Consider the following 288358-nt stretch of genomic DNA (forward strand, 5'->3'; position numbering starts at 1 on the left):
GTGTGTCTCAAAATAATTAATTCTAGTTTTTTTCAAAACTGAGCCATATACCCCAACTATATCCAATTCTTTAACAATATTTAGCAAGAGAAATTGTAGAAATGGTTATTCTGAGACACGCAGTATATAAATGTTAATATAGAAAAAAACTAAATAAGTTAGCAAATAAAAAAAGAACAATTTTTAAAATAGGAATTGCAATTTCATGTTACCTTTGTTGTATTTATTTTTCTAATTCAAGATGTATCAGTCACAATATTTACGTTACCAAAAATATGTACGCATATGAATATGACTGACACATCATGTATAATGTATATTATTTAAAGTTTTTCTGTATTTTCTTTTTTAATGAATGTATTCGTAAAAATTAAATAAATGTTAGAGAAATATGTCAACGTTTTAATTCTACCAAGTATTAAAATTTATTTCTTTTACCTTAAAATTATTAAATCTTTGAATTTTAATAAAATAAGAGAAGATATAAAGCTTCAAAGTAAAGAATTTAGGTAGGAATTGATAAAATCTGCCGATATGTGACACTCGAGTAGCCCAAAGTAGCCGAACTCAATATATAATCGTTGGGTAAATAAGATATTTTATTTTAAAAAAGTACTTAACAAAACGTGTTTAACAAATCCTTAAATAAATGCCGATATATCGGAAATTAGTTTAAGGTTTTATTTCGCTAAATTATGTCTAATAAATACCGCATAGGCATGGATTAAGATATAATACCTTACTTAAATTGACTTATCTTAAATTCTTAGAAATGTTTGTCATCCTTGCCATCTACTAAGGTATAGATAATATAGTTATGTGTATAACATTAATAGTTATGTATATAACACTCTACTATCAGCCTGAGGTTAGATCCTAGTGTTATACATAGCAGAAAGATACTTGAATATATTTCCTCTATGGTATTAAATATATAACTATATTAACTAAGAAGAAGGGCTCTAGGCTCAGCTGTAAACACACTATTCACTGTAAGAATAACAATATCTGACATACAGCGTACACCACCAGAGAGTCTTACAAAAATTTTGATGAAGCCGCAAATACACTGTGCATAATATGTAATGCTGCGCATTGTATTTGCGGCTTCATTAAAATTTATACTATCAGACTCTCTGACGGTATGCACAGTGTGCCAGATTTTCTTATAAATAATTCGTATAATAAATTCTTATAATCGATTTATATCTAGAGCTAATATGCAAAAAAAAATTTCTCATGCGATTTTCGCTTCAATTTGATATAGTGACACTGGTTTATAAGACACATAAAATTAATATAAAAATCATTAATTAATATCAATTCATTGAAGTGGAATACTGGGAAGATTAATACTAAAACCTCTAAAATTTCTACTATAATTGAATTAAAGGATTATAAGTACAAAATTTAGCTTTTTTTTCACAAAAATGATACTCCGTAAGTATTGCTTCTTCTCATGGTTTATTCGAAATAGGAAATTTTTTATCATTGGAAACAAATTATGTTAAATTTTTCAGATATTCTTCAGATCTGAGAATATCGTTAAAAGAGTATTTGAGATCGTACTATGTCTATAAAAACACAGTTCAAGATTTCTTATCGATTTTTAATGACGCGACGTGGGAAAAGTGTGTTTAAGTAGCCTTCTAATACAATTTTATAATTTTTGTATCGACTTGCTGGCTGACTCAGTTTAATCCAGACAAACTTGAGTCTCATTATTATTAATTATGAAAAGTTGTTAATTTCTATTTACTCCAGTTAGAATTTTTTTTATTAAAAATAATAAGGCCGCGGCTTCCTTAAATATTCTATTAGGTGGTAAACATTTGCGCATGGCTGATATATGCGCTAAATTAAATTTTATATTTACCTTGAACTGCCGCTGTAAGCATCCCTTCACCAACATACGATGCAAAAGCTGGTTCATGCCCAGAACTACAACCGCCTAAAATTTTCACTTTTTCATGTAAAGCCTCCTTATGATCCCGTCGAATAACTGCATTTAATTTATCCAACACAGCAACATCTTGATTAACTAGTGCTGTACTTAATAATGATTCATTAATAAAAGATTCTGGATTCGATAAAAAATCATGACCCATAAATGATGATCGAGATTCCTCTAGTCGAGCCATACTTCAAAATTTTCTAATTTCTCAGAGTACATTAAATATAGTACGGTAAAAATTACTACAAAACAAAAAATGGTGCCATAACTAATTGTAAAAATTATCATTACGAGATAAAATAATACTAAAAATTTTGAAATTTTTTTTTATCTTTTTAAATTTTAATCGTTAAAAAAAACATATTTACATGTCTAATTTTCCGTCAAAACTAAACATAACCTATACTATATTTTAAAATTTTTTATGCTGAATCGCTTTTTTGCTACTTAAAATTATTTTTTCCATAAACATTATCACTAAATTTTCAAGAATGATAAAATATATACAATAACTTAAAAGTGTTTAAAATTAGATTAGGATTTTTTTGAAGGGAAATAAACCACTATTAAATGAAGTATAACACCTGCATTGGATTTTCGTTGGAAACATTTATCATTTATCTGTCAAAATTAATTATATATGTTTTTAAAAATTTGTGAAACACGGATTATAATAAGCCAAAATGTATTCTAATCTGTGTTCTGATATCTTCGTGAGGAAATTGATGGGTGTGCTATAAAAGTACAAAAAATATTTTTCTTCATTATCCCCGGGCCGAAAGTACGTACTTTCGGCCGAAAATAAAGAAAAATAGGATACATCACACGGAGGTATGTAGAACTCTAGGGTAGTTCGAGTGACGTCTGAAATATTGCAAAAAAATGCGAAGTTAGAAAAATTGATGAATTTTGAACAGCTTTGTCTCGGAAACTATTGGATCTACAGAGACAATTCTAGTCTTATATTGTAGCAAATTTAGTCTACTTTAAATTACGTACAAATACTCCTTTAGCCCAAAATTCGCTAATTTTCCGGGTTTTGAAAAAGTTACGTTCAGCACTCGAGGTCACAAACTTGGATTATACCGGATTTGACCTTAGCTCTGATGTATAAAGTTACGCCGATAAATTATGAAAGGCTTCATCTCGGAAAGTATTGGATCTACAGAGTCCATTCTAGTTTCATATTGTAGCAAATTAAGTCTACTTGAAAACGCCTTGAAAAGGTTTTATCAAAAAACTAGTCCTTTAAGGTTGTAATCGCACAAAATCCAAATTTTTCACGGATTTTTCGATTTGTCAAAGTTGCGTTCCGCGCTCGAGGTCACAAACTTGGATTATTCATTAGACCAACATCATAAACAAGTCTGCGAAAAATCAGAACTACCGGATATGGTGCAGACTACTCCGTACTTTCAGACGACAAGATTACTGAATTAATATTCTTTTAAATAATTTCTATTACATATTTAGAAGGTACATGAATAAAACATATTCTATTAAATGTAATAATTATTTATTATTGTTACATTTACAGTGGATAAATGTATCTTTTGTTTGCGTTATCATCAATTTATTTGTGCCCTCCTTCTCATTGTAAAAACGAAGATGAATGAATACCTTAATATAAGATATGAATATTGAAAAAGGGCAGAAATAATATTACTTATTAAATATAAAATACATAGGAACAAACATTAATTATTTGCCAAACATTTGGGCACCTTTTCTAGCTAAGGCATCAGCTCCTTCATTTCCTGCAATTCCCGCGTGTCCTTTAACATAATTCTATAACAAAAAACGTTATTCTCACTGCATTATTGTAATTACACAAATATATTTAAAAATCAAAATTACCCATTTTACGTCAACTAATTGACATGCGTTATCTAAGTCAATAAAATCGTGTTTATTTTTAACCGGCCCACCATCTTTTAATTTCCAATCACGTTTCTTCCAATTTGGCAACCATGTTGTCATTGAATTTATGACAAACTGTGAATCAGTATTAATACAAAGTTTTTTAACACCAGCACTATGAGCAATTTCGACAGCTCGGGTACAAGCTTGTATTTCTCCAACATTATTGGTTGCTCGCCCTTTTACTGGTTCACCAACATTTCTAGAAATTATTCACAAAGCTTTTGAAAAAAGGGTAATTAACAAAGTAATAAAGGGTAATTAATAGACTTACAATGGATGATTTTCACCAAACCAAACCCCTAAACCAGCTTTACAATTGGGTCGTCCATTATTTTCACAAGCTCCGTCTGTGTATACATGTACAAAACCATCTTTATCCACCGGAAGTGCATGTTTTTCCTTTCGTTTTTTCTGATCAGTGTTTTCATTGTCTGTTGTACGTTTCCGTTTTGGAGTTGTGGCAGATTTAATATTTGAAGTACCTACTTTATCATTCAAAACTTTTCCTTTAAAATTAAGCATTTCTTCCATTATTGAATTTTTATACGATTCAGCAACTTCATTAAATTGTGTTAAAAGATCTTTAGTTTTGCTTTTAAATGATTCGAAAATCGAATCTATTTTACTTATATGTTCAGCTACTAAAATATCGTTGCTAAAATATTGCCATTGTGTTAAAAATTTATCTTTGAGGCTAGTATCATGGAGCTTCGTAAACGTAATAATAATATAAGGGCTAGGTGGTGTTGACCCAGCCCTTAAAAATCGCTAAACATAATTTTTCTTATGATTCGCTTAGAGGTGTGCAATAACTCTTGGTAGTTTTAAATGTGGTTAATTTTCCTCCACTATTTATAAGGCATATACAACAACATATTTTGACTGATCTACGTAAAATATTTTAAACTGCACCTACACGTTTCTACCCCTCTGTTATCAATGCCAATATTTTTCAGATGAATTTTTAGCGCAATTGAACTTTTTTCGAGATATTGTACTAGAATAAAGTATTATTGGTTTTTGAACAAGAAATTTTTTATTCTTATGCGTTTGCTTTGAAATGGTATCTGATTGGAAATCAATGTTAGATAGGACGTTATCGAAGCTCCAGATAATAGTTTAAAAAATTAAATAGTTCGTACTCATTCATATCATCTGTTAAGAATGCATCATGATACGTTTCTAAATCTTCATCAGATTCGACTTTAACTTCTGGTGAAGCTAATTCTTGCATTGTAACAGATTTTATTTCTTTTCCGTTGTACATATTTACAAATTCTTCTGCCGCTGCATAACTATCAAATTTTTTAAATTTTGCATGTGCGACGCCTTTTATGGATTCTTGACATTCAGCCCTAAAATGTTATGGTTTTAATAGTGAAAATATTAAACAGTTGTAGCGATTTATAATTACGATACACGATGTGTCGAAAATAAAATTAATTTTTTGTAATATATTCAAAAATGTTCGTTATACAACATTTTACACGCTACACCTACACCCATAGAAATTCAAATCGATACAATTTCGAGAGACATTCAAGGTATTCATTAGTAACAAAAAAAAGTATACTTGTGAAAAATTGAAAATATCGTTCTAGTTATGTTCCCTGATTTGACATATCGAGATTGGGGTATCATTAAAAATAATTGGTAAAAGTTCAGTTTTAGCACTTTTTCTTATAAAACATCCTAGAACATCAGGAAAAAAACCATTTTCAAGCATTTTTTACGTAGATTACGAATCCGTATGCGACGATACCGAAAAACTTACAGTTTTTCTTTAATTCAGGAAAATATACTCAATTTTCTTGGTTAATATTTTCAAGCCTAAAAATGAATAACTGTATTCATAAATTAATTAAAAATAGGTCGTTATTTACTTTATTTATTATTAAATATGTTAAATTTATACAAAAATTATAAAAATATATTTAATAAAATAATATTTTTAAATATTTAAGTATTGAGTTTCAAAATGAATATGGCGTCAACATGTGACATTTATCTTGTTTGTGTAAACATGCAAAAATAGGGTTGACGACAAAATTAATGGATAGTATGAAAGCCTAAAAACAACTATTAACCTACGATACTCATGCTAACTCGATACCGTTAAAAGTATGATTGACATCAAATCAAAGAGTGAACGCAAGGGCCAAAAACCCGCAGACCCGTCCTAACTCGATCCCATTAAAGGCATGGCCAACCTGTTGATCACAGGGTGAATTCAATCACAGAGTGAACGCAAGGGCCAAAAACCCGCAGACCCGTCCTAACTCGACCCCATTAAAGGCATGGCCAACCTGTTGATCACAGGGTGAATTCAATCACAGAGTGAACGCAAGGGCCAAAAACCCGCAGACCCGTCCTAACTCGACCCCATTAAAGGCATGGCCAACCTGTTGATCACAGGGTGAATTCAATCACAGAATGAACGCAAGGGCCAAAAAACCCGCAGACCCGTCCTAACTCGACCCCATTAAAGGCATGGCCAACCTGTTGATCACAGGGTGAATTCAATCACAGAGTGAACGCAAGGGCCAAAAAACCCGCTCGCAAGATTTTTGGCCTTTGCGTTCACCATATGATTGAATTCACCCTGCGATCTACGGGTTGGCCATGCCTTTAATGGGGTCGAGTAAGGACGGGTCTGCGGGTTTTTGGCCCTTGCGTTCATTCTGTGATTGAATTCACCCTGCGATCTACGGGTTGGCCATGCCTTTAATGGGGTCGAGTTAGGACGGGTCTGCGAGTTTTTGGCCCTTGCGTTCACTCTGTGATTTGATGTCAATCGTACTTTTAACGGGATCGAGTTAGCATGAGTATCGTAGATTAATAGTTGTTTTTATGCTTTCATACTATCCATCAATTGTGTCGTCAACCTTATTTTATAAATGCATACATACACAAACAAGGTAGATGTCACTTGTTGACGCCATATTTGTTTTGATACCTACTCAATACTTAAATATTTAAAAAAATTATTTTATTGAATATATTTTTATAATTTTTGTATAATTTTAACATATTTAATAATAAATAAGGTAAATAAAATATCATAAAAACATGTTTAATTAACTTAACACATATATTCCATTTTAGGCTTATAATATAACTTGTATTAACCAAGAAAATTCATATTTTCAAAAAGCATATTTTCCTGAATTAAAGAATTTTTCGGTATCGTCGCATATAGATTCGTAATCTACGTAAAAAATGCTTGAAAATGGTTTTTTTCCTGATGTTCTAGGATGTTTTATAAGAAAAAGTGCTAAAACTGAACTATTACCAAATAATTTTAATATTATATATTTACCATGTTTCAAAAATTCCTCTACGTTTTCCTTTTGCAACAGCATAATAAGGCATAATTTTTATAGCAGTGTTAATAGTTGTCGTTCGTAAAATTTGTGTTAGTTGTGTGATGATTGGATTTATAGTGACCATATGGATATACAATATACCCCAAGCAAAACGATTTACGATGACTGTTTCTTGATTCTTGCATTTTATGATAATAAAAAAAAGAAAAAAATATACGTTATCAATATATGGTGATAAAACGGAAATTTTCAAATAAGTATCTAAGCATAACGAACAGGGGAATGGTAATTAGAAATGCATTACTGATTACATTATAGTAGTTAGAAATATAATAAAAAGAGTGCAAATTATGTTATTATTATTATAAATACCTTTTAATAAACTAAAAATTATAAATACTTGACGTTAATAATTTCTTGTTTTACCGCTTACGTTTAACCATCAGCTGATATGTTAGACAGATTCACATGTTTTATTATTTTTCAAAACTAAATGCAAATGATAAACTTAGATGTCAGCACTTTCTTTCTTTGAAAATAATGGAGTACTAGACTAGACTATTTAAAAAAGAAAGAAAAATATAGAAACATGACATTCTCTGTACAATATATGTATTGCGGAAAAATAATACAAAATTTTATTAATTTATTTATTAGACTACAAACCCATGCTAAAATGTTTCGGGTGAAATGACCTACCAGAACTCATGTTGCACAAGTGAAAAAAAAATTAACTGAGTTAACTGTTGAAATACCATGTATAGCCAGTGTTGATAACGCATCCGTTTGTTTTTTTTCGTCATGTAAGCAAGGATAGATAAACAAACACATACATAATATATGTAACGTATACAATAGGTATCTATATATACATACTATATAATGTTCTAAGCTAATTTGCGTCCTCACGGGTAAACAATGATGTTTACGAAAAAATGTTTCAAACGAAAGTTGTTAATTTTTTATAAAGAAAATTTTGTTTACCTTTAAACTTTTGTTTTATCTCTAACGGTTTACAAGATGGGTCCTAGGGATTCAAGGCCTTGTCCTATGTTGCTCATTTACGAACTCGACTCACTTTTTACGTCCTGAGCACGCTGTTAAAATTTCATCTTGATTTTTCTTTTCGTTTTTGAGTTACCGTGTTAACGGACGGACGGACAATCGGAAATAGACTATTGTTCGTAATATCAATATTTTTAAGCGTTACAAACTTGAGATTAAACTGTGTATACCTTGATATATTTCATATATACATGGTATAAAAAGATACTCCTATATGCAAAAGTAAGATTGCGCACCATGGAGTTAGTTTTTCGCGATACAGGTGTCAATATGAATGTCACACCTTTGGTGTCTCACTACATATATAGGAGCATCTTTTTCAACATGATTCCTGATGGGTCATTTCACCCTAAAATTTTTAGCATGGGCTTGTAATCTATACAGTCTGTAAGTGGATAATAAATTTGCCTATCAAATATCAAATTTAAATCTGATCAGAAAACATTACATTTTTTCAAAAATAAAGAGAAGTAAATTTTTTTAAACCTGATAATATTCTCAACTCTACTACTTTGTGATCACAGGTGTATAAACTTTTCTTAAAATATTATACTAAATGAAATTTACAAAATTTAAAAAACTCCAGAATAATTCGGTTTTTCCCTTGTAACTCTCTTCAAACTAAACCTTTTTTTCCCTGAAACATTGTTAAGAGCACTCTCAATCTAATTACCTTTTCAACTAAAAAAAAAATTAGTTCATCCGTTTAATAGTTACGGTGCCAAAGACAGACACAAACCTTAGCGATCAAACTTATAACACCACACTTTTTGTACACTACATCACCAAGGTACAGAAATGAAATAAAAGATATAAAGAAAAAATTGTTTTTATTTTATTTTTATTGATTATGAATTTATTATTTTCTAAATAACGACTCTGAATTAACGATTACAAAACTTATGCTTCTGATGCAGCTTTAACAAGAGCTTCGCATACTTCAACAGCAATTGCAGCTTCAGCGCGTGCCTGAAATTATAACGATTTCCAAATGAAAATAATTGAAGTTAATTGTTAGAATATCCTGTATATAGACAATGCTATATTTGTTCTTTCTTTGACGGTTAACAAGATGACAACATAAGTCAATATCCTTTTCGTTTTTAAATTATCGTGATAAAAGACAGACAGATGGACAAACAAAATTAGATGATTTTATACCTTTTCGTTTTTAAATTATCGTGATAAAAGACAGACAGATGGACAAACACAATTAGATGATTTTATACCTATACCAATATTTTGTCCGTACCATCAATAATTTTAAGAATTAAAAATCTTTAACTAAACTTAATCTGATGTATTTCATATATACAGAATATAAAAACTACATTTCAAAGTATTTGCAACTCATACCCGGTCATTAGCTGCTGAAGATAATTCAGATTGTGCTTTGCTTAAATTTTCACGTGCAGCTTGAGCATCAATTTGACTTAAAAGGCATGCTTCTTCAGCTAAAACCTGAAAATATAAATAGTATTATCAGAAAATGCTCTTAAATTGTAACATTAGCTTTAAAAAGAACAATGCTTAGAACTTGAAGTTTTGTAAAATATTTGCGTTGATATCTTTTTTCATTTTAGAAACAGTGTTATTTCTATCTGTATTGTGTTATTTCTGCGGATAATTTTATAAGTTATGCTGAAAAATTCACAATTCGGATTTTTTTTAACTTCGAAAATCGTATGAAACTTTGAATATTTAAAGTTATCATTGATTATCATCTCATAAAATTTGTATGCAGCAGTTAGACGAGTTTCGTCCGAAATCCCGTTTTCTCGAGATCCGAACAAAGTGATTATGACAAAAAATTAGGCGGGTATTAAACAATATTTAGCTTGTGATGCAATTAAAATTACATTTCCCCGATAAAATGTTGCATGCCATTCATAAGGAAGACACAAATTAAGTTTCAAATATATGGTAATCAATGAAAAATATACAATTATTTATACGTATAAGTTAAATTTAGATTTTAATGAAATTTAACCTGAACTGAGGAATCATCGTTTACTGTAATTGTTCCACTGCTAACAAAAACTTTGTTGGTTTTTCCATCATTTTCATAAACTGTGACAACACCTGGAGCAAGTACGGCTAATGTGGGTACGTGTTTGGGTAAAATACCAAAAGCACCAGAGAATGATGGTACATCAACTTGTTTTACACTTTCGGCATCATAGAATACTTCGTTAGCTGCGGCTAATGTAAAACTCATTTCATTTTCATTACGTGCCTCAGCATAGTTTCTCTGTTGAATACGAGAAACTGTTGGACGTAAAAGTCGTGAAATTTGACGAAGGGCTGACATTATTATTTATCTAAAATTGAAAATTTTACGTTAGGTAATTTGAAATATATTCCGATCAATAAAATATTTAGGTTAGAAACCCGATTACATAATTATTATTATAGAATTATTTCAATTTAAGAATTGTTAATTTATTAAAAAAATATAATATTCATTTTTTGAAATTTTAACTAATAAATATATATATATATTTTTTTTAATAAGAACTTACATTTTGTTAAATGAGAAACTTTAAATTTTATGACCCGTTCGTTGGTCGAATATCAGATGAATGTCTTTTTATCGCAGACAGGACCGTACTGACAACTTTTTAATAAACATTTGATGATTTTTTTTGTTTGGTTACGTAAACTTAAGAGCATAAATAATTATTTCAAGAATGAGCAAAATAATTACAGTTTTATCAAAAATACCAAATTTAAAAAATGAGCTGGGACGTATTTTACCAAATTTAAAGTTTGTGCAAATCGATAATGGTATGCAAAATCGTTTGTGCAAAATCGTTTTCATAGATTAATGGTCAAAATTTTAGGGAGTGCACGAGATGAGGATTTATTATTAAGTTCAGAAATAATTGTGGCTGACGCTGATTTATTTGTACCGTATTTGTATCAAACAAAAAGTGTGAAATGGGTGCAAATGACATGGGCAGGATTAGATGTTATTTATAAGCATGAAAGTTATAAGGGTGGTGATTTACCATATTTGGTTACAAGATTTTCTGGCGAACATTTTGGACGGTAAATTTAATAGGGGATTAAAAATATGGTTACCAAAAATATTTTGATATTTATGTTTTCTAATAATTTTGATGTATTACATTTCTTTTTGGACGTGTCCTCGAACAATATAATTTTGATTAAAATACATACCCTTGTCTTTGAAACCAGTTCCGCTAAAATTATATAGTTTACCCAGGATAGAACAATAGTCGGACAATACAATTCTGTCTTCGTGTAAACAAGAAATTCTGAGACTTAAGATATTTATTTCTGATTGTCTTAAAAATAGGACGTACTATATATACTTATTGTATAATTTTAATATTACCACTTTATAGATTCGTTCACGTATCTGGAACAGTAACATTGTTCAATCCTCCTGAACATTCCCGTTTGAGTTCAAAAACCAAACTCTGTGAAGCTTATTGCTTGAAGAAAAGATACTATATATACTTTCAACAAAAATAAAAGTATTTTATTTCTAAATTATTAACTTCATTTCCATATGTCTCAATTTTAAGGTTCAAGCGACAATTTATTACACTTTTTTTCAATTTTTTTAAGGATTATGTCCGAATATGTGATTGCATCTATTGTTAACCATGAACGTTCTATGTTCCAAGTTAAATTAAATCAAACAAAGCATTGTTGGAATAAAAGTGGTTCTATACAAAATTATAGAATTATATCAGATTTAACATTCGGCATTTTAGGTTTAGGACAAATTAGTTCTCTTGGTAAGTATTATCAAAAAAATCAGATCAGAAATATTAAGGTTTAAGAATTAATTGATTACGAGTTGAGATTTAAGTAATTCTTCGTTGTTTTGTACCATCATTAGATAATGACGACAGCAATAAAGACTTGAAGATGAAAACTTTGAATTATTTTTTACTTACAACTTTATTGTGCTTCACATTTTGATGTGATCTAAAATTAATGTTGAACGGAAACGCATATTTATGTGGTTTGTGGAAGTAACATAGTAACATAGTTTTTAAAGACCTTTTAACCGCCAATTTAAGCGGTCATAGTCATTTACAAAAACCAATGAAGTTTAAAACCTGCTCTCCTGATATTTAGCACTCCATTTATCGATCACCTGCCCTCTTTCGGTGTCAGATATATGTTTGGGGTACCAAATATCTGACGATGGTGATTTAGGCATCGCCGCCTTTTTGGTTTTCTAATCACAACCAGTGAAAGGATTGATTGCGCTCTATATTATACACTTTGTTGAAGTATTCTATTTCAGACTGTCACATAGTGCAGAAGACACAGGAGGGGTCCCGCATTAAATCTTAAAGGAAGGGTGCCGCATTAATATTGTAGAAATTGAATCTAGAATCTAAATACCCATTTTGAAAGAATATCTTGGTTGTGAATGTGGGTGTTATTGACTTTCCAACGAGAAAAATTTGAACGTGATCCAATTTTCATAATATTAGTGCGGAGTTATTATCATTTTCCTTGATCGAGGCTAAAATTCCCAAATTTTTATAGAATCTTCGATTTATCCAATATTTTAAGATTTTCATACCGTTTGCCGCTGCCTGTATCATTCATAGAAATAATTAATACAAATGAAAATTTATTTCAGTGGCGCAAAATTTAAATTTATTGGGTGGAAATTTAATTTGCTTAGGAAGATCAAATCGGAATTCGTTTCCATCATTTATAAATAAATATTACACAACAGAAAACTTAAATGAATTTTTAAGTAATTGTGATTACGTTATCAATGTATTACCATCCACTAAGGAAACAATTGGTTTGTTAAATAATGATGTATTGAAACATTGTGCAAGTAAGTATTTGTCTGGCTGGTTTATATTATGCGAGGTATTGATTTTCGAGTTGAAACTTACTTCCAATAAACTATTATAAATTACCTTTGATGATTGTATATTGAATCGAAAGCTAAGGCTGTTATTAAGTTTATTTACCACCTCGATTATTTAGAAATTTTTCTAAGTTAGGCTTAACGATAGTATAACTTAAGAATGATAGTAGTAGCGTCCATCTATCATGAAGCAATATGAAAAATATATAAGTCGATTGGTGATATTGTCAGAGTTGAATTTAAACCGAATCGCTGTTGTGTTGGTTTGTTTTTCTTGTTGCTTTGTTGATGGTTTCCTTTACTTAATACAGGAAGCGATATTGTATCACTTATAAACACACAAGATCTTATAAACAAGGATGCCTAATATAAACTATTTTTGACCTGTGTTCATAAAATCAATCAGTAGTCCATTTCCATTTGTCTGTCATCACGATAACTCAAAAACGAAGATATATCAAGCTGAAATTTTTATGGCGTGCCTAGGATGTAAAAAGTGAGATCGAGTTCGTAAATGAGAAACATAGGTCAATTGGGTCTTGGGTCCGTAGGCCCCATCTTTAAACTGTTAGAGATAGAACATTAGTTTAAACACAAAAAATGTTCCTTATAAAAAAATAAACAACTTTTCGTAAACATTACTGTTTATCCGTGAGAGCGCAAATTGTATAGTATGTATTATATGGGAATATCAGTTATATATGTGTGACATGTATGTATATGTGACAGAGTAATCAACACTTCCTATACATGGTATTTCAACAATTAACTCAGTCAACTGTTTGTGTTCACTTTTTTTCAATTATAATATCATTTTTAATCAGTCATTCACGAAAGTTATGCTATATTTTTTCGGCGGCTATTTAGAACCATCGAAACATCATAAGATAAAAATATTTATGCGTTTGTAGAAAGAGCTGCACTTGAAGATAAAGTTCTCCAATCCAATCAGTTGTAAATTTATTAACTACTAGTATACAATTGGTACAATGTTTGTAAATAGTAGCACTGAATAAACCCCACATTCATTAAACATGTTTTTTGGAAAAAATTGAAAAACATTTGTTGTATTTTTAGAAAGAAGTGCAGTATTTATTAATATAGGAAGAGGATCAATAATTGCTGAAAACGATTTAATAAATGCACTAAATAATAAATGGATATCAGGGGCGATACTGGATGTCTTTGAACTTGAACCACTTCCAAAAGAAAGTCCTTTATGGGATATGCCACAAGTAAATATTAATGTCATATGATATTCAAAATATTTTTTATGAATGTATTTATATTTTGCAGGTACTTATAACACCTCATGTGTCAGGAACAAGTCGTGCAAAAGACATTGCGGAACAATTTGCAAAAAATTATGAACTATACTGTTCTGAATCGAAAATTCCAACAACTGTTGATTTTTCTACTGGTTATTAATTAAAATAATGATATGACTGGGATTAGTATTGTTTCAGGGTAATTTTTAAAAACACATATATAAAATAATCATTATTGTATTCGTAAAATTTAATTATAAAATAAATTTTAATAATTTGAAATCTATATTATTAGATTACTTTATAAAAAAGGCTAATTTTAAGAAGAGGTACTTTTGGAGAAAAAGTTACTCTCTTCTAATCTAATTTTGTATTATACACAAAGAAAAAAAAGTAATAAAGCAAATTAACTCAAAATTTTCTTAAACTTAATCGACACACGTTTTGAATTATATCAATTACATTCTATTTTTAATAATTCCAAAATGAATTTCCATGAATTATGCCATTGATTTATTTTGACTCAATATTGTGGCGTTAATCAAATCGAAGTAATTTTAATTTTCAAATCTGTAAGGTTTAGTACATATTCAGTATTTAATATAAATCAATGTTATTGATTCTACGAAAAGTTTAATAATTTCAAATTCAAGAGAACACTACAATTATATTGAATATGTCTTAATATAATTTTAGTGTTCCTATTCTACTAATATTCATTTTGAAATTGATATATTCAAGTTTATTAAATAATATTTAAAAATTAACTTGTTAATCGTAAAGCCTCAATTAGACATTACATTGCCTAATATTTATTGGACTCAAAATCCTACAAGTTACAAAATCTTACAATAATTTTTTATATAACATACAAAACTCTTTAAAACCCATTTCCATCAATATGATTTAAAATCATAGTTTGAACTTCGATCAAGAATGCGATAACGTGTACAAACGTTATCGCATACTACAATACAAAATTACAAAACATATTACAAAATTCAAAAAAAAAAAAGGTTAAACGCCATCTGGACAATATGTGATTTACAGAAACAATACAATTTTTCTACTTTAACTAGGTACCAATACTTCATACCTATTAAAATAATTCAAAATAAAATCAGGGAAGTATCCAGGATGAGTGTATACAAGTTCTTTCTATGTATTTTGACCTCATGAACACAATTTTTTTGGGAAAGAGTTCGTTCGAAATACATTAGGAAGTACTAAGAAGTTTTTTATTAAAGCAAAAAAATTATTATTATTTTTTTTTTATGAGAAAATTCGCTAAAACTAGCAAACATTCAATTGAACTTTTTATAAACAAAAAGTCACTTTTTCGCAACGTTAAGTTTTCGAGATATTATAACAGATTCCAAATGTTATCTGTTTATAGTACCGCAGACTCAGATTTTTCGGATTGGAGTAGTTAATTTCTAGTTAGTATATCTTTCAAATTGAGCAAAAAAAAAAAAATATATATATATTAACAAACACAATAAACGATTGTTAAATGTTTTTTGATTTCTTTTGTTTTTAACAACTAAAATGAGATTCGAATTAACTTTAATTCAAAAAGTTCATGTTCAGAAGATCAAATTACAAAATAACTTGCCTAGATCCATCAAAATAATTTTGATCATCGAAAAGTACTTTAGCGGGTATTAAATGACATTAACTTAAGTTTAGATTGGGAATCATGTTAATAGAAGCGGACGTAACAGTTTCTTATGCATAAATATATAAATAAATTTTGTAACCTACGTATTATGTTCATAGATCCGCCGATTTTAAACGATCAAAAAGAGATTCAAAACAAAACATAATCGTAATTAACTCAAAATATTTTGATAGTATAACATAGGCTTCACTAAATATCGTTTTATTTACAAAAAATAATTTGTATTTTAATGAAATAATGATTTATAATATATTTTCCATTTTTTTTAATTAGTCAAAAATTAAAAAAATTCATACTCAACAAAATAAAAATTGCTTTAAATAAAAATAAATGTAATCATATTTTGGCTTCTGTAATATATTTTGTTTTACAAGAGACTGAAACGTTCATGTAATGACAACTTAGGTCTATTAGTATCATTCGGTACTAGAGAAGTAGTTATTCCTCCTAATTGTGTTAATGGGTTTTCGTGTTGTATTAAGACAGGCGCTAACGCTGGTGCAGTTGAATTTATATTTGTTAATGGTGGCGAAAATAATGATGGATCCATTTTTGCACGTCGGCTACGTTCTTGTATAAGTGAAATTTCTCGTTGTATTACAGGATCGACCTCGTTACTGCGAAGTGCTGGCCGATTTAAATTCCTCCTATTTACTCTATTGCTGTGTAAAATGAATTAAAAAGAATTTTTAGAAAATCATAATGATAATGAGATTTTTTTTTATTAGTAGATTGTTTTAAGCAAGAGTTTCGAATGATGGAAAAATGAGTGATTCCGGAAAAAGAAAAATTTTCTGAAAGATTGCCAAATACCTTCAATAAAGTGATAACTGGGTACGTAGGTCTGTTTACTAGGCAGAACAATATTTAAGAAACGGAAATAGATATCAGTACTTTGGAAGGCATTGAGCTAGACGGTTGGAAATTTGTATGTGAGTTAAGTTGGTATCGAGCAAGTTCCTGTTGGTGTTTCAATTTCTCAGCCCGTTCCCACTTTTTTCCCGAAATATTATAGTTATTTTACGACATTCCATACTTTTTTTAGCGATTATAAATTGAGATAGATATGCAAATTGGTGTGTGACTTGTATTAAAATTAAGGAAGTGATTTTTGGCTATGTTAAATTCTAGCCCAAATTCCTGCTCTTTTATGTAATTTCATGTTTTCCAAAGCATGAAGATACCATTTCAATAAAAAGTATCTAATGAGCGGAAATATGACAATGACATCTTACTTGCACAACAAATAGTTGGACCTGAGTCCCGTATAGTTTCGCTACCTGACCTGAATCTGATTAACATTAACCATATACATCGTAAATATGTTTGAAATTATCTAACTTTCTGAATAATATTGCCGAACTGAAAATAACTTTACATTTTAATATACTTACGTAAAACCACCAGCAACATCATTATTTAAAAGTTGGCGTTGTAAGGCAAAATCGTTAGCCACACTAACGCTTAAATCGGCTGCCGCAGCTGCTGAGCTATTTGTTCCTAAATTTTGACGAATTCTATTTTTAATTGTAACATTATTCCTATTGTGTTTCCTTAGTAATTGATCACTACGTAATGTGCCAGTATTAAGTACACCACTTTTCTGAAAAAGCAAAAACATTTAAAAAAAAAGATTTTATTCGAGCAAAAAATAAAAAGAGACTTACTCGTTTTAATGTCTCTTCTATTTGTTTCAATTTTTTTTGCTGCTGTATTGTTTTTAGCCGCAGTGCCCGCTTTTGCGCTATAAGTTGCTGAACTGCTGAATTGCTTGGATTTTTGGTAACGATTCCAGTTGATTTTAGTGGTAATTTTTTGTTAATTCTAAACAGAATTTTTTCATTTTTAAAATAGTTTCAATTATTTAAACAAATATTCCGAAAAAGTTACGACTGAAAATTTAAATAGATACACTGATATCTCACTTTAACACAATACAGGGTTTTCCTGAATATTCTTTACAACGCTCTGCCCTGCCAGTGCAGTATAATTGTTTTGTTGGAGTGGTGTAAGGCTTTAAAAGTGAATTTAGGCCCGGATTTAAGAATTTAATTTCATTCTGTATGTAACTGGTTTTTCTGTATCGTTAACGTTTTTTTATTCTGCATAATGTGTTGTCTTCTGTTTTTATCAGTTACTAGCTCTCTGAGCTACTCAACCTTTTTTCTTTTATTCATCATTACAAATACTCATTATTTGATTTCCAATGTCTAATCAACAATATATCAATCTTTACAATATATAACCTCCTAATTCTCTCCGCCTACGGCAATTGTCTGGTAAGTAAATCCGGATCTGAGAGGATTAATGAAATTATGAATGATGGTTCATAGACTATCAGATAGTGTCAGAAAAAAAAATCAATTTATTACAGTCTGCCAATTATAGGAGACATATATACAGCCACAAGAAACAGAAAAATGTATAAAATAATATAATGCATAGTTAAAATTAACATTTGTTTATAAAATAAAAAGAACAAAATTTTACAGTCTGGCATTCATTTGAAAAAAAGGGAAGACTGTTCAATACATTAAAAATTTATTGGCAGACGGTTTTCTTGTGGACAACAATACAATAAAAGTTAATTAAAAAAAAAGTGTTAATGTTGAAATTTGTAACAAAAAAACCGTCTACCAATAAAGTTTTAATGTATTGATTTCAGACTGTGAAAAGTTGTTCTCTTTGTTTTACAAACAAATGTTAATTTTTATCTATGCATTAATGCGTTATGCATGTTATTTTATACATTTTCTGTTGCTTGCGGGTGTTTATATAACCCGTATCATTGGCATAATGTAAAAAATTGATAATTTGTTTTCTGTCACTATCTGACAGTCTATGAAAAATCTATGCTTCGACCATAAATTAGTAGAGATATAAATTAATAAAAAAAACTTTTAACAAAAAGAAAATCGACTTCAAAAGAAAAACTTTTCCAAAACAAATTAATACGCACTAAAAAGTAAAAAAATAATGATAATATAATGTAGTTAAAATTAATGTTATTTTTGGAGTCGGTGTCAGCCAAGGAAACAACTCTGACAGAACAGTTTGCTATATTAACTTGGTTGACACCGACTCCAAAAATAACAATAATTTTAACTACATTATATTATCATTATTTTTTACTTTTTAGTGCGTATTAATTTGTTTTGGTAAAGTTTTTCTTTTGAAGTCGCTTTTTGTTAAGTTTTTTTTATTTTGTGATTTTTAGTGAACCTGAAGTGCACTAACTAATTTATCACTAAAAAAAGAATCATCGAAATCGGTTGGCATGATATTGAGTTATTCGGCCTCTTGTCGTGCATACTTAATGCAAATTTAAGACTTTTATGATTTTGACATGGATACCGTTATCAGAACTCGACCAAAATGAAATGGGACCACACGGGAAGCACTAGTCGGTTAAAAACTAATTATTTGTCGCAAGGGCAGAATGTGGAATTATTTGGAATGCTTAAATAACAGTTGAAATTTTGGATTGTTGTAACATCTAGTTGTACACCTCTTCATTATGTACTACACCCTGAATGTAGTGATATCGAAATTTTGAATAATTTGCATTTCAATATTTTTAATAATTTTTTGAAAAACAATTTTCTCTTCCATACGATATTGTTGATAAAAAAAGACTATATTTAAATTTTCAATCGCTACTTGCTACATGGTTAATATTTATGAATTATTATTATTTGGAAATCTTACGATTTCCGAAATTACATCACATCAGTCTGAAAATTGGGTTTGATTTTAATTTTTCATGGATACAGCTTGTTTTGCCAACTAAATCTTTTTTATATCATAATGTTATCTATAAAATATAAATGTTGAGTAAAGTTTTTATTCATATTTTGTTCTCAATTCTAAGTTTCTAAGTAGCCTATTACACTGGTTTACTAAGGAATCAGCTGAAATTTATTCAAGTATTTTGTAGGTGATTCATCATTTTTTTTATTTTTATAGGTAGTGGATATTTTAATATCACTTTCCCAGTATTTATTTTTAATTCCCAGAATAAATGAATCTATAAAAAGCTTCGACAGAATTGTTTAACGAACTATATAAAACTATACGATTAATGGTAGAAAAAGCTATGTTTAACTCATAATCTCATAGTTCAACGAGCAGGTATGTAATTATTCACGGGTCATTCGTCGTTCTAGTGTGAATTCAACATAAAGCTCCACCTTACAGAATACTCATTAAAACTTGTAATAGGGTATTATCGTTAGTCAAAAATAAATCATGAATTGAAAAAAGTTAAAATTTATGTAAAAATATACTTCAATATTCTGATTTCGAGTCATTAAAGCACTTTTTTCTTTTAAAATGTGACCTAAAACTCGGGTAAGCCCTGCTGTGATGTCATAGCGGTATGAGTCATAGACCATCAGTTAGTTCAGTGTAGACAGTTGGGTATAACATATACATAGAAAAGTATTTATATTATAACTATCGACCTGCCCCGGCTTCGCACGGGTGCAATGCTGATACTAAATACACTACAGAAAAACTGTGAACGTTGTATATAAAAACATAGCGGCCCGCTCTGGCTTCGCACGGGTATAAAATATATAGCCTATGTGATTAAAATCGATCCAGTAGTTTTGATTTATTCATTACTGCCCGTGGCCCGCCCTCAACAGGTGTTTATCCGTAATAAATTTTTGATTAAACTCGTAGGGTTCAGCCTGCGTTTGCAATGTATGCGGAAAAAATGTAATTATTTACGACATCACATTAGAAACCTCAAAAATACCCGTACTTCTCCACTATTTAATGGATGTTATTATACATATAAACTTTCCTCTTGAATCACTTTATCTATTAAAAAAACCGCATCAAAATCCGTTGCGTAGTTTCAAAGATTCAAGCATACAAAGGGACATAGGGACAGAGAAAGCGACTTTGTTTTATACTATGTAGTGATCAGATGTCTATGAGATATATCTGTCAAACTTATTTGTATTATTTCGTATAGCCCTGATACCCATATTTCGTCATCAAATTGGATGCCCGCGTTTTTGACAGATTAAAAAAGGTTTAAAATTTAATTTAAGTTTTTGGCAAGAAAGCGTGTGTATTTTTCCGGAATAAATTTTTGGTGGCTTTTTATTAGCAAAATCAACATTTTGAAGTACTTTTTCAAAAATAGTAGAATACCCTATTGATCGGTGATGAATCGATCATAGAACTCCGTTCGATACATCGCTATATACAAAAAATCTGCTATTATTTTTATATCTTGGCAAGTTTAAAAATAATTTTTTTATTGACGTATCGGAAGTGGCCCAATCCCCAATTCTTGGCTAATAAAAGGGTAAATACCTTCCAGTTGAAGCGACACCATTTACATTCGACTTGGTACCTAATCGTGCATGAACGGGTAATTTATTGGAATCTTGTGTGACAGTGGCACGTTTCACCGGTCGCGTTGGTTGCACAACCAACGGACTCCGATTTTTATTTCCTCCATAATATGCAGCTTGCGCTCGTTTTAAAGGTGTTGTCCCGCTTTTAATCATTTTTAAATTGTTTTGTATCGCTTTACGATTTGGGGCATTATTAGCTGCAATAAAACTTTAATTTAGCCTCGTTTTTAAAACATATTATCTTTATAGCTTAGATTACCTTGGATTTGTCTTCGCGATAAACGCCACTGTTGACTTGTATCAAATCTTACTTTCTTCACCTAAAAATAATCAAATTTTTTCAACGTTGACTTTATAGTTATTTTGAAACTGGAAAATTTAATACATACATTATTTTGATTGTTGGTTCGAAACCCTTTATTTTTCTGTCTATTTTGATTCATCTTTCCTGTAAAAAATGAAATAATGTTATGAAAACACAGGAATGTAAGATCTATAAAAAGATTATTACTAAGAAGGATAACCAATAAAAAAATCTATGTTACTTGTTTGTTTGTATCAAACAGGAAATTATAATATAGAGTTCGTAATACGATATTTACCTTATTTTCTTATCTCTTGCTGTTTAACGGTGAGATTGTGAGATAGTTTTATTTTTACTGTTTTAATAAAATTGTAAAATTATTATAAAATTTACTCCGTTTATTATGTACAATAGAATTGATCCGATACCTACTGTAACATGAGAATTATTACGAAATGTATATAGAACTACACTCCAGTTAAAGCGCATGACTGTGTAAGGCGGTTGTTTTTTAAAAGTTTAGATTAAAATATTATAATCGAATGTTTGTTTTGATCGAAATAAAATTTTGATTTGATTTTACAGATTACTCTCAATGCATGTTTTCGTTTTTAGTAGAGGATATAGTTCGTCGAAAAGTATGAACAGCTCGTTTTGATTACTAAACTCAAAATTCAATAAATGTATCGCATAACTTAAAAACTATTATAGTCGTAAAATTTTTGCATATAGTATTGTTGTGACAACAAATTGTGAATCTATAAAAGCCTGTTCTTACATTATATATATAATGATCAATTAAGATGAACAATTAAAGAGGTGAACAAAATTTCAGACCCAAAATTTCCCAGAATATTTTTAAGATCTCAGCGCCCCTGTAGTAAAAAAAAAACCTTCTATCGTCATTCAGCTGATAATTTTCATTAAATAAAAAAATCATAGATTTATACTTAATTTAACGATTTTCCTATTCATTGTATTTTTAATTTGCGTAACGTTCTTTTGTGAAACTTAAATTGAAATCTATGTTTACAGAACTTGTCTAGCCGAGTAGGTACTTTTACGGTACGGACCCTTAAAAAAAATTTTGCTCTTTGTTCAAACTGTAGAGATGTTATTTTAAAATTAAAACAAATGAAATTATAAAAATGTTAAACTTAAAAATTCAAAATATTATGTCAAAAAAATCAAATTTTGGAAATATGCTAAAAAAAATTTGCTAAATTAAAAAAGAAAAAACCAAAAATAAAAAATATAATAATGAATTGTAAGTTATGACCTTTTTACACTTCTCCACGATTTTGTTTTGCATGCACTTATAGTAGAGCTTGATAAAATAAACAACAAAAATAAAGCCAGGTTTTCATGATAGATGACTTCGAAAAGTATATAGTTGAATTGGTACGTACTTTATCGCTTTGTGTTTTCTAACTTTGGCAAGCAACTATTCCGAGCAATAACGAGACTTTGTTATAATTATATACATGCCCTGAAAACCTAGCTTAAAATGTTTTGTTTCATAACTTTTCAATTCTTATCCAGTTATACCAGAAGAATTGCCATCCATTCTAAAAAAAAAGTCAAATTTCTCGCTTTAGATGAATGTGGCACACAGTATCAATCAACTCCATCTCTTTATCAACGTCCCAATGGTTATATAAATAACAGTACTATTCCAAGCTTTGCGTATCCCATGCAAAATACTTCCGTTCAGACAAGTACATCACCAGGACCAATACAGACAACTACATATTGTCCATCACCAAGTGGATTGTTCATGCCCAATCAAATTCAATCGCCAGTTACAACAACAGCAACGCATTTGCCCCCAAATCAACAAAATAATGTACAATATGTCCTATGTTTAGATCAAATAGTTTTTCTTCCAGACAGATTTGAGGTTTGTTCGAGATTTATTATTATATTTATTAAGTGATTTATCAGTACATACTGTTAGATCAACAGTTTCAATCGTGTTATCATATTATCATTAAATATTCCATCTTCACAAATACGCTCCTGTCCTATTTCTTAGTATTTAGAACGACTTGAAAGTGTATATATTATATCATGCGTTATGATGGTTCTGCTACTGAAAGAATTTAATAATACAGCGAATCAAGCGTTGAGAAACGATGTGGATATCAATGTCACAAGTGGCAAAAGAGTTGAAATAAGGACTTTATTTTCTGGGAAAAATAGTAAATTTTCTGCCTTCTAGAAGTGTTTTGCAATTTCGGAAAATATGATCAGTACGAATTTTTCGATATATTACTTGTGCATCCAATTCATTCGAAAATTTCCCTTAATTTTAGTTGGGACTGAAATAGTGAAATTTGACAATGTCTCACGGCCTCAAACTATATAGTTTAAACATTCCTATAACTTCCAGTTCGTTATTTTTTGCGAAGTTGAAAAATTATGGCATGTATTGTATTTCTATTTCTGAAAAGTTTTAGGCAAATGTTTTAACAGATAAACAATATTTTTACATAAAGTGATGAAAGACGATTGTTTCATATAACCAATTATGGGGATTCTTGTTACAACTCTTATAGAGAGAAGACATAAATATTTAATTGTCGCCAACAACAACAAGAATTAATATTTTTATTAAAAATAAAATAAATTGATTAATCCAATATTAATATTATTGCATAATAGTTAAAATTTTTTGTTTGTTTGTTTGTGATATACCATTTTGTTTACAACTAACTGAGGTGAGTCGGATACTTTATATACATATATCTGTTTTTGTAATACTAAATTTGTTTTTACTATATTTTTTCTAAAAACTCGTGTCTTTTAGTACATTTAAATTAAATTAAAATTTTTATTGCGTATATTTAAAAATAAAACCAACTTCTTAGAGGTGGCTGAGGATGATCCTCCGCCAGACCCTTCTCGGAGGGGTCTGGATGACCCTCCTCCCAATCCTGATACTCCAGTAAATGTTAATAATAAACCCGATCTACCCAATATCTCTACAAAAGAAAAACCTGTCTACAAATATTCGATAAACTCACTTGGACCTTTCAAAGTATTTGTAGAGTCAAACGAAAAAAATATAGGAAGATTGCATCCGTTGGCAATTGGGCGCATATTGTTTAATAATAATGTACCCAACATTGTGAAAATAGAAAACTTGGGACGCAATAGGATTTGTATCCAATTTAACTCCCGTACTGCCGCTAACTCTTTCTTGGACAATCCCGTACTAAAAACTGAAAACCTTCGCGCCTATGTTCCTACCCACTGTGTCACTCGAGTGGGTGTTGTTAAAGACATCGATGAAAATATTGATGAACAAATTATTCTTGATAATATGAAAAACAACAAAAACATAAACATCCTAAAAGTTCATCGAATGTCAAGAAGAACAACATCCCCCGATGGCACACCATCCTATAAACCTTCCTCTACCATACAAGTAACCTTTGAAGGAAGAAATCTTCCCGATTATATTACCCTATTTTATTGTTCCCGTCCCGTAGAAATGTACACATTTCCCGTGACCCAATGTTACAATTGCTGTAGATTTGGGCACATTACCAAAAATTGTAAAAGCTCTCCACGATGTGCCAAATGTTCCGAAGACCACCAATCATTGAATTGCACTAAAGATGACAGCTTACCTAAAATATGCATTAGTTGCAATGGTGACCACTCTGCTACCTATAAGAACTGCCCAGAGTATAAAAGGCAAGTTGCCATCAAAAAAATTATGGCCTCAGATGGCTTAACATATTTTGAAGCCAGTGGTAAAGTACCTAAAATCTTAAGCAATGTAACCCTTCCTAATCCTATTAATGTGTCGTCTACCCCGCAACAATTTCCTTTGCTGTCGTATAATTCTTCTCCAATCGCCACAACGACTAGACAAACAATTCGACGGACGTACTCTAAGGCTACTACTTCACCAACTACCGCCCCTGTTCCTAAGAAACGAAAAGACTCCACTCCCCTTACAAACCCTATTGCGGCCCAAATTGATAATTTGTTGATTAACCCCAACGGTAGGTCGAATTCTCCCATATTTTATAGTTTTCCATCTACTTCTACTACCTTACCCTCCCCCAACGACCCATTTTTTTCTACACTAATCTCAGTTTTGAACTCTTTTGAATTAGACCCGACTATTAAAACAAACATTGTACAAACTATTATAAATAAAATCACTAATGGATCAGGTGTCCCAAGAACTCAAACTGCTTCAATGGAACATCCGAAGCATCAATCAAAATAAATCCAACCTGGCTCTCATTTTATTTACCTATCCCATTGATGTTGTATTGCTTAGTGAAACTTGGTTAAAACCAACCTCAACATCAAAAATTCGCGGATATCAAATTTTCCGGAATGATAGATATGATGGCTATGGTGGCACTGCGATTCTTGTAAGGAGGGGTGTTTCGGCTCAACTTATTCCGATTGAGTCGAATAACCCTTTTTTCCAGGTAATCGCGGTGAGAGTTGCTGGCATATCTATAGTTTCCATCTACAACAATTCTTCTCAAAATATTTTATCTTCCGAAGAACTTAACCTAATGTTTCAGAATGTTCCCGAACCTGTAATAATTGCCGGTGACTTAAATTATCATCATCCTCTATGGGGTTGCACTGCGTCCGATAGAGGAGGTGATATTCTAATGGAATTCATGGATTCCAATAACTTGGTTTGCATGAATGACGGATCACCGACAACTATTCCTTCACCTCAACAAAGATCATCTGCTATCGATATCTCTTTTTGTTCTCCTCACCTAAGCTTAATTTCGTTCTGGCATACATTAAATGATAGCTATGGTAGCGATCATTTTCCCATTTTAATAACCTTAAATCATCGTCATAATTTATTCCTCCCCAGACATACCCCCCGTAGACAGTTCGAGAGAGCAGATTGGCCTCTGTTTTCTCGTACTGTAGACGACTTTCTTCCACCCCCCACATCCGATAATAATCCCTTGGAATGGTATTCCAGTTTTCATCAAAGTTTGGTCTCTGCTGGGGATATAGCCATTCCAAATTCCAAATGTCCTAAAAAACCGTTTTCCCCAACACCTTGGTGGGATGACGAATGTAAATTGCAAATTCAAACCAGGAAGGAGGCCTTGAGGTCTCTCAAGGCCAATTTTACACAGGATAATTTTTGTAATTTTAGAAGAACCCAGGCACAAACCAGGCGTCTATTTAAGGAAAAAAAGCGGAATTCCTGGAAGATTTTTTGCGAAGGTCTTTCCAGGAGTACGCCTATTAAAGAGATCTGGAATAAGGTTAAGATGTATAGGGGGGCTATCAACCCATATCCTCCTTTTCCATCAAACCAGGGTTGGATCTTAGATTTCTTACAAAATCTGACTCCAGACTTTGCCCTTATACCTATTCAAACCCTGCCCGCCCAAAATGATCATCCTATGGATCGTCCGTTCGGAATATGTGAGCTAAGGGGTGTGTTGTCCGGTCTAGTGGATTCGTCTCCTGGCCCGGATAACATATCCTATAGTATGTTGAAAAACTTGTCGGACAGTACAATATCATCTTTTCTGTCAATATTAAATCAACTACTTAGTAGCTCATCTATCCCCGACGAATGGAGACATACGATGATCATTCCAATCCTTAAACCCAATAAAGACCCTAATATACACCAATCTTACCGTCCCATTGCGCTAGCCTCGTGCGTATCAAAGGTTATGGAACATCTAGTAAAAAACAGGTTGGAATGGTGGTGTGAATACAATAACATCGTTCCACCATACTCACGAGGCTTCCGTAAAAATGCCTCTACCCTAGATAACCTTTCTGTACTCTTGACTGATATCCAGATTTCTCTCTCCGAGAATGGATACCTGGTTTGCTGCTTGATTGACGTGAAAGGAGCCTTCGATAATGTTGACATTAATATTCTCATTAACATTCTCACGTCTCTGTCGGCTCCCCTGGACTAACTTCTTTCATCTACGAATTTTTAAAAATTCGTCATCTCACCGTCAACTACCAAAATCATTTATCCGGTCCTAGAACTGCATCAATGGGCTTACCCCAAGGTGCAGTCTTGAGTCCCCTTCTCTTCAATATCTATACCTCTGGCTTACAGAATGTAATTCAGCCTCCCTCTCAACTCCTGCAATACGCAGATGATCTTGTCCTATACTCGTCGTCCAAATCCTTACAAACGGCTATAGATAATGTTTCAAACGCTCTAGTTTTACTACATAACCATTTAAGATCTATCAATCTGGAAATTTCTGCTACAAAAAGCTCAGCTCTTGTTTTCACTAGGCACAGATACAATATCGAATCAATTCCGTTTCTCAACACATCCATCCCTTGCCACCCATCCGCAAAATTCTTAGGAGTCCTTTTTGATGGAAAGTTGCAATGGAACTCCCATGTCGAATATATCGTAAGTAAGTGTACTCCTCGAATTAACATCCTCCGTGGCCTCACCAAAGTTTGGTGGGGAGCTGATCAAAGTACTTTACTTATGATATACAGACAAATCATTCGAAGTTTCATCGATTATGGCTCATTCCTCCTATGCCCAATATCAAACCAACGATCCTCAAAGTTAGATAAAATCCAGTTTCAATCCTTGCGTATTGCCCTAGGACAAATGCGCTCCTGTCCTACTAACGCCCTATTGATTGAAGCAGCGGATCCTCCATTGATAGTCCGTCGTCTGTATTTGGCAAAAAAATTTTTCCTCAACCAATATTCCTCTTTATCCCACCCGTTAATTCCAAAACTTGCCCAACTCAACCAGCTTTGTACAAATTCGGCCTACTGGAGAAATAAAAATCTCCCTCTTCTCTTGGTGGCTTATCGTGTATTTGCAGTAATCCCCATTTATCAATCTCTTTTATCTCCCTTCTTCACCTTTGACTTTCCATCCCGATATACGGAAATCCCGGTATTTATTGATTGTGGACTTGACAGCGGACATGCAAACTATGGCTCGCCCTTCGTCAATTCCACTTTCAATGATTACCTTTCCTCAATTCTCCCCAACTATACCCACATCTATACAGATGCTTCTAAGTTGAGTGTAGATTCACGAGTGGGCGTTGCTTTTCATTGTGGTGCGCATTCTGCCACACTTAGTATATCAGAACATTTTTCAATTTTCTCTGCGGAATGCGTTGCCATTTTGGAGGCACTAGCATACGTGGACTCAAACAGTATTAGAAAAACAGCTATAATATCCGACTCGCTGAGTTCTCTCTCGCTTATAAAACAAAATTGCATCACCTCTAAAACTCCCTCCCTCATAGTACTAATCAAAAACACCGTACTGAAACTAATTCAAAAACGTTTCTGCGTTGCTTTTGTGTGGTGTCCATCACACATTGGTATACGTGGGAACGAATTTGTTGATATGTTGGCTAGGGACGCAGTTCATATTGGACCAGAAGATAATTCACCTCCACCCGCACAAGATCTGTGGGCTATCTGCAAAAGTTCTATGCTGAGTGATTGGACTCAAATGTGGAATACATCGCCTAAAGGGCGTAAGCTTCATGACATACAACCAACTCCATCACTTAAAACATGGTTCCACAAATGGGAAGTGGGCAGGAAAAACATAACAATGATTGGTCGCTTGAGAACAGGCCACAATTCGTTACCTGCCCATCTACATCGAATACATATTGTTCCAGACACCAGATGTAGATGTGGATATTATTATTGTGACATAAATCACATAACGTTCGCCTGCCCACTCCTTAATCAGCATAGAAATATTCTTCTAAGTTCCCTAGCCCGTATGGGCGTTTTTGGTCCGTATTATATTCCCCATCTCCTATCTCTAAATAAGCTTGAAATCCTCTCTGCAATTTGCAATTTCCTCAACAAATCCAAATTTCAAATATAAATATAACCCCCCCCCTTCTTATCTATTTTTTGTTTTATAATAAAAAAAAAAAAAAAAAAAAAAAAAAAAAAAAAAATTTGTGTGTAGCCCCCTCTACTGTCAACCCTTCCGCGGCCCCCAACCTATGTGTTTTTTCGTGATATTTCCTTTGTATACAGTCTCGACGGGTCCCGACGACGAACTTCCTGTCTAATTCCATGTGTCCTTGTGTTCGTAAAATAGAAAGTACGTTTCATATATTTGTATTTTTATTTATTTATTTATTTATTTATTTTTTTTTTTCTCTGTCTTCTCCTACTCTTTTTTTTTAACTGAATTTATTTATTTTTTCTTTATTTGCAATTTACATATTGTATTTATATGATTTTTTGTTTGTTTGAGATTCATCTTTTTATTTTTGGATACTAGAAAACAATTTACTTTTATTTTTTAATTTCTAAATTACACTTTTTTTTCTCCTGAATGTTAAATTTTTGTTTTTCTGATCTATTTATTATTTAATTATTTATTGTAATATAATTGTATACTTTATTTGGATAATGGCTGTATAGCAAATTAGCTGAAGCCAATTTTAATAAAAAAAAAAAAAAAAAAAAAAACCAATTATGGCATGTATTGTATTTCTATTTTTGAAAAGTTTTAGGCAAATGTTTTAACAGATAAACAATATTTTTACATAAAGTGATGAAAGACGATTGTTTCATATAACTAATTCGCCGTTAGTTACAATGCACCAATAGTCGAACAAACACAAAACATTGCGTTATTTATTATAAACCTTGGGTTATGATAATAAAACTACTCTAAATCAGGAAAGACATTTTCATAAATTAGATTAAATATTATACACCAATACCTATAATAAACCTAAAACCGCAAAACGCGATGAAAAACTGCAAAATACGTCAAAAACTCCAAAAATTTCGATTTAATTTCTTCCTTTTGTAGTTGTACATAGATGCACGAGGAATTTTACCAACTGACGTGAAAATAAATATAACACGTGAACGAGTTGAAGTATTGGTTGATAAACTATTACCGAACGATTCCATAAATCAGTTTACACAGAAACGTTTATTATTAAGTCGTGTTTATGTTTTACCCCAACCTGTTGTGCCAGAAATGGGTATGTGTTCATTTCGGAATGATTGTTTAGTAATTGCAGCACCGTGGACAAGATAATAAAAGAAAAAAAGAAAAAAAATACAATATAAAATTTTAATAAAAAAATATCCATTTTTTTAAAAAAAATAGTGTTTTTTTCTTATATGGATTGTTGTTACATGTATTTTTAGTTAAATAAACAAATAATTCCTTTTTTTATAGTTTAATATTTTCTTTCTGGTTTAACGGATGGGCTCGATAAAATTTAAATTTTAGCTTACGTCACGTAAAAACGAGATCCAATTCTATAAAGTTGACATGGAATCAAATGAAGGAAGATTTACTCAGCCTTTCAAAATAATTCAGGAAATAAAAAATAATCGAAAATGGTAGTAACACACATAGCTACCTAACTTCATATTATAAAATATGATAAAAGCGCAAATGGCTTGCTTACAGTCAACATTTAGATGGATTCATACAATTTTTCTTAATGTACTTTGACTTGCCGAGCATGTATTTTTGAGTGGCCCGTTTGAACTTGATTTCAGTGGTTATCAACGAAAAACTCAATAATTGTCTTTTTTTTTGCAAAGTAAAACATTTTTGCATTTTCTGACCAATTTTATACAAAAAAATATGCCAGTGATTTTTTCTTCCAACTCTTAGTTTTCCAGATAAAATGCAAAAATTATATTCTGTTGGAAGTTCAAGACAGGATATACAAACTAGCATAAACTCTGTTGAGAAAATTGATATTACCGCTTCTAATTTGAGGCTCATAGATTTTCGGATTGTATGTTTGTCGGTTCTCTCGCCCGGAACCTCGAAACTGGAGTTATTAAACAAATTGGGATGGAAATTTTTTTTACCTCCTCGTAAATCAATATAACTCGTAAATGGTGCACTTTTGGTTATTTGTGCTATGGAATTTTCTTGTTCCTTAAATGTTTTTCTATAACTTCAATTGATTTTATTTATTTTCAAATAATTTTTTATAATAAAATTGATATCTGTATTTGTAACACCTCTATTATGTAGCTGAAAACTCAACGAAAATAATAAAAATAATAATAAATTTAGTGGACTTAGCAAAAAAAAATTGTTTTATTTATTGATAATGGAATTCCACAAATTAACGCTCGACAAAATTAATAAAGCTTTGGACCGTTTCATTCAGCCTAATAGTTTTTGCACAATTCTAGTTTGCACTAAATGCCTGAAAAAAAGTTGTTGATTTTGGACAGGCCACAAGATCTGAGTTTTTATCCGATCGCAATCTGCTTGACGGTAATCGAAAGGGTGAATTGTCAGCTTTAGTTAGCATGTTTGTTGCCTACACTCATATTTAATATTAACAACAATTTCTAGATAAGATAATTAATTGTTAAAGAGTTAAAGAAGGAATATGATTAGTTTAATAAAATAAGCGTCTTATAATCTTCAAATTTGTATTTTAAAATAGAGTCTGCCAATTTAAAATAAAAACGGTTGTATCAGCCAAACACGAAATCAGAAAATTTTTTAGATACCCATTTAAATTTTTCATGAGCTTTTCAGCTGATACTCATAAAAACTATTCAATGATACTTATAAAAATCATTGAATAGTTTTTTTTGTGTCTCAAGCTCAGTTACATTGTACTAGTACACCTTTTATTTTTTATTATTACCCATTTATATTTTGAAAACTTATCTACCTAATTTTATATAAAGGACAATAATAATTTTTCATAATTAAATAAATCTATATAAGTTAAATTACCACAAAAACACAATAATTATTTTTGTAGTAAAAGATAAGACCATTTAATTTATATTAAAAAAAAAAACTTATTATAATTGTAATTAACATTAATTAGTAAATTTTAATTAAAATGAAAATGATAAAATAATATGATTGTATATAACATAATAATAAAATTGGCAATGCAATTGTTCACATATTTATCTGAAAAAACTTCAATGAGATAATCTATATTACAATTACAATATAATAAAAATATAAAGTTCTGTAATTGTACTGCACATATTAATATTTTAAAACAAATCAACAACAATTGAATTGAATCAAGTATGAATAAACTCAATATCTTTGAGGTTCTATATAGTACTGATGAAAAAAAGTGGGTGAATTCATCTAAACACAATTTCTTTGGAAAAAAGTTTATCTAAATGTTATTTGATCAAAAGAAAAAAATTATTTTTATCGTGGGTTTTTAACCAATTTTAAATAAAGAATTTCTCTTACGATTTTTTCGTCCAGCGAAAAAATATAATCAAATAATTATTCAAATTAAGATGAGCATTTCTGTGGGCTGTATTATGCATAAAAGGGCATCAAATACATGAATCGCCCGGGGCGCCTAGATGGCTAAGGTCGGCCCTGTTTATGAGTGTAATTTTAAATGTACAGAACCCTAAATTATACAATTGTAATATAATTGTATTAAATATATTAAAAATAAAAAAAAACTATGAAGAATTATAAGATAAAAAAAAAGAATATTTGACTTCGCCATGGCCTAGTATTGGTAAATATATTTATATACAATTACATTTTTATAAAAAGAAATGTGTCTCCCTCTTACTTAAATTAAGAAGGTACATCAATAATTATTTTGCTTGTACTTCATATCTACGTACATTTTGTAGTATCTTTGAGGAGTAATTTCTTTGAACTTTTTAAGGTACTTAGATCAAGGATTACCACTTGAATAGACATATTTGATTACTCTAATAAAGTAGCTTCAATGGCAATGGCACTACCCCAATAGTGTTAGACCCAGACCCAATGAGTTGCCTGATTTTCGGTTTTTAGCAAATTTAATTTTTTTTTTTTTACTGTTATACCAATGTGCCGAGTCATAGTTTTTGTAAATTTTAAGATATTTTCTTTCCATTTGGAAATATTTCAATGTAGCGATATGTACATTTTTATATTAAACTGATAGAATGTACACATGTTGGTTGTTATGCTAACTATGTTCAACGGCAATTGGTCGCTATAGGGTTCAAAATAGTAATACGATGTTGATTGGTTTAACTGAAAAAGTATGCACATATGTAACAAAAATATGTATGTATTTGCGTGGGTCGCTATAGCCGATATTTCAGCCTGCAATTTCAATGGATAATGGTCGCTATCAAAATTTTGTGAAATTGTTCTTATGCATGTTTGGAAGTCAAAATTAAATATTTAAAAAGATTGTCTGAGAAGCAGATTACTTTTTCATATCAGTATTGATAACTGGGAGTTGCAACCCGCCAATTGGCGATAAAAATTCGTACTATAATTAAAACTGGAAGTGGTACGCTTTTTCAGAAGTTCCAATTTAGACTATCAGGGTTTTTACCATTTATCAATAAGGGATGTATTTAAAAAAATAAAATAAATAAATTCGTTATAAAGTAAATGATATTTGTACAGCTGTAGGTATACTTACCTAAATAACTAAAAATGATAAAATGAACTTGAAAAATAATAGTTATCAAAATTACAGCTTATAAAATCTTAAATACCTATTCCAGTAAATTTTTTAATTATCTCTCAATCTCCCCTGAAAAAATGTTAGTGCTTAAAATTTCCCAAAAAATCATTTTTTTGTAGTATTAAAAATGACGAATTTGTGCTTGAAAATTCTGACAATTTGAACAAAATTCGAGACTGAACATTATTAAGTAATAATGACGGTCAGGGGTTTTGATTTCATTTCACTTTTGGTAGATGTGTTGTTTCTGAAGTGTTCAGATCATGTCTTCTCAAAAGTTATCGATTCTCAGATTTTTTCCCAGATGAAAACTTCTTTTAATTGCACTATCATTGTTTCGATTAGTAAAACAAGAGCACAGAATGATAAGACACCGTAAAACTCGAATTTATTCTAAATATTACTTATACCAAATTATATAGGTCATTCTAAAATTGACCTTGAATTTTCACTTATTACACAATCAAAATGAATGTTGTAGAAAAATTTAATAAAAAACAAAAAAAATTATAAATTGAACAAAACTGGTCAATCTTCTTTTTTTGTGTGTGAATACTAACTATTTTGTAATAGCTAATAGTTATTATATTATTATTATTATTAGCCGCAAGTATTTATAAAGTTGCCAATTTAGTGCATATACAAATTATTATTTATTTAATGTATACTGATTTGATCATATACTCAACAAAATACGTACTACAAAGTGTATTATTGTATATTCTTTTTTTTTGGAATTCCGTACCTTCAAAACTGTATTCGGATCCAATATGCCTATAAAACTGTACAAAAAATATTTTACTAGAACTCAATAACTCCTTTCTAGAGGACTCAAGAGGAATCACTGTGTATAAACACTGTATAATTATAAATTAATGTATATATACACAATAATCACTGTATATAAATTATAAAATTGCGAAAATGCATTCAGATCGGATTGAGAATGCCTAATGTAGTGTATATTTATATAAATTACTGGAAGACCTGGGATTTATACCTATTATATGTATAATCTTTTGGTGATAGTAGACTGGCTGGTTTTCGGATCGGCGTTGAATCAAAATTTTCAGGCTACCATGCTGAAATCTGGTCCAGTTTTAATTTAATATTACAAATTCGGGTGCTTTGAGCACGTTGAAGAGTTCATTTAAAAATAGCATAAGTAACTTCCAGTAAACAGTACTTCGCAGATGAATATTTTGGCGGTTATATAATAAAAAACCTCAGTTTGCACGATACAATTTATCATAATCTCAAAATTGCAAATCATCATTGATCTAAAAAAAATTAAAAATAAAATTACGCAAAGTTTTCTTGTGGACCTCAAAAAATGGACTATACTACTGCCCACAATTCTCAATCTCAGAGGAACTCATTCCAATAGAATTAGACTGTGGTTGATGAGGACTAGATGTTATTTTTTTAGATTTTATGCAAACAAATTTTTTAAAGTTAAATCTACCAATCATTCACTTTTAAATTGATTATACTTCCATGTGCATTTAAACAAATTTTGGCAAAGTTTACTGGAATCACCTTTCTGTGATATCGTTTTCTAGGTTTTTATCAAAACAATTAAAGCAAGAACCATTTGAGTACATTTTTTTTATACAAACAGGTTGATTCATACTTCACGGATCTATTATTATGGGTTGACCTGACCATTAATTTCATCTCACATCTTACTACATGAGCATATATTATTTTGTTCTAATATTTATTTGCCCCTTTTATCATCTTTTGCTATCTATTTTAAGTGAATTGTGCAATTCTTTTGTATGAAATAATTTACAAAATTTATGATTTTTATTTCATTTAAAATTCATCTACTAGAACACTACCGGTCAAAAGTTTAAGACATTGTTATAAGCAGGCCCGTGCGCATGGGAGAGGTTTTGGGGGTCAAAATCCCTTCCATTGAGAATCTGTCCAATAAATTTTGAATTAACAATTTAGTCCTGTAAATGCACCCAAATGAGACGCATTTTCACTGATGAATCAGATATCCATGCATATTTTGAGCTCGGTACATACTTTGATTTTGTCTTTGAGTCGAGTACTTGAAACACAAAATCTGGATCTTGGCAAAACTATCAAACTGGCAGATGCTGCAAAAAATATTTTGATTGAAAGAAGAAGAAACGTTGGAGAAGAGCTCAGAAAAATCTTCAAAACCATGAGCGATATTTGCGATGAATACGGCATAGAATTGCGGAAGCCAAGATTCGGGTCTAAAAATACTCAACACTACAATATACAGACTGACTCAGTCGAAGATCATAGATAGTCTCAATTTTTGGGTGCCAAAAATCGTTTACGAATTCCTACCAAATGTTTGACGCTCTGGCAGTTTCGAGTTTCGCTTGTGGCAACAGCGACGAATCAACGCTCCTTTTCGACCCTGCGTCGCCTCAAAACATACCTACAAAAACATACGTACATAAAACATGCAAAGCAAACCTTAGATCGGTTTAGGCCTCGCTCACTATAAAACGTGGTGTAGAGATCGATACACACAGAGTTTTGGAAAAGTTTTTTTCTGTACCTCGCAGAATTAAGTTATTGAAAAATAGTGACTGAATATCACATTTTGACCTAGTTGAATGTTCTTTTTCTCGAAAAAATAATTTCTTGTTTTTATTGACTTAATGACCTAGCATGGTGTACAATAGTTTGAACCCCTCCCTTGGATAATTCCTGCGAACGGGCCTGATTATACATACTATCTTCCGGAATGAATTTCCCTTAAAATGAAAATCATGCATAAAGAAAAGTCTAATCACGTATTCATAAAAAAATTATTATCAGTTACATTAGTGGAAAAAGCTTTTTTAAGATCATAAGCAGTTAAAAAATTTCCGTAAAAAGGGGCTATAGGTACTTCATGCTTTATGATGATTGTTATTTTAATTATAAAATTTAAATTATCCTCTTATTATAAAAGGATATTTCTCTTTGTGTAATGGCTATAAAATTTAAAACTTAAAATACAATCTAGATAATTGAGTTATTTTGTATTTACTCGAATCATTCTATTTTTCAATAGTCAAAAACTTTTGATCTGTAGTGTAAATCTCACTTCAATTTACCTAATACATATTACAGGAAATGATTTAGCACTGATTTTATGCATATAAACTGTTTTTATGTGGGAATAATAACTCTGTACGGGAGTTTAAAATGTTATTGAATATCAATAATTATTATTAATTAACGAATTTAAAAAAAAAAAAAAAACGAGGTTGCATATACAAATTTATTTTGTTGTTAATCTTAAAAATTAATTTAAATACAATTTCATTTCAATTCATTAATTAAATTTTATACTTAATCATCCGGCAAATATTAATTATCTATTCAATTAATTTAAAAAAAATATGTATTGTTAAAACTTGCTACTAAAGTTGCGAAATAGCTATGAGAAGTTATCGAAAAATGCTTCCAGATGCACACACATCGAAGGCATGGTAAATTTTATTACCATGGGAACTGGAAATACCATGTTGGAAATACCTTAAAGGAGTTATTTGAAAAATACGGTAATTCTGCTTTTCGTACGATAATTTTACGCTACTGGTACGATAAGTTCGTTTCAAGTTGTGAACACTGTTTTAGGGTGATACTTAGTTTGAGGGGCTTACGATACTTACTGTCCAATTGTTATTAAAGTGGGATTATTGTACGGTTAGTATAAGTACATATTCCCAGGGCCAGTAACTATAGTAGATATTATTTATAAAATTTCGCGTTATGCGAAGAGTCCCCGGGGCTTGCCTACATCACTTCTAATTGAATAATTTGTTTAAATTCTTAAAATCAGGTTTATTTTAATAATAAAACTTTTAAAACTTTTTGTATTTTTTTTTTCATCTAAATTATACGGTGTCTTATGAATGAATGAATGATCGGTTAATCTTATAAATACCTTTCACCATTCAATTAGATTTTAAAAACTTTATTACGAAATAATTAATAAAATATACTTGAAGAATCATTTACTTATAAAATCAGGGCAAAGCAAGGATCAATTTACAAAAAAAATACTACAAGGAAAAGAATCAAGATTTATTATTGAAGATGTCCTTAGGTATATAACACGGACATTCTTTTGAATAAATTTTACAAAAATTTTTGCTGTTGTGAGCAATTTTTTAGTAAAATTTCCTGAAAATGTCTTCGGGTTGTTTAATAATCGTGATTTATTAAAAACTTATTAAAATAATTAAGATACATATGTTATAAAATATGAAATTTGATATTTATAAAATTTATTCAGTAATTATTAGTAAAACGATTAAATGGAAATAAATACCAGAATGGAAATGGTTCTATCGGAAAATGATTCGCTATTGGAAGTTCTGAAAGTGTTTTAATACAAGCAAATGATACTCGAATGCAATTACAGGAAGATATCCTGATTCATAGATAAAGTTAGAATAATGTAGACCATATGTCTTGAATCTTGACTCACTATTATTGATTCAAACATTTATGCCTTTTGGTAACGAATTATCCAAAAAGCTACCAACCTTTTATTTGTGACTCTATCTGAAACGTAAAGTATGATACTGATAAAAGTTTTTACAAAACAATATGCAAGCGCTAAAAAAAGACAGTTTCAGTTTTCGAACGATATGAGAAAATTTCAGTGCGATGATTATTTCAGAATATACTGGATTTTAAAACCAGAAGTGTCAATTTTGCTTGGAAAGCGAATATCTTGTTCCAAAGAATTCATACGAAAATATTTTAGAGCTCATTTTAAAGAAAAATAAACTTTCAAGTGGTTTTAACAAAGTTGTAAAATAATTTTAAACTAATAAGTTTTGGTATAATTCTAAACTTTATATAAAGTTTAGGGATAGCATATCTCAACCATTCAACCCTCCGTGCAAAGTGACAAGGGGTGACAGAAATTTTTAAGTAATGGATACTAAAATTAAAAAGTACAAGTTTTCAAATGATCCATTGAGGTTCCAAGATCGATGATTTTTTGCAGAGATACAGTTGTATGAAATTTTGTTTGTTTGTTTGCTTGTTACGCTTTCATGCACAAACTACTGAATGGATTTGAATGAAACTCTATAATATTATAGCTCATATACCTGAATAACACATGAGCTTTAATTTATAAATATATATTTTTAAAAAATCATAAAAATTAAATTTAGTCGATGACATTTTACTACGTAATCCATGAGGATCGTTTTGAACCATAAATTAAAGATTTCTGAAAAATGATGAACGAAATACAGTTCATGGCTATCTTTTTTGGTATACTTAAATTATGCCTGTTTCGAGTGTTATGGAAGGGGAAAAAGTGAGTGTCAGGGAGGTTAAGGCTGTAACGCGATGGTCTTTACTTTTAAACTCAGCGAAGTAAGTGGGTATCAAGCTAGTGGCATTCTAAAAATGGCGTCTTAAAAATGAAAGGAAATTGAACAGCAATTGCTAAGCTATAGATGAAGATTGTATACCTATCCTTCAAATAATTAAGAGATAAAACTTTAATTATATGTTTATATAATCTAAATCATCTTTCGGGAAGAATTATTATTATACTTTTAAATTATTTATTTACTGTTAATAGTTTTCATCATACATTATTATAGACACATTAGTATATGTAACAAGATTGTCCTTGCATAGATGCCAATCAAAAAAATGTATGTGAGTATGAGGTGATGCTTGTTTGAAGGGACCGCTTGTTGATTAATGGTAGCAAGTAAACTGGACACAATGAATACGTTTTGAAAATTGATTTTCTATTACATTTTTGTGATCAAATTTTTGATCCAAAATAATTAACAAAATTATAATCATCTCTAAATCCTGTTAAAAGTAGTTAAAAGTCCCTTGATCACAATAAACACAATTTTATGGTCTCTTGCGGGGCAAAATTAGGAATTATTTCATTTTAAAATTGTCATTTTAACACAACACCTTACGAAAGAACTCACAATAATGTTAATTGTACAAAACTTAATCGGTGATTGAGCTTCAAAAAAGTTTTCATCTTGAAAAAAATATTATCTTACGGCGCTTTCCAGAAAGAAAAAAAAAAAAAAAAACCGAGTTTTTGACGTTTAAACGTCAAAAAGTAGTCAAATTGACCTATAAATTTTATCTTTTACGATATTTTTAAATCTTAACAAACCATTTACGTGATACAAATATTATTTTTTCATAATATTATTTATAACATAAATTTTATTCATAACTTAGAGTTAAATTCAATGAATATAAATTACTTGCTAACTTGACTACTCATGTGAAGGCCGGACTATTTTAATTAGTTACCCATGTATGTAAATAATATGTATATATCTTGCCGTAACTTAAAAACCGCATATCTCATAAATTTTGGATTTAGGGTTACTACGGCTAATAGCTGTATGCCTACTCTTTTGAGCTTACTTGTAAATTGCGATATCGGAAACTTTCGGTCTTTATATTACAAGATAAATATCTATTTTGTCTATCGCTGAATTCATGTATAAGCGTACAAGGAAATGATTGATGTAAGCCTATTAAGACCACATTAAACTTTTAGCCATTGAATGTAGGCGTAGTTATCAAAGTAATTTTGATCAAAATTTGCTTAATCAATTTTTTTCGATAAATAGCTGAAATAATCTGAAGTGCCTGAAACAAGTGCTTAATTTACCTACGACTAGATTATTATTTGTGATAAGTTTATTTATTACAATGCGAAAAGGATTTTTATACATTTAGATAAATATGTATAGATTCATCTTTTTAAAAGTATTTTATGACTAATTAATCAATGTCTAAATTTAGAGGTTTTTAAGTGAATCTTTTTAAAAATTAAATGTCAGTTTAAATGCGGTAATTTTAACATTCACTTGAGGAGCAATAATGTTTTGTGACCTCCGTGAACTTAGCATACGACTTGCCAAAATCGACTTGCGTACACTTCGGAGCTTAATTATTTATTCGACATACTTATTTACAGGCACTTCTAGTTATATGCACTATTCGTTGTGTGCGTAGGGACAATAAAATCGATGCCAGCGCTTCCAGTGAAAAATTTTGGCGATAAAGGAGGCTGTTGACTAATTTGCAGTTCTTTACATGTTAATATTATAGAAAATGTCAAATTAAAATGATTGACAAACACTAATTAATTAAACTTAATGCATTAAAAATTGTGAAAATAAGAAATCAAATTGCAAAAATATTATTTTTCAAATGTAAATTATCATAATTATTTATTTAAATTTGTGAGACAACAATATTAAATTTTCAATGTAAGTCATAAATGCAATCCATACAATTATATATGCATCCATATAATTCTATAATTAAAGTTGTGTATCGTTACCATGGAAACGCCTCCCATAAAACTCACGCACAGTGCGAATAAGCTCTTTCTGTGACCTATAGCGAGCGGTAAGCACAAAATTTTGAATTTTTTCATAATAAAGAATATTTTTGTATTTTTTGAAAGTACTTTTATAATTTTTTCTCTAGAAGCTTAATTTTCGAAATAAATATTAAAAAAAAATTAAAAATGCAATAATCGATTTTAAGAAAAATGTGTTATTTTTTCAATTGCTGAGGCCATTCGTTTAGCTAACGCAGCTCCTTCACTCCGAATTTTATCTCGTGTTTTTGGAGTTTCTGTAAGTGAATCGATCTTTAAAATGAAATAGATTCAGTTTCCGTTTATGTACAAGTGAGAAAAATAAGGTTTACTTCAAACTTCCTGATGATTAAACAGTGAATAATTTCAGCCAGTTGGTATTTATTTACATCATAAAACAATTAAAAATTAAAATAACCTTTTATACCATAATAAGTATTATACCTATGTTTATGTATTCATAAAATTTATAAAATATCGCAACTCTTATTATAGAGATCACACAAACATAGCAATTAAATTATAACATCAAGTGATGTGAGTGAATGTTATATATTTTAGAATTAATAAATAATTGCCATAATTATTATTTGTAATAGTTCATGTGATTTGCTTTAAGCAACAAAAGCAAAACAAACAGCCATTCATTATCAAATATCAAAAATATCAAACACCGAAATTAGAACAAATCACTGTACCTACACTGTATACTTTCCGAATGGATTTTGACGTGCAAATCCAAATCTGAATTAAAAAAGCGGTGTATCACATTATGTTTATGAGAAGTTTGACCTTAAATGTGGAAAAAAACCCGTATTTGGAAGTCATGTTATGCCGGAATGAATTTTTTTCCTTGAATTAATTTATGGCATCATATAAAGCACCATTCATACTCCTTCAATCTTTTCTTCTCCTAGATATAGAATAATATAATTCCTAAACATTTATTCATCATAAATATAACTTATGTTTTTAATTATAATCGGTCAAAGCGAAACTTTTGTGTGCGATTAAATAGCATCCCAAGAAGCATGAAAAAAAAACACCGCACTTAAAATACTTTTTGTAGAAAAGTTGAACGTCTGCTAGAATGCAGCTGCTCACACAAAATTATCTGTTAAAGACATAGAAAAAGATTTAGGCTACTACGGGCGCCAAGGCAATTTTAGAATTGTGTTTGAAGTTATTGGTACCTTATTTTCAATTTTGATTATGCATTTTGATATAACTTCATGAATGTAGATGAAAAATAAGAAGAACAATTTTCGATATCTGCCTTGGTTTTCGAAATTTCGAAAGCTAAATAATTAAATACAATTTTCAATTTTCGATATTTTTATTTTATTCCAGATATCGAAAAATTCTTACCTTTCGTCTTATATTGTTAAGTTATAACATAATTCACCATCAAAATAGAAAATATATTTTTTTAAATTTGTGTCCCCACAAATTAAAAAAGCTTATTTATTAAGGTTTTAACTCTAATTAAAAAATTGTTTTTTTCATTTCCACTCTAGTTTTGGAGAAATCTATGAAAACATATCATCCACCTACTGTTTTACCATAATACCATTGTTAAAAATGCCTACTTTTGAAGTCATTTATTTATTAAAATAATCGGACAACCGACCTAAAAGATTTTTCAGAATTGATTAGGACTTAGACCAACTTCATATAAAAAAAAATCAAGCCTTTTATCTAAAATTGCTCTGGCGCTCGTACATCCTTTAGGATACGAGACTATACTTGCAGAAAACAAAGAAATAATTTGGTAAAATTGATGGGTTTTTGTTTTATTGCTTTTTCAAAATCACACTTTTTTTTGCCCACCCTATAAAACATTTTTTAATCATTGAATGTACATGTACTCGAACTTTGCTTACCATAAAAATTTTAATTTGACTAATACAAATCGAGAATCTTAAAATTAACAAGTGAAAACCAACAATTGACCGAGTTAATTGTTTAAATACCATGTATGGGCCGCGTTGATTACACAATCGTTTGTTTTTTTTTGCAAGTAAAGAACGATAGTCACTCTTAGATAGCCAGTCGTGTACATATAACACGGATGTGGTGGCACCCATATAGCTGATATTCCCATATAATACATACTGTATCATATTATAAACCAATTTGCCCCCTCACGGTTAAACAGTGATGTTTACGAAAAAATGTTTCAAACAAAGGTTGTTTATTTTTTTTAAAGAAACTTTTTTTTTACATCTAAACTTTTATTCTATCTTTAACGGCTTACAAGATAGATCCTACAGACCCAAGACCCAATTGTTCTATGTTGCTCATTTACGAATTGAACCTCACTTTTTACGTCCTGAACACGTTATAAAAATTCCAGCTTGATATCTCTTTTCGTTTTTGAGTTATCGTGATCAAAGACGGACAGACAGATGGACAAGCAGGAATGGATTATTTAAGTGATTTTATGAACACGTATATCAAAATTTTGTTAGTAGCATCAATATTTTTAAGCGTAATAAATTCGAGACTAAGCTTAGTATACCTTGATCTATTTCATATATGCATGGTATAAAAACGATAATTAACGAAGCTCCATCTCGTAAATAGTAGGTATCTCGGATTCAAAAATTGTAAACGAACTTTTTAGATGTAAATTCGATGTAGAATTATTGGTAAGTATTATTTTGTCTGAATATATCCAACTCCGTATATTTCTTATGTAAATTAGTTAAGAAAATTTCGTATTTTGAATATAATAAAATACAAATATTAAATAATATTAAAAAAAATTCTTAAATTCAAAACCAATAATAATAATAATAATCTTTATTTAATGTTATTACACAAAAATGATTATAATTTGTAATTGAAAAAACAACACTAATAAATGTCATCCGATTTTGAAATAAACAATAAGAAATAGTTAAAAAACAATTTATTATATTTTTAAAAGTATTCATTCTTTGGATGACGATAAAAGTAGGTACAGTTGACGGTTGACCCCAAAAATGTTTTATTATTGTTTGTAATTATTAAATGCGAGTGTCTCTATTTTAGTAAAAGATTAGCTTTTAAAATTTTATACATATTTGCAAAAACCGCATGAATTAAATATGATTAGGTTTCAGTTTCATAAAATTTTATTATACAAGATAAGAAAAATGAATATACAGTCAATGTCAGTAGTCGATTTTATATCACTTTTTTTACAAGTGAATTTTCCGACAAACCTCCGACAAACTGAACCCTAAGCACTTGAAACATATATAAGAACACTCTCCATTAACTTACTTTTTCCTTGAAGCCTTCTTCAAACTGAACCGATTTTGAAGATTATCTCCTATTTTTTAGCTGTTTCGGGTACGAAAAACTAGACTATTGACCATTTATGCTTATACACACGGTATATAATCGAGATAATTAAACTGAATATTATATCTTGTAAACCAACTGGAAAAAAAGAACAAAACAAAAAACATTAAGAAAAATAAGTTTAAGAAATTGAATTTTGTCTATCGAAAAAGTACCTAAATTGTTTTGCCCTAAGCCGATATTTATTTTCTTACTGAAATTTAGTTAGGATGAAGTAAGTCTGGCTTTGATAGCGATTGCCTTTCTGAGAAAAACAGCGAATCTTGATGATTATAAAATCATCTTTCAAGCACTTTTAGCAATATAAGTTATAGTTGATAGTTTTTCCGTTGCAAACACCGTGCCAGATTGAGATATTAATATAATAATTTAAAAAAAAAATTTGAAAACATTTTAATGGCTCTGTAATTTTAACATGATTTGGTTCTATAATTAAAGAAAGCAATTTTAATTTTCCAAACAAAAATTCGGTTGCTTTATTGGCACGTATCCCGCTTTAAAGCACGCAACTGTTTTCAGAAGCAAGACCTATGTTACTTAATCCCTATCTAACTTGAATAAAGAAAGAAATATCCGAAATTTAGCCGTCCTAAAATAAACTTTCGAAAACTTTGCTCGTACCATAAAATTAATATTCTCTCATCAAATTTTCTGATCGTATATTTAAAACTATTTTCTACCACAAATTTTTGTAAAGGCAGGCGATGTAGGTTGGTGTGTCCTTTTTTATGTTGGTTAATATTTCAATAAATTGATTATTATTATTATTATTGATCAATAAAAATTAATTCACTTTCTTTTCTCACTTTAATTTTTAACGATCTTTATAATAGGTAACACTATTATCGAGGTCAAAGTTCAAATATTAAATTCAATACGTAATTATTTAAAAATATTAAATCATTGAATAATGGTTTTTTTTTTGAAATTCCGTTTTTTAAACGCAAATTTTTATTTATTTTTTATGGAAATTATATGGCAACAAATATTATGAAATTTACCATATAAGGTTAAACCATGTTTAGTACAAAAAATTAAAATAATTGGTATTTTTTAAATTAACTCGAAATTATTCAGTGATGATTCCAATCACAGTGATTTAAAAAAGTGTCAATAGCATGTTTGTATGTCCATGAAATTGATTTGAAATTCATCATGTGATGTGTCAATTAAATTTGCATTTGTTTAAATTAAGTGTTTTTTATTTTTTTTATTTTAATATTTGAAGTTTTTGAAACTGGAGACTCAAAAATCATAAAATTTATCCGAGCCACCACTATTTTCACGCGTAGGTCAAAGAACTAGTTTTTTTTCAGTCCTACTACGTTGATGCCTCTTCAGCATAAGATGCCTTAGGCCATTTGAAAATGTAATTACTCATAGAAGATACAACAACAAGACTACTATTATTTCAAGCATGGCTGAAGTATGTTGAGCCTTTTAAAGCAAAAAAAAAAAAATTTTAGTTTGTTTGGTATATTGGTTCCTTTTAACTTGGTTTTTATGTGTGCTGATTAGGAATGTAGGTATATTTTGAACCAGTACATATTCTCCCTGTAAATCAAGCGCCTATTCTCAGACGGCCAATCTCTATAGGTACTAGTATAAATTGCATAAAACATTATAAGAAAAATTAACGATCAACTTAGTTCCTTTGCCTTGGCCAAGGTTTGAGCAAAGGATGGCATACCAATGCTGCAAAGGCCTTGTTTATTAATCTTCGCCATGGCTTGGGCAAGATTTGGCAAACCAAGACACAATTTGTTATGACTATCGCGGGCCAAACTTGACAAACAAGGTATTGTCAAACTATAGTGCTGGTCCAGCCTCATTTCCATTGTCAGTATTGGCAAACACTACCTGGTAATTGCATGTTTTTCTTTTTGGTTAAGTTAGTTTTAGTAATGGCCTGCCCTATACAGATGATATTAAAAAAAGTTCAATCAATGTATTATTTGTTATATATAGGTATTCGTTGTGTGCGTAGTCATGGTAGGGATAATAAAATCGATGCCAGCGCTTTAAGTGAAAAATTTTGGAGATAAAGTGGGCTGTTATGACTAATTTGCAATTATTTACATGTTAATGATATAGAAACTGTCAAATTAAAATGATTGAAAAACACTAATTAATTAAACTTAATGCATTAAAAATTGTGAAAATAAGAAATCAAATTGTACAAATATTATTTTTCAAATGTTAATTATCGTAATTATTTATTTAAATTTGTGAAACAAGAATATTAAATTTTAAATGTAAGTTTTCAATGCAATCCACACAATTATATATGCATCCATTAATTCTATAATTAAAGTAGTGTATCGTTGTCATGGAAACGAAATTCACGCTCGGAGCGAATAGATAAGTTGTGTTATGTGTACCAATGTATTCTAGGTCGATAAGATGTAACTACCTAAGTATGATGTTATTGTATTTATAAAGATTTTGTAAAAATTACATAACGAATAAAATTATTTTGATCTTATAGTACCGACACTACCGATAATGTGGCCAAACGGCAGCCCTTCAGATATATAGTTAAGCTTTATATTCCCTCTTTACATTAAAAGTAATTTGGGTGGCGTCAGTGTACGCTTTAACTATAAAAAATTTCCTTTTTTAAACTTCGTATACGGTGAAGCTTGAATAATTTGAATATATTTGACTTCGAATGGTCAAAACATTGAAAACTAAAAATAAAAAACCATTTATTTAATTATACATATCATGTAACATTTACGATAAACACTTGTTTAATATATAATATGTAATCTTTGATGTAATGTATAAAAATCTAATTAGAAATGGTTTTTTTTTTTTTAAAACAAAAACATGACCTTCATTAAAGTAGATTTATTGAAGTGCTTATATTATTTTGTTGTCATGTTTAATGACACTGTATAATTAGCAGTGTCGGCGTATCGGCTTACAATAAATTTTTTGATTAAGTAAGATACAGGAAGTGGAGAATCAGGTAAAGAATGAAAAAGTTTCGTATGGAATAACTGAAATATACATCGATCACTGTTGATATAGTATACTAACTTTTCGTTGTGTGCGTAGTCATGGAAGGGACAATAAAATCGATGCCAGCGCTTTAAGTGAAAAATTTCGGAGTTAAAGGGGGCTGTTATGACTAATTTGCAATTCTTTACATGTTAATGTAATAGAAATGTCAAATTAAAATTATTGAAAAACACGAATTAATTAAACTTAATGCATTAAAAATTGTGAAAATAAGAAATCAAATTGAACAAATATTATTTTTCAAATGTAAATTATCATAATTATTTATTTAAATTTGTGAGACAAGAATATTAAATTTTAAATGTAAGTTTTAAATGCAATCCATACAATTATATATGCATCCATACAATTCTATAATTAAAGTAGTGTATCGTTACCATGGAAACGAAACTCACGCACGGAGCGAATATATCAAGGTCTACTAAGATTAGTCCCAAGTTTGTAGCGCTTAAAAATATTTATGCTAAAAACAAAATTTTGGTATAGGTGTTCATAAAATTGTTTGTTTTCATTTGTTTAATATGAATTTGAAAATAAGAATTTTAGAATACTTTCATACAATAAGCAATAACGATTATTCGGATCTAGTCAAGAATGAAACTCGTGTCATTGTATCTAAAATTTGAAAATGAGCAATTTTTCAGGTATTTGGGGTTAAGACTCCTCTCTCCCAGCGAAGGAGATGAGAATTGAGAATGTTTTCAAGTTACACTCTAAGTAACCGTAAACTGTGCTTGGCCTAGTGGTTAAGACACTTGAACGTATGTAAAAAATCGCGTAGAACCCATTTTTTAAGTTCATTTGCATAAAATAATAAATTATTTTATGATCGGAGTAAATATAACATCTGAGCAATGTGAATTAGCTAAAATACAAATTTGATATCATGACCTTTAAAGTAATATTAAATCCGCCACTGGTTCAATAACTAGTGGTCAATGAATAAAGCAAAGAAGATGAAAATATTAAACAAAGCAATAGTGAAGCGAGTAAGCAAGCAAGCAAGCAATGAAAGATGTTTTGCAAGTACTTTCATTTTTGTTTCAGTTATTTGACCATATTATACTCCATAGAATATGTATACCTAGTTTTATTTTACTCCGTAGGTAGTTAGGTCATCGTGCAATCACCTATGATGATGTGATATGATGTATTTACTTCATAAAATATACAAAATATATAAAGTGAGTAAAAACAATACAAAAAATATTCACCAGTGGGGAAATTTTCGGTTCTATCCTTCATAATTTTGATTTCGGTCAACGTTCTCACACACGATAAGAATTTCTTAGAAACCACCAAGCATCCGATATCAGAAGTAAGATCAGAATTTTTATAAGAATTAAGATAAGACTTTTATTTAAAACCTACTTAATTTTTATAAGATTTTTTATCTTATGGAAGTTGAAACTTTTTATTAAATCCTTTTTATTGTTTTTTTGGCACAAATATTGTATTTGAAAATTAAGGTTCTTCCGAATGACATATAATAATAATTTATTAAAACGTTATTAAATAGTAACAGAAATATGATTAATAACATAAACCTACTATATTGATTTTATCTTCCCGTAACTTCCACCACTTATATATATATATATAAAGGATGTTAGTCCGTTATTTAATTTTTTTGATTCTGAAAGCGTTTAACGATCCGCATAAAATGATCAAAAATTTTCCCAACAAAAAAGTATTTCTTGTTTAATTTAATAGCCACTCTTTAAACGGTGCACCTACCCATTAAATGTTAATAATAATTTTTTAAACTTTTTAACATAATATAAAATTCTGTATTATTATTTAATTTTAATAAGTATCCAAGCATATCATTTAAATATTTATTAATATTATTAGTATATTATGTATATATATATTTTTTAAATTAATTTGTTTGAATTCATTTTATTAAATAATATTAATAATAATATTTATCTTTTTTCTCTAATTGTGTTTTAATCAAATTTAATTAATGAACGGTTGTCAATTTTATTAATTATTGTATTTTTATTTAAATATATGTATACATAATTTGGCTACTAATTTATTATTAACAATCTATCGTATTAGCTATAATATCTTTATTTATTTGAATTTTTTAAATATATAGCATTCCTTTTTATGTATGAAATGTATATAAAGCCCTATATGTAGGAAAAATATATAAAGATATACCCGTATTCACTAAGATTAGTCCCAAGTTTGTAACGCATAAAAATATTGAGGCTACGGAGGCGAATATTGAGGTCACTTCTATATAGATAATCCATTAATCGATGAAAACAATTAATCGTCAAATTGGTCAAAAATTAAAACCTTTTTGCTTTTCGAAAAATAAATTTGAATAAATATTTATGGAATTAGAATTCTTTGTACCTATGGTACTTACTTTATTTTTCTTCAACTTTTTTATTTTTGAAACCCGAGGCTAGTGCCATTAGTAGATAACTAAGCAAACCAGGAAGGTTAGATGTTCTAAAACGGACATTTTATGGTGAGAAAATACATCATATTTACAAGATCGATTTTCAGCATCAGGTATGTCGGTATTGGTTTAACAATAAAGTAGCAACAGCAAGTTTCTTCGTTAATTAAATGTAATTATGACTAATTTGTCCGTGTTTAGCAAGAATACCAATTACGTGATTGCTCGAAGGTTTTATTTAAATAGAACGGGAAATTTTCTTTGAGATCCACTAATTTATGGACAATTTAAAAATTATTAAAAGAAAATTAATCGGGTAATAAAATATTAAAAATAAATTATATTTAGTCTTCTTTCTACAAACAATCATACAAATGATCCTTAAAATTATTAAAATTATTTATTAATTTTATCTATTTAACCTCCATATGTATGTACTTCGCTCATAATCTAATTTTTATCGAGTTTAGAAACTTTGCAGTTCCTTGGAAGGCCATTTTAGCGCTACACTCATAATAGGTCACTGAAGTTTCGGAGTACTTAGCTTAAGCTTAGATTCGTCCGTATAACACTGCAGTCTTTGATATACATAAGTAGGGGAAAATGGTCTATAATGATCCCTCAGGGTAAAATGATCCCTTGTTGTTTTAAGTAAACCATTAAAACCATCTAGTATATTTATCGATAGATGATTCCTGCGCGATCAAATTAATCGTTCAACAAAGATTTATGGTGATGTATAAGCTAATTTGTGTATCGTAGCAAAAATATTAATTTTACTGCTTATGATTTATCGTAAGAGAAATTCGAACATAAAATTCCTTTTTTGTATTAGTTTTTGCCGGCTGGCTGTTTTACTCTTGGCTTTTGTTGACTTTTAATAATATTATAACACATTAGATGTATAATAAATTTTAAGGTCAGTTTTTATGATGAAATTCAAAAATGCCATTACGTGTAAAACGATCCCCTTTATATTGGCTGAAATGATCTCAATTTTGTGTGTAAAATTATAATAGATAAAATGATCCCCCATCATGTAAGGGGTCTTGAATGTGTTGATTTAGATGAATTTACCAGTGATTTTTGTTTTCATACTAATCGTTGATGCAATGTAAAAGAACAGTTAGTATTTTATGTGAACTGTTTCATAAAAAATACAAAGGGATCATATTGAATAGTTCTAAAAATTTGAACAAATCAAAAGAAATTTACATACCAATAATGTAACATTTGAATAAAGAACTCGAAAATATTTCGACGTTGGACATATGTCGAATAGTTTGGCTATAAATTACATTTTTTCTTAAAAGGATCATTTTAGACGACCTTCACCTATTGCCCAGTATTCTTATTGGGAAAGCAAAGAAAATTCTTATTTTCTCAAGAATTGAACCTGTCTTGAAATCCTGAAGGCACCTCTACTAGGAAGTCTAAAGGATACTCCTTTGACACAGACGTATTAGATTCTTAGCTACACATTCCTCTACATTATGCTTATCGTAGAATTTTATTTCATTTTATTGAACATTATTTTCTAGGGCTCGCCATCACACCAGTAACCCATAAAATAGTATAGGTCTACTAGCCCGATTAATAGCAACAAAACCACTTTAGTTGCATGAGACTTTGGATGAATTTTAGCCTGTATATGCAGGCTGTGTAACGATAATATTAGTTTTCATATTTGACGATTGACTACACCTTTGTTGTATTTGTAAAAGTATTGCAAAAATAAAATCGTAAATAAATTACGCATATGTTTATGTTTGCTAAAGTAGTTTATTTAAAAAATTACATAAAAAAATCCTTGATTTTAATGTGATGTTTATATAGTTAACACGAATTTAATAGGTAAACTGGGCATTATAATTTATAACTAATAAAAATATAAAAAAAATAGTGTAACAAATAAAAGTTATTGAATTCGAAGTCGAAGGGGACATCTAACTTAAATGATGGCCTTTTAAAAGAGATAAAAGACGACTTTAAATAAGAAATTTCTTTATAAAAAACCAACATTGTTTTTTCTCAATTTTTTCATTGAGAACGTTTATTCACCAACCTGTTTTGCTATGTGCGTTCTAGAAAAACAGTATGCAAATTTTAAATTAAAATTTTTTTGAAATTCTGTTAAAAGTTTAAATAATTGTTAACTGGTAAAATTTTCATGTATAGTTATTGATAATATTTTTAAGAATTATCGATTTATATTTTCCATTTAGGCCCATGTTAAACCTTGCATTTTATCACATTTTAAACATTAATTCGAAAAAATTAATCGATATTATTTTCTTAATTCTTAAATCATTCCAAATCAATTAAACTTTTTTATTATTAAAAAAACTACTTTAAATCATAAATTTTAAATTATTGTATCTCATATTTCCGTTATTGGAAAATGAGTTTCCAATTTCCAAACATCAGTTTTTGTACCTTATATACGAGAATATGAAATATGATACGAATGATATGAATAAAATTTTGGTATGGGTTCATAAAATCCCCTAATTAATACATTTTCGGTTGTCCTTCCGCCTGCCCGCCCATCCTGCCGTGATCAAGATTACTCAAAAATGAAAATATATCAAGCCTAAATTTTTATAGCGTGCTTAGGACGTAAAAAGTACGTTAGAATTCGTAAATGAGCAACATAGATCAATTGGATCTTATAAATCTTTAGAGATAGTATAGAAAAAAAGTTTAAATGGTTTTTGTTCAAAACAGGAAAAAACTTATGTGTCCATTTTATCCAAAACTATTAAAGATAGGTAGTTGAAAATTAGAGGGAGCTTCAACTAGTGTTCTTGTGAAACATTTTTGAAAAGCGAAACAAAATCCCAGAAAATAACTATTAACCTATTTTAAACTTTTCTAATTTATAAAAATTATTGCAAGCACTGACATTCAACACTTTCTATACTGGAGTATTTCAACAATTAACTCTGTCAATTGTTTGTTTTTACTTGTTATAATTCATTCCGATTACCTAACCAAGAGTGGATATTTTAAAATCTCGGTGATGTAAAACGGATTCTAAATTAGTTCGCCTCAACCTAATCTTATAGTGCTCAGTTTGCTTGTGCTAGCTTACACTGATTTAACAATGGATGTTAAAAATCATCATCACACAAGCCGGTTTTGTAGCTTTACAAGTCGCAAGTGTTGTAATATCTAACTTGCCGACTGATTATTATTGTTGTTAATTCATGTGAAAGATGAGTACGTGTTTTTGATGAAAAAGGAATTTTCATTTGATAAAGTTGTTTTAAATTACATGTAAATATTTACAAAAACAAAAACCCTGTAAAGACTTACAAAGGAGTTTATATTGTACTATCTGACTCCGTTGGCTTTGATCGAGATCGAGATAATCTTAAGTATAAATACCACAGAACAAAACAAAAAATTTCCAAAAAAATTACATAATTATTAATCATGTTTTTTATGTCTCTTCTGATGACCATTTATTCCTACCGTTATATCTTACAAATTATGTACTTTTTTAAGCATTTACGAAAATATTAAAAATCTATTGGTCTTTTTTATGAAAGTAAATCTTAACAGATAGAAATCACGTTAATCGCTTTGGAATTGGCTTTATTGGAAAGATAATTTTATATACTTACCATTTTTATTTAAACTAGTATTCGAGCATATAGGCCGCTTTAAATTATTTTCTCTGATGATAAGTTGATGGGTTATGCCGATAAATCACGGCAGCTACTAGTTCACTAGATAGATAACATGTGCCGTGTTATTACTGGTATATACCTATCCCCAAATAGCCAATAAAAAAATAGAAAATTGGACCTAGAAATTACGCATCTTAATTATTAATTATTCTAGATTACGCCAGCTAACAGGTCCAAAGTCATCATCAAGTCTATGTATAATAATTTGGAAAACTTAAAAAAAAACTCCTTTTAACACTGCTACTGATTGTACTTGAGGACGGTCTATTAATATGAGACCAAATGAAACCTTGAAACTCCTTTTTTTGAGCAAACAGAAAGAAACAACCAAATTAAACAGAAGCCGGTACAGAAACCAAATCACTTCTGTTTTATATAATTGATTTAAATTATAGGTATCCTCTTCGTGTCTTATTCTATTTGTACGTTTGTGTATATAGGACACACAAACATTTCACATTATATAAGTGATAAAATTTAATATTTTTATATAATATTATTTTATAAAGTATATTTTTACATTTGTTTCAAATTTTTTAGTACTTTACATAATTCAACGTCCCTCATACATGATACCTTGAGAATCAATCACGAAGAGGATACAAATAATTTGAGTTACTTACATAAAACAGAAGGTACGGAGTGGAGATATACCCGAACCCGGAGATATCCGGGCTCGGGTATAGACAAGGGTTCGATTTCCTGCTTCTGTTTCTGTTTCATTCTAATTGTGTAAATGAAAATATGTGTAAATTTGCGTTAATCTCTTGAAGTGTAAAGTCCCACCTTCAACAAAAGTGGTTTAATTTGTTGATATGGAAAAAACTGCTATGGAGGCCTTTGAATTGAAGTACAGAAAAACTTGGCACAAATGTAAAAATTTGCAAAGCAGATTTCAAGAGCTGGATGAGCCAAATAAGGACCGGTAATTTTGCTATTAAACTGAGGTTAAATAATAGGTGCAATGATAAATTTTCTAAAACTTGATTTCAATAGTTAATTTTACCTTTTAATATAATAAACCAAAAAAATTAATTTTAATGAAAATAAAAAATCTTTCGCAGTATAAAAGTAAGTGAATTTTTGAAGGGTTCCGTAACAAACAAAAGTTGTATGTCAAAAGTTGGAATAATAGAGTTATGCAGTTAACATATATCCACCCAGTTAACATTTTCATATTTCAAAATAAACAAGTTTTGTTTCAAAAAAATATTAATTATATTTATTATATACTAGCTGCGTCCCGCGGTGTTACCCACGATTAAAAGAGAGTAGTCTTACCTGCGATTAAAAGAGATTTGAATCAAGCCTCCTTGAGACAAATGCAGTAAAAATATATTTCAAGAACTTTTACAAAGCCCTTGGTTTCTGTATGCTATCCTATAGAAACCGTCTCTTTTTCCGGGATACAAATTAGCCTATTGTATTTTCTGACCCCTAAACTATCACTACCTATATCAAAAACCATGTCGATCCTTTACTCTATAAAAAGTGAGCATACATTTTACTGGGATAAAAAGTAGCATATGTGCTATTCCATAGTATGTTGTTCCCAAACGCGATAAAATGGGATTTTCTCAAAATGGGATAAAAAATTCTTTAATTTCTTATTTACAATCAGCTAGTTTTTTAAAAAAGCTCATACTTTTTCTGTCTAAAAAAAAACAACTTTGAATGTCAAAATTATTTCCATAATTTTTATGAGCTGAGAAACGCTTCCGATACATTTTCGATCAATTTTACGACCATTATTTCTATATTTCAACAATTTGAACTTGTTAACTAGAGATATAAGTATATTTATACTCGGCAATTTTAACATACAAAAAATTACATTGCTTAATTGTGGTATGCAATTAAAGTAATCAAAAAAAGAACAACAAATTAATATCTAATTATAAAAAGTATTATGAAATACTAAAAATTTAATGCAAAAATTTCAGAAAGTAAGTAAACAAACAAAAACGTCCATTTATTTTAATATAGAGCGAATTTTTTTTATACAATTTATGTAAAATAACACACAAAAGTATAATAAATAAATTCTTTTACAAAATCATTGAATTTTTAAACAACTAACTGCAATTATTAATTTATCGTACAGGTAATACATATGCAAATCAGCTTTCGTTATTATTATTAAAGACTCTTTTAACAATAAATTAAAATAACCTTTTAAAAAAAAAAAAACTTTTTGGAAAAAAACAAATCTAACAAAAGTATATAAACTTCAATATGCTGTTTTATATACAGGCAGCCAATTAAAGATTACACTAGACAAGTGAAATTTACAAAATTTAAAAAACCCCCGACAAACTCGCACTTGTCGACTTGTCTCGCAACAGTCTCCATTAAATTACCTTTTTCCTTAATGCTTTTTCCAAATTGAGTTCATTTTGAGTATCATCGCAAATTTCTTAGTTTTTTCGGGTGTGTAACCCTAAATTAGCACTTGAAACGTAGCTAAGAACACTCTTCACTAAATTACCTTTTAAACGAAACTAAGAAAATCAATATCGGTTCAACCGTTTAGGCGATACGATGCCACAGACAGGTAGACAGACAGACACAAACATCTAGCTTCTTTAGTTCGGGGGTTAAAAACACAAATTTTAAAATCATGGTCAAGAAATTTTTTCCACTGAAATCGAATTGATAGATTGTGATAGATATAAATTTATTTTTATAAAATCTTATGACGCCAAGTTAGAAAAATCGAATTTTAATTTAAATGAATTTTTATTCGATTTTAATGAAAATGTTTTGAGATGTACAGTAGAACGCCGATTATCCGAATTAATTGGGACCGGGGTCGATTCGGATAATCGAACATAGACTGGCAATAAAGAATAACGAACTGTCACACATAGAATAAACTAAACATTAAAAACTATGTATGTAATTCAATGCTATTAAGTTTAAAAAAAAAAAAACGTTCCAAGGTCGCAAAATATATAGTGTCTTGCTTCTAGCTTTCAACCATAATAACTGAAATATATCTGGACTCCAACGAGTTCCTTCTTGTTACAACAAAACAAAACAAAAATTACATAGGTACATAGTTGGTTTTTAATTTTTTATATTACGCTGATTCGGATAATTGGCGATTCGGTTAATCGGCGTTCTACTGTATGTAAAACTCACTGTCCTAACAGCCATTTTTTACGATATTCAAAAAAGTTAGGTTCTCGGCAGAATTGAAAAAAAAGTAGGAGAGTTGAAAGAAATGTTTTTAGGATAGTATAAGCTCTATTCTTAGAAAAAAAATTCGTTAAATTCTGTCGAAAAGTGAGATTTACCATAGTTTTAGTATAGGAACTGCAAATACCATGCTGGAAATATCTTAACTGGGTATCTATAAAAAATGCATACAAAATATCTTTCTTCTTTTTGAAGTCTGTTAAAAAAGATTCAGATATATCACTTTGAAGTGTTGATTATAATTAATATACATACTTACGTATTTTTTTTGCATTTTTAACTAATTAATCAAAAAATGATTTCATAATATCGTGGTAAAAATTTTTACAAATATAATGCAATTATCATTATTGTAATTTTGTACTAACTAAGAAATGAATCTCTCACGATTAAATGAAGATTTAATTTTATATTTTATTTATACATTAAAAAACACATTAATTAATGTTAATTAAGATTGTAAAATTATTAGTTTGTTTGGAGATTCACAAATGATTCTTTGTGCGTTTATTTTTATATTTCGTTCTGTAGTAACCCAAGTTGAAATGCGAACTACCAAACCCACAAAGGTATACTTAGTTTAGTCCCAAGTTTGTAACGCTTAAAAATATTGATGCTTAGCAAAAAATTTCGGTATAGGTGTTTATAAAATCACCTAATTAGTCCATTTCCGGTTGTCTGTCTGTCGTCTGTCTGTCCTTCTGTCATCTCGGTTACTCATAAACGAAAAGAGATATCAAGCTGAAATTTTTATAGTGTACTGAGGATGTAAAAAGTGAGGTCGAGTTCGTAAATGAACAACATAGGTCAATTGGGTCTTGGGACCGTAGAACCCATCTTGTAAACCGTTAGAGATAGAACAAAAGTTTAATGTAAAAAATATTTCTTAAAATAAAAAAATAAACAACTTTTGTTCGAAACATTTTTTCGTAAATGTCACTGTTTACCCGTGAGGGCGCAAATTAGGCGTATATTGTATAGTATGTAATTATGGGAATATCAGTTATTTATGTGTAACATTTATGTATGTGTAATGTGATAGTGTAATCAACACTGTCTACGCATGGTATTTCAACAATTAACTCAGTCAATTGTTTGTTTTCACTTGTTTCGTTATAGGTTGTAACTCATCTAAACCTTGAAGACAAATTGTAAATAAACGAAAATTTGAAACTTCCAATATAGCAGTAAAAATTTTTTTTTCAAAAATACAAGCTTTTATCGCATTAAAAAAGTAAAAAAATAAATTTTTTCCTTGAGTCGCCTATATACCTTAGGCAAGACTCAAACTTTTATATCTTATCTATATGTAGTCATATAATGAAAATTACTATATTTACAGAATTTTCCAAGAACAAAAAATAAAATAATAGTCTAAAAAACTAAAAAACACAAAATAAATCATAGATTTAAAAATCTAAAAAACATACTTTTGTAATTAGCTGAATAGTCAACAGTACAGAGGGGGGTATGACTTCGTGACTAACGCACTCACGAAACCTCGTGAGTGGCTTCATTTCAGTGTAACCTACAGCATTTTTATTTACGAAAACTTTGGAAACTGGGCTCGTTAGCATAATAAAGCATATAGGCGTTAAACTGACATGTTTAAGGCGTAGGTCTGAGAAAACGGCTCATGAAATATATAGGCCAATATGTGTATTTATATTTTTTATGAATATAATAAGAGAGAATAATAGTGGCCAAAAAAAATATTGGGCCGTTTGGTGTGACCTCCACCCCCAACATGTCGGAAAACGGCGGTATGAAAATTTACGGTATGAACAACCAGCTAATAATTTTTACATAATTGTTCAATAAGTATAAGTAAAAATAAATGTACATACCGGCCTACATATTTAATGAGCCGTTTTCTCAGACCTACGTCAGTTTAACGACTATATTTTTTATTATGTTAACGCCCCAATTTCCAAAATTTTCGTAAATAAAAATGTTGTAGGTTACACTGAAATGCTGAGTGTGTTAGTCACGAAGTCATACATCCCTCTGTACTGTAGACTAGAACTAAAAGGTAGAAAATAATTTCTTTAAATTCAAAAAAATCATTTTATCGTAAAGTAGTGTGGCAGTGCTTTTTAAAATATTTTATAATGACCTTTCTTTTACCAATATCTGTCTATAAAATATTTGAAATTTAAAATGATTTTTTTAATTTAAAAAAATTATTTTCTACCTTTTCGTTCATCTAATTACAAAAGCGTGTTTTTGAATTTTTTTAAACTATAATTTTTGATATATCATAAAATTCTACTAGCATGATATTTTACTCTTTTCAAAGAATATTTTACATAAATAAGTTAAGAATTTAACATGGATTTCAAGAAATGAAACTTCCAATTTTCTGTGCTTTAATTATCTATTGTTGACATAGCCAAAGCAAATTGAAATTTTTATTGCTTCAAATTCTAATTATGGAGCTCCACAAAGTAAAGCTCTCCGCAATTAATTACTCAATTTAATGAAAACTAAAACTTTATTTCTGAAATAATTTCTAAAATATGTCAAGCATGATAGTCAATCACATCTTAGTGAGGACTGCGTAAACAATTACGAATTAAATATAAAATATTTTAATTTCATTCAAGGTAATGCAGTGATATCATTAACTAATTATCTTTTAAAAAATTGCAGGTCATTTTATTCGATGTCCAATCAAACAAATCAGTAAGTTAATAAAAATAATATATGAACATAGGTAGACTTGGAGATATTGACAAAATTTCAAACCTGCAATTGTTACAGTATGGAGACCCTTTCATAGGTAATTTTACGTAATTATTGAAAGGAAAATTATGATAGCTATAAGTCGTTGGGGCGTAATAACTGGTAAGGACGTTTAAATTAATTTGTTACAAGCGTTATTCTATTAGCTACTGGTAAATAATATTCTATTAGCTTTTGATAAATAATTTTCTTCCGGCTTTTCACTAAAATGAGCTTGCCATACGTTTCTAACAGTTCCAGCATTCGTCATTCTTATTTATGGCGGTATATTAGTTATTTGAAACTATCGAAAAAGTATGATTTTCGTGAATGACAGAAGGAAAATAATAAGTTAAAATATATATAACCTATAGCAAACAGAATAATGCCTTGACATATTCTTTAAAACGTCTTTCCCGAAGATAAGAGATGTGTCTATTATTTTCATTTCAATGAATACGTAATTTAAAATACTAAGGATGTACGAGCACCAAAAAAAATTTACAAAATTTAAAAAAACCCCCGAAAAAATTTTCGGGAACAGAATCCTTAGCTCGCATTTGAAACATATGTAAGAACATTCTCCATTAGATTACCTTTTTCTTTAAAACCTTTTCCAAACTGAGCCGATTTTCGTCATTTTTTTTTGTTTTTTCGGGTACGGTAATAGTAGGTAATAAATTTAAGGAAACTGTTCTTAAAACATAACTAAGAAGATTCTCCATTAGATTACCTTTCAAACAAACTAAAAAAATAAAAATCCTTTCATCCGTTAAAAGGCTACAATGCCACAAACGGACAGGCATAGACGCACGAACATAGCGGTCAAACTTATAACACCCCATTTTTTTGTTCGGGGGTTTAAAAATCAATTTATTTATTTAAAAATTTTAAGGGAAGGGAGGGGGTTGATTATTTCAATTTTTATGGTGAATTATGTTATAAATTAACAATATAAGACAAAAAGTAAGTATACAATTTGTCGATATCTAGAGTAATTTTCGAAAGGTCAAAAATTGAAAATTGTTTAATTATTTAGATTTCTATATTTCGAAAGGTAAATAAAATTTTATTTTTCGTCTACATTCATGAAATTATAACAAAATTCATCATCAAAGTTGAAAATAAGGTATAAATAATTTAAACCCTCAATCAAAAATTGCCTTGGTGCTCGTACTACTGTAACGAGTCTCCATACTGTAACAAATAGTAATAGATTTGTGCCATTGTCTCCAAGTCTATCGTTTTTATGTATATTACAAAATAATCAATAAATAAATCTATCTTATAAATTTAATAATTTTGATTTATTTATGATATTTTTTTTACTCAATCAACTTTGAACTATTTGAACTTTTTGTAATTTTAATACCATAAAAAAGAAATATGTATAATAACATTTAATACGTTTATTTTTTAAATAATTGATTTTTTAAAACCATTAGTCCATTATAGTCAAGTGTGTGTTAAGATGAGTCGAACGAGTGTAATGATAAATTGCTACACAATTTAGCGTATCAAAATATAGAGAAATACATTAATCACAAACCAAACGTATTTTGAATTTTAAAAACTTTCTATGGGCACAAAACTTATTGCAAAAGGTTCGTGGCGTGTTACTTGGTCTCACTACACCCAATTTGCGCTCATATCGCCTCTTCCAATAAACCAAGGGGGTTCTATTACTCGGCAAGTTGATATCGTCAAAAAACTGCGGCAAGGATACGAGATAGCAAAGTAGAAATTCGAAAAGAGCACCTCAAAATCTATCAAATCACTCATTTTCAAAACTCCCGGAAAACTTTCCAGATAACCCCCTTTTTTGAACCAAATGATTAGAGTACAACCTTTCGACAAAAATCATATATGTTCGCATAAATTGGGTACAAAATAGATGCAAATTCCTAGACCAAAAGAGCAACAAAGATGCAAATTATTGCATTGGTGTTGACTCTCCTTTGTATATTTTGACTTGAATTTTAAAATTCGATAATAGAATTGATTAAAGATTGTAAAAATTATTCAAATGTTAAATATGTTACTATAAAGTTTTAACGATAATAAAAGTGTTCGAGTGAATTCATCTTGATAAATCTAATTCAATATTGATTAAATCTAGTTTCAGAATAATTACAATCACAAATAATATTATTAAATACAAAATTGCCTATAAAATTTTTTTATATTACAAAATCATGTTTTAATAAATTGATTTGATCTTAAAGTATCTATCTAAAAATACAAAAAAAATTAGAATTAGTATTTCGTAAAAATATATTTTTATAAATTAAATACAAGAAACACATATTTAATTATTTTTATCGTTTGTAAAAAAAAATAATAATAAAATTACAAATACATATCTACTAAAACAGCTTGTTGATATACTTTATTGCAATTAATATTAAATTTATTTAATTGAAATTAATATTAAATTTATTTAATTGAAATTTTAACACGATTTTATTTATTAGATATATTATAGATGTAGACGAAATTGATTTATCGTAGATATTTCAGTTATAAAATCCAATTCATAAAAAAGATTTAATAACTCTCGCTTAAGGGCCAGGGCACCTTACTCGTAAATTCAATTCTTATAATTTTGATGAATTTGATGCAGTATGATATTAAGCTATTAAGATATTATTTAAAACTAATAATCCTTGAGCGCTTAAGGATGGATACCCAATATTAAATTTGAAGTTATTTTATTCAATTTAAAGTATGTTGAAGAATAAACTCCACTCTTTCGATTACATGGAAAAAAATAGTACCTTTCCGTGGGTTTAAGAGAAATAATCGAAATTGAAAGCGTCATTAACTCCGGGTTATTTTTGCCGGAAGTAGTTTAAGTTAGAAAAAAATTAAAAAATATGATACGTAAAATTGAACTCAAGTAAAAAAAAAACTAATTTTTGAAAACTATGCACTTTTTAGAATTATTTTATGCAAAAAAAATTGGTTCTTACCGTGGTTTTTGTAGAAATATTTGAGTTCAATTTTGGGAAAGTCATACTTTTATGTCATTTAAATGTCATTATGACATTATTTTATGAAAATTTCAAGTCAAATCACATACTTGTTTTATGATAAATAATTAATTAAAGATACAATATTAATTATTTCATACTTATAATTACTTATAATTACTAAAAAAAATATTAGTATGTATGATTCTCTATAAAAATTAATTAAAAAATTAATTAGATGTACTACCCGAATTTGACATGGCATCCATCCTTAAATAAAATGAATTTGTGATTCTTTTTGTTGGAGGATTGATCAAGAAAAGTTTGAAAATAGAGAAAATGATGTTTAGCTGTTTGTAGAATTTATTAAAATCGGGTTTTCTATTTAAATATTTCGTCGATTTTTTATGCCTGACGTCTTTATTAAAATAAATTCATTGACATCATAATATCTATGTAGAAACAAATGGCAACTGTTGAAAAATGAAATTCAATTTTTCGAGGAGACTTTTCAATCCCTTCATATATGTTTCAAATATCCTGCGACTTAAGTTTGTGTGCGTATTGTGTCATCAATTACTTTATTTTAACCAAAAATTTCAGGAAAAAAACTTCGAAAAACATTTTCATAAATTCTATACTTGAGCCACGGTTAAAAATTCATTTTTGTTTAATACGAAATTAACTTTAGGCTATAGTAATCCTCCAAATAGAAAAAGAAATGAATCATCAAAATTTCGCTTCATTATGGACTCTCGGCTCGTAATTGCGTCCATTTATTTGCATATTTTCTATTTAATTTAAAATAAAATCAATTTAGTGGACATAATTAAAAATTACGTTTATAATTTTGTATGTTTAAAAGACCGACATGATATGGTGGGGTTTGTGGAAATAGCAAATATTTGAGATAGCACAAACATTCACTAGAGGTGTACATATCTCAGGTCATCGATGAAATTATCAAAAAAGCACGTCTTCTGAGTTGTCAAAAATATTACAAGACAATTCTTAACATTCTGCATTTATATTTAACCTTGAATGAAAGTAATTTTCAAGGTGATATCTAGATGAACTTTATTTTCATAATGGAACCTTTTTTTGCAAATTCGTTACTTTTGTTTGAAACCATTTTCCTGAACTTTAGAAAAAGTGCTCTCTATAGACCGCAGATGGTGGTACAATAGATACCAGCAGTTTGTAATATGTATCTCAACTTAGGTATATGTAAAAATCATAGAAGTAATAACATAGAACCGTGATGTGGCCATCCAAACGGTTGATCGTTATAGTACAGACATGCACGTGTTTAAACAATAATTCAAAATATTAATATTCGCGCTTTGTCAGGTTGCAAGACAAAGAGGGAAGATGGTCCCTTTTTTCGGTCTCTTTTTTAACGGTCAATAATTCACTTATTGCGTTTCCTATGCTTTTAAGCCTCTATGTTATTTAACCTCTTTGGTAAAACTAAATTTAAAATTATATTTATTTATCTTTATTTATATAATGATTACGATGGGGCTTCTGGGGTGAAAAAGTTTAATAATGTATTTTCGTTAAGCTCCAAAAATCTTTTTAATTATATGCATTTTATTATTGCATTTTAAATTGACCGTAAATATAAAATTCCAAATTCATTACTCGGTGGTTTTTGGGGTCGCTGATCACGAACATTGCGACAGAATTAATATCCGACGTATACCTGGAGCCCAGGTTCAAACTCGTTACTCAAGGGTTTTATACAAACAAAAAAATAAATTAATCCCCAATATTTAACGCCATTATTTTAATAATTTTTCGATACCTAAAAAGTTAAATTTTTTAAAATGAAAATAAAAATCGTTTCTTCAGAGTAAACCTTGTTTCTACTTACCTTTGTTGGTATTTATTTTATGTTGATACAATTTAATTTTCAAAATATTAAGTAATTAGATTTAGATTCCTGCAAAAAATACAAATAATTTGCTACAACGCTTTTTTGTAGAAAATGTTTAGTTTTTTATATTGATCCCAAAATCATTATTGTGTATTTTGCATACTTTCGATGATATTTGTAATCAATATTTTCTTGTCGGAGAATTCGATTAACTAATTTTTCTTAATTAATAAATTATAATTAGGTAGTTCAAATTACAAGCTAATTAAGGAGCTTCGTAAACTTGATTTTGATAAATTATTATAAAAATTTGTTAATATTTTAATAAAAAAAACAAACAAAAAGCCGCCTTCACTAAAGAAGTCAAGAACTTGTTTTAAAATACTACTTAAAAAAATTTCAAAAATAAAATAAAAAAATACATAAAATTTTATTAAATAAAGTCATTTTATGTTACCGTAATATTTAATTAATTATTATTATTATTTGACAAGATTTTTGCGCAATATTTTTTTATACATATTCTCTCTCAAAAGATAAGTAAACTAGTTAAGTAAACTCTAACTAAAGTAACTTATACTTACTACCTATACAATGAAAGTTTTGAAAAAAAAAATGGAGAGTACATATTATTTGTTATTACTTTATAAATTTACTATTAAAAATTCATCATAAATATAGTAAATTAGTATAGTAATTGGAGGTAGTATGTATACCTACAGATTGGAGGATTGCTTGAAGGGTATTATCTCCACTGATGAATAATACCCACTTACAAATATTCATTCAGGATGGGAATAATTTCACCCCACCTTATAAACAATAATAATTGCCATCCCAATAAATATAATTTTTTTGTCTTTTTATATATAAAAAGGCACAAAATATTGGTGAATTCAATCAGAATTTTACAACTGTTTGAAGTGATTTGAATTTAGTTTGGGTGTTTTGTTGTGTGACAGTTTTTATATTTTTTTTCTGTGACAATGAAGGTAAGACGATGTTTCAAATACCTACATATTTTTGAAGAAATATTGCAACATTTTCCAATAAATCGTAAAATTTGTTTTCAAAAATATTGTTTAAATTGGTACATATTCACTCGAAATCTTACGCCTAATTTAAAAAAATCTAGGAACTATATAAGGATGAATTTTTGTTGACTTCGAGTTGAGACATAGTAATTGAAATATGCATTTAATATAGAGTTTTAAAAAACCACGTTAGTTGTAGTATTAACTGTTTACCAATGAAAATTATTGTTTTCTATCTGTAATGATGATTGAGAAAAAAAGTCCTTGAACACTTCCTTAAACTTCTTTTAGATGCAAAAATCTTTTAGATGCAATTTTAAGTAAATTTTTCATATTCGGTTTAGAACTAAATTTAACCGTGCAGAAATATTTATAACTATTTAACAGTCGTTTATAAGAGATAGATAGTCCAATTTTCAATATTATTCTTAAATATTAACTTTTTTCCAATAATAGTCTGTTTAACTGTACGCGTATGTAATTATATTAGACACTTAGAAAAAACTAAATTAGTATTTTCCATCGTTGTTCGATGGCTTCCCTATACAAAAATCATATAATTTATGTAATATATTTTACTATTTTTTTCCCAAAATATTTTTACTAGTAAATATATTTAATTGATAAATTATGTACGCAGACTGGCATTAAGCCTTTTATTTAAAAAAAATTAATAACGTATCACAGTCAAAAATCAGCAAAGCATATAATAATGTATAAACAATACTAGAAAATTGGAAAAAAGAAAGGTGTTTGATTTTTTTATGCTGTTTTCATTAATGAAAGTATAAAAAGAAAAAAGTTAGGAAATTAATTTATATGGTTTTTTGTAGGTTTTCGTTTGTTTGCTGCTTGTCGCAGCTATTGCTGAGCTCACCCACGGTAAGTTTAATTGAAGAAGTAGTTACATATACAAAGTGACCCCTTTTTAATAACTTGACCTTATTATGTATGACTATTTAGTAATAGGATCAATAGTAATAATCGAGATTTGTAAAAATGTTACAAAATACCGGAAAGAGAGACTAGAAATTATATCTAGAGCCTCACGCGAAATTATATCTACTCCGATTCTTGGAATTCCGTCTTATAAAAACAAAATTTTTAATTTCTCACTTAACATCTCGTATTTTGCAACTATTTTCCATTGATATATACCACCGATTATTAACATTAAATATCTAATCCAATTTTCCAATTCGACTACAAAGCATTTCATACCCTATGTTAATTATAGACACTTTATTAACTGTATACCGTTTATTGTCCTATATTAAATAGTACCTATAAATACTACCCTATGTTAAAAACAAAATCTATAACTAAGAAAGAAAAAGAAATGGCATTATATATTTTTGCGTATTCCAACCAAAAAAGTTTTCGTTCGGAGGAAAATCGAATTATGTAATTTCCCTATTGTTTAGAAAATCGAAAGCTTTAAACTATCAATAAATCGATCTTCTAAAGTAATTGTAAACAACAGAACACAAGTTCAAATAGAAAGAAGATTATTGCAAATAACTACTATATGAGTTTAATTTTTTAACCGTAATTCTCATTTAATTATTTCATAATTATTATTATTGTTAACACAGTAAGGTATTATATGTCTTGTTTTTACGCAATTTTTATAAAATATTACCGAAATTACAAAAAAGTTATATTATCTATACTAAAATGATAATTTATTTTCAATTTGTATTCAGTGTCTTTAGGATCTATGAATTTATAGTGATATCGATGATTTTGAAATTATTTTAATATATTTGTAGACTTTATGTTTGTCTGTATTGTTCGTAGTGATCAATAAACATTTTATAATAAAAGACACTACTTTGCTATTTAAATAAAATTTTTATGGTAATTTTGTGTAGTTCATAACAATATGTAGCACTCAATTCTCGATGGCCGTTTTACTCTTAGTACTTTTTGATCTAAAACCTACCTGTATAAAATGAAATAAGAAGAACTTCAACTATTAAAATTTTGAAAAGTTCTCCCTCTAATTAAATTTGCTACAATTTATCGCCTGATAACTATTTCGATAGGTATATTTAATATTTACGATTTGCATGCAAAATAAGTATGAAAATGTATGAAAAAATATTGGGACGTAGTTGAATGTATAGTTTAATAAACAAATGTTGTCGGCGGACAAACGGAAATGGACTAATTAAGTGATTTTTTAACACTTATGCCAAAATTTAGTTTTAAGCATCAATATTACTAAGCGTTACAAACTTGAGGCTAAACTTAGTATACTCTGAAATATTTCATATATAAAAAGAAAATTTACCCTGGTAGAAAGTTCCTGATTACTGCCCGACTTGAGACCAGCGACCGATCGGGAAATGAAAAGATGCCCAATGGCATGAAAGGTGCCAGATCGGGGCCGATTCTACAGCCCCGACTATCGAATAGGTAACTAATCGGGGATGGTTATGAGGCCCAAACTACACGAGCATAGTAAAAACCGGTGAGGCTAAATAAAGTTAACCCCGTGAACATAGGCCAGATCGAGTAGCTGGGCGTGCAAATTTACGTTTGCACGATCTCCTATGCCTTGCCTAAAGCTTATCAGGGTTAAAGGTATGTATCCCAAAAGCCATTTACGCGATCAGGCGACTGACTGACCGGGCAAAACATGATCAACCCATGTTTGTGAGCCCCATTAGGCTCCAATTATCGTTAAACAAAAATGTCCCCGATAATGTTCTATATAAAAAGGTATAACAAGGTATTATTAAATTTTCTATGAAAATCTAATTTTCTGTAATTATATTAATAGTTCAAAACTTGACTTTTTTTAACCTATCCTTCGAAAAAGTCTGGAAAGCTGGATGTCAACATACCGGAATTTAATAAAAATTAAACTTTTTTCGTTTAAAATCAAACAAAATATGTGAAATACAATTTAATAAAAATTAAACTCTTTTCGTTTAAAATCCAACAAAATATGTGAAATACACTCGGAAGACCGACGAAGTTATAGACAAAAGTTAATAAGTGCAGTAAAAAACATCATTATACTTAAAAAATTGCATCACCGTATACTTACAAATAACATTAAAAAAATTTATAATTACACACTATTGATTCCCATTTAATAATAAATATTAAAATACCTATAACATGTAATTTAATTAAAAACATATAAGTAGTTTATTGCCTTTTGAAATATATATTATATCTACCTACAACTATAACTTAGAAAGTAAAGTACTTTTTAACATTTGCATTGCACTTTTATTTAAGTCATGTGCTGGACATGTACACCTCACCTTTAACAATAATATAATTATTACAGCATAATAGGTACACATCGAGATCTTCATATCGTAAATTATATTACATAATTTTTGCAAACCAGGAAACTTCAAAAAAACTGGTTTAAAAACGTATATAACAATATAACCCAGATAATTTATTGGATTTACAAAATTTATTTATCATTTGCACGCATTTATTTAAAAAAACTGTTTATTTGTCTATAACTGAAGATTAATTTGCATATTAAATGGTTCACTTTTTCTCAATGATTCAATTACTAAGTACACAACACATCCACGATTATGCAACTTGATATCAGTTCTCATAATTAATTGAATGTGTTTTTGGATGAACAAAAATTTTTATTTATTTAACTTATTAGCATGCTAAGAACTTTGTTCGTCCAAACAAAGGCCTAAAACCAGAAAAATATTGCATGCTAGCGTCAATAAAAAATAATTGTGATTATTTTTTTTATATCATACTAGTGATACACGGAACCTGCTCTTGTTCTCACTTATCCTCAATCCATAACACTCGAAATAGGGTAAAGGATTGCTTTACACAGATAAAATATATGTAATCTTATAAAGTATTGATTCATTGAGTGTATCAGAAAAAGTGACCATGAATTAATATCTAGAAATATCTAAAAACATCTAGAAATAAATTCCATGAATTGTATTACAGAAATCTTTAATTTATGGTTAAAAAATAATGCTCATAGATTGCGTAGTGAAATGTGATAGACTAAATTTAATTTTTGAAATTTTTTTCTTAAATATATAGCCCATGTGTTATTCTGATTTGTGTGCTATATTATTCTTAAGTTTCATTCAAATTAATCCATTAGTTTTTGCGTGACAGCGTAACAAACACACAAACAAACAAAAATCCTTACTTTCATATTTATAATATATAGGGATTTTAAATTGTAAATACTTTACCTGTTTCTATTTTTAGCTGGAATAATTCTATCAAGTGGCGGTGGTGGATGGAGCGGTGGCGGTGGTAGTGGCTGGAAATCTGGCTGGAGCTCCGGTGGTGGCGGATACGGAGGTGGTGGATGGAAATCTGGAGGTGGTGGTGGATGGAATCCAGGTTGGAGCTCTGGCTGGAGCTCTGGTGGTGGTGGCGGATACGGAGGCGGTAGCGGTGGTGGTGTAAAAATCATCAAGGTTAGTACTGTTCTTAATATGTCAATAATTTTATATATTTTCGTCAAAGCCAAGAGAATTTTTGGATATATACTAATTTCAAAATAAAGACAATACAAAAGACGTAGAAATTTCGATTTTCTCTCTATAGGTACAGACATTCTTTTGTCGTTAAATACAGCTTGAAATGTTTACCACACTTCTTCCAAAAAACTAAAAACATGCCACTTAATTTATAAACGATTGTGAATAATTTTCCTAATTTGAAAATTCTCTTTTTTCAGATAATCACAACTAGCGGTGGTGGTGGCGGCCACGGTGGATGGAGCAGTGGTGGTAGCGGATGGAGTGGTAGCAGTGGATGGAAACCAAGCGGTAATTATCACCAATTTACCTTAATATCAAATGTCGAAATACAAACTTATTGACTGTTTTTGTTTTAGGATGGTCCTCAGGTGGTTCAGGCTGGAGCAGCGGTGGTGGTAGTGGATGGTGGTAAGAAGTGATGAAGATAAAGCTACAAAGTGATACACCAAAAAAAAAACATCTCAATCTTTTCAAAATCATTTCTTCTGCAAGAAATTTTCGTTATACAATTTTTAAAAATTTATTAATGTAAAAGCTGGTCTTAATTTTTTTTTTTTATCTGTACATACATTATACATACAAAAAATAAATATTTTTATTATAATTTTTAATTTATTTTGGAAGAACTTTTGAATCCTTCTATAGTAACAAAAACATGCATAAAAAATATTTATGACCCTAGGCTAAAAAGTACGATTTCTTGGCGTATATGATACACATTTTATATCCCATACGCCAAGGTATCCAACTCTCTGAATATTGAATAACATACGGCAAGTATGTGATATAAAACTTTGGATAAACTAAGCCAGGAAATCCAACTTTCTGATCTAGCGTCGTATTCCCAGTCATATTTACATATACAGAGTGGGTAATTTTAATCTACAGTGACTAATAGCTCGTTTTGTAGTTAACCAATCAAAAAATTACTCAAACAAAAATTGTAGAGTTTGACGAGGAATATCATGTTCTGGCATGTTGATCAGATTGGGCCTATTTCTTCGGATTGTTTTAATAGCCAATGTAGATTCCTTAAGGTAAGAGATGGAATAACACTTTCAATTAGAAAGTTGATCGTCTTAAAAATAAAAATAAAAAACAAAAAAAAAAACTAACAATTTTGTTCAAAACATTTTTTTTAAAAACATTAGCTTTGTGGAGGAAATGCAACTTAAAATATGTCATTATTGAATTTAATCGAAAGATAACACGCTTAAAGTCAATGGATGATTCTAGGTCAAAGTCATGGACACAGGCATATGACATACTTTTAGGTTGCTCCAAAAGCTGAATCGACGATTTTCGAAAAAATGGTTTAGATGGAAAATGTTAGTTTTTTTATTAGGATCAAGATTCTAACTTAAAGTGTTATTCTATCTCTTACCGTTTAGGATCTAAATTGGCTAATAAAAAAAAGCCCTAAAAACTAGGTCCAATTTGATGTCAGAATATGGTGTCCCCCATCAAACTCTACGACTTTTGTTTAAGTTATTTTTTTATTAGTTAAAATGACGCACTCTGTATATTTACATACGACTGTGGTTGTAATATATACAAGTATTCATTTTATTCTTAAAACCAAAATAGGCATTATTTAAAAATTACCTATTCATTTATTAATACTAAAAATAATGATAATTCGTTGAATTTTTTATTATTACTTCTAAGCAGTACAAACTTTAAAAATAGATTTAACAGAGATTACATTTGCGATACTTTTGAATCGATCGATTGAAAGGTATTTTCACAACCCCCTAAAAAATTTAAAATTTGTAAGGTGAAGTGATCGGATTTGTCAACCCTTTCATAGCCACAGAGCTCTTGCTAGCAATTTATGAAAATCCTAACACTTTGCAAAAAATATTCGAATTATTAATTACACACTTAAATAGAAAATATAAATATTTTATCACATGTCAAAATATCAAAGCCAATCCCTATATAGTGCAGATGCAGAGGAGACTACCCAAAGAATTAAAGCCCCTCAAAAATCACTGAGGCAAATTTTCCATATTATTAGGAACAAGTAAAAACAACCAAATGACTAAGTTAACTGTTGAAATACCATGTATAGATAGTGTTGATTAAACAACCGGTTTTTTTTTACGTCTTGTTATTAAAGAAAGATAACCACTCTTACACATAAAGTAATAAGAATACCTTTCTTCTCACTTCCTCAGTAGATATAGTAATAAACAAACATAAACATAACATATGTAGCGTATAAATTAAAATATATATATACAATAAGTACCTGTATACTATACAATCTTCCTAGCCTAATTTGCGTCCTTACAGATAAACATTAAAGTTTACAAAAAGACTGTTTCGAACAAAAGTTCTTTATTTATTAATAAGGAACAATTTTTACATTTAAACTTTTGTTCTATATCTAACGGTAATTTTTTTCATAGCATCAATATTTTTAAGCGTTACAACCTTCGGACTAAATATCTATATATATATATGAAGTATATCATAGTATACTAAGTTTAGTTCCAAGTTTGTAACGCTTAAAAATATTGATGCTACGATCAAAAATTTGCTACAGCTGTCCATATAATAAACTAATTAGTCCATTTTCGGTTGTCTGTATGTTGTCTGTCAGTCAACCCGATAACTCAAAAACGAAGAATTAGATATTAAAATGATAAAAATCCAAGTAAACTTCATAGTAATACAGTAGAGTTTCGATAATCCAAACACTCTTTGTCCAATCTTTTCACAACGCTGCCTATGTTTTTGTACTTCCACCTATTGTGAGAGTACAAAAACCGTAAAAATGATATAATATGTAATGTACTACATAAGTATATACATGCATTTTTATACCATGTATATATGAAATATACATAGTATATTAAGTTCAGTCCCAAGTTTGTAACACTTAAAAATATTGATGCTACGAAAAAAATTTTGGTATAGGTGTTCATAGAATTAAATAATTAGTTCATTTCCGATTGTCTGTCCGTAAGCACGATAACTCAAAAACGAAAAGAGATATCAAGAGATATCTTTATAAAAAAATTAATAACTTTTGTTTGAAACATTTTTTCGTAAACACTGTTTACCCGCGAGGACGCAAATTTTATGGTATGTTTTATGGGAATATATGTTATGTGTGTGTGGCTATCTAAGATTCTTTACTTACGTGACGTCAAAAAACAAACGAATGTGTCATAAACACTGTCTATACGTGGTATGTAAACAATTAACTCACTCAATTGTTTGTTTTCACTTGTTTTAGTTGAATTCTGCCCCTTGGAAAAGTATGATATTTTCGACACATTTTTTTGAAATAATAACTTATGAAAAATAAATGCACAATAACGATGAAATATTAAGGACGTTCCGAAAAAATCACGTTTTCTTAGGATCATCTTTAAATAATGATTTAAATAACTCCTTAAGGTGTTAAATTTGTTTTGAGCTGTTAAAAGTATACGTTCTTAACATATAGGTAAAACCTATAGATGTTTTTAAAGGTATGCTTTATTATGCAACAAGGCTAATTTTTTAAAATTAATTTGGAAAACTTAGTATTCATTAGTTAAAAGCATGACAAATATTTTCCTATAAAGAAAACTATAACAAACGGTACTCGTTTTTCCATTAAATACATTCAAAGTGATGAAATGAATGGCATATTTATGTTAACAAGTTCTAACAGAATCAAAATTTGAAACGTAAGTCTCAAATATTTTCATATACTCACTTTTTTGTAAACGTCCTTAAATTATTACACTGAATACGAAACTATAAATAAATTAACACATATTATGAGCAGGAACATACGTTTTTAATAAAAAGTAATCAAGCTAACAATACCTAGAATACGGTCTGAAAGTTCATATGAACACCTAAAAATTTTTTTAATTCGCGCTTGTCCCTATATTGAATTTATTTTATTCATAACGATACTTTCAGGTAGTCTGTTTTTTTTAATATTTGGCACGTAATTTCATTTTTAAAAAAATGCTTTTCGTTTCTTACCATTTTATTAACATTATAAATGTATAAGATATTTTCAGAAGAAAATCTTTAATCGTTAGTAAAATTGAGCGGGGGCTCAAACAGAAAATGAATTCTGTTCGAACACTCTTATTGATTGTAAATGATCGCTGACATGCAAAATCAGCCGAGTTTAACTTTTTTGTTGAACAAAAATAAAGGCGACAATAAAATGAAGACTATAATCTCATGATAACTTTTGGGACAAAATATTTTACAACCGTTGAGCCCAAATGACAGATGAGTACTACACTACAATGAATATCCTTAATGCTAAAAGAGAATCGTACAAAAAATAAAGTTATTCTATTCATTGTATCATTTTCTTAATTTAATATGTCAAATAAAAATTGCAACCTTCTGATGTAAATCGATGATTTTGCCTTTACGCCGATTCGCATATGTATTCACAAAATAGGCTCATTGTAAACAGAATTAACCATTGTTAAACGGCTTATATATATATATAACCCGTTTACCTGCCAGGAGTGGCAACCCCCGTTCCCTATTTTTTTAATAAATCCATCTCCGTAGTTTTTTTAATGAATACATGCTATAGAGCAAGGGCGGCGAACCTTCATGTATCATTGTGCCATTATATAAAAATAAATAAGGAACGCGGGTGGTGGGAAAGGATGTTAAATTTTGATATTATAGTAATTATTGTCTTACAAATCGTCTTGAAAATTAATATGTTCAGCAAGTTACGCAAATCATTAAAATTTGCCATTCCACAATATTAAAGTCTATACATACAGGTACACGAACGACGATAGCCAAAATTTGAAGTTTCTAAATTGGAAGAGTCACAATGACATGTGGTTCCAATAAGACGGCATCATATGCCACACAGTGCTTACAACAATAGATCTTGTGTAGGACCCATCGAGAGTTTGCATTAAACTTGTTCATAAACAACCAATATCATCAATGACACCAAGTCCGATTTATACAATCTTTAGAAATATCTCTCTGTTTGGTTTGGCAAAGAATTACATACGTCGTGCCGTCAAAATAAGATTTTAAATAGAATAAAGAATTGAAAAATATCTCATAGACAACTTTATCATACAATGTCAAAGTCGCCTCAATTCCTAGTTAAAATTTTTGTTTTATAAATACGTATTTCGACTAAACTGTACTCATCGGTATGAATTAGCTAATCGGCTGAGAGATGCTACTCGTCGCTAATTTGGTGACTGTTTCAGTGAACGGAAACTTGAACAATAATGCCTTCTTTGATATTTTTTTACATACAGTTTGTTTCATTTAAAGTTTGGGCGCTCATAATGGAAGATCCTGTTTTTATAATAAACAAACTAATTACTTCGTGCTTTATTTGAGCTTAATCGTCAGACTTTGATTTAGTAAATAAGTATTCCAGGCGTAATATTAACAGAAACCTAGAATAATAATAAGAGTAATAATAAATTAACATTTCGTTATTTTAATTAATCATTCGTTACAATATTAAAATCCTCGCTTATTTTCGGCATTTCATCCTTATGCACTTTACGTACATGGCGCGCTAAGGAATTCATATTACTCAATATTTTATCACATAATTCACAACGATATTTACGTTTAGATTCATCATGTACTTTTAAATGTTTCAACAATTTTTCTTCACTAGGATAAGATTTTGAGCATCCAATATGATTACACTTAAACGGATGCATATGCTGTTTTTTATGATAATTAAGCGCGTACACATTATAATACGATTTACTACAAACATCACAAATAAACGGTTTATGATTCATATGGGTCGATACATGTTTACCATAATCGCTACGTGATGCAAACATTTTCGAACAATACTCACATGGTATATTTCGGATACCTAAATGACGATTTTTATGATTCACTAAATCCACTTTTAATTTAAAACCTTTGTTACATATTTCACAAACGTGGGGTTTTACACCTGAATGTATTAATTTGTGTCGATATAAGTTACTACACGACGATAATACTTTATCACAAACATCGCATACAAATTCCTGTGATTTTGAATTTTTTTGTAACTTTTCAATTTCCTCTAAAAATTGCTCATAATTCTCACGAGAAATTGTCACTGGAGGGCGATCTTTTTTATTTAACGCTGTAACTAATTCGTCTGTTTTATCATCTTCTATTTGATTTTCACTAACTTTACGATCGTTATCATAAATGATAAATTTATCTTTTTTATGTATCAAAATATGTGATCCTAATTCTAATTTGTAGGTAAATCCTTTGTTGCAAACACAACAAAAGAATCTTTTTGGACCATGTTTGAAGCGATGTGCATTTAAAGCACTCGATGAGACAAAACCTTTTGCACATGTTTCACATACATAAGGTCGTTCACCGGTGTGTTTACGCATGTGTATTGTTAAATCACTACTAAACATAAATGTTTTACCACAAATGTCACATGAATATTTACGTTCCTTGGAATGAATTACCATGTGAGATTTTACATAAGCTGGAGTGGCAAATTTTTTATCACAAACCTCGCAACTGTATGGTTTTTCTCCGCTATGCGTTGTTAAATGACGTATTAAATTTGTATGACTTACAAAAGTCATTTTGCATTGTTTACAACACGGAGGATTCGTCTCATCTTGAGTTTCGTCGTCGATTTTACGACGTTTTTTGGTTCTTCGTGGTTTTTGTGAATCGGAACATGCTTCTTCACTTTTATCATCTGAGATACCATTATCTTCTTCCTCTTTAAAATTGTCCTCATCTTTTAGCTTTGATTCGTTTAAGTTGATTAATTGTGAATCTGTTTCATCACATTTCACTGCTATATAATACTGATCCTCTTGAAAATTATTCGTTTCATCGCAAATTAAGCTTTCATCTTCGCCATTTTCTTCTTTTAATTCTAATTTTAAATTTTCTTTGTCCCCAACTAACAATATAGCATTTTGATATTCTTTTAAAACGAGATCCGAATCCAGGCATTGCATACGAAAATTGTATACCGTGTATAATTTTGATATGCAATGACTACATACGGAATCTGGTAAGCCATCAGATGGGGAAAGCTAAAAAAAACAGAAATAATTTGTATGCAACAATCGTTTATTTTAGTAGACAAATGAAACTTCTGTCTTCTGAAAAATGAAACCAAGCTGGCAATGATTTGAATGGTGATTTCATGACAATGGATTCAATGTAAGTTTTTGAAACAGTTTTCATTTAGTTCGAAGATATTTGCATTCAGTTTTTTGGGTAGACAAATTTTGTAAATATTAGTAAGAAACGACCGGTTTATAAAAATGATGGTTACAAACTAAATATACTGGAAGGTTAAAATTTAAGTAAAATTTTATCTATTTTCCAGGGGATAATGGAAGAAAAATGTTAGTAGTCTATCGCCTAAATCGAATATATAAAAATCTGTCGGTTCCAAGTAATCCTCGGTTAGTGCGAAGATTTCTCAACGAAAAAAAGAATAAAAGCATTAGTTATATGTCACATAATTCGAATATATTTAAGTACTCCCATTAGAACTTTGAAATTTTTTTCTTTAAACCATTCGCACTAACTCCGGATCCCTTGGAATCGTCGGAATTTTATATATTCAAGTAAAATTTAAGTGACATATAACTATAACACTTTTGTACCACTATCCGCCGAGAAAGGCAAATTTATTTATCTAAACTTTAAACTTCGTAAAAACAAAAATTGGAGGAATGAGTTGTAGAAAACGCATATTGTAAAGTAAGCCACGAAATACTAATGACTATTCTTAACATAACTTCTAATCTAATGGGTTCATCGATCGTATCTTATACAAATACAATTTTAGAGTTACTCAGTTTTCAGACATGTTATTAATGCCGTTGTGCTATCAAAATTAAAAAAAAAAAATACGGTATCAGAAATATAAGCCATTTCGTATCTTTTGTAAAGATAAATATGCCCATAATTGTATTTTTAATTTATGATTCTGAATTAAGATAAACCTAAAATTACTGTATATATTTGATGTTTGTAGCTCTTTAAGCTAATAAAGTTTCATTCATCCATAAGGTGGTTTTTTTTTCTATTTGTAAACACTTACGTTGATGGGAATACACTCCATTACAGCTTCAGATATTGAACAATCTAAATTACAATGTTCAGTAAATATATTACATAATTTTCGATTTGATTTTGTACATAAACGACATATTTCTTTTAATATCTCCGATGTGATTGTGTTGGAAGTTGCTTCAGAATTCATTTTTACAAAACAAAATATTTATTTTTATATATTTGATTCATTATTCATTTATTAAAGATCAAATGTAAACAAATACTGTCGATACACGATAAGTGTATGTTTTGTTTCCTGTATTATCAACAAAATTTACTCGATAAAACAAATGAAGATCCAATTAACTGAATTAACTGTTTAAACACCCTACATATGCTTTAGTTTGAATGTTTGAACTGTCCTGCTAGAATTAACAATAAAATTGTTAAATTATACAAAATATGTCGTTAGATACGAAGTATATTATGTGTAATAGTAACAATCCTTTTGAAAATTACTTTAACGGATTTTGCAATGTTGTCTAAAAATCAATTCATATTCATAACTGATGAGACATAGAGGAAAATACATAAATTAGAAATTTATTCTTTGTATCATACAAAGTAACTTTTTATACTAGGTAATTAATTATTAGTAGAGTGAAATTACGCCTTGTGTATGGATTAAAAGTTCGAGCAATGAAACTTTGGGGTTTTTCTTTTCACAACAAAATAAGTATTTTTTGAAATTTTTTACTTTCCCGGAGTGGTGCAACATGTTTAAAAAACAAAATGGCGTCAAAAATGAAATTTTTTTCAGAAATTTTATCATTTTTATTTTATATTCGCAAAAGGAGACATCGGTGCATATCCAAATTTGGTAGGTTTGTAGTCAATGTTAAGAACTACTCCTCATATTTTTTTGGTGGGGTTTCGTCCCTTCCCCTCCCAGTTATATATATATGTATACATACATATGGTAAAACAGTTTATTTGACTGTAACTTGAAAAATGTTCGATTGATTTTAATGAAACTAATATCAATAGTAGGTTTTATTACTTACAACTTTCGGTTAAAATTTTAGCGAAATCCGTTAAATAGTTCGGCCAAAATTTCCAATTTAGGGAATTGTTTAAAATGGCTGCCATTTTATGCCATTTTGTCCTACGAGGTTAAATTTTTTTTTAAATTGTAGCATTTTTTATTATCTTTCGATTTTATAATAAGTGACTTACCCGTAAAATGACTCCTTGATCCATATTTTTGCGAAAAACGGAAAATTTAACACTTTCTGGAAATAATTGTTTGGGGGGTGTATGGACTGGCTTTGGGGGGTGTTTTTTGCTTTGGCATGAGAAAACTATTTTTAAAAGAGGTCTGTATGGTTTAAAGCAAAATTTTTAAGTTTTAACCCCCGCGCTGTAAGGGGGGAGGGGTGTATGAAATAAATGTATCTTAAAAGATTTTAAAAAGAGGTCAAAATAGTTTAAAATGCTAAAGTAACCCAAAATTTTAGCTGTTTATATTAATATAGCACTTTTTACAACATCCACCCCTTCCGCTCCCCCTTTCATATTTTTTGCAAATTCAAAATTTTTAAGATGTATAAAGGGGCTTTGGGGGTCGCTGATCTCGAACTTTTGGCCCAAATAAGTACACCCCCTAAAAATATTACAATTGTTTTTGATAATCTATTGCAAAATTCGTGATCAGCGACCCCAAAAACCCCTTTATACGTCCTAAAAATTTTGAATTTGCAAAAAATATGAAAGAGGGAGCGGAAGGGGTGGATGTTGTAAAAAGTGCTATATTAATATAAACAGCTAAAATTTTGGGTTACTTTAGCATTTTAAACTATTTTGACCTCTTTTTAAAATCTTTTAAGATACATTTATTTCATACACCCCTTCCCCTTTACAGCGCGGGGGTTAAAACTTAAAAATTTTGCTTTAAACCATATAGACCTCTTTTAAAAATAGTTTTCTCATGCCAAAGCAAAAAACACCCCCCAAAGCCAGTCCATACACCCCCCAAACAATTATTTCCAGAAAGTGTTAAATTTTCCGTTTTTCGCAAAAATATAGATCAAGGAGTCATTTTACGGGTAAGTCACTTATTATAAAATCAAAAGATAATAAAAAATGCTACAATTTAAAAAAAATTTAACCTCGTAGGACAAAATGGCATAAAATGGCAGCCATTTTAAACAATTCCCTAAATTGGAAATTTTGGCCGAACTATTTAACGGATTTCGCTAAAATTTTAACCGAAAGTTGTAAGTAATAAAACCTACTATTGATATTAGTTTCATTAAAATCAATCGAACATTTTTCAAGTTACAGTCAAATAAACTGTTTTACCATATGTATGTATACATATATATATAACTGGGAGGGGAAGGGACGAAACCCCACCAAAAAAATATGAGGAGTAGTTCTTAACATTGACTACAAACCTACCAAATTTGGATATGCACCGATGTCTCCTTTTGCGAATATAAAATAAAAATGATAAAATTTCTGAAAAAAATTTCATTTTTGACGCCATTTTGTTTTTTAAACATGTTGCACCACTCCGGGAAAGTAAAAAATTTCAAAAAATACTTATTTTGATGTGAAAAGAAAAACCCCAAAGTTTCATTGCTCGAACTTTTAATCCATATAACAGCCTTTTTTTGCTTAGATTTACTCCAGTATATGGTTAGTGTGTGAAGACGCATTCAATTTTTGGTAAAATATGTATCTAAAGAGATCCAACAACTTTCATTGGAAAAATTTTTATTAACAGGGAGAAGTTAGTGTGGAATCATTTACAGTCATCAATTTACATTTTATATCTCTTCTGTTCTTATTAAAAACGAATCTTTTATGAGAACCTGAACTTGAATTTTATTTACACCATAAATATTTTGTAGCGTTAGAAACTTTAGTTAAATATTAACGCACTTCTCATTATTTAACAAGTGAAAACAAACAATTGACTGAGTTAATTGTTGAAATACCATGCATAGTCAGTGTTGATTTCTTTATCACATTACACATACAAACATGTGACACATACATAACTGATAATCAAGTATAGTACATATGTAAATGACTTTATAGTGTTCTGCATTACCGACCGACATTTAGTGTATAGTTTGTACACATATTATAAAATTTCCGCCTAATTGGCGCCCTCACGGGTAAACAGTGATGTTTACGAAAAAATGTTTCAAACAAAAGTTGTTTAATTTTTGATAAGGAACATTTTTTACACTTAAACTTTTGTTCTATCTCTAACGGTTTATAAGATGGGTCCTACGGACCCAAGACCCAATTGACCTATGATGCTCATTTACGAACTTGACCTCACTTTTTACGTCCTGAGTACGCTGTAAAAATTTCAGCTCGATATCTTTTTTCGTTTTTGAGTTATCGTGTCCACAGACGGACGGACGGACAACCGGAAATGGACTAATTAGGTGATTCTATGAACACGTATGACAAAATTTTTTTCCTAGCATCATTATTTTTAAGCGTTACAAACTTGAGACTAAACTTATAATACTATGTATATTTCATATATACATGGTATAAATATCGGTATATCAATTTGGATTTTCGGAGCAATTATAATAAATTCTCTAAACCATAAATTTAAATGGTATACTACATTTGTTTAATTTTTTTTTTTCCTCTTCCAAAAAGACAAAATACTTTTCTCAATAAGGGTAGCAGATCAAAAATATTAGTCCATGAAGGTTTCTTTATAACCTTCATGGAATAGTCTTTGGTGTTTGGTCTTGCTCAAAATAATAAAGGTGCGTCGACTTTTGTGTAGGGGTCCAAAAAAGAAAGCTATGTGTTTTTTTCTGTAGTAAGCAAGAGAAAGATAATGTATCGCACGTACAAAAGCCGACGATCAGTTTATTTTGAACAAACCTTTGTGTTGTGCATCTTCTATTCTTCTTTATGTCATTACTATAGACAAGTTTCGGAAATTTTGTTTCTGTTTCTTGTTAAATGTTTGAAAATTCTACAAAAATCGAATAAAAATGAATGAATGTAAGTAATTCTAAACATAATTTGATACTTAAGAAAAATAAAAGGTTAATCCTTTTGACCTGCAATCCTTAAATCAAAATATACAGGTACCTAATTAAATTTATTATTTTCTAACATATTTTAATATTCCTTTATTTACATCAAATCCCTTCAATTTAATCTGTTTCCTTGTAATTGTGATTTTTGTATGATAATTTTTATTTCGTCGTCTACTTTTTTTATGTGTGATACGTCATTACGTCTTTTACCTGTGATAATTTAAAAATGAATCAATTTTTTGTACTGGGTGTTACTGTTAGGGGATAAATATGGTTATAAATCAGGGGAGTAGTGAGATAGGAAACGATGCCAGAATTGTGCTAGGAAAAACCCTTTCTTTTTGAGAGACTAAGAAACACGCACTTCCCTTCCATTTAAGTGTCGTTTACGCTGGGCTTTCGAAAAAATGTTTCGAACAAAACAAATTGTTGGTATTTTTATGACACTTTTGTAATTTAAAGATTGACTTTCTTTCCAAGAGTTGGTTCGAAATCAATCAAGCTTCTCAAACACTGTTAGCCAACAGGTTTTGTTCACAGCATTTTTTCGGAAATTTAACTGATTTGTTGCACAAATCCGAAAAGGATATTTTCATATACTTATTCCTTATACCAAAATTGATGATTATTTAATCGATAACAGTCTGGTATAAACACTACAGCCATTATTCCATTTCGAAATTCCTAAGTCTGTTTCAATACTTTGAATAATTCTTAATTTTTTTTTAACAAAAAAATTCCGATGAATTTTAGATTTTCCAATTATTTATAAGTTTATGCACCCAGATTGGGTACTTTTATTAATTGCATGACGTAAACAATATACTAATAAATATTCTGAGGTCGTCATCTTTTTGTAATGTAAACAAAATATTTGAATTTTTGGTCACAGTTTGTTGAATTTGTGGTTGATTCATCAATTTATATGTCTGAACTAATAGTTCATTAAACACGCAAGATATCGGAAATTACTGAATATTTTAGGTTCACAAAACGGAAATATTTCCAAATACAATTACTTAAGTTTATTTCAAAAAACAAAAAATACAAAAAAATTTTATTTAATTTGTTAAGGAGTTCGAAGTATTATTTTCGTGAGTGAAATAGTAAATTAATTTTACCATCAGGTTTATTGATTAACACTGATTTAGTGTCTAAATTTCTTTTATCATTCCAAGTCACTTTAAACGATCTAATTATCTGAAATATGAATATTCAATTATCAAACATTATTAATGAGAACTCAAGATAAATACAAATAAAACCTTCCCCATCAAATTGAGATTTATGTTTCCGAGAACTACTAAACATATATACTAAATAGTCGCGATTTTTTAAAGAGGACGTTTTCTCTGTCAATATAACACCCCATTTATTGATAATCTATCTATATTAAATATGGCCAATGTAGAATCTTTCATTAAATGCTAGAAATCAACTCTCAACCTACTTTTAAAATAACAATTAGCATATTTTGTTCCGCTAAACGTCGTGCAATGCAACTTCTAGGCCCATGTCCAAATGGTAATAATAAATATGGATGTACTGATTTATAATCTTTCATATTCCGTAGCCAACGCTCTGGTAAAAATTCATTTGGATTCTGGAAATATTCTTCAAGTCTACATGTGATTTGGTTTTGGGTCACAACCACTGTCTAAAAAATATCGAAAATAATATTATAAAATTATTCTAAACATTTTTAGCAATGTTATGTACCCCCTTTGGAACATGATAATTTGAAAAAATTGCGTCCTCATTTAAAATTCGGCCAATACCAATTGAAACTGGATTCAATCGCAATGATTCTTTTAGAACACTTTTAGTATATTTTGCATTTTCAATTATTTCAGCCGTGACTTCCGTTTGTTTATTTGGCAATAATTCCAAAATTTCCTTGTATAACTTTTCTTGAGCATTTGGATTTTTTGCTAAATGATAAAATACAAAACACAATGTATACGACATCTGAAAGTAAACAAAATCTTTAATTGACATGAGTAGGAAAAATAACAACTAACAGAGTTAACTGTTAACTGTTTTATTGTTAAACATTCTGTATATACTGAGTTCAATACTTGATCTAAAAATACAAAAAAATATTAAGTCCCAATCTGTGCCCGCAATAGCACACAATTCATGCCTGAATATTGTTTTAGCGCAATTTTTAGCTATGAATCTATAGGTATGGGAAAAAAACTCAGTATACCGTATCTATTCCTGCCAGGAGCATATCACACGCAAAGCCAATAACATCTTTATAATCCAGCTGTTCTGACTTTAATAGTTGTTCTAGAATTGAATGATCATCCTTATCTTCTTGCTGAAGATTTTCCAGTTTCTTTGTAACTAATTTTACAGCAATGCTAGACAAATTGTTTAAAATTTTAGATATAAACAAATATATAAGTATTATTTATTTTGTTTCTAACCTTTCCATGAATAGTTGAGCATGTTTAATTGTTTTATATAATGGTGTATCGAAATACTTCCACAATTGTGGACCATTATCCGTTCCTAAGATAGAACTATTTGTATCGAACGCAGCTTGTAATAATTTGGATGACGTTGAGTTTTCTTTCAACTCAGTTTTTGTAAAACCATTTAACCTTTCATCAAATACTACCAAACACGTCACTAAAAAATCAAATTATTTGTAGGTTTTAGCCACAGAGATATTATAACAAAAAGCATATATGTAGAGAGTATAGTAAGCTACATATTTTTTTGAATTTTGATAAAACCTCAGCAAATATTCATGTAAAACTATTGGCAGACATTTTTATCACTATTTAGCCGATAATTACTTGGCCAACCGTAAAAAATGATACAAATTTGCGATCCACGAAATGTTTTTTATTGGTGCTAGACCAAAAATTAAACATGCAAATATTGTCATGAAAATGGGTATGTGGGTATAAAAAAATATTCTTATCAAATCAACTTTTTTCTAATGATTTTCGAAATCTCTTAGGCTAAGTAAAATATAAAGAATATGCCCTATTTGTCAGTTTGTAGTAGGTTGAGTTTAAAGTTCTGATTTCTGTTTAGTATCTGAAAACATGTGACCCATCATCCTGTATGACTGTGTAAACATTTAAATCGATAATCCTATAAATAACGAAAATATGAAGGTGTCTTCATCTTAAATGCGACACACTGTAGATGAAGAGCTCCCTTTCTTTGTGTATAGAAATTCAAAGACATAAATTTTTCGCTTCAAACACTAAAACTTCAGCAACTGAAGAAAAATTCGGCTACTGTTTACATTGTCGCTATTAGAAACTTTCTATAGTACAAGAGACGGTATAAGGCCGATCTTCACCTATCTAATAACCAGTTGAGATAGATATATTTTTTATGAAATTTTATTAATTTTTAAACATGCATATTTTTTCTATTAAAGTATTCATGGCTATTTTTAATTTAATTAATTTTACCATGAACGGTTTTTTTCAAGCAAGCCTATACATATTCAAGCTTATATATTCGTAATAAAATTATCTTTCTTCTGATACCAATTGGTAGTTCCTTATATTGACTTATCTTTTCGTACTTGATGAGGTAACTTCACCAATCTGTTAACCAATCGAAATTAGTATCATAAGAAAGATAATTTAATTACGAAATTAATCGTATAGGCTTGTCTGAAAAAACCGTTCGTGGAAAATATTTATTAAAGTTAATTAAATTTAAAATAGCCATAAACACTTTTCGATAGAAAAACTATGATAGCCATGTTAAAAAATCAATAAAATTTCATAAAAAATATGTCTCATCTAATTATCAGATGGGTGAAGATCGACCTTATGCCGTCTCTTAGACCACTACTATGTCCGACCTACTTCGTTAATATTGGGTATTTGGGTTAGATATACTTATCTTTAGTTATATTCTATGTTCCAAACAATATGGCTATAGAATTTACCCGTCTTGTTACATGTAGGATTAAAATTTTAAATTTCTTACATTCTAACGACAATCTAGAAAATTCTGGTAAATAACAATTTTGTACAATTCTATTTGTATTTAGTTCCACAATATGTTGACAAAATTCGTTAACAACGTCATTTGTGCTGGAGATATATTTTTTAATATTTTGTACTCGACTTATTTTCTTTTGAATTGCGCTACGTAATCGATACCACTCGGGCCCGTTTCTGAAAAATTTAATTTATAAAAAAAGGAATTAAAATATGAATATGTTGTTAAATTTTTTTGGATTATCAAGCATAATTAAAACAAACGTGGCTGCAAAAACCAATATCTGCCTTTTTTCAAAAATGCTTTTCTTTTCCGATTAAAATAATCAGGGGTGTTTTATGCGATTTCGAAATAATACGATAATAGTTAAAATTAACCAATATTTTGAATTATTCCTGTTATGGACGGATTTCGTCTGGCGAAAGACTTTTTGAGGTCGGTGACTTTTCGGGTCAATATTTAAATAAAAGGTAATGGATAATAATGTTAAATAGGAGCAACAACGAATTTTTGAATTTTCACATATTTTCCATTCGAATTCATCGACCTCGAACACTTCTTTTATAATAACTTCTTATTTTTGAAGAAGAAGAGAAGTTTAATGTTATCCCAAAATATGTCGCTTCTCAAAATTTAGATTTACTTTAACAATGGTCGAAAAATGTTTTAATACTAACGTTGGTAATAATCCTGCCGAATTATAAATGTGTTTTCGATCCATTCGAAATTTTTCCAATGCCAAATGACTTCGTCGCATTGGATATTTTCCTTCAACTTTAAACATTTCTTGATAATCTGTTGGTTTTATTAACCATACTGTATTTACACCAGGCACAAATTCTTCACGTACAACCGGGCCATATTTTTGGAATTTTTTCATACCATTATGATGAATTCTGTCAAATGAATACATTCCTGGAAATATTAATGATTTAAAAATAAATTATTTTAAGAATATAATAATTAATTTACCGATTCCAGGTAAATATTGCCATAAAGTTCCAATAATTGGCAAAGATTTTGGGCCGGGTATTTGATCGAATGATTTAATTTGATTTGTGCCATAATTTCGTTGTAGTAGTTTACCAAACTTCATCCTGATTTTAACTAATATGTAACTTAGATTTGATGGTCACAAAAACATATATAAAAAGTTTAAATTTATGTACATAATTTGAATTCTAAATTAAGTTTGGTCTCGAATATTCAATCAGATTTGAATAATTGATAATTCTGCATTTAATATATTTAATACTACATAAATTTAAAACCTATTTTTAAAATTTTACGCAACTCAGCTAATAAAAAATTTTTCGCGTGTCTAAAATTATTTGTTTCCTGAATAAAAGCTGTTAAAATGTTGTAAAGTATTCTTCAGAGCAATGAGCATGATTGTAATTCTAAAATGTTTTTAAAATCCAGTTTTATTGAAGTGCAACGTATTTTCAATGCATGATAAGGTTTAATGACTTTTACAAATGTGAATGCATCTATCTCTTCGGCGATTGGAGCTCTATAACACATTCATCAAATTTATAGATCTAAGTTCAGGGTTAAAAAATTATCAGTTTAAGAGATTTATTGCTTACAGAATACAGACACCGAAGACGTTAATTTTTTCCCAAAAGCTTCGAAATTATACCTACAAATAAATATTGGAGGCATTTAACGAAATTTTAATTATTTAAAACTGCCGCTGTTTTCTCAGCATTATTAAAATAATATTAAATCAATTTATCTAGAATAAATTTTTTTTGGACTGCCATGTATACAGGATGAATTAGTGATGTAACACATAATCTACAAACAAATCATGTACAAAGATCCGATTTCGATAGTGTGTGTGTGTAGGAATTTTATTATATTTAACTAATAGTTTTTTAACTAATAAGGAAAAGCAAAAAGTCCGTAGAATTCGATAAATTAAAAAAAAATCAGTCTGGCGTACTCGACTTTTGTGGCATAAACTTCTCTACATAGTTTTTCAACATTTTGGAATTTAAAAAAAAAATTTTTAGCGCACGAGATGCATTAGCTAAGCGAATTCTCTCTTAAGAGATTGAAAAAATAATAATAAAAATCCGTTAAATAAAATCTGAAAAGAAAGAAAGAAGTCCAGTAGTTTACATAGCGACTTTAATAGTCGAGGTCCATTAATCCCGACTGTTAAAGTCGCTGTGTGAACTACTGATACTTGTTTCTTTGTTTTCAGATTTTATTTAACAGGAGTGGGATTTTGGATTTTTTAAATTACTTTATTTATTTTTTCAGTCTCTTAAGAGGGGATTCGCTTAGCTAACGCAGCTCGTGCGCTACGATTTTTTTTTTGAAATCTCCAAAATGTTGAAAAACTATATATAGATGTTCATGCCACAAAAGTCGAGTACGCCAAACAAATTTTCATACAATTTTCGTAAGTATTTTCCCCAAATATTTTTCGAAGAAATCAGATTTCTGAAAAGTATTTCGATATTTTTCCAAACAAATATGAAATTATAAGAAGAAAATTTATCATTGAAAAAATTAAAAAAAAAAAAAAAAAAAATTTAAAGAAATTATATTTAAAAAAAGATTTTACAAAAAGGCGAATACAAAAATTATTTATAAAATAAATAAAAATCTAACAATAAATACTAATTTAAATTAATTTAAAAAAAATTACAAATATTGTTCAATCCACGGCACATATGAATAAACACGTGTATAAACACCTGGGAAATTTTTATATCCACATCCAATTCCAAGAGAAATAACTCCAATAACTATACGTCTATCATCATCACGTTTCATGCCTAATGGCCCACCAGAGTCACCCTAAATCAAAGCGAAAAAAAAAAAAAAAAATATTCTTTAATTCATTGGAATAATTATTACTAAATTACTCACTTCACAGGCGTCTTTTTTGCCATTTTTGTCGCCAGCACATATTTGTGTGGAAATAATCCCTTTTGGAACATTTCTAGTAGTTATATTCGCCGAATCGAATATTTCATTACAATAGGTATTGTTAAAAATTTCCACTGTGGCATATTTTAAGATGCTACTTGGTGGCCCACCTGCAAACACAAACAAAAACCCATTAATGTTTTAGAAAATGAAGTTTTGATTACAATTTTTATAATGAAGTTTTGTGTTTTGATTATTTCTGGAAGTTTTTAAATTCAAAACCAATTAAAAATACAAAAACAATTTTTATTAAAAACAACTGAAAACTAACAGTTGACTGAGTTAATTGTTGAAATATCCTGTATAGAAAGTGTTTAATGTCAGTGCTTGCATTATTTTTAATAAATTAGAAGGGTTTAAAAAACTAACAAAATTACGTCGGACAAAAATTCAGAGAACTCTGAAAATTTTCGAAAGTATTTTCTACCATTTCTTTGTTTTTCGCGGATATTTTACAATACCACTAGATGAAGCTACCTGCAAATTTCCAACTCCTATCTTTTATAGCTTTGAAGAAAATAGACTTGACCTCTGTTGCACATTTACGAACTCAAACTCACTTTTTACGCCCTGAGCACGCTTGCTTTTATCAAAATTTCAGCTTGATTTTCTTTTTGTTTTTAAGTTATCGTGTTGATGGTTGGACGAACAAACGGACATAAACTAATTAGGTCATGTATACAGTAATACCCACTTTTTGTTCGTAGCATCAATATTTCTAAGGGTTACAAACTTGAAACTAAAATTAGCATATCTTGATATGCGAATTTTATCATGAAAATCGGTTATATGGATATCAAAAAATATTCTAAGCAACTTTAATCAACTATGACGCTAGGCAAAATATTAAGAATCCTATTGCTTTTTTTGCCAATTTGTAGAAGCTGAGTTTAAAGTTCTGATTTCGGTTATAAATCACTATTCATACCATATCCCACTACATCCTATCGGTTCGAGCGTGTTTTTTATTACTACTGACAAAGTTTAATATGGGTACATATTCTTAATTTAAAGAAAATCTAAGTCCCTACTGTTTAATTCAATTGTGAGTGGTGCAATTACATATAATAAAACAAATTTTTAAAATGTTGACTTATAAATTCATTTTTTATCGCAAAATTGGCCACTGAGAATCTATTCACGACAGGATCGTATGTAGGCAGTTAAAACATGTTTAATTGTAAACATGTGTAATTTAATTTCTTGCCACACCTACAAATTACTAGATTTTAACCTTAATTGTTAAGATAGTAATTAGTGAATTGATTTTTTGAGTTGAAAAGAGCGAAGCACATGATAATAAAACGTAATTACACCATACCTTTACGATCAGGACCCCAACCAGCTAGGTACAACACTTCTCCAGTATAATCATTATCTGTGATACTTGGCAAACAAATTGGTCGTATGTATTTATTAAAAATCACCGGTTGTTCCAAAATAATTAACCCGATATCATTGTACACAACACCTTGGCGATAGTCAGGATGTTGGATTTTTCGTTCAATTTTTATATCAACTGGGGATGATTTTTCTTCATTTGTTGAAAAATCCAATTCACCCAGTCGTACAAAATTTGGATTCCTTGCAAAAAAAAAAAGATTTTAAACTCATTTTATTAATTTCCAAGTTTATAATTACCCGTCCAAACAATGAGCTGCGGTTAAAACCACTCGATCCGAAATTAATGATCCTCCACACATATACTGCACATCATTTCTTCCCTTTTTCTCACCGATTGCAACCATCCACGGAGCATTAGTTAACGACTTTACAGGATTAGCACCAACAGCTAATGGTAAGGGTTGGAGAACACTGTTATGTGGTTTTTCGTATACGACCCCGCAGTCTAAAAAAATTTATAAGATGTTAATCATTATGCTAATCTATCAACTATACTCATAATCGCATCGTCACCTTGAAAATCATTTAAGTCACGATTTAATAATGATGGTCGTCTAGTTTTTCTAATGGGATGTTTATTATTACAACATACACTCGGAATGGCGTGTGAGCTATGGCAATACTTAGTTTTTTCTGGTTGTTTTTTATGTGGGCAATTTTCAATTGGCACACATTTTTCTGATGGCCCGCAGTCATTGTATCTGTAATGTATTTAATTGTTTTTTTATTTGCTATAAAAACAGGGAAACCCGGCTAGTAAAAAATTAAACCGGTCTCTGACAGCAATTTGAAGTATATTAATTTTATTTTTAGACAGAAAAATTTCTTCTAGAATATACACGGAGAAAAATGGAGACTAAAGATATATGAATTTTTATTACGATGTAGACCAAACTTGAAATAGGTCTCCAAAAAATTGTCATGCTGCACTAGAAAAATTATTATAGACTTATTGATAGGCTTTAATGAAAATTATGTGTCTAAAATAAAAATTATAATATAGAATAGGTAATAAATTATTAGAGGCTCTGAATAATAATTATTGCACAGTACTTTATGGAGGCTCAATTTCCTGTTCTAGTTATGGTCGGCAGCATAATAAAAATTCGTAGATATTTTTATCTCCATTTTTTCTCCGTGTAGGTATATAAAACAGGCAGCCAGACTTGAATATTGGCAAGGAGAATGAAGATCTATTCATCACTTAATTTTTAGATGTTACACTGTTTAGCAATAAAAGCTTTTGCACTTAGAATTTTTTACCATATATATATATATATATATATATATATATATATATATATATATATATATATATATATATATATATATATATATATATTTAAAATCATTCTCTATCCATACACACGCATACCAATGTCCAAAAAAACGTATTTTTCAAAATACTTTGCAAATTACGTTACAACGAGTAGTTTGCAATTTTGTATTGTAGTCTGTTGGTAAAAATTTAAGGATCGCTTCATTTGAAAAAATAAAATAGTTTTTATTTGCAAAAAATCCCAAATGTATTACAATTCAAACTACCTAAATCTATTAAAAGGTAAATTTTCATTCGGGAAAAATGGTGGATCATAGAAATTGAAAGCTTCACGTTTGCGGCGTTTATCTTCCATAAATACAATTCTATCACTTTCCAATAATGATTTTTGTGTTGTTGTTGTCGTAGTTACTGGATTAAATTTATTTTTATCCAAAACCACGCCATTATTTCCTTCGCCCAACCTTACATCCAAATCGTAATCCAATTTTTGAGTAGTTGTTGATCGAATTGGCCGTGGAGTTGTTCCACTTGGTTTTTTTGGTGTTATGTGAACTATTTCATCAACTTCATTAGGTATTGGGCTCACAGTTGGAATTGGTCTTGGATTATAATCAGGTTTAGGTTGTGGTTCATAATTTTGATTATTCAATTCTTGATCAATATTAGGCCTATTAGGTTGCGGTTCAAAATTATCAGTAGGAATTGGGATTCTGTCTGGGGGTGGGAATCTATCGGGAGGAGGATATTGATTGTGTTTATTGGGTTTGTTCTGTCCTGGCGGTCCTCCATGGGGATGTTGTTGAAATCGATCAAAATCATTCGGATTTTCCTGAGGATGTTGGTGAGGATGATGGTGATGATGCTCTAATCCTGGAGGACCTCCATGTGGATGTTCATGTGGTGGACCATGATGTTGTGGTGGTCCATAATTATTTTCATAACCTGGTCGATAAACAGGTGTTGGTGGAGGCCGTTGTTGCTGCTGATGTGAATTGCCTAAGCCAAATGAAATACCAAAATTTAAATTAAGACCAGGTAGTCCTCTTTCTGTTGCTTGACCACGGTGTCCAAGATATTCTCTTATTAGTCCTATAACATGCAAAGTTAAAACAAATGTAGGCAAGCTTTCTCTGAATTGGCATAACAATGCGTGTAATTTTCAACAATTTAGTTTTTTCTACAAGTGGGCATGCAATGCAATTTTTCAATCGCAAATTTAATATGAAATTTTAAAAATAGAATGCAAATGTCGGTAATTTTAGTAATTATAGAATGCATTTTTTTCGTCGATTTCACGATGTATATTAAACATAAAAATATCTTTGAAAAAGGAACTAGCCATTTCTATATCAGTTCAAAAATTTATTGTTATTTTTGTCGAATTTGAAACAAAAATTCACAACATTTTTGTCGATTTTGAATGAACTTTTATTTTTTCGGTAATTATAGCGGTTATTTTAGAAACAAGCAATTTTAAAAAAAAAGTTTACAGCATAGTTTAATGTTCGAATAACTTTGTTGGCAGATTATTCTACAAGATGCATAGTAAAGGTAAATCGTATTTTTTAATTTTCTGCGTTTCGATTTACGTATTCAAAAGTTTTGTGCCTATGTATGTACAAAATGACGTGAAATTGTAAGGAAAAGGAAATGATTTTTCAACCCTTAAAATGTTTCAAAATTCATTCAATTTTTTTTTTTTAATGTTTTTATGAATTTTACTGAACATATACAGCAAGGAAAAAGAAATCGTTGAAATATGAAAATCGAAAAATACGTTTTGTCTCCAAAGATTACGATTTAATATATACCAGTCATTAATCATTACTCTTCAAACAGTACAAATTCTGCATATGCGATTTTATTTCAAAATTTCTGTTAGTAGCTGTTATTGAAAACTAGAAATAAATAACTATATATAAAAATTTCTACACACAGCTTATCGAAATAGAGTTTTTACATACATCGGATCGATTAACTGTTATTTTATTTTCAAATCACTGCATTTTTAATGCAGTTATTACGCGACACTATTATATTCAAAACTTCACATACCTAATTAGCATTATTTTATTGATTTTTCTATTTCTCAACTACATCGAATACAATGATTTTTTTTCCTGCTATCATTTTAAAAAAGGGCCGAATGAATTCAAAATATTACGGATATTGCCCTCTCCCCATCTTCTTGAATTACCAAAAGTAAATAATATTCTTTTCAGCTTAAAAAAGTTAATTCCATGTTAATAAAATACATACATAATTTTTATATAGTTATTGTTTCCTAATTTTAGCTGTAATTTTGATTTCAAGGTGAATTTTTTGAGTAATGAAAAATTTAAAATGAAGAATTATTGACGCTTATATGTATACATAATAGAAATAACAAATCAATAATTAATTCTTTATTGATGCGGAAATTAATTACAAAGTACGTCACTAATAAATAAAACGTGATAAAAAATGTGAATTTTTCCTTCGAATTCCATTCATAAAATTTCCTTTTCCTTCTTTTAAAAAAAGAATCTTTAAGAAGAAATCTTGAAAAATCACCAAATAAAAACACTTTGTTGTTTATAAAATCATAAAAAAAAATTATAATAATAATTACCACAATTAAAGCACTGGAAAATTGTTGTAAACAATACAATAGAAAACAGAATTTTCATTTTATAACTATTCTTTTAAACTTGCTAGTAATTAATAAATTTTCATTATTATTATATTAATTTGATAAAATATTACTAACAGACTAAATTCATTTTTCAAATATTTTAAAATAAAATTCATTTAAAAAGAATCCCTTCCATTATTTCCTATTTTGTATTTAAAATTTTTTACTTCTATATACATACATACACTGCAGCAGGCATCTTGTAAGTACAATAGAGGCTGGATGATTTCCTTGCACAAAATTGTTGAACTTTTCACTGCATTTTATGTCTCATCAAAAATTGGAAAGTTAACTTTAAATTAGTTAATTTTCTAGTTACTACTAGTTTTAAAAGAAGCGTGCAAGTGTTTCTATACTTGAAATCTAGAATACTCTACGGTTAGTATTAGAAAAAAGTAAATCATAATCATAATCAAACTTTTAGAAAATAAATTTTACTATATTTAGTAAAAAAATACAATAGTTTACCATGTTATCACAATCAGAAAGTTGTTTATCTGAGGCCAAAGCATTTCCATCACAATTTGTTTGTTTTGGTGTTTAGATCAGGAAACAGATAATTGTTTGTTCGCAAGTTTAGTTAATGTATGTGATTCACGTAACCAAATAAAGTTAGCAGGCTTAACTTTCTGGCAATAACAAAAAACTATGAAGTTTGAAAAATAATATTACCTGACTAAAACAACTAAAATTCGATTATAAATCTGCAAAAATTTCATTTTCCTGCAAATTAGTTGTCTTTTTTATCACTTAGCTCATCTGTTTCGTATAAATAATAGAGCTGTTTTTCAAAGCTGAGAAGTAGGTACCGTAGCAGATGTTCAATGATCTTATCATCCTTGCTACATCCCGTGTAGTAATTATTGTCACCAATTTTCCATATTTAGAGATTTACTCAAACTGCACAAGTTTCTGTGGTTAGTCTTTGCATTACCTTTCCAACAGACTTCAAGGTTCTGCTACGTTTTCTTTTATTTCTCCGATAAAAATTTGAGACCCTTTTTTAGTTGATTATTATGCCCCTATTTGATCTTTCTTCTTTTTTTTGGATAAGTAATAATGCTCTGGTAAGTTTTCTATTAATTCCTCAAAAAAAATTAGTTCCAGGTCATCTTCCTTATAAAAGTTCCTCTTCATATTCATGTGTGCGGGAAATAACAGAAACTGTAGACGCAATTGTAGTATTTGTGATTATCATAGTGGTAGTGTATATACAGGTGTATTTTCTGTATTTTAAGAGTTTTAACCCAACGGTTTCGATCTGTTTAGTTTAGTTCTTCGAAATTAATTTTCCCTCCGCGTTGTGTTTTCTCAGCCCAAGCTTGGTCAGTTAATTTTCTTTAATGTTTCCCTACACATTAAATCTGTCCCTGAATCCTGTAGAGACAGTGTATGAAGGGTTATTTGATCCTTTATTTTAATTGCGTATGATAGGTAAATTCGTGGGAGATTCAAGATAACTCTTATTACTCGTAATATCCCTAAAACCTAGCTTGATATACTACTCTATACATGGAGGTTCTGTGACGATTATAACATATTTTTCTCCATATTTTACATTTTGTATATTTATTCAAGGGATTATTAAATAAAGACAAACGAAATGGGAAAACCACAGTTTTAGAAAAAGAACACAATAATAACTTATTTATCAGATTAATGTTAAAAACAAGTTTTGCGAATAATTTGTATACATTCAAAAATAATTACTTATCTATATTCAGAAAAATGTCAGGTCAAATGATGAAGATTTCTTAGAATATGGTAAAGCCTCGGATATAACAAACCAAAAGTACAGGCTGTTCATACACATATCGTTAATATTTATGAATAAACTAGTAATAGTAGGTATTTTTACATTTAATTTTTGCAAATTTTTACTAGATTTCGTGCCGAGTTGTTCCAATTCACTGGAGCGATAATCGAATTTTATATATTAATATCCATTTTTCCTGTCTTAGTATATGTTATTTATTACTAACTCCTCAGTTTTCACATTTGATCTTCATAGAGAGCCGGTGGCTGATTTTTTTTATAATAATAGCACTACAGCCAACAGCGGTTTATTTTTAGAAAATTTTTATTTAAAATCCATGAAAGAAAATGTTTATTTTTTTGTTATAAATAATTTATGATATAAAAAAAAAAAAAAAACTATCTGAAAGCAACAAAACCTCTGTACCTAAATGTATAATGTCTGTTAAGGGGGTTTGAGACTCAAATAAGGAAAAATGGTTTAATATCTCTAAGTAAAAAATTTTGGTTTGTAATATGTTTCTTACATCCTTAAGAACATTTAGCCACTTCAAAATTTTCCAGGTCCCATTCCCTATTTTACTACCCTTAAATAACCACCCCGGAGTGACAGCTTGAGAAACCTGTTTTTAAGATAGTTGATAATTTCTCAAAAATGTTTTTTAGTCTGAAAATGTTTATGTTTTTTAGTCTGAAAATGGATTTTTATATGTTTTTTAGCTCGCTGTTTACGAATCCAAGGTCAGTTTTCATCCATAATTATAAACACTTCAACCCTGCAACAAATTTTAAAAATAATAATTTAAAGTAATAATATGGTTGACTTCAGTTGCAGCTTATAGATTCATTTTTTTTTTTTATAAATTTATCAATACACGAAAAAAAAAAATTAAAGGGTTATACCCAGTTAGAATTTTCAAAGAGTTTTAGCATTTCTGTATTTAGTTTTAGCACTTAGTCAATTGTTTGTTATGAAGTTTCTGATTTCCTTTTTTAATAACCCCTTCGGAGATGGGAGTACAACCTGAAAAAGTATCCCTGTTATCTATAACTTAGATATCTTTATTTTTCAAGCACAATAAAAAATAGTAATTCAAATAAAGAACCAATTACAAAATCTAAATATATTGATTAAAATAAAAAGTAATAGAAAAACATTTTGACACTCTGTACAATTTTTTATTGCAAAAAAAAACTAATTTTTATATATAGGTAAATATGCAATATAAAAATTTCATTATGAATATAGAATGTGATAGAGGCTTTCATGGTTCATTAATAGATGTTATAAACAAGACCTTTTATTCTCTCTAATTGTATAATTAATGACACAATTTTAATGAATTACTGTCTATAAATAAAGCAGGGTTTTTAATATACCCTACCTGAACAAAATTAAACACTGCACAAATCAAATGCATTAAAATTAATTATCGAAAACTTCAGGAAAAGGCAGTTTGTGTGTTTCTGAACAAAAAATAAAGTTTCGTCTGATGAAAAGAGCCCGTGATAAATTTTTAAAGGATAAAATTTTGTGATTAAAAATTAGATTTGTAATATGTTTTCACAAATTTTATTGTGCGGGGTTTCTTCGCATAGGTATTTAAAAATATAATAAAAAGCTTCCTGTCAGAACTTCACATATTATAAGAAATATTAAGTATTAAAAGAGCTACGAACTACCAATAACCATCCCAACCCGTCCTAACGCAACCCAACCGAACTACGATGAGCTGAGCTAATACGTGTTGATTTAGTATTGATTGGGGTGGTTCTTTGAGCTATATTTTAAGAGAAATTTCAATCGAGCTAGCTGGATTATAATATGTTTTAAGGTAAAATCTGGCTACGGCAAATATAGGTATGTATATCATAGTAACAAAATGCATTTGGACACACGAAATTTATAAAAATTTTGCCTAATTCGAAACTTTTCAAATGAAACGTTAAAAGTTTTAGCTCCCAAAGAAACTATTGCCTTGGGATTATATAACTTACTTCTAGTCGTAGAGAAATCACTTGACTGTGGCAAGGATGAGCGCGTATCGCATATCTTTTATATATAAATATACTAGCTGTTAACTACCCGCTTTGCTGGGCAACATCCACACTTTCACCCCTCCCCCATACGCCCTTGCGGTTTGGTTACAAATTGTACCTACTGTACACGTCATGCTCTTTTATTTGGTATCACTTGGGTAAATTTGAAAATATCCGATTATTCATCCCCAATTTCTCGCTCCACCTTTCCACCATCCGTAGGTTAAATAGATAAAAACAATACTTGAAGCTGGTTGTATATCTTGTCAATATATGAGCTTAATCGATGCACAAATTTTTAAGTTTTTGAAGAACATCCTTTTCAACCCCTATTTTAACCCCTTACTCTACTACTATTACTACTATATTATGCATGTTCATTAAAACCTTCTTCTTAAATCACTCTATCTATTAGAAAAACCGCATCAAAATCCATTGCGTAGTTTTAATGATCTAAGCTTACATAGGGATATGATACGTACAGGCAGGGGTGTTTGGCCAAACCAAAAAAGGGGTGTTATAAGTTTGACCGCTATGTGTGTCTGTCTGTGGCATCGTAGCTCCTAAACGGGTAAACCGATTTGATTTTTTTTCTTTCGTTTGAAAGGCAATTTAATGGGGAGTGTTTTTAGATATGTTTCAAGTACGAGTTTGGAGTTCCGTACCCAGAACGACTTAAAAATAGGCGATGATCCTCAAAATCGATGCAGTTTGGCGAAGACTCTAAGGAAAAAGATAATTTAAAGGAGAGTGTTTAGGGTTCCGTAACCGATAAATTTCTCGGGGGTTTTTTTAAATTTTGTAAATTTCACTTGTATACTATGTATTGATGCATGTGAAATTCTAACTTGAACTTTAATATATAGTTTAAAGTTCTATCAAGCCAAAGTTGCACTGAGTACAAAATATATATGTATGTGCACTCTCTCTTGCTCATTGCCACTTAGGTTCGATGGGACTATACGATAATATCTCCGTTTTCTGTAATAGTGCCTCCTTTTCTAACACAAGGCTAAAAACTTGAGAATTCAGCCACTTTCCATTAAATTACTTTTTTCCTTAGAGCTGTCGACAAACTGAACCGATTTTGAGGATCATGGCCTTTTTAGTTGTTCCAGGTAAGGAACCACAAACTTGCACTTGAAACATATCTAAGAACACTCTCCATTTAATCACCTTTCAAACGAAACAAAAAAAATCAAAATCGGTTCATCCGTTTACGATGCCACAGACAGACAGACAGACAGGCAGACACACACACGCACAGATAGCGGTCAAACTTATAACACCCCTTTTTTAGGTTCGGGTGTTAAAAATAACAAAATACATACTCATGAGTTAACCCGCTCAGCTATATGATGTTCAAAAAATTGCATGGCACCATTATAATAGGCTTGAACAAATACCAAATAAATTACATTTTATGATTTTCTCGTCGATAATTATTAATAAATAAACATTTCATATTCATAAAATTCTTAATTAACTTTTTATTCCATACATAGGAGGTATACGAAATATATTAAGGTATACTAAATTTAGTCCTAAGTTTGTAACGCTTAAAAATATTGATGCTACGAACAAAATTTTGGTATTGGTGTATTGATATACTGGGTAATATCAGGTTAACATATACCTAGAGTTCTCATTAATTAATTGCCGTTGATAATTTTGTCTCACTTGTTTATTGGGTAATTCGTACCTCGTTAGAGGTCATATAAAAAATTAAAAGATAATAATAATTTGAAATTTTTCCTGTTTATATTTGAATAAAGAGGCGATGACTATAAAGTACTTTCCCAATATTTTTCAGTATTTTGACTCTGATTTATTTATTTAATCATGACCGGAAATTATCAAATAAATACCAAAAATTTCATTGAAACAAAATATTGTCTAGGTAAATCCCCAAAGAGGTCTTTTTGGTAATTCAACGAATTATAAACAAATCTATAATTAGAAGTTCCCGTGTAGGTGTGTAGGTACTATGGTAAAAACGGTATATTCTCTACGGGTAAAAACGCAGGTTAACATCAATTTCAATCATGCACAAGGGATTTTCCCATATTTATGATAAAAATTTATTCAACATTGTCAATTTTTATAAAATATTAATAATGGATCGTTAAATATTATTAGTAATTATTAATAATTAAACATAATTATAAATTAATTATGTTTGATTATGATTTATTATATTTACATTCTAAATAATAATACCTACTTTTTAAATCTTACCAGTGACTGATTAAGAAATTTTCCGCTCACATGCCGACAAATATATTCTACCTTCAAAACAATAAGTTGCGAATTAAATATCTTTCAAGAAATGAGAGGCCAAAGAAAAATTAAATTTTTAATATAGTTTGATATAAGTACCTAAAAGCTAAGTGTAAAGAATACGTTTCTATAGTTCTGTACGAAAATTGTCGTATGGATTAATCCTCCACTGTCTTATAAGTTATATTTTCCTCGAAAATATAGACTTATGCATTGTATCGAAGGTCAACGAGATGGGTTGGGCGTATGTTACAAATCCGATTTTTAACTCCTACAGCACACTTTATGAGGCTTTTGGAATGTCTAATATATATGGGGGAAAAGACGTTGGGAAGTTAACATCCCCAAAAGTTACGACACAAAGTCAATTTACATACCGATTTTAAGCCCTCTAAAACATTGACTTAAAATATCAATATTGGTTGAGTTGGTGTCAAAGAAATGCTTTTTGGGGATGTTAAATTTCCATTTTTAAGCAGATTAATTCCATTTTGAAGTAGAAATATCATCGAGTTTCACAAATCCTCCATATTACCTAAGCTATATAAGATTGAAATATGAGTTGAGTGAGCTTTTTATGTGAGTTGAGTTAGTGTCTACGAAGTGCCTTTTGGAGGATTTCAACTTGCCAACACCGCCTCTACCCCCTTCTTTACGTCGAAATATAACGTTTTTCGTGGTTTTTAACACTTTACGCGCCTCTAAGTATAGCTTCACCAAATTGAATCAAAGGTTTGATTTCTATTTAAATTGAATTACTATTGCGGCAGTGCCTTTTGGTAGCATCGACTCTACGGACCTGCTTCCCACCTTTTTATGTAAGTATTTCATGTTCAAAAACAATGATTAAAAGGCAATAATCTAATTTCAATAAAAAGTCTGTAATAATATACAAAGCATCGAATGAGAGGGAAATAAGAATAAATAAGACCTTATTGATGGAGCTCTGCAGCTACTTACGGTTTTTTTACCTGTATTAAAATAAATCTATGTAGTTTGATTATTTAATTCTTTAAACTGTTCATTATTTAGTTATAAAATTTAAATCTTTTCTACATGAGAAAGAAAACCAGTTGAAAAATTTACGATACTAATTGTTCTTCACACAACTTTCTTATGTTCATGGATATACACATTTTTATAAGAATTTATATACATGCTAAAATCACCCAATTTTAATTTTTTAGGCTTCCCTATACTAAGCTTTCTCACGGGACCTTCCTTATTATTCCTGTAAGGTTATGCCATATCCATCCATCCATCCTTCCGTACATCGGTTTTACTTTTAGAGGCCCGTAGGTATCTATATGGGGCTGCATAGATAACTATTTGAAATTTTCAATGAATAATATTATTTTTATGGTAGATATTATAACGCATAACAGTAGAACACAATAAAACTAAAGGAGATCAAAACATAAAATAAATAGTCTGTTGGTACTGAACCCTTCATGCTTGAGTTCATATAGAATTTAATATAATCGGTCGGATAGGGGATAGAAAACGTCAGATGTTCATTTATTATTTATTAAAATAATAGTTTATTTGAAATACCAAAAATTTTTGTTTGTTTTGTATTTCAAGCGATATCAATTATGATAAGACATTTAACTCAAAATTAGCATAAATTTTTATAAATATAGGGGTCATAGTTTTGGAATGAGAACCATAAACTTATGAGCATCTGGCCTTCATGCTTACCGTATTAACACTACTTTAGAGGTTTTGATGAAAATAAATTTTCTCAAAAATATCTGTTTTCTCTCAAATCAATTGAAAAGTTTTAGGAGTCATTCTTTGATATGAAACTCCGATTTAAGGATCTTTTGAATAATGCATATATACAAAGTGCTGATGTAATCTATATTGGTACTCAATTTTTTAATACAGTAACACTTAAATATCTCAAATTCTTTGAAAATTCATTATTATTATAAATTTTTTTTTTTTTTTTTTTTGACGAATTCTATGTATACATTGTATATCGAAAGAACGAATAAAATATTATTATTATTATTATTATTATTATATTTAAATTTGTGTACCCTCTACACCATCTCGACGTCCATAATAATCAGAAATAATTTTTAGGACAAAATAAATAATGGAATATTTAATAAAACCACATAACTCGTATGTAGATAGTGATCTATATTCTACATTATAGAACTTATATAGGACTTATATTAAAATTTATTTTTGCCATATCTTTTTTAATGTTATTTAACAGTAAATATACTAGCAATGAGTTCATTGATCCCAATAAATCAATAAAAAACGTCATAATCAAATTTTTAAAAAAGATAAATCGAAGGATAATACAAGGAAGTGAATAAAAATTATAACATCAAACACATTTTTAATATAAAAATATTTATTATATTGAAAAACGTATAAAAAATATAACCTTCAAAATAACGATTAAAAAACAATTAATCAGTTTTAATTTTCTATCACTTATGTCGTGATGATTCTACAGTATTTGCTACTTTGGCAACCATATTTCTAAAACAAACAAAAAATCTGTTAAGATATATTAATAATTTAATTATTGGAATTACCAAAACATTTAAAAAATGAGTGCATAAATATAATACGTTATGATAATTATAGATAAAATTATAATAGAGCAGGCGCTAGATAGAGTTTAGTGTGCAAAAATCGAGGAACGCATTTTATCAATTGAGTCTTCTTCAGAAAAGCTTATAGATTAATATTCTGGATATTGTCAGAATCCCTATTGGTCCAATTTTTGTATTCTCTCTTCACCTCCACAGAAACAGTCAAATGTCAATTTTTTTTAACCAAATAACTCCCACAGTAGGAGGGAATACAAAAACCGTAGGCAGCGTTGTGAAAAGATTGGACGAAGAGTGTTCGGATTATTGAAACTCTACTGTATTACTATAAGGTTTCCTTGGATTTTTATCATTTTAATATCTAATTTTGCGCACATGATATAACCGTATCTGATACAACACGCGTTATTAGTTTTGTTCCTTTTAATTTTAGTGCCGTACAAGAGTTTGCATGTTGCTAAAGGGTTTTACGGCGAAAAAGAGCAGGTTTTCATATGGTCAAAAAAAAAGATTATTGCAAACATTTTTATATTAACTTTATAGTACGCTTTAAAATAAAACTAATATTGCTTCCAAAAAAATAATTGTACTTTTTTAACAAACCTTAATCCAGTATCATATCTCACACATCGTATATTTTCAACATTATTTACTTCTTGTAGTAATTCTGGCATGTAGGCATCAATCACTATCCAACATTCTTGTGCTAAGTACGTTAATAATCGCATAACCTGCATGGAATTAAACCCTAAGTGTTTTTTGGTTAATGTTCGTACACACTTAAGGAACGATTCCCTAAAAATTAAAAAAAAAATGTTTTCAGATTTTAATTATATTGTAATCAAAATCACTTTAAGAAAATTCGTCTTATTGGATGGACAACAGCTGTTAGCGCCAAGGACAATTCTTCTTTTATTCTATCCTCCAGCACAGTGGTACAATAAGCGATTGTAAATTTAAAGTAAAAAATCTAAAATATTGTTTTTTGAATTATTTTTGTTTTGTCCTGTTTTATATTTTAATTTTTTTGATATACAAGAGACAATTCTTCTATTTATCGGGTTCACTGGTTCATACCCTACTCCGTCTGAATGGAAACTCTTTTGAAAATGAATAATAATAAAAAAATATTTACTTAACGTCATGTTGATTAAAAAAAGGCGATAAAATTTGAATAATCGTATTAAATAATTCAACACCAATTTTTTTACTAGGTTCTGTTGATTCTAGAAACATAATTTGTTCTAAAATTCCATCAAAACAACAATTTGCAAATAAAATTACATTAACTTTATCAGTTCGAATATGATTTAAAATTTCTTTCAAAACAAGTAAAGCCTACAATACAAAAATTCAATGATTACGACAGTTTTTTTATAATCTCAAAATAATAACTTACATTTAATGCATTTGGTTTTGGTGTTTTCCCACCGCCTGATGAAAAATGTAAACAATTAATTACAATATTTTCCAGAATAAATTTTGTTAAATTGCGCTCAAAATTTGTATCGAATATTTTTAAAAATGGTTGTCGGCGTGATAGTTCACCAGGTTTATTTGTAAAATATGGAACATATTGCACAATTAAATCTTTTAATGTTTTTTGCATGTATGGATCTTTATTGTAATCATTACGTGCAGTTCCTTGTACATATAATATCCAATTTTGTCGAATTGCACCCACACAAAACGGATGTAATTTTCGGCCAGTAAATAACGCTGGAGGTAATAACATTAACGTTACTAATATATGAAAGAAACATAGTGGAGTATTCTGAAAAAAATCATTTTTCATTATTAGTATAGTTAGCTTACTTAGCCTTCATTCTACCTTCAAAAAATACTCAAGAGAGCAAATAAAAAAGATCTTCCAGTTTCATTTTCATTTTGCAAGTTTTGAAACGAATTTACACTCAGAAAATTTATAAATTATTCACCTTGAAACGAATTTTTACAAGTAAATCTTTTAATCTAAATGCAAAAAAATTATATAGAATGGAGGGTTTCAATTTTTTATTCCCAATTTAGTTTTATTCCCAGATCTTGGACATCACATGCCCCATGTTTGTTTAAATGCATACCAGTATGTTATGTTAAATACATTGTATCGACATTGACGTCATACTATAATGGTATTCAATAAACAATCATTGGCATGAACTGTGATTTAATAAGGAAAGGAATCGGCGATTCAACATTTACTTACCTTTGTATAAATTAAATGTGAACAATGATAAAATAATTTTGCAACAATCGTGTACGTATGTAAAATAACTTTTTCATCTGGCGATGGACTTCTCAATATGAATGTAATACGATTATCAATACCATTTAGAATTTCATTTAGGAAGTTACGTATTTTATTTCGATCGTCCGTATTCTACAATTAAATATATATTTATTTATAGAGATAAGATATAATGTTAGTCAATACACGACATTTAACAATTAATTTTTAAATGTAATAAAATATTAATTAAGTATTGATTTTAATTAAATATAGGGGTAGCTATACATAATTTTTCAATGCCTCTTTAGATAACCCATAATTTAGTTTTTATTTTTAAATGTGTAATTATTTGTGCATATTTTTACTCCCATTATTAAAAATTGTATTCGAATTACCAAAATATCTTTTAACATAATCTTGTTTATTAGTTTATATAAATGCATGAATTTGTGTCTGTATATTTAACATAAACAAAATTAAAAATGCTAGGGCACTTTCATTCTATAACTAAGTTTCGTATCTGTAAAGTTTGTAAAAATAAATTTTCGGGCAAAATGGTCACACCAGAGGAGAGATTATGAATTTAGAGTTTTTTAAAGTATTAATTGGTGAAAAATAATTGAACCTGAATGAAATATATATAATCCAATAGCTTGTAACAAGAAATTTTTTTAAATACTTGCACGCTTTTGTTTACTTGATTATTTCTCTTTAAAATGAGCTTTAAATTGATCTTTATATGAGCTTCTAATGTCAATTTATTCGCCGGCAAAGCAAAATTGACACAATTCACATTAAACTGCCTCAAATAATGACCTTACAGACATAAGCCTGAACTCACTGATATTTTTCATTGGAGGCTTTTTATCATCGTTTGTGAATGTTTTTATACCATGTATATTGTTAGGCCCTGGACGGCGTTATCCTTAAAAACTGTATACCTAGGTATATCATGTATATATGAAATATATCAAGGTATAGTAAATTAAATCCCAAGTTTGTAACGCTTAAAAATATTTATGCTAACAAAATTTTGGTATAGGTATTCATAAAATGACCTAATTAGTCCATTTCCAGCTGTCCGTCCGTCTGCCTGTCTATCTGTCCGCCTGTCAACACGATAACTCAAAAACGAAGAGATATCGAGTTAAATTTTTATAGCGTGCTTAGGACTTAAAAAGTGAGGTCGACTTCGTAAATGAATAGGTCAATCAACACACAAATACAATACACCTAATTGTATTTGTGTGTAAGACGAGTGGATATCTTTCTTTACTTACAAGACGTAAAAAATAAACGATTGCGTAATCAACACTGTCCATACATGGTATTTCAACAATTAGTTCAATCAATTGTTTGTTTGATTTGTTGATTAATTGATTTTTTAAATTTATTGTTTTTTTTTTTTTTTTTGTAGCAATTTTGATTTAACAGTAAATAACTTAGCCAAGAAAGCTTGTACGAAGTCGAATGGTCGCGATTTTTAAAGAGAAATGAATAAGTTTTAAAGTATTTTTATTGGATTTTTATAAAAAAAAACTTTTAGGGCCCCGTAAATAAATGTCTTGAATAAATACTTATGCAATCCGTGCAAATTACAAGCTATCGAATGATATATATTTCATTCAGATCCAATCATTTTTCTTCGAGATATATCTGTTTGAAATTTCGAACAAATTAAAAATTTTTTTAAGTGTGTCACTTTTTTACGGCGCAAAATCGAGTTTAAAATATTTATTTTGGCAAAAAACAGTTATTTGACTATAATATAATTAGTTTCATAAATCGATAAAAATGATATTTACTTGGTCAGAAGCGCAAAATTTTGTCAACATAAAAAGATTGTTTGGGGAAACTTAATTTAAAATTTCAAAATAAGAATATGAAAAATAGAGAGAAAAAATTCAAATTCACAAATTCCTCTTTCTCAATTGGGAGATGTAGTTCTAAATAATATCTCCGTTATTTATAGCAACTATTTCTGTTAGTTGTATATCTTATTTAAATCTGGAATTGGAAATGGAATTACTATACGATAATTAAATTTATTACATCATGGAAGTCCTATCATTAAAAAAATTCTAGTCAAATATGAATAAAACAAATCCAAATACGAAAAGTTCAGTCCATTTTGAACGCGGCAAGCAGGACGACATTTCGATTTTTCTACTTTTACATTTTAAATATGCTCATTCAAATGCTGAAAATGCGTTTCCCAGTGTTTATTCTCCTGACTTCAACCTCTTTTCCCAGATCCAAACTTCGACATTAAAATTGAATAATTAAAGAATTTCGCACGATATTTATGGAAAATGGCTTTGGTTTAATTTGCTCAAACTATGCATTTTTTCTATTTCTTGATGGGCAGATAAAAATGTTAAATAGCATAAAAATGTCGTGTCTCTGTATAATACAGTGTTATAGAGTTTAAAATAAAATAAACACCTTTTTCAAGATACAACATTTTATCAAAGGCCGACAGAATGCTGTAAAGTCCTATATACGCAATAGCACAAACCTTCGAGAGTGTATATTGCGATATATTAATTATGAAGAAACTTCATGACAATGTCGCATCCAGAAATGTGACATTTTGAATAATTAATATGTCGCATTCATAATGCGACATATTAATTATGAAGAACTTATTTTAATTATTAAATCAAATAATTAATATATTACATTCAGAATCCACCGTATTCATTATGAAAAAATTTAAATAATTATTAAATCGAATAATTAATACGTTGCATTCAACATTTTTCTAAACAGCTGAAGAATGCGACGTTTTCATAATTAACACGTCGGAATATCTGTCGTAATATTCGCTTGAGGAGAATGTCATTTCGAAGACATTTATTTTATTCGTAAAAATCTGCCCAAAAACACTACACGTAATGAAAAAACTGAAAAAAATTGCATCCTTCAATTTAATTCACAAGAAGATAATTCTTTGCAAATTTGTTTTTGTATACTCCTTTGTGAGATTTGTTTTAATAGATTTTTTAAGATAAAAATCTTCCAATCATTTTCTCCAAAGGCGGATATTACAGACGGGATAATCCTCACTAACGTTTGTATTTTTACTTAAGTTTGAACTTTGATCTCTTAATATCTCAAAGACCTAAATTTATAAGACTTCGTGGCTTTTAATCTATTTATCAAGAACTGCTTGAATCCATAGTTTCGAAAATATTGGCCGAAACCCTTTTTTAAAAGGAAAGACCCTTTAGGAATAAAAGTTACAGTTATGATACCAAATTAAGATCTTCTAAATGTATCCCCGGTTGTACTAGCTCACGGGCATGATGTCTTTTTCTAGGTATAGAAAAAACTTTTAAAATTTCAGCTCGCAATCTCGATGATTTTACGAACACGATTAAAACTATATTTAATATACCCATCATAAATAATACATATATTTACGGTATGTATATAAATAGTTGTTTTTTGATACAAAACCCTAAATCAAAAATAAATTCTTCGGAATATATTTTCACATTATTATTATGAAATTAGATATAATTAATACTTAAAATATTATATATTATAAACATTTTATTTAATAAAAACAATAGCAAATTGGAATCATGCTAGAACATAATATTTTCAGTCTTTTGTGAGAACATTAAGTTTTTTTGAAAGAATGTCTACATTTATAATAGGTAATTGCTTCTTACAAATATTTTAATCGCTTTTAATTGTGTGTATGTTGTAAGTGTAGTAAACTATACGTACCTCAGCTAAATCATATTTTTGAGAAATAATTTCGAAAAATTTTGTTATATGATCTGAACATTCTAAAAGTGTTGAAAATTCATTAAAATTTGTTCGAATATCAGGTAAATCGATTAGTATACGTAATATATCTGCTAAATTTTCACAATTATTTTCAATACAAATTAAATTACACTGTAACCATAACTGAAAATATTAATATTTGTAAACATTGTACTAAATTTGAATATTTTTAATCACTATACGAAGGTTTTTTGGTAGAATCAGTTTTTCAATACATAAAAATAAAATTAAGGATCCTTTACTATTAAAGAAGATTTGCGAAAAATATTTTTTCGAATAAATATATCTATAATAATTTTATAATATGGGGGGTTCTTTGGAGCTTCCTAAGTACCTCCACCATATATTAGCCCAAAAATAGGGGGGACCCTCGTAGGGCAGACGGTCAGATTAGTAAAAACAAAATTGCGATAGGTGAATTAACTCGAGAGCGTGAGATTAATATATGGTGGGTTAATTACATGCTAAAAATTGTAAATTTTAAGAATATGAAAAAATTTTGATCACGCTCGAGCTACTACGGGTAACAAACTTTGCAAGCCTTCCATTTCTTTGCGTATCGCTTAAATCGTCAGATTATTGGAATGTACATTTTTTAGCATGTAACTAACGAGTTAATTCAAATATCGCAATTTCGTTTTTACTAATCTGATCGTCTGCCCTATGAGCGTCCCCCCTTATTTAGGGCTGATCTTTGATGGAGGTACTAAGGAGGGTCCAAGGAACCCCCCATATCTTAATCTGACGCGCTCGAGTTACTACAAAAATCCCCTCTTGGGCTCCCCTACTAATATTTTTAAAATTTTGAAGAAAAAAAACAAAAACAATACTGATACCAACATTGCATAGAAAAGTAAAAAATAATTTTAAATTAAATACTTCTATCAATAATTTTCTTCAAGCAATTACATTTTGAAGTCGATTAGCTAGAATTTAATTCGTTAGCGGCGACTTTAAGAGGCAGTATTGCTCTAAAGAAATTTTAGATAGAAGCATGATAGATATATTTAATTTAAATATTAAAAATAGATCCACAATCCTCCGTTTCTGAAGTTGATTATAAATTTAATTTTTCTAAATTTAATCTTACATATATCTAGAGAAAAATGATCTTAGGAGTTAGTATAGGAATTATATCTTAGGAGATAGAATACAAAAATCAATGTACATATGCGAAAAGAGTCAATAAAGTGTTAAATCGCTCAGAAAAAAATGTCCTAAACTGATTCTACCAAAATTCGAAAATTTTAATCGATTACTTTACCTGTACAATCGTATATTGATAATTTGTAAATGACTTATCAAGTTCGGTCAACACTTTTGGTGATTTTAATAATTTACTTAAAATTTTTTCAATTAATCGTAATGATATATCTGGCGAAGTTACAAAATATACAAATAATGTGAAAAAATTTGCTGAATTTTTATTCGCTAATGGTTGATTATTTAATGATAATTGCATTACAGATGATATTAAATCAGCTAATTGTAAATTGATATTTGTTGCTTTTGCATTTTGTTTTAATGCAGGCAAAACATGTTGAAATATATTTTGTGACATTTTTCCGTAATCATTTTCTGTACCATAAATTATGTTTGTATTTTCACTTAGAATGTACAACTTTGATGTAATCGATATTAGAATATCATAAATTGGGGAAAAATTTGTTGAGGAATTATTAAATGATAGCCAACGGGAAATCCAACTATCTAAAAATAATAAATTATTTTTGAAAATATTAGACGCTCATCTCTAATTCTAAATTCAAGCTTTTATTTAACTTTGTTCCCGAGTCATCTCATTTAAGGTATTTTCCTATGAGATACGAAGCTGTAAATCGCAAAGCAACTTTAAATCGGATGACAATAAAATATCATGAAAAAAATAATATAAATATGGTAGAAGCTGTGTAAAACTAAATTATTTGTTTTTTTAGATTTTAAATTTTGTATATGAAATGACAGAAAATATAAAAATAAATTTATTTTACAAGGTTTTTTAGTCAAGTACAACTGTACAAGTATTGTACCAAAAGGTAAAAAACAAATTTAGCTCTGCATATATAGGCGATGTAAAATTTTTTAAAATTTATACATTAAAAGCAATGAAAAGATTGTTTATTTCTGTTTTATTCATTAAAAAAAGTAAGTGCGTTTTTATTCATTAAAAAAAAAAGAAAACTTACCAATCAGAATATATTCTCCAGAATTAAAATCTTCACTCATTTCGAAAATATGCTGCAGTCCATCGATAATAATTTGTCGTAAATTAATATTAAATGAATTTGATTCATTCTCAATTTGTGACAATAACGTTAACAAAGGATTAGCAATTTCTGCGATATTTAATTTATTTTCAACAAATAACTGTACCAAAGCCAAATTTGTCGATAATAAAATTGGCATCTTATTATTAGTTGGTTCTAATGGAGGTAGTAATGAAAGTAAGGATTGTAACTTTGTACCCTATAAAATAAAATAATAAAATATAAAAATATATACTACTTCAAAAACATTATTTTATAAATATCCTCAAAACAATTTAAACTGATTTGAATCAGTAGTAAATGAATATTAATAAATGTAACTACATTTCTGAATTTCGAACTTAATGCCTTGTTTACTCTATAGTAATAATTTAAATAGGTAGCTTGTAGTGAATAATTAAATCTGTCTGAACAACAAAATTTTAGTCGATTACTTCTTTTTTTCAAGCTAGTAATACATACCAATACCCTTAACACATTATAGACCATTTACCAGGACATGCGATGATTAGATCAGAATATTTAACCCGAATTATAGGTGTGGGCATACTTAAATAACCCAATCTCAGACAATAATAAAGTTAAATAGACAATATCTACTTAAACATTGTCATTCTATAATAACATATAAATCATTGAACATTTCTGTATCACTGATTAAAAAAAGATTGGGCTCTAAACTATTAACTACACTTGGTCGTTTATAATTAAGCCTCTAATATGTATGAAATCATGATTTTTTGTTGGAAATTATTTGTTGCTATCATGATTTCAAATAGGCCATTGTACATTCCTGTATCAAAGATTCAATAATCGACAGATCAAAGATCAAAAATTACAGATAATTAACTTATTTATCTGATTATAAAATGTATGCACATTAATACTTCTGCTTATACAAAATATACATCTTTTTGTTTAGGAAAAATTTTGTGTGGAATATAAATTATAGACCGGGAAGTAACATTGCTTTCCCCATTTTTCTCAGCTAATTTTCACTGTAGTTATTGGTTCAAATGATAAACGAATTAGTTATTTTTCTTGCATCCCTTGCGGATTTGGGAATATGATCATTTCTAGGATCGTGAAAATTATGTTCTACTAACAGACAGTGCTTAGTGGGTGATCGTTCTTTTACAACATAATATTTTATCGCTTAAAATTAGTAATTTTACCACAATTTTATTCGATGAAACTTACTTATTATAGTTTAAGAGTGATTTGCGTTGAATTGTTTGTAAAACATATCGAAAAAGTTTTCTATTTTTCGTGCCCTTAATCTCACTTGAACATTTGTTGCGATCTAATTAATGCCTATCGTTTAACGATGCTAATTCTATCATAAAATTCATTCAGAGTACAAGGCAGACACTAGAAAATAGCTGTCGTTCTTCGATAAATTAGACACACGGAAACCTCTAGTCTAAACTGATATATATATATATTTCAGCCCCCTTTGAAACAGAGGCGAGAAAATGAGGCATTCTTTTATGATTATTTTACGGTCTATATTTATTAAAATAAAATTAGTGTTGTTTACCGCTTCATATAAATCCGCACTCACTCCCATTGTTAAAAATAACGACACAAAGTTGTATAAACCAGTTTGATTTAGTGCAACCAATTTATTTAATGAAAATTTTGGAAAAATACGACCCTTTAATTTTTGATATTGATTTTGTTGATTATTTTTAAAACAATAATTTAAGAACAAACCAAGTAAACGCAAAAATTGCTGGTAGCTTGTTTCATTGTCTGATTGACCTAATTTGATTTTATCTTGTTGTAAGCGTAATTTGATTTGTGATAATAATGCTGACGAAGTATTACTGTAATAAAAATAAATAAATTTTATTAGTAGTTTAAGTTAGTTGAAATTCGGTTCATTTGTTAAAAAAATTAGTGTGTGTGTGTGTGTGTGTGTGTATTTAAAATTTTTGGAAGTTTCATGTCAATGAATTTTTAGACATGGACAAAATACCACGACCATGGACGGTTTGTAACCTTGAAGCAGGAGATACAGGTATTTTTCCCATATTTCTGAAGAAGTACGAGCACCATATCTACCAAAAAATCAATATATTTTTTGCACAATGTTTTTTTCATAAAAATTCTTCATGAAACGAATTTTAAAAATTTTCGAACCTGTGTGTGTTTTGTTTGTTGCAACTTTTATGCAATGCTTTTAAAATTAAAAACTACACATTTTCACTAAAATTATTTTAAATACCATATATATAAACACTATTTGTTGCGAGCAGAAGGGTCTGCGGAAATATTTACAATAACAATGTAAATTTTCATTATATTATGAAATATACATTAATGCAATAATATTGCCTATATTATTATTCGAATTATTTATTTAAAAATACAGGCAATATTAATGATTACATTACATTTGTATTTATAAAAATGTTCTTTTTGTATTTTTCCCACATGCAATAATTACAATTAAACACACAAACATTGGAAAAATGCTTACTAATCTTACTAATCCTATTTAAACAATAAACTAGTAATTAATTATACATAAAAGATAATGGAATATTTTAATAAATGAAATTAAAAATTAGTATATCTTAATAATATATGGTATATCATAATATAATTCGGTTCTGCGCGCAAAGAAATAGACAAGAAAAACTATTGGAAATCGACTAATTTGATCATGACATCTGCTTAAAATTTGAATAGTAATTATATTGAATATTACACAGGAAACAAAAGATCGGGCCTCAAGATTAATTCGAAATATATTGCTTTAGAAAAATGATATGGCTCTGATGATAACATATTATAAAGATGTTAAATTGATCATTTAAAAGTCTTTTTTCGTTCATAATTGATGAAAGACAGATGAGCACTCCAAATTAAGAACATTCCAACAACTTATGTTGAAAATTTTTTTTCGAAGACTGAATATGTTTTAACCTGATAACTTTTGTATTTTGTAACTTTTTTCTAAAATTATTTTTCGAGATATAATAGTGTTCAGGTTTGTCATAAATTCAATTAATGAAAACACAAAGGTATAAATATATAAATTAAATGGCATACAAATTGGCATCCAAAAAACCGATCCATCCGAAGAACCCATATTTTATATAAAAATTGGGCCATATTTTACATATATGGAATACACTCTTGTCAATTTCCAACAGTTTAGATAATAAAAGCAAAAACAATGCAAATAATAAATATATAGAAAAAATAAATCGCCGAACAATTTGAGAAAACATTTAGTAAATTAAAATTTTATTAAAAATCACTTTGAAGTGATATAGGTGTAATAATAATACATAAGAGGGGTACTACAAATGGGTCTTTAGCACTTAGACAGAGAGATCCTTTGTGCTCGGTATAAATGTAAATATGAATATTGATAACATCATTATCAGACAAAATTGTATAATCCTATTACTTAAGTGCCATAGTCGTACTATCTTAGGTTGAGTTCAAACTTACCAAATAGTAGCCATTGTTTGTGGTGGATCCGTCGATAAATAAAACAATGAATTTAATCGTCGATGGAAGTATTCCCATAATGTAGCAATCGGTTCAGATTTTGGATCCCACCAGGTAATCATTGTTTGTGATAGTAACGGCATTAATGCCCGTAAATACATTTCGGTTTGCTGTGGTTCATTTATTGTTAAATCATCGCTATTTAACCAGGCACTCAAATTTGTTATGATCGGTGAATAGTTAGATGAAATCTACAAATAAAAGCAAAATTTAAAAATCTTATTAAAAAAATTGACTCTGGTGTTCAATAAGGCGTGTAGTTGGAGGACTACAGTCTAACTAACTAACATAGCTTATTGGACACCGGAGTCGTTTATTTTAAGTTAATTAAATTTTTTTTAAAGATTAATAGGTTAAGGTGTTTTTTTTTTTTTTTTTTTGGAGAATAACCCATCCTCACTCGTCGAAATTAAGTAAGGTTTGGGTCTCACTGTGGTACAGCGAAAATGGAAACATTGACTTTTTTCTAACCGTCTTTTACTTTTTGCTCAGTCGGTAAACAATTTATATACATAAAATTATATATTTTTGAAATCCACCAACTTAGCGCCAGTGTTAACCTAGCTCCGTGAAGCGCTAAGTTAACTGGACATGTGTTAACTCTATTTTAACTAAACATGTGCTCGAAAATCGAAAAATAAGTTTTATTAATTTTGGTTTTCTTATTTTGTACACTAAAACCCAGCGTATTTTCAGATGGGTTTTAAGAAAACTTTGGCCGATTTTTTTTTCAAAATCTACTGAGCCGCCTCCTTTGTAAAATAAACCTAGTTTAACTTACCCGTAAGTTATTATCTCTGCCAATAAATATACCTTTTGGTGTATACCCTTGCAACTGGGCAACATGGCATGTAATCCAAATTGCAAAAACGTGTGAATTTTTACAATTAAATGAAAATGGTAACTGTATTTCAAGACAATTTGTATGTGTAATATTTACAGTAGTCGGCATTTGCTCAAGAATGTCATTAAAAATATCCCAAAAGGTCTAAAAAAAATTTTTCCATTTAATAATATGATTTAAATATTAACTATGTTTAAATATAATCGTAAAACAAACCCGACATTTTCCAGTTGAATTTATTTGTTCTGTAAATATTTGTATCATTATCCATAATTCTTTGACACAAACACAATTAAATGGTTTTGTAGAACTCAATTGTAACGGATCTGTCTAAAAATATTTCAAAACAAAAAATTATATGTCGAAATACTAAATTTGTTGAACCAACTGTTTACAAGTAAAATTTAAATAAATAAAACCTCGAAAAAATTACCACAACTTAGGATTTCGGTTTTAAACATTGTGTAGACCTTCTGATAAACATAGTAAAAATTCGTTAAAATTGGAGCTGTGCCAGGTTGTTTGGACATAGCTACCAAAATATTGGAGATATAGAAAGAAGTTTCAAATAAAAGTGTAAGCCATGTTAAAATATATAATTTATTATCATCACTTTTTCTCTAAGATTAACGGATTTTGATTTATAACTCAGACATTTAGAAATAGTTTCTAAGCTCCAAAACATTTTGAAATTGAACAAACCAATGCCCAAAGTAATATGAAGGAGGTGAGACAGGGGGCGAAATCATACTGATAATTAATAATTTCATTTAATTGTTCATAGACATAAACTTTTATAAAAACATTAATTCATTGTTTATTCAATTTTTATTCACTCAGCTAGGGAAAAAAAATTTAATAACTTGCAATAACCCCACACCGAATAATAATAAGCCAGAGGTATACTTTGTTTACTATACTTCTACACTATGCATACTTAAAGGCCTCCAATTACACGATTTTTGTTCAGGACGAATTCATCTATCGTTCCTAGACATAAAATGATGGGCGTGACATAACATAAATTTAAAGACATTTACAGTTTCAACAAGAAGATCGTCTTCATATTTTTACCAAAATCCTTGATAGAGCTATTTTTTTAATCAAACCTTATTTTTCTTCTACTAGTAACAAAATAAATCAAAGATCCAAGTTAATCAAATTTTCCTTGTGGAACAACAGAAAAGGGATCCAGACTACCAATAAATATTTTATTGGCTACTTTAAATTTATGTTCTAGCAAATAATTTGTATTAATCTTTGGACAAGAGAAGATCTGTATTGAGATTTTATTGAGATTTGTCGACGAGACCATAGATATTTTTTAAATTCATATTATCAAATAAATTTAATCTCTTTGATGAATTTTTTGTATAGTGGGCTGACAGTGAGAAATTGATTCATATTTTAATAATGTAATGTTTACCGATATCCGTTCGAATAGTTAGTTGTCATAATGTATAGAAGGAAACCCGCAATACACTTATGGAAATTGGGTTTCTGTGAAGTTTGCTATATTGCAGAATTCTTATGATCTTAGCATCATGCTCAAAATCTCAATAGACATTATGACACAAATGCAAACGTTTTTGACTAAATTTAAATATCTCTATATTCAACCACTACACTAAAGCTTTTCTAAGAGAAAAAAAAATGCTACTAAGACATTAAGTGTGTGCTATTTGATCGGTCCTCGATTAATCGACTCTTTACATATGTATTTTAATTAAAATTTAACTAACTTTATTAAAAATATTAACTGCAATTTGGATTAAATCTGAGATTATTATTTTCAATTCTCGTTCAAAATCTTTCTTATCGTTAACATTAAATGTTAAATTCACTTCAGAATCATTCGTTAAAATAATATTATCTTGTCGGGTTTCGGCAAAATTATGTAAATCGTATTTAATCGTAAGGAACAACCATTTTAATTCTAAATATAAATGAAACAAATGATATGCAGGATTTTTAGACTCATTGCCTAATTTCGATCCAGCATGATTTATAACATATTCTGGTAGACTTGTTATATTATTTGACAATAATTTTTGCATTCCAATATTGATTGTGTTTTTCATGGTTTGATAATTCGAATCTAATTGCCATGATCTGAAATATATCAAAATTAAATTAAATTTTTAAAGCTGGATTGTGTGGTTGCGATTCTTGATTGATGTTTATAAAGAATTCTCAAATAGCAAAAATTGTAATGTTTAAATGATTTGAATTTAAATTTCATTCAGTACTAGCTCATAAAATTAACTACTTTTTGTTTTAAGAACCCCCAATCACTAAAAACAAATAAAAAAATAGCGCGGAATTTTCGCTCCCTAAATTTTTCGGAACAATCATCTTTTATGTAATACCATTTACACTGTTTATCTGTCATAAAATCTGAATAATTTAAGAACTAATTTACAATATTTCTTGTACGAATATCAAGTCGAAATTATTTAGCATCCTTCAGATACTTATAATTATTTTTATTACAAAAAACTATTCATGAAGTTAATTTATTACATTTCTAGCGATTGAGGACCCTTGATGGACGAATTATAGGACACGTTGACTACAAATAAGTTTTTAAGGACAGAATAAAAAACGATTATCCAAGTTCATCGTAAAGGTTTTGATTTAGTACAAAATTTACCTCCTTGTTTAATTAGGAATTTTAAACGTTCACTTTTCTGCTCGTGCAGTGAGAATTCTTCACGTGAAGTTTTTGTTATATTTAGTAATATAGAAGAAACTTTAAATTTCGCATAAAACCAAGTTAAATTTGGAGATTGATTTCCACCAACTTTCACTAGCGTATCGATTTACCTACATTAAAATTGCTTTTATTTGTCCTTCCTTGAGAGTATAGATTTTTATAGTTAATATTAAACCGGTGTATGTAGTAAGCAGATATCAGAATTCTGCTTTTTGAGATTATCTAGCAACCATGGGTCCATGATTACTTTGGACTATCAATTTATATATTGTTTTACCTGCATAAAAAATGCCTTAATAGATAAATGAAATCAATAATTTGTTTTCTTTTCAAATAATAATTGGCATATTCCAACGATGACGATCCAATTGTACTCGATTGTGCAATCGAAGCAGCTAATATAATTTTTAAATTTTGACTAAAACAAAAATTTTATTGTTAAGCTTCGTCTAAAATACATCTATATTCGAGAAATTTACCTTGATATATTAAATAACCGATCTAAATCATTTAAAATTTGTGATCCACAGATATAAGTACGATCAAATATTTTACAATCAACAGTCTCATCAAATAACTTTAATATTGGATTAAACGTAAATAATTTATTTAAATATTCTAATTCATTTGTTCGTAAAAAGCTATTTTCATTTAGTGATTTATCATTAATCATTACTTCTCCCGAACAATAAAACTGTTTCGGAGATAAAGTTGTTGATTGTTTTGTTTCTGTAAATTGTTATTAATTAAAACAAATTCAAATTTAAGTCTTATTCAGTTTATAATAGGTACCCAAAAGTTCATTTCGATAATTTTCTGATTGTGAAAAATAATTATCAATATCTACAATAGAAGGTAATTCTTCTTCATCCTCAAACATTTTTAATATTCCGATGACTAAAAATCAGTTTTATTTTATAATTTATTTAATATCAACCTAACTATTATCTATGTTTACAAGTATTCGCTAATAAGTAATAACTAATTAAGTAATGTTTTATGTAGTTTTATGTTTATAAGTATTCATAACCTATCTTTTGGTAAAGTAAAAACATGAAGTAAAACGTTGTTATTTATCTGTCAGTTAAAAAAAAACATGTATTTCTAAAGGTGGGTTTAGTTCCACAGATAGATAGTTCGTTCAAGATAATAATGCAAGGCCATTTCAAGCGCAATTAATTTAATATCATCCCATTATTATTCCCACATCATTTTAAACCCACCCTAAAAAGATTAATTGTGCCATAAACTTAAGCAACATTACTAACATTTTTTTCGTGATATACTTAAATAATTTTATTTTGTATATTCATAATTCCATCAATCATCAGGGACATGTAATAATTTAATAATAAACACCGGTTCGGGTATAATGAATTTAGTGTTATTGTAAATGAAGTCCATATTCCAAGGTTGTTGATTACTTAAATATATGTTTAGGTATGATATATGAATATTATGAATAAGAAAAATATATTTAATTACAGCATAAGCATATGTGTTTTATGTTTATTATAAAACCCCTTTCCGCTCTTGATGAGATCAAAGTCTTCCCTACATCCTCTATTTCTGTCTTTTTTTTGTGTTTGAAAGGTTTGAAATATTTCATCTGACATTCAAATTACTCATTTACAAGGACTTAATAAATATATATAAAGGTTAATTGACACTAATCCGTTACGTATAATGAATATAAAAACATATTTAATGAAATGGTAACAAACCTTGGCTGAATTGGGCTATGTAACATGTTGTTGGCCATTAAAGTGTGGATGAGACTTTTATTTTGGACAGTTATTATTTAATGGTAATGCAAATTTAAAACTGAATACACTTTATATTAGCAACTTCTGTACCCTCAATTTCCATTTAATTACTCTTTAAGTATAATTTTATTACGTAAAATCTTTTAATACTTTTTTATTTCATTAAAATAAAACTAGTCTCTTCTAGTCTTCTAATTTCTGGATTCTTATAAAGCAATATAGTTTTTTATAGCTGTTGCATAAAAACGATAACGATAATGGATACATATTCTGACAAAGAACAAAACCGAGAATTTCAAAAAGTATACGTTATTCAAAGACGCTAGAATATTTTACTCATCTGGATATCGAAATTTAACACCGCAACTAGCTCTGAAAATGAAAAAAACATTCCATTGCATCAGATAAAGCTTCTATGCAGTGATAAAAGCCCTTGACTATTATAAAATTCCACTTAAAAAGGTTTTTTGAAAGAAGTTTTAAAATGACTGAATGAATTATCAAATTCAAAAGTTTAAGTTGCGTGCCTCCATGATTTGGCACTTTCACTGTCTATCAATGACTAACCGCTTTAGTGCATAATACTATTTTGTATATATCTATAATGGCCTTTAACCTGCAGAAATATGCTATATTGTTTGCGTTAGCCGAAGTTACACATTATTCAAGAAATTTTTACTCACTGTGCGTTCTTTATACAAGTGTTTGAAAATTAAACTAAGTATTGGATTTTCCAGCTAAGCGATTCTTCTTCAATAAACAAAATGTTGTGATATACACTCCATTTTATTTCTATTTAAAAAAAATTCATTGTTATTTTGTGTTTTCAAAGAATCAAAATTGTATGGTTTTTATTATAAATGTGAAAGTAAGGATATTTGTTTGTAATTGTTTGTTACGCTTTCACGCAAAATTTTAGCTGTGTAAAACAATCCCTTCGAGTATTATGGAAGGGGGATAAGTGAAATCGAGAGAGGTGGATGCTATAAAGTGGTGGTTTTTACTTTTAAGTCCAGTGAAACGGGCGAGTATCAAGCTAGTTTTCTAAATATTTGTCAAAAAATTTCAAAAATAAAAAAGTGACATTTTGAACTGTAAAAAATTAGAAAAAGATAATTATTTGCCGTAAATTATTAGTAATTTTCATTTTTTGTCATTTTGATTCTATGGTGTTAAAAGAATATTTCGATTAAAAAAAATTGCGATTTGATTTTAAGAGATTTGATCTTCGCGTATCTTCTGATGTGTGTTCGATAAACGTGTTATCAAATTGTCGAATTGATATCAAGTTGTCAAATTCTATCATGCTTCGCGTGTAATATCTAAATTCGAATAGTCAAAATATCATTGAGAAAAACAGGAAATCACCGAATTTCTAATCAAAGATATTCTACTAATGCTTCAAAAATCTTATTTACTTGCCATTCATAAATATACACTTTGGTATACTCAGAACAATAAAACAAAAAGTTCCTTAATACAGGGTTTCAGTTGTTCCATATTAAGATGATTAGGGAGCCAATAGTCTTCGCTTTTTGGGATCGTTTATAAAGATCGAAAAATAGGTTAGGGATCGATAAGCCAAACTTGGTGCTTGACGTTCAGATTTGACGCTGTTTTTTATCTAAATGGTACTCTGATCGAAATTGTACCATGTGATCAAATTTGACGCTAGAAGCTAGCATCATGAAATTTTACCTTTAAACTTTGGTTAGAACTAGCATCGAAGATGTTATCAGGCCTGTATGATTGCCATAGACACATTAATAAACAGTACAAACACATAATTTAGCTTACGATGCGCTGTGTTCAAAAAGTTATAGCAATGGTTAAATTCGGCTATCGTGACTAATATAAACAAAGAACATGAATACATGATGGATAATTTTTTTTTTACTCATTGTACTTTTAGCAATAATCCGCGTACGCAGTAAATAGACACATTTTAATTTCAACAGATGATAGAACTCAATTGAAAGATATTTGTTTATAGAAACAAACTTTTTCTAGATAAACAAATTGTTCGGTGATAAATTTTATCATTTATAAAGTTAATTCTTAAATATAAAATCATTAAACATTATAAATTTATTAAGAAATGTGCTGTTAATTAATTGTTGTATAACAAGTTTTTAATAATATTATTTTTGTTTCTGTTTTATAAAAAAAAAATTAGTCAAAATGAAAGACTACAGTGCCGAAGCATTGAAAAACATTGTACAAAATGCTCGAAATGCTTTTAATACCGGTAGAACAAAAGATTTAAAATTCCGAAAAAAACAATTGAAGGCGTTAGCGAGATTATACCGGGAGAATACAAATGCAATGATTGAAGCATTATCCATAGATTTACATAAAAGTAAACAAGAATCAATATTAACTGAAGTATTTTTCATGATAAATGATGTTGAAGATTTAATAGCAAATTTGGATAAATGGGCTAAACCAGAAAAACCACCTACAGGTCTTGCAAATATGTTGGATAAGGCATGCATTTATAAAGATCCCTATGGTGTGGTGCTAGTCATGGGTGCATGGAATTATCCATTACAATTAACTTTATTACCAACAGCAGCGGCAATTGCTGCTGGAAATTGTGTAATTATAAAGCCATCTGAGATATCAACAGCTAGTGCAAAATTAATGGAAGATCTAATCCCAAAATATTTGGACAATGAATGCTATCAAGTTGTTAACGGTGGGGTGGAAGTTACTACTGAGTTACTAAAACATCAATTCGACTATATTTTCTTTACTGGTTCAACGACTGTGGGAAAAATTGTTCATGCTGCTGCAAATAAATACTTAACGCCTACAACTTTAGAATTAGGTGGGAAAAGGTAATGTTTTGTTTTTATTTTTCAAGCAATTAACAAATTACACACTTAATTAGATTTAATTTATTATTCATATTTAAGTGTTTTATTATTATCCATTAATGTTTCATAGCAAAATATGTTCTACTTTTTATTAAGCAAACAATAATCATTTTAGACTTAATCTGCGGAAAAGTTTACGGTTAATTTAATATTTATTGTAATAAGTAACCCTTATAATTATAAATTTTTATATCATATCAGAATTTTCGCAAACTGATAAAATGGGATTCACCAGGGAATCCTTTTAGGAATATAGATTTGCAAAGAAATCAGAAATATCTATTAGATAATTTTAATTCTATCTGTCATAAGCTCAAAAATTTTATAATTTTAAAAAACAATTTTAAATTATTTAACGTGATTCACTTTATTTATATATTTACGGAATTTTTTTAATTATAATGACAGATATCCGATATTACTTAAACTTGCTATTAATAATTCAAAATTATCGAATTATTAAAAGAAATCAGAGAGTCATCAAAGAATTTTGATATATGATTATTGTAGCAATTTTGACTTCTATGTTCATATTTGCCTCTTAAAAGGAACACTCTCTAAAAACATCTGGGGTTCATAAACATCTGATAGATGAGTACTGGTGACTCAGAAGTAGGTGGTCGTTAGTTCGGTATTGGTGAGGTGTTGCGATTTCTGCTAAGATGTGTCAATCAAGGATTCAAGTTAGGAATATTAAATTTTAATTTTTTTTTGTTGGTTAGACATAAAAATAATGTAGTTTTAAGCTCATAACAAATTATCAGAAATCCTGACGGACCGCAACATCAGAGAATATATTAGGTATGTTTACAGAGAAGATAGGACTGGTCCATTGATCTAAGTTCCCCGAAAATTATTTTTGAATAAAAAAAGTATTCATAATTTTTCTGGCATTTAGAGAATTTTGACCGAAAACATTTGTCCGTGGGGGTTTCATAAGGGGGCAAAAAAGTATACGGAAACTCATGTTGTCTAGTTGAAAAGTAGAAAGGGTTACACAGATAACAGTTTTGGTGCAACAGCACTTTAAGCCTTATCGGCTTAAAACTTTGTATAAGTAATTTCTGTTACTTAAGTCAACAACACAGAGGGATTTTTGTCTAAATTAAGCCTTTCCGAGATAATGCACTTTTTAATAAAATAAAATTAGGAACCTATCATGGGCGAGAAGTAAGGCAATCTATGAAAATTAGTTTAGCGAATTTTCCCTTTTATCTTGTAGAGAATATCTACTACCTAGTTCTATCTTTTTCGAAGTTTTTAATGCTTAGAATTAACAGACAAAACTTCGTTTTCTTAAAGTTTTGGGTAAGATATCTCGAAAATGACTCAATTTAGACAAAAATCTCTCTAGAATGTATTGACTCAAGCCACAGAAAATATCTATACACAGAATGTCCCGTCACTCAATGGGTATAGTTTAAGAGCGTATATTTTTTGGACAATTTTAAGTCGAAAGTGCCTTATATACTTTTGTCCAAAATCCAAGGAGCTATGAGCCTTAGCTTAAGGAGCTATGTATATAGGGCACTTTCGGCTTAAAATTGTCTAAAGAATACGCTGTTAAGCTATGTCCATCGAGTCACGGGACATCCTGTATATAAAGTTTGGTAAAGTGTTTTTGCACTCTTACCAAAAAAAAAAAAATATGAGTGTAACCTAACCTGCTTTTCAGCTTGGCAATATGATTGTTCGCATATTTTATAATAAAGATACAGAAAAAAATCTCGGTCCGGCTCGTACCCCGACCCGTATTGCACTATTAATGCGGTTATTAGAAATTCTGATCTGAAAAATTTATATGAGACATAATTTACGGGCCCGATCAAAATTTCAGATAATCTGCTGTAGACCTCAAGGTGCTTGACGAGTTTGTAAATCCAGATGACAAAACTAGGTCAATAGCTAAAACTCTGAAAATTTTATGTAGCTATAATAATTATTCACATATTCGACAAGGTTAAAGAAGTAGTATTTTGAAAAAATTTAAATTTTAAAATTAGAATGCATCAAAAATTTAAAAAACAACACGTATTGTGTTAATGAATTGCATAAAATATATTTTTTTATCACGGAAATTTTTTATTCAATATTAAATATTTATTTTCTGTGCTAAGAGGAAAAAAATTTCTCATAGAAACAAAACAAAAAAAATCATACTCAACCAAATATTAAATGAAAATTTTTTTAACATAAAATATTACCAAAACAGCTGTATCTATGCGAAAAATCATCGAATTTCGAACCGCAATAGCTTGTTTGAAATTTCCACTTTCTAGTTTTGGAATCTATTGCTCAAAAATTATTATCACCCCTTGCTGCTTTGCACGGAAGGTTAAAAGAGAAAGAAATGGTATCCCTTTTACCTAAAGTTTAGAAGCGTACCAAAATTTATAAAATTATTTTACAACAAATTTGTGAAGAATTAAGACCTTGAAAGCTTGTTAATTTTGCTTAAAAATGAGCTATAAAAAAATCCCATATGAGCTTTTGGAACCAACGTATTCGCTTTCCAACCAAAATTGACACTGAATTTAAAATCCTGTATCTCTTGAAATAAATAATCATTGCATTGAAATTTTTTTCACATCATTCGAAAACTGGCTTCTTCTTTTACTACTCTCCCACTTTTTCTTGTCTGTTATGAAATAATTTAAAACTATAAGTGGTCGATTAGACCTTGTCAGCCAGATCAATAAATTTCTCATTTGCACTAATTGTAAGTAAACTACCACCTTTGAATTTGATGAAAAGTATTTAGTTTTCGGGACTTGTCTCTGGACCAAAGTAGGAATTTTTCGAATTTAAACGAAAAATATAATTTTAAGGGAAGGTGTTAACATTTTTTATATGAAAATATTAAAAATTATAAAATCTGTTTGAAGAATTTTGAAAACAGCACCATCAAAGATATTGTACTATTATTTTATCTATGAGCACCATCATAAAATTTATTAAGATTTGAGAAAAATACATACATAAAATACAAAACTTCTTTATCATAATAGTCGTGTCATTTTAGCATTTCATAGAGAATTTTTTTGTACCTCAACCTATCGAGCCAGTTTTTTTTTTTTTTTTTTTTTTTTTTTAAATGATCAGGAAGGTCTATATATTGGAATCTACATCTACCTTTTTGCCGCTAGAAAGTTTTGGTTTTTGCTATCTGCCCAATAATTGTGCTATGGGCCTATTGCCAATCCTGTCCACAGAAAAAGTGTTGTAAATAAGAATATGATATAAATTCATGACTAAAAAATTCGCATTTGATAACACATGACTAATTCAATAGACCTCATAATAAATATAAGTACTTAAGTTGGTTTATTTTTTCTTTGTTTACTACAAACTGTATGGAAATAGTTTCTGCAAAAAAGAAAAATAAACACGACGCGACGCCTAAAATAACACAACACCTGCAAAAGGCACTTTCTTGACACTTACTCCTACTTACTCAACTACCTGGCTTAATTTGAAGGCGCTGTACACGTACGTAAAGTTTTAAAAAGGTCGAATAAAGTGGTTTATTCTAAAACAAGTAAAATTAAAAAAAATATACGAGAAATTATTTTCTACTTTGATGATGAATTTTGTTATAACTTCATGAATGCAGACGAAAAATAAGAATAAAATTTTTCGATAGCTGAAACAAAATTTTCGATTTTTTGAAAATTACTCCAGATATCAAAAAATTTTATTCTTCTTGTCTTATATTGTCAAGTTATAACATAATTTACCATCGAAATTGAAATAAAATACTTTTTAAATTTGTGATATATGTACCGTGATATATACATCCTTAATTAGTCGGACACAACGGGTTTTTTTTATTTTCAATAACTTAATAAGGTTTTAAGTTTAAAAAAATAGTTTAAACTTAAAAAATAGTTTTTTTTAATTTCCACCGACTAGTTTTCTCTCTTTACATTATTTTTTTAAGGATCTTATGGTCTGAATTTCATTCTCCTTTTTTTGATTATAATTTTCACCGCTACCGACATAAAATGATCAAATAATCGAAAGCTATTGTTTTCGTTAAAACACATTAAAAATTTAAATAAAGCCTTATAATAATAAGAAAAATAAATATAGGTTTTATTTTCAAGAAGCAATAATATGATGCTTTTTCACCTAAGTACGTAGTTTAATTAACATTTTTTTTATTGATAGTTAACTATAATTAAAAGAAATATTTATAATTAATTGTTGTAAAAATGTTGATTATTCATGTAGACATGCTAGAGAAATAAAACTTGCCCTTGAAATTATTACGTCAAAACCATTCTGCCCTTGTATAAAGTTTCTAAATATGATATAGGAGCCTAGCTGCAGTTCGTTAAATGGCATGCTTCCTTTCATTTAAAATAACGAAAAAATAAATTTTATGGGTTGCAAGAAAATATTCTATGAAATAAATAGGTCGCAGAAGAAAATAATTAACGCATCATTGTATTAGGCAGTTCTAATTCATTGAATAATATTTTGGAAGGGTAGATATTTTGGGTTCTTTTTCCACCCCATTAATATTATTGAATCGGATCGTTTATAAAACAAGGCCAAATAGATGTTAATAGCAATTTTCAATTTTAGTTGGGATTTCATGCGAAAAATTCTACAAAAAGGCTTAACTACATCGAACAGAGGAACCTTATTTGGGGGGGGGGGGGCTTGTTAATAATAACACTATGGACGGATTAATATTGGCACTTACACTTCGCTTATAGCAACGCTCTAAAATACTTCTCAGTTTATTATATATACTATTCCCAGAACTAATTGATTATTTGATGCGGGAAAAAGTTAATTATGAATTTGTTTTAATAGTTATAGATATACTGGCATGGCGCTTAATCTTAAACCGTTTCAATTATCCAAAGCCTGCTATTTTATGAGAGCCTTAAATTATTAGAATGTAAACATATTTTTAATTATTGTACGAATTTATTCTATATTTTAAATACAAAAAAATAAATTTCAAAAAATACAAATATGTATTTGCCCCGTTTTCAAAAATAAGGTTATTGCCCCAATTTCATCATTTTAAATGTATTATATTAATAATTTAAAAAAACTAATATTTCTTCACAATGAAACAAAAATATTTTATGAAATTGATTGCCTACTGTACTGGTACAATAACATAGTAATCTTAATTATAAAGAGATTATAAATGATTAATTACAGAAAGAATTTGTATAAAGGGTGTCTCAGTGCATTCGGTTTTGTATTTTTGAATTATGATACAATTAATCTGGTAACAGTAAGGCCTTGTAAAACTAGCCTTTCAATGTTAAAGTATTTAACACGATATTGAAAACGATACTTAGCAACGCTGCGTTTGTGATCAATTTTATAGCAGATAGATGATTTGTGCTTTTAGTATATTTTGCCATTTCAAACAAACCTATCTACGGAGTATTTATCTATTTTTTTTGTTGGTAATCCTATCACATACTTACGGAGTATTTTCTTTGGGGATATATGAAGTAGTTAGATCACTAGAAGCATTTTCCGTATTATTGTCAGTATACGCTCCCAAATGCCCGATACAAAGATCGAAATTTTTATTTTCCGATTATGGCTCATTTCAGGTAGCCTCGAGCTCATAGGATAAAAAAGCACGGTTAAACACAAATGGTATAAAATTACCTTTCCCATAAAGCTAATATCATTGCGATTATCACTGTTGAGTTTATTTTCGTTTTATAAAAAGTAACTTTAAAAAACCATCCAATATATTTAAAAATACTAATTTTGGAATAAAAATAGTCTCTCTTTTACTTTTTGCCAAGTACTCCAGGGAATGTACGAAAAAAAAAAAACACAATTCATGCTATCGAGAAGCACAAAACTTGACCGGATAGAAGAAAAAATTCTAAGACAGATAGCATTTTTTGCATCTTTCCAGTTGCTGCAGAACATAATCTTAAAAAAATCAGAAAAGGAAATCGGGTATCTTTCTTAGAATTTTTTCTTCTACCCGACCAAATTTTTTGCTTCTCGATAGCATGCTTTCGAATTTAATCATTGTTTCATTCATAAAATCCATGAACTAAAGGTCAAAGGTATGGAAGTTTGCAGGATTTTTAATAAATCATAACCTTGGAACAAAAAACATTCAATTTTTTGAATTTTTTTTATTACTAGCGTCTTGCAAATTTCCTACAATTTTTTTTTTTGCCTTCCGTGTATGTAAAACGAAAGTCATTAACAACACAATACGAAAAAAAAAAATGCAGAAAGTTTGCAACCTTCGAAAAGATTAGGAGATTGTTTCCTTTTCTTTAATTGCATTCCATTAAACTTCCTGCCATTTTTTATACATGTTATGTTAACAATGACTCTCTTTTAACACACGACAGACAAAATAAAAATTATTGAAACACGAAAATTGAAAAATTGTATTGTATATACGTTGGATGTTGCAAGGTTACGATTTATTATACTTTGAATATTAGTCAATACTTTTCAAACAATAAAAATGCTGAAGAGCATACGCGGTTAGATTAACACAAATTTTCTTTTAGTATCTGCCGGTCTATATAAATTTTCCACCAAATTTCCTAAAAACAGCTTTTGTAAATTGATTTAAACGAATTTTACAACATATTATGAATCATTTAAAAATAAGCATGGGTATTGTTCGTTATTAAATGTTTTATGGTACTAAACATGAATACTAAATTTTAAGCACTTAAAATTAAAATTTAAATCCATATTATCATAATATTTGCAAATTAGATTCATATCAAGCAAATAAAGTTGTTGACATTTTCATATTGTTACCAACTACATATACTCAACCAAAGTACTACACAAAATTTTACGAAAATTTGAAACAGATACATGTCTGTGAAAAATAATCGAATTTAGAACCCCGATGGCTTGTTTGAAAACTTTTACTAACTAGCTTTGGAAGATGATTATTTCAAAAGATACAGGATTTTAAATCCAGAAGTGTCAAATTTGCTTGGAAAGCAAATATTTTGGTGTCAAAAGCTCGTATGGGAATTTTTTATAGCTCAATTTTAAGAAAAATAAACATGCTTTCGAGTGGATTATAAATTTGTTGAAAAATAATTTTTAAAATTTTGGAACGCTTCGAAACTTCATATAAAATTTAGGGCTAACATTTCTCACTTTTTCAGCCCTCCGCGCAACCCGACAAAGGGTGGTACAAATTTATTTTCAATAGATTCCAAAACTAGAAAGTACAAGTTTTCAAACGAGCTATTGCGTGATTCTAAATTCGATGATTTTTCGCAGAGATACAGCTTTTTCAAATTTTGGTAAAATTTTGTGTTAAAATATTTTCTTTAATACTTTGGTTGAGTATATATTTAGGTACGCTTAATTAGCAACATTATGATAAAAAATATTATTTATAATGATAAAAATATCCAAGCCCCACCTTAATTATTGCAATTGAAATTCATTAAAATTAATTATATGCTTCCATAAAAACATAATTAAATTTTTACTTTTATCTTTTGTATTTAAATTAAATTAACTAAAATAATATAAATAAATGTAATTATTAATTAAACCAGATGAAAATTCTGTACAAAAAATTAACAGTTTTACCTAACACGGTCGAATTACTGTTACTAAGTGTTTGCAACTTTCCATTATTAGATCCCGAGCTCTACATGGACACCCCTACCAGGGAAAGTATGTTTCCAAGAAAAATTTTCTTCCATTGTAAATATCTCAAAAACTATGCATTTTACGTAACAAATTCAAGGCATCTAAATTACAGCAAAATATAAAGCAAGGCGATTGATCGTTCTTCTCGATTTAGCAACATTTTGATATCACTTAAAGTGAAAAGATATGTTCGTTTTTGCAATTTATCTAATTTATTAAAAATAATACAAGTACTCATATTCAATATTGTCTAAACAGGGTATTTCAACAATTAGCTCAATCAGTTGTTTATTCGTGAGTTCACTATCAACGCCCTTGCAATGCCGATTCGTTAGAAACAATTTTTAACGATACTTTAAACGATTAAAACTATTTCAAGTTCTATATTGTTACTTTTAGAAACGCCTTTAGATTGAGAAGAAATGGCGTTAAATTGTTTCCAAATATATATGTAAATAGCAAGGTTACAAGATGAATGTGATATGTAAAGTTATATATATAAAGATCAATAATTATTTAGTAATTTTAAATTTTATAGTCTTCAAGGTTAAATTATATTATACACTGTTCACCTTGGCAGAGATTTCTTCTGATTTAAATAGAAATAAAATTATGAACCTTTGTCTGCAAAATAAAATTGACCTTAAAAGTAATCATGGGAACAAATAAAGATTATTAATTAAATGATAAAATTAATTTTCGAATTTTTAATTAACTTCTAGATTTTAGAAACTTTTGAAAAATTTTTATTTTTTATAATGCAGACTGAAGCTGAAACAAATCGTATGTACCGAATATTGAGTAACGGATACGCCATCTAGTACTGAGTACTGAAACGTTACTCACGAATTTATCTCGTTACTCGCATTTTTCGAGACTAAAATTTTGTATGTAGAATATATACACTTTGATTTAAACAGTTGAACTATAAGACTATAACTGACATAAAATCTCACCAATTGAAATTTTATTAGGTAATATGTATAAAAAATATACAGTTTAACTATAACTTATAGTACTAACGCAGACCGCTAACAACTGACAACGGCTCTGTGGGTCCTATCAAGTGGATTGTGGAAGCATGACCGATCGTATGCGTCTGAAACCCCCATCAAAAATATATTCTATGGTTCAAAAAATATAGGTCACAACATTTTCAACCCGTAGAATCGTGCAAGCGCTGGCAGTTGTTCTGTGTACTTTGAAATTTTTACTCGAGATATCAGTGATTTCCTATATTTTTTGTTTTACACAAATCTGCTTGGTCATTTTATGCGTTTTTATCTCGGAAAATATGGATTACGGAAAAATGAATGAGCGGATGAATCTGCATGAAACCATCAAAAATTCTATGGTTCAAAAACCATATAAAATGACCTATATCCCGAGTGCAATTTTTGAAAGCCCACAGATCCTCTGTTAGCACCGTCTTTATTAGTCAAATGCAATTGCCTTTGTAATTTGGCAATTCCATTTGATCTGCTAATAATTGTTAAAGCCATATGAAACATTCATGGATCAATCCTACTTTAAACTAAAATAATGTTATAATTTTTTTTTTCTAGTCCTGTATATTTAGATGAAACAGCCGACATTTTAACAGCAACAAAACGTATATTGTGGGGTAAATGTTTAAATGGTGGACAAACGTGTATTGCACCTGATTATTTAATGTGCACAAAGGAAATTCAAAGTAAAGTAGTTGAAGCAGTTAAAGAAATTTTACCCAAATGGTATGGTGATAACATTAAAGAATCGCCCGATTATTGTCGTATTGTTAACGATCGAAATTTCCAGTAAGTATTATTAATCTATAGCCGCTATTAACATGCTAATTTCACTCAGCAATCCATTTTTATTGCTCAAAACCTGTGGAATTTTTTGAAATCATGTATGCATTGTTCTAATTTTTAATCAATTAAAAATCCACGATGAAATTTTAGCGTCTCTTTTTGACATTAATTATCTATTAAAATGCTTTGCATACAGAGTTCTTTGGTTTTCTTAAATGTTTTAATCACTTTTTTTATTTCTACTATCGAAGGTTGATGAAATTGTCAAGGAATTCTAAAATTTTGTAAAAGTAAGGGAAAATAGTGAAATATTAAGAAACTAATGTTTTTATAATACAAATTAATATTTATAAATGAAGATTATTTCCAACTTAAAGGGTGGAACGGTGAAAAATGAAAGAATTTCAATTTGATAAAAGAGTAGAGATGGTGAATTTTCGAACTCTTCGAGTCAATTTCTTTAACTATTTTTATCTAATAACTGAGTACAAAGGAGTAGTTTAAGAGAAATTAAAAATTTTTTCTTAAAAAAATTGATATTATTATTAATGATTTTTAATTTTGTTAACGCAGGAGGTTAAGAAAATTATACGATGCAGAAAAGGTGGCATATGGCGGTGATAGTGACCCATCAGATAAATATATTGCACCCACAATATTAACAAACGTCTCACCAAATGATGCTGTTATGCAAGAAGAAATATTTGGCCCAATCTTACCAATAATTCCTGTACAAAATGCACAAGAAGCAATTGATTTTATAAATTCACGTCCAAAACCATTAAGTTTATACGTGTTCACAACTAACAATAAAATTAAAAATTTATTCTTAGAAAATACATCAAGCGGTAGTGTATGCATTAACGACACCGTAATGCAATTTGGCGTTGATACAATGCCATTTGGTGGTGTTGGTTTAAGTGGAATGGGTGCTTATCATGGTAAATACAGTTTTGATACATTCACACATCATAAATCAACGTTAATAAAAAATTTGGGTGCTTTGGGTGAAACATTGTCATCAGCACGATATCCACCATACAGTGATAATAAATTATTATTTTTAACAAATATGTTAAAGAAACGTCGTAGTTTTATACCATTTAAATATATCCCATATCTGGTTGTATTTGGCTTAGGTGTTGCATCAGTATTTATTGGTCAATATATTAAAAATTCAACTAGTTCAAATAAATAACAATTATTAAAGCGGCTTGTAAAATTCGAAAAAATTTCTTCGTAGGTTTTTTTTCATGTTTTTAATATTCAATATAGATTGTGGACTGAATCCAGTAAATGGACTGATATTTGTTTTACAAGGCACGTCTCTCTCTTTTTAGTGGTACATTTTGCTGATACTAGTGGTAAAAATATTACAAAAATATTTTTTACTGTAATAATTCCACTTCTATTGGAATGGAATCGTATCAAATATGAGATGTAATGAATTTATGAAATTCAATTGAAATTAAATGAAATTGGTCAATTGGTAAATGGAATTTAATTAAAAATTATTTCGATAATGACTTTTTCGAGTTTCAATCATCTTCAAAATTTTACTTTAATCTGATTGTTGAAAGTTCTAACATAAGTTGGAATAATTAAAAAAATTTCAACAAAATTAGTTTGTTAACTATGTTGATTAAATAAATTCATTTATTTTTGTACAGTAAGCACACAATCTATGATAGTTTTTATTTTAAATTCATGAAAATATAACCTCTTAAGATCAAAGGTGATCAAAGGGGTCACTGATTACTTAGCATTTATTTTTGTCATATATGTAATACTAAAGGTATATGGGCAGTTGGTACGGGAAAGAATGTCCAAACTTTACGGTGCCGACAATATTTGTTTTCTCTCTCGTTCGAGACATTTTATCTATACTGCGCATGCTTGAGAATTCTCTAAAATATGGTAACCATGGTTACCATTTAAAAATTTTAAATAGTGCGCACGAAAAATGCGCAGAGCTGACACATGCGATCGGAAGAGTGAGAGAACGATACACTATCTGTTTCACTTAGTCCGAACGCCTTCCACTTATAGGAACTGCCCATATACCTTTAGTATTACATATATGATTTTTGTACTAAAGTCACAATATTTTTGTTTTGTTTTATATTGGTTTAATATTTTTTAAAAAGATACCTGGGATTTATTTAAAATTTGGAACTATAATTTGTTTTTGGTGATGGCCAAATAATATTCAATATTTAAATTTTTAATACTTTGTTTTTCGTAATATCAATTATATTACTGTTGTCATTTACCAATTATGGACAGTTTTAGTAGGTCTCTCTCATGAAATGATAAAATAAACCCTTATTAACCTGTGTATTGATTTATAATTCATGTCGACGTTCAATTTATCAAATAAAATAACTTTAATAATTAAACGCAACTAAAAGCAAATACAGATAGATATAGGCACTATTTTATATGTAAATTTAAAGTAAATTTACACAAGTAAATTTACACATATTATGACGTCACGTCCGTTTTAAAATTTGAATTTCTCTCATTGAATTTGCATTTCACAAGTAAATTTAATAGGTTCAAGGGATAAAAACGCGTTTTTTATTTTAATAGGAGATAAGAGTTATTTTTTAGGTTTTTTGCAAAATAGCTTACAATATTATGTATATCAGCATTTAAGCTACTAAGAGTGTCCATATAAGTCCCTGTCAGCCATAAAAATTTATTTTCTTTACGTTTGTTAATTTTGTATATTATGTTTTTTAATGTTAGAAAATGTGAATATTTTTTATTTAAAAGAAAATAAAATGTATATAGGTATTGAATTTTATTGTTTTAATTAATCCCAGTTTAATTACTTGCGATTTCTTTGATAAATATGAAGCCATTAGAAAATGGGTTTATATTTATTTTAAAAAATATTATAGTGTATTTTCTAATTCTACTATGAGCACAATACAACGGTATCATGTTATTGTATTGCTAAAAAATTACATGCGTCAGCAAAATTTCGGAATGTTTGGTAAGCGGTAAAGAACATTAAAAATAAAGATGCATTCAGAACTGCAAATACCTCGAGCCGTCCAATTCCTTGACCAGCTCTACATTGAAATGCTTTTGCTTTAACTAGTAGCAAATAAAATTTTATAAAAAAAGGCATGTACGCCATTTTTCGTATTTCCAATATCAAAAGTAAAGTAAAGTACTGAGATTCATTTTTATCAACTATTTGCTAAAATTATATAAAAATCTGTTTATAAAATATACCATGACAATGCTAATCTATCTACAGAGCCCTATAATCATAAAAAAAAAGTTTAAGGATCAGATAAACATAACTAAATTTTATAAAATTATCATTGATCATTTTTTAAGGAATTGAACATTTTTTCATGTTTTCATGTTTCGGTATTTGTTAGAGATATAACACAAAATAATCGCAGATTCGAATTCCTGAAAGTCTTACTGGAATTTTGTCTGGTCACTAAAATATTTTATTTTAGTCGTATTTTAACCACACGGTGCATTTTATTTGGAAAAACATAAAAAAATCAGCAATAAATTATATGTGTGGCGTTTAAATAAAATTAAGATGGAAATGAAAGAGCCTATTTATTATTTTCAAGAAATACCAATATAATTAGAATATATTAGATTATATAATATTGCGTGACAAAAATGTTTATCTTGGACGTAAGTAAATTTGTTGGTCGATTAACTTATTTATAGAAATAACTAGTCGTTTCGCGTCCAATTTTATAAGCAAAATTAACTGTCTACCGCTAGACCTTAAGGCTTTTGATTTGACTTCGTTCTTTGATATCAAGTTCGTCTCGCTAAATACATGGTTTTAATAGGTATCTACTTGGGTTACTTGTTAAATATTGGTATTTAACAAGTTAAATTTACAAAACCTCGACAAATGATGTTTTTTCCTTGTAGCTCTCTACTAACTAAATCGATATTCTTGAAACATAGCTAAGAACACTCTCCATTAAATTACCTTGCAAAAAAATCAAAATCGTTTCATCCTTTTAGGAGCATATTATTGTTATTATTCACTGATCTCTTTATAACTGGATACAGGATCTATATGGCGTGAAATAAAATAAAATTAAGTATCTTTTATTGAAGCATCCTCGCCTCAGAATGAGTGGTTGGGAATTAAATAAAAACATTAAACGCTTTTTTTTTTTAGTTCTAGCCACTTATTTGGTGGCGCTAGTATATATCTCAAATTCAAAAATTAAAAATATAAATACTGTTTAAAAATGCTGTAATTAAGTGTAAAAAAATATTTAAAATAGAAAATAATATTGAGGTGTTTAAACGCAGTCCCCTCTGTTGATGACGTATTAATATGTGACCTGTCAGTTGGTGGCAGTTCAATGTACTGTTTACTACAGGTACAATTAATACCATACAGTATGTCAACAAGTCTGACAAGCAACATATTATGACGTCACGTCCGTTTTAAAATTTGAATTTCTCTCATTGAATTTGCACTTTTCTTAATTAATTTTAAGTAATTAAAAACATATTAATCACTAAAATAAACGTTTAGTTCAAATGTCCAGCCAATAAATTTACGGAAAAAAATATTTAAATTTCATGAATATTCCCTATTATCTTCCTATCTCGATATTGATTATATTGAAGCATGGGTGGCCGGGAACTAAAAAAACATTCAACGCATGCTATATGTTTTATTTTTTTAGTTCCAGTCACTCATTTGGTGCCGCTAGTATATATCTATATATTTCAATTCATAGGGTTCTCTATCTATAGACATTTTCATTTTAAAAGGTAATGACTTTTTATTTCGGACAGTTTGTTAAAAAAACTAATGTGATAAAATATCTTGTATCTTTGTCCAACTTATTACTGTCTGTCCGAAACAATAATTAATTGTAATTGAAATGAAAAGGTCTATATGTTCTATATTTATGTGAACATGGCATTACTATACTCTGTACTTGAATAAGTCTGTGATTAGTTACTGAAAAAATTTACTCCCTTGAAGTATTATGTCAAAACATAGTTTTATCTTTGTTTAACATGTTTTTAGTCCCTTTATGACATTTCATTTCTACGAATTTTAGCTATAGTTGACTTGACTAGTTGACTCATAATTTGACAAATACTTTAATTAATGAGTGACAAAAAATAGTTAATAAAAAATGTTTGCTTCAAATCCAAGTTATACAAAATTAAAAACAAATTTACGATTAGCAATAAATCGATTAAAGTTATTAGGTAAGAAAAAATCAGAGCTTGCTCAAAAATCACGCAAAGAAATTGCTGAATATATTGCAAATGGTAAAATTGAACGTGCTAAAATTCGTGTAGAATGTATTATCAGGTAAATTATTTAATTTTTTTGCTTTAAAATTAATGTATGAAATTTTATTAATTTTGATTGAATTACTTTTAGGGAAGACTATCTTGTGGAAGCAATGGAATTACTTGAAATGTATTGCGACTTATTAGTTGCAAGATTTGGTTTGTTAACTCAAATGAAAGAATTGGATGAGGGGCTTGCTGAGTCAGTTTCTAGTATATTATGGGTTGCACCTCGATTACAAGCCGATGTGCCTGTAAGTTAGAAGTTAAGCCTTGTAATTTTCGTATTAGTGGAAATTAATTATATATTCTTAAATAGGAAATGAAAATTATATCCGATTTATTAACACATAAATATGGTAAACAATATGCAGAGGCTTGTCGCAGTGATAGTATTGCAACAATCAGTGATAAATTACGCCATAAAATGTCTGTACAAAGCCCACCAAAATTATTAGTTGAAAAATATTTGATTGAAATTGCTAAAAACTATAGTATTCCATACGAACCTGATCCAGAAGTGATGAAAGGAGAACGTGGCGTCGATGCATTGTTAGATATTGGTGAACGAAATGACACTAATAACTTAGGTGGTGGTGGTGGTGGTATGCCACAACCACCTGGATTTATAGGATTTCCACAACCACCACTATTACCAGTAAATTCTGGAATGGGAGGAGGCTATACACCTTTTAATTATCCAGTAAGTAAATTTAATTTTAGATTTCTTGTTCACTGGAAGTTACTATTCCCAACAAACGGTATGGAATGACAAATATAATCTGACCGCCAACCATTTAACTTTGGTCGAATTTATTATTTTTATAGATCTCCGGTTGTTTTTGGGTGCATCTTGTTCAGGAAATTCCCCTGATCATTTTGGTACCTTTTTTATTGTCCAAACGATAAGAAAAATGTTTTTAATTGGGAAAAACAGTTTGTTTATTTCATGCGTAATTTAAGTTGTGTCTGTGCACAACGAGTCAGAATGGAGGAGGGATTTGAAATTCGAATAGGAAGAATCCAAAACACTTTCATTTAGATGCTTCAATACGAACTTGTTTCATAACAATACTGCCGATTTTATCACAGGTTTTAGGTGGCTAAATTTGTATAATATATTGTTTAAGTTTTCAAATGATCCATCCACTCTGGGATGAGAATAAAATAAACAAACCGTTTTTATTCTAATTAAAAATATTTTTCTTATCGCTTGGACGTAAAAAAAGCAGCAAGATGATCAAGGGAATTTCCTGAACGAGGCACTCAAAAAAGTTGGAGATCTATAAAAATAAAAAATGCGACCAAATGGGTGGCGGCGTGACTAATAAATACATTGCAAGAAACGAATTTAAAGTGTAGGCCTTTCATTATCCGCCTCGCTTAGTATTTATTTATCATGTTTCAACGCAAAATATTTAAATTAAATTTTAAATTTTTTAACCCACGAAACAAAAAGGGTGTGTTAGCGCCTAAACGGATGAACCGATTTGGATTTTTTTGTTTCGTTTGAAAGGTGTTTTACTGGGGAGTGTTCTTAGCTATGTTCCAACTGCGAGTTTAGGGTTCCGTACTCGGAACAACTAAAAAATCGGCGATGATCCTCAAAATCGATTCAGTTTGGAAAAGGCTCTAATGAAAAAGGTGATTTAATGGAGAGTGTTCTTAGATAAATTTCAAATGCCAGTTTAGGGTTCCGTACCCGAAAAATTTATCGGTTTTTTTTTTTAAATTTTTTAATTTTCACTTGTTGATTCTGAAGGCATGATTTATTTAAAAAATGGACAGTTCTATATTCGAGTTATTTTAGCGAGGCCAACCTTGAGAACTTCAAAGTGTGTTTTCGAGCCTAGTAGTACAATTTAATTAATTCGAATTTAAAATTTTACTAAATATAAGTTATTTTAAAGCACAATTAAAATATCGAACCAGTTAAATTAAACTGGGTGCTTTTAAAACGTACTTTGTTTTTTCCAAACTTGGTCTCTTTAAAATAACCTCGGTATGGTTTTCCAGACGTTCCTCAGATCACATAGTTTCCTTGAAATGATATAAGTTGTAATTGTTTATCCATCGTATGCAGAAATTGTAGCTTCCATGGATGAGGAGATATAGAAATATCTCTAAAATCTGTTTTAAGAATTTGATTCGTTTTAATTTTATTCATGAAAATGTTTCCGATAACTTCGTGGTAGTTTTTGAGATTTTAAGAAAAAAAGCAATATTTTACCAAAATCAGCGTTGTTCATATTTTTTCTTAAATAATTTAGCAAAGGATATTAACGAGCTATGTTATTTTTGATCGTAATATCAAATTATGGATTATAATTTAGTTTGACAAGGGCAAATAATTGGGCTAACTTGAACTTAATATAAAGCGGAAAACTTACAGCTTTCACGTTTTGAGCGTCAGCTTTGTTTGCTTTTCATGCTTTTTAACATTGCCTAAAAACATAGAGTAATACTATTGCATCGGTTTGAATATTAAATTCTCATTCTATGTCTGGTTAAGTCTCAGGGAAAGATTAAACTTAATGTGAAAATTGTTGAAATTCAAAAAGTCATTCAGCAATCATTTCTTAAAAATATTTTACACTGTATAGAGATAAGAAAGTTATTTGGATCGTTAAAATAGATTTTTAATTTTTTTAGAATCCGTCTCCATCAAATAGTGGTGGTTTTGTCGTACCCCATTCAAAACCATCAACACCAAGTGCTCCAAAAGTACCATATGGTGCTCCGTTATCGTATAACATACCACCGGGAGCTGAAACAAAGGATTTAAACACGAATTTCATGTTGGTAAGTATTAACTGATTTGTATTATTTTTGGTAAAATGCATGATGATGTATTTCGATTTTTCGATTATATTTTCGATGGTAAGTAGCCAGAAAAGGATCTGCAATTAACTTAATTAAACATTCACATTTTTTGTATAGGATTTTGATGACGATATTCCGCCCCCTTCTTATGATTCTGTATCACCAGATGAAAATCAACAAGTAAGTAAACTAATAATTGATCATTTTGTTCCTTTTACAGTAATCAAATTCATTGAGCATTAATCAAATTATGTAACCATTATTTGAATATGTAAATCATGAACATCAAAACGATCAATTTTCTGATTTCATTTTTAAGATGAATAAGTCATTTTTTTCACTTTTTACGCCTTGACGTTCTCATTCATTCCAGTTCGTTCTTAATCCGAGATTTTAAGTTCCCATTTCATGTACGGTAAGCTCAAAAATGATCATTGAAATATCGTAAAATCAATCGACTACTGGCTGTTAGACTACTATTCGGCGTTATTAAAATATAAATTTTTTCTTTTTTTAGAATATAAATAAAAATGTGCCCTATGGTAAACCTAAGCCACAACCACGGTCTAAAATGCCACCACCAAGTGATTACCCTGAATTACCAGAATTACCTAATGTACCATCTGATAATTTATCAACTAATAAAGAAGACGATATTGATTTTGATGATCTGGCTAGAAGATTTGAAGAACTTAAAAAGAAAAAATAAATATTGGAAAAATGGATTTGCTGTAGAAAAAATTGTGCTTAATTAATTATATATTATTATAACATTTTTTTAATATTCAGGATTGGTATTTTGTAACATTTTTAAAGCTTTCAAACTTCAATTGTTTTATGGAAATTTAATTTGAAGATCGAATAAATATTGATCCTAATCTGATTTTATTTGATAATATTTTAAATATATCTATATTTTTATTATATTATGTATTTTAATTTACTTGTTAAAAATATTTTGTTATCTTGTAAATTAAATTTCAGCTAATTTTATAAAATAATGTTTTTATTTTTTAAATGAATTAATCCAAAAGAGTGTAAACATGTCAAGTTTGACATTATAACGGCTTTTAAAAAACTTTTAGTGGTGTTTTTGTAAACTGTGGAACTCTGTATAGGTGAGTAATCTGAAATAACTAATCAATCGAATCCTGTATGTTCTTCCGGATTTGTATTATTTGAAAAATTCTTATTAATGATAATGGTGTACTAAATGGTAACCTTGAGGTCAAAACGTACTTTTAGATTTTTGTATTTTAACGTTGTTATTTTGTTTGCTGTATATCGAAAAGTCATTTGTAACACCATATGCCAAAAAGAATTTGCATCATTCTCAATTTGCAGCATACATTTATTTGTATAAGTTCCGTATAGTGAATTTAATGCGTGGTAAAACAATACTTAATTTTAATAATTCCTCTTCAAAATAACGATCAAAACTTTGTTGCTCTCGATTTGGATAACTGTTATATTATGGTAAGGTTCAAAGTTTACAAACATGAACATCTATTTGACGATTGGACAGTTAGCTAATCCTGCGGACCCAAGACCCAATTGACCTATGTTGGTCATTTACGAACTCGACCTCACTTTTTAGGTCCTGAGTACGCTGTAAAAATTTCAGCTTGACATCTTTTTTCGTTGTTAAGTTATCGTGTTCACAGACGGATGGACGAACAACCGAAAATGGACAAATTAGGTGATTTTATGAACACCTTTACCAAAATTTTGTTGGTAGCATCAATATTTTTAAGCGTTACAAACTTGGGACTAAACTTAGTATACCTTGTATATTACATATATACATGGTACAACAACAAAAGCAGGCTATATACATAACTCTCTTTTTTGGCAATAATTTCTAAAACTTACTCTATTATTTACGGGAATGAAAATGTTTGGAAAACTTCAGAAAGTTTATTTTCAAAGCCGAAAATAAATGCAAATAAATTAAATTTTTAATCTTTTATATAGTTCTGAAGAATAATTACAGATTGCTTGATTTTAAAGCTTCAATTTTTAATTGTTAAAAGTTATTTTAAATTCTTAAAAGTGTTATAATATGGTAAAATTTAATTTTTGTTTTGATTCAGGTTATATTATTGAGTTTAATTGTAGTTCGATGTTTTGTTGGGCAATGTCGTCGACAAGTAATAAATTTGTTACAATTAAAAACTGAGGCATTAAAATCAAGCAATTTGTTATTACTCTTCAAAACTTTATCGAAGATGTTCAAAAATGATTTTAATATTTTGAAAAGCTCAAAAATTTAATTAATTTGCATTAATTTTCAGTTTTGGTTCAAAAACTTGACATTTAACTGTTTCTGCGGAGGGGGAAAGATATACAAAAATTGGACCAATAAGGTTTCTGGCAACATCCGGAATATTAATCTATAAGCTTTTCTGAACAAGAATCAATTCATAATTCCTGTTCTATTAAAGAATTTTAAGGCATTACAAATAAACTCATGTTTTTTTCAATTAATTTTATTATAAACATTTGTTTATTAATATATTTTTCCATAATTAAAAAAATATGTTCCCGTTTAAATAATAAATATTCTACAACAAAAAATATCTAAAGATTTAAAAAGATTTATTTGGAGGATCGAATAATTTTTTTCTCAATAAATGTTTTTGTATTGCCACTTTAATAATGGTTGATTATGACGATCAATTTAAATGTAGATTAAGGACACACTACACACTAAGACACATTGTTGTCGTATATTGTACAGAAATATTTTGAAACTGTTTCTGTATAATATTCTAAAACAAGGTGTTTCAGTGGATACTTAGCCTAGGTGCACGGTAACTTTTATTAGTCGCTTATTTAGCAAATTTATTTTTTACTTATCAAAATTTTTATAACCGAATATAAAAAATTGATTTCAATAATGACAAAAGATAACAAAAAAAAAAAAAAAAAAACATTGCACTTTAAGGGCCTCCGAGCGCTAAAAACAATATTATTAAATTAAACAAATAATTTTAAAAAAAAGAAGCTTTTAATGTAATATTAGTTTGATAGTACGAAATGATTTTAAAGTTTAGAGCTGTCAAAAAAATAAATCATCATTTTAACTAATTCGACATACTTCTGATAAGATTATCAAGCTAAAATCACATTATCAGCTTCTAAAAATAGTAATAAATATTTTATGTAAATTTAATGCTTCTAGGAGTTAATTAGGATTCGGAAATTTGAGAGCTTTTTTTTCTGTGTAGTTTTACAATATTGGAAATCATTATTAAGCACTAGCAGCAAAAATATTAATTTAGAAATTTCGTCAAGTCCATTAATGGTGAATACAATTTTCAGAATTTCAAAATAAATGTCTTATTGCTGCTAATGTTAAAAAAGCACTATCATTGCATTGTATATAGGCCTTTTCATCATGTCATTAGCGCAAGTGCAGAGTTTATTTTTTCGTACTGACAGCAATAAGTAGGACTAAGATAGAAGATATTTGTTATTCATTTTATCACATTGGTTATAAATCATTTAGTACGAAACAAATGTGAATCGTGATTTTAAAATGAAAAGCCCTATTCTTTAAAAAGCTGTTCTATGACAACTTTGATTTTTTTTTAATCTTATTTTTCTTTCAAGATGTTGAGTTCAAAGGAAGTTTGATAATTCTGATTAGAAGTTTTTTTAACCTACATGAAGCTTTCGAGAGGAATATTTTCATAATTGCGGACTGTGGATTCCTACTCTTCATGACAAAGTCTGCACAGATTATTCCCTGTAGGATTGATTTTGAACATATCCGTATTTACCATTCGAGTATTTGTGCACATGTAATATTCACATATTTCATAGGGGTATGTGGGTATTTTCTCCAGAATGTTCTGCTATTTCTTTTATTTTATATCTTATTGTGCTTCTTGATATTCTAAATAAAGTTCTAAACAAATAATAACAAAACGTTGGAGTTATCAGGTGAACTTAACATATTAAGTGCCTGATAATCGGTGAAGATTATTATTTGTACAATAACGGATGTACTTTTAAGTTTTTTTAACATTAGTAAACACATGCAAATAATGTCGATCGCCATAATACTTGAATCACATCACTACATAGTATAAAACAAAGTCGTTTCCCGTTGTCTGTCTCTATGAATGCTTAGATCTTTAAAACTACGCAACTGATTTTGATGCGGTTTTTTTAATAGATAGAGAAATTCAAGAGGAAGGTTTTTATGTGTAATGCATGCAATATAGTAATATAATTTTAGAGGTTTCTAATGTGATATCGTAAATAAACAAATTCTGTAGTATATTTAGTATCAGCATTGCACCCGAACGAAGCCGGGGCCAGGTCGCTAATTTTATATAGTTCATCAACCAATTAATTTTCACCGATTCTTACGTACAGATAACTAGAAAATAATAACTAAACCTTGGAGTTATCAGGTGATAACTAGCACATTAAGTGCCCGATAATCGAGGAAGATTATTATTTTTACAATAATATTCTGTTTTTTAACGTTATTAAATACATGCAAATAATGTCGATCGCCATAGTATTACCTTTATTAGCGCCTTGGTTGGCTGGCCATAAAAAATAATCCATAAATGTAAGAGCATCGTACAAACTGTGAAAATTTTCGCTGTATATGGTGACATGGTAAACTATACAGAGCAAAAATCAACTATCAAATTTACTTCCACTAGAAACCATTTCACGCACACTCTCTATGCGCTTCATTCGAGTCAGCCACTGTTCGCATATGCCCGAAATCATGTTTAAACACAAAATGTATAAAATTATCTCTCTAATAAAATCAATGATCAATATCAACCACACAACTCTATGTATAAACCTTAGTATAAATGTGGAGGTTGTGTGGTATTTGGATTAATATCGTCATAATCAGCAAAATATCAAACAAAAATCTTTAAATAAAAAAATAATTTATCTAAAAAATTACATACAACACACGATATTTAATATATTTAAATTGTCTGTTTCTTTTCTCAAGTTTTATATTTACCGTAAAATAACGTAACATTACAGAGACTCTATTTGTTTATACTGATTTTTATGAGCGACATTGGGTCTATGAACAATCTCAATGAATCAAAAATTCAATAACAACAAGTTTTTAAACATTGGCAGTCTATAAAGTTTTTTTTTTTTTTAACGAAATCACCAAGATTGTCCATATTTTCATGGTATCAGTACGGAACCCGTAAATAACGAGATGACTTTTTTTGTATATATATTAAAAAATTAATGTGTGTAATAATTAAAATTAAACAACAACAGTTAAGATTACATTTATGTATATAGTCTTATATTATGCAATTAGTATAAAACTTCCTCAATTTTTTTTTTCATTAATAATAATTCTCTTTTAAAAATTAGTATTACTAATTTTTTTATAATTACTAAGATATCTTTCAAACGGGATAGTATAGGCTATTGAGAGAGGTATCTTGCGTTCAATTAAAACGCGATAGTATTCATATATCAGATATATTTACATTACTTACATTCAAAATCGTTCATTTTTCAAGTACCAAATATATCTGATATATAGTGACCCATTTTTATTGAATGTAAGATACATCTACATAAATAACAATGACTTAAAAATATAACGAGGAAAAATTTTACAACTTAACATTTACTTGAAAGGAAGAATCTGTCTGAGTAAACTCTAGTCGTGCATGGTAGCTGACACACACACTCTTTTTTAACAAGTCTACGACAACACGATCTAGTAGAAATTCTCTGGGAAAATATAAATTATCGTTTAAATAGAAATCGATTATGTTACGAGTAAATGCTAAATTTGAAGAGATTTTTAAGTCTATTCTTTCAATTCAGGTAAGTTTGGTGACGTCATTGGCATTTATTCAAATAATTTACGTTAAAAGTTAAGTAATTAATTATTTACTACAAGTATTTGGAAATTAATCTTAAAATTTAAAAGAATGCGTTCATAATTGATGTGTTTATACTTCAAAATCAAATAGTGCTTTTTAAAAAAATCTCTAATATAGACATGGTGTAGTTGCAAAACCAAAGGCATTTCTAAAAAAAAGTACATTGTAAATCTTTTCTTAGGTTTTTGTTTATAGGAAAGGTAACAATTTTTCCATACTACAAAATTGACCGAGAAATTAATTTTTAAAATTATAATACAAAATTAATTCGCCAAAATCATGTTATAAATGATTATACATGACGTCCCATACCAGTTCTTCCAATATTTTGTACGAGTGTTTATATTATTAAAAATCAAAGAAATTGGACAAAGATCTTTAGATGGTAGTATTCCAGTTCCAATAACTTTACTTAATAGTTATATACATAATATGTAAACACTGAATACACACACACCTGCATACTGCAAGTTGTTATGGACAAGAACCGTTTTCTTAGAAAAAAAATTGTGATGACAAGTTAATGTATTAAGGTAGTACCTACACGAAAGTGATATTCCAAGAATTTCTCAAAACTCAGAATATAAAATATTTAATTCATAATACACTTGCTGTTAAAATTAGAAGATGATTTACCATGCCATACATGAGATATTAGCAATTAAAAGTGACGCAATTTGTACGTGTACATGGGAGAAGTGTATAAAAATACACAAATTTACAAATATTATATTTATTTACCAATGAATGACGTCCACCATCTCTATGAAAAACTAATATAATGTAGAATACTATATTTAGAAAATATATAAATAAAAATAAAAATTATTTACCATATAGTTTCGATAAAAAACTTAAATAAATAACTCGTTTTAGCGATAATTTTTGTGGAAAGCATATAAAAACTAATGGTAAAGGTATATGTCAAAGTATGTGTGTGTATACGTATAGAATTTATAATAGTGAGTAACTACAGTCTTTTGAAAATAATATTTGGTATATGTATAATAGTCATAGCACAGTCAATGCACTGAATGATAGTATTAGTCCAAAACTTTTTGACTGGACGGTCGCGGAGGAACTACCTTAATAAGTTGTTCTTAAAAAAAATCTGTAGAAAAGATTTTTAGTTATTATGTGTCACTTTTAGTCAAGTGTGGTTTTCCAACATTCTACCTTAAATTACTAATTAAATTTTAATAAAATATGTGTACAAAGATAATGATTTTGTTTTTTGATTTTGCAATTTTTTTTCTTGGTTATTAAAAATATATGGAACTGATGTGAAACTAGCAACTAGTACGATTTCATCCAAGTATTCATCTTTCAGTTGGGTGTTTACACTATTAAAGTTTTGTAATGTAAACAGAGAGAGCTAGTGGTAGATGATGTAAAATATCATCAGTCGATTTTCAGAGCTACGCAGTAAAGCATTTACTTTTGAACTTTAAAAACAAATTGCATAGAAACACCGTGTTTATTGTATATCTGAAACATATATAATCTAAAGAACTTTGAAGAATAGTCTGTTTTTATTTATAAATATTTAAAGAGTAATACAGTGCAACCTCGATATAACAAATCGGAAGGGAACAAGTAAATATTCGTTATGTAATATGATTCCCTAAGCTGAGGTTTGTTATATTGAGGATAGGTTGGTCTAAAATTTGTTATAAAGAGGTAATTATTAATGTTTCGTTTTCCTGCGACTCATAAGGAACACCTTTTACGTTTCTGAGCCATTGCAACTTGAATCTTCAATAATAGTGATGAGCAGCAGTATTTACATTACTTTCCATCAAACAACAATGGTTATTTCACGAAAAAAACGGATCGGAACTTGTCGCGACATAAATCACATACAATGGGATTAAGGATCACACATTGGTGGGAACGTTATATAAAGGTTTTGGGTTGAAAAAATTCGTTAATTACAGGTATTTGCACTTTTTTTGATAGTTGAAAGTTTTCACACCTTTTTCTTGATGGTTGAAAATAAGTTATAAAAACGTTGTTCGCAAAAAATATTGGCAATATAAAGGAATATTTTACATTGACTCTTATGGACAATTCAATTAGATTACAAAAAAATTGATAAATCAAGGAATTCGTTGTATTTAGGTACGTTATATTAAGGTTGCACTGTATTATAATTTTTGGTTAAATACCGCCCCTATGTTAAAATAATTAGGATAAAATTTTATAAAATAAATTTGAAATCAGCATATTTATCAAAGATTAAATGAAAAAGAGAACATTATTATATTTGTTCTTAATAATAGCTATATAGGGTGGGAATTAATTATACTGGTCGAAAAATAATGATAATGAGTAAGGCAATATGGAATTTCAGACTTGACAAAAAAAATCTTTTGCGAATTGGGTAACATTTTAATTAAGATATTGAAATAATATGTATGGTACCTATTTACTTTGCAACTATAACTTTCTCGTTTGAAAGAATCTTGTAATTTTAAAATAGTCATTTATATAACAAATTATTTTCTAAAATTACATGTTTTTAAGACCCTACCAATTAACATATATTTTCAGTTTAACTCTGCGTTCATTTTTTTATTTTCAATGCCAAACTGGGAAAACTTTTAAATCTATAAATAAATGTTATTCTGCCAGAATTAAACGCATACCAAACTATTTTACGTATACTATTTAGTTACCCCCATAAAATTGCCACTAAATGTTGTTAGATTATTATTGGTTTAATCCCTTCCTCACTAATTTGTTCACAACCACACAAAATAAAAGAAAACGAACGCAGTTCCACATTTTTCCACATAATAATTTGTTTCTAAAAAACCATTATTTGTACACTTCAACATGTTTGCTTTTTCTCTCATTCATCATCCTCTTCAATTTCATCATCGGTTGCAAACTCTGATAGTTCGTCATCGTCTGCACCACCGTTAGCAGTTGCACCATTACCTTCATCCTCACTCTCACTAATATCCCATTGTGGATGTTCTGTGGGTATCGCTGGTGCTTCTTTAATATCTAATCGCAATTCTTGTTGTTGATCTAAACCAATATATGAATCACTACGTAAACATACTGTGAATGTGTATACCCCAGGCCATCTTGGAGCTGTGAACTATTAAAAAACAATATTAATAATAGAAGTGTCTAAATATACAAGTGTTGTTTATAAAAATTTTATAGTTTAGGCACCATGTGCAGGTGGCAAAAAATGAAAGGACTTCACAGCTTTAATATGTAATTTGGATTTTATTCAAAATTTCGAAAAGAATGGATTCTGATGGTTTTTTGATTTGCTGATCAAAAGCATCTAATCTACGGACACAAAGTCCTAAAAACGCGGGGTTTGAGAAAAGTGAAAGATTAAAGTTAAATCATATAATTTAATATATGGCTTCGAGAGCGTTATTAAATTTATTTGAAATTTTTTTGAATAGGCGTTGGCTTTAATAGCTCTGTTGATTCAAGTGTAATCAATTCCGTACGCGGTATGCCTAGGGTAGTGGATTCGATTCCCTCCATCACAACAAAAATTAATTTAATAAGATGTGCTGATGTAGTGCATGTAGTGATGTAGTCATAACAAAACTCTCTCCTTGCTAGTTCACCTCGCACTTGATCAGTTTTTTCACTCACCATATTATGTGAGGTACCTTAAAATATACGCCCCATAAACGTGTATTATTGCATATGTTTAAAACTACATCACTCCCTCCTCAATTATAATCACTTTTAAAGAGACTATTTGTTTGACAGTTTATAGAAAACCGTGAAATACACAAACAGAGCAGAAGATAAAATAAAATTAAAATAATAACGTCAACTTTTTTTGATGGTGATAAAAATAATTACCTTTAATTGCACTTCTTCGTAATCTACTAGATTTGTGATATGATGTGGAGCTGTTAACAATGTTTTACTCTTTCTATCACAAATATATGTCCACCAATATTCTTGTTTGTCTTCTGGAAAATATGGACAATGTACAGAATGTGATACTTTTGATCTTCCTTCTAGACCTTTATCACGTTTTTGTAATTTCTGTTGGAATTTTTCCCATTCTTGATCATCATCTAATGATGAAACTTTCTTATTATTACCACCTCCAGAATCAGAATCTTCATCTTCAGATGAATGTTGAGTGGTTACTTCGGGTGTTTCATCTTCTCCGTCTGTTCCCGCACCATCACTATCATCTGATTCTTGTAAATTCAATGACTCCTTAGTCAGTTTCTTTGATTTAGGTGTTGCATCGTCGACCTTAGGCGATTCTTCAATTTTAGCTGTTGTAGTTGAACGTTCTTTATTGACACGATTTTGTTTGTTAGGCCTCTTATTACTCTTTTTACCTCCGCCACCACGTTTTTGTTTAATCCATGCTGGTTTTTTCACATTTGGTTTTGTTTCTGTTGTGCTTGCAGTATCCCCTCCTCCATTAACTTCAGATATTTCATCTTTGGTATGTTCTTCGTCTCCGCGAATTGGTTGTGATTCAGCTATGGTTGAATCACCGAATAATGTTTTCATATCGTGACGTTTTAATGAAACTGTGACTGTAACTATTGCACCGGCTGTTACGACATTTGGATTTTCATCGTCACATACTAAAATAAGAAAATATTATAGATGAAAAAAGTCGACAAGAAATGAAGTTGTTGATATACAAAATGTTTGAGAATAATTATTTTTAACTTGCAGAAGAGCTACCTTCAAAAATTTGAACTAAAATGCTTCCATATTTAAATAAAACTTAAGGGCATATTTGAAATATACTGCTAATTTTTTTTTAAGTTTCACTAGTAAGCAAACATTTTTGAAACATTTTATCAAAATTCTTACAAAAATTTATACATTTGTTTAACACAGGTGTTTGATGCATTAAGAGACAAAATATTATAAGCAGACAAGTTTACATAAAAATTCCAATTGCAAAATAAAATCAATTTTTAAAAGCATTTACTATTTACCTACTCTGAATGTTAGTAACTGGTTTCTTTTTTTGTTTTGTTTTTTATCAGTTTATATTATAAGTAGTGAATTTACCTTCATGTTGAATCTTAAAGTCAACATACGGCATTTGACCTAAAACTTTAAGTACATTTTCGTATTGCTCTTCGGATAAATGGCGGAATAATGCTTTACGATCCTCGTTTTTTAGTTGCGCCAGTTGTTGAAGTGTTTTTACTTGACGCTGCAATATTGAAAAGTTAAATTTAAAAAAATAATAATAATAATAATAATAATAACCCACAGAACAAGAACATGAAAAATTCACAAATGGAAAGAAATTTTCAGTACTGAAATGAATCATTGATCTGTGGACTTAAAAATGCAAAAATTGACAAAATACCTTTTTACTCATAAAATATTTCAAATTATCATCCGTAACATGTGGTAATTGTAATAGCGGGTTTTTAAATTCCCATAATGCTTGAACAATCATCGGACATAATTTCATACAATTTTCAATTGTTTCAATAGATGGCAAACGAGGTACTGTAATAAGTCAAATCAAAATTAATATTTCAAATATTTATGATTTGAGTAGTTTGGTATCTATAATCTTGTGAAAAAGTATTGCGAATGATTGAAAGAGGCGTAAATAGATAAATAAGCCAAGAATAAAGATCAACCTCGAATGAAAATTTATGTATTTAAATATAGAAAAAACGTTTTTGGTAAGACAAAGAAAATTTTCGCTTTGTTGAGTTGTACTCAGGACATGGAATTTTAGGATATCAGATCATTTTGGCGTGGAGAGTAATGAAACAGTAAATTACTGGAACGCAAGCTCATGCGCACGTGTACCAGTGATTTTTATCCTCCTCATTGAGAATCTCTCTACGTAAATTTGAACAATGTAGTCCTATAAATGTAACCATTTAAATAAAGCGTTTTTGTAAGATTTGAAAATAATCTGCGATAACACGACGAATGAACGCTCCTTTTCAACTTAGCGTGGTCTGTAAATATGCCTCTGATCGGCAATGTTTATAGATTGGTTAACCTTTTTGCCTCAGACTTTTGAAACAGTTTTTTCTGTGCCTCGCAGAATTAACTTTTTGAATATTAGTGACTGAATATCACATTTAGACATAATAAAATGTTTTCTTATTCGAAAAAAACAGTTTCTTGTTTTTATTGTCTTTTGAACGAAAATTAGAAGCAACCCCCCCCCCCCATTGGATGATTCCAGAGTACGAGCCTGCTAGCATGAGAATGGTCGGTCGCCTGTGATTTCTGTACCAATATGTAGAAAGGTAAATACACAATTTACTATACACACTACTAGGTTGCAAATACCAAACTATTTTAATTGAGAATATAAATACTTACATCGTCCAGCATACGCTAACAAAATTAATTGATTGACACAATTCACTTGCTCTTGAATTAAATAAGGACACTTTTTAACAATATATTGCCTGTCTTTTTCCAGCGTCAGTGGATTTAATGAAATACGTGATAAATGTGCATGAATTATTGCTCTGGTTTTTATTGAATACATATAACATAACGGTCTCTCACGATTTTTTTCACTTAAATTTGGTAATTGTTTTATTAACTGTAAAGAATAGAAAAAATTGTCAAACGACTTGCATATTAACATACATAAACTCTCGAAATCGTCAATTTGACGTCATGATTTGCGCAACAGGCATTTTTCAATAATTTTTATCCTTTGCCTGCGGATAAAAATATTAAAAAATGCACCCATTACGTAAACTCTATAGAATAAAGCTAGTGTTAAATAACGTTTTCGAAGGTGCGTTGACGTTGTTTTGAAATTGACGTTATTTTGTACAGCTTTACTTAACACATTACTCAAAAACACACACGTGAAACGTATTATTGACATATCATGTGATTTTAGTCTAATAGATTTAACAAGAAAATAATATTTTTTAAATATAATGAATTAAATTAAATTTAAGGCTTCTTCACTCATTTTTCAATGGCGTGAAACTTTATACTTTTTTTAAGACTTCTCTTAAATATTCATTGGTGGAAAAAAATATTTATAAAGAAAAGCGATTTTCCAGAAAAGAATGGTTAAAGTTGCATGTTTCACGCCAGTCAAATAATGATTTCACGAGCTTGAAAAATGAGTGAAGAACCGTCTTAAGGTAATATATTTTTTGAGGCAATAATTTTATTTCTGTAAAAGCTTGTATTAATTTATTCAAGCAAAGAAATTATACCATTTTTTTTTTTTGTATATAAGGACATATAAATTATACGTGTTTGATATATATATTCTAATATACATACAGCGTATCGGATTTAGATGAAGACACCCTTATATTTTCGTTATTCATAGGAATATCGATTTGAAATTTTGCACAGTCATACAGGATGATGGGTCACATTTTTTAAGATACTAAACCGAAATCTAAACTTTAAACTCAGCTTACTAGAAATTGACAAATATGGCCGATTCTTAAAATTTGGCCTAGCGTCAGCGATGGTTACAGATATCGAAAAAAATTATTTAAAAAAGTTGTTTAGAATATTTTTTTATATCCATATATCGATTTTCATGGCAAATTTTTAATTTTTCCATTATTTTGGTCCACACTCATGATTATTACAATTTTATTGAAGTATTTGAATACATAATACTATTAAATTATCAATTTGTCCAGTTTTGACATTCCATAACACATTAGTTATAAAACTAAAAAATAAACTTTTATAACTAGTTTGCTACGGAATGCAAAAACTGGACTAATTGATAATTTAGTGGTGGTATGTGTTCAAATATTTTAATAAACATGTAATAATTTTGAGTAGAGACCAAAATAATAAAGAAAAAAATTAAAAATGCAAATTTTTTCATGAAAATCGGTGTATGGGTATAAAAAAATATTCAAAGCAACTTTTTCTAATAGTTTATTTTTTGATATCTCTAATCATTTCTGACGGTAGAAAAATTTTAAGAATCGGCCCTATTTGTCAATATGAAGTAGGCTGAATTCAAAATTCTGATTTCGGTTAAGTATCTTAAAAAATGTGACCCATCACCCTGTATGACTGTGCAAATTTTCAAATTGATATTCCTATAAATAACGGAAATATGAGGGTATCTTCATCTTAAATGCGACACACTGTATAAAAGTCTGTATGTTACTCATGCCATTGGACGACCGCCTAGAAGGAAAACAAAAAACGACTGCCTTGTTTATCTATAAAACGTTATCTATTAAGAATGATGTAACTTTATTAAACTTAAATTAAGTAACTTTAAATAATAGTTGGTTCCATATCAACATCAATGGCTTTGTTTATACTTGCTTTTAAGGGAACTAAAACAAACCTCTTTTTTCGACGACGTTCGCTTGTTTTCTAATTATTTATTCAACAAGTTGATTTAAAATTTCTTACCAAACGAAGAATAGTCGACTCATACAGACGATATGAGTTAATAAAAACTATGCAGTACTTAGTCTCGCGAAATTTTGCGTGAGACATTTTAAAGTTGATTTTCAAATGACCAAAAGTCCGAACTATAGGTCCATAAAGAAATTTGAATATACATTCTGACCTAACAACATGCATAATTTTTATTTCTCTGATAGTTATTGAAAAATTTAAACCAAGTTTAACAGAAAAATAATCAAATTTATTAACTTACATGTGGAACTTCTTCATTATCACTTAACCTTTCAACAATTTGTGAATTATGCCGTTTATCAAACTCTAAACTCGCTGCCAAAATCATAATTACACGTTTTAACATCATACTGGGAGTTTTATGGAAGAAATAATAATACAACTGTGTTGTATCTAAAAGCACTTGATCACCAGAAAATCGGATACTACGATACCACCAGGTACCCACAACTGTAGGTAATGCAACCATGAATACTAACGCATACAACCCTAACACCCACACTGTGTTTTCTTTTTCGACAATCCAAGCAGGTAATGCAATACCAAAGCTCATTGCACCTGGCCCATCTGGATTACCATATTTCTCCCAGTTACGGCGTGCCTCATCGTCCGTTAACGCCTGATACGCTTTTGTTAATTTCATAAATGCTTTTTCATCTCCAGTTTTTTTATCAGGATGGAGAATTATTGATAATTTTTTATAGCTCTTTTTCACTTCTGCCACAGAACTTCCCACTGGTATACCCAAAATTTCATATGGATCGAAATTTGCTAGCTCATAATCAAATTGGGATACTTTGTATGCTAGAAATGCTAACAACACCCAACCACCGACAATTGCAACTTTTGTAAGGAATTCTTTTGTACCTTTCCATGGTTCGGATTGCGATAAAATTTGTTTTTTCTGTACACACCCATCGCACTGGCAACCTTTTCGCTCTTTTTCGGGATCTTAAAAAAAACATTACTGATTTGAGGTTATGTTTCAAATAATATTTTTCAAAAATCATTTTATGGCTGTATATTATATACATATATTAGTTAGGCATTTAAAAAAAAAAAAAAAGTGAAAAAATTTTAAAACATATTTTGATACCTTCTTGACGTTTACGTGGCCAATAAAAATAGGTTGCAGGAATTAAAATTAACGCCAAAAACGATAATAAAAAATAGAAAAAAGTTCCGCCACTTTCATCGTACTGGAATTTTTGTCCACCCATATTTTTTAATTATTTTATAAGAAATTTCATTCAGGTTTTCATTAATTTTCAAAATTAAATCAACGTGTCAATATAAAAATTACAGCACGTTCCACTACGTCATTCACCGGTTGCATTGAGTTACCAACCAGGTTACGTTTCTTAATACAGTGATGTCAAATTTTTGATTTCCAAACATAAATTTTGTAAAAACAAAGAAGTTTAGGGCTATATTTATAAATTTTAAAAATGATTCAAATGGGATAGACAGAGTGTAGGGTAAAATTTTAAATATCGAATTTGTGCAGGAAATATTCCAACATTTCTGGAATTAATTACAAAACGATCAGAATGCCAAAAAATTTATGGCTGCAGTTAGATGTTTGTTGCATTACTATGAAATCTATTCAACAGAATACAAGCTTTGAATACAAGGAATTAGGAAATAATGTTTTCCGAACACGAATACAATAATGATCCTAGAAGATTGGAGTCATTAAGGCCAGAGACCTTATCAGTAAACCGATATATTCTCTGTTAAGGCTTTTCATTTAAAAAATGTTTCTTTCTTGTTTCGGACAGATGTCAATCAAGTAAATACATCACCTATTTTGTATCTTTGATTTTCTTTGCTTGAATATTTTTTGACAACTGTCCAAAACAAAATCAAATCGATGAAAAAGGCCTATGAATGGGATATTGGACCTCGTGCCTGTTATAAAGGTAACACCACGGATCGGTATATTTCAACATGCGATAAGTAAAAATCGATTCATGTTTTCCAGACTTGCATGGATTGTTATAAGAGAAAGAATACTCCTTTGCTATCCGGCACTTCATTGCCTTGGGTTATTGAATCTGATTTCCGTAGTATATTGAAACTTCATTATCTTCAAACCAAAGCATGATTGAAATTTTTTAAATTGGTATTTTATTTGAGAAAAATATTACATTTATTTTATAGATTAGTTTTATTGTTGTGTCTTTTGGATAAAGAAAACTTTATATAAGGAGAAAACTAAAAACATCCATTTCTCCCCCCCCCTCTCTCAAAAATGAAATTCATTGAAAATGTTTTTTATGTGATCCAAATTTTTTTATAATTTGAAAATGATCATACATTTATAAATTTTAATGAATTGTCTTTTTTTCATTAATATTTTTGAACAATTTATAAGGAAAATATATCAAATCTGGCAACACTGATCGAAAATAGAATTACATTCAGTGAGCAAGGTCTTTTTAGAACAATTGTATAAACAAAAAATTCAATACGAATATTAAAAAATTGTGAATGATGCAAATTAAATGTGACTAAAATCGTTTAAACTAACTTAAATCATCAAAATCCAATGTCTGAACATTTAATAAATCCAAACTATATAAAATTAAGGTGATGATAAAATACATTTATGACAAATTAATAAATTTGATATTAGGGATATTTGATTTTTAAGCGTTTGCAAAGCTGTGGCAAATTTTGTGTGTTTCTTTATGGAAATGTTATACGATATTCATTGTTTGTATATATCGCTCTCTTATTAACACACACAAAATAGACAGAAATAGATACATTGGATTATAATTTGAGTTGTATTTCTAAAAGTGTTTCAGATCGACTGTCTTTTTTGTTGTTTCTTCATCAGTCGGTTACGCGACCTAATGATAATCAGTTATTTGTTCGCCATATTGATCAAACAAACAATTTTATCCAAAAATATCATACATAAAGAGTGTACAATATTATAAAAAAACAACAGAAAATATTATTTTAAATAATCAAAAAATATATTAAATAAATATTTAAGTGGTCTGTGACATTTGTGTGTGAATTTTCATAAAGGAATTATATTTTGTGTACTTATATACCAAAATTAAAAATGGCGTGTGCCACACTGAAAAGGCATTTAGATTGGGATCAAACGTTAAGACCAAGTAAAAGACGACGATGTGCTCCACTTTGTCAAAGCCCACAACAAAGTTCATCGCCGAGACTGAAAGAGCCGTCCCCATTTACAGAAGCTGTTACGCCCCAACTTACTCCCGGTAGGATATTATAATTTATTATCTTGAATCCCCACTTTTTTTATCATATTTAATTTTTTTTTGTATATGTGTTTGTGTAACGAATATACCAAAAAAATCTTTTGCATACAAGATCGAATGAGGTCTTTCATGAAATATTTATTATCGTTTTATGTTAATTTTGTAGATTTTTTTAAAATATTAGGTATTGTTCAATTATGATTGATCAGCTGTTTTTTGTTGTCATATCTTGTGTCATAATAATTAATGGCCTCTTTCGTAGTTTCATTAAATTCGTTCCAATTACTCATTCGAAAATAATTTTTTTTTTTTTTTAAATTTATTGTTTCTAAAAATTTTAGTTTTATACATCATTCTTAAAATTTTGTAGATTAATTTAATTTTAATGTTAAGTAATGACAATTTTATACTTGACCTGATTTCTAATTCTCATTCATTTACGTAATAAAAATGTAATGTAATATTAATGATTAATTTTTTGGATCAGTTTTTTTTTTAAAATTTCCATTGTTTTTACTTTAGTGGAATTTCTATTAAAAACAATATGGGTAGCTGTTGTGGCCTACTCTACAAAACTCCCAAGGCATTTACTTATCAATAAATTTTATTCTTGACTGAACACATTCAATTAAAACCATAATACAAAATATAGGTTTCTATTAACAACTATTAAGATAATTGTTGAAAACTTAAGTTTATCCATTATGATTTTTTCATTTCGATGATGGATTCTTTTAGAAATTGGCGAAATAAATCAAGAAGACATTTAGGAAATGTATAATTTTCAAGAAAATATTATTTAAGTTTGCACTACTAAAATAGTAAAATTATATCAATCAATATAGCTTTATTCTTTTCATGATAAACCTATTCTAATCGGAGGTAAACAAAAGTAACACTTGTAAAACAAAAAATGCATACGACCCTCTAAAAAAATTACTTATTGTACCTACTATGATAACATAAGAATTTAGATAGGCCTAAGATTAGAAAACAAAAAAAACTTGAATCGTCATTAATTAAGTTGTCGTTATAAATTAGTTAGTATTGACCATAGACTCTTATTCAAAATATGACTGGTAACAGAAATATAGAGTAGGTATTTCTGGGTAATTATGGCAGCATATGCTATTAGCTCCCTTAACGTTTATTCATAATTACAAAGGAATACATATTTAATAAAGACATACCCTACCTATTTAATTGAAATGGATGGGAAAATATGCATTTCTTGTATTTATTTAATCCTAGCTGAAGCATTGGTTCGGATCAAGCTGAACATTTTCAACTCCAAATTTAGTTTTCGTGATTTTGTAAAGTCGTTGTTTATTTTAGTTTACAATCGAAAATTTACAGCCTTCTAACAAATTTAAAGGGTTTTTTACAGCGTATGACAGCAAAATATAAATTTTTTTGAAACAGAGTTCATATAAATAATTCAAAAATCAACAAAATATGAAAAGATTAAAATTCTTCAACTTAAAGTTCAAATTTTAAAAAAGTTATAAAATTCAATAGATTGATGACATAAATATAGATTTAACCCTTCGTACGCCAGGTGAAAAATTGAAATAAGCTATGTTAGATATATCTGTTGGGATATTGCCTTTTCTCTCTCCAGATTAATTCCCCCCTCTGGAATGTTTCTGATTTTAAATAATAAGCAAAATGAACCATTTTGAAAAAAAAACTCATCAAAATTTTTCATGGCTAACAATTCTTTAGAAATGTTGAGTTCGATTGCTAAAAAATGATTGTTCATGCGTCCAATCCATAAATTTTTTTGTAGTTAAATAACAATTAGTAAAATAAGATTCAGAACGACCATATTCAATCGAACCAATGAAATGTGATACACACAAAAAAAATTTTTATTGTCCATCTTTCATTTGGTTTATTTAAAAAAAAAAAACAAATTCGCGAGTGCCAGATTGACGCTAGCACCACATTATTTAATTTATACCGCGGATCTACCAGTCGATGACACAAACATAAGCTACATTTGCAAATGATATTGTAATTTATATATTTGACGCATGGGCAATCATTCTTTAGCAATCGAACTCAACATTTCCAAAGAATTGTTAGCCATGGAAAATCAAAATTACACTTTTACAGTAGTGTAAACCTGGCACCCGGAAAACATTTTTTAAAATTCAAAAACTAAGTGTGGGCAAACGAAATTATTTTGGGAAATCATAGTCATACGGTGGACAATCGATTGCAATAAAAATATTGGCAAAAAACGAATAATGTGGTGCTAGCGTAAACCTGGCACCCGAGAATTTGTTTTTTAAAAATAAACTAAACGAAAGATCAAAACACGGACAATCAAAATTTTTTTATGAGCAAACATGGACAATCGAAATTTTTTTTTTATTTTGTGATGCTAGCTTTACATGGCTTATAAGTCCACATCGAAAGCAGCAAAGGGAAGCATTAGGTTTATGTTTCAAGAAACTTAAACATAATGTTTACACTATTCAGCAGATTGTTTTTGTTGTGTTTAAATAAATAGGTTATGGAAACCCACAATAAAACTTCTCTTTGTGTTTTTTCTTTGGCCTAGCCTTAGACAATTTATATAGTACACTAACCATGAAAAAATAATTCATTTTCAAAAAATTATTTCCCCAACTTCAAACGGCTGTATCTCCGAAAAAAGTCAGTTTGAAAACTTGTACTGCTTATTCGAAAGCTTAAACTTGAAAGTATTTAATTTTGTATTGGCTGAAGGAAGTTGAGAAAAGCTACGTTACGCAATCTCGGATGATCTTTTTTGGCTAACGCACTGTCAAAGAAAATTAAATACTTTTGAATTTGCTTAAACAATACATAATTCAATCTAAACAAGTGAAAACAAACAATTGACTGAGTTAATTGTTGAAATGCCATGTAAAGACAGTGTTGATTACACTGTCACATTACACATACATACATGTCACGCATATATAAATGATATTCCCATATAATTCATACTATACAATTTACACCCACATTGTACGCAGTGATGTTTACGAAAGAAAAGTTTCAAACAAAAGTTGTTAATTTTTTCATAAGTAACATTTTTCACATTTAAACTTTTGTTCTATCTCTAACGGTTTATAAGATGGGTCGGTGATGGGACGGTTTTAAACGTTACAAACTTGGGACTAAACTTAGTATACCTTGATATATTACATATATACCTGGTATAAAAACGAGAATCCGTTAGAGTGTAACGATAAGTTTTTATTTAAATGTTTAAAAAAAAGTTTGAAAGTGCGAAAATGCCAAATTTGGTATCAGTGCGTTTGGTATCAAACTTGATCGAAAAAGGTCACACGAGAATGCATAAAAACATATTCTACAAATAAATGCATAAGCTATTAGAAACAAATTTTGATTTTTTAAGTTCCCAGTATAGAAAGCTATTGTAATGGGTAAGTTATTGTGAATTTCATAACAATCGGTCGAGTTTTTATATAACTCTCGTACTGGGAAGTTATTCGTGTGTACCTTAAGGATCGTACTAGACCTTACTCACAGCTTATTGCAAAATATTTACCCCGCTTGTACGCTTTCAAAGTTACGTTCGTTGGATAAAAAAGTATTAAAAGTTATAGACAAAGTAAATAATACAAAAAATCTTCTTTTTAGAAAAAATGGCAGCAAATATTCGTGACGAAATTCGCCGTTTACATCGTCGTAAACAATTAACATATGTATTCCCAGAAGGTGGAGAATCATCATCCTCACATAATAATCGTGGATATAGTAATGCTGCATTAGAGGAACGTATGCAAGATAGTGGATCAGATGGGGGTAATAGTTCGGGTGCTGAATCGCCAACACCATTAAATGTATCACGAGCTGAACGAGCATTATTTACTTTTTCACAGGTATATTTGTTTTTCTTTTAGATTTTTTCATGTTTATTGATTCTGTTTGTACTTTGTTTAGGTGAATATGATATGCGAACGTATGGTTCGTGAGCGTGAGACTGAACTACGTGAACAATACGATCAAGTATTACATACTAAATTGGCTGAGCAATATGATGCGTTCGTTAAATTTACCTATGATCAGTTACAGAGACGTTTTGATGCAGCGCCTAGTTGTAAGTATTAATTATTTTTATATGCAGAAAAAATATTTGTTCGTACATTTATAAACGGATTTATATCTGTCAGAGTAATGTATCAATTTTTGGGATACATGAATTTCCTTTGAGAAAAATTATGACGAAGTAATTATTTCTTTGTACGAAGTAATAATTTGGATTAGATTGGAATAGAGATTACATATACTAAATACGTACAATACGTGGAGTGTGCAACTGAATCGATAGCAGCGCCATGCCATCTTTTAAATTTGCAATAAATCGTTCGTTTTTTTTAAATTATGACTAATTTTCAATTAAAATTATTGAAAAATCACAATTAATGAACCTTTGTTGCATTAGAAATTGTTAAAAGAGCGAATTTGCATAAATAATATTTTTTAAATGTAAATTAATAACTTATGAAGTTAGAAAATAATAATATATTTCCAATACAAACTATAGACTTACTACTTAGAAATATTTTAAATAAAACTCGTGCACGGTGCGAATAACACTTAGAATGGTATAACACGTGAATTTTTGTGGCACAAAGTGTGCATATTTAACCAAGGATTGTCTTAACATCTAGTTACAAACCTTTCATTTTGTACATCTTCAAAAGTAGTGAGATGGAATTATTCATTTCTATTGGTTTATAAGTGTCAGATTCATGTCATCTGACTTGCTTAAATTTTCGAAAAATTGGCCAAAAATATCTAGTGTTTTCTCAAGGGAAAGAAACGGCATCAACTCTCTAATGTTAATTTTTTTCACTAGCATTTATTGCTAAACTGAAAACTGGATGCATGATTGCTAATGATGTTGTTTCAAATCATTATATTTCGATATGGAATGCTCCATTTAATTTTAATAAATTTTAATTACAGTAAATTAGTTCATACTATTAAAATTTAAAAAATTTCCTAACGCATTTTGTCGACAATAATTAATAAATTTTATTTCTTTTTACAGATTTATCATAAGAAAATATCTGGATATATTTCACAAATTAAAATACTGCATACATCTGTTTGTTTTCCCCTCTTATTTGTCATGTAATTTTTCATAAAATAAGTTTAGTGTGTAATCGGTATATAATATTTTTTCCTACATTTATTCACTTAATTCATTAATTATTTTCCAATTAAACACAAAAAAAAAAAAAAAAAAACTATCCCATATCTCCTCCTTTTATTAATTATTATTATTTCATTATTATTATATTGTTAGATCCTTAGATCATAATTTTTTTTTTATTATTTGTGTAAACTTCCGAATATATTATATAAAATATATATTATTTTTTTGCAACCTAGAAAATCAAATTAATGTAACTAAACTCTACAAACAAAAAAAAAAAAACTACACACGTAACATATAATACAGACAACATAACAAACATTTTCTCATAAATTTTCACGAAAATCATTTTGTTTTTTCAATACATCCTGTTTTCTTCAATACTTATATATAAATATTATATATACACATATATAATTAAAATTTAATTAAATCTATTTGTAATTAATAATCTCGATAGAATTTAGTGTTTAAAAATTAAACAAATTTAATTTAGTGACGATATTTTTCATTTAAGTTATGGAGATTCATGTGTGTCCATTAAAATAACTGAATTATGAGAAAACAAATGCGTCAATCATTTTTAAAATAAGGTGTAAATTCATCATTGCATGCAATAAATTAGTTGAGATAGTGTCATTGTGGGTATAATCAAAGTATATTATGTATATCATTTTATTATATAAGATCAGACAAAATGTCAATCTCCCCATTCATTTTATGTATATTTCCTAAAATTTTTGACGATTGCATGCAATACGCAATTACTACTGAAGATATAAAATAACCAAATATGTAAAGAACTCTTTTGACCGTTAGTTGAGAGTTTGTTTTTCCTTGTTGCGGAAATCGCGTCCAGGAGCTTGCATTTTTTAAAATCTGTTTTTGATATTAATTTTTTTATACTTGAGATAAACGTATGAAAATTACCCCAATTTGATTTACGCATTTGTGAGAAAAAAATAAAAAACGAATAATTTAAGCGAAGAAACTTTTTTGTTTTTTAATTTTGACAATAGTTTATTCCACTTTAGTGAAGGGATTCGAAGAGTTTAAATTATTTAGAATGTCGAAAAAGCGACGATTCCTTTACTAAAGACATAATTTGTGTTAAAAAAAAAAAACAATACTGTGTTTAAAATCTTCAATTTGATACCACTATTTAAAATTAAAATTTTAATTGCTTAAATGTGGGTGTTTAATTTTAATAACTCTAAATTTGTATTCGTATTTTGAATTATTTAAAAGACGAAATATTCGTATACCAATTTTGAATTTAAATTTTAAATAGTGATCTCAAAGTTTAAGTTTTAACCATAGCCAAAATATAAATAAAAAAAACTAATGCTTAATCAAAATATACTAAATATATAAATATATTGCTACAATTTCCTATGGAATACTCGCCATTTTACTGAAGTAATTACGAAAGACATGCTAAAAATATTTTTGTTTGTTAATTAAAATAAGGACAATAGGAAGATAAAAATTTTTGTACAGAAAATGTGTTTTTAAAGGATTTTTGGTTTTCATTTATTTTTTTTATTACTTACACGTTTCACATAACACACCCATAAAAAATGATCTCTCGATGAATTCGCCCTACTGTATTATGGGGGTATTCATCTGTCACCTGTCTCAATTATTTGTAAATATAAGCAAATTATAATGGATAAATAACTAATAAAATGCAATTATTAGTGAATTTGTAAATTTTTAATAGCGAATAAAGTGTGATCGACGTCTGTTATAATTTTCTTGTAAGTACATAAAATAAAAATTGCAGCTTTGTCAATAAAAATCATTTTCTGTTAATTTTTTTCACTTCGTATTAAAGTTATGTAAGTAAATTATTTAGTTAAGAATTTAAGGATTATTTTCGATATATAAAAAAAGAGGGATTAAAATATATGTATCATATCTTTGAATAATTAAGTGTAATAATAATTAAAAAATTTTTTTCAACTTGGTGAAAAAGTTTATAATGTTTAAATACAATGGGGCTCATTCATTACTGAATTTTATGTATAATTGTTGTATAAGAAATTCCTGTAAATAGCTGTAAGGTTCAGTTTCACCACTTGGTTTAAATTTGAATCATTTATTAATCTATTTAACTTACCAATCAAATCTTAATGCAATAATTGCGAAGATAATAGGTATAAAGCTAACGTAAACTTTTTAGATTTATTTGCTACAAACTGAAAGTATGTATAGGCGAAGTCCTTAGGCAATCTAATAACTCTAAGCAAGGGCAATGTTGAAAAAGTTGCTTTTTTTAAGTTATGTGCCCGGCAAATATAAAATTGCTCCGCCAGCTTAAAATTGAGGAATATCTGCTTTTTTTCTTATTCGAATATGATGAATTCTCGGCACTGTTAACTTTGGCCTGGCACTCAACAAAGTGGCGTAGTTCGATACCTTAAAATTTTTAAACTGTCGGGATTACAGACACACCGGCTTGTTGAATGTCGGATCAAAGTTTACAGTGTAGGAAGAAAGTCTTTTATCTTATTAAAATAATAAGCAAATATTTATTAATTTGAAGTAGATGGGGCAATTATAAATTTGCCAGACACAAAACTTAAAAAGGGTAGCTCTATAAATATCACCCTTGCTTAGTGTTGTTAGAATACCTAAGGGTTATGCCTACAAGAGTGGTAAAAGTTCAGTTTAGGCACTTTTCTTACAAATCATCTTAACACGCCAGGAAAGTAGTTACTGGACTATTTTTAATGATTAGTTGTTTAAATATAATATATAATAATAACTATTCCTCAAACAAAAGAGAATTTAAAACATTCATAAAATTAATGCAATCAAATCTCCTCGAATATTGCTTAACTTTTTCAAAATGATTTTCGACTAGTTGCAAATAAGGTCAAAAAATATACGATGGCTTTATACCCTTTTCAAATATACATTGAATATTTATTATGGTCTGGAACTTCAACCATCGTACATAAATCCATTTTATCAATATTGAAATTGAATGAACCTTACCACGAGTCGTGTTTCGTCTACAGTGATAAAAACAATCACAAAACATTGAGATACTTTTGTTGACAGTACGATAAGACGCTTCGATACGAGTGTATATTATTGAGTGCGTACCAAGTACGTAAATTGTTTAAAATTTTCCCCTCTTTAAATATATTTTTTAAATTTTCAAATAAAAGAAAATAAACTTTGTAATAATACTTTGTATTCTTCTTAATTTATGGAATTATATTTTAAATATAATTAGATATAAGTACAAAACAAAGAACATTTATTTCTAAACAAATTTATATAATTAAGTCCAATAAATTGAAAAAAAATTTCCTACCAATAAGTTAGCTTTGTTTCATTTTGGGGATAGTTTTAAAGGATGGGCGTAGTAGTTTTAGACATTACTCAAAGTTAATTAGTGGTAAAAAATTGTTTTTATAAAATATATGGAATACTAATTCCGAAAAATTTATTTCTGTGATTTTCGAAGGCTACTTAAAATTATTATGCAATTTTTTAATAAACGGAAGACATGAACAATTGAATGAACTGTATAACGCGCTATTTTCATTCTAGCACTTTCTTTAGCAAAATCTGCAAATCCCGAGTCTGCAAATGTGGTATTTTTATTAAAAGCAGAATGAATAATCATTTGCTCAGCCACCATTTATAATAACAACTGGAATATAAATTCAGAATAGAAAAATGAATAAAATTTAGTTAAAATTTCTGAAGTTGGGAAAGCCAACTCTGTCCTTAGGTCTTAAGTGTTCAAGTCTGGATCGCACGTAGGCGTAAGCATATTCTATAATTTAAAGTCGTATGGCCGTTGTCGTGTGATGAGCGTATGCGACCATTTTATTATATGGGTATTTACGTCTTCTTTTTGTTGCACGAGCGCCCAGAAAAACTCAGATCAACTGCTGGACTGAATAAAATAGTTCATAATATATTACATAATAAAAACTTAAAGTTTTGATATAAGACCTTTTGTAATTACAGTGACGATATTTGATGTTAATTGTATATAACCTCACCTAAAGAAGGTTAGCAATATTTTCGAAGCGTCCGTCGTCCGTCATTTGACAATAGATAGACGATTTACAACTTCAATTGTTGATAAAGTTTAAGCACATTTAAAAGTCTCCAGCTTTTAGAAGAGCGGGGATATTGTTATTTGTACTCTATTCACTCGAAATAACAAAAATGTGAAAAATACACACTCTGTGGAGCTATTGCTTGGGTCCTTAGTTTTGTCGGTTACCATCGGTCAAAAGAATGAAATAAAACAAGTGAAAACAAACAATTAACTCATTAATTGTTGAAATACCCGGTATAGATGAAATGTTGCTCATTTAAGAACTTAGTCTCTCTTTTACGCCCTGAGCACGTAACCATAAAAATTTCAGCTTGATATCTCTTTTCGTTTTGAGTTATCGTGTTAACAGACGGACAGATAGACAACCGGAAATAGACTCTTAAGTGATTTTATGGACACCAATATTTTTTAGCGTTGCAAACTTTGGACTAAACTTAGTACACCTTGATATGTATTACATATACACAGGGTATACCACAGTGACATAGTGTGGTGTAACTGCTTTGTTAAGTTTTGGGGTCTACAGTGTCAAAGAATCGATTTTATCTTTCTATTAAAATAAGAAAAAAGGAAATACCATCCATTTTCAAGCTGGGAGCAATTAAAAATTTTCCGGGCCCATAACTTCAGTAGTACAGCTCTCTCAATACCGTCTGAGCTCAGTGTTGCCGAACTACTAATAAATTCGCCTGGAAAAATTTTAAGTTAAGTAAATAATTCTAGAAAATATATACTAGTTCTATTGTGCTTGAAATTTCTAATTTAGCGCCTAAACAAGTTTCCAGTTCAAGCGTTCATATATAATTAACTTTGAGGAACTTTTGTTTAATATTACTAAACTCGTTTCAAATGGACGATAAATTTTACGTACAATCAGAATTGTATACGATAAAAAATGATAAGTACTCTTTATTTGCATGTCTTGATCGGATTCGATTACATATTTTCCATTACATGCATTTGAAACGAACCCCAGGTTTTTGAGGAATTAAACCTAATTTATCACCAATTATAGTTTATGAAATCCTCAGAAAAACAAAGCTAAATATTTGTATAAGCCACCCATATATTTTTTTATTAATTTTGACAATCTTTTTAGCATACAACGGCATTGAGGGCACAGAAACTCTGTAATCATCAAAGTATTCGAAAAAAAAGCTGAACAAAAGGCGTTCAAACTTTTTCATATTTATTAGGAAATTGATGGACTGAACAATCTGTGAAACACCTCTTTTTTCCTTTTCTTGGAATCAAAATATAGCTTATTTATTCGTTCAAGAGTTTTTAAGAAAAATTCGGTTTGTTAGATTCGTAGCGCAAGAGTGAATGAAATGATTTAAATGTGATAAATTTTGTATTTGATAGTTAGTACTTGTAACTCCCTAATACTGCAGCCACTTAAAGTTATAATATAATTTTTTTTTTAAAGATAATCATCATCAGAAATGTTAAATTAAAAAATTTTCAATATAATTATTTCTCGAATAATGCGCTCACAAGCGTTTTAATCACACATTATATATCATCATTTTTTTTTTGTTATTTTTAAGATCTGCTCTAAAATATTCGTAATAAACAATTTACTTTTGATATATTTTTCGTATGTTAAATATTTTTACAAGAAAAATCATTTGTCGAAGGTTTTAATAATAAGTACATTTGTTAAAGACTGCTTATATAAATTAGATTGCTCAATTGCTGAAATGTCGTTGTATGTAATAAATTGATCCATAATTTTTAGTTATGAAATCATAATAATATTGGCGCGTCATTTATTTATCATTTTCCTCAAAAAATGGGCTAATATTAAATAAAAAAAATGTGTGCCTATTATAAAAAAAAAAACATTTTCGTAGTTGTACGATTTTAATTTTTTCACACACGATTTAATCGATAATCTTAAAAATTTATGTAAATAAGAAAAGCTACAATTCTTTAATATTACAATTATTTTTTGTTTTGTGTTTCTAAAAATATTCGCTGTTCAAATGTTAACGGTTGATTAATGCATCGGCCGCCATCTTAAGAGGTTTTAATTTAAATTTTATTTATAATCAACGCACATAAAGAAGTTTTCGTCTCCTTAATTTTAATTTGTGGTATAACATTAAAGTGTTACTTATTTGCTCCTACTCGTAGTTTTAAAATTACATTCCGATTAAAATTTTCATAGCTTTTCTAAATCATAAACCTCTTTAAAAATAATCGTATAAAAATTTCGCAATTATTTTTGGTTTAATTTTCTTCTATAAGTTACCATTAAAGATTTTTCCCCGATTAATTTTTTAACAATTTTTCTTCTTAAGTAAGATTTGTACATTTAAGTTATCAACAGTCAATTTTTCATATTTAATAATCATTTTTTTTAGTTTTAAAAACATTTGTAATTAAAAATTGCTTTGTTAGTTATTTTCTTTTCGTTTTAATAATCTCAAATATCATTGTAATTCTTAAATAATTAATTGTAATATGTACTGAGTTGTGCCTAATAGAAAATAAAAATAATTTAATAAAATCAAATTGGTGAAATTATTTATTAATAAATTAATCATGTAAATTCTTCTGTCGAAGATAAACTCAAACTTTAGTTGATTTTTTTAATTGAGCAGGATTTTTATTAGTAAGAAGAACTGAATGATAAAATAGTTGCAAAAATTACAAGGGTAAATTGGATTTATCTTACACAACGCAACTGCTTTTAAAACTATTTGTTAACCAAAGGTTGCACTAGGTATCCGATGTGCTTGAATGCATTAAGTTGAAGCAACGAGGCAATGCGATTTATTCGGCTTCATTGTTGAGTGAAAATCCATAAATAAGAAATGAAAAAATACAAGTTAAATAAAAATCCTAATAATGAAAGCTGTATAGTCGCTATTAAAATTATAATTATATCTTGCTTACAATTTATCATTTAGTTGAGAGAAGTGGTGATTTTCCTTTGATCAGATTCTTTTTAGAATTATACCCCCGAAGGCAAAAAACGCAATTGAATCAATCGACGTCTGGTTTAATTAGAAGAAAATTACCTGATCTTATTGATTCCATGATTCCAATAACAGAGTTCGGCTGCGTTCAGATTAAAATAGCAGTCCTATAGTGGCTCCGTACTTCGTAACAAATAAAACTCCAATTAACAATTACTTAATATTTTATTTATTTTTTTTCATTTTTTAATTTATATATATACAATAAATTTTTTTATACAATTATTAGTTAACTTGTAATAACATTTTATTTAAGAAATTTATATATATATTAATAATAATAATAATATTAATTGTTCAATTTGACAAAAATTAAGTGTATTTGCATGGAAAAAATGTTTATTATAACTGTAATGTATTTTAATTTTATCTCAAGTAAATTGGTAGTAGTAACATGTGTCCGGAAAAGCTGTCATCCAAAGCTTAAGACGTCAGAAATTTGGTATATCGTGTCAAATTACTACCAAATTCATTGGGTTTTCAAAATATTTTTTTGAAATAAAGTTTTTGATATTTTTATGAAAAACATTTTTGCTATTTAATAGCTCACAATCCGTTAGAGATAGAGCAAAACTTTAAATGGCTGACATTTTTTATCGTAAAACGATACAATTTTTAGTAAACACAAAGGATTAGATAGAAATTCGTTGCGGTATGTGAGAAGTGTTTCCAGACATATATTCCTAATACCAAAATTTTTATTTCGGTGTACCCTATAACTCTCTAGATTTTTTATCATTTATTGTGATACACCTGGTACATTTTTTTTAAGTATAACATTTTTTGATTAGATAAATAATTCTTTCCATGCAAATACAGACAAGCGTAATATTTTTTTTTTTTTTTAAATTCATCATCGAACATCTTCAGTTTAATTTATTAATTTAAGAATTCCATTATCTTTATTTGATTGTGATTATATAATTTTTTATAGTTTGTTGAATTGATAAAAAGAGATGTTGTTTTAAGTTTAGTCAAGTTTGTAATCATTACTTAAACAATAGAAAATTGAATTCTGATTTTAATTATGTTCATAATTATTTTTAAATTAAGAAGAAAGGGACAAACAAACGTACAGTTCAATTCACCAAAATACTTGGTAGAAGTAATTCTCGGCGGTCAATTTATTAAAATGTTGCTTCGAAGCAAATTATTATTACACATATGCCATTTACGAGACATTTTCTTTCGTTATAATATACGGAATATTATATTAATACGGAAGGCTAATTCAAATTTGACAATATGTGTACAAAATTTCCAGCTTATAAAAGTACAAAAGTTTTACACAGGTTCCTTCATCTTTAATTAATTTCAACTAACACTTTTTTCTTCGCACTTGTTAGTAAACCAATTTAATTGATATTTGCGCGTCAGATTTAATATTTGTGCGTAGCCAAAAAACGGATAATTAATTTTGTGTGCGTTAACAGGTAAAAAACTGCATCCGAGATTATTAAGAAATTATATCGGCTAATCGACGAATTATTTAAATATTTTTAGTAATATTTGCTGATCTAGGATCAAAAATTGTATATTATTAATTTTCTAAGGAAACATCCACAAGATCAATAAGTTACCGTAAAAAATATTTGGCTGGAATTTTTGAACGTGATTTTTGATTGAAATTGTCATAAGTTTATAAAAAAAATCTTCTTAAGTAATAATTACAGACTTAAACCCTTATTCTGAATATTTGTGATTTGCTTTCAAGTACGAAAATTTTCTGAAAATATTTTTGCAAACAATTCAAGCCTTCTGATCTTGGAAAGCATTTTTAGATCCGATTCATTCATGTACGATTCTATTCTATAAATAAAAACATATAAGGTAGCGGCTTGCAATAGATACTCTCTGGGTAGTTAGTGTAAAATAATGACAAAAGATTTATGTCGGAAGAGAGAGATTGATTTATTTGTAAATCAATTGAATGAGCATGCCCACAACATTTTATTTTTTAATATTGGATAAGTTTATGTGGTAAAATAAGAAAAGTATTATTTTTTGGAAAAAAATTAATTTCTACAAAATTAATTTCCTTCCAATAGAAATAAACCTGATATGGATGTCAGGTCTGTAAAAAAAAAGTGAAGATGTACACAGGCACCCCCCGTAATATAAATCTATCAAAATAGATATTTTTTTAGTCGCCATGAATCAAGTGTCGACTTTTAGAACCTTCGTTAATCCGCCGCCTGTCTCTTTTATTGGCGCACGCATTAAATTTTTCTTTTATACTGGGTCCGCAGGTCCCCTGGACACGTGTTTACAATGTCTGTATGGTCTTCTGTATAACTCAGTTTGTTTAACGTTGCAAATCACTTATTTGATTTTCATTATTACTTAATTAAACCAAATTAATGCAGATATTTGGGAATATTAAATAAACTTTCCATTTCAAAAGATAGTGATATCAAAATTTTTGCAATGTCGGAGCTATAGTCCAGAAAAGAGGCTAAATCTCTAGAGGGACGCATTTTAATAAGCATATTTAACTTTTAAAAGGCGCTAAATAGAAATTTATTTATCTCTGGGCGCCCGTCACTTTAAACTCCAAACATAATTATTTATATTTGTATTCATTTTGAGATTACATTAAATTTTACAAAATACGATGTGATTAACAAAAACAAGTTTCTTTAAAAGTGGAAATCATTTTCAAAAATTGGTGGGCAGGCTCATTTCGGAACATAAAATCCATTTAAACTGAGGTGTGCATGACCTCTTTGATTACAACAAATATTATATTGAGATGAAATCGGACCAATATATGAATTGAGCTTGTATTATCTAAAATTCTTTTTATAGATCAAAATTTAACAAATAATCTTTTAACGAATTTGGTAAATTTAATTTATTTACCAATAAACCGGGTTTACGCCCCATACTTTCATAAATTCGTACCCGACATATTTGTTTTAATGAACGCGGCCGTTTATATAATTCACGTATTAAACTTGTCAACACTTCAGTTTGTTTAACTGGCACTTGACTTAATTGTTGCGTATATAACATTTTTAAACAATTAAACAACGCATTATGATTCATAGCCATATAAAATAAATAAATTAATTTTGTGAATGTATATTTTGGATCTAATAAAAGATTTTCTTTTTTGGATATTAACATTATATAATAGTACAATATAAAATTCTTTTTCGCCTTAAATATATTCGTTGAATTCTGATGTTGAAAATGTTGTGGATAAATATTTAAACTAATATTTGGATTGGCGCCATATTGTATAAATGTTAACGTTAAATCATGGACATAATCTATATCCTTGGAATCTCGAACATTACATATCATATCCATACAGGATTTTAAAATGTGTTGTGTATGATTTGTAAATCGAACATTTAAATCCAGACCATGTGTTAACAATAAAATTAATAAATTTTTAATAAATTCAAAATTTAATTTCTTTTGTGTATCGCAATTAATTGTGATGTTTTCGGAAACAGTGAACACAAGTACATGTAATGGCGTTAAGTTACATTGGTTGCTACAATTTGGATTTGCACCATGTTTTAATAGGATTCGAATACAATTTAAGTAACATACTTTCATGCTATGTGTAAAATGATGTAAGGGGTCTTTGTTGATTAGTGGTACGAGGCATACCATTATTGGAACAGAACCATCGCGTCCAACCATGTTGGGCTCACCGCCATGTGTTAGGAGCATGTTTAGTAGTTCGTAGCATACATCCCAATCACGGACATGTCTTAAAACGCACGCCAATGCTGAGTTTCCTGTTTGGTTTATTGAAGGGCCAGCTCCATTTTGTAATAAATATCGAACCTAGGATAAATGATAGAAACAAAAATACATGGGTGAAATTTTAATTCACGTTTTTGACAAAGCCCCGCATGACATTTATTTCGAGTTTAATGCCAACCATACCAACTGATAAATACGCCACTGATGATCATTATAAACCGCAATTCAGCTCAAAAACGGCAATCCCGCGAAAACAGGTAATTAATGAAGATTCTTGCGCTACATTTAACAATGTGATGGGATTATATTTGAGCCGAACATCATACAAGCTTTGCTGTATGATACAAAAGGGGACACGTCTATCGCTCCGTTGAGACATTTAGCACCTCGTAAATTAATATTTAATATAATTTTTTAAAGAAAAAAATAAATAATTTATACAAGGTATGCTGAATCTCAAGTGTGAGAGATAATTTTGGTTAGTCACAAAAATTTTAGGTACGCCATTTATCAAGTTTATATTTTTCATTTATCAAAAAATATTCGTGTATAAGTGATAATTTATTTCCAAATATTTGACTTACCAAATGTAATACATCCCATTTATTCCATTTTTCATATCCATAACGAGCTTCTTCCAGAGCATATCGTACCACTAAAGCATGGAGTGGTGTATTACCTAAACTATCCGGAGCGTTAATAAGTTCTTTACATCCATGCTCGAGCAGAATTTTAATTGTAGCCTGAGTGTCCTCCGCTGATTTTCTCGCAATTAATAATACTAAAAATAGGAAAATTTATATGAATATCTTGGAAAATGATTTGAAGGATGAAGTTTTATTTCGACACGTACCAACGTGTAATAAAGTCATTTGTTGTGTACAAGTTCGTACAGTTGTTTCAGCACCAGATGCAATAAGAAGTTCTAAAAATTTACTATCATGTAAAACAGCCTGATGTATTGGATAATATTCATCACGTAACATGTTAATTTCATCTTGCCGATCTGCAACTAATTGCTGAACACATTTCCAAGCAGCTCGCTCACATGCAATATGTAATAATGGTTTTCGTTGTCTAAACGGCATCTAAATTTAGAAACATATGTAATTATAGGAAACATTTTTAAGATTATTTGGTTAAATTTAAAAGAGAAGTGATAGTAAGATCCTTTCTTTGTCCTATGGCAATTTTTTATTTTTGAAAAAGAAAATAACATACTACTGGCTCAAACTTTTCTTAATTTAGAATAGAACCGGGATTATTGTCTGTGTTTTTCATGAGTTAATAACATTCAGAGTTTTTGACGCATTAACTTTTAAACTTTTTAGCAAGAGCCATATTTGGCCCCAATAAAAACTTTTAAAAGTAAAACATGGGAACGATTAAAAAATATAAGTGCTATTTTTTAAACTTCCACGTTTGAAAACGAAATTCTATACTTGTTTCGTAAATTGTATTTTTACCTTCGCAAAATATCGCCTAAACTTACTAATTTTGAAATGCGTGATAATGATCATTTTTTTCTTACAGGAGAGTATTGAAACGATTTTTGAATATGTAGAGCTAGTGAAAATAAACTTTTTTTCGAAATGAAAATATAATTAAATATAGGGATCGTTGAAAGTAGCTTGATATTTTATTTCATTTTTACTTTTAGCTAATGACGAATGTTTATCCATCAGAGGTTAGTGTGAACCTTAATTTCATGCTATTATTCCAAACTCATTTGTGCGTTTGATACCTTTGATAGTATTTTACACTTTTTTCCTCCATAATGCATACCTACTTGCGGTTATAATATACCAAATACAACAGAAATATAAACAAAAATTAGGGATCAAATAAGATTCTTATTGTCATAGAATATTATGTACAATCAGACTTACTGTCACCTCTCATTTTATGCACATACCCAAGGTTCTTCGCAGCGTTGTTGTAACATTGTTAAAATATTTACTTGATCCCCGTCTAAAGCGTAATAAATGGCAGATTGTAATTTTGTTGATTGTCTTTCAATCATACCTTCTTCGTTAATTGCTGAAAAATATTTTTATTATTAAATGTTAAATAACTGAAAATTTGTTGAATTTGATTAGAATCATGGTAATTTCAAAAACCAAAATACCGCAGTTTGCTTCCAGTTTGATTTATTAATTAAAAAATTTTTGATTTCGCTTTATATTAACATGAAAAATATTAATAATTATGCTGCGTCAAGTAAAAAAAATTGCAACTTGTTTCTGATTAATACGAGAAACTCGATTTAAAAACCTTGTTGGAAACCTTTTGAACTACCAAAGATAATTGATAAGAGCTTTAGATATTCAAAATAAAATTTCATACCCGCTCTAATTAGATAGATTTGTATTTCGACTACAATTACTTCCCTTATTTGATGACAGCTCTACCAAATTGTTTTTTAGTGAAAGCTTCACTACATTTGGCACAAGAACCATATATTTTTGTAGAATAATTACGATTATCTAATTCATTCCAATTTTGGCTACAATAGTAGTCGGAATAGTTTTTATAACACAAAATTAAAAGGTGAATTCGTAATTTTAATTTTTTTTTCATATTAAAGTAGTTCTAGGTGGATATATTCCTTAATATTATACAATTCTTACAATATTTCCCGCGTTCTTCACAATTTTGACTGTGAGCACCAGGCCAACACATTCGTGCCTCTACATCAATTCTAGCTCCATGCTTTAACAATAACTCCACACACTCATCGTGCCTAAAATAGAAAAATTATTCGTAACTTTAATGAAATTTTTTTAAATTGTTTATTTTACCCTTTTAAGCATGCAATATGTAAAGGCAAACTGCAAGGGCATCGATTTACATCAGCTGTTGTATGCCTGCATAGTAACCATTTCACAAGTTCGACATTATTAGCGCCAACACATTTTTGTAACAGATTGTATCCAGATGCATCATGTACCGTTAATATATTCTCATTCTACGATTAAAGAAATTCACAAATTCATAAACTTAATAAAAAAATAAATGAAAATCTGATCAAACCTTCGGTATTTGTTGTAATAATCCTTCTAACTTCTGTGTGGTAACTCGAGGATTTGCACGTAATGCATCGAATACAAATTGTACTCGTTGGCGGGTCGCATCCGAGACACGATGCCCATGTCCATTTCCAACTGATTGAAAAGCATGACTTACAGATCCTCCCATATCAATACCCTAAACCCTGACGAAATTGTTTTGAATTTTTCTATTTTATGTGTATCATATTTTGAATTTTATCTGGAAAACACAAAAACCACATAAATATTACGAAATTAAATTCTAAATAAATTTTTAATTGTAAACAAATCTTCAAGTGGTGGCGAAAATGTCCACAAAAAATTTTTACAAAATTTATGTTATTGTTAAAATTTTTTGTAACAATATATAACATTTTTTTATTATAAATATGATTTCAATAATTTTACCTATTCAGCCCAATATTAGGCAATATATTTATGCTTAAATACGACATATAATATAAAAAAATTTTCAATAAATTTCAACTAAATATTCATTAGTTTCAGCTGTAGTAATAAACATTATAACCTTCACTATATCTACGCCACTGGTGATGACGTCAATTGAACGTCATCAATTTATTTATTATGGGTTTGAGGTCAGATCGTTGAACTATAGCAAGAATATCTTGGGATGTTGACTGAAAATACAATAAAAAAAGGTACTTTTTATAAAACTTTTGATGCGTTTTCGTAAATGCAACAAAATAAATATTGCATTTAATTACGAAATTAATTTTCACAGATAATTCGAGTAAATTAAACTCCCCCTTTCATTACAGATCAAAACATTTAAAATTGAAATTTTGTTTCAATAATTTTATTCTGTTAGATATTTAAGCTAACATTTTTTGACAAATTTTAAAATGAATTATTTAAATTTTTTATCATAGTGGTTAAATTATAGGTTATGTTACTTCTTTGAAAAACAAATTGTATATAATTCATTTAAAATAACAAAAAGTTTTGTTTTAAAATTTTGGCGTCATTCTTGTAATTATACCTACATTGTGATTACTAAAGTTGTTAGTTTTTACGTTAAAAAATTTATTTGAAGAATTTACATTCGTGAAAGCGTATTGATGTACCTACCTTTAAAAACAATTTTCGAAATAATTTGAAAAATATGGTTAAAAAACTATTTGCGAAAAATAATATTTCCTAACAATACTGGGACTTTGTTATAGGTAGTTATACAATTAAGGATTTTATTGGTAGAAAAACAATAAATAGCCTGAAGTATTTCACTCATTAACTTGTAAACGCCTGCTCAAAATATACAAAAGTTGAAAATACATCGAAATACATACATACATATATTTTTTTTTTTAAATCATTATGAATTTCTAAGAAGAATCTAATTATTTCAGCATTCTTTAAAAAAAATATATTTTTGTATTTCACGACTTTCTATCCTGCATGCTAGAACATTTATGAATATTAAAGTTTTACACTATAATAGCTGTAGGTTTCCGAAAATTTTATAGAATTTCTGAAAATTGATTTATTAAAATAAATGATTAATTAAATGCAATATTGACAGCTTCAATTTGTGGAAATTCATAATGATGAATTTTGTCAAAGATAAAAGTAAACTCTGTAAAAGTAATTTATTTTTATCTTTGATAAAAAAGTCTCATATTGAAATTGTAAATAGTAATCACCTAATTCCAGCATGCTTTATTTTGTACAATACAAGCAATTAAATTTGCGATAAGTATAGAAGATTGTCTAACAAACTGTAATATCTTAGCCATTACTGGCGCCGCGAATAGTTGGGAAGAGTTTTTTTTATAGTACTTTGAGTTTTGACTAAAAAAATAATTAAATTTTGGAAGGAAAATTTATAATTAAATATTTAGTTTATATGAACCAAATACAAAAAAAAAAAAAGAAATTACTTTTAATTATTGCCCGACCGCTCTAGGAGATGGGATTGTTTTACGTGAAGCGCCCTGAAGCCTAAGAAAACAAATAATATATCAAGCAGGCTGTAGCTAGCCTTAACTAGTAGAATACGGACACAAAGTAACTAGAGACGGACAGAAATTTTTTTTTTAGGCAGAGTAAATTTCTGAACTAGTGCAATGTTTAAGTAATTTTTGAAAATTATTTTTCGGTATAATACCAATATCACTTGTTTAAGAAAGCACCAGAATTTTCCAAGTTGGTCGAAATCTGATCATCATATGGTTTCAGTACTTATTTCCTTAAAAATATTGGATTTTAACGCTAAGATGTCAGCGACACGAGTAAAAAAATGTAAACTGTAGGCACCTACCTACTCTTTTATATGTGTATGGTGTATTGGTATGTGCCTATGGTTTATAAGATTGTAAACAAACTTTTCCGTTAAATATTATGCATCTATGGGCGTTGCAATTATAATTCTTTTTTATATCGCTAGATATCTTTTTTATATCGCTAGATATCTATCGCTAGAGTCTTTGTTAGTATTAAATCCAATAATATTGTTGTATCATTCTTGTCACTACACATCAACAATACATTTTGAGTAACCTCAATGCTTGATATTTTTTTAAACATTCGTTTTTTCTTCGACTTACGGGCATGTACGGAGGCCTGATATCAAGTAAATTTTCTGACCACATAAACGATTTTCGTTTTTCTTGATTTAAAGAAAGTATACCTATGCTGCACATATTTCGTTGGATAAGAGAGTTTACGCTACGTTACGAGAGATTGGAGAGATTATAAAGGTGAGATTCATATTTTTGCTTATTTTAAAAATTATTCAATTTAACAGTATAAAAGCAGTATTTACTTGTTATTATATTTAGTTAATTTATTACTTGCCAAATAAGTAAAACAATTTTTACTGTAATTAGTTTAAAATAAAAACTTATACTATGCAGGTACTTAAATTATGTAGGAAGTTAAGAACATAACAACGAAAAACTCAAAATTTTGACTAGGGGCTAAATTTGTTATTCTTTTTCTAATAGTGATTGGTAAACTGTAAGTTAATAAATAAGATATTATCAAAAACGATAAATTTATGTCACAATATTATAGATTCAAATATTTTCATTTTCTTCGAATATCGAAAATAAATAATAAAATAAGAAATAACTGAATGAATGAAATTGATACAACAATCATTTTTACTGAAACATATAGGCAATCGTATGAACACATCTGTAAATAATTTACATACATACAAAGGTAAAATGCCTATATAAATAATTAGTTTTTTATGGGGTTCAGCCCATCTTAAAATAATTTTTAATTACAAAATTTGGACACTTTATTTATTAGATTTAATCAAGATTAGAAAAAAACACCTTTACATATTTTAATCTTGACATTTTATTTATTATAAAACTAATAATTAATCTATAAAACGCACTAAATAATTGACATTTATATATCAATTAATTATATTTTACTGAGATATATTTTGAATCGTGTGAAGGGAAAAATTATGAAAAGAATTTTATCTAGGAAATCCTCATTGTAAATGAATGACCTTTGATTAATTTTTATGATAAATGATAAAATTCACACATAATCAACAAATAATTTTTATTCGCACTTAGTAATAAAGAAGGGAATACAAAACGTAACATGATAACTTAATCATAATACAACGTGTTTTGGAGGGCGTGTAAATCGTGTTTCTGAATAGTTTTAAACTTGAAGTTTTTATTTTGAATATTAATTGTTTTATTGGTTTAATAAAATTAGTCATAATTCATAAATTTTTAGAAGTGATTGCCCACAGGTCACAAAAAAATAATAGTCGCATACTCGTCTAAACATGTAATTAATATAAAAAAATTTGGTCTGGTGAAAAGTCATAATAGCCTCCATACACAGATTCCGTTTGTGAATTGAGATCGTAGTTTGTGAATAAATTTAAGAATTAATATAATTGCATCGTGAATAACTTTAGCAACTATAGCTACATAAACTGTTACTTTATTACCCGTGTAATAATTATGTGAAAATTGTGGCTGGAAGGCTATCGGTCTACCAAAAGATTCAGCCCTACAAAGGGTTTCTGCCACCCGTCTAATTGGTGTTGCTTAAATTGTATAAGTCTATTATTCTACAATAATGAACACATTTTTCGCAATCAGTGCTTGATAATCAGTAAACTACAAATCTGGAAATATATCTTTAAAACCGTAACAAATGGAAGAAAAGTTTAAATACAAAACTTGTATACTATGTATATGAAAATTTGTATACCATGTATATGAAATATACCAAGGTATACTAAGTTTAGTCCCAAGTTTGTAACGCTTAAAAATATTGATACTATGAACAAAATTTTCGTATAGGTGTTCATAAAATAACCTAATTAGTCCATTTCCGGTTGTCTGTCTGTCTATCGTCTCTGTCTGTCCGTATGTCATCACGATTACTCTAAAACGAAAAGAGATATCAAGCTGCAATTTTTATATCGTGCTCAGCGCGTAAAAAGTGAGGTAAAGTTCGTAAATGAGCAACATAGGTCAATTGAGTCTTGTAAACCGGTAATTGTAAACCGTTAGAGATAGAACAAAAATTTAACCGTGAAAAATGTTCCTTATATAAAACTAAACCACTTTTGTTTGTAACATTTTTTTGTAAACATCACTGTTTACCCGTGAGAGCGCAAATTATGGGCAATTTTTATAGTATGTATTATTTGGGAATATCAGTTATATATGTGTGACATGTATGTATGTGTAATGTGACAGTGTAATCAACACAGTCTATATATGGTATTTCAACAATTAACTCAGTCAATTGTTTGTTTTCACTTGTTATTTATAATTTATATAAGGAGATTGTTACTACATTCAGATCATTCAGAGTTTTTGGTATTACACAATGTTTCAAAAAAGAATTTTTTTACGATTTTTTAGTTTTATTGAAATAACTCTAGATGTAATCATTTAAGGCTATGACTTTAATTTGTATTCTAAAAAGACCTCTTTAGTATTTTTATTACTTGTAAACTAAATTATTTAAAGAAATTTGAAACCGTAAAGAATAGTAAAAAAAAAACGAACACATAATCTCTGTATTACATACTCCGTTTGAGTATGTATATGGAAGTGAGAAAACATTTATACAGTAGTTTATAAATATGTAAAAGTCCATCTTATCTGAATATTATATCATAGTTAGACTAGACTAGTTAGATATAAAAAACATTGAAATCAGTGTTGTTTAATCAAAAATTATCATATTTCATATTACCATGTACCACGGGGATTTGATATCATGGTGTCTTTTTGGGAAGCATTAAATTGGCAAAGATAATAATCTCCGTATCTTACAGATATAGTTGTAATTAATTAGTGATTTTGCCTGGTTCCGGAATTAAGCACATATGTGATAGCTAGCGAAAAACTGACATCACAGCTGAAAAGAATGACCCAAAATTAGTGGGTTTCAAAAAAAATTCCAATAAGATCGGATAAAAATTGCCTGTGTTATTAAAAAAATCGAATTTTTGAACTTTATGACGTCATCAGAATCCAAAAAATTTAATTTTTCTCTATCACATCCAAATTGTATCATATTTTGATAAATTAAGTATGTAATTCTACTAAATTTGGGCCATAATTTTCAAATTTATGATCAAAATTACCCTAGCTCTATAAGATTTCAAGAATGTGGACGCCTGGTTCCGGAATTAAGCACATATGTGATAGCTAGCGAAAAACTGACATCACAGCTGAAAAGGATGACCCAAAATTAGTGGGTTTCAAAAAAAATTCCAAGAAGATCGGATAACAATTGCCTGTGTTATCAAAAAAATCAAATTTTTGAACTTTATGACGTCATCAGAATCAAAAAAATTTTATTTTGCTCTATCACATCCAAATTTTATTCAATTTTGATAAACCAAGTATGTAATTCTACTAAATTTGGGGCACACTTTTCAAATTTGTCATCAAAATTAACCTAGCTCAATAAGATTTTAAGAATGTGGACGCCTGGTTCCGGAATTAAGCACATATGTGATAGCTAGCGAAAAACTGACATCACAGCTGAAAAGGATGACCCAAAATTAGTGGGTTTCAAAAAAAATTCCAAGAAGATCGGATAACAATTGCCTGTGTTATCAAAAAAATCAAATTTTTGAACTTTATGACGTCATCAGAATCAAAAAAATTTAATTTTGCTCTATCACATCCAAATTTTATCCCATTTTGATAAACCAAGAATGTAATCCTACTAAATTTGGGCCATAATTTTCAAATTTATGATCAAAATTACCCTAGCTCTATAAGATTTCAAGAATGTGGACGCCTGGTTCCGGAATTAAGCACATATGTGATAGCTAGCGAAAAACTGACATCACAGCTGAAAAGAATGACCCAAAATTAGTTGGTTTCAAAAAAAATTCCAAGAAGATCGGATAACAATTGCCTGTTTTACAAAAAAAATCAAATTTTTGAACTTTATGACGTCATCAGAATCCAAAAAATTTAATTTTGCTCTATCATATCCAAATTTTATCCAATTTTGGTAAACCAAGTATGTAATGCTACTAAATTTGGGCCATAATTTTCAAATTTATGATCAAAATTACCCTAGCTCAATAAGATTTCAAGAATGTGGACGCCTGGTTCCGGAATTAAGCACATATGTGATAGCTAGCGAAAAACTGACATCACAGCTGAAAAGAATGACCCAAAATTAGTGGGTTTCAAAAAAAATCCAATAAGATCGGATAAAAATTGCCTGTATTATCAAAAAAATTCAATTTTTGAACTTTATGACGTCATCAGAATCAAAAAAATTTAATTTTGCTCTATCACATCCAAATTTTATCCAATTTTGATAAACCAAGTATGTAATCCTACTAAATTTGGGCCATACTTTTCAAATTTTTGTTCAAAATTAACCTAGCGCTATTAGGTTTCGAGGATATATATCATGATATATATCCTATATATATCCGAAAAAATTGGGTTAATAATTTTTAATTGTTATATTTTTAACATAAAAAAAGGGGTACAGAGTATAAAATTAAACTAATGTTTATTCTTAATATAATACAGACTCACAAAAAATCCTTTTTTATGTGGGAAATTATTTAATATTTGCTAAAATAATTTGTTAACGCAGTCTATTTATAAAAAAAAAATAGTTTAAGGTATTTTATCAAACTTATAAAAGGACATACTGACATGTTTTTATTTTACAAAAAAAATTTTTATATATATAATTATTACAAAACTTTACATAAAGAAGCCTACGAATAATTTAATTGAATAAATAATAATATTAATAATATTTTTATATTACAGTTAAACTTGATTAATAATAAGATAAATATTTTTTGAAGTTATACTTCTTTTGGCGCGTTTTGATGAGAGTGAATTTGTGAGCTGCGCGCGCACGAACGACATGGTGAAGTTAGCCACAGAATTGAAATAATAAAAAAATATATCAACACTGAATATAGTTACAGTACTGAGTCTTCATACTATACAGTACACAGTACTTATATCCCTGAGCCAGTTCAAGTCAATGGTTGTGAAATATAGTATTCATATGAATAATTAATTTTGAATATTAATTTTATATAATTATTCATTTTTCTTCAATTTATTACATATATAAATATTATTTGTAAACTTTTGACATTGTGTTGTGAAAAAACTGTAAAAACTTTAAGTGTTTTCAAATATTAGAGGTTAATTTTGTAAGTATAATATATAGATATATTTCTAAAGAACTTATTATTTTTCTAACAAATAATCAAATAATAATAAAATTTAATTATTTATTATTTATTACTTTAGATAATAATATTTTATCATTTTGTGAATCGAATCGAATAATTTTAATCATCTCTTTTTAATTTATATTACAGATTACTTGAATAATTTTCCGGCATTTAATAGAAAACATCTAGCATTGTACTTCAATATACTGGCAAGTATTTTAATTCAAGTGATAATTATTAACTGTGAAAATATTGATTACAAAGAAATTAATTATCTAAGTTAATTAATAAATAATAAATAATGAAATATTCAATAAGAAACATTATTTATTTTAGATTAATAATTAATGTATTTTACAATGATTAATTGTAAACTATATTAATACTTGGCAAGTCCAAAATTAGTTCATTCACGAAAATCATGAATACTATCAAAAAATCAAATTCTTTTGAAGACATTTTACAGCATGTTCTATAATTTAAATGTTACTTATTTGTGATTTTTTTCATTTTAGTTGCGATGCCGATGACTAATGCAGAAATTTGTCGGCGTTACCGAAAGCGCAAAAAATCTAAATCGGAAGGAAATATATCTACAGCAGAACCCAAGCGACCTTATGAACAACGGCAACAAACATGTAACATGGATTCAAACCAAGCTGCAACTCCTGAGCCTCGATCAGAATCTGTTAATATTACAGTGAATCAAGTTGATGAAAATTTCAATATTTTTACGTTAATAAAATATTTTTTATTTAAACAAAATCTTTTTGATTGATTTTAATATTTATTGTCGATTACTACTGCATTTGAGTTATTTTAAATTTTTTTCATACGCCAAAGAAGTATAACTTCTAACGCGTGTACATAAGTACACACACTCTTTTTTATTAAAAAATAATATACAGTGATGGGCAAAAGTTTGGAAATATTCAAATTACTTTCAATCGGTTCTAGATAAAGGGCTGAAATTTATATGACGGACTATTTAACGATAACAACAACCAACCCCATTAGGAGGGACCGCTGATTTCCTGGTTTTAAAGGGTTTTTCAATTCATAGATTTTGAAAAAATACGCTATGACTTTTTTTACGCGGGTTTACGATGAATTAAAAGTAGTCGATTTTAGTATATATTTATTAAAATGCGTCTAAAATTATATATTTATCAAAATGTGACTGAATGAAAGAATTCAAAACTGATCTAAACCATTTTTGGAGCCTCGTTTTGGGAAAATCTGAAAAATTAGTTCTTTTTAATTTTCGAAACTACTGCAAGTTTTCCATAGGTTAATATATACTAAAATATGGTATATAAAAAATATTTTAGGTACCCTTTTGGAGAAATTTATAAAAAACTTAAAAATTGGTAGTTAAGCACCGTTTTTTTTTGGACTCAAAAACTTATTGTTAGGAAAACTACTTACACATTAGGAAAATTACTTATTATGCGTAACACAAGAAATTTATGAGTAAAAAAAAATTATGTAAATATTAACAATCTCTATATATTATAAATGTGAAAGTAGGCATGTTTGTTTGTTTGTTTGTTACGCTTTCACGCTAAAACTAACGAATGGTTTTTAATGAAACTGTACAGCAATATAGCTCATACTTCAGAATAACACATGAGATATAATTTTTAAAGATATAAAAAAAAATAAAAAATTTTTTTTTGAATAAAAAAAAAATTTAAAAATTAATTTAATTTGACATTACCATAAATTACAGATTTCTGTAAAAATAGTCAATATAAAATATTTCACGGCCATCTTTTCTGATATACTCAATGAATAATTACGACTATTATACATTTAAAAAAATATTAATTTAACAAGTGAAAACAAACAATTGACTGAGTTAATTGTTGAAATACCATGTATAGGCAGTGTTGATAACTCTGTCACATTTCACATACATACATATCTGACATATTTAACTGATATTCTCATATAATGCGCAAGTGTTGATGCGCACTCGTTTGTTTTTTTGACGTCACGTAAATAACAAAAGATACTCACTTTGATATTAATGCATACTATAAAATTTGTACCTAATTAACGCCCTTGTGGGTAAACAGTGATGTTTACAAAAAAATGTTTCAAACAAAAGTTGTTTATTTTTTTGTAAGGAACATTTTTTACATTTAAACTTTTATTCTATCTCTAACGGTTTACAAGATGGGTACTACGGACCCATGACCCAATTGACCCATGTTGCTCATTTACGAACTTGACCTCACTTTTTACGTCCTAAACACGCTGTAAAAATTTCAGGTTGATATCTCTTTTCGTTTTTGAGTAATCGTGACCACAGACGGACGGCCGGACGGACGGCCGGACGGCCGGACGGACGGACAACCGGAAATGGATTAATTAGGTGATTTTATGAACACCTATACCAATTTTTTTTTTGTAGCATCAATATTTTTAGGCGTTACAAACTTGGGACTAAACTTATAATACTATGTATATTTCATATATACATGGTATAAAAAAAATAGAAAGCCATACATATTTTACCTGTGTAAAACAATCCTTACCATTATTTCGAGTACTATAGAAAGGGGATAAGCGAGAGCAATCTTGATCAATTTTTACTTTTAAACCCAGCGAAGCGGATGGGTATCATTCTAATATTATAAAGAGAGAAAAATAACAGAAAGCTGATGATTTTGTCAAGCTATTAAAACCAGGTTTGACTGTAATATGTGTACGCGTTTTGAAAACTTGTTTTTCTATAGATATATAAGTTTTATTTTTAAAATTGACATAAATTGATGTTTAAAGAAATTTATGTGGCTATTGTTCAATATTTTGGAAAATTTGTTTAACCTTATGAAAAAGCGTGCTTGCAGGAATTTAAATTTAATAAAAATATCTTAAATTTCGGGTTACTTAAGCATTTTGACCTTTTTAAAATCTTTTAAAAGGTATGCGATTTGCTTTACGATATAAACCCCCTCCACCCCAATGACAGGGGTTTGGAATCAAAAAGTTCTGCTTTAAAACCATATAGACTTTTTCTAGGATAATTTTCTGAATCCAATGCAAAAATTCGCAAGCAAATACACTCAGCAAACATTTTTTTTCGTAAGAATAAAAAAATTCTAGGTTTGTTTATTGTACTACTTGTGCACAATCTCTATATGTTATAAATGCGAAAGTAAGCATGTTTGTTTGTTTGTTATGCTTTTACGCTAAAACTAGCGAATGGTTTTTAATGAAACTGTACAGCAATACAGCTCATACTTCAGAATAACACATGAACTATAATTTATAAAGACATATTATTAAAAAAAAAAAAAATTAAAAATTAATTTAATTTGACATTACCATAAATTACAGATTTCTGTAAAAGTAGTCATTTCACATTACCATAAATTACAGATTTCTGTAAAAATAGTCAATATAAAATATTTCACGGCCATCTTTTCTGATATACTCAATGAATAATTACGACTATTATACATTTAAAAAAATAGAAAACCATACATATATTTTACCTGTGTAAAACAATCCTTACCATTATTTCGAGTGTTATAGAAAGGGGATAAGCGAGAGCAATCTTTATCAATCTTTACTTTTAAATCCAGCGAAGCGGATGGGTATCACTCTTGTTAGTATATAATTTTGGACTTTTAATAGTACGTTTTCTAAAAAACCTCAAATTTAACTTGATGAAATTGTTTGATAATTTTAAAAAATAGTTTACTTATAATCTTTATATAATCTTTATATAATCTTTATATAATCTTATTCATTTGTTTTAATTATACCAAGTCATTAACGGCAGAAGTCTTAGCAGTTGCTTATTTTCCATAAATTTTCAAGCCATGATAAATGAAATTTACAAAGATTTGTTCATAAACACCTATTAAGCACAGCTCAATTTTATGAAGAGCACATTTAAATGGATTTGATAAAATTCTTAATTTATATGTCTTTGAACCTTGTTAAACTTTGGAATAATTTCCCAAAATTATAAATGTAATTCCAAGAGTTCCTCCTACACATGTATGTAGAATCAAATCAACACTGTCGAAATTTGATACTTTTAAGCGTATTATAATTGATTTTTTAATATTTTAATAGTTTATTAAAATTGATTGGTATTAAAAGATAAAATTAGTAAAATATTTTCAAACAAGCAATGTTTAATGAAATTATAAAGATCATCGAAGGTAATCCCGATTGATAGATCAGTAGATTTTTAATAATAATCGTACCAAGAAAAAAATTTTTATGCCAATTTAATTTGGGATATTTGGTGGCTTTTATAATAGGTCTCGTTATTTTGGGATAGTTAAAACGATTTTTAGGTTTAATTTAACCTAAAACAAGTTGTTTAAGGTATACAATTTGCTGTGGCATTTTTGAAAATAATTTTATGAATAGTACTTATCCTTGTAGTAATCGAAAAAACAAATCCGACATGCTTACAACAAGATAACCATACAAGTGGTTCACAAAGTTAAACAAAATTTTAAAGACAATTTGTTGTTGGCACTAAACCACTTGTAGAACAAATTTCAATAAATTTTTGTTGCAAATAAATGTGCTTGTTTAATTACCAATTGAAATTCTTTGTTTTAATTTAATTAACTTTTACAGGTTGTCTCCAAAAGGTTTGTATAACGCTCTACCAGATATACTACAGATTAAAATGAGTTAATTTGGCTAAACTTCCCTTACCAAGTTACTACGTTTGTGAGGTGGCCCTAAATTTGAAAATATGAAATTTTTTTTTGGTCAGAATGCAAAATGCTATTTTGCTAAAATTGCGTTTTACCATTTACCCGTTCTATTTCTGTCGTTCCAGATGTTTTTTAGAACCACCAAGCTCAAAATGACTTTTGAGACCGTTTAGCTCCCAAGCGAAGCAACTCTATACTGAGCCAAGTTGAGTTAAATCAACTTATTTTGAGCTGTGCTATATCTGGTAGAGCATTGTACAGGCCCTTTGTCAATGTATTCGATGTGCTTGGGAGTATAAACCTGAAAACCAAACTCCAATCCGATAAAAATTACGTTCCACTTCAACACATCTTTCCAATGCCTTAGTAAAATTTTTCTACATGAATAGTTAAAAGGTCATTCGGGAAGCAATAAATGAACTGAATACATATCTGAATTTTAATATACTTTACATTTTTCGCTCTCTTAAGTTTCTCTTATTTTTACATGTTCTTTTTAACATAGGCTGAGAATATCGATTATTTTCCTAGCGGTCAACCAAAAGGAAGGTACTAGTAGCACTATCGATTAGAACCGACACTGTCAAATACTATAATTGTCAATAGAATGAAATGTTGGATTTATTATTGTATCGTTACATGGCTAATCATGAGACTGACATTGAGGGTCAATTAAACAGTAAAAATTGGCTAAAATCTGGCCTAAAAAGAATATGTACCTTACCCGATTGCTTTTTTGAGCTAATTGCTTTCAAGCCGTCATAAAATTAAGTTATTATTTATTTTCCATTACTTCGAACCTACGGATCCATAAAACAATTTTTTTTTTAAATAAAAACACAAACACCTTTAAGGCATAAGTAAAAATAATTTTAGGCCTAATTATACTACTAAAGTCCTGTTTGATACCATCTCATATCCATTTTTTAAAATTAAAACAATTTAATTTATAATATCTACATAATATAATACTTAATATTACTTTTGTTTGTGTTATGGGTAAAGGGGGGATATCGCTTAAAAGACACTGTTTTGTATCCACAGTGGGGGATTCCATCTTCGATGTTTTGTCAGTGCTGAAGTTAAACAATCATACAAGAAGTATCTTCTTCATCCATAGAGAGAGAGAGTGAAAAAGATTTATTCATTTACTTGGTGTGCAATTTCATTATTTTTTTTTACTGTGTGGAATTTTCAGTGGTTGCCATTTCGGTAAATATGGCCTTAAATAAATTTTTGGTAAGTTGGAATTTTTTTTTTGAATTTTGTGAAAGTATAACGTTAATTAAATTTAAAAATTACAAATTTTTTTGTATTAAAAATTTATCCTTGAGGCCACACTTTTTACCCTGCGATATTTAATTACTGTAAATATAATTTAAAAACGATTAAATAATTCTTGTTTTTTGTGTAATTATATTATTAATTGACAAATTTTTTCATTATAAGTAATATATATATACAGGGTGGGATTGAATTGAAAATAAAATCGTTTTCTTTTGAAAATATGCAGAATTTTAAAATGTTACTTTGAGTAGATATTAAGTAGATTCACAGTTTATTTAAGTTTTTATTTTAAGAAAATACTTTACTATCGGACAAAGAAAATAAATTAAATTCTTGATTATCAGAATTAATGAACATTCCGCAGATTCTGTATATCATATCTCTTAAGAATTAAATAATTCGAAGTAAAATTAAATTTTATGCTTGTATCTTTCTGTTAGAATAAGAAATAAAAATTTAAAGAATTTTTTAGCAAATTATTTCTTATTCGTTTTTATTGTCCTAAAAAGTAGAAAATAATTTTGTAGAAGTCACTCATACATAACTATTTGCAAAAACTTTAGGCGCTCAATATAAAAATTGAGCTGCAAGATTCCACACGAACAAACATAGATACATACATACGTAGAGCTGCTCCGAATCATTGTTGATATTTTATATTAAGCGCCTCAAGTTTTTACAAATAGTAATGTATGAGTGAATCCTACAATTTTTTTTTACTTTTTAGGATAATAAATGCTTGTTCTTTAAACAGTATTTTTTATTAAAATTTTTAATTTAATACTAAAAAAGTTTATATATATATATATATATATATATATATATATATATATATATATATATATATATATATATATATATATATATATATATATATATATATATATCAAATATGGTCATCTATATATCAAGCTTGTAAAAAAGGAAATATTTATGCATTATAGGCTGAGGACGCAATTTGTCGGACCCAGAACTAAAAAAGCATAGCTCTCTTAATCCTTCCTTATTGTTGTTTTATTAGTTAAGGACTAGACCTACACAATTTTTTGGTTTATTATAAATAAGTCATTGTAAGTTTTGTTTATTGTAAATTATGTACTTATTAAAATCATACTTTGACTCCTAACCAAGTATACATACTTGAGTGGGAATGGGCCAAAATATCTTGTTTTAAAATTGATTAATGATGGCAAGCATTTAAATAATAAAAGCCCTTAGCATATTTTGGAATAGACTCAATAATTGAGAAGAAATGTACCGGTAGGTGATAATGATGTACAGACCATACTAAAGAAAGCTTTTTAGAAAGCGTTGGAACTTATCCGGGTGATTCCAGACATCACAGCTAGTTTTTTTCTAAGAAGAGTCAAAAACAGTTTCTCAAATTTTTTTAGGAGATAATATTAATTTAACATTTAATTAGAATTTTTTCTAAAATAATTACTGTTATTGTGAATTTTTATTAAAATTTTTAGTTTTAATATTAAAATATTCATAAATAAACTCATTGTAAAGATGCATAAAGTCCTTTCATTTGTATAATAAATGATGGTAATATTATATTATATTCAATTAAATTATATAATATGAATTTATTTAAAAAGACGTGCAGATAAATCTTTACGTTGACTAAAAAGGAAGCTTAAAGTCGATGTAGCTGTATCAGTAATCTGTATTGTAATTTATGTTACAATCTAATTGTAATAATTTATATGGCAAACATGTTTCCGTGTGTACACCTATATTGATCGAATATTTATTGATATTTCTAAACGATTTATTGAATTAACTTAATAAAAAAAATTGTTATAATTATTTAATAATTAAATATAAACTTCATTAATTATATTGTTTGAAGTTTAGAGAAAATTAATACAAAATTATTCAAACTCAAAAAATAAATTATCATCTGATATTAAAGGATTTCGTTCTTTAAGTTTAGTTACTTTATTTTTTATTCGGATAATTTTAGAAATGAGTATCTATATTTACTACGACTTCGAAATAAGTTGATATTTGATTCAAAATTAAAATGAGCAGTACTGTTTATGAAAACCATTTTTATTTTCCGACAAAATAGCGTAGTCTCCAAACGAAATGATCGATGTTATTTTTAAATTTGATTTTAATAAAATAAACCGTTCATGGAAAAAATTAATTAAAATTAATTTAATTAAAAAAAAGCCACTAACACTTTTCGATAGAAAAAATCTGATAGGCGTATTTATTTATAAATCAATAACATTTCATAAAAAAGTTTCATCTGGTTATCAGATGGGTAAAGATCGATCTTATACCGTCTTAGACCATAACAAAATGAAATTTAATCAACGCTCCTACCATGATTAGGTATATTCATAGCAATCAATCTGCTTGGCTATGTTTTTAACTGCTTGATTGGTTTTGGAAAATTTTTTTAATTTCTTTTGTTAAATGTGATAAATTGTTCTCGGTTTACAGAACCCGAAAATAGTGTTTCCTAAACTAAACTTCGAGCACATAACTAAACCATTAGTACAATCGTATTTAAAACGTATATCAAATATGGTGGAAGCGATGGGAAAGAAATTAGTTTTTCAACACTTTCAATGAGAGCTTGTAATAATAATACAAAAATTAATTTAGAAAGAAACAAGTTCAGCAGTTTATATAGCTGTTAAAGTCGCTATACAAACTGCTGGACTTGTTTTTCGTTTTCAGTTTATATTTAACGGACTTGGGTTTTTTGATTTTCTAAATTAATTTTTTTGAATTAACACTTTTAGTTAAGATTTTCAAATACCTATTCAATGATACCCCACTTTCCATAGTTCGTCGACTTTCATTTTCAGCCTATAGTATGTATCTTTGTTCCTTTGAAGCGCTCTAGAGACCAAACGCGTTAGCTGATTTTAATGAATATTACGTCAATCGATTTGTCTATTTAATTTCTATTCAATAATACCCTACTTGATTTGGTTCGCCGAATTTAATTTTTTTCTTTTTACAATCTGGTGTCTGGTGGTCGTCATATTGAATTTTCAATACTGCCATATCTTCAGTAGCACTCGCCAGGTTAAGACAAATCGATTGACTTAATAATCATCAAAATCGACCCACGTTTGGTCTCTAGTGTGCCACTTAGGAACACACATACATACATAGACTGATAAGAACGTTACCACTACTTTACATCACGTAGTCGGGTAAAAAAAGAAAAGTACCAAAAATCGTATTTTTCAATGATATAAGTAAATATTCCCAAGAAAAAGAAAGCATTGGGGTAGGTTTCCATACCCTCCTATCAGCCTATCAGATTTGCTATCAGCCTATCAGCCTATCAGACTCGGTATAATAAATAATGAAAGGGAATGAATAATGAAGAAAGTTTCCTTGAAATAGTCCGGTTAAACAATAATTCGTGATTATATAAAAATACTAAATCATGGGGTACTACTATCTCTTAAAAATTATTATTTATTAAAAATAAAACCAAATCTGATTGAAATAGTTTGAAAGTGATCCACATAACAATATGCTTGGGAATTCATGAACATAATCGACCTCACTATACATGTGTGTGTTGTATAAATAAAAATAACAAGTTTTTCTCATCAATTAAAAAAATAATACATAAAAATTCTTTAATCGGAATTCTCATTGAATAAAAATAATATAAAATTTATTTTCTTAATTATAAATTCAATAATGCAAAAGAGCTTTAATATTTTTTGTTTGTTTGTTTGTTTTATCGTAGTTAATTATCTTCAAAAATGTTGGTGTGGAATACTCATTTAACCTCTATATAAAGATGGGAGAGAGAGGCGCCTTTTTTCACGCAGTTTATTTTCGGTTGTACCGTGGTCTAGTAAATTCTTATTATGCCCACATTTATTAAACTCTACACTTCTTTTGCTGCGACTTACAGTTATAGTTATTTCAGTAAAAGATTTGAACTATCGTACATTATCGATCTTAAACCGAAGTTTAAAATTAAGCAAATAATGTGCAGGCGGGTCTATAAATGCCTGGACTAGTTATAGATCGCTTATAAAAGAAAATTGTCACAGGTCAGAGGGATTTATGGAGCCATGTGTAGAGAAAATTATTGCGGGAATAAATCAGTAAAGTTAGTATATAAATTAATCTGGAAAATAAATTGATTTGGATTTTGGGATGTTCCTGCAAAATGCGGGCTGGTTGGCAATTTTATATATGATATATTCTATATACATATTTCCATTCGCTTCCACCATAACTCGTTTTTATAGGTTATTTGCCTCCATATTAGATTTCAAACGATATTAAATATAGGTAATTGCCTTGTTGAAACAATTTCTTCATGATTTTGAAATTCTATTTTAAAGAAAATCATTTTCTAATTTCTTGTTAAAAAAGATTTAACACAAACCTAAGTTAACAGATTAAGTTTATAAAAAGATGTAAAAATAAGCTATATAAGAAAATATTTTGTAACTCCAGATCAAAATTTGTGAATTTTGTTTGGCATAAGAATAGTGTCAATGATTCAATGTTAAAATTTTGGATAAATAGACAGAAATTTTTGTTTTGTTTGTAATAAAAATATAAAATATACTAGAGTGATACCCATCCGCTTCGCTGGGTTTAAAAGTAAAGATTGATGAAGATTGCTCTCGCTTATCCACTCGAAATAATGGTAAGGATTGTTTTACAGAGGTAAAATATATGTATGGTTTTCTATTTCTTTAAATGTATAATAGTCGTAATTTCTCATTGAGTATATCAGAGAAGAAGGCCGTGAAATATTTTATATTGACTATTTTTACAGAAATCTGTAATTTATGGTAATGCCAAATGTCAAATTAAATTAAATTTTTTTATTTTTTTAAAATATACCTTTATAAATTATAGTTCATGTGTTATTCTGATATATCAGCTATATTGCTGTGCAGTTTCATTAAAAACCATTCGCTAGTTTAAGCGTGAAAGCGTAACAAACAAACAAACATGCTTGCTTTCGCATTTATAATTGTAAAATCTACATGTATATTAAAAAGTAGTCTGATTGTATATACAGAGGTAAAAGGTACTGATTTTAATTATGAATTTTTTATTATGTCAATCAAATATATAAACTTAAACTTTGTAATAATAAAATCAATCGGAATTTAGATTGAATATCGATCAGATTCTGCAATTCTTTTGTTTTGCTTTGTTTTATTTTATTTATTTTTTTATATTAAATGTCAAATATTGGCAATCATGATTTTAATCGCGAAGATATAGATTATATTGATTTCAGTGATTCATCATAATTTGTTTGATTTTAATCACATATGTATTATTGATGTTTTAATCTCTGTTGTTAATCAGATGTCTTATTCAAATAATTTTTTTATATTTTTAAAGACATTTTGACGCATAATACTTATCTGCTTTTATTTTTGGTCTTTTTAAATTGAATGCTTTTGATATGAAAAAAGAATTTGGCTAAGTGCGAATAACGTCTCGTATCTATAATGCGGGAACCAAAAAGGTGCAGTAGTTTAAAAATCTTTAATTCTTTAGTTTCTTTTATTTCTCAAATAAGGTAATTTTTGATGAAAGATAACGAAGTGTGATCATGGGAAAGAATAGTCAATATTATGCTAGGTGAAAATATATATTGTTGCGTGTTCGATTAAGAAAAAATTTGTACTAACTGTTTAAATCGAAAATTAATTTAATTTCTCAACGCTTCCACTATTTTATTATTACATATTAAAACGATATCTAATAATAAAATCTAATAACTATTAGTTTTTATACCATGTACATATACATAGCATAGATAATAAATATTTATATTATACTAATACATAGTATATTAAGTTTAGTCCCAAGTTTGTAACGCTTAAAAAGTATTGATGCTACGAAAAAAATTTTGGTATAGGTGTTCATAGAATCATCTAATTAGTACATTTTCGGTCCGTCCGTCCGTCCGTCTCTCAACACGATACCTCAAAAACGAAAAATGATATCAAGCTGAAATTTTTACAGCGGACTCAAGACATAAAAAGTGAAGTCGAGTTCTTAAATGGGCAACATAGGTCAAATAGTCTTGGGTCCATAGGACCCATTTTGTAAACCGTTAGAGATACAATAAAAGCTTAAATGTAAAAAATGTTCCTTATAAAAAAATTAACAACTTTTGTTTGAAATATTTTTTCGTAAACATCACTCTTTACCCGTGAGAGCGCAAATTAGGCGCAACTTATATAGTGCGTATTACAGTTAATTGTTTGTTTTCACTTGTTTTATTAGTAGGTTTTAATAGTAAAATAGAAGATAATTGAATAAAATTATTCGAAACTAATATAATTTCTTAGCCAATTGGGATTAGTAAAAGACTTGATCTCGACTATAATAATTTTTGTAGAGTAAAAATTTGTAAGGAGTCATTTTGACAAAAGTGACACCAGCTTTTCAATTTTTTTATTTGCAAATAAATACAGTCCCGAGGCCCATTAAAATTTTAACGTCAATTTCTAAATAATGAATCTATTTGTATTGTTTTAGTTACGGAATATTAATAAAATATTTTATATAAATATGGCATAATGCCATATTTAAGATTTTCATTTTATTTATGCATGTCATGATTTTTGTTGCAAAAAGCAACAAAATCTATCATTAAAATTGTGATACTTATAAGTTAAGTATTATCTGTGTAAACAAAACCGGTCAAGTGTGACTCAAACATGAAGGGTTTCGTACCATCTAATAATTTTTTTCGATAGTCTTAATTATTTTAATAAACATTGGTTTCAACCAACTAGTTATAATCATAGGTATCTTTTGCTTAAGGATGTTCCAGCATGGTATTTGCAGTTTCTATGTTAAAGCAGTGGTACAATTTTTTTTTCGACAGAATTTAACGAAAAATTAAATTTAAGAATTTAATAATGCTTACTATTAATTCCCAAAGTTTCAGAAATTTTGACCGTTTAAAATGGGAAATAATTATGCCAACGTCCCAATTTCGATCAATTTACGTCAAAATTAATATCTCGAAAGTGAAAATTAATTTCTAAATTTTTTTTTTAGAATTTTATTGTATAAACATTTTTTTCTACTTTTTCTTCAATATATAATAATATCATAAAAAATAGTTGGAGAGACCGGACATTTTACATGCTTTAAATGGGACATGACCCTCAAAATCGCGAACTTTGTCTTTAAATATCTCGCGATCTAAACGGTCAAAAATTATGAAATTTTAGGAATTCATAAATAAAGCTATTATAAACCCGAGAAAAAAAATTCGGCCAAATCTGTCGAAAAGTGATTTCATGCTGGTACTACCTTAAGTATAGGTTGGCACATAAAATGCTTTTTTTAAATTATATTTTTGCAAGAAAATCTGTAGAAATAAGACGACAAGATGGTATAGAAAAGCAATATAAGAGATTTACTGCTCTTTTTTGTTTTCGCGGCATAATGGTGCTATATTATTGAATACCTTTTGCAGTAACTGTGTTCTACTTCATTTCATTGCAACATAAAGGTTTAAAAAAAATGGGTAATTGAATTTGTTTGAAATAAACATTTATTAATAAAGTTGATAACTATGAAGAAGTATGAAATGTGCCTGACACAATTATAATGGCAAACTAAGCGCGTATTGACCTAATTTTAGGCATATTGAATAACATTATTAATAATTACCAAAAAAACCAATTATTATATATATTTAATCATTCATTCTATTAGAAAGTGTAATAATAATAATAAGACCCACCCAAATTTCATAATCCTCATCATTTTTTGTTTTTGCTTCAATAAAAAGCCCATATATATAATTTACAAAAAAAAAGGCCGTCATTCAATATAAATTTATAACAAATTAATTAATTAAATTACTGTTTTATTTCAAGATTTAAATACGATATGATTTATGACAAAATAAATAATAATTCTGTTGCATCTGAATCACTATATGCAACTACAGAAAAAAAAAACAAATCCTTGACCGCACTTTCATATTATAATATATATATTTTTGTTTTTCCCTGTTCAGGTTGGCAAATTAAGCAACTTAATTAATCAAGATTATTAATAATAAAACTCATATTAATTCATAATTTTTTGTTATTGATAAAAAAATACATTGTTCAGATTGTATTAAATTAGTTTAAGTGCTAATAAAAAAACGATTTTATGACATCTTAATTTGTATTTAAATATGTATAGGCAAGGTGATCTATTAACTTTTAAACAACATTTATTCTAAAAAAAAAGTGTTTGATTTATGTATCGCCTAGTTTATTTTATGCAGATAAAATGCTAATTACCTACTTGTTCACAAAATGAGAATACAGTTTTGGCTGATTTGAGTTATTATTATTATTATTAAATTAGATAGGATCTTATTTCAAACATAGCGAATTTTTTGCTATATATTTTTTTTATTTATAATTGCGGCGATAAGCTTATTTTTTTCTGTTTTATAAAATTAATAGAAATGTTTAAAAAATCCAATAATATACTAATATATTAATTAATGTGTTTAGAGGCGCTGTACTATAATACAAGATCGATTTAAATAAAATTTACAAAAGATTATTAAATAATACTTAAAGTTCACTCGCATTTTAGAACCATAAAATCATCTGAATTTTTACTATCACTTATTAATATGGTAGTATTATCTTTCTTTATGTTTTTGAGATAAAATGATAAAATACAAATGATTTTATAGAAAATTTTATAATTTAATTATTAAAAGGGCTTTAAATTTGTTGCTATAAATGTCTCTGGAAGTGAATATTTTTCTGTTTAAAAATTATTAATGTCCGCTGCTAAATCGTTACTCTATCGCTTTATGTTGAAGGTGTAAAGGATGAAAAAGCAATCCCCTAATTTTTATATACTTTAAGAGCACGAAATTCAATAAAATTATTCAAAGGTAATTAACATGTTCATAGTCAAGTCCATAAAAACATGCTTTGGCGTTTGTGCACTACTTGTGACAACAGTATACAATACTAAGACATTGTATCTGCATATACTCAATACACTTACACACACTCATTGTAAATTTGTAAGTAGTTTTTGTTTATCTTTTCAACAAATCAAAAGGCAAGAATCGTTGTACAGCAACTCCACCATGTTGATTATGAATCTCATTCCGAAGTCGATGAAAAAAAAATTGTTTGTTTTATTAAATTCAAAATACTTTAATTAATCTTATATTTTAATTTTATTGAATTCCTTAAAAAAACCATTTCACGTAAAATGCACAATAAATTCAAGTACGACTATTTTTGACCGAATCTTTCGCCCTTGACGCCCAAAATTGACGCTCTTGAACCTGTAACGTATCTCCTGAAATAACCACAAAAAATTTCTGAAAGTCTATTTTTAAAAAATAATACAGACCTTACAGAGTATATTTGATATTTGACACTTTCAAAGTTTTTTTCCGTAAATTTTAACAAGGGCTTCCAAGACCCAGCCTAAGACTATTTAAATATATTCTTCATATTTTAAATTGGACTAAATCCTCAATTGTTTAGTCTACATTCATACTTAAGTGATCAAAATTTTATAATTTATTATCAATTGATTTCATCTTAAAAATAATAAATATGAATAAATTATATTTTACAAAGTTTAAAATAAAAAAATTCATACAAAAAATTTACACTTAATTTAATTCTAATAACCAAATCATGTCAGACTAATAAATCTTTTTATTTTTATTTAATTTTTTTTTATTATTAATTAAAATGCAAGACACTAATTTTGCATTAATAAATCATCACGTGACTTTGTATTATTGATTGAATCAGTCTTAACATTTACAAAAATATGATTCAAGAGTTCAAAGAATTAACGGAAGTCCTTACATAGTGTTATTCAAATAAGAATTTTATATTAAATGATCATTCAATTGATTGAAAATTGTTTTAGGATTATTTAGTATTAGGTTTTGATAATTATCTTTCTTAATGAATTCAAGTATCTATAAATATGAAAGAACAGAATCGGGCTAATAAATAGGTACACACCGTGTTCTATTATTGACAGCAGAAATAATAATATAATAAAAATATAAAAAGTGGGATAATTTGACCAAATCCAATTAAATAGTTTTATACTTGTTTAAAAATCCCTTCCATTGTTAAGTGAAATTTACTAATATCTACTGATTATCATTGGATACTGGTTATCGAATGATAGTCAGTGAATGAACAAATTTATCAATTTTGTCATACCCGTATATCCCAAATTAGGTCTTAGATCTAAATTTGGAAAAGAGTTTTTGTTGTTGCTCTTGATGAGCTTATTTTGGTAAGCTGGGTTTCTGCAGTCAATAACATACACGGTGTATATGAGATCCTTTCTTTTGCATCGAATTTATTTAATCGCAACCTAATTATTGATTCAAAGATAGGAAAAAATGAAACATATGCAATATCATCAGCCACACTCATATTATGTTTAAGTTGGATTAATTTGAAATCTCAGTATCCCAATCTTTTCGCTTGCCTTTGTCACATTTGGGAACAAATATTTATTAAGGTATTATTTATTTATTAAATACCGCACACAAGAAGTTTGAAACTATATAACTCTTTTGATAGCTACAAAATCGTGACCATTTATTTGTACGTATTTTGTTGTCAATGTTATTGGATAAAACAGTCGTCGAAAGACACGAAAATCGTTAAATTCGATTTCCATAAACTCGCCGCTCGAGCCGTTATTGAAACTAAATGTTCTGTATGCCCAATATTACTTTTATCTATTTCTCATCATTAAGCAAACACCGCAAATAACTTTGCAAATGATTTAGAGCGCTGTTTGTTTTGGATCTGAAATCACGAAAGTAGGGGTATCAGTGATGTTTTGAACACCACTATCAAAGAAGATATAGTCAAAGGACCTCGCACAAATTATATGTAATCTGCATTTCGGTCAAACTTTTTCAAATTTTGGAGAATGATAGCTTAAGTCATTTCCATGGTCACAAGTCATGAAAATTTATCTTCAAGTTATCAAGTCATCTCTAAATTAAAATTGGAAAATGTACTCATTTATATAAAAAAATTATTGTAATTTAATTGTCAAAAATCATGTACGTATATATGTAGCTGAAAATATTGATATTAAAAATTCATATTATTGATCTACTAAACCTTTAATGTTGCTTCTTCTTTGAATTTCGTAACATATTCTTCAAAAAACAAGAATTAAAAAACGACACCCTTACATTAAAAAACACACGTATGCATGTAGTTATACATATCTGTACATATATTTGCCTATACACACATAGGCATATATTATACAAATAAGTACATTTTTAAACTTTAGCTATAACATGAAATTCTGCCATTTTCATGACTTGTGACCATATAACTTTTCTTTAGAATGACTTAAACTATCATTTGCCAAAATTTGAATTAGTTTGACCAAAATTACATATAATTTGTACGATTTCCATTTGTCAGTATTTGATAAACTAAAATAATATTTCATAATAATGATAAAAGTGTAAGAATATGCAAATATTTTTTTGTTAAAGCAATTTTATTATTTAGCTAATGGTTTTATTAACCGGTTATCATCCGTTTAATTGACATTATTTATACATCCATAAAATTATTTTTTGCTGCAATAAAACTAAAAACTAGTTTAATATTATCATCAAAAAAATTACTGCAAAATTTATATTTGCTATAAAAAATGTTAATTCATAAATTTTTTTAATTTGTTTTGATTTAAAAAAATGTTAAAAATACGCGAGGTTTTTTCCAATTTCCGTGAGAATATCAAGCACATAGCGTATGTCGTGTTTTTTTTTTCAAGGTAATAAATCAATAACAACCTATTTCCTTGCACTAATTATTACTTTCAATGTTTACCAGTACAATAAAATATTCATTATGTGCTTTTATTTAGTATTAATAAATTAACATTGGTTTTTGGCGACACATTCTGGTTAATTAATTAATTAATTAATTACATACAACCGCATATTTGTATTATATTTTTTGAATTAAACTTCAAAACGTTCAAACGAAAATCAAAACGTTCCTCATAAATGGAATTATAAGGCAAAACACAGTTTTTTTACTTTGAATTTTAAATATTGATTTTTTTGTGAATTTTGTGTAATTTTGTGCTGATTCATTATCTTTCGAATAACAAAAACATTCAATGAAAAGAGTCGTTTTTCTATCAAATTCGCATCTTTAAGTGATGACATTTGGTGTCGTTATCGGTAGAGCCTTAGTTTAAAAGGTAACAATTTATCGTCCATCAATTTCCATAATCTATTCAACATCTTCGTTCAAAACAAGACTGATGCCGTAACCTTAGCTTCCCGAAAAAATGATTAGGGTCTTAAAGGAGTCATGGAATTCTAATCCTGGAATATACGAATGTATTTCAATTTATGTATTGTATGAATCGTTTAAATATCTCCTATTCTGATACGGAATAGGCAATCTCTTCTAATTGGAATATCGTATTTCGACAATATCGAATCTGATTAAATTTTAAGGTATTTCAATATCCTTGTAATTAATTTAAAATAACAATGAAATTAATTGTCATCATTCGATCTCAATTTTTTTTAAATGATTTAAGTGTTTTGTGCAAACAAACAGATTGAATTATTATACTGTAGACACACCTCCAAAATTACAATTTTTACCCATATTTGAACAACAGTTGGTAAATTATAGCCCTCTAAACAGCTATAAATTTTAATTGATCAAGATTATTTTGTCACAAAAACAAGTTTCATTAAAACCTTAAAGCAGCATCGTACATTGTCATTTTAGAAAAATTATATGCGTGTTCCGTGTGTGGGAGTTTTTAATGGGCCAAAGCAAAAATAAACAAAAATTATAACGAAAATTAAACTCATAAATTTTAAATTTAGCAAAAACAAAAAAAAACCACACAATGCGTTTGGGCGTTACTGTTAATATTGTACACACAAGAACGTGGCAAATATATCTTAAACAAGTGAAAAGAAACAATTGACTGAGTTAATTGTTGGAATACAATGCATAGACAGTGTTGATTACTCTATCACATTACACATACATACATGTCACACATACACAACTGATATTCCCATATAATACATACTATACAATTTACGCCTAATTTTTCTCCTCACGGGTAAACATTGATGTTTACGAAAAAATGTTTCAGGCAAAAGTTGTTTATTTTTTTATAAGGAATATTTTTTTACATTTAAACTTTTGTTCTATCTCTAAAGGTTTTGAAGATGGGTCCTACGGACCCAAGACCCACTTTACCTCACTTTTTACGTCCTGAGAACGCTGTAAAAATTACAACTTGATAACTTTTTTCGTTTTTGAGTTATCTATCGTGTCCACAGACAGACGGACGGACAACCGGAAATGGACTAATTAAGTGATTTTATGAACACCTATACCTTTTGTTCCTAGCATCAATATTTTGTTCATAGAATCAATATTTTTAAGCGTTACAAACTTGGGACTAAACTTAGTATACCTTAATATATTTCATATTCATGGTATAAATATAAAAATATACGGAACAATACTGTGACCATAAGAAAGGGGACACACCTTAACAAGCAAGATTTTATTGAATATTAAAAAAAAAAACAGTAAATGCAAAATAAAAATATTTCGCTAATTTTATGTCTTGTAATTTTGATATTTACGAGCATGTTTAAGATTTTTTTTTTTGAAGAAATTGTATAATATAACATGAAATATCGCCTCCAAATGTTTTAGTGGCTAAGAATTGACCATGAAGTGAATATGTTTGTTTTAATTACTTATGGCAGTATTTAAGTGGGTGAATGGGTTTTTTATCTCTGGGATTATATGGTTGCTTACGAATCTTGAAATCATGAATATTTATTTTTGGATTTATCTAAAAAATTGCAAATGCTAACCATTTTTGAAAAGGCTTTGAAGACTAGACAACATTTATTACATTATTATCGAATTGACAGCGACCTAAGCCTAGTACATCTGAAATTTGTTCGACAGAAGAGTTTATCTTTAAAAAAAGTAGCCAATTAGTTCAAGAGTCTAGCCGGATTTTTCATTATTCTGGAAACTTTATGATGACTAGCTCTTGTGATAGATGTAGCTATTAGGATACCCCATCCAATATTTTAGAGGAATTGGTTGTCAAATTTGAAAGTTATTTTCCATAAAAGTGTCGATTTTGGAGTCGTAGCTCAAACGTTAAAATCTTTGATCATGAAAACATAATGGAAAAAACAATCCCTTCATAGTTTTATGTCTTCAGGAAATTTATGGATTATTACTCGGAAAATCCAAGATTTTCGCTCATTTTCAGTTTTTTAATACGTTTGCAAAATATATTATAAAAAATTATAAGAACAATTATTTTAAGTATCTGTAATGAGCAAAACCACATTTAATAAGCAATTCACGTTTCTCATAAATTTTGCGACTCCGAAAAACCTTAAAAAAAAGGAAATTTGATACCTATCTCTATTATATTCCCATAATACAATGAATCTCACGAAATATATCATGAAAGAACCTTCACCAGGCCATTGAGAAGGTTCCTTATACAGTTTTCATGAGACTTGCGAAATTTTGACTGGACGCTCCATAAAATCAAATACCACCGTGCGAAGTTTAGGCCATTTCACCATAGATTTGATAATATGCAGTAGAAAAAATGTTGATACAGAAAAATCATATTTTACTTAGATAATATGATTTTTGAAATGAATAAAATTGAATGGCTTCCCAATGTTTTTTCGCTAATCCATAATTACTCTATTAGGCATATTTATAGCTTTCTTAAATTTTTGAAGAGCTAATCCATAATTACTTTATTAGGCATATTTATAGCTTTCTTAAATTTTTGAAGAGGGAGATGGCATAAATCAACACACACAAGATGGTTCGAGTAAAAACATCCTCTTTTTCTAAAATTATCATTATTTTAACGTTATCTACTTGGACTATCCTGTATATACTTTATCGCAAGCAAAATGCGATCCCAAGTCGAAGGCTGAAGTCTGAGTAAAAGTCTCCTTAGAAATTGAAAGTGGGTAATCAGGTCATGTATGTTGTTTGTAGTTCCATTCCTTACATTATTTTCAAAATTATTGAGGAATTGCAATCAATTGGATTTGGAATCGTAAGGTTTTTAAGAAAATAAGCAGCAAATTAGTACAAATAGGAAAAATAATGAGGTTTTTTAAGGCTTTAGCGATTTAATCACCCGTGAAGTTGCAAGACACAACACAATAAAGACATATTATATGTATAATATACAATAATATATTTTGTGACAACTTTAATTATAGTGTCTATCTATAATGATGACACCATTTAATATGTTCTTTACATAGGTAAATAAATGCATGATAATACGTGGTGCTATGATAATAATAATAGAATATAAACGCCTACTTTCTTAGAACACTAGCAATATAAACAGATGAACTAACTTTAGTTTTTTAAGTTCATTGTCACTATCTATAATAGTCATTATGTACCTACCACTATGTATGTAGTGTACCCATTGAAAGTATAAATCATTAATAATACTAGTTATTTGGTAGGTATTATGATTTTAAAATAAGACCTATACTTAAAATTTTTATTTATTTTTTTATTGTACAGATTTTTAATTAAAATTATTTCCAAAAACTAATTCAAAAATTATTTTGTTTATATATTATTATTTAAAAGAGTCGCCAGTCAGTGTGCCAGGGAGGGAGACTGAGTGGTAGGTGGATAAATATTATATAATGCGAAATTCGATTTTTCGAGTGAGAATTTTGTATCGGATAATAATTAACTAGAATCTTTATGGGAACAGCTATCATGCTCCCTTTCCGATGGCCTTGTTTATTATTAATAATTAAAATGCATTTGTAACTTAATTAATATAAATAGAAGGTAATGAATGCAATTTTTTATTTATTTTGACTGTGTGGATACTTAATCCAGTAATATACTGGGTGTTCCAAACCACCCGTCCAGGCTGATTATTTTGAATAGTTTTAAAAAAAAATTGAAACGAAAAAACACGTATCGAATATTTTTTGAAACTCTATCTAACCATATCAAAAACACCCTCCACCCTCAACCCCTGTTAGGGGTAGGGGGTGTAACTTGCAAAAATCAAATGGAAACCCCTATTTTTTTCTGCAGATTTGGATTCTTCAGAAGAAAAGACAAACATTTTGTCTAAGAAATTTTTCCCGATTTTCGGTAGATCGCGCTACAATCGACAAAAATCGTTCTTTTAGATTTGGCATTAGAACTGCAGTTCAAGTGAAGGCGAGAAAAGTTTTTTGAGTTGAGAATAGTTATTTTCAATTTTGTTTTTGTTTTTTTGAAGAAAAGACTATTCTGTTTTTGTTTTTCATATTTTATTATGATTTAGAAAAATTATTTTTGTAATTAATTTTGTACCGCAAAAGCTCGTTTGAAAACTTATTTTCTAGTTTTGGAATTTGTTGCTCAAAAACTTTTCTCACCTCTTGCCACTTTGCACGGAAAGTTGCGAGGGTGAGAAATGTTACCCCTAAATTTTATATGAAGTGAAAATTATTTTACAATAAATTTATTATTACATCTCGAAACCTTTCGAAGCAAAACTCTCATTTACGGATTTAAAATCCTATATCTTTTGAAATAATCAACATACTGAAATTTTTTTCAAATAATTCGAAAAGTTAAACTGCCTTCTTCTAAGCCCTGGCAATTAATTTTTTTTTTAACATTTTATCACTCTCATATTTTTCGTTTTGAACATGTTAAAAAACAGACTTTTTCTTATTTTAGGAGTTTTTTCACCTGGCCGTAATTTTATAAAAAAAAAGCGTTACCCCAAGTACAAAGCGGCAGAGGGTGATAAATTTTGAGCAATAGATTCCAAAACTAGAAAGTACATAATATACTTTCCTACTATACTTTTGTTTTGTATAAGATTTTTGATAACGATTTTTTTTTATAAAATGGGGGGTCAGTTGATAAAACACCTAAAATATCGTAAAATTCAGTTTTTTGAAATGTTTTAATAGCGAAAAGTGGAATGATAAAAGTTTTTACAAAACAATATGCCAGGGAAGAAAAGATGGATGTTTGCCGACTTTGTATTCTGTTATACTTCAACATTCATAGTCAAACGGCGCGGTGTAAACAATGTAATATTTTTAGAAAGGATACCCTCGCAGGTTGCTTGCGCGGATAAATTATGTACTATTCGTTTACTTTTTGCATAGTTCTAAAAAAGAGTCATCCAAAGAACATTTCGAAAGTTGCATTTTTTTAAATTTTGAATATTTATTGTTATGACATAAATGTTTCACCTTATGCAATTTTTAAGATACCGAAGGTAAAATAATTATGCATCTATGTCATATAAATGTTTAGATTTATGATTATTTTCTAAAATATCATAAATATCTTTAAATGTTATAATTTAAATTAAAACCGTAAAATTAATAAATTATATAAAAATGTTTGTTTTATTTATTACTGGTGTTTTTCCGTCTAATTTTAGAATAGAAAATTTTGTAATGTTTTTTTATTTTTTTAAATTTTGATTTTGATTTATTGGCAATCATCTGTTATTGCAAAATTATGATTATTTTTTAGTTGAATGTTTTTTGTGAAACATTTTTAACAGGTTTCTCAATTACTGACTGGCTTTTAATAGATTTAACCTATAGTACGGACTGATTTATAAGTCGTTATATACATTTTATGACGAAATAATTTATCGGTTATTAACTTACTTATTATTGGCCTATTCGGCCTTATAATATACCTTGGATAATATATGAAGATTAAGATTCATGATAACTTTGATAACCCATTATAACTTTTGTTCCATATATGGAACAAAATATTCAACTTCTTAAATTTAGAGTTCAATATTATACTAACCCGATAACTTGAAAGTTTAAAAATATAGTTAACCGAATAGTTTTTCAAAACTTCTCGTACATGGCACATAAAATATCATAGTTTGTCATTTAAAATTAAAAATAAATGTTCCTTTTTTGGGAAAAAGTTATATATAAGTATGGAAGAAGTTATATATATGGAAGAATTTTATAAAGCTGTCATAAACCTCGATAGCACAAATTTTTTTAAATTGTGGGTTCGATCTCCACTTAAGTTTAATTTTGTCCATATTAAACTGTTTTTTATTTTCTCGAAATTAAAATTTGTTTTTTAACTAATAATGGCTATCTGAGCCACTTGTTTTACAATTATTTTTACTTTTTAATTCTGTTTCATCGGTTTTCATCTTCAGGAATATTTTCTTTAATGTGTAGGTGCTAGCATATTTTTTTTATGGATACATAATAGCATTGATGGTCATGCCAAGGTGATATACTTAATTAGTGCCCTAGATTTTTCATTAAAATACCACATTATTTAATAAAACCTGTTTAATTATAAAAATAATAGCTAAGTGAAACTTAATATAATAATTGAGTGTATTTTGAATCAGGCTGAATAGATCAATTATTATTTTATTATTATAAATAACAAAATTGTAAAGAATAAGAAAACAAAACAAAAAAATAATTTCAAAATATTTTTGATTCCATCCCGGATGTAATTATGTTTAGTTTCCAAATATTTTTTTTTGGTCTGTAAATAAAAAAATTTGCTTGTGTCAAGAATTACATAATGTTAATTCTGCGTGATTTAGAGCACATGTCTCTTATTATGCAGCTATGTTCGTGACTGAGAACGGTAAATTTCTTCAATACATTGTAATTAACCTGTAGCAGTGAGATCATTGAAAGATTTAATAATAAAAATTTAAATAGATTTATAGGGTTCCGTACTCAAAATCATGCAGTATCATTAGTAAAGCCACTGCCTCTAAAATCGTTGCATTTACTAAAGCTGATTATTTGAGGATTGGTTATACTAGTTGTGTACACACAAATACTGTGGCAAGTAAATCGAACGATAGAACAGGGATCAGATATATGCTATCGAAAAGTTAAGTTTTACGTGGTACTAAAATGAATTTATACCAAAGCTGAAAATGTTTTAACGATTGTATATTTCATATAGATAACAGTTATAACAGTCAGTCAGTTAAGCGTTAGAACAGGCATTGTCAGTCAGCCCTTATTTATGTACAATATTAGTTCAATGGTATTTAAATAAGTTTATTAAAGCTGAAAATTGTTATACAGTAATATACAAGCTGTATAACAATTTTCAGCTTTAATAAATTCATGTAAATACCACGGAAATCATAAATGAATCTTATTTATTTATTGTTCACAAAAAAAGGGGTTACTGCCCAGCGAAATATTATGCAAAATATTACAGGCTGGCTTACCTATCAAAAGAAATAACAATATTTTATGTATATAGAAATATATAGTATATAGAAATACATAAAATATTGGAATTTCATGGTCATGTTTTGATATATAAATTTTCTCACGATTTGGTCACCTGTGTCTATTCTTTTGGTTATTCTCTGAGCAGAAATTTTATAAAATCTACAAGGTTTACGATATAAAGTTTTAATCAAAAATTATTTTCTTTCAAAAAACAAACGTTTGTCGTCTCCGTAGTTTTTTTCTATCTCCCACTTTTGCGTAAAAAAGATGATGTTAAAATTTCTTCTTTCAGAGTGTATCACTGAGTGAATTTCAGTGACACTAAAAAATCAACTTGGGATTATAATTGATAAAAGGATTCTTAGGAAAGCTAGAATTTAGATTTATTTTGATAGCTTTTCGGTAGATACTTAATTTTTGAGGGATAATTTTTAGTGGAAAACTAGAAAGAATAAGGAATAGCAGAAGGAACAATATTGGCTATTAAAAAAAAAAAGGTTAAAATAATGGACATTGCGCTTTATTATGGGCTAACGGTCTAATATCTTTAACATTTCTCTTTGTTTTAGAACAAAAGTGTAGACAAACTAAACAAGAAAAAGATACCCTTGATCCATCAACGTATTTTTTGTTTTGCTTTAAATAATAACATAGTGCAAAAATAAAACTTAACTTAATTTTAAAACTAAACAATCTTTTACTCATGATTTCTTTTAAAACAAATTCGTGATTGACTTCCATAATTAACATTTACAACGGGATCTTATCTTGCAGTAAATAAAAGACATTAGTCTAGGTACTCATCTGCATACATTGTCATTGATAAATAAACATCTAGCAATTAGTGTGAGGCTTATTTATGCTAGGTCTAACAACTTTTTATACCTCGTATCTATGAAATATTTATCAAGGTATACAAATTTTAGTCCCCAGTTTGTAACGCTTAGAAATAGTTATGATACGAACAAAAATTTTGGAATATAGGTGTTCATAAAATCAACTAATTAGTCCATTTCCGCCTGTCCGTTAGAGTATTAAAATCGTCTGTCATACATCTTGTAAACCGCAAGAGATAGATTTAAAATTCAAATGATAAAATGTTCCTTATAAAAAAACTAGCGGATCCGACATACGTTATCCTGTGGAAACATAACTGCAATTCATTAATATCTATACTATGCTTAGTCGGCCCGCTAAACCCATCTCGCTAATACCATCCCGTTATACTTATTCCGCTAAACCCATTCCACTTAACCCATCCCGCTAAAACCAAATTTTACTCCTATCTATTGGACAGGCCACGGCCTGACCTTCAATCTTTGGCCCGGCTGGAGGAAGCTAGCTGCGCTCGCAGAATAATAATAAATATTACCTCAATAGTATTAAAAATACGCAGGACATAGTATGTTGTAATATAATGTACCATATGATTTATATGCGCTCCCACCATTAATCGAAGTTTAATTTTTTTGGTCAAATTCAATCAGTCAATGTATATTTAATTTTTTGTGAAATAAAGCCATGTGTTCAAAAAATTTATTAAATTCGAAGAACGTCATTTTATCGTTAATGCAATATTATGTTTGAGTTTACAAATAAAATTGAATTTGAAAAAAATTTCAATAAAATAATGGATTCATATTACAATTTATTAATTTTTAAATCAAAGAAATTGAACACAATATTTCATATATCAAGCAAAAAAACAAATTGTTAATTGAAAAAATTGTTTTGTGTTTGATACAGTAGGCATATCTATGGTAAAATTGAAAAATTATCATGTAAAGTTAGTTCAAAGAAAAATCATGTTTTTTATAAACTATTCCTTAGTTTTCATTTTCCACCCATATTAAACTAAAGAAAGCGTCTAAGTATGTATTTTTAATCCCCGAACTAAAAAAAGGGGTGTTATAAGTTTGAACGCTATGTGTGTTTGGCTGTCTGTGGAATCGTAGCGCCTAAAAGGATGAACCGATTTTAATTTTTTTGGTTTCATTTGAAAGGTAATTTAACGGAGAGAGTTTCAAGTGCGAGATTAGTGTTTCGCACCTGAAAAAACTAAAAAAATGGCGATAATCTTCAAAATCAATTCAGTTTAGAATAGGCATGACATATAATTTTAACATATAAATAATTACTATGGAAATGAATGGTCAAATAAACCTGGCTACATTCATTTCGAAAAATGAAATGGTAAAATAATTAATTCAAAACAACAAAGGAACAAAGTCTTTGATATTGATTTATGAAGGAGTGTTATAAGTTTAAAGTGTTTATCTGTGCATCTGTATGTTTCTCAGTGGATGGCATCGTAGTCAAAACGGTCGAACCGACTCGATTGAGTACATTTTATAGCTAGGTTTCCAAAAATCGTTTTACGATCGCTTTTAATCACTTGTTAGCTAATAATTAACTTTTAGATAATTCACATTTGTAACTTATAAAAGTTTATTTTATGTTTACATATATGATTATTTTTTTGTACGAATGTTTCACAAGATGTGTGTGAGTGCGCGTTGATTTAAATTATTCTTCAATTTTTATAGTATTTTCGTATACAAACAAATTCCATGTGAAAATTTCCAATAAAAAAATTTCGTAACCCTGGAACACGATGTATTGTCTATACATTAAAATTTCAAATTAATTAAATAACTCAAATGATTCACCTTAAAATGTCAACAAGTCCGAATTTGTTGATACTTAAAAAACAGAAAACGAAAAAAAAAAAAAATCGATAATTGATTATTGCTTCATGTAATACTTGTAAAAAATAAATTAATTAAAACCGGTCTGATGGTTGTATATTAATAAGTTTTTTTTGTAATACTTAATTTATTTATTTTTTATATTATGTATTTTTAATGTAATGAAAATTTAATAATTATTATTATATTAAGTTTTAGTGAGAATCATTTATCTTAAATTACATATAATGATATGTATATATCCAACGTAAAATTGATCTACATAATATAACTTGTTTTTTGACAGTTTGGTTTATATATACCCTGTGAATATTCACCGTGAGCCCATTATGAAATAAAATTTCCACGATTCTCTTGACTTTTTTGAAAAACTTTGTTACTTTGATAATAAAGAAGATTTAAGTTTTATCCTTGGCATGAGTGTCTAATTTTTGGCAATTCGACGACAAAAATGGCAGAAAATTTACAACTGTCGAAAGTTTTTCAAAAACGTTTTTTTTTTTTTTTTTTTTTTTTTTTTTATTTGTAATTATATTTCATTTTTTAAACCTTTCGCGACATGTACTAAACTTAATTTTGTCAATATTCAAAAAAGAACCATGGAAATTGGAATTCTTTATAGGTTTACAAACAGAGTTTACAAAACAAACAATGCTAGTGTTTCTCCCATTTTTCAATAATTTTAGCTTAGTGATTACAAAGCCATATAAAATTTGTTGTAAAATTTTGATATTTTCTTCTAGCTCCATAAATACCTACTAATTTAAATACAGTGCATATGGTCTCGCTCGATACATAAGTTTGTTATTAAAAGTTTCTAAAGTCCCTAAAAGAGGCAGGGAGATGAAATTTTGGATGGAAATACGTCATTTTTGAATATACTACTTTAAAACATTTTAAAAAATTTTGCCTTTAAAATGCGAAATTATCAGCAAATATCATAGGCTACATTTTATTTTCTAAAAAATGAGGATTCCGTTCCTTCTTCTGAGATTAGCTGGAATATGCATAAGGAAACTTTGTAGCAAAATTCCGCTTTCTTCCATTGGAATATTGAGATTTTTTCTATTTTGCTATAATTCGGTTGAGATTGGAATCCTAATTGACTGTACTGTAAATTACATAGGGTATATAAATGATTGGCTTTATTCAATTGTTACCTTCAACTTGTTTTCGCATTCGTTACACTGATTATATATTCGAAGAATTGGTTTGATAAAATTTTTTGTGTATAATAATTAGAATGTTCATGATGTATAATTTGGGGTAATTTTGATGTCTGAGAATCTTCACAAAAATGAGACAATAATGTATAATTTTAAAATCAGATTTTTAACATCAGGGATTGTTATTTTTTGTAAATGTAGCATGAACTGAAATTTTTTAATAACGAAAATAATCTAAACTAACCAAGCATGTAGGAAATGTGTTCGCGACATACAACTTCGGAAAAAATGGCGACTAAAAACGCATTTTACATCCAAGGTATTCATTAAAATATGAAAAAAGTTAGGAGTAAAGTATCATTTACTTTTCACGACATTTCCAACAAAGAAGCAGCTGACACTCCAACGGCTTGTTAAATTTTTATTTTACAACCGAAAATCTTAAGCATCTCGGTAATATATCGACATTCAAATAAAAAATTCATTTGAATATTTGAATTTGTTTGAGGACTCCCGGCTTTAAGACAATCACGTCAAACTTTTCTCATTTTTTTCGAGGATTAAAGAACTATCTTTTCAGCCGTGATCAATCGGAACTTTATCGGTTTTAGTAATGACCAAGACATGGTCTTGGTCTTGCAGCAAGACTCTTGCAAGAATCTCGAATTCTGCTAAATCATAAAAATTAACTGTTCATTATGAACTTTGTTAATTTTTTTAAACTCTTGAGAAAAACCAGTTTAGTATTTCAGCATGGTTAAAAGATTATCCTGGCTCGTCAAAATTTGTTATTTTACAGGACTTAAAGTTCGAATATGACGGTCCAATTTCTATTTGTGAGCCATGCTTCCCACCGTAGAGTAGTTAAGTATTAAAAACTGATTATAATCCTTATTTATTTTTAATACGATTCAATAATATTATATTGGAGAGATATAATAATAAAAACGGGGGGTTTAACCTCCGTTTTTATGACATATACGCCTTATCACAGAGGCCACCCACATCATTATTTGTTAATATTTATTTATTAAATTACAATCATATATACAATTACATTTTTGATGTGGGTGGAATCTTCGTTCTTATCCAAGCGACGACAATTGATCAATTCTGCACTCTTATTAATTATAAATTGTTCACACTGCCGCTGCTTGGATTCAAACCCGCAACCTAAGTCTAAATAGTCCAACGTTCACAATCATACGCCTTAGACCGCTCGGCCATTAAGGCTCATGGCACTAAAATTGGAGAGTTATAAAAATGATAACCTTACAACCTCTTCCGAAATTTAATCCTATCATTGAAATTTAATTTTGATGAATACTTTAGCCGACATTTGTAGAGCGTAAAATTTTCTATCGAATGCTTTTGAGTTAATTGCAAAAAAAAAAGCGTGGAAAAGTTCGCGAAAAAGCATTGTAGATTTTTCCGGATTAAATTTGTGAGGTGGCATACATACATGTAGCATTTTTAACTTCTGCAAATCAGCGATTTTGTCTTAAACTAAGGGAGCACTGATAAAATTATAATCGTTTCTATGTCAAGGGTTTATTTTATTCTTCTAAATTCAAGATAAATTCATCAAAATCTTTGTTGCATAAAATATTCTGATTTATGCATTTTTTTTCTAAGAGATAATATTACTGTTCACTAACATGCAAAATTCTAGTTTCTACACTTGGGAAATTTATGGTTTAGTAAATATAAGCCTTGAAATTTTTTAAAGAAAATAAAATATTTGTTTATGTTTTAAAAAAAACAAATATTTGCATAAATCTGCAATTAATTCAGTGTTATATGTGCGGTCTTTATCAAGGTTCATAAATTTGTAGATAGTTTATTATTTATATTCAAGGAATTGCAAAGCATATCTTTTTACAAAGAGGAATAGATAAACAAATGAAAACAAACAATTGACTGAGTTAATTGTTGAAATACCATGTATAGACAGTGTTGATTACTCTATCACATTACACATACATGTCACACATATATAACTGATATTCCCATATAATACATACTTTGCGCATTATTTGCGCTCTCACGGATAAACAGTGATGTTTACGAAAAAATGTTTCAAACAACAGTTGTTTATTTTTTTATAAGAAACATTTTTTACATTTAAACTTTTGTACTATCTCCAACGGTTTACATGAAGGGTCGTACGGATCCAAGACCCAATTGACCTATGTTGCTCATTTACGAACCTGACCTCAATTTTTACGTCCTCAGCAGGGTATAAAAATTTCAGCTTGATATCTCTTTACATTTTTGAGTAATCGTGATGACTGACGGACAGACCACAGACGATAGACGACAGACAGACAACCGGAAATGGACTAATTAGGTGACTTTATGAACACCTATACCAAAATTTTGTTCATAGCATCAATATTTTTAAGCGTTACAAACTTGGGACTAAACTGAGTATACCTTGGTATATTTCATATACATGGTATAAAAAGATGAGGGACGATATGAGTCAAATTGAAATGAAACTGAAACTATGAGTTAATGCAATGGAACGTAGATGTAGACCTGGGCAGACAACCGGTTGGCTTATGGTATTTGGGATCTCGAAATGAAATATATAACTTGAAATACTACTAAAAAAAATATATTTTGTGTGGAACAATATTCGTATAAAAATTAGACTATACTTTGAAAATAAATTATTAAATTAAAATATGATAATTGTAGTTATTAAGTAAATTGAAATATGATAATTGCGAATTTCACTTAAGAAGCTCCTGATTTAGAAGACATTAAACTTTTTAAACTTTCAGTAGATGACAAGTATTTTATGTGTAAGGTATTAACAATTAAGTTTGTAAAAAGAACTTAAATATTTATTTTTAATACAATGTTAGTGTTTGGTAATTTAAGTAGATTTTTTTAATTATTATTTCAGATTTTTTCAAATGATTTGGTTTGCGTGTTCAATGTCGTTTGAATGTAATTATTTAGTTTTTTTTTTCTTCTTATTTAAACGACTTTAATCAACGGTTTAGTGTTTTGGGAACACGCCATACTTGGATTTTGAGACAGGATTTGAATCAGAGGCATAGAAGTCTTAGTCTTACAGAAACTAATAATTGAAAAACTGAAATAAAGAGAGAAACTGTTTTTCGTAAGACTGTTATGTACAAATTTTAAACATGCTTTGATTGGCGTGAAACTTTAAAAATTTTGTTTAGAATTGTCTTAAATATTCATTGGTGGGAAAAAAATTGTAAAGAAAAGCGGTTTTCCAGAAAAGGAGTGGTTAAAGTAACAATTGAATCACAAGCACTGCGATTATACCCTTTATCGATTTGAAATTTGAATATGTTATAGGTATTCATATTGTACCTGACCTGGTATTTTTTTTAAATTCTGTTAATTTTTCCAATTTTCATTTTTCACACTCAGGTACCTACAGTGAATTTATAAAATTTCGGTAGTCTCAGAGCAGGTAAAAATACCCTCCCAATAAAATGGTGAAAGAAAAATTGCAAAATTTTCTTGCAGAAAATTTGGAGTGAACGAATCGTTTTTTGAGATTTCTTCATTAGTATTTTATATCGATTTTCAATGATTTTTTTCTTAAAAATTTGCGTGACCTAAACTGAAATTTTAACCATAAATTCTTTGAGCTACCAAAAAATTTTGGAGCCTTTAAATAAAACATTTTTATCATGCTCATACATCCTTAATTTCTTGTTTTTTCGCATTAAATTTTGGTCAAATTCGGAGTAATCGAAGTAGTGATCTTGAAATTAAGAAAGTCTAGAATTTTTAACTTTTTCAAGTAGTGACCTTTAAAATTGAATGAAAGCAATAAATTTAGGTCATTTTTAAAAGACAGTTGTTGTTCATCATGTTGTACATATTAAAAGTAAAGCAACTCCACCTGCCTTATTTTAAATACAATATTACTTATTACCTATAAAGACAATAATAATAAAACAAGTGAAAACAAACAATTGACTGAGTTAATTGTTGAAATACCATGTATAGACATTAGACAGTGTTGATTATTTTGTCACACATATAACTGATATACCCATATTACTACAATTTGCGCATAATATTCGCTCTCACGGGTAAACGGTGATGGTAAATGTTTCAGACAATAGTTAGTTATTTTTTCATAAGAAACATTTTTTACATTCAAACTTTTGTTCTATCTCTAACGGTTTACAAGATGGGTCCTACGGACCCAAGACCCAATTGACCTATTTTGCTCATTTACGAACTAGACCTCACTTTTTACGTCCTGTAAGTACGCTGTCAGCTGAGTCAAGCTGTAAATTTCAGCTTGATATATTTTTTTGTTTTTGAGTTATCGTGTTCACAGAAGGACGGACAACCGAAAATGGACTAATTAGGTGATTTTATGAACAGCTATACCAAAATTTGGTTCATAGCATCAATATTTTTAACCGTTAAAAACTTGGGACTAAACTTAGTATACCTTGGTATATTTCATATACATGGTATAACATGAATGTATAAAATTAAAACATTAAAAATAAATTCACACAGTATCTACATAAAACAATTGAATTTCATCCAATATTTCAATAATATTACAAATCAAAAGCGATTAATGTCAAATTGATTTTAAATATACATGATGGTGTGCATACACAATAATTACATTGATTGTCTTTAATTATTTTATATTTATAGGTACTACAACTTTATAATATAAAAGATTTATTGAAGTTCCGGTATCATATTATATTTCAATTTAAAGTAACATTTAAAGAATGTTTTTTTTTTTTTTGTTATAAAAAATATACATACGTATATTACATATTTTACATTAAATACGTGTTGCAATTGAAATATTAAATGCAAGTGAAATTAATTTAAAAAAATTACTTGTCAAATGTAAGATTGACTGTCCAATCAAGGGTTTTGTACTATTCACTGTGTTATATACACATAACGCAGATATTTAATACTATAACGCAACATATCGTTGTAAGTCTGTATATTTATTAGTAGGTATCTACATGTAAAGGAGTTTAAAATTAACAAGTGAAATTAACAAAATTTGAAAAACCCCCGACCTATCGTTCGGGTACAGAACCGTTAGAACCGTAAACTTGCACTTGAAACATATATAAAAACACTCTCTCCATTAAATTACGTTTTTCCTTAAAGCATTCGGGTACGAAACACTAAAGTCGCACTTGAAACATAGCTAAAACCACTCCCCCTTAAATTACTTTCAAAAATTCAAATTGGTTCATCCGTTTAAGCGCTACGATGCCACAGACAGACACACACACGTAGCAGTCAAACTTATAACATCCCTTTTTTTAAATCGGGGGTTAAAAAAGTTAAATATATAAAACGGAAAAAGGATTTTGATAAAAAATAAAAAATAGAGGATGGTTGAGCTAACATAAAGAAAAAAATGAGACTAACTTAAGTCAAATCCGTTTGAAACTCTACCTGAAAATGCGGTTTTATAGCGAAAAAATTTAACGCGTTTATCACCATTTATTTCTCGGATTTGAAGTTTTTAATGATATCTTTATGTAAAAAAAATTCATCTCAAAATAATAGAAGGTTGCCGCATAATTTCCAAAAATGCAAAAATAGGTGTTTCGGAAAAGCTATGCGCGATCGGTATTGAAGCGTCCTATTAAAATTAAAAAACAAAAAACATTTTCTTCGTTAAAGTTGCCCTTAAACATTTGCATAATTATTAATTTGAAGACGCATGCCGTTTTTTGGCTCGGTTTTTCGTTTTTTTCCCATTTTTTTCACACAACTTCCTACATTGTGATTTTTTCAAAGTAAGTTATCTTAAAAACTACTATTTTTCTCCTAATTATCCCGTTGAAATATCGAAGGGTTAATTTTTTTTAAACTGAGGTATTTTCAGCCGTATTTACAGTACGTTATATCATCTTAACAACAACATAAAAGGATGAAACACTTTTATTCAAAGTGGTCAGTATAGTCTAAATCAATTCTGAATATTTTAGGGGGGGGGGGGTTGTTCGATTATTCAAACGAATAAATGACAAAACTAGGCATATTTAACATTTATTTTATGGTAAAACGGTAGATGGTATTATAACGATATGCGTTTTTATAGATTTCTTCAAAGTAGTCGATGGAAATTAAAAAAAATCTATTTAAATTAAAGTTAAAACCTGAATAAATTATTGAAAACAAAAAATAAATCCGTTGTGCCTGACCAATTAAGGATGTATGAGCACGGTAGTGGGAAAAAAATAAATTTTTTCAATTTTGATGGTGAATAACATTTTAACTTGAAAATACAAGACGAAAATTAAGAATAAAATTTTTAGATATCTGGAGTAATTTTCAAAATGCCGAAAGTTGAAAATTTTGTTTAATTATTTAGCTTTCGGCATTTTGAAAACCAAGGGAAGTTGAAAATAAGGTATAAATAATTTCAACCCTCAATCAAAAATTGCCTTGGTGCTCGTAATACCTTAAGATGGTGAACAGATAATATGGATAAATTGATGCATTTTCAACAGCGTTTTTAAAATCTCAGTCTGTGTGACTCGTTTATGAGTACGGAATCCTAAATAGTAAATTGACTTTATTATATTCACATATGCTGCGTGTAAATATTGTGTATAGTGAATTTAATATTTCAATATCTTGGTATGTTTAAGTGAACAAAAAAAAAACAAATATTTTTTATAGTTATTTATTTGAGTTTAATTTATTCAGAAATGAGTAATGTAATGCCATCATAAACATACACACATAGGTATAAACATAATCAAACAAGGTTGAATTTTTATTCATTATCATTACTTCAACAAAAAAATATCTACAGGATGTGCTTGGCAAAGGAATGCCATACCTAATTACTGAATTTATTAATTAATTTACCTTGTTGCTTGCCGAGTTCATAAAATTTTATGATTATATACAATTTGTTTATTATCAGTGTCGAACTGTTTTTAATTTGAAAATGTTTTAGCAAAGATCAAGTTTAGAAAAGCTAGCAGAAGGAGTAGGTACATTTTTTGACACACAATAAAAAAATTACTTGATTGGAGTAAGGTTACTAGGCTGTTGATGTTCTTTTAACCAGTAAATAATTCTTAAGTAAAAAAATTCAATACATAATTAAATAAAATAAGTAATAGGGGATCGGACTAATTTTTTTTATCACTTCAGGTAAAGAATTCTCACTGGACGTGAAGAGTGAAGTTGAATTTTAAAAATCTTTACTAGTATGTAAGATATGAATGGTTAAAATTCCTAATTAAACAAAGAGGAAGATACCCACTAATGACGTCATACGCGGGTATTACCATGTAGATTAAATTTCAATCTTTGTTTTGCTAAATGGAGATGGGCAACCTGTTAGTCCAATCTTTGATTGCTTATAACTTCTTCGTTTTTTATTCAATTTTAATATCAGTTTAAAATTTTGTCATGGTACCAAGTCTAGTTTTGCATTTTTATGGGTAATATGATCAATTCGACACCAAGATTATCCCCTATTGAATACTAAAAAATTAAAGAATACTTAGCAAATGAAAATCTTCTTGAACGAAGGAAATATTTACTGACTATCATTTAAGAGCATATTTTCTTGCATATCTGAAAAATTATTAATTTTTAAATCAAAATATTGATTATTAATTACAAAGTATTTAATGACTATTAAAAGAAAGTTAGGAAAGAAAGGACATTAATGTCCTGTTTCTGGACAGTAAATATTTAAAACAGAGATAAAATATTAAAAGTAAAAAAAATCGCAAATTTTGAGCTAGAGTGCTGTGAGAAAAATGTAATTGTCAAAATCCGAGAGAAGATTTTTGGTTTCAAATTAACTGATATGAAACGATAAAAGGTCACATTTATTTCTCATATCTAGATTTTGCTTGATTTCTTAAAATAAACTTTTCGCAACAGCACTATTTTGAGCGTAATAATTTAAAAGAAAAACTAAAATTTCGTTTGAAACTAAAAACCACGGATTTACTTTGTGTGAATCTTTAAATATTGCAATTTTCTTAAAATTGGTAACATTCAACTTGAAAAAATTAACAGGACAAGATTCATTTTGAAAACTTATCAATCTCAATGATCTCGATTATTTTTTATCCATGTAACTATTCATAGTATCATAGTAGTCTCAGTGCTTCGTTTCGTTTCATAAATTTAAAGTAATTAGATCATTTTGGATATATTCAATTTATTTATATGCGCTTCCACCAATGGATATCATTTAACAAGCTAGGGATACGACTGAACTAAGATTATTATTAAGGTTTTTACGACATACATAATATTTATATATTTTTTTACTCATTTTTTTTAGTTTAAAAATACAAATAGGAATACTTACTTCACTCGTTTATGAAATAACATATTCCGTTGAATAATTTGAGGAGATAAGAAGGTTGTATATTTTAAACTGAATCTGTACTGAATAATATATGGGCTCGACTACTGCTTAAATAATTTATATTTAATTATTTAAAAAATAATTATGGATTATAGATTTATTCTGAAACATTTTTCCGAAATCCGTAAGCATATGTTATAAAATTCAAAAACTAATTTTGTTTTATTTTGAAGAATTGTATTCAAACCCTTTGAAAATATCACCCAATATACATTTTTTTGTCTTTTGGTTCATCCAACTTGAAAAGCATTAACATGAGAGGTAAATATCAATTTCATATATACAGGGCGTCAATGAAGAATATCAAACTTTCATTTCAAACAAATTTTGACTAAATTAGCTCGACTTCAATGTATGTATGTGATATTATTATTTTCCTTACTTAATATTATTTTTGGTTCACCTAAACCAATATGTAATAATTTCCCGGATACACAGATAGCTCCCGGATACTCCCAGAAAAATGTTAGGTTCCTGAGAAATTATCATAAAGAAGTTACTATTTATATTTCTGAATCCCAGTTTTTTCCCGAAAATATTTCATTCCTAAGAGGTGCACATTGTGAAAAAGTACACAAAACTATATTTAAAGGTTTTTCAGTTTATTATAAATAATTTCTCTCTATCGTGTGTACAACCGTTGGTAAACGCTAATGTGTAAATAAAGTGATAAAATCACAAAGATATTAATTTAAAACAGAAGTCGAGGTATTCAAAGTTGATAAATATATTTATCGAATAAATTAAAAAAATTCAGCTCTCGCATTGACTCGAAATTTTTCTTTAGTAGATTAAATAAGATTTGAGTTAAGAGTAATTTTTAGAAGATGATTTTCACTACGATCTGTTTGATATATTGCACCTTCTTGGCTTCAAAGGTGCTGAAAGAGTCCTATAGATTTAATAATCTTTAGAATATCTTTGGGCGGCACTCCATTGCTTTTACTTAAGTGGAAAACAGTCCATGCAAAGTGATGGTCTCTTTTGAAAAAAAGGCTTTGGTATATTCACACGGTTTTTATAGGGCTTACAATATCCAGTAAGCAGACAGTGAATCTCCTCAAGTGATTTTTCAATTGAGTAGAGTTAATAAGAGCGTTAACGGCACATAAAGGCACAACATAGCCTTGGCTATAAGTGTTTTGCCTAAAACGGTTGTATTCGTGAACCACCCATTATTTTATTTTATTGTGTGTTGTGCTTTTCGGTAACCTAAGAAATGGTTCTGAAACGTGTAGTGGAGAACAGCCTCCTCCTTTCCATCAATTTCTGAATGTCGGGGCATCTAGGCAATAATGACATTGTTGGGTGAACCCAAATTTTTTATTTTTCGATGAACTTCAAAACAGTTTATGATTTTAATTTTGACGAATTTAGGGTTTTAAACGCCGCCTGTCTATCTGATATAGAATATATATTTATTTAGCAATATCTATTCAGTTCTAATATCTATATCGTATTGAACTTCATATCTTGACTATTTACAATATTTTGATAATTTATTATTTCTGCCATCATTTTGCACGTTTTATTGATGGACAACCTGTGTATTTTAAAAGGAGTGTTTCATTTGGCGTACAATAATATATTTCCCTGTATCTCTTTAGTTTTTTTTGGATGATGTTTTCTTTTTTTGTTTTTGTTTTGCTCTTATAATAATATTACACCTATATTGTGTACGATTTCTTGAACTTGTTAAACACGTTTTTTTATTTACTTTTTTTGTACTTACTTAAATTTTATAAAGACACCACGAGGGACGGACCGTCAGACGACCTATGACTTGAATTATTGTTAAGTAATCAAATTTGACATTAAAAACTTGTATGATATTTTTTTAGTAATAAATTTTTGCTTAATAATAATTTCTTAATAAAATTTGGTATATATTGATTTCTTTTAAATATTGTTTGTTAAGTATTGTAGATTTTAATCTTATAATGATTTGATGTTTTTGAAGTATCTTACAAGAACTACTGTAAGATTTTTGTGTATAAGATATCAATCTTGTTCTCTGTTTAAATAAATTATCTTTTGGATTTGTCAAAAAATTGAAATATTTAATGTTTTTAATCCAAAAGAAATTGTAAATTTTGCAATTATTTATTTCACATTTTTAGGTTGTTTTCAACCTAATGTATTTATTTATGTATTTCATTATATTTAAGTTAGTAAAACTATTTGCGTATTTATAAAGAACAACTTTCTTTTTTAAAACGCTTATCTATTGTTTGTCAGTTACGAATCAGAGTAAGGTTTTTATTGAAACTGAAAACTTAGATCGAATTCGACTCCGGAATAAGATATGTCGCTTTGAAAATAATATTTTTCGTTTGGAGCATTTTCCTCGATGAAATTTATTTATTGAGTTTCAAGCATATGTCAACTTAAAAAAGACCCTGAGACACAACGAGAGAAATGGAGGTAAAAAAATGTAAAATGCAGTCGACACTTTTTCTTCTATTATCCTAAAACCAATACGTTTGTCTTGAAACGAATAATCAGGTACGGGTTGATAAGAAATTGTTTTCTCTTTCTCATTTGTTTAAAAACGAGCTGATCAATGTTTAAAATTTAAAATTGGCAAGAATGATATCTTAGTAAGTACGATTCATTGTTTGTGTCGTTAGACAACTTTTAATACATTAATGTTAAGAAATAACCTGAAAATATTCAGAGAATCATTATATTATCTTTAATTGTAGTAAAAATTATGATAAACGTTTTAATAGAACTTTATAGTCCAGGTACCCAGCGGGTGTCCGAGGCCGATTTTTGCCTCCTCAATTTCCGATTTTTTGATATTTCTACCAATTTTATGATGACATTCGATGGCTGTTTTATATGGTAATAAAAAGCTACTTTGTCAACTTGGACACGTAGAGGGGCTACAAAAATTCGGAAAATTTTAAACTTAACGAAAATGACATTGCACAAAAATTAACGGTTTTAGAAAAATTTTACAAAGACATTTTTTGCTTTAAATAAGTCGATAAAACTGTGGAAATAATCGAAAAAATTTTCTGTTAAAAAAATCGAATTTTCTATATTTTCGAATACCTCGAAAATTTTCGAATATCATTTTTGGGTGTGTTTTTGAGTTTTCATTTTCGAAATTCTTCATGGAACGAGAGTAAACAGGGGAAACCTGGGTGAATCCCGCGACTTCAATCGTTCACAGAAATCTCTCGGGCGCTTCAACTATGTATTGCTGTTAATATTATCAGATAGAGTTGGTGTGAAATTCGAATCAATAAAGTGATGAATTAAAGATACTTACACATTTTTGGTTATTTCTGTTTCTCTCTGGAAACCTCAAAAAATCGAAAACGACATGCAGTGGAAATAATTATTTAAATTTTCGAAGTTTAAATTTTTTTAAACGCAATATCCTTTTCCTAATATTTTAGGAGAGTGAAGTTAAAATTTTTTTTCCCTGAATCGATCATAAAAAAATTTTCATTACAAAAATAGAAATAAAACAGATAAAAATTTCCCTTTTGGAAAATTGTATAAGCCTGCAACAAAAAGGATAAAATAGGGATTCCTGTCTACGATTCCTTGTCTCTTTTTATAAAAAGTGTGGCTTCAGAAAATTGTATTTTTTAAATTTTTTTTAAATTAATTTTTTTTAATTTTCAGGTAATATTCTTGGTGTCGTCATGTACGCAACAATTAATAACAGCATTTCCTTCACTCTACTTAAACTCGTTTTCAACTCCATTCACAAGCCTTCAAACACATGCATCTCAATTCAATAGCTTTCCAACAAATTTTCTAGCCGCAAGTTATGGTGGAGCATTCTTAAATACACCATCTTCATTTTATTCCCCACTCTTCTCAAGACCCAGTTATCCCAGTTATAATAATCCTTTGTTTAATTTCTTTGCTGAAACTCCATATTCAATATCGACAAACCGATTAAAACAGGTTCCATTAATTGTTGTACCCAAAGATCAAATTAACATGATATTAACTGGCCAAGTGAAAGGAGTAATTTCCAATAAGAAAAAATCGATGGTCACAGTAAAAACACAAAAGAATCGATTGGTACAATGTACTCCAGCAGTACGAGTTGTTTTAGAGCAACCAATTGTGGTAACCGCTGAACGAACTCAAGTATTATTCCCGGCTGAAATGTCGGTATTATTCCAACATTCACCGTATCCCATTAATGTGGGTGCTGTAATTGCTCCAGTGGAATCTGATACTGTTGTCTCCGAAGATTCTCCATTAAGTATTAATGTTGTTTACGCAATCCCAGCCGAAGTTTATAAAGATCCAAATGAAATTGATATTGAAGCTGATGTACAATTGAACAAACCAGTAAATACAGAAGGTGGAGTCGCTACTCTTGGTGGAGAGCCCAGTGATAACAAACCCCCTAAAACTGACTATGTTAATCGTGATAAAGATGTAAAAGTTGATCCAGAGAAACAAGCAGTGGTTGTTGATAGTCCATCAAATAATGGTGCAGACAGTGAGACAACTACAGTAAATGTAGAAAATTTCCCTGATGGAGTTGGTAAACCTGAACCAGTTGTGACTGACGAAGATGATGAATTAGGTAATATAATTAAAGCCACATCTACATCGAATTATATTTAAACTCTCAATTTACGAAGAAAAGAGCCCTTTTCTATATACAGGGTTTTGAAATTTTAGAAAAAAAGGCTATTATTATGAATATTGCCGTTATATAACGTTATTGTATATACAAGCGAAGTTAGCGAAGGTTGAATTATTTTATCAAGACAGGGGAATGGCACACCCATATGTCCATCGCTATTTTTCGAAATTTAACGCCATAAGCGTTAAATTTTTCTAAACAGTTCAAAATTTTAATGCAGAAAAATAAATTTTTTTTAAAATTTACTTTTTTGATTTTGTTTTTTTGGAGATAGAGCTGTTTTTAACTTCTGACGACTGAATGACGCCCGGAAATCATCCGAAAATTTGTGCCTCACTTTATTTGTAATTTTTTCTTGCCATTGTGTTCATTGTATCTGAAAAACAGACTGATTATCGTCGTTTGTTGAAATAAAGGTAATTTATTAATTTATTTTTTCAGTAAACCGAAATCCACCATCAAATGAGTTCCACAATTCAAAAGAATCCGATGTATTAAACGAATTACGAGAACAATCGAAAAAACAACGCCTTTAAAAATTGTTTTTTTACCAGTGTATTAAAATTTAATACTTTTTATTTACAATATAATTAATTTTAATTAAAATTAAAATAAAAAAATAAATAATAAACTATTTAATAATTTTTTGTAATAAAAAAATAAAAATTTTTGTAAATAAATAAATTTCTTTTTGTTTTATTTTAATTAAAACTTATGGTAAAAATACGAAAATTATTTATCACGTATACGAAGCATTGTAGCTGTCTCAGGAACTAAATCTTCAGATGGGGTGTCAATTAAATGTCTTGATTTGAGATGACGATCTAAGTCACGTTTTCGAACTAACACCTTCCCACATAGTTCACATCTGTAAAGAAAAATTTTTATTTTAGACCAATTTTGTCAAGCTCCAATTATAAACTTTTTACTTATTATCAAAGGTTTCAAATTTCTAAGTATTGAAATTCAATCAGATAAGATAGTATCAAGAAGTTAGGAATTTTGCAAAATTCATGATCAACAAGGCTTACATATTTTGAAATTTTTATAATATAAATTTTTAAGTTTTACAATTACAATAATCGTTGCACATTTCATGCACTCGCATAAGATAAAAATGGCTATGAAAACTTAAGTACAAAATTAAATATTAAGTACTTCGAAACTGATTAAATCGAGAAAAGTAAACTTTATCTCAAAATTTAATAAATATATTATCAATTTTGGAAAAGATAACCATGAAAAAATGATAAACTTAAAAAATGTTTAATAGCTAACATTATTTAACAAAATATTCTTGTTATGACATTTTATAATCCCGAGTTTGGGTTACCAATGAATAATAAAAATACCACTGAATAATAAAAATCAGAAAAATCGAATACCCGTTAAGAGACAATGAATGGATTTAGGAAAAAAAGAAAAAAAGTTTTGGAAAAAATAAATCGTAAATAGATCTGGAAAAACAGGTCGGTAAGAAATAGATCTGGTAAAAATACACTTGGGAAAAAATAGATCCGGAAAAATAGACCAAAAGAAGTAAATACGAATTTTTATTGATTCAAAAAAATATATATACCCGGAAAAATTGGCTTAAAAAAAGACGAGCGTCTCACGGCGCGATCGTATGGTCTTGTGGCTGCCAAACTAAGCGTACTAATTTCGGCATAATCAAATGTTACTAGATTTAAATTTATTTATTATATAAAACAATAAATATAAATATTTATTATATTATAATATTTATATTATCTCTTATTTACATTTATAATATGCCCGTTTTCTTTTTTTTTTATAAGATTTATTATATCTCCGTTTTCACTAATAGTGTCCCATTTTTGAACGAAAGAGCTACAAACTTCAGAATCTTACCAACTCCTCTATAGTCGACAAACTCAACCCAACCAACTCGTCATTACCACAATACAGAGTTATCAAAAAATAAAATAAGAATTGTTCAACGTAATAAAAATGAAATGGATGAAAAAAATCCTAAAATTCTAAAAAAAAATCCCGGAAAAAACACTTTAAAAAGGAACTGATAGTAATGAGTGTTAAATATTTATAAAATCGTAAATTTTTTCTTTTGATTCGAATCATGTTTGTTCATAAACATATAAATAGAAAATAGTAAACATTTTTTCTATCTTCGGATCTAGTTTTACTGGATCTATTTTTCTGTGTCTATTTTTTCCGAATCTATTTGTTCTGGGTCTATTTTCCCGAATATATTTTTTCTGGTTCTATATAATTTTTTTGGTCTATTTTTTCCTCAAGGGTCAACAAGGGGAAAGGGTCAACTTTCTGTTATATATGGATCTACATATTTTCTTATGTCAGATTAGTATTCTTTACCGCCATTTGTTTCGAATTTTTTTTAAGCTCTCAAGTTTTTAGGCTCTAGAAACTGTAAGAACAGTTCAGGAAAAAAGAGTTTATTCACCGACAAAATTATGTAGTTCCTTTAAAATTTTACCTATGTTTGACCATGATATGTCTCCCCTTATAAAAAAACTAAATACGATATTTTCATTCCAATAAAACAAAGTCGATACGTGTTTTTCCGTTTTTTGATTTTTCATTCCGTTTCCGAAATGTAAGGGTTTGGATCTTTTTTAAATGGCCTGCGTAATTATAATATCATATACTCCTTTGACTTTTTTTATTGCGCCTAATTCAAAGTGTAATTTGCATACTACAAAAAAAAATTGGAGAGGACCCTTTCTAAATAAAAAACTCTTAGTTTTTGACTTTTAGAATGTACGATTGGAAATAATTTTGTAAGAGTTTAGAGACCATTTTCACAATGTCTATTATTTATACCAAAGATATTTTTGCAGTAACATTTCTACAAAATACTTCATGAAAAATAAAAAAACTTACTGATTGAAAATAGTTTACTTACTTATAAGGCGTTTCTCCTTCGGCGTGTAAACGAACATGCTTGTTTAAATTACTGGGATCACCAAATGGTCGTAAACAGTATTTACATTTCAACGGTTTAAAACCGGTATGAGTACGAATATGTATTTTTAATCCGTATTTTCGTGAGTATAGTTTTCCACAATAAATACATAAATGTCCTTGTTTTGATTTACCCAAATTACTGACTAAGGTTTCCATATGTGCAGCATGAGTATACGTTAATTCTAAATTCGATTGGATATCGACCATATTCGTCGTTGGAAATTGAATTAATGATTGAGTTAAACGTATATTATTGTTTAATAAATATGGCGGAGGTGTTAACGGTGCTGATTTCGGTGCGTACGGTTGAAATGCTGACGATGTGTGATGTGGTAAAATTGAAGGTTCACTCATTGGTCGGATAAGAAGAGAATTGTCGTTTGGATTTGTGTTTAAGTCATCGAAACTTTTTCGACGCGACGGTTCTTTGTCGATTAATTGAAACTTGAATATTGAAGAATTTTTTGTTAAATTTAAAGGCACTGGTGATGATGATAAATTTGTTAAATTTTTTCGTAATCGTGTCCAAATATATTTAAATGAACGATTACAATCTAAAGTTAGATGGATTTTTAATGGGTTTGGATATTCAAAGTTACTTGTACATTTATGGCAAACATATTTTTTTTGACCTAAAAATTAAAAAAATTAATAGAAAATTAAAAAAAATTATTCCGCAGCCGGTAGGATTCGAACCTACGCTCCCAGAGGGAATCTGATTTCGAGTCAGACGCCTTAACCACTCGGCCACGACTGCTGTGCTAAACATTCTCTTTATGTTACTATTTAAACTCACCTTGTATGTTTGTTGGTGTAAGAAATGCCATTTGTAAAATTGATAATATATCATCGGAAAACCATAATTGGAATTCTTCACCACATTTAATTGGTTTTACAACTTCTAAATAAATATTTTTATCACTTTTATTTAAGGCAACTTGAATATTAAAACTATGGCAATCATTTGATAATTTTATTAATTGTATCACATCACCAAACGGAAAATTCGAACTTAAAAAATTTTGTTCTATTGAAATTTTCACATTTTCTGTACAACTTTTATTTCTATGTAGTTTATCACCCAAATAAAATGGTTTCGATTTTAAATGTGGATATAAATCACAATTAGCAACAATAATGTTTTCATGGATCATTGTTGAAGACGAACTTGGCAAATATTGTGGTATTATTGGAAACATATTATTCCCGATTGTTACTGAACAAAATCTCAAATTAAATTAAATGATAGTGACCAATATTCGGTGGCTTTTATTCAGCACACCACTAAAAATATAATTAGGGGGTTGATGATTGTGATTGTATATGAGTTGTAAACACTTGTTTTGGGGGTTGGTTTTGGATCATCACTTTATAGTTAAAATTTAATCATACAATTGTTTGTAAATATGAAGGTATTATATTGCATTTTTTGTGTTATTATTGAAAAGAGATCGCAATATCTGATAATTATGTTTGTGGAATAAGGGTAGCTGTAAGTATATTAAGTTTTTATTAAAAAGGTGCAATTGCATCCCTATGTATTTTATAAACAAGTGTATATTGGATTCTGTGTGCTATGAAACATGAGCTGTGTTCAAACGGCTACAATCAGTTTCATTAAAATCATACATTAACTTGAAATTTAAAGATATTAAAAAAGCAATAAACTTGCATTTTAATTAAAAGAAATTCGATAGATTAGCAAATAAAAATTTATTTTTACCATAATTTTTGAATGCTAATCTATTAGTTTTGCATTTGGCTTTATATGGAAACATAATGATTCTATTTTTTGATATTTAATAATTTTTATATACCATGACTTTTTTGCAAGCCTGTAAAATAATAAAATGGATTCAGTGATATTAAAAATTCTACATTTGTATTGAATTCCGAAAGTCGAAAATTTTCGTCGTCATACAAGGGAGTAAAACAGAGGATGCATAAATATCTTACAACAGTCTTATTTTCTAAATTTCAACATTCTATGGTCACTCATTTTTCAGATACGCACATGCTCAAGTACGTACGAATTTTTTTAAGAAATAATTTGGTACTCAAAATATTGCAGAAATTTTCTTCGGAAACTAATCGATGTAGAATATCAGATTTAAAATTCGAGATATAAATTGAGATAATTTTTTTATTAAAAATTTTTAATATACAGATAAAATCGACAATCGACCTGACAATTTATCAATTGGAATTTTTGGTACTCAACGACTACTTATAAGGTAGTTTCTAAAATAGTGAATTTCATTTATAAATTCTGTTAGAACTTGGGAAAATTAAGAGTAAAATTTGTCGATATATACCATAGTTTTTAATGATACTTGATACTAGATTTAGAGAAATAACGCGCTATAGCCAATTTCACCACTTTAAATGTATTTTTTGGAGATACGAGTGTCATTTGTTAAATTTTTCCTTGTATGATAATATATATCATGCTTTTAACTAAGTTTGCCAAATTTTTGTAAATGTAAATTAGCCTTATTAACTACTCAACGCAAGCTTTAACAGCCTAAATTTATAAATTTAGCACCGCTAAGGGGTATTAAAAAATTTGCCTGCTTACAAGAGTAATTAATCAAAATGCATATACCGAGGAACGTCCGTTAAATTATTTGTTGATATACTCTTTTTAAATACGGTTTTGAGTAAACGTTTAAATGAAGCCGTGTCGTATATAGATTGCATTGAAAAAGCATATTACTTTAATATTAATATGAGCTTTTTTTGCATATATGTTTGTACGATTGACTGTACAGGGCTGCACACATACAAAATGATATATTAGCCGGAGCGCTGAGTGGCTTTTTTGAGTAAATATTTGAGGCACATTGAAAATATTAAAGTTGATAACTTGCGAATGTGTGGATGCTAAAATCGACAACCTGGCTGGGAGGTTGGGGGCATTAGTGACCTTTTAATTTGCATTTTTTCCTATGTGAAAAATGTTCTGGAGACACTTTGAAACCTACACCATTTTAAAGTCTAATATTCAATCATACGAAATATCATTGCCTGGCATGATTTGGTGGGGGCTAAAATAGCCTGGCAGGTGATTTTAATTTGCAATTTTTCCTATGCAAAAAATGTTCTTGAGGCACTTTGAAAATAAAGCCATTTTAAAGTCTTATATTCTCTATTGGTTTTAGTAACATTTTTGATAGTCCATTCTGTATTATGATGATTTTAGGGGTTGATTAACCATAACTGTGGGGCGGTTTTTAGCGCAAGTAGTAAATGATACTAAATGAAGTATTGTATTATTATAATATTAATATCACAATTTTTTTTGATGCTTTTGAGGGGGGTTATATATTTCATATTAAATATATACTCCGCCTTATTGAAACCAAGCATTCGATATGGTTGTATGAATTGTGTGATGCAAGGTGAATTTGGTTCGAGATGAAATTCATCATGTGTTTGTGCATTCATCCCAATATTTGGTTGGTTAAAAGCACTTTTATTATTTTTGGTTGGATATGGTGTTTGAACTTGTTATAATATACGTTTTTAGTAACAAGTGTTTATGACAGCCAGTTTTCTTATGTTACACATGCGAAAAATGGTTTTGTGATCAACATTTTTTTTTGTAAATTGTGTAGTCAATTTGTCTGCGAAATGTTGGGCTGGGACAAAGTAAAATTTATTTTTGAAGTTAAGCTGATAATTCGGAATGCTTTAAAAGGTATAGTAAATTTTCTACGAAGAAATGTTTTAAGCAGGCATACTCTACTATGCATATAATTAATTGTACAAAATGTAGGTTCGCTAGGTTGGGGACAGGGTCAACTTTAAAATCTTAAATGGACAATGGACACCCTATTTTTATTTCAGATGCTGATTCTCCATGTTAAAAAAAAGGTTATTTTACTCGAAAAAATTTTTTATAAGTATAGTTAACGCTATAATTGTAACAAATCTTTTTCGTATCCTTCAACTCGCTTGCCCTCGCTTAGTCCGCCTACAAAATAACAACTTTACTCCCATCCCCTTGGAACCCTTTAAGAAGAATTGACTAAGTCTCATACAAACTTTCAACCCTCATTAAAACCTTTAGAGGATTAATTTTCTGAAAATAGTCATATAGTAAACTTTTGTTTTGAACCATGAGCTCAAATATCATTTTTTACATTTCTAACTTTACAATTGACCAAAAATCCCTTCTTATAGTGCACCCTTATGTCATTTAAGAACATGTGTATAAAATTTCATGCTTGTAAATCCAGCGGTTTTAGCTGTGCGTTGATCGATCAGACAATCAGTTAGTCTCTTCTTTTATGTATGTAGATTTCAACTCCGAAAGTAACCTGTGTACAAAAATAAACGCAAACAGTCTTTTCCAAAACTCTAGGACTTTAAAGTCCCGGAATGGAATTCAAGGTATAATATATTCCAACAAATTTTATTTTAATATACAGGTTGACTTTTTTAAAAGTTTTCGTCCTTATAATTCTTAAATGAATTGAGAAAATCATAAAACTGTAAGACACGTTTCAGCGCATTATATAAGGGGAATGAACCATATGATGACAGGGGTTTTTTTCATGGATAAACAGGAACCAACTTTGTTTTTATAAATAGAACTAGGTGCACATTTGCTGAAAAATAACACCATTTGTTTGAAAAATTTCATTCCTAGATATCCGTTTTCGATACCTGATTTTACGAGTTTTTAAGGATTAAAACTGTAAGAATAGTACTTACGTGTATGAAAATAAGTACAAAATTTCTATGCCCACTAAAAATAGTCCAATACGTGCTATGTCGGTTGATTTTTTTTTAATTTTCGAAATATATGGGTGGAAAATTTTTGAAAAATCAGCCTGTACATTAATTTTGAATAACCTTCTTTATTTTTATGAAAGTGAGCAAACGAAAGGTTTACGTAATTAAAAAATTCAATGCTTCTGGGCATAGCCTTATTCGTATATAAATATTGGAAAATACTAGAAGTGTTTTGGTTTTTTACATTCCAAATTTTCTTAAACAAAATGTGGCGAAAATTTTGAGTCCCGGTAAAAGCTAATAAATGAATAGAAATCCGATTTCTTTGCTCAGAATATATCCAAGTCACCACAACAAAAAAATTCGTTGGAAATCTTGAATATTCTTTATGTTATCAAAACCTATTTGCACCATGTAATTGGATATTAAAAATTTCCGTATTATTTTAACTACACAAAAATGACATTTACATCAATTTTTAAGACTGATAGATCCTGATTGATTGTTTATCCAGCTACAACATTGTATTCCTGCTTAAAGTATGGTATACTTACGTAGGTACCCTTTAAGTAAACAAGGTATGTGAATTAATACAGTTGTTTTTTTTTTTTTAGATATTTAGAATCAAACTACATTTCATCTATTCTTGCTCCCTTTTTATTTTATACAAAAACCAAACTGATCAAACAGAAATTAAAACAAGTGTTGCAACTTATTTTTAGGCAATAGGACATTAAACGTATGGTTTTCAACCCCCCAAACGCATGTATTTATATGATTACACCACAGGGTATTTTTGTTATGTTAACGATATTTAATATCGTTATACTCTATTGAATCTCAGTTGGCTTTTAAATTAGATAAATATCTTTATTTAATGTTCTAATCAAAGGTTAACAGAGTAAAAATTATTTCTTTGTTGTTGGATGAAATTGTTGATAAAATCTTGGAAAATTTATTTATAATGTGGTTTTTTGTTGCCAATCAAAGATTTATCGAATATTGTTATAGTACCTATCTACCAATGTATTTCAATAAAAAACTTCGTATTTCAATAAAAAAACTTCTAAACATTAGAAAATTTCCTAAACAATCCGTTTAAGAAAAAGTCATGAAAATTTAAATATCGATATAGTTCGATCTTAAATGAACATGCCAGCAAAAAAAATTTTGTAAATCTTCATACGTACAGCTTTTCCTTATTTTATCGATGCAATTTTTACTTATACAGCTTCAGAAATCGAAATTGCTGATCTGTCGAACAACTCAAATGCATGAAAAATCAGCCAACGCTTTCACTTTGGATATTAGAATTATATTAGAGTTCTTAGGATTATAATTCAGAACTAGTGACTAGTTTAGGCAAAAAAAAAAAAACTAAAGAAGCCTAAAATTCCTGATATTCTTAACCTAAATGAAAATCCCAAATCTTCAAATTCTCTAGAGATGGGAAATATTCCGTGAATTTTTTTACGGAATTAAAAAAAATAAAAAAATTCATGAAAATAAATGTTCTAATACGAATACAGTCCACTTGTAAAAGAGTACTTATTTGTAACAGAGTTCAATAATTGGTAACTTTCTAGCCGCTCTTTCGAAATTTCAAAAAATTTTCTATTTTCTCCCTCCTCCTTCTTATATTGTCCGGCAATTTTGATATAAAATTAGTCAATTATTTGAAATTACAAATTTTGAACCTATCTTGTATATCGTTTTGAAGAAAATGGAAACTTATGGTCTTGCCTAATTTGCACCCTCATGGGTAAACAAAGACATTTACGAAAAAATGTTTCAAACAAAAGTTGTATGTTTTTATAAGAAATATTTTTATTTTTAAACTTTTCTTGTATCTTACGGTTTACATGAAGGGTCCTACGGATTCCAGACGTAATTGACCTATGTTGATCATTTACGAACTCAAATTCAATTTTGGAGCACGGTATAAAAATATCAGATCGATATCTCTTTTTGTTTTTGAGTTATCGTGTTTTTAGGCACATAGACAGACGGGAGGACATACGAAAATGGACTAATTAGGTGATTTTATGAACACCTACATAAAAAATTTGTTCGCATCATCAATATTTCTAAGCGTTACAAACTTGGGACTAAATATATTTATATAAATTAATATATCTTGATATATATTACATATATTTAGGGTATAATGATATATATTTCATATATACAAGGGTATAAACGTATATGTATGCAGCAATTTTTCCTGACCGTGCAAAAAGTATTTATAAGACCTGCATAATTTTCTTAGTCTCTTTAAATTTGATGAAGGTTTCTTCCCTATCTTATTGTAAAAAGATGCGGTGTTACAGAAACTCAAATAACTTTCATGTTTTGATAAGTTTTTATGTAGGTACTTTTACCAATAATCGATCGGGAAATTTGAATTATACAGGTTGCATGTAGAAATGAAAAACCTGCTTAGTCAAAATTAAAACCATGACAAATATATATGATATTGGTTCGCAATAATTTCCAAAAATTTTTCAATTACATATGCAATTGTGTATTAATAAAATATTTAACCAAAGTAAAGTGTTGTCACGTGCTCGGCACATGTGTTTTGATTCACATAAACCACTTTGAGATTCAATTATACATCAATGTATGTAAATAAATACATACAACAAAGCGTTATGTGCTATTTTAATAGTGCAAACTGTATTTAAACTAAAAATCGGATAAGTCTGAATATACTATACAAAAAGAAATCATATAGTTCGCGGACGCATAGCTTTTCATATGTGTTCTGTGTGCTCTCCTGGAAAACTTCTTTTACATAAGAAATTCTTTCACGGTTCTTGGAAAATTCAGTTAAAGAATTCCCACTAAAATATTTTTTTCATTTATTATTTAATGATCTTTCTGTTAGAATAATAAAAAATACGAATATCTACCAATTTGTAGATTTAGGGTGAATTAAAAAATTTGACGACCCCGTGAAATAGAACTACCGAAAATTTTGTGTAAGAAGTTGTCCAAGAGGACATTAAAAATAATTATTATCGAAAAATATTAGGTAACATTTTTTGCGTAAGTCTTCTCTACGAATCCAAGTTGGTCATGCTTAAGATATACATTTTAATCACGTCTAATTTTGCATTCAAAATCTTGTTTTAAATAGCTAATTTGGCCACTAAGGTAGAACACAAAAAATATTATTGCGAGCACAAAACTATCATGGTAACGAAGGAAAAAGATCAGCTAAAGTCAAATCCGTTTGAAACTTCACGAGAAAACATGGTTTTATCTCAAAAATATGAGGTTTTTTGTCCTTTTATTTTCTCGGCTTGTATGACTCTCCAAAAATCCGTTCTGGTCTATAATATTAATGGTATTTTTTTATATAAAATATTCGTTGCAAAATAAGATAATGTTTTCGCACAATGTTTGCGAAAATGAAAATATAAGGGCTTCGCAAAAGCCGATCGCGATCGGTAACGAAGCCAACTACGACTTCTACATAATTGTTAATCAAGTGGATGCATGATGAAACCGTGAAAACGCCAAGAAAAACGGCAACTTATGGTTATATGTTGTATCTCATACATTATAGTTTGTAAATTACCGTTTTTCTTTTCGTTTTCACGGTTTCGGAATGAATCTACAAGATTGATAACTATGCAAAGATTTTAGGACAACTTTTAAAGAAGGAAAAACTTTTAAATTTTTTTTAAATTGCCGTAGGATGTTTCGTTACCGATGTCGCACTGCTTTCCTGAAGTAGGTATTTTCGCAAAACTGTGCGGAAACATTATACCATTAAAGCAAAATTTGAGTGCAGAACGGATTTCCTGCGAGTCATACAAGCCGAGAAAATAAAATTCGAAAAACACGATATTTTCTTGATAAAACCGTGTCTTCTCGTAAAGTTTTGAGCGTATTGGACTTTAGCTAGTAACATTTTTCAGTATTTTTAAATTCTAGAATTCTCTGTTTTTTAATCACTTTTTGGTTTCTTCTTATTCTCTCAAATTTTGAAAATTAAATAAAGTATATTCTTATTTAAAAAAAATTCTTCTGCAGATACGGGACCATAAAAAGAGATATATACTTGTACTAAGCTCTTACGACGCACATTGTATATAAAATAGTTTCAACTTTCTAGGGGTTTATTTAAATACTTTTTTTGATGGTATGATCTCAATTGGTTGGAAGAATATTCGATTAAAAACCATTGATAAATAAATCTGTTTGGACGGGAATACTATCAGGTGTTTCACGTTATGAGTATTAAAGTACCATATTTTTAAGCTTTGATTAATCTTAACGTAATATATACAAAAAGTTTATATTGAAAGCTTCATTACCTCGACAAGTGGAAAAAATAATTCTAGTATTGTAAAGATTGTTGCTGAAGAGAGGGATCAGTAGAAAATCCATATAGTTGGCTTCAATGTGGTAACCAAAGAATTTATTGGGTTAATGCAAATGTGAAGCAAAAATGTATTTTTATTCAATCCGAGATTTTTGTCTTTAGGGTTTAGAAACTTTTTGGTGCCTCGCAAATGATTATATTTGAAACAAATTTGTGAATCAAAACTATAAATTTAATTGGACACAATTGGTGATAAATACTTGAAATAGAAATATTATGGTGGAAGCGACTATAAAAAGAGATAAAATAAAACACAGTGTGTCGCATTTAAGATGATGACACCTTCATATTTTCGTTATTTATAGGAATATCGATTTAAAATTTTTCGGTGATGGGTCACATCTTTTAACTGAAATCTGAACTTTAAAATCAGCCTACTATAAATTGACAAATAGACCCGATTCTTAATATTTTTTAGCGTCAGAGATGGTTTGAGACATCAAAAAAGAATTATTTGAAAAAGTTGCGTTGTATATCTTTTTATACCCATATACCGATTTTCATTACAAAATTCGCATTTTTAATTTTTTTATTATTTTGGTCTTACAAAGTTTTTTTTTTAATTTTATTACTAATGTACTATGGAATGTAAAAAGTGGACAAATTTAATAGTGTTATGTATTCAAATATCTCAATAAACTATAGTAATAATTTTGAGTGTCGATTTTCCAATAAATCACAAAAATATCGGGGTGTCTCATCTTAATTGTGATACACTGAGTAAATGTGATTGAGTCCAAGGATTAAAAATTTAGCAAAATTTCGATTATTTTAGTAGACGTTTTGGAAAACTTAATTGATCTTAGGTTTAAAAAAAATTATCTAACAGGTATACTTGTCTATCTAGCTCTTGGTAGACTAGTCTATAGTTCTAGTATGAAGAAAATCAGTAAACAGCAGAAAGTTGTGTCTATAAATTATGTAAACCTTTTCCGTCTTTAATAAAATGTCCCAGATATCTTTCTTCAAAAACCGTTCGAATCAAGTAAAAGAAAACATTTTACTTCAATTTACATTTAATTCGATGGTAAACTCTCAATGATCCCTACATGACAAAATTGATTACTTTTTGGCGACAACGAGAAGGGATTATACAACTTTTGGATGCTGGTTGATTAAAACGAATGTATGTACCACACAATAAATAGATTTTGCATAGATCATAGCAAGCGTAAAGGAACAAAAATTATTGTAGTTTGGTTTTTATACTTGCACCTGCGATCTCCGGAACTAATCAGTTCATAAAATCATCATAATCGTAAATTTAGTTAGGGATGAGGGAATACTTTTAATACCCTCTCAAATTATTTATGTGTATGTGTATGTTGTATACATGTACTTAATATGTGGCACGCTTTACCAATTATTACAGCCGTACATGTTTTCAGTAGCGTACAATATGGTATTTTCAATTTATTTTGAAATTGTTTCAAAAGTGTCTAGATCATCGGGAAGTTAGTTTAACAGAAAACTGTTTTTCCTTAATAATTACTTTTTTTCTGGTTTATTGGATTCATTTTTCCATGCATTGCCATCCAGTTCTTATCTATTTTCTAAATGCAATTATCTAACTTAGCGGAAAGTTTAAAATTAGTTAAAACATTTGACACGAATAGACATACAAGAAAGCAAGTTAATAAAAACGCAGTATTAAACAAATACATAAATTTGTAGATTTAGTTTATTGTGTTAGCAGGGGCTAACACAAAGTGTCTGTTTTTTTGGTAGAATTTGGTCAAAATCTCATTATTTCAACTCTCAGAATAAAACGAGAATAGTATCTGTAAATATTACAGACTGGTTTACTGTCCTAAAAATAGTGACTCCAATTTAGATAGCATTGGCATTCATATCAAGAATTAGGATTCCTTCAAGCCTTGAAAAATAATTCTAGCCTGAGTTGAAAAATTTCTTATGCTTACTTTCAGAAATTTATTGAATTTTTTTTTTTTTTTTTTTTTTGAAATCGTTAATTGGTTTTGATCTTAATTAAAATAAAGGATAAAGAAAACAAAATCGAAATAATCAATTAATTTTCATAACTTTTAAGGTTAAAGTTTCTTGTAGATGTGATTCCTAAAATTGTTTTGAAATCTATAACAAATTTTGTTAATAGCTCAGTATTATATGCATTTTATTTGAAATTTTAGATGACATTAAATTTTAAATCCAACTCGAGTTCCTCTAATAATCTTTTATACATATAAAATGCTTTTTCCTGAATGACTGACTGATGGATCAACGCACAGTCTAAGCCGCTGATCATAGAGATCTGAATCATAAAGGATGTGTTCTTTGTATGACGTAGGCATCCGATAAGAAAGGATTTTCCGAAAATCTACGTGAAAAACGGGCACAAAGTTTGTATGGGACAACGTGATTCCTTGGTCCAATCTAATTCAAATTTTGCATAAACATTCTTTAACAGAATTGATGGAAGACGTGTTTCGTATTTTATTGAAACTCATCGCTGGGGTAAAAAAGGTGTAGAAAGCTATTTTGGTGGTGATTTGCATCGAACTTAATATCAATACTCTTTAGCGCTTTTGATTTAAATTACATTTTATTTAAAAAAAGGGTGAAGGCTATAACTCGGTGGCATTTACTTTTACCAGCGAAGCGGGTAGGTATCAAGCTAGTAAACAATATTATTCCTTACAAAAATATATAAATAAAATTTATATTGCGGCGTCTATGAATAAGGATAAACTGTCGACTTACTACACATACAATGTAAACCTATATATTCGAAGGCCTTTTTATATTAATATTAAATTCGTATTGTATATTAATAAAATAATATATAAATATGAACACAAAATCAGATAACCATACCATAATGATTTTATATGCACTGCTATATGTATATATATATGTACGTAGGGCAAACTATTCGTAGAGCATGGCTAGTTTCTATAAAAACTTAAACCAAAGTCTATTGTTATAAATTTATTTAATTCTATTGTTAGTAAAATATCAAGAGACAAAGATAGAGTTTTTTTTGTTCGCCACTTTTTAAAATAACAAATATTTTAATCCAAAATAATTTTTTTTTATTTAAATTTGTGTGCTTCAATGGATTTACAAGTTTTTTTAATTTTAAGTTGGGGGTTTCATTCAATGTTTTTATCAATTTAATTTTAGAATTCAAAATCAGGTGCTTTATATTTAAAAGATGGAAAAATCAGACGTAGTTTAAAATTGTTTACGTTTATCGTAATTGGGAACGCCTTATTTCAATTATTCTGTACGTTTAACTTTAAGGTCAAAATTTTTCTCTCTACAGTGACGACGGTGACAGTTCCGTCGCAACAAAATTAATTTAATTGATAGTTGTGATGGGCTAAGGTAGTGCATGGTATATGCTTGAAGGAGGTGCACTCAGCCTCTAAAATTGAGTAGCTGATAAATGAAATTATCAGTGGAAAGGTGGTAAAACACATATGGTATCACAATGGGCTCTTTAGCTTAAGTGTGTCCTTCGTGGACAGACAATATAACCTAACCTAACCTAATGGTGACGGTTGTAAATTAAGAGGCAATAAAATTGCAACATAAATGCAGAATCAGCTATTGTTGGAATTGAAATCGGGTAACTATACCGAGCTACATAGAATTATAGGACGTTATCAAAAAATGTGTAGAGGTAGTTGACAAATTTCTCCAAGAAGTAGTCCCCGTAGACATAGTTGATAAAATTCCTCGCTTATGTGTCTGATTTCAGGCTTCGCATCCTTATTAGTTTCCGTTTCTTCTATTCATATTTTATTTACCATTGATTGCTTCTATAATTATCATAATCTTTGATTCAAGACATTCCGGATGAAAGCATCTTATATCGGAAAGCGATAGGCATTAGGGATACATAATGATTGATATGAATCCAATTCTAAGCCGACATGGTAATTTTGTGAATTTTAGAATTATTTTAAATGTGGTCTATCAATAAAAGTGTACACTTAGATACTGTGAGACCTACATAAAATATTCGCATGAGGTCTGGGAACGGTAAACTAAGATAAAGACGAGAAAATTGAAAAACGAATTTATCGTCATGCTATCCATGCAATTCACTCGCATCTGCCGTTTATGCTGCACCCATTCCTTCCGAGGTAGAAACGAGAAAATGAACTACCCAAATCCTTGAATTTTTACTTCATTTAACTATAGTGAAATTATACTAATGAATTCATTAATATTTGTTGAATAAGCATCCTAGAGCCTACTATAAACAAACCTGCAACAGTTTACCATTAAAATACAGCATTTTTAAACATTTTTAAATATTTTTTATTGGCTAATTCATCTAAAAATACAATCATGAATAAAATATTATACACATTTTCTTTCAAAAAGAATCAAAATAAAACAATTGGTCATAAAATTTCTTTTTATAAAAAACAAAATTCACAAAATGGTGTGTAAGTGCTCTTTTTTTTTTTTTTTTAGAAAATTTGTTTATTTTGTCCAAAGTAGTTTTTCCATTTTAAATATTTTAATATTTATATTTATTGCCAAACAATGTTGAGTTTATCTGTAAAGGAAAATAGAATTAGATGCTGATTTTGAAAATGAAAATACCACAGGTTTAGAATGTATAACATGAAAAAAATGCATAACAGATATCTGCAGAAAATTAATATTACAGGCTGATTTTGAAAAAGAAAATATCACAGCGGAATGGAGCTATAGGATCTCAATTTTTAAAGTTAATTGTTGGTTAGGGTTAAGCAGTGGTTGCCGTTAAATCTATTTGAACGAGACTTTTTGAATACCATACTATTTATTTTTTAGCTTTGATTGTGGTATTTAATAAAGATCTTTTAAAGTTTTGAAATATATATCTTTAGGGATAAAAGAGATGCAAAGAGTGTTGTTGGAAAGGAGCAAAAATGTTCATAAAAATGACTCTATTAAAAACTTGAGACTCCTCATATTGACATCCTCTAATTAGTAAAGTGCTGGTTAAGTTCTCTATATAATTTTGTGTGAAAAAATTGGGGAAAATAGCTGAGGAGCCATCCCTTTTTTGAGTTAGTATAGGCACCGAATACAATCTATATTTAAAAATTGTCACCGCGTTCAATGACAAAACTCATTCTTATCACAAAGTTTATTGACAGTTCTTATAGTTAAAAATGTAATAGAAGACAGAATAAACCACGTTTATTTCTGTTCCCACCTTAAGAACATTTTACCACGCCAATAGGAATTAATTTCTATGTAGCTTATACAATTGGTGAGAAAGACTGTTCAACTTGTTCCTTTTTCAATTTGTATTTGTATTCGTATAACAGGAGGGATCTAGTATCTACCTTTTGTGGGATCATAAAAGGTAAACAGCTTATCAATTAATAGTAAATCAATCAAAATCTGTGGGAACAGATAATGTTAAAGAAACAATTATATGTTTACCATAAAATATATTTTTTTATAAAATTATTCTTTTGTTGCTCCTTCTTCGAACGTTTCATTTTCATCGTCTTCTTCCTCAGCCCATGTAGACAATGTTGGGTCTTCTTCTTCAGCATCCTCAGCCTCACCGATTGCTTTGTACAATTCATGTCTCGTTTCCAATATCTCTTTTACAATATCTTAATAACAAAAATATTGTTAGTTTTAAGAAAAATAATTTGTTTATATTTTTTTGAATTTACCAGAAAGTACATCTCGACTACTAATCATATTCTCCATTTCCACAGAAACTTCTTTCATTAGCCATGGCATGAAGTTCTCATCAACGCTAGTCTTCATGTTATCAATAATGAAGCCATCGTCTTTGAGTCCTTCCAACACGGTTGGAAGTAAATCTGCAATATATCCTTGCATTAATACAGCTGCCGCAACTCGTTCTTCGGTTTCTTTTTGTGCTTGGGCACCTGCTTCGTGCTCAGCAATACGTCGATCCTAAAAATTAAAATTATATTAAAATTTGCATTCGTTATTTTAATAATCTGCAATCGTACCTTCTCTTGTCGATATCTTCGTTCACGTTCTTCAAGACGTTGAGCTTCTGTACATTCAGCATTTCGAATTTCTTCGAATTGCCGTTGTTGTTCTCTTAATGCTTCTAATTCTTCTTCCTCTAATACTTCAATTAAGGCTTGTTCCACTGTCTTACCCACTAATATTTCTAGGATTGGTTGTACTTCAATATCAAAGTCGAATAGCTACAAAAAAGATATTTAAAATCAAAATATAATTCAGAGCTTTATAAAGCTATGCTGAAGTTACTTTGTTTGAGGCGTGTTATACAAAATCGAAGTTATTATTTATAGCTTTCAGTGTATGAAAGGATGCAATGTAATTCTCATGAGAAAAAACCGAAAGGGTCGGCAAACTAGCGATAAATAATATATATTTTCGGAGTATGATATGATTTCGGATACTGAAGACGTAAAACGTTTTTTAATACTATATCATTTATAATAGGAGAGCCCAAGAGGGGATTTGAGTTGTAACTTGAGATCGTCAGATTAACAAGTGAGGGGTTCCCAGGACACTCTTTAGTACCTCCACCAAATATTATCCCCAAATATGAGGAGACGCGCATACGATCAGATTAGTAAAAATGAATTTGCTCTAGGTGAATTAAATCGAGCGGGTTAGATTGAGATACGGGAGGTTAATTACATTCTGAAAAATGACAAACGGCTAACGCAACTTTTCAAGCCTCATTTCCTTGCGTCACGCTTAAATCATCATTATTGAAATGTACATTTTTTAGCGTGTAATTGACCCACCATATGTTAATCTTACGTGTTCGAGTTATATCACCTAGCGCACTTTTTTTTTACTGATCTGATCATCTGCCCTACGCATATCTTCCCATATTTAGGGCTAATATTTGGAGAAGGTACTAAGGTCTAAGAAATCTCTTCTTTGGCTTTCTTTTTATTGGGAATTGTAACGAATTTGAAATTTTATAATATATACTACACTTCAATGAAGTATAATTTCTAACGTGAAATGAAAAGCAACAAATTTTTATAAATCTTGAAATGCTTACATCGCCTGGATAAATTTGTGTCGCTGCATCAATACCAACTTTAGCAGGATAATAAAATGGTGATTTAGGGCGTTCCAAGAACAAATCAGTTTGTGTTGTTGTATCGGACACAGGAGGGTGATCCATAATTTCTTCCAAATATAATTCAGTTTGTACTGGTTCATGTTTTCGTCCTTTGATTGGTGGTGGAGAGCCTAAACGTAAACGTACTCCATAAGCTTTTCGATCTTTTGCTTTTTGCCTACACATTTGTCGTCTTCGTGCTTCTGCTGCACGCGCTGCTAAGGTTTCTTCATCTCCAAATCCCTGTTGAAATTAAATTATCCGTAAAATTTGTGCCATTCACGACAAATTTGATAGTATTTTATTTTGTGCATGTCTGAATTAACGAATATTTTTTAATTTAATAGTGTGTATACGAACATTAAATAGAAACGAAATATTTGACTTTTATATATATAACATGCTTTGAAGAGCTTGCTTGTGCTCCGAAATACATATCAATTGATATACTTAAGTAAGTTTTTCTTTGTAAATCACTGCAAATGATTGAGTTATATACCATGTGTGTGTCTACCATCTTGGGATATACATATGTCTGTAGTATGACTGAATACATCCTTTTACTAATGCATCTAAGCGAGAGGTATTATTCATGTATTGTAAGACTACAGATACGATAAACAGATACGATACGACAGGCTGTTGTATTCATGCAGAGAGTGGGAGATTTGTTGCATACAAATATTAACTATGTAACTAAAAAACTCCCACCTCCAAGTGTCTTCCAAATAATTCAATGCATGTATATAATACCTCTCGCTTAGATGCATTACTAAACGGATGTATTATGTATTCAGTCATACTACAGACATATTTATATCCCAAGATGGTAGATACACACACGGTATAGTATTATAGTATACTAAAAATATTGAAGTCCTAAGTTTTTTATTATCTTAAAACCTTATCGTATAGATGCTAATAAATTTGACCTATTACGTTAGTACTAAGCCACAAAGCAAAGTTTAGGAGAGGGTATCCACCGGTCTATGCATACAGAGAGAGAGAGAGAAGGTGTGTTGGTTTTATACGTAAAAAAGTCAATTTTTCCCACAAATGAACTATAGAAGTTTGAAGATTTACAAGAAATCACTATTTAGAAGTACTATTTAACTTGGCACATTTAAGCTATTGAAAGAAATATAGAAAGTCTCTGCCAAAAAAAAAAAATGATTCAGGCGAAAAACCAAAAAAGTTCCCTGTTTGTTTCAAATGTTTTGGTATGCAATTTTTTTTTTTTAAAATATAAAAAAAGTACTAATCCGATGTTAAATTTGATTTCCTACAAAAAATTGTATATACAATTTCTTGAAATTTTGCTTAGTTTATGAGATATTTGGAAAAACCAAAATGGGGCATTTTTCGTTCCTATCTTTAATTTCCATCCTCTCATTGAATAGCACTTAGCAATATTTTCTTCTTTAATAACCCATTGAACGATTCTTGTAATAACAACTCGTGAATGCTGCAGTTCCTTATTGCCCTGTTTATTTTACATAATCAATAGCCCAATTCATATTTGAAAAACTTTAAATGTCATTCTACACCATACTAAGACCAAAAGCTCTAAAAACCTACTTGATAATTTTGATTTAAACAAATAGAAACTACAAAAAAATCACTTTAAACATTTCAAGAATTCCATTGCCAGGACTATTTTAATAGAAAAATATTATATCATAGTTATTTTCCTAGTTAATTCTAAGTAAATTACCTAGTTAATTCTAGTAAATTATTAATATGTATAATAATAATTATACAATAATAATTATTGAAAAAAGAATAATTCAGAAACTTCGAATTTCGTAGTTTAGAACGCTCTGTAGACTATTGACTATCGTGTCGTTCTTAAAGAATTATGTTTAAGAATTTTTAAAATTTGCAACGTTAAACCACAATTGCGTAGCTATAATTCCTCATTTTTAAAATTTAGTAAACATTTTAACACATACGGACTAAATACACTCAACTAGGATGCAATTATGGTGGAAGTGCAAGGTACATTCAATATTGTCATAAGTAGATATGTTTAATGCACTGACTTGCACTTCCACCTGCTAATATAAGTATTAGAGAGTTTTTGTTGAAAGTTAAAAATGTAGTGATTATGATGCTCCAAAAATATGAAAATAATTTATTGCATCTAGGCTAGACCACAAAACAAATTTGATATTAGTGATATGTAGTTTTAATTGATATATTACTACGTGATTTCAAACTTCAAATGTGTTCCCTTAATTAAATTTTTTATTGTAGAGTTTTCGAAAACTCTATAAAATACTAAATATATGATTTCACAGGGTTCTACAATTTTTATATTGCGTCACAATCTTAAAATTGATTAATATTCGTTCTTTGCTTTCTTATACAAAGTAAATGTTTAAACATAACTAATACCAGTATTATACTAGCATTTCAAGATCAAGATCATTTTCAGATTCAGATCAAGATCATTTTGATTTTATAAAGGCACAATGCGGTCATGAAGTATTATTTTTTTAATTATTCTAATAAGAAGATAATTGAATAACAAATAACGAGAGTACAGCGAACAAGTGATTAAAGTTTATTTTTTCGAATTTTTTATTTTTATTTTGACGTACGACAGACACTTTTTGTAAAACTATATCTTTTTTATGTGATTAAATTATCGACTTCTTAGATTAAAATAAAGAAAGAAAGAAATATGAATGATAATCAATTTAAAAATGGAGATGTGGAATGTATCGCGCGCCAGAGCAACATTTTCGATAATATTCTCATTTAAAACACCTTTCACACTCGGCGTAATGTAGCTGTATAAGAAGTTTCAAAATTAAAGTATATAATCACTAAAACAATCACTAATAAGTACTTATGTTGAATAAATCATGCTAAATACGCAATAAATACAGAGTGGTCTAACGGCAAGTTCTAACAGCAGGAATGCATCAAATGGTACGTTAAAGAGAAAACGATGAAAATTTCTCGATACATTTATGGCTTGAAAAGCATAGTTTCTTCGATAAAGTCTGTTGAAATTTTCGAAGAAACGGATATTTTGACAACTTGCTTTAAAAAAAATCGAAATTTTATGCGCTAAAGATTCTTAATGATTTAAGGTTTATAGTTATAAGTTACGCAACCTAGCGGGAGAGATGCGAGTATCTCATCCTGTTTCGAGTAAAAAATTTCTAGCGTCAGTAAATTTATTATAACGCTTTGCAATGACCCAACCTTTGGGAATATGCATTCACCAAAATATACTTTCTTTTTTTTTTTTAAATAACACAATTACCTACACTAGAAAAAAATCTACCATACACTTATATCCGTTTGCTGGTTCTAAGTGTGCTAAGAAATAATTATTATTTTAATGTTATCTACCGTTTGATGAAATCCCAATGTCATAGTTTTGGACACTCTGTATAAATATTGAGAGTATTACTATTTGCTAAAAATATCATACAAATTTTTTTTCTGTCCATCATAAAATTACCAATAAACGACTTTTAAAATAGTGTAACATGCAAAATGAAAAACCTTCATGCATAAGCTATTTTTGAAAATTAAAACTACACCTTAATAAAATGATGAAATATGAACAATAAATATTAGAATGAAAGGATGATTCTAATTTACAAAATTTTTTGTAATAATTCAAACTTACTTGAGATAAACATTTTGCATTGCCACAATAAGGATTCCATTTCTGCTGATTGATAGTGCGAACCAAAAAATTACATTAAATATTTACTCTCAAACAGTGTCTTAAAAATATCAAACTACCTCAAATATTACGACCCTAAACTAAATCATGTATTTTACACTAGTTATTTGGTGTATTCAAAAAAAAAAATACTTTGTGATTTGATTTATTTCTCAAAATAAAAATTACACACGTTTTATAAAGTACATTTTAATATATTTATACTCACCGGACATGGTGTTGGTTGTATTGCATATGTGTTTCCACGATGTACACGTTTATCGAACATAATATTAGCTGTATTTCCATCTCTGAAACAAAATTGAATAAAAATAAAACATGATGTTGTATATGAATATAATATATAACTTGCTTGTTGTAATCACAAGCAGTCGTGGCCGAGCGGTTAAGGCGTCTGACTAGAAATCAGATTCCCTCTGGGAGCGTAGGTTCGAATCCTACCGACTGCGATATAAATTTTTTTCAAATTTTTATTTCGAAAATAAACTTTAGTGGTTATTAAATTTTCTGAATATAGTTTATTGTCCTGCATTACTTTTGCACTTAAAAAATCTATGTGTTTATAAAACAAATTGAATTATTTAACCCTTTTATTATGGAAGCGTTGATATATAGACCCGGTAAAATCCGTCATTGAGCATGATTAATTTTCAAATGGAAAATTTTTGCAGGGTCTCGATTAAAAAATGTTCTCAAACGTATACCCGGTGGAATATTGTTTAAACTAATTTTTTTTAAACAAATAAACAATATTAATGAAATTGCTACGGAAAAAATTTTATCATATATAATTGGAGTTAAAATTTACACAAAAAGTTCTTAAACATTTTTCTCTAAGCCCTCCAGTTTTCGAATTTGAAAAACACGATTTTTACGATTTTCATTCCTCAAATAGTTTATCTAAAAAGTCATATTTTTAATAGGTATAAAATTTTTATTTGTGGTGTAAAGCTTACTCAACAAAAAAACCCAAAATTTTTGGACCTAATTGCATTTTAAGTACTTGATTGTTAATTGTTAAGAAAGCGTACGCGAAAAACTATCCAAAAATAACAATTTTCTGTTCTATATATGCTACAGAGATGGAATTTTCACCAATCGATTCGAAACCAACTCTCCGGAAAATCGATTAACGAAAATCCAATCTTTCTAGCATGTATAGAACAGAAAATCTTTTTGTTGGCTAGTTTTTCGCGCACGCACTTAACAATTAACAATCAAGCACATAAAATGCAATTAGGTCAAAAATATTGTTGAGTAAGCTTTACACTACAAATAAAAATTAATAAATATCATACACTTTTTGAGGTATGAAAATTTTAAAAAAACGAATGTTTTTTTACCTACACTTTTACGTTCAGAGAAACATTTTTTACTCGGGATACAGCAAAAATTTTCCATGCGAAAATTATTCATGTTCAATGCCGAATTTTCAGAATTTTCTCTCATATTTAAAACTAAAAGAAGGGTCAAAGTCAAGATTATACTGTTTATTATGTAGTCTTTAAATACAGAGTGAGTAGAGAGGAATGACTAGTTTCAGTAGTGGATTGTAATGTACACATATTGAAACGTTTCATTTCAACCCTCCAGATAATTTACTCCTTTTGAAAGATTTCTGAGTTTATACAATATATAAAAAGAAACATTTAAAAAAAAAAATCTTCAAAATCGGAGCTGTTATTGAGGACACCCTAAGTATGGCTATTTTATGTATTCTTTTATCCGACAATCAGTTGGATAATGTAAAAAAATTTTTATGCTATTCAGGAAAAAATGATTAAATGGTTGTAATACGTTTTATTTTATGCTTTACAACTTTGCTTATAAAAATTTTCATTTTTCTGATACATATTAAGCAAGAAATCCTCAAAATTTATTATCCATTATAATAGTATAATAACGAGGGCTCTTGTTTACTGATCCAAAATTATTATTGTTCAATAATGTAATTAATTCTGAGCATTTTCAAAATTAATATTAAAAAATTTTATAATGGATAAAGTTGTTAGAAAATTAAGTTAATTTACTTGTTAATTAAGTTAAGAAAGTTAAGTTGTTAGAAATTTAAGTTAATGATCTGATCTTTTACTTTACGTATAATAAACTACATAATTGCTTTATTTTGAAAATACAATCGGTTCAGAAGATATAAGGCTTTTAAATGTATTTTCTGCGTAAAATCAATGTACTCCTAGATTAAGGGTCTAGACATCCTGGACTCACATTCACTGACTGATTCACTGATCTATACAAATTCTAACACACTTCTATATATGAAAGAAAGATACGGCTTTTTGCTTTCGAAGAAAAATTACTTGACGGGACAGTTTTAAAAACTTTAATTGTTTAACTTTAAGAATAGTTTTCTACTCTATAAAATTAGTTTTTAGTTTCTGTGCTTTATGTAGAGATTTTTTTGCAACAAAACTAAAGTTTGGGGAAAAAATAAACCATATTTTTAAACGAACACAAAAAACAAAAACATTAAAATGATTATCCAATAATTTCCCGAAAGAAAAAACAGTCATAACTTAAATATAATTAGCGAAGATTAAATTTCTCTATCCCTTCTTAAAAAGTATATATTTTTAGAGAAGAAAATTATTGTAACTGACCGGAAATCGCGTGTTTTACGGTGGTGTAGAGTATGGTCTTCCGTTGTTGGTGCAAGTTTTCTTTAACATACATTAAACACATTTTTCAGAACAAAATTTTATTTAATAAACAAAGACAAAAGATAGGAATTCGTAAGTAATTTATATATAATTTTCTCTGTTATCTATTAATATTAAAAATTGTTTCTATACTTCAATAGGTTTGTATAAGTATCTAATAATTTCTATTTTCTGTTAAGGTTAACAGAGGTCATTCGGAAATTGAATACATTTCGACTTTCTGTTTTAGAATAAAAATAGTCATTAATATAAAAGGGATAAAAGATATATTAAAAAATTAATAAAGATATTTATGATAAAATTTAATTAAAAATTGACTTTTTGATATGTTAATCGTCTTTGCGTTATAGGTACTTCCCTACTAATACTAACTTCTAATAACTTGGAAATCGAAGCTCGTAATTAAATATTAAAATGATAATTCATTGAAATTAGATAAATAAACGTTCTATTAGAGATAACACATCAATTTTATAATTTATAAAAGCTTCGCATCTCTTACAGCAATCCTAAACTTACATACGTTGACAATTATTGGCAATTTACAGGCAAAATCTCAATTTAGTACACAAATTTTCCTCATTAAATTCTCCAAAGAAAATCTGTGATGAATAGTGAAACAAAAAAATGAGATTTTAAAAACCAAAATCGGTACAATCGGTTTAAAACCTGGTTGTAAACTCACAACATTATAATTCAAAAATATATTATTAAACTTGTTGGAACTTTTTCTATCAAATTTTGGTTTTTCTTTGCCCCAGGACTAAGATACATTGAAAAAATGGTAGGAGTACTCGGAAACAAGATGAACCAGCAAGCAATGTTTTTATGGCAATCCGTATTTAGCATCCCTAGGTTTAAAAAAAAAAGTAATATGTCATAACTCGAGTTTTTAAAAGGGATAATATCGCCGTGCCGGCGTTACCCAATGTAGGCGCTAAAGTAAAAACAACATAATGATTTTCAAAATTCATAAAAATTTTATCCGTTACTTAGACAATAAGGTCACAAATAATATGTATTTAAATGTACTACGTATGGTCACTCTAGAAAATGATTTAAGTTAGTGTCCACGCTAATAAATAGGTACACATCATAAAACGGATCAATGTATTCATTTATTCACATTTTCATTCAAGTGTGAGTATCTTGGTTGATAAAATAAGAATTATAGATTTTTTATTTGAAATAAAACTATAATATATCAATATGTCTTTTTTTTAATTTAAGAGATTATGTCATGACATTTATATTTTTAATAATTTGACGTTAAAGAACCTTTCTACGAAATAATAGAAAGATAAGTTTCATTTTTAATACATATCCTTACCACAAATCACACTAAACTGTTAATTTTAGCCAAGTGGTTTTTTTTCTCCAAAAACCGCAATTTAATGTATTCAAGCAGATATAATCTAATATTTAATGGAAAAATCGATGAAACTCATTTTCGATTAAATTTTATGAATGGTCAAAAATGATAGAGTTTAGAACGATAGTGCATTTTAATAACCTCTAAAATATAACCTGTAACATATAACCTCTTAATATATGACCTTTTACCATGTAAAATATATTAGGAAAACCCGTTCATTGCAAGCGAAACGATTTTTAATAAAAACTTTATTTTTTGCATATATCTCTTTATCGCCTTGTATCGCTTGATATGCCGTGTAATTCTTTCGATAATTCTGAAATTATATTCGAATAAAATAAAAGTATGACGGTTGTTTCAGTATCTCCCGTTGGTCACTTATGGGGCATAGTGGATGGGGCATTTTCTTCTAACACTTGATGGTGGATCAGATCGAAAAACTCCAAAGAACTTTTCACTATAGAGTTAAATTGGTACGCTATCCACTAATTGATTACTTTTGAGACATCCGGTATGTGTTATGTCCATGGGTAAAGTAGTTAATTGGTAAATCTGTGTATAGTAATTAAGTCGGTTCAACCAACATAACAAATCGAACTGAATGACGTATTTTTAGACCGATTTGGGATAATTTATTTAACAAAATATTATTTCTTGAATTTTATACACCAATTATATACATAATTTAATATTGCTTTTCATTTTTTTTTTTATATTTTCTTTTTATGGATATGGAAAGTTCAAGCACCCCGATGGATCACAATAACCGTAAACAATTAAAGGTGAAAGCTCAGAAAAGATTAGCTTTTTCGGAAGGAAAAAGAAAATATTTTTTCACAAAAAAGAAAATGTTTTTAAAAAATGTTATCACTAAAAATACAATTTAGTCACAGTTATATCTTTTGTAAATCGTGTTGGTTTCTCAGTGCAATAAATATTTTTCTGTTTTATTTATAGACACGGTATGGTTATATTATAATTGTTGAAGGTAATAAAAACTATACGCAATCGAGTAAAATGTAAACGTAATTTACGACCACTTAAAAAATGTGTAGTTTTTTCTTTTTTATAATTTGTTCAGCTGCAGTCGTGGCCGAGTGGTTAAGGCGTCTGACTAGAAATCAGATTCCCTCTGGGAGCGTAGGTTCGAATCCTACCGACTGCGAATAATATTTTTGTTTCATTGTTGCCTACAACAATACAAGTGTTTTCCAAAAATAGTAATGGTATAATATTATGGCATCGATTTATTTTGATGACTTCATGCAGGATTTAAAATACTGACTGTGATGACTTTATATATTGGTTTAGATTTACTAAAATTGTCAAATATTCTTTAAAAAAGCAGTTGCGCCATCAACGACGAACTAGTAAATAGATTTGACCTGAAATAATAACCTTTTTTTTGTTGAATAACCTTTTTTCTGTCATGATTTAACAGCGGTTAAGTCTGGTTTTTATTCATTTTCCGTCAAAGTTGCTGCTAGGTAGCAAAAACCGTGAGGGTAGCTTTAAAAGCCATAGGAAACAAAAATCTAAAAAAATTATAGCATTCTTAGAATCGCTACCACTATCTATAGTATATTTGTATATCTCTTATAAGCTGCAACTCAAGAAATCGGCTGTAAGACTCATGGACTCTTACAGACGTCTGGCAAAATTATAGGTCAAAATTTAGAGCTATTCAAATTTTTTGTTTGAGTAAATATTAAAAGAGAGCGATTAGAACTAAGATTTTCGCAGGGTATTACTGAATATAAAAAATATGAATAAGTTTTAGACTTTTTAACTTTTTGCTTAACTGTTCGGTCCTGATTTAGATAAATGCTAATTATATCACAGCAGTCGTGGCCGAGTGGTTAAGGCGTCTGACTAGAAATCAGATTCCCTCTGGGAGCGTAGGTTCGAATCCTACCGACTGCGAACTATTTTGTTTTTGATAATAGCTTGACTATGAATATAGGAGGCGTGATCCATTAACGATGGCAAAATCATACGATCCAAGTGTCAGAGTAGAAAATTGTTTATCCATTATTATTTATTTTTAAAAAATTTACCACTAAATTCATTTATTTCAAACGTACATATTTGCGTTAATTTCTGACATATATAATCATGAGACTTGGATCACTAAGGTTCTACCATAGACAGAGATATTTGCAATTTTATTTCAAGCTCTTTTAGTTAATTCAAATAAGCATAAATAAAACAAATATATTTTCACAAATACATAAAAATAAAAAAATTTAACCTTTTGGAATTTAAGTGGCGTTCTAATCTAATCACACTCAAGTTTTTGCATTTCTCAGCGATATTGCAAAGTAGAAATTGCAAACAATTAATTAATTTACGTTTGTTACAATAATTGTATAAATAATAGAGTAATAAAATACATATCACATCAGGTGAATAACGTTAGATAGATCTAAAAGTGGAAGAAAAATGTTTCAAATAACTTTCTTGCCTTCAGATGTACAAGTTTCGCACGGGAAATTGAGTGCACCTAGCCAACCCATTCAAAACCAAATCCAAACCTAATCAAAATCTTTATTAATGTTATCTTCCTATTTAATGAGAATACCATAGAATTATCATCTGTAAAAACAGTTATTTATCAATAGAAGCCATGACCGAGTTTTAAAAGCGTCTATCTAACTCATTTGATTGACCATCGAATAGTATTTTTATCAAAAAACATTGTAAAATAAAATAGTAATAATTGTTTTTGTAAAGAAACTTATGATTATCGAAAATGTTTTTTAAACATACTTTGACGTGTTTTTTATTTAAATCAACCTCCCCTTTACCCATGACCAATAGAATAGCACCCTTCAAGCTTTGTTTTCTATATAAATTTTAAGAATAATAAATATTAAAAACGTAAATAAGATTTTAATCTAATCCACAAACATACAACACAACCATATATGACGCATTATAAAAAATTTGAACAAACACTGATACAGTGATTTGGTAAAATATTAAGGGATTAGGAATTATTAGAAGTTTTATTAATCTAGTGATGGAGCGAAGTAAGAGTATGAAAGCTAGTGCTGCTAATCCAACTTTAACTTTGTACATCAGAGCTTGCGTCTAATCCGGTAATTCTGATTTTTTGCAGACTTGTTTATGCGGAATAATCCAAGTTTTTGACCTCGAGCGCTGAACGCAACTTTGTCAAAAATCGAAAAAATCGTGAAAATTACGGCATTTTTTTTCAGATTTTTGCTATTGTAACCCTAAAGAGCTAGTGTCTGATGGTACCTTTTCGGAAATTTTTTAAAGTTTCCGAGTTAAAGCTTTTCAACCTTCAACCACTAAAGGCATGGATGAAAAGGAAAACCTCTGGTTTCAATGAGGATTTTGAAGAGGCGATGCTGGAATATATGTCATCTGATGCTTTAAATTGGCTACTAACGAAACCCGAAGAACCAGGTTTAATCTGATGTCAAAACATGATTTTCCCCATCAAAATCTGCAAGATATTTTTTGGTTTAAAGTCGTTTTTGATTGGTTAATTACAAAACGAGTTATTAGTCATAATGGTTATATAGATTGAAATGGTACACCCTGTAGCCAATAATTTTGTGACGTATTTTTGAGCAATGTGATACCAAAACCAACAAACTGAATTTACGTTTAATAATAATTGAACAACTTTTTATTTTTGTTCAAAAAAATTTAAGCATATTTCAGTGAAATTGACTTTTAATCAAATATTCCAGCCACTTGGTTATAGTTGATAAGAAAATACACAAAACCGGCCACTACTGCTGCTAAAAAAAATTTAAAGCAGAATAATAAAATATAAACCAAATATTGAACGCAGTCGGTAGGATTCAAACCTACGCTTCCAGAAGGAATCTGATTGCTAGTCAGACACCTTAACAATTAGGCCATGACGGCTACAAAAAAAAGCATTCAGAAAAATTCGCACATGTACTCTTAACTATAAAAACATAATTAAGCTAAAAATAATTTCGATTTGGTAATTTTATAGACTCTCTGTATAATCTAAGCTCGTTAAAGTAAAGAGACCTTCACTAAAAAAATGATGTTGATTCATTGGGTGTTTTGTCGTCGAACCACGAACGACGGTCAAGGCTAAATGAAACTATAGTTGGAATAGTTAAAAAGCGTTAGAAAATCACTATATTGCTTTACCATAAAAATAACCCTAACACCCCCAACAAAAATAAAATCATAGTACTTGGATAGAATGATAAAGAATGATTGAGTTGACGCTTGGTGCTAATGGTTTTTTATAGTACAAGATTTTATATATATGATAAAAATTTATTTACTTTCAATAATTTCATGTTATTATGCAAATTTTATTGGAAAATTATTGAAATTTTTGACGAAGAAATCGTTAACGATACATGATAATACCTTCAATAAATTTTCAAGGTAACTTGATATGTCTATAAGGTATCAATTTATTTTTCTATTTTATTAGTTAAAGTAAGCAAATTTGTAGGAATTTCTATATGCATTGATATCTAATCATAGAGAAATAAAGTTTTATGAACTGGCTTTGAAGGTTGAATAAATTTAACCTTATAAATTAAGAGGAACTCGTGAAGTTTTGTGCAATTTTAAAACGGAACTTCGCAAACTATTGTCTCAATTTGTAGAATTTTCTGTCGATTGGGGTTTATAAAAAACCCCTTTTTTGTAGTAGAAAAATTAGTAGTAATTGTGGAAAACGCCGCAAGCCTATTTAAATTAAAAATCTAAAATAATTAAAAAGAGAGTTTGTGGCGTTTTTAAAACGGTGGATAGACTAAAAAAAATTTGCAAGGATGTTTTCTTATAACCCACTGTTTTATAAATAAACCCCAGCTAATCAATTTCTAATTAATCACATGTATTCAAATAATTAAACTATAATTTAAAAAAAAAAAGACTTATTTCGTGAATAATAAAACTTATCATACAAAAAGTTTCGCTTTAAACTATACAGACTTTTTTTAGGATAATTTTCTGAAGCCAATGCAAAAAACCGCAAGTCAATACACCACGCAAACAATTTTTTCGTAAGAATCAAAAAATTCGATGTTCATTTATTGTACTATGATAACAGATCAGAAATCGTACACGGAAATAACAGAATTTGTTCATGAATAGATAATGGAGACGAATTGTCTTATCTGGATACGTAATTATACTTCGTGAAGCGATATAATAAGTTTGTTTACAATTTTTTCTTTTGTCAAATACTGTGTTCTTTATAAATAAAAAATTTAAAGTACATAAAAGTTTCAATATTTTCTATATCTGGAATTGTCATTATAGAATAAAAACAGTAATGTTTTTGTCCTTATTCTAAGTAAATTCCATAAACTATGACTTCATTTGTAAATTGATTCTTGTAATTTGAACAAACTAAATTTATTAGTGGAAAATATATTCTACGAATTTTAGTGGAAATATATATATTAATTTTTCTGGTTATATTTCTAAATATATGTTATGTTTTAATATCTCCTTTGCATTTAAACTTTCGGAGACACTATTATCCAAACTCAAATTTTGACGGTATAGTTCTTTTACAAATTATATCGCACACTACCGCTTCGTTTTTTAATCTTTCGCTGTAATTGTTTTTCAACACTTTGAAGTCGATTGGATTCGAACCTACGCTTCTTCCTAGCCAGACGCCTGGTATTGACTAAAACTATATTCACAATCGACACATCAAGAAAACATTTAAAGACAAATAAAAAGTTTATGCGCTACGAAAGAAATCTGATTCGATCGAAACCATTTTGAAAGATAAAACAATAAATTTATACCAACTCTTAAATTTTAAACAAATGCTTTTTTTTAGTCAAGTATCTGACTTGTATCCTTGGTAAAAATCTTTACCATCTTTGATAGTTTTAAAAGAACTTTTCAAAAGAGAAACGAAAACGCCCGATAAAAAAAATGTTCGTAAAACATCGTTGTGATGTAATAATGTTAATTGAATTGTATACACTGTACACAATTATTAATAAACATTATGACGTTACACGACCTTTTACGAATACTTTTTTTGTCGGGCTACGGCTACGGCTTCTGAGGAATTATTTGAATTTTTTAGAGTTTTGTTGATAAATTTATTATAAATTTAATACATTTTATTTCTCAATTATTCACATTATTAATTTTATTTAAAAAGCTTTATCTAACCTGATAAAAAAATCAAGATATTTTCTTTTATATTTTTTATTTAGGTTTTAAACAAAAAGAAAAAAAACTATTCATTCGTAAATAACCAAGATTTATTAAATATTTACTCATCAAATAAGTTAGAAGAATGTATATTAGCTAATAATATATAATTGCTTATAAATACATTTCGCATGTTCGTTGGGTTTTTCTTATATCGTTCGATTACATACAACAAAGATAAGTCATCGTTAACATTGGTAATATTATTAAGAAATTATATTTTTAGTTTTAATATTTTATGTTAAAAAGTAGAAGGGAAGCAGCCAATACTCCATTGATTAAACTACATATTTATCTGATTCGAAAATAGGGTCACGACTCGACTATTTCTTTAAAGTGGTTCGGCTGTCACGTGACTAGTCAAATAGTCAACTAGGCAATTTGTATGACATAAATCCAAGAAAATGCTCTAAAAATATCATAAACTAGGCAATTTGTATGACGTAAATGTAAGAAAATGTTAAAAAAATATCGTAAAAGCGTCAAAGTTTTTTATGTTTTATGAGAAACAAAATAGAAACAACTCACTGAAAAGCCGTGGAACCAATCAAACTTTTCAATGTGTGGTTTTAAATAATTTCAGGCGATTTAAATCATATTACTTAAATAGAATATTATTTGAGCTTCAACCTGATGCGATTTTAGTGACACTTTCTACCCAACATGGAATCGTAAATACACCTCAAAAGAAAGCGTAATTTCTACGATTTGTATTGTCTGCCATTTGGAGGATATATTAGTGTTTCACGAAGAATAAGGCGAGGCGGGGACAACTCGGCTCGCCTCGCTTTTTTAAATATGGCCCTCGCCTAGCCTCGGTCTCAGTAGAATGTTCACTACCCTAGCCTCACCTCGACCTCGGCCGAGGTAAAATATTGACTAGCCTCACCTCGGCCGAGGTAAAATTTTTCCTAACTTTGACTTATTTTGCATGAATGTACGTAATATGAAAACAAAAAATATTAGAAAATAAATATCTTTAAAACACGAAATATATGTTGCTTAGTCTCTAAATTTTTATGTCTCTTTCAAATGAAAACAGCATTCTAAAAACTGAACACAAGTTCTTCAAAATGCTTCTACGATTTTCAATACGAAATCCATATACAAGCTGTAAATATATATATATATATATATATATATATATATATATATATATATATATATATATATGTATATATATATATATATATATATATATATATATATATATATATATATATATATATATATATATTTTATATATTATATATTTATATTTTTTTTTTGTTTATATATAAAACATACCTAAAAGAAATTAAACTTTTTTCAATACTTCTATGAATATGAAAAAAAATTAGGATTAGTTTTTTATTTTAGTAATTTAGTATTTTAATATATATGAATATTATAAAAAATTTGCAAACATTATACGCAAAAAATGGCGGCAAATTTGCAACTGTCAAAGTGGATGTAAAATGGATTATAAAAGAATCGAAACTATATAATCCTTCTTTTATTATCCTTCAAATGGCAGACATCAAGAATTTTTGTTTCAATATGTAGGGTATTATAGACTATAATAATTATTTAAACCTTTTTAAAAATAAACTAGTTCGTATTTATTGAATCTGACGGTAGCATCTACAAAGTCTTAAAGTATGGCAACATCAAATATTTTATACTGTAGGTAAAAAGACGTTCTATATTAATATGGGGTTGTTGTCGACCGTCGATCACATAAAAATATTGATTTTTCCTTTTAAAAAATAGAGTAGGCGTAATTAATTACTTATTAATGTAAGACACATAAAATGTCAATAATTTTACCATCAATTAAAAGAATTAAAGATACCTTCAAATATTTAATTTAGTCAGATAGTAAGTAAATTTTGCACTGTTTATAGCTAAAGTCACATTTGGAATTTTGGATCACTCTAAACTCTCCTTTGTGCTTCTAAACACAACCCTTTATTATAACGCATTTAATCTCTGAGTTAGTGAATTAATTAACTTCAAGCAAACATGTGTATCATACACCGGTAATATTCATTTGTTGAAAACATTTTTATGAACATCGATTCTTTAAAATTTTGGTAGTTTTAAGTTTCGTATTTCTTATCATTATGGGAAATGTAACGCAACAAAATGTTTCATGTTTCATCATTTTCTACAAACCCGAATTAAGTTTTAACTAACTCAGAAAGTCGAGGTAATGTGTACGGTTACCGTAAAAAATGCCTCCCCTTTAAACCCATCAAAGTTTTGTATGAAATAGTATTTCTGTATTTTTTGACATCCTCTATAAAATATTTAGAATTTAAGGTAAAAGCTTTTCACCACTATGCAAACTAAGTCAGAAATCAGCTCATAATATTTGTACCATCTAAAGATATTTGGTTTTCATGCTTTTTTACTATGGAAAGATGAGATATAAAACTACTTACGTATGTGAAATTTTCCAGTCACCATTTGTATCACGTTTAACTCGCGCTAATCCAGCAACACTTGCCGCAATCATTGCAGCACCTTTCACTGCTGCATCACATCTTGCTTTATGTGCACTGTCTTTATGACCTAATTTATCGCCTGAAGTTGGTACCACACCCCTACGGCTATTATTCGTATCATCAGCACTACGATTTAAAACTTTCGGTCGACTAACATACGCATACAATTTTTTTGCAATATGCACTTTTTCATTTCGACCTGCATCGTCTGGTTCTGGTTCCAATAATAGTTTTTGTGCAATCACCGGAGGTGGACGGAGAAATGTTCCTTTTTTCACAACTGTTACAAATGGTTTACGTTCAATGTCGTCATTTCGCTTAGTATTCGTCACATTTTTAATTGATGTTGCACTACGTTGTTTTGGATCTGGCGAATCATTTTCTTGTAATTTGCGTAATTTTGCATCTAAAGACTTTGTAAAATCATTTTTGTTGATATTTGAATATGATTGACTGTAGTTTTTCGTTAAAACATTTCTAGTTTGTGTATAAATGTAACCATTTGAGCGAGTAAAATTTTTCTGGCGTTGTTCTTCTAAGTTACTGCCGCCATTTGGAGACCGTTGTGGTGGTATTATACGCCGTGTTGGATACACGACTACGTTTGGTTTTTCACTTTTTATTAAAGATTGTGTTGGAAGTGGTTTGATTTTATTTGTAGTTGGGATTGTTGTAGGCGTCGGATCAATATCATCATTAATCACTTGAAATGCAGCTTGAATTGCTGGTGAATCTTGCACAATGTTGCTATTGTTATTTTTTGTGGCTATTTCATTTGTATTTTCATCTCCTCCACTTTCTGATAATGTTGATGATATTGGGGGCATTTTTGGAAACTTCACGATTTTTATTTCATTTTAATCATTTTGGCAATTTTTTAACTGTTAGAGTTAGATTTGTGTTAGAGCGTAAAACCATTGTAAATTATCCTAATTTTTAAGTAATGCATCGATTAAGTAATTATCTGTTGGTAGTTGATTTTAATTGTCCATCTATTTAATCTATTAAGTCTAGAGAAATTGATTTTGGATTTAATAGAGAAGGCTGAGCTTCAAATAAGAAAAATTTTTCCGGTCTATTTTTCCGTCGCTATTTTTCCTTCGCTATTTTTACCGGATCTATTTTGTCTAGTCTATTTTTTCAATTTATTTTTTTCGGGTCTATTTTTTACAATTATCCATACAGTGTGTTACATTTAAGATGAAGACATCCTCATATTTTCGTCATTTTTAGGAATATAGATTAGAAATTTTTCACACTCATACATACCAGATGAGACGTATTTTTAATGAAAATTTATTAATTTATAGACACGCCTATGATAGCAAGTAAGCTTACTAGAAAAAGACGAACACAAATAATAAAAAGTTAAAGATCAAATTAAAGAAAAAATTAAAAATGCAAATTTTGTCATTAAAATCGCCATTTCCCTATAAAAAAATATTCTTAGCAACTATTTCTAATAATTTTATTTTCGATATCTCTAACCATCTCTGGAGCAAGGTAAATTTTGAGAATCGGCCCTATTTGCCAGTTTGTAATAGGCTGAGTTTAATGGCTATTTTTAATTAATTTAATTTAATTTTTTTTTTTAAATATTTATCACCCATTTGATAACCAAATAATTTTAGTTTTAACTTATAGTTTTTAGCAAGGGAAAATGCCTTGGTAGGCTTGCCTAGTTATATCTGTTGTATGGCTACCTGGCACGTAGCAGGTATGAAGAGTGTGTTTTTTTTTTTTTTATAGGGAAATGGCAATTTTAATGACGAAATTTGCATTTTTAATTTTTTCATTATTTTGGTCTTTAATTTTTAATTTTGCATTTTCATTTTTTGGTCTTTTTATTTGTCAATTTCTAGTAAGCTTTCTTGCTATCATAGGCGTGTTTATAAATTAATAAAATTTCATTAAAAATACGTCTCATCTGATTATTAGATGGGTGAAGATCCTCCTTATGCCATCATCTTAGACCAAAGTATATTATTTATTTAAAAATTATTTTTTACTTTTTTGTCCAATTTTTTAAAGTGAGTTCTATTATAGGATGCCTAATTTCTTACAGAAATTTACCGTCATTTCTTTACAATATCCGAACTTGAATAACGTCGGAATAAAATTAATAAATTATCTGTAATGTATAATCGTCGATAATTTGACCGTCTACATGTTCAGGGACAATTTTAAAGTCCAGAACGAAAGAACAAGTTTTGAACTAAAATTATATGTATAATGACAAAAATAATATGTTAATCAATGCGTTAGTTAAAAATAGGACAAAGCCCGACATATAATAATATAAATAAAATAAATTGCCTGTAATATATTATTGTTGATATGGTATTGTTGTATTTCCTATGATAATCGATAATCAACGAATGATGATGATTTCAAAATAGTATAAAAAAAAAACATTCTGAATTAAATATTCATACAAACTGATAAGCACTATATGTTGAACAAATGTACAAACTTTATTCAGTATAAGGTGGCACCATGCATTCATGTATAAATAAATAAAAAAATTGTTATCATTTTTTAAAATCTCTTAAGGAATGTGTATTTGATTTAGAAAATGAAATATAAATGCAGACTTTTTATGAAGGTTTTTTTTTTTCTTGATGGAAAAAAGTAGGCTAAAACATTTAACTTGATTGTTTGTCTAATTTTGCATTATAACTTCGAAAGACACTGACTCATTGGGCTTGTTATTAAAAATTTGTACAATCGCTTAAAAATTATTTTATCATTTTCCTAGTCAATATGTACGCCTTAACTATAGGTAACAGCGCAGACCAATATATTAAGTATGCATATTTGTCACATAATAACATACAGTGTAACCAACGCATTAACAAAATTTAAAAAAATTATGCAAAGAAAGAAACATATTCTGCCTATTGTTGGATCTAGCTCCTCTTTGAATAAATCAGAGATTAATATCATAATTCAAACAATTATTAAAAATTGTATTATTAAATTTGCTCATACATTTCCTGGACAGCATTTGTATTGAAAAGAGGGAATTTTATGGAATGCTAGTATGATAAAGACGAACTGAAAATGTGCTTTTAAAATTAAGAGTTGTTTGCGAAAAAAGTTTTGACTCTTCCAACGGTCAATTTACACGTTGCTAATTTCACACTGTTTTATAAATAATACTCAACGTAACTCGCAGGTTATTGGTGTGTTTTTTTTAATCATATTCCAGTTTTGAGTACAAAAAAGTGGTAAAATTTCAAATAAGTACATAAAGTACCTTGAAACTAACAGCATAATGTGCCTCCCATCTTGTAATTTATATAATATAGATAATATGTATGTATTGAATTTTAAAATTTTAGTAATGTGTTTTATGAGTTTTCAACTACAAACAAGCGTAAAAATAAGTGTAAGAAAATTTCTAGCCGAAAGTTTGGACGCTTACAGTAGTTTATACTCCTGTAAGAGAAACATGTACGATTTCAATATTACAATCACATACATTATGTGGTTCTGTTTCTCAGAACGCCCTGTAACTATTACTTGCTCAAGAGAGCATCTTCAGTTCAAATCGGTGGTGATAATTGTAGGTACGTTAGGGTGTGAGCCATGTTACATTATATTGTTGTACCAAGATTCTCACATATGTACCACGGTTTACATTTTTTATCAATAGTAGTGTAATATTTCCATTCTCTAAGACTATGCAATGTTTATGAATAATAGTACTATAAATTAGAGACTATTTCCATTGTGATATTTAAAAAAAAGGTTTTAAAAACAAGGTTAGGTTAGGTTAGGTTAGGTTAGGTTATATTGGCTGTCCACGAAAGACACATTTAGGCTATAGAGCCCATTGTGATATCATATATGTGTTTTACCACCTTTCCGCTGATAATTTCATTTATCAGCTCCTCAATTTCAGAGGCTGAGTGTACCTCCTTCATGCATATACCATGCACTACACCAGCCCATCACAACTTTTAAATAAATTAATTTTGTTGCGAAGGCGGGAATCGAACCCGCTACCCTAAGCATACCGCGGACGGAATTGGTTATGCCTTAAGCAACTGAGCTAATAGGGCGACTGTCAAACAAATAAGTATAAATTTTGATTCTAGGTACTTCACCTTCCCCTATTTAATATGAAAATAGTATTAATTTTCATATTTATATTTTTTTAAACTTTTTGGGTTAATGGATATATAAGTTTATCAATCGTCAAAAATAAGTTCGATTTTAAATATAAATAAATATAATATTGATAATTAACCTGGTTTACTTTTTTTATTGCTCATATGAGTAACGTATGTGTACATATTTATATTTACAGAAGAATTAAACTTTAGTACAAATTAAAAAAAAAAAAAAAAAACAATATGGAAGAAAATATCATTAAAAATTGAAAAGTATTCATTCCTTCTTAACTGATGAATGATTATACAATTATTACAAACAATACTTGTTTGTACACACAAACACGGAAAAACCCCATTCAAAATTCAAATAAATTAGCCTTCGAGTGACCTTGACATGCCAGTTTTTGAAAAATTATTATTTAAGAGTCATTAAAAGTTGTTCAATGTAGTATTATATTGGGTAGGATTTGTCAAGCTATACAGAGGATTTTCAAATTTCGAATTAAAAACAAATTAATTAATCTAGTATTGTACGTACGAAAGATTGATAAGTTACTCAAAGATCTCGGTTCTCTTTATATAAAAAAGAGAGCCATTGGTATAGGTGTGTTTATCCAATTAAATACCTAGCAAAAATAACTTGTATTTCTCATACCTAATACTTATGCTCTCCTAATATACACACCAAATTATTTATAATTTTTTAGAAATATAATATTTAGGACAGCCGAAGAGCTGTTTAAATTTTTCCATACAACTGAAAATTGTTATTTTGCATAATTGTTTCACCGAAATCGCGACACTCTTCGGAAAAATTTTCCAATAAATCCAATAAAAGTGATTTGTTTTTCTATCATGACTATTTTTGTGCAAATTGAATGAACAAACGTACAAAAAGCTAGATTTTTGATATAATAGTTTAGCCACCCTGTCTAAACTATTCGGTTTACAAAAAACTGTTTGCGTATTTATAAAGAACAACTTTCTAATTTAAAGATTCATTTAATGTTTGTCAATCAGAGCGAAGTTTCAACAGAACAACTGATGCCAGTATAAGATATTTTAATTTGAAACTAACAATTTTCGTTTGAGGCATTTTCGTCGATTAATTTTATTTTCAATTTTCAAGGATATTCCAACTTAAAAAAGCCACCCTGTATAAGCGATTACAAGGAATCAGAGCTCCGCGATTAATAAATACTCCCCGCCCCTCTCAAGTACTGCAAACTTCACTTGATTGTGTAGCCTGGGTGAATCAAAGAAAAGGTCACCGTAAACCTAAGTTTGGGTAAATTAAAAAAAAGGTCCCGGCAAATTAAAATTATTTTGCAGCTTATTCATTTTTTCGAAGTTGATAATCTTACTTAGTTGATAATTCTCAAATATTGTACTACCTCCATAATGTTTCTGGTTTCAAATAATATATTACTTATTTTTATCTATCTTATCTTTTTGAACTTACTTTTGAGCACTAAGCCCTATATACCATGTAAAGACAGTGTTAATTACTCTATCATATTACACATATACCTATACATGTCACACATACATAAATGATATTCCCATATAATACATAATATACAATTTACGCCTAATTTGCGCCCTTACGGGTAAACAGTGATGTTTACGAAAAAACGTTTCAAACAAAAGTTGCTTATTTTTTGGTATGGAACATTTTTTACATTTAAACTTTTGTTCCAACTCTTTTTACAAGATAGGTCCTACGGATCCAAAACCCAATTGACCTCATTTACGAACTCGACCTCACTTTTTACGTCCTGAGTACGCTGTAAAAATATCTTTTTTCGTTCTTGAGTTATGTGTCCACAGGCGGACGGACGGACACCCGAAAAGGGGCTAATTAGGTGATTTTATGAACACCTATACCAAAATTTTGTTCATAGCATCAATATTTTTAAGCGTTACAAACTTGGGACTAAACTTAGTATACCTTGCATATTACATATATGCATGGTATACAAATTTTTGCTTTTATTTCTGTAATAAATTAAGAATTGAATGAATGGTTTCATTAAATAGTTTTAAATTGTAATGGATGAACACAATTTATAAATATTACGATATTTTCTTTAAATAAACTAATAGTTTGTCATTCTATTCATTATGGTCGATCAATCGATTAAGTTGCTATCAATTTTTTTAATAATGAATCAAGCTTCATGAAAGAAGAAAAAATAGAGAAATGTCAAAGATTGAATACATTTGATAAAACCGGAAATTGGTTATAACTCATTTACGATACAATTATATAAAATAGTTAAAGACTATATTAAAGATATATTAAATAGTATTTTAAGTTATTCAAAATTAAATGGAGTTAATGTAAATTAGCTTGATAACTTAAAAATTAATAAATTTTTGTTAACTTCGCAGTATAGGAAGTTATTATAATGGGTCCGATTTTCGAAATTTTCGACGTATCTTTCATGGTCAATAAGACATTAAGTAATACCAATTCGGAGAAGAATAATTATGTGTGTGTTTGTACGTATAGGTGCGTACGTTTTTATCCTAATAATATTTTTTTAACTCTCCTACTTTTTATAAATTGTCATGAGAATCTTTTAATATCTTAAAAAATAGCTGGGAAAGCAGTGAGTTATACATGCTTTGAATGGGGAAGTCGCTAACTTTGCAATTGATTATATCGCGAACTAAACGACCAAAAATTCTGCTACTTCGGGATCTCACATTCTTAGTCTGTGAAAAAAAATTCCAAATTTGTCCACAAGTGCCCATGAAGAAGGTGCACTCAGCTTCTGAAAGGTGGTAAAACACATATATGTTATCACAATGGGCTCTATAGCCTTAGTGTGTCCTTCGTGGACAGCCAAAATAACCTAACCTAACCTAACATAGATGTATACTGTAAATTGTTTTATTTGTATTTTTTACATTAATTTTAACTTTTTTTCAATTATTTTTAATAAAAATTTTCGTGAAAATCAATCTTATTTTTTCGAAAACATCACTTGAAAAGTTTAAACTGCTTAGATTATAGCAAATTATAGATATTGCTAGGATGAAGAATGTGCAGTATGATAAGTACTTTAAAATTTGCAATCCAACGGAAATGCAAAGCATTAAAGTATATGACCATTTTAAAGCTCAATTGCGCACCAGAAGCTATTAATATTTATTTAAATAATTTAGTTCTATTTTTTTTACTAAAAAATTTTGTTTGAATTAAATTTTTCTACGAAAAGTATGTTATTAAATTTTGTTTAGGTTAAAACTAAAGTATTTATTAAAATGTCGCGTAAGATTATTAATATTATTTAAATAATTTAATTCGTTTTATTATATTGAATAATTTTGTTCCATTAAATTACATTCTTATTTACTCGAAAAAACAAAACTTTTACCATCTACTAAAAGTAAGTCTATGGATTAAGGTAGAAAATTTATTATGTCAAACTTATAAGTTATTGTTTGACAATTTAATTGTAGGAATACTTAATTTGTCTGACATATTGATGGTTTAATTTTAATAAAGAGTAGTTATGTAGCTGTTTTTAATACTGATAAGTCGTTAAATTTTTAAGCGTTCGATAAAATACAGAATGTAGAGCACAATAAAAAATATTAACTTTTCTAGAAAAACAACGTGTAGGTAGGAACATAGGTATAGGTATCGGTATATTTGTAGTATGTCATATGAAGGTCATTTTATTAAAGTGTCTAAATGAAATTTAACCTTCTGATTTCCAAACGAATAAAAATAAGGATTACTTTCAAGAATTTAAAAACAAATTTTTTATTAATAAAATGAGATTTTGTGCTCAAAATTTTAAAAATCCCCAAAGCAAATCGTCAATTGATATGTGGATGCGTTCAATTCTGTTACAAATATGTTCATTGCACGGACGTAAGCTCCTCATAGTGTACATATAAACCCCTTTACAATGTTTTGACATACCGATTATTTTTTGGCTGAAAGGATTATCTTTAACATCTTTAAGAACCATTATCGATTAAACCACCCTTTAGATGAAAGCTTTCGTTTGTCAGTTGTAATCTAAGCAATTTGAGGCTATTTTAGGTGAACTTTTTCTAAAACAATCATGTACCTTTTTTGTAAATAGATATCGTAATGTTAAGCCTCATCAGATACGAAACACAAACTACAACCAAAATAGGCAAGTACCAAACAGTATAAAATCATTCCTTGTGCGACGTTTATAAACCCATTTTATATATGCCTTTTTTCGTGGTTGTTCAGTGTTCGCTCTTCGAAACCTAGCCTTAGCATTACAATTATAAAATGGTAATTGATAAAAATAAAATTATTAAAAATAGATCTATAGGTATCTTAAAGATATTTCTAATATTACCAAAATTTGTTTATAAGATTGGAAGAAGAAAAATCAACTAAATCTCAAATTTTCAGTTTTCTTCGAAAAATGAACCTAATTTTGTTACTATAATCAAAGCGATTCACAAAATCAAACTAACTATGCATACAATTAAAAAAGTTAAAATATGCTTAAACAAATCTGAATTATTTAAATTCTAAAAAATTCAAGAAAGAAACCTTAATTCGGATTTTTTCCATCAAAATATTAATATAGTTTATATACCGCCTCCAACCCCCCCCCCAACAGTTCCGTATTGTAAACTATTTAATTTGAGAAGATCGACATGTTTCTTGGACAAAATTTTTGTCTTTCATCTTCCATTACTTTTTTATTCGAATAAAAAAAATTGAAAAATAATTAACTACAGAGGTCAATGAGTAATCCAGTCTCGAAAAATCGGTACTCCCGGGAATGTAAATCAATTACTGGATTGGTTCCGATTACTGGCTGATTTAATAGCTACATACTTGTTTTTTGTATGTAGCTACTTAAGCGAGACTGTACACACAGCATTAAAAACATTATATTGTGATGAATATGAATCATATTATATGTATATACATGCAAACAATACTATTTTTGATTGATTGTAGAGAGCGATATGAAAATTGCACGCGGATGAAAAGTTTTCCGATTATTGAACGTTTCCAATCATCGAATAGTTTCGATTATTAAATACTTATACTGTACTTTTGTTTGAAATCAAAGGGAAAAGTTTGCTTTTGTAATAATATACTAGGTTTGTTGTTTTTCATTCAAAATGTATGAAATATATTTATTTTTAGTATTAATAGTTTTCATTTAATAAGTAGGTAAGTATGAGAGACTAAACTTAACTATATAATACAAGTGAAAACACACAATTGACTGAGTTAATTATTGAAATGCCATGTATAGACAATGTTGATTACTCTGTCAAATTACACGACATGCATGTCTTACATATAACTGATATTCCCATATAATACATACTATACAATTTGCGCTCTCTTGGGTGAACAGTGATATTTACGAAAAAAGTGTTTCAAACAAAAGTTGTTTATTTATAAGGAACAGTTTTTAAATTTAAACTTTTGTTCTATCTCTAACGGTTTACAAGATGGGTTCTACGGACCCAAGACCCAATTGATCAATGTTCCTCATTTACGAACTTGACCTCACTATTTACGTCCCCAGCACGCTAAAATTTTCAGCTTGATATCTCTTCGTTTTTGAGTAATCGTGATTTTCAGACGGACAGACGGACAGACGACTGACGACAGACAGGCATACAACCGGAAGTGGACTAATTAGGTGATTTTATGAACACCTATACTAAAATTTTGTTCATAGTATCAATATTTTTAAGCGTTACAAACTTGGGACTAAACTTAGTATACCTTGGTATATTTCATATACATGGTATAATAATTGAACTTGTGTGTTTGTTTCAAAAACAATGAAACTATAAAGTATTGGGTGAAGCAAATTTGTGTTCGTTTTTAAACTATAGCGATTATTTTGACAATCAGAACGCTAAGGTCGTCTTTCAAGTAGAATAAAAATTCTGTGTAATATTTCCGGTTAAGTCGATATAAATTTTGGAAAACTGTATTGATTTTGGGAAATATTGAAAACAAATTATTATTAACATATTGAAATGTTCAATTTTAAAATCAATAAAAGTATTAATCAAAACATAAAATTGTTTACTTGGAATTCATTGCACCATTATTTGCGGTGAGTTAAGTGCAAATGCTATGTGAATCTTCTACAAATAATGAAAACAAAGTCTAAATGAATCGACACCTGAAATGAAATGAACCCAAATATCACGGAAGATTAAACCATTATAAACTTACTGAAAATAAGGTTATTAGAAAGGTTTTCTGCATTCGATTTGTTAGAGCCTCAGGAAATATTGTGAACTAAATTGATTTATAAGAAATTAAAAATATGCAATTTCACAATACTAAATTCACAATTCGGTTAATAGTGATGAAAATAATGCCAAAGTTGTTACTCGTGGAGTTTTGGGGTCGCCGAACACGAATAGGAGACAAAATTGGTCTCCGAGGTACCAGGTGTCCAGTGTAAATGGTATCTTCATCGTCTCCTGGAGTTTGCGGGAAATTCGTTACATAATCGGTTCAAACTCGTTACTCGGGGACTAAACAAAAACCTCTGGGTATCGAGTTTGGACTGATTTTATAACGAATTCCCGAAATCTCCAGGAGACGACAGAGATATCGTTTACCATTGGCACCAGGTACCTCGAACACCAATTCTTACGCAATATTCCTGTTCAGCGACCTCAAAAACCCCCCGAGTTAACAAGTTTAGAATCATTTTCATCACTATTAATTAGGTACTTATAAATCAATTTAAGTCACAAAATTTACTGACGATCTAACGAATCGAATGCAGAAAACCGCATTGAAATCCGTCTTACTGTTCAAATTTTCGATTTTTGACTGTATTTAGTGTTTCGCTTCCATGACTTAACTAAATGAATGAAATGTCAACCACTCTCAACCACTTTACTCTCGAAAATAAAGTACTAATCATGGTTGTATTTGTATTTAATTTAATAAGCATTTAAAAAAATAACTAAAAATTGCCTCACCCTATACATAAAGCTTTATTATATTTTTATTGTTTAGAATGTTATCTTTAGTTTCAAGCTTACTACCTGCGATATTATTAAGTGCGATGCGGTGTTATTCATCATCATAATAATATAATAATTACTATATATTGTTGTAATGCACATTGTACAAGATGTTGCAAACTTCTTGAATAAAAGATCATTTATATCAGAAAAAAACATATTATGAAACAATAAAGTTATTTCAAGTGGTTTAATTAAAATTGAGTCTCACAGCTACCTTCGCTTTTTGCAAACTCAAAAAAAAGTCAAATGTTTTTCTCAGAATGCTTCGAAGACAATAAAACAAATTTTTGTCTTTGAAATTTCTAAAATATTTTGGGGTATTTAATTGAATTCTAAGTTTCAAACCCTAAAATTTAATAATTAAATCAATTCCCATAATAAAAAGCTTATTTTATTTCTTTATCCGAATGGAAATTTTCACCTTCGTTAGAATTCTCACTAATTCGCACACTTTTATAATTGGATACAAAATTAGGATTAACTGAAAACTATTGTTTTCTATACAAATTTTACACGATAGATGTACGAACATAATTCTGCCTTTCTAAGCTTGCGAATTCATTACGATAGAACAAAACTATCCACTTTTTTTTCATTAAAACTCTTATACTTTTTTTATTTCTACAAATGTTGGTTGATACATTCAATGAAAGGTTAGACTTTCTTACGAAGAGAAAAATTTCCCAAGAGCAAAGAAAACAATTTAAGGACTAATCATAAGAAATACAACAAAATACATCAATATTTGTATTAGTTTGAAAAGCGTAGCGAGCTAGGGGTGGTAGGTGATGAAGAGATAAAATTTATAGTTGTAAAACATAGAATATAAATTTTTTTTAAAATAATATAGCGCAGGAAATATAAATCAGAGAAATAATTGTATGAAGCTATTCTTCCCTCGCCGAGGTCCGTAATAAGATAAGCCTATATTATTTGGTACTAGTTTAGTTGAAAGATGTCCAAATTTTTTTTAAAAGGCAGCGAGAGATCACTTTTCGCAATAAAAATTTTCGAAATTTACAAATATGAAAAAAACCCGATGTAAAACAGAAACTTTATTTTAACTTCTCAATGTAGGAAAATCATTGTATTGGGTGCGAAAATTACAAAAGTTTTACGTTTTATGGTCAGGAGAGCCTATTCAAACTGCTTTTGGATTCATGTCTGTACGTGAATGTTTGTGCGAATGAAGAAGTCGTGGAAATAAGTCTACCGTATAGACCTAAGGTACCTATATTCACAACTCGACGCTATGCTAAACTTGAATAAAGCCATAATAAGACGAGTTCTTTCTCTAAGCTTACAATGCAGATAAATTATTTTGGCCCCTCTCTTACTTGAAATGAATTATTTAAGATTTCGATGGCTCGAAACTCAATATCGAACCTGAATCTTCGATGTTCTGTTGTATTACGTGTCGTGTTTTTTTAGTTATTATATAGGATGTACATTAATATAGGATTCAGACAATTTAGTGTTATAGAGAATAAAATGCTAAGTAGATAAAGTTTCTGGAAGTTTATTGATTCTATGTGCCATTAATGAGGTAAGACTTCGTGGATTTTAATTAATTACACATTATAAGTTACACATGAGAAAGGGACCCCGAGATTATTATTTCTAATCATATATGATTTGTTTGTGACTATTTGTTTTTTTACATTTTCACGTTGTATTACATATTAGTTTGTATTATTATTACATATTGTTTGTAATTTTGCGTTTTATCCCAGGGGCTTCGGTGCATTGCCCCAGTTGCCCTATTGTAGTTTTGGCCCTGCTCATGGGTTTTATTAAGATTAACGAAAGCATATCAATGTAGGAAATGCCCAGCCGGACGATGGAATCAATATTTTTAGGCGTTACAAACTTGGGACTAAACTTAGTATATCTTGATATATATTACATATATACAAGGTATAAAAATGGGGAAGTAATTCTAATCCAATACTACTATAAATATAATTTTGGAATACATAGATATTTTTACCGATTTTTTATATATTTATTTTCTAAAATACTATAAAAGTATTTCTACAATTTTTATAAGTAGAACTAGTACCAAACAATATTCCCTGAGATGTAATCTTTTTCAAGCTACTGTTTACAAAAAAAATTACAAATATATATGTTTGCTTCCTTATAATTTATTTAGTACTATTTAGAACATGTATTTTGCTATTTATATTAAACTCACAACAGTTATGTAGTAACTATTGCATATACATCGCGCGCTTAAACTATTTTATTGAACTGGTCAATAAAATGTAAGGAAAACTATATGTATGATTATTATGATTATTATTAATACAAACTAATATTACAAAACACTACACACTAGTATGAATGACGTGTAACACACCACTTTATATAGAAAAACTACTACAAAACGCTCTGATTCTGTACTGGTCGAATGTTGAACACAAACTAATAATATGTTCTAGGTAGGTTTCGAGTTTTCTGTATTATTTAATAATGTATTCGATGTGTAATGGTCAGTATGTATATGGATGAAGTCCAGTTGTAGTTATATATGTAGATTTATTAGTCATGAATAACAAAACGACACGGCGCGGCGGTCACTTGTACATGTATACAGGTATTACAGGTATACATCATGGACTTTAAAAAAATAACCGCAGACGTGAAACAAATAATATAACACAAGTAAGCTCTATATATTACCTTTGATGTTATGTGTATTTATTGAAGGGTTAAAAAGCTTCATACAAACTTCTAAGAAATATGAAACTTTGAAAACATTAGTGATTGTAAGAGGCCTTTGTGACACGCTTTTATTTTGGTATATAACTTATTTATCATATCTTTATAATAGTTGCCTATCTCATAATTTTTTTTTTTTTTTTTTTAATTTATTAAAACTGGCTTCAGCAAAACTGCTATATAGCCATTAACCAAAAAAGTACATTTAATTAACAATAAATAATGCATAAATTAAACAATTCAGAGAAAAAAAAGAAAAAAAAATGTAGATAAAAATATAAAAAAAAATTAAAAATTATTTCTGCTGGATTATCTAAAACAAACAGATATACTCTTAAAAAAGGAAAAAAAAAAAAAAAAAAAAAAAGGAGCAAATTAACAAAATAATTAAATAAATAAATAAATACATTTTTAGTTCAGCCAAAAAAAAAAAAAAGGATGAAAAAAAAAAAAATTTTTTAAATTATACTTTTCAATTTTATATCTATATACACAGGGATACATGTGAAATTAGATAGGAAATTCGTCGTCGGGACCCGTCGAGACTTTATACAGAGGAAATAACACGTAAAAACACAGGTTGGGGGCCGCGGAAAGGTTGACAATAGAGAGGGTTAAACATTAAACAAAAAAAATTTTAACAGAAGCAAAAAATAAAAAAAGAGAGAGAAAAAAAAACGAGAATGGAGTTGCATTTAAATTTGGATTTTGGACTTGTTAAGGAAGGTGCAAATTGCAGAAAGGATTTCATACTTATTTAAGGATAGGAGGTGGGGAATATAGTAAGGACCAAAAACGCCCATACGGGCTAGGGAGCTTAGTAGCATGGGTCTATGCTGATTAAGGAGTGGGCAGGCGAACGTTATGTGATTTATGTCACAATAATAATATCCACATCTACATCTGCTGTCTGGGACAATATGTATTCGATGTAGATGGGCGGGTAACGAATTGTGGCCTGTTCTCATGCGACCAATCATTGTTATGCTTTTTCTGCCCACATCCCATTTGTGGAACCATGTTTCAAGTGATGGAGTTGGTTTTATATCGTATAGCTTACGCCCTTTAGGCGATGTATTCCACATTTGGGTCCAATCACTCAGCATAGAACTCTTGCAGATAGCCCACAGATCTTGTGCGGGTGGTGGTGAGTTATCTTCTGGTCCTGTTTGAACTGCGTCCCTAGCCAACATATCAACAAATTCGTTCCCACGTATACCAATATGTGATGGACACCACACAAAGGCAACGTAGAAACGTTTTTGAATTAGTTTGAGTACGGTGTTTTTGATTAGTACTATGAGAGAGGGAGTCTATCATAATTACATACTTCAATGTCTATCTATATACAGTACAGGCCACAAACATTAATTATTAACGCACTTTCTTGTTAATGTTCTTATAAGAAGTATATATTTTAGATTCGGTCAAGAAAATAAGTATTAGACTTACTTAGAATTTTCTTGAACCAAAAAATATTTATTTGCTACAAGAAAATATTTTTTTTTTGCTTCCATGTTAAGAAGATATTTATTTTCTTGTTACTATGTAGTACTTCTTCTGCAACGTATGCCTCATTACCTTAGCCACCTTTAATAAGAAACATTTTGTACGATTCGTTTAAATTCAGTAAAATGTTTTTCAAAGAAGAGCATCTTTTAGAGGTCTTGCATTTCACTTTGACCTTAATCATATAAGATTCAAAAAGAGCTCGTCACTGAAAACCGATAGAAAATCTTTTAAAATTACAAATGCGTTTTTTATAACATACCTACCTACAATTTTTTGTTTCACATATTTTTTCGAAAATAAAAATAGGCTACGAATTTTTAAAACCAAAAATCTATTTACTGTCTCTGTGGAATAGGCTCAATAGAATTTTAATCAACAATTTCAAAGGTTTGTCCTTGTGGTTTTCTATATTTTATCAGAAAAGAATCCGAGTTTACTTTGAAAGAGCTTTGACAGTCCTAGTGTAATTCAGGCTCTCCTTTAAACTCAACACCTTTTGCAGGCTCTCTTTCGTATGTAGCTCCCATTGCACTATTTCGCCATAAAATAATTGCAGTCTTTTCAAATTTTTTTTTCTTCGTGCATTGGCGTCGATAATATATTACACTCTAGATAGGTCTGTGACCTTTTAAAATAATAATTTTTATATATGCCATTACCTCGACAATTAATAACAGAATTGTTCCTTTATCGAAAGTAATAATTGCATGGAAGCATTAAGATAATATGTGTTTGAAAAAATGTGTTTGTCAAAATATGTGAGATATATCCTTTAAGAAATTTCATATTCAATTAGATTCATGGTTACCATATCGGAACATTACTTTGGTTGCGCTAACAACCATCTCCCACAGATTTTGTACAAGGCTTCATAATATTGTTTTGGTTACTTTATTTGTCCATCACAATTCATCGCCATGTGTAAGGACAAACCCTTACAAATCTATGCATAAAGTTAATGGTCAATGTATTATTGACTCAGCCTGTATATGGAAAATATAATATTAAAGCTGAAAATATTAAATTTACTGCTACAAGAATTAGATCAATTCCAAAAACATTTTAATTGGGAATGGCAAAACGACCTATATTTGAGAACATGGTAAGATCAATTAAATATATTTATTATTCTATTATTATTCTATTATTATTCTATATATTATTCTTGGATTATAAAATAAATCTTTGCATGAAAAAACATTATGCAATCATAATTGCCATAATTATGAATATGTAATGAACACTTAATTCATGAATTATTGTATTATTTTTAATAAATAAATCTTTATTTATTGTGACACAAATCATTTAGTACAATGACTTATGTAAAATGTTAAATGATAATATCAATATGTGTAATGACTAAATTGCGATAAAGTACACGTGTACACGGTAAAATGATATATTTATGACGTTTCATGTCCATACTATTTAAGACTTTTCCATTATATGATATGAATTTACCTCTATACACTAAAATCCGAGTATCGTTGAGTTTTTATAATTCAAACTGTTCTCCATTGAATTTCAAAGTAAATACTAACATCTATACCTATTTCCCCAGTAATCCACTCAAAATAGGTGAAATCAAAGAAATGTGAAAAAAGAAACACAGCTAGCTTTTACAGAAATGTAAAAGCAATTAACTACGCCAAATTTAAGCTTTTTACCTGTAAATAGAAATTTTAACATAAGCTTAAAAAATCAATGTTTTTCTGCAGTTTTTTCTATTTACTTAAAAACTTTAGCATTTTAGAGAAAAATAGGACGGAAATGAAAAGCAGCAATGCATTTCAATCAGCGATATTTCATCTAATTTGAGTGGGCTATAGAGAGCAATAACGTTTTGAAGTCGATATCAATTAATCGATTTCCAGCTAATGATATGATGGCATCATCTTCAAAGCTTGATTGGCATTCATTTCAAAGTTATTTCTATCAATTTCAGTTTACCTTTTCTTTTTAGTAAGTCATATATCATAAAATAATTGTAATGGTCAAAAATAGTTGCAATACATATCATTCTTTAATTTTACCAATCAATTTAGAAATTTTAATACAAATGTATGTATTATTTTAGATAGCAAAATGACAAAAACACACATTCAATTTTTGGAAAATTGTTAGGGTTTTGTAGGAATTTTTATGGTTTATCTGAATGGTTTTTCGGCCATAAAATTGTATATGAATTAATATATATATAATTCGGCCATATAGTTTTTAAATAATTATTACCCGATCGAAAGGCGATATCTGGTCGAAGCTGAAGTCGATACGACGATACTAAAGGTCGAAGCTAAGAATTAATGATTTTGATAAATCATACATGTCAACATACTGTCTATATACTGTATAACTAAATCAGATGAATAAAATTACCTTGTAATTTATCAAAAATAAAAACACTTTACTCCCCCACCCCCCGCTTTGACACCTCATCCATTGTGCTTTGCGTATTGGCAACAATTCGTTCAATTTTGGTACTTGCGAGAAACCTACGTCTTTCTCTCGAAGCCAAAGATTCGACCGGATTAAAGTAACAATACGAGTTTTGTAATTTTATAAATAAATTTGTATAATTTTACTTATAATATTTTGTAGAAAAAAGTTTTATAAAATCAAGATTGTAATTTTCACTAAAAACCTCAGGTATATATCAAGCACATATCTCAGAGTGCTAGTGGTTGTACGAATTAACTTTCTTTTCGTTACAAAAATTCTAACGATTGGGTTATAATTTTATTAATAAAAAATCATCAAGAAACAAAAAATTAAAAAAATAGCTTCCTATTTTAAATAACTGGACATCTTGATTCTGTTGCAGGATGCAAAATGATGTGCATTATAGTCTGTATATACACGTTATGCGGAGTTGATTACATATAGCAGATTTTTAGTGTATGATATCGACACGTCATTGCATTTATATTTAATAAACATTTGATAATTAATTTTATCGACACAATCAATAATAAATTGCTCCACCTACAACAACTTATGAAATGAAAATAACATAAAACGAAATTCAACCCCTTATTAAGAATAAAATACACTTATTTGCATAGGAATTATTCAATAAAAATTTAAAATAGACCAGCGGGGAGCTTCATGACTGTTAACAGAGAAAAAATAGTCAAGCCAACCATATAAATTGTTTTGTAAACTTCACGTCTGTATATACAGTACATTCAGGTAGAGCATTAATCCAAAATTTCGAAGATCGCGGGTTTAATTTTTGCTTATGTGTATATCATTAAAGTTTTTTTTTCTTTTTAAGATCTTTTTAAGATACAGAGTTTAAATGGAATAGTTTTTTCGGGATACACCCTTTAAAACAAGGCAGCAATGTTTTAAATCATCAGAAGTCCGCAAAAAAACCCCCTCTCGACCAAAATCTCCCTCCATTTGCATTATAAAAAACGCATTCCGCCTGCCCCTAAAGGGGCTGTATGAGTGTTATTGTCGTTGAACAATCTGTTTTATAATTCTTTTGAGCTTATTTAAATTTCAGGCCTTTCAGCCCTGTTGCTGAAATTTCGTTCATCACTGTATATTTTTACAGAACAGGTGATTAATTATGTATATTTAATATTTATACAACTATATCTAATTAATTTGGCTTATTAACTTGAAATATTAGATACTCTGTTATGTAAACAGGCATCGCCAGTCTTGATCAATGTTTGAATTTTCTTGTGCTTTGATTTTTTTCGATTATTTCTCATTTTTCTGGGGGTAAAATACAAAACAAATTACTCAGCTTATTTTTGTCTATTTGGAGTAAATTTTTGAATGCTTTCTAAGTTTAATACGAACGAATAAATATTGTTATGCAATGTTATTATAAACGAACTTCATGGTACTACATTTTATCTGACCATATAACAAATGTCTGTGTATAATGACCTTTTCAAATAATATAATTCATATCAAAATGGTGATATTTATCATTAATGCTTTTAATAATGTTTTTCATTATACTCTATGCATTGTATAAGTTAGTGTCAAAACGAGAGTTCAGTTAGTTTTCGAAGAATACGATCACAACCAGTAATAAGCAAAGATAAACTTTACCATACATAAATGTGAAGAGCCATTAAAATTTTTTATAATTGATAAACAATTTCTAATTATTTTGTTTTTAATTCAATTAAGTGTCACCTTATTTGTTACCCTGATTAAATTTAATCAAAATAAGACTTGATTCAAAAAAGATAATAATGATACTAAATGTGAGCTTTTTCTTTCGTCTCTGCACAAACCCCATGAGCTAATAGACACTTGGGTATAATAAAATAACTAGTATATCTCTAACAACTAAGAACTTTCCATTATAATCAATTCCTACTCATCATAATAAAAATTCTTCGTTTTGTTATATTTTTTGCTTCATAAGAGAAAAATTTGGTAAACTAATATTCATTGGTTAAAACCAGGGCAAATATTTTCCTATAAAGAAAATTATAGCAAGCGGCACTCGTTTTCCATAAAATACATTTAAAGTGATGTAATTGCATGCATTTGTGTGTTATTTCTTCTATAAGTGATTTTCTCTAAATCTTTTATAGTCATAAGTATTTCAAAAACTACGGTATATATCACTATATCACTATTTTATTTTCGTTTAACTTTACCAAGTTCTAATAGAATTTATAAATAAAATTCGAAACAGAAGTCTCACTATGATCATACATTCACTTTTTGAGGAATTACCTTAAAATAAGTATTCACGGAATGATTAGATCACTGTGTGAAAACGTATATTATTAATACAACAAAAATATATAAATAAAAATATTTTCGAGCGTGGACCTAAATTCGGTTCAGCGGCAACAAATAGGCTCTGGGCATTATTGTCAGAGAGTATCAATATTCCGGTTTTGACTCTAGTATTTACTAGCATTTTCCTATATTCAATCTTGTTGTCTATTCGTGACAATCTTATGTTAATAATGTTTTCGAGTAACATCCGTTTTTTAAACATGTTAAAACATAGACGAGAAAATGTTATTTAAATATAGTATTTATCTTTTCTTCGTAGTCAGTTAACAAGTTATTGCGTATTTTCGATTGAATATTTTCTAGTGTAAAGAGTGTTAATTTTGAGCATCCCCAGTATAGAAACACAAACACAACAAATTTGACCTACGGAAACTTTAAGTGATATTAACGATTTTTATAATGCCAGCTATCCCACTTTAAGCAATATAGTTGAAAATGGCTCTAGCGTAGTGTTTTTAGAAAAAACGACAAAAGTAAAAATTGGTATACTCGAAGTCATTTCAAAGAGACCTTAAATTTGACCCTGACCTGCTAGATATTTTAAAAATCCCTTGATGGCTAACTAAATTTAAGTCCATTGATGACTAACTAAAGAATTTGGAGGATCAGTGAAGCATCCTGCAGTTCACTTCTTTACCTTCAAATACAAAAGCTCAACATTTCTACATCTATTACGAGTAGATAGGATCGATGAACATTTTTACAAAATTTCCTTATCGGTACAAAACCAATAACTCCTTATATTTTTAGACGAAATTTGTTAACAGAATAGATCCAACTTTTATTTTGCAACAACTCAATTCAAAGTGAAATAAGATACATCAATTCCCTTAAATTTGTACCTAACAGAGTTGTGATAAGTAAATTTTTGTTGATTTTCTTACTAGTATACAGTTAAAGATGTTACAAATAAAGGAAAATGAAAGAAACCGCTCGTATTTTGCTAAAAACTCATGGAATGTGTTCTTAGGTCTCAAATATCATTGGTAAGGTATGTGTTAGTGGTGCAAATTTTTCAATTTGTTAATAAGCAATAAATTGTTAATTCAATGGAACGGTTAATGTTAAATTTGACTTACAAAATTAATTAAGCAACTTGTAATGCGTATTCGTTATGCATGTATAATAGTTTTCGATTATTTGACAAACACTTAACATTTACGACATGCAAGTTGCCTATTTATTAATTATGTAAGTCAACTTTAACATTGATCGTTTCATTGAGTTAACAATTTATTGTTTATTAGCAAATAAAACATTTGCACCACTACCTCATGCGTTATTAATGACACATAAGAAACATTCCATGAGGCTTTAGCAAAATGCAAGCGGTTTCTTTCTTTTTCTTTTATTAGCCGATCATTGTAACATTTTTTACTTCAATAATATTCATTATAAGCAATTCAAGCATAGAAACGTAACTCAATATAGGCAGAGTGGGGTAATAAGGAAATTTGCTCTTGGTAGTTATGTCTTCATTTGTTTTTATTTGAATAATTTCGTTGGGTTGCGTCTGCTGTTCCCGAGAAATCTAATCACTTAGTTTTTCGAACAATTCCACAAAATGACAATAATATGTCGAATTAGTATGATTGTAAATATTTAATTTCAATATAATTGAATTATAATTACTATTGAATCATTTTATCAATGTTCAAGTTTTTTACCTATTTTTAAACATACTCTATCAAAAACCTTGAAAACACTAATAGTTTTTTTATATAGAAAATCATTCATATTTTTTTTAACCGGAATAGTAAATATTTTTTAACCAACTTCTAAACGGAAAAAAAATTAATTTAACTTATAGTAGTAGTTGCACTTAACAGGTATTAGTACGTGTAAGCGCTATAATTTGAGACCTTGGCCTGGAAACTCATTTTGAAGGCCAACCATATATTTTCATCAGATGGGCAAAATGTATAAGTTAACCTATTCAAAATCAAAGTTGACTTTAACCTTAAAATTGAGCATCAAGGTCAAGGCTTGATTCCTGGTGATTTGACTCCTAGAAACCTTAAAACATTTTCTAGATACATTTTTCAATTTCTTGTTTAGTTCTCGAGAATTTTGACAGGGGAATTATAATGAGACACCCTATATATGCATGGTTTTTCTAATATATTCGATATAAAAATGATTAATGAGTTTACTGGTTCGATTTTATTACATATACATAATACGTATGTAATTCAAAGAAAATATTTTTAACAAATCAAGATAAAAATATATTAACTTTATGTCATTGAAATTATCACGAAATTAACACACCATTATTATATTTAAACAAAAAATCAATTTTTATATTTATAAGACTACGATAACATTATTCGATTTAGACAATTCGGCCTTCAATCTCAATTTCAAAAAGTATGTTCTACACCAAAATATAGTCCTGCGTAAAAATAGGAATAAGGGAGAGAAAAGACATCTTCTATATCGATCCGATATATATAGTGTAAAATTTCGTTTCATCAACCTTTTTTTCCTGCGTAATTCACCGTGGTACGTAACCTTTTACTCCTTAAAAAGTTCTATGATTGACACGAGCCACATTATTTTGGAGGTAGTGTCTATCACCTATTTAAAACCAAAATATCATTATATCGAAACGTATGTTATTCGTATTCTTCACAGCAAACTCTTTCTTTTCATATCGATATCTTGGGAGTGTATGAAAAATAAACAGTCCTCCATGTTGGGCGGATCTATTTGATTTAGAACTGCCTCACTTAGCTAATCATGCATTGTCATCCAAACTAAGCTTGGATGCAAAATTGCAACTCTATCAGTTGAGGATATATTTACAAACATACATATATTTACAAATATTGAAAGTTAAATAAAAGCTTGTAACTTGTAAAAAAGAATGTAATACTTAAAATTGAGCTTGTAACTTGTAAAAAAGAATGTAATACAGTATACCGTTCGTAATGAAAGAGTTCGGGACTAAAACTTTCCACAGTTAGTTTTCGAATCTTTTCCCGTGCCGACATTGTATACAGCTACTTCTTAAACTCTATTTGTCGGTTTTAACATGTCGCTATGGTCGCGGATCGTATGGGGATCTCATAATAGGCAGTTTTGCACAATAAAACTTGATCTCGAACTGAAATACGTGAACTTGCACCATTTATTTCGATTGTCGTTTGAGCCCGCTCTGGATTGGGCTTTATAGACGCTCAATCAAATAACATGGTGCAAGTGAATGTACGATTCGATTATTTTTGATAACAGAGAATTTATTATATATTACTAATATTTCTGATATGTATTGTTGGCTAAAATAATTTACAACAAAAACGATAATGTGTTATGCCATCTACATAGCATTTGTGAAAACTGCGTAACTGTATACAATAACTTTTTATTACAAATACATGTTTAGCTCTATGTTCATAGATGGTGTTGCATTATTATAACATACCAGATTATTTAAAGCAACATAATTAAAAATAAATTATTAAATTCCATTTAATTTTTAAAATAATTTTGTCATGTGTTTTGAAAAATTTTAATTGTTTGCCTACCGTTCGATTTTATGCATACAACTAAAATTCTAATATTACCATTCATTGACTGCGTGCATATATTTTACTTATTTTGTATACTTGTTATGCAACTTGTGATACACATAAGAATATAATATGCATATCTATACCAAAACAATTATTTGGTTTTCTTTTCTCAATAAATAGGAGGAATTTGTTTTTCACCAAAAGATGAAAGGAAATATTTTTGAAAATGAATGCTTCACAATGTAAATATTCAAATTTTTTTTGATAATATATTCATAAAAAATCATTTTTAGAATAGCGTGATATTTTCAAGGATCAAGGTCAAAAAATTCATATTACTTGGAAAAACTAGCGTGCAAGAAATTAACAGTTATAATAAATTCAAAATTTAACAAATAGAAAATAATTTTTTATTCTTCTTGATAACAGGTTAATGACCAACTGAAAAAAATAGTTAATTGTAGCTTTTCCAAATATGTAAATTTTCATAACATGAAAAATACAAAAGCATTTTCCAATGTATAAAATATAATTTTGACTAGTTACAAATAAAAAAAACGATTTAAATATTTAAATATTTTATTAAAGCTAGTGTTTATAAATATATTATCACATATGGTAACTAACTGGAAGGACCTCTAAATATTTAATAATCACAAGGACATCGTGATAGTTAAGAATACTAACTGCTAATGACATATGATTTGAAAAATAAAGTGTGTAATAAACTTATTCGTTAAGGATTCGAATGATCTTTCTTCAATCTTCTATACATATTAAATGCTTTGTCCTGAATGATTGACTGACGGATAATCGCACAGGAGGTGAAAAAAAGGGATATGTGATTTTTGTATACGGAAAACCCATGTTAATAATTGGAACGTTGACATTATTTTATGAGCCAGAAAAGACTACAAAAAATTTAAGTTTATTGTAAGTTTATTATTTTAAGATTTCAAACCCTCTGTATGTTTACATACTTTCATGGAGGTTAACGATTCGTGTTGGATTTCGAATCAGTAAATTTTCACTACAAAAAAGTAGTAATCTAATGGATTACTTGAAATTTGAAATTTTGATAATTTGAAAATGGATATTTCCATGGAAAACTCAATATCACTTTTTTGCGTGATTACATTACCTTCATTACTTACAGTACATGGAAGTAAAATGACTTGAAAAATCTTGTTTTATTATAAGTGTTTTCACTTTTTTAAGTGAAAAGTGAAATTTACAAAAGATAAAAACCCTTCAAAAAAAATTCGGGTGAGGAACCCTAAATTCGCACTTGAAACATATATATAAGAACACTTTAAATTAAAATACCTTTTTCTTTATAAAGCAGTTTGAAGATGGTCGCCAATTTTTTTTGGTTCTTTTGGGTACGGAACATTAAACTCGCACTTGAAAT

At 28.7% G+C, this 288358-nt stretch overlaps 18 protein-coding genes and 4 non-coding genes across 27 annotated transcripts; 10 read left to right on the forward strand and 12 right to left on the reverse strand.

The window, feature by feature from the left end:
• Window positions 1-3453: 3453 nt before the first annotated feature.
• On the reverse strand, window positions 3454-7646 carry LOC123305048 (ribonuclease H1). Its single transcript, XM_044886652.1, has 6 exons — window positions 7576-7646; window positions 7197-7381; window positions 5020-5232; window positions 4149-4532; window positions 3812-4076; window positions 3454-3742 (listed from the first exon to the last, which is right to left on the reverse strand). The coding sequence occupies exons 2-6, from the start codon at window positions 7325-7327 to the stop codon at window positions 3656-3658; spliced, it is 1080 nt and encodes a 359-aa protein (XP_044742587.1). The 5' UTR covers window positions 7328-7381; window positions 7576-7646; the 3' UTR covers window positions 3454-3655.
• A 1446-nt stretch (window positions 7647-9092) lies between these two features.
• Window positions 9093-118938, reverse strand: LOC123305248 (ATP synthase subunit delta, mitochondrial). 2 transcript variants are annotated; one of them, XM_044886911.1, is made up of 5 exons: window positions 118922-118938; window positions 79692-79703; window positions 10259-10589; window positions 9625-9729; window positions 9093-9237 (listed from the first exon to the last, which is right to left on the reverse strand). In XM_044886911.1, exons 3-5 carry the CDS (start codon window positions 10577-10579, stop codon window positions 9169-9171), a joined length of 495 nt encoding a protein of 164 aa, XP_044742846.1. In that variant the 5' UTR covers window positions 10580-10589; window positions 79692-79703; window positions 118922-118938; the 3' UTR covers window positions 9093-9168. The 2 variants fall into 2 exon arrangements, with proteins under 2 accessions (XP_044742846.1, XP_044742845.1); XM_044886910.1 differs by lacking the exons at window positions 79692-79703; window positions 118922-118938 and adding an exon at window positions 10791-10935.
• On the forward strand, window positions 10864-14633 carry LOC123305245 (glyoxylate/hydroxypyruvate reductase A-like). Its single transcript, XM_044886908.1, has 6 exons — window positions 10864-11055; window positions 11112-11319; window positions 11866-12038; window positions 12902-13108; window positions 14222-14379; window positions 14441-14633. Exons 1-6 carry the CDS (start codon window positions 10959-10961, stop codon window positions 14570-14572), a joined length of 975 nt encoding a protein of 324 aa, XP_044742843.1. The 5' UTR covers window positions 10864-10958; the 3' UTR covers window positions 14573-14633.
• Window positions 16414-22198, reverse strand: LOC123305244. Its single transcript, XM_044886907.1, has 7 exons — window positions 22071-22198; window positions 21858-21916; window positions 21728-21788; window positions 21425-21665; window positions 17761-17917; window positions 17488-17696; window positions 16414-16755 (listed from the first exon to the last, which is right to left on the reverse strand). The coding sequence occupies exons 2-7, from the start codon at window positions 21909-21911 to the stop codon at window positions 16461-16463; spliced, it is 1017 nt and encodes a 338-aa protein (XP_044742842.1). The 5' UTR covers window positions 21912-21916; window positions 22071-22198; the 3' UTR covers window positions 16414-16460.
• Window positions 22987-30830, forward strand: LOC123305247. The gene is made up of 3 exons (XM_044886909.1): window positions 22987-23039; window positions 23371-23672; window positions 30597-30830. Exons 1-3 carry the CDS (start codon window positions 23033-23035, stop codon window positions 30828-30830), a joined length of 543 nt encoding a protein of 180 aa, XP_044742844.1. The 5' UTR covers window positions 22987-23032.
• Window positions 65803-70945, forward strand: LOC123305249 (glycine-rich protein 5-like). The gene is made up of 5 exons (XM_044886913.1): window positions 65803-65895; window positions 66771-66819; window positions 70171-70385; window positions 70649-70739; window positions 70808-70945. The coding sequence occupies exons 1-5, from the start codon at window positions 65890-65892 to the stop codon at window positions 70861-70863; spliced, it is 417 nt and encodes a 138-aa protein (XP_044742848.1). The 5' UTR covers window positions 65803-65889; the 3' UTR covers window positions 70864-70945.
• On the reverse strand, window positions 75747-78684 carry LOC123290443 (zinc finger protein 595-like). The gene is made up of 2 exons (XM_044870622.1): window positions 78523-78684; window positions 75747-77500 (listed from the first exon to the last, which is right to left on the reverse strand). Exons 1-2 carry the CDS (start codon window positions 78682-78684, stop codon window positions 75914-75916), a joined length of 1749 nt encoding a protein of 582 aa, XP_044726557.1. The 3' UTR covers window positions 75747-75913.
• LOC123290451 (cytochrome P450 302a1, mitochondrial-like) lies at window positions 83648-87641 on the reverse strand. The gene is made up of 8 exons (XM_044870634.1): window positions 87518-87641; window positions 87223-87460; window positions 86531-86721; window positions 84994-85198; window positions 84771-84927; window positions 84281-84529; window positions 84012-84218; window positions 83648-83761 (listed from the first exon to the last, which is right to left on the reverse strand). Exons 1-8 carry the CDS (start codon window positions 87639-87641, stop codon window positions 83648-83650), a joined length of 1485 nt encoding a protein of 494 aa, XP_044726569.1.
• Window positions 89174-94938, reverse strand: LOC123305243 (serine proteinase stubble-like). The gene is made up of 7 exons (XM_044886906.1): window positions 94789-94938; window positions 92441-93266; window positions 91409-91596; window positions 91133-91340; window positions 90813-91075; window positions 89432-89601; window positions 89174-89359 (listed from the first exon to the last, which is right to left on the reverse strand). Exons 1-7 carry the CDS (start codon window positions 94844-94846, stop codon window positions 89204-89206), a joined length of 1869 nt encoding a protein of 622 aa, XP_044742841.1. The 5' UTR covers window positions 94847-94938; the 3' UTR covers window positions 89174-89203.
• LOC123290455 (protein MMS22-like) lies at window positions 103333-120641 on the reverse strand. Its single transcript, XM_044870649.1, has 15 exons — window positions 120616-120641; window positions 119169-119309; window positions 117918-118287; window positions 116392-116505; window positions 116113-116319; window positions 115272-115522; window positions 113344-113632; window positions 111723-112002; window positions 110801-111246; window positions 109474-109659; window positions 105712-105885; window positions 104905-105279; window positions 104641-104843; window positions 104109-104300; window positions 103333-103431 (listed from the first exon to the last, which is right to left on the reverse strand). The coding sequence occupies exons 1-15, from the start codon at window positions 120639-120641 to the stop codon at window positions 103380-103382; spliced, it is 3306 nt and encodes a 1101-aa protein (XP_044726584.1). The 3' UTR covers window positions 103333-103379.
• A 2134-nt stretch (window positions 120642-122775) lies between these two features.
• Window positions 122776-134464, forward strand: LOC123304776 (aldehyde dehydrogenase, dimeric NADP-preferring-like). Its single transcript, XM_044886386.1, has 3 exons — window positions 122776-123497; window positions 132749-132979; window positions 133550-134464. Exons 1-3 carry the CDS (start codon window positions 122839-122841, stop codon window positions 134172-134174), a joined length of 1515 nt encoding a protein of 504 aa, XP_044742321.1. The 5' UTR covers window positions 122776-122838; the 3' UTR covers window positions 134175-134464.
• Window positions 134465-138105: 3641 nt separating this feature from the next.
• On the forward strand, window positions 138106-141911 carry LOC123304919 (IST1 homolog). The gene is made up of 6 exons (XM_044886470.1): window positions 138106-138317; window positions 138390-138552; window positions 138618-139001; window positions 140951-141100; window positions 141239-141301; window positions 141639-141911. Exons 1-6 carry the CDS (start codon window positions 138136-138138, stop codon window positions 141828-141830), a joined length of 1134 nt encoding a protein of 377 aa, XP_044742405.1. The 5' UTR covers window positions 138106-138135; the 3' UTR covers window positions 141831-141911.
• Window positions 141912-149250: 7339 nt separating this feature from the next.
• LOC123292241 (translocation protein SEC63 homolog) lies at window positions 149251-156764 on the reverse strand. 2 transcript variants are annotated; one of them, XM_044872941.1, is made up of 8 exons: window positions 156509-156764; window positions 155654-156363; window positions 153355-153583; window positions 152369-152514; window positions 152062-152209; window positions 151203-151622; window positions 150871-151142; window positions 149251-150133 (listed from the first exon to the last, which is right to left on the reverse strand). In XM_044872941.1, exons 1-8 carry the CDS (start codon window positions 156630-156632, stop codon window positions 149879-149881), a joined length of 2304 nt encoding a protein of 767 aa, XP_044728876.1. In that variant the 5' UTR covers window positions 156633-156764; the 3' UTR covers window positions 149251-149878. The 2 variants fall into 2 exon arrangements, with proteins under 2 accessions (XP_044728876.1, XP_044728792.1); XM_044872857.1 differs by having other exon boundaries at window positions 150871-151622; window positions 156509-156763.
• A 1526-nt stretch (window positions 156765-158290) lies between these two features.
• Window positions 158291-163899, forward strand: LOC123305106 (akirin). Its single transcript, XM_044886723.1, has 4 exons — window positions 158291-158657; window positions 162297-162538; window positions 162600-162756; window positions 163714-163899. Exons 1-4 carry the CDS (start codon window positions 158492-158494, stop codon window positions 163722-163724), a joined length of 576 nt encoding a protein of 191 aa, XP_044742658.1. The 5' UTR covers window positions 158291-158491; the 3' UTR covers window positions 163725-163899.
• Window positions 163900-171221: 7322 nt separating this feature from the next.
• LOC123304974 (serine/threonine-protein phosphatase 6 regulatory ankyrin repeat subunit B) lies at window positions 171222-178204 on the reverse strand. Its single transcript, XM_044886545.1, has 8 exons — window positions 178080-178204; window positions 177655-177891; window positions 177423-177589; window positions 177252-177364; window positions 176537-176661; window positions 175475-175709; window positions 175206-175402; window positions 171222-174702 (listed from the first exon to the last, which is right to left on the reverse strand). The coding sequence occupies exons 2-8, from the start codon at window positions 177817-177819 to the stop codon at window positions 173701-173703; spliced, it is 2004 nt and encodes a 667-aa protein (XP_044742480.1). The 5' UTR covers window positions 177820-177891; window positions 178080-178204; the 3' UTR covers window positions 171222-173700.
• Window positions 178205-191104: 12900 nt separating this feature from the next.
• On the forward strand, window positions 191105-228191 carry LOC123305155. The gene is made up of 3 exons (XM_044886783.1): window positions 191105-191306; window positions 226626-227550; window positions 228055-228191. Exons 1-3 carry the CDS (start codon window positions 191286-191288, stop codon window positions 228147-228149), a joined length of 1041 nt encoding a protein of 346 aa, XP_044742718.1. The 5' UTR covers window positions 191105-191285; the 3' UTR covers window positions 228150-228191.
• Window positions 228192-228345: 154 nt separating this feature from the next.
• LOC123290458 (PR domain zinc finger protein 5) lies at window positions 228346-231779 on the reverse strand. Its single transcript, XM_044870663.1, has 4 exons — window positions 231377-231779; window positions 231126-231212; window positions 230519-231062; window positions 228346-228481 (listed from the first exon to the last, which is right to left on the reverse strand). Exons 1-4 carry the CDS (start codon window positions 231777-231779, stop codon window positions 228346-228348), a joined length of 1170 nt encoding a protein of 389 aa, XP_044726598.1.
• Trnas-cga lies at window positions 231256-231337 on the reverse strand. The gene has a single exon. It is a non-coding gene; the product is annotated as a tRNA-Ser (tRNA).
• Window positions 231780-244198: 12419 nt separating the features above from the next.
• On the reverse strand, window positions 244199-264139 carry LOC123305746. 4 transcript variants are annotated; one of them, XM_044887548.1, is made up of 8 exons: window positions 263196-264139; window positions 250706-250787; window positions 250438-250482; window positions 246726-247031; window positions 245683-245886; window positions 245374-245623; window positions 245132-245310; window positions 244199-244250 (listed from the first exon to the last, which is right to left on the reverse strand). In XM_044887548.1, the coding sequence occupies exons 1-7, from the start codon at window positions 264083-264085 to the stop codon at window positions 245156-245158; spliced, it is 1932 nt and encodes a 643-aa protein (XP_044743483.1). In that variant the 5' UTR covers window positions 264086-264139; the 3' UTR covers window positions 244199-244250; window positions 245132-245155. The 4 variants fall into 4 exon arrangements, with proteins under 4 accessions (XP_044743483.1, XP_044743484.1, XP_044743486.1 ...); XM_044887549.1 differs by lacking the exon at window positions 244199-244250 and having other exon boundaries at window positions 245120-245310; window positions 250438-250479; XM_044887551.1 differs by lacking the exons at window positions 244199-244250; window positions 250438-250482 and having other exon boundaries at window positions 245120-245310; window positions 246726-247021; window positions 250711-250787.
• On the forward strand, window positions 250865-250946 carry Trnas-aga. Its single transcript has one exon. It is a non-coding gene; the product is annotated as a tRNA-Ser (tRNA).
• Window positions 255634-255715, forward strand: Trnas-aga. Its single transcript has one exon. It is a non-coding gene; the product is annotated as a tRNA-Ser (tRNA).
• Window positions 256392-256473, forward strand: Trnas-aga. The gene has a single exon. It is a non-coding gene; the product is annotated as a tRNA-Ser (tRNA).
• Window positions 264140-288358: the final 24219 nt, after the last annotated feature.

Source organism: Chrysoperla carnea, chromosome 1, assembly GCF_905475395.1.
Source record: "Chrysoperla carnea chromosome 1, inChrCarn1.1, whole genome shotgun sequence".
Taxonomy (NCBI): Eukaryota; Metazoa; Arthropoda; class Insecta; order Neuroptera; family Chrysopidae; genus Chrysoperla; species Chrysoperla carnea.

What these genes read in the sequence shown, in the direction of transcription:
- LOC123305048 (XM_044886652.1), bottom strand. Translation starts at nt 7,327, where the DNA reads ATGGTCACTATAAATCCAATCATCACACAACTAACACAAATTTTACGA. An exon ending in AGAGGAATTTTTGAAACATG is followed by an intron (nt 5,233 to 7,196) that starts GTAAATATATAA and finishes ATAACATTTTAG; the next exon opens with GGCTGAATGTCAAGAATCCA. An exon ending in AATTAGTTGACGTAAAATGG is followed by an intron (nt 3,743 to 3,811) that starts GTAATTTTGATT and finishes TTTTTGTTATAG; the next exon opens with AATTATGTTAAAGGACACGC.
- LOC123305248 (XM_044886911.1), bottom strand. Translation starts at nt 10,579, where the DNA reads ATGTCAGCCCTTCGTCAAATTTCACGACTTTTACGTCCAACAGTTTCT. An exon ending in ACGATGATTCCTCAGTTCAG is followed by an intron (nt 9,730 to 10,258) that starts GTTAAATTTCAT and finishes TTATATTTTCAG; the next exon opens with GTTTTAGCTGAAGAAGCATG. An exon ending in CTTCAGCAGCTAATGACCGG is followed by an intron (nt 9,238 to 9,624) that starts GTATGAGTTGCA and finishes TTATAATTTCAG; the next exon opens with GCACGCGCTGAAGCTGCAAT.
- LOC123305245 (XM_044886908.1), top strand. Translation starts at nt 10,959, where the DNA reads ATGAGCAAAATAATTACAGTTTTATCAAAAATACCAAATTTAAAAAAT. An exon ending in AGGACAAATTAGTTCTCTTG is followed by an intron (nt 12,039 to 12,901) that starts GTAAGTATTATC and finishes AATTTATTTCAG; the next exon opens with TGGCGCAAAATTTAAATTTA. An exon ending in CTTTATGGGATATGCCACAA is followed by an intron (nt 14,380 to 14,440) that starts GTAAATATTAAT and finishes TATATTTTGCAG; the next exon opens with GTACTTATAACACCTCATGT.
- LOC123305244 (XM_044886907.1), bottom strand. Translation starts at nt 21,911, where the DNA reads ATGAATCAAAATAGACAGAAAAATAAAGGGTTTCGAACCAACAATCAA. An exon ending in GAACCAACAATCAAAATAAT is followed by an intron (nt 21,789 to 21,857) that starts GTATGTATTAAA and finishes GATTATTTTTAG; the next exon opens with GTGAAGAAAGTAAGATTTGA. An exon ending in TAGAAGAGACATTAAAACGA is followed by an intron (nt 17,697 to 17,760) that starts GTAAGTCTCTTT and finishes TTGCTTTTTCAG; the next exon opens with AAAAGTGGTGTACTTAATAC.
- LOC123305247 (XM_044886909.1), top strand. An exon ending in TTCTTCCAGACAGATTTGAG is followed by an intron (nt 23,673 to 30,596) that starts GTTTGTTCGAGA and finishes TTCCTTTTGTAG; the next exon opens with TTGTACATAGATGCACGAGG.
- LOC123305249 (XM_044886913.1), top strand. An exon ending in GTGGTGTAAAAATCATCAAG is followed by an intron (nt 70,386 to 70,648) that starts GTTAGTACTGTT and finishes CTCTTTTTTCAG; the next exon opens with ATAATCACAACTAGCGGTGG. An exon ending in CAGTGGATGGAAACCAAGCG is followed by an intron (nt 70,740 to 70,807) that starts GTAATTATCACC and finishes TTTTTGTTTTAG; the next exon opens with GATGGTCCTCAGGTGGTTCA.
- LOC123290443 (XM_044870622.1), bottom strand. Translation starts at nt 78,684, where the DNA reads ATGAATTCTGAAGCAACTTCCAACACAATCACATCGGAGATATTAAAA. An exon ending in TGGAGTGTATTCCCATCAAC is followed by an intron (nt 77,501 to 78,522) that starts GTAAGTGTTTAC and finishes TGTTTTTTTTAG; the next exon opens with CTTTCCCCATCTGATGGCTT.
- LOC123290451 (XM_044870634.1), bottom strand. Translation starts at nt 87,641, where the DNA reads ATGAAGTTTGGTAAACTACTACAACGAAATTATGGCACAAATCAAATT. An exon ending in TCCTGGCAGGAATAGATACG is followed by an intron (nt 84,530 to 84,770) that starts GTATACTGAGTT and finishes GTTTACTTTCAG; the next exon opens with ATGTCGTATACATTGTGTTT. An exon ending in ATTATCATGTTCCAAAGGGG is followed by an intron (nt 84,219 to 84,280) that starts GTACATAACATT and finishes GATATTTTTTAG; the next exon opens with ACAGTGGTTGTGACCCAAAA.
- LOC123305243 (XM_044886906.1), bottom strand. Translation starts at nt 94,846, where the DNA reads ATGAAAATTCTGTTTTCTATTGTATTGTTTACAACAATTTTCCAGTGC. An exon ending in TTTCCAGTGCTTTAATTGTG is followed by an intron (nt 93,267 to 94,788) that starts GTAATTATTATT and finishes TGCATGTTATAG; the next exon opens with GACTAATAAGAGAATATCTT. An exon ending in TTGGGGTCCTGATCGTAAAG is followed by an intron (nt 89,602 to 90,812) that starts GTATGGTGTAAT and finishes TTGTGTTTGCAG; the next exon opens with GTGGGCCACCAAGTAGCATC.
- LOC123290455 (XM_044870649.1), bottom strand. Translation starts at nt 120,641, where the DNA reads ATGTTACATAGCCCAATTCAGCCAAG. An exon ending in TTAAGGCATTTTTTATGCAG is followed by an intron (nt 118,288 to 119,168) that starts GTAAAACAATAT and finishes GATATATTTCAG; the next exon opens with ATCATGGCAATTAGATTCGA. An exon ending in CACATTTAATTTATACAAAG is followed by an intron (nt 105,280 to 105,711) that starts GTAAGTAAATGT and finishes GATTTTTTTCAG; the next exon opens with AATACTCCACTATGTTTCTT.
- LOC123304776 (XM_044886386.1), top strand. Translation starts at nt 122,839, where the DNA reads ATGAAAGACTACAGTGCCGAAGCATTGAAAAACATTGTACAAAATGCT. An exon ending in TTAGAATTAGGTGGGAAAAG is followed by an intron (nt 123,498 to 132,748) that starts GTAATGTTTTGT and finishes TTTTTTTTCTAG; the next exon opens with TCCTGTATATTTAGATGAAA. An exon ending in GTTAACGATCGAAATTTCCA is followed by an intron (nt 132,980 to 133,549) that starts GTAAGTATTATT and finishes TTGTTAACGCAG; the next exon opens with GAGGTTAAGAAAATTATACG.
- LOC123304919 (XM_044886470.1), top strand. Translation starts at nt 138,136, where the DNA reads ATGTTTGCTTCAAATCCAAGTTATACAAAATTAAAAACAAATTTACGA. An exon ending in CGTGTAGAATGTATTATCAG is followed by an intron (nt 138,318 to 138,389) that starts GTAAATTATTTA and finishes AATTACTTTTAG; the next exon opens with GGAAGACTATCTTGTGGAAG. An exon ending in TAAACACGAATTTCATGTTG is followed by an intron (nt 141,101 to 141,238) that starts GTAAGTATTAAC and finishes TTTTTTGTATAG; the next exon opens with GATTTTGATGACGATATTCC.
- LOC123292241 (XM_044872857.1), bottom strand. Translation starts at nt 156,632, where the DNA reads ATGGGTGGACAAAAATTCCAGTACGATGAAAGTGGCGGAACTTTTTTC. An exon ending in GTTAGCGTATGCTGGACGAT is followed by an intron (nt 152,515 to 153,354) that starts GTAAGTATTTAT and finishes GACTTATTACAG; the next exon opens with TACCTCGTTTGCCATCTATT. An exon ending in AATATTTTATGAGTAAAAAG is followed by an intron (nt 152,210 to 152,368) that starts GTATTTTGTCAA and finishes TCAATATTGCAG; the next exon opens with CGTCAAGTAAAAACACTTCA.
- LOC123305106 (XM_044886723.1), top strand. Translation starts at nt 158,492, where the DNA reads ATGGCGTGTGCCACACTGAAAAGGCATTTAGATTGGGATCAAACGTTA. An exon ending in TACGCCCCAACTTACTCCCG is followed by an intron (nt 158,658 to 162,296) that starts GTAGGATATTAT and finishes TCTTCTTTTTAG; the next exon opens with AAAAAATGGCAGCAAATATT. An exon ending in CATTATTTACTTTTTCACAG is followed by an intron (nt 162,539 to 162,599) that starts GTATATTTGTTT and finishes TACTTTGTTTAG; the next exon opens with GTGAATATGATATGCGAACG.
- LOC123304974 (XM_044886545.1), bottom strand. Translation starts at nt 177,819, where the DNA reads ATGGGAGGATCTGTAAGTCATGCTTTTCAATCAGTTGGAAATGGACAT. An exon ending in TGAAGAACGCGGGAAATATT is followed by an intron (nt 176,662 to 177,251) that starts GTAAGAATTGTA and finishes AATATTTTTCAG; the next exon opens with CAATTAACGAAGAAGGTATG. An exon ending in AATGGGATGTATTACATTTG is followed by an intron (nt 174,703 to 175,205) that starts GTAAGTCAAATA and finishes CATTTATCCTAG; the next exon opens with GTTCGATATTTATTACAAAA.
- LOC123305155 (XM_044886783.1), top strand. Translation starts at nt 191,286, where the DNA reads ATGGCCTTAAATAAATTTTTG. An exon ending in TGGCCTTAAATAAATTTTTG is followed by an intron (nt 191,307 to 226,625) that starts GTAAGTTGGAAT and finishes TTTAATTTTCAG; the next exon opens with GTAATATTCTTGGTGTCGTC. An exon ending in TGACGAAGATGATGAATTAG is followed by an intron (nt 227,551 to 228,054) that starts GTAATATAATTA and finishes TTATTTTTTCAG; the next exon opens with TAAACCGAAATCCACCATCA.
- LOC123290458 (XM_044870663.1), bottom strand. Translation starts at nt 231,779, where the DNA reads ATGTTTCCAATAATACCACAATATTTGCCAAGTTCGTCTTCAACAATG. An exon ending in TCTAACTTTAGATTGTAATC is followed by an intron (nt 231,063 to 231,125) that starts GTTCATTTAAAT and finishes CATCATCACCAG; the next exon opens with TGCCTTTAAATTTAACAAAA. An exon ending in GAAGGAGAAACGCCTTATAA is followed by an intron (nt 228,482 to 230,518) that starts GTAAGTAAACTA and finishes TTTTCTTTACAG; the next exon opens with ATGTGAACTATGTGGGAAGG.
- LOC123305746 (XM_044887548.1), bottom strand. Translation starts at nt 264,085, where the DNA reads ATGCCCCCAATATCATCAACATTATCAGAAAGTGGAGGAGATGAAAAT. An exon ending in TACAACCAACACCATGTCCG is followed by an intron (nt 250,483 to 250,705) that starts GTGAGTATAAAT and finishes ACTATCAATCAG; the next exon opens with CAGAAATGGAATCCTTATTG. An exon ending in TAGTCGAGATGTACTTTCTG is followed by an intron (nt 245,311 to 245,373) that starts GTAAATTCAAAA and finishes TTTGTTATTAAG; the next exon opens with ATATTGTAAAAGAGATATTG.